Raw genomic sequence first — 249,800 nt, 5'->3', positions numbered from 1 at the left:
TTTTACATTCATATCAGACGTGAACAAAGTACAAATGGTCTAGTTTTTTTTAGGAAATCCAATATTAAAAACTAAATTTTGGGTGCCAGTTACACATTTTGGTCAAGTCAATTCCAGAGTGATGCATTAGTCACGTTTTACTCACCACTGTAGAACTGAGTCTTGATTTTACACATCTAATTGTTTCAGATGAATGAGAATTACAATGAATCAGTTGTGACCCCCACGAAGAAGATAGTTTCCACTGATGTATTGTTAAGTGTCGCTAGTTCGGTCGTATCGATGGATGATTCCCTTCAAGAGATCTCAGCTCAAGAGTTCATCAGATTCCACAATCAAACAGCAGCCGCAACAGAACCGATCTACGCCGAGATTCTCACAAGTTCCACCCCGAAAAACAAGTTTCCGTTCGTTCACAAATCACCGGAATCCGAGGACAAAAACCGCATCAAAAAGAAACTGAGATTCTTAAATTCGAAGGAAAATGAATACGAAACTATCGATCAGTTTAGTGGGAGATATATGAATAAACGAGGTGATTATTTCATGCACGATGACGGGTATGAAATACCGATTGAGATTAGGAAACCGACGACCTCGAATAGAACAGATACACGCGCGAACACTGGGTCCACATTCACGAGATTCGACGATAGAAATGAATCATTTGGTCTGAAACACCGCGCGGGAGGCAAGCGATTGAGCAGTAGCGATACACAAATACGTCTTAACGATTACATCGAATCTGATGTCGCTACTGCTGCCGGTGGACATGATTTGGAGAATATCAACGCCGCCGTGGTCACAGTTCGTGATGACACCGTTAGTAGTACATCTAGACAGAGCGGATTTACTACTGGCGCTGAAAATCCTACAACCCACGCGGCGGCTCTTCGAACTCCGTCACCGTCGAAGAGAGGAGGAAACTTAGTCGCAAGAATGATGAATAAAATCGAAAACACCGACGACGACCATCAACACCGATCTGATGAGCTGAAAGAACCTTATCTGACTACTGATCATAAAACAATAGACCAACAGCTTACACATGAAATGGCCAATAGACAATCTTAACAACTTGTAAACAATACGTTTGAGATAAAACTACATTTTGTTTCATTAATCGGGAAAGAGGCAACAATTTAAACGTATATATTGAAATATGAAATTGTTCATTTCTCCTCCACTGTTTAATTTATATGTAAGACGTTCTTATCGCTTTTTTTAAAATAAAATATCGGTCACAGCGGTTCAGTCTTTAGAATTTAGTGGTGCGATGTTTCGATAATCGATACATATGAATTAGAGCTATTGGATGCTTAATGGAGGATAATTTGGTTCGAACCCTCGCGGCTCTGACTAGAGGCGCCGGTGTCAGGGATTCGAGCACCATCTTCTAATTCCTATTCTTGGCTATGAATATGAGAAACGGATAAAGTCACTTTTGAATAAATGGCGATCTATGATTCTGAGCACGAACAGGAACGGACCAGTTTCGAACCCGATCTAAATGTGACTGATTCTGATGAAATATCCAGTTTACACTCTTTACTTTCCTGTCGCGATATAGTCGTGTATTTGAAACAATTTTATCTGCGATATTTCTAGCTAAATTATATTTGCAACATAAAGTTCTACGGAAAACTTTTACATCGGCAATTTCATTTATAAACCGTCTATTCACATGTCCCTCATTTCATTCAACTTAATCGGAATTTCAGAGTCGTGTCGAATGCGACGGCAAATCCAATTTAGAGAAAATGAACAAATGATAAATTGGTAAATCAATGCTTTTGTATTATAAACACAATATCAAGATCTCATATAACATTCATATCCCTTTCAGATGAAGAGTATTACGCGCTTCATCATTCATTATCAACTTTCCACACATTTTCTAAAGCACAATGTCTAAACGCAGCCACTCGCGCGCTATGAATTATTCTCGATGTCCGATTGATGAATTACAAGTCTACTATCATTATGCCGTATCGTACGGTATCGGTACAATCTGTATTTTGGGTATATTTTTGAACGTTTTTGGAATTTTTGTTCTTCGAAAAATGACGGAAAGCGGGCAGGCTATTTATCTGCTCACACTGCTGTCGATAGCCGATACGGTGTATCTTTTAAACATATTTCTCGATAGACCATTGCGTCGACTTATTTTCCAAATGATCAATGGAGATGAAGTGTTTCGTCGACCGGATTTTGGCATCTTTCCAATCTGGAACTGGCTCAGCGTCGCCAGCTACAAGTCAACGGTGAACATTCGTAATTGGATGGTAGTTCTATCGGCAGTTGTTCGGTGCTTGCACGTTTTATTGCCGTTCTGGTCCAGACGAAACGTCGGTAGAAAGTTTGTTAATTTAAGTATAGCGATAATTGTGATCGTATCGGCGGGGATTTATATCGATCGTTATTTCGGTGGTCGTATTATCCCGATTAAATGTCCGGAAGATTCGTCGTCGTCGAGCGCGACTTATCTTAAATTCGAGAAAGATAAATCAATGGACCTGAGCTCCACGGTGATTTATTTGATAGTTACAGTTAACGCGCCGATGATAATTCTCATGTTGGCAAACACGATTTTGCTGTGGTCGATCAGTCGTTCTATAAAAAATAGAAAATCCATGGCGTCATCGACGCCGAAAACGGAAACGAATGCAAACACAAAAGCTACACAACTAGTGATCATAGCTACAGTTATTTATCTCGTCTGCGAATCACCGACAATTATTTCCAGAATTTTCAACTATTTTGTTAAATACGAAATCACACCGACGATGTGGAAAATGTTCGTCGTTTTAAACAATTTGACTCCAATCGATTCAGCGATTAATTTTATCATTTATATGATCGCGAGTAGAAGTTTCAGAAAAACTGCGCGCACGACGCTGTTTGGTGGCAAGTAAATTGTAAGCCTAGTAATGTAATGTTTTGAAATGATCGACGGTGGTCGGGCGGATTGGCATCCAGAGATTCCAAATGATTAAATTAAATTATACAATAAGAATTCGCCCTAGAATAAGATTTGTAGTGTGCAAACTGAAATGACCTATCATTTGAAACCCGTATTTCGGTGACGTATTGACTGTGAATCGATTCAGTATCACAATTTCTTCTTAGGATGCAGGGACACTTAGGATACCAGGGACACTTTCCCAAACGAGGAGACCTAAATATATACATAAGTAGGACAATCATTGAAACCATAGAGATTTTGAGGTATAATTAGCACAGGGGCTCCGTATAGAGTCGATCCTCTCTCATGAACCCCCTTTAATGCAGACTTTTGCAATCCTTGAATACAGTGAAGAATGGATAGAGTCGATGTTAGGTCACCTGCCAGTCCTTTCTCAGGTCCTAATGATGATGAGTGATGTGCTCTCAAGTCATGTTGAAATAGACATTAACTAAGCTGTTTCCATTCATTGCAGTTTCCACTTTCCCCGGATTGCGGTCGTATGTGTTCATGTGTTCAGTGGCACTTGGCATATTCTCACCTAGGAAAAAATATTTACTCGCCGCTGAACTAAAGTCCAATACCTGAACCTGTATAAATCCTTAGACTTGTTTTAGTTTGACAAAGCCGTCTATATTCATCATATGTCCCCAGATTAGCACTCCTCAATAATGATATGTCCCCGATTAATTTTTTTACGAATTGATCGAAATAAGGAGATTGGTCATCTTTGAGGAATTGTCATTCTGTTATTAGTGACGCAATTAAAGCAAGTTAACCTCAGGAGAATAATCAACACAACGAGTCCCATTAATAATTGAATTATCGATTTGTAGTTCGCAATGAACTGAGAGTGAGAGCTTCGTTCGAAGTTCTTTGAGTTTTCACCAATAACCTTGTAGTCCTTAGTGTCTGATGTACCCTGTGGAGACGACCAGGACTGGGTGAACGAAAGTCATGTCATTTCACGAGTTAAAACCGATTTGTGTCGAGTTGACGAAATCATTTTCAGTTGAAAGCGTCGAGAAATTGCGAGCAACGCTGAAAAAATGTAAAGATGACGAACTACAAGACATGCAACTTTATATCATATTCCCACTTCAGCTTATACTCAAACAACAACTGAAAATGTGAGTAGCCCATAAACAACATTTATTCATTTATTTCCTGAATAATTAACATCAATAAATATCACATTCACAAAATGACAATAGATAATTGATTTGTTTTACAAAATAAGTTATCAGTCAGTTTAGAAAGTAAATGATTAACTTTTCAATTTGATTTAGTAACTCAAAAAAATTCGTCAAAATTCCCTGATTCTTCTGATTCCCTAAGTTTCCAGGTCAGTGAGCACCTAGTCAGTGCGGTAACCTGTCTATCATCTATGTGGTTAGTTAATTACCTAATCGACCACAGACTAGTGGTTTAGTTTCATGATCAGATATTTTCACAAGCCACAAGGATGGTTTAAACCCGTCTGATTATAAAAGCTTAATACCACCAATGATTAGATAACTAACTCGTAGCCACCATGTTTACTTTAAGTCGATTTCCTTCATGAAACTCTGTCCAGAATAAAGATTAGGTTTTTAAACTTATTTTGAATTTGATATTGTTCATTTTTCAGCTCTGAGGAATTATTCTGCTCTGTGACTGAATGTATTCGATACGTCGTGGAACGAACTATGATCCGAATCCCGAAATTATTCATCGACGTTTTCACGGCTTATACGATCATCCTGGGGCCATCTCAACATCGTTCAACGACTCAGGGGCCATCTCCGCATTACACGCCAACTGCAGCTAGAAATCGTAAGACATATACCAATTCTAAATTTGGATGTTTAAATATAAAAAACAATATATTGCAAATTTGATTTATTTTCTTTTTTCCAGTCAGTGAAGAAGAAAAGTTCTATTCTGTTTGTCTCATAAAAACCTTATTAAATCGTTCAGATCAAAAGTAAGTACCTGACTATGTAATTAGAGATGCACATGTTCTGAACTCATTTTGATATTAGGTTTAATGGTTTTGATGGAATATTTTCCAGTGTTTTGAAAGCGTTTTTCTGTAATGAGAATCTGGCGTTGATCGGTCACGCGATTAGTTTAATGATTGGATTCGCGCAGCATGAAAAACTGAAATCATTACGAACTGCAGCAGTTGAGAGTTTATTAGAACTCACACACTGTAAACAACAAGGTATTTCTACTTCTACTTATTACTGGCCAACTTCATCATGTTGAAGATTTTTGCCAGGTACAGATTTTTGTCGTTAAATCAATCCCCCGTCCTTCCAAACCCCTGATCTACCGCCATACTCTCTATACCAGCAAAATCTTAAATCACCAATGTGACAGGTGGTACACAGGAGGTTGACTGTTTGAGTTGTGATGAATCAAATGTTTTATTTGAAGGTGAGGAGTGGAATACTAGTAACATAGCAGCCTCATTTCTACCAGGAATCGCTATTGGTCTCGTACAGGTTATCACTACTGATACCAAACAAGGCATTTCATTGATTCAGGTTTGTATGGTGTACAAGCTACATTATTCTCGATAATCCAACGTGACCCATTTAATATGTCCTTCTAATTTCTAGTTGGCGCTTCATTCCTGGTCGAAGATCGTCACTTTCATATTAAATGATGAATTACTACGAATGACTGAACTGGAATTAAAGACAAGCGACAATAATAGTGGTGGTAAACCTTGCTTTTTACTCTACATCAAACTGTAGTAGAATGATTCAGATGAATATTGAATCTGTTCTTTTGCAGGACTGATGAATGAAAAGCTTAAAGATTTGGTGATAGTTAGAGATGAGAAATGGGCGCGTGAAACTGCTGATAAATTACATGTTTTAATAACTCGCGTTGCTACATTTGTGATCGGTCACAGTCAATGGAAAATACGTCTCGCAGCAATAGAGTGGGCAAAACAGCTTTTAAATAACTCTTCGAAGTAAGTTCAGAGCTACAGTTTTATCTTACACTTCTACATAAGTGTTTACAGTCAAACCATCTTGGAGTTTGATCAAATCTATATATATAATAATAATAATATGTGTCTTATATAGGGCTAAATCCAGCCAGGCTGCTCGGAGCGCTTTACTCCTGGGTGGAGAGAGGCAATGAGGATAAGTATCTTGCCCGAGGACACTACAGCAATGTACGGGGTTCGAACCAACGACCTGGCTTCCCAGAGTCGAACGCTCTAACCGCTCGGCCATACCGCTCCACAATCTGGATAGTATTGATTGTATGATCCATCTATACATCAATATATCTGAAATATGATGTTTTATTTGGTTATCTCCTCATAAACTGATTGTATTTGATCCACCCGAACTGACCAAGCATAAGCGGGTTTCACTCTATCATTCTAATTAATACATTGTACTTGTCAACCGAAAAAATTCATAAGGAGTATATGTAATTGTAATGTAACTGATTATTTTACAGAATTTTGGTGAAAAGTGTCCCTAAACTGTTAGAAGTTCTTGTATCATTTATCGGTGATGAATATTCAAGTGTTAAACGAGCTAGTCACGATGCATTGAAGAATTTTGAAGCGGCTCAAGATGAAAAAACGAACAAATTGTTGCTAGAAATTCTGGAAGAGAATCTGCTCGTTTTACTGACCAGTCTACCTCGAGTTATCAGAACTGCAGGTAACCGTTCGGGGTTGCGGTCCCAGGTTCTTTTTTCGGTTAGCTAGAATTCCACTCTGCAGGAATAAAGATGACATCGAAAGATAAATCGTTAATGGTAGATAAAGTACTGACGAAAGGAAGAAGTGTTAAAATTTCTATATTATCAATTCTTAACAACGAAAGATAAATCATTAACTTTTAACCTTTCTTAAAAAAAGGAAGGAATTTCTATATCATCAACACAGAGTGTTTATTTAATGGTTTCAAACTTCAAATCAATATTTGAATCGACTTTTTTTCAGGTGATGATGTCATACTATCAACTCTTCAGTTACTAACAGGATATCTGAAACTTCTCGGTAATTTACAAATATCCCACATTCAGAGTTTGCTCTACCAAGAGTTTCTCTCTTAAAGTTCACTGTTTTCTGTATATTTGTGTAGGGACAAGAGTAAGCAGTCTACTGCAGTCATACAGTCATTTAGAACGTCTGTCGATCGCTCTGTTACAATCACTAGAACTGGATCCATCTTCACAGATCAAAGTATTATCTGATACTCTATCTACAGGTAATACCGTAATATGTGAAAGCACTGAAAGTACCTAATGACACACTGATAAATGTATTACCTACACTGATAAATGTATCTGATTAATGTATTACCCCGGTATGTATTACGTCGTTTCAGTTCCAACCGATGCTATCAATATTACAGCGCAGGACTGCTATATTCAACTGCCGATGAAATCTTTTAAATATTTCACGGATAAGAACATACAAAAACAATTACTAACGGCTTGTAGATGTCTGGGATATTACGGTAAGTCATTCATTGGTCACTACTCCCGGTCACTGCTGGTCAGGTTGTGTATATTTCTCTCTGATTTCTAGGTGATATCGATGTGCTTTTGGATCATTTCTTGGAACAAGTTCACGCATCAAGTGTTTACAGAAAACAAGCGATATTAGTGATTAATGAAATTGTGTTTGGATTAACTGGACGCATCAATGACAATACTCTGTTTACTGAGAAACAGATCACATCTGTTGATCAGCGAGTAGTCAGGTATGTGTGTATATATGTATGCATCTCTGGGATTTATTAGTTTGATGTTGCTGTGAATTATATTTGTTGTATTTTTCAGTGCAGTGATTAGTGAATATTTGTCGGACACTTTATGGAATTCAACTTGTTCTTCTACTTATCAGCGCAACTGTGATCAAAATCACTGGCAGCAGGAGCAGCAGCAGCAGCAGCAGCAGCGGTGTAGCGTCGATGAACTGTTAGCTATAGCGACAATTCAACAAACTAACACAACACCGCTGATACTTCATGACAGTATCTTACAGACGTGTCTGCTCATTGAGGGTCTCGGAAACTTCGCTAAGGTACCTTACACTACTGTACTGTATCAGTTATTGTAGAATGATGAGCTTTCTTTCTGAATGTTTTGTTAATTTATTTGTAGGTGCTCGGTGTGGACTTTAAGAACAGTTTAATCGATGTTTTGTATCCTCTGATGGAGAAACTCGGTGATGATTATAGTTTAATCAGTCAAACTGCTTACAACACATTGTTAGATATCTGCAACTCTTGTCGATACAGGTACCTTCACAAATCCATCATATGCCGACTGAAGGAATCAGAAAAAAACAGGGAAAACTCGGGGAATTTGAAAAATTCTACCAAAAACCTGGAAAACTCAGGGAATTCGGATGATGCTGTTGACCACACGTTTCTTTATCAACATAAGATTCAATGAAAAATGATTGAATTGTAATATTTTAAGCCTAAAAATCTCTCTGATTCACTCAGGGAATTTTGTGTTAACACATGGAAAAATCAGGGAAAGCTCAGGAGATTTGTAAATGGGCAGAAAGTGGAGCCACCCCTTCCAATTGATCATTATCTCAATCTAACTTTGAATCCATTGTTTATTATTGTAGCTCGTTGAATGATCTGATCTGTCAGAATTGCGACTATTTGGCGAATTTGATATCTCTAAAATTGAGACATCTATCGCGGAATCCACGAACACCTCTCGTGTTGAAAGCTATGTTAGAACATTGCGACGTTCAGTTACTGCCGTACATCTATCACATTGTACTCGATGTAAGTCTCTTTCAGAGGAACTTCACAATTCATAAAGCGTGGAACCACTATCCAGCGGTTATTTTATATATACAGTCAACCCCCGATATACCGCCCTCATCGGTGCAGAACGATTTTGGCGGTATAGAGAGTATGGCGGTATATCGGGGTGTTTTACTACTTATTTTTATAGAGATGGAGAAAACCTGGCGCTAGAGGAGGGGTGGCGGTATATCGGGAGGGCGGTATATCGGGGGGTTGACTGTACGGGGATTGTGGTCATTAGAGCGGACCCATACATTAATAATCATAGATAAACTGCGACATTTATGAAGCGCCTATTTCATTGTCACCAATCACCGGTGCATGGGCCAAGTTGTTACAGGTCGTAAGATAATTTGAATTATATTAACCATTGTGACAAGCCCCTGTCTGTGATCTCCTACTCAGATACATGTAGCTGGGACAAAAAGTTTAATTCAAATACATTGTGTAATTAATTTCAGATATTGGATTGTCTAGATGATAATTACGGCAATGAAGGTGTATTGTTCATGCAGGTTTTGTACAGTTTAGTTCTAGCGATCAAACGCTGGTTTCCGGCCGATGACAAAGCTAGAAATGAAGTAAGTCGATGAGAGAAATTAGAAAACTACTGTATGTGTCGTGAATGACTTGGCTTCCATTTCAGGAAACCAAAGAAAACAACGCTTAAAGTTCATGAACAATACCCACGTGATGATATAAAAGTTTATTCTGACAGTTTCGAAGTTTTCACTATGTTATTCTCATTTCTCTGATGATGAAGTTTTGTCGAAAATTTCAGAATAAACTGTTATATCATCAACTGTAGGCTTTAGAACGATAACCACACTCAAACGTGGTGAACAGATAATATGATAAAAACCCACTATCTACAGATTAAAAGAATTTAAAAACAAGAATTTATTTATTCAATCTAAAATATATAGAAGACACGACGTTTCGATCTCACCCTAGAGATCATCGTCAGGTTTGAGAACGTCGAGTATTCTATATATTTTAGATTGAATAAATAAATTCTTGTTTTTAAATTCTTTTAATCTGTAGATAGTGGGTTTTTATCTTATTAACTGTAGGTTTTGCTCATAAACTCTGAAATACTGAGATCAATATCAGTCTCTGCCAGTCATACACGTGAAGAGCTGTAATCCTTGAACTCGTGTTGTGTATTGTATCATACAGAATGAATCGGTTGATGATCCGACGGTTCGCGAATTCACGGCTGAAGATCTGAAACAGTTTTTCATCACGCGTCGACGAGATCACGAAATCGCATCATGTCGCGATATCGATGAAAACGAGGATGAAACTAACGATACACTGAATGATGATGAAGATACCGCCACTGCTGATGAGGAGGAGGGAAAGAAGGAAGCTCCGACTCATGTGAAAATAGTCGTACAAGTTCTCGAACGCTGTGTTCATTTAATGTCTCATGAGATCATACGGATACGATTGTTAGCATTAGATACTGTTGTCATAGGTTCACAGGTTTTACACCTGTATCAAGGTAACTCATGTCTCCTGCATCAAATACTCATGATTTTCTATTATTTAAAACGTCACGAAGATAAACTGTTTTATTCTTGTTTCAGATGAATTACTTCCAATCGTTCACAAACTATGGCCGCCTTTAGTTGAACGTCTCAAAGATGAGAATCCTCAAGTCGTTCTGAAGGTCGGTGATCATCTCAATTTCCACCTCTAGAATCTAAATGATTTTGACTGTTATGCTGTGAAGTTACTTCAGTAATTATAGATAGGACGATAATTATGTTTACAACTAATGTAAACAAGAACTTACATTCAGTAAATTGAATTCGAACTCAAAAATAGATGCGACTTCAGTAATGTGATGAATGCTTAAGCTAGTTTGACTGTCGAGGATGTCTTTTTGCAGGCATTTCATACATTAGAAGAGTTGGGTGAAGTTTGCGGTGATTTTCTGAATCAAAGAGTAAGAAAAGTGGCATTACCGAAAGTGAATAGTTTCCTGAGATCTCAGTCTGTGATAAGGTAAGTGATCATCGTTCCTCCGTCCGGCAGAGAGCAGCAGCTGTCAAACACGAAATTGATTGATATTCATTTCTTTTTTTTCAATGATTAGTTTTAAATCTGGTCAGACGTACAAATTCACAGTAGCTTATAAACTGCAGTTGGCGTTATTGACCGGTTTAGGAAGACTTTGTAAAAAGGTAAAACATCAAATTTACTAATCAATCTACAAACACAGCAAATTTACTTGAATTAACTGCTTAATTGTTTTATTCGTGAACAGTTGGATATTCGTGGTAAAGCTTGTAGTGATGTTTTAGAGTCATGCGTTCCTTACTTAAGCGCTCAACAGCCTACAGCATTACAGAAGGTACATATAAAACCTGAAATATTTAGGTAACTATTTAAGGCAGACATTTCATGAAGGAACTGATCATGTTTGTTTGTATATTTGTATGCAGGCATGTGTAAATACAGTGGAATATTTGAAGCAGTTAGAAGCACAGTTGGTTTGGTTGAGATTGATGGATATAGCTGTAGTTATTGATTTAACTCCACCTCATCCGCAGTTTCCATTCATTAAGGTAATAACAACTCTAACAACTGTTAGCGTTTATCACTTTTTAAAGCCGACCAAACTTCTCACTTTGTCTATTTTGATATTTTCAGTTTGCTGGTAGTAGAAATAGGAATGAATTCACCGACAATGTGACTAAACTAATCCGATCGTGACATACAGCTCTGTAAACACTGCGGTAAACTAGATGATCAAACTAAAAAACATTTTCTACCTTGTTTTAAGATGTACAAATAAAATGCCAATTCAATCTTTTAATAGAAACAACAGAATCTTTTGTTTAGTATTGTTTTGCCAGAGTAACACAAACTTGTAGCTCATGACATGTTCTACAATTGTACCGAGTTCTAAGGTCATTGGTTGTAGTATATGTTCGCCAGGGGTAGTTAATATTGAAGTTAGCAGATTGTTGAGCTTCCCAAGTAGACTCGATGTCCTTGGACCCCTGGTTATAGTCTAACTGGCTTGATTCAGATCAGTTAAGTATAGATTTCTATCATTGATGTATGTGAAATATGATATTTGATTTGGATTTCTCATAAACCGGCAGAATCTAACCGAGATTGACTGTAATCATAATTTTCAAATTCCATGAAAAACTTTGTCAAAATAAATTTTAGGAAACATTAAAAACTAATTTTAATCAACATCGAAATCAATCATTACAAAAATATAACATAATAAGCGGAATGAACCTCACGAATAACACACGATTAACAGAGAATTTACTAATTTCAAGTTCTTTTCGATCGTTTTGAGTTGACTTTAGAAAGAGGGTGTTGCGTTTCATCTATCGGTGGTCGATCATCCCACGCGTCGAGCAGCGCGTGCTGAGGTTTATAATACATATATACTCCACATACGAGCGCACCAATCAGAATCGTTACGGAGAAATTGATGATGTATTGTAGCGGATAAACAATCGGTGGATCAGTCACAAAAAACTACAATTAAAAATAAAAACTCGCTTAACATACACTATCCTTACTAAATACCAGTACTGGTACTTAACACACTCTCCTTACTAAATACCAGTACTGGTACTTAACACACTCTCCTTACTAAATACCAGTACTGGTACTTAACACACTATCCTGACTAAATACCAGTACTGGTACTTCCTGTTTACAACTACATGTATCTATTCTTTATATTGACTTACTTCCTCTGGTTCCTACCTACATTACTACTTAGCTTTTCTATTTTCATTCTTATTTGTCCATATCACCACCTATCTGTCTATATTTACTTCCTAACCACCTATATTTAGTTTCTATCAGTCTTTCCACTATCAGTACTTCCTATCTGTCTATATTTACTTCCTATCTCATCTCACTTCCCAAACAGTCTACATTAATTAGCTCAGTTTGAACTAGAGTCAGGGTTTGGATTGGAGTCAGGGTTTGGACTAGAGTCAGGGTTTGGATTGGAGTCAGGGTTTGGACTAGAGTCAGGGTTTGGATTGGAGTCAGGGTTTGGATTGGAGTCAGGGTTTGGACTAGAGTCAGGGTTTGGACTAGAGTCAGGGTTTGGATTGGAGTCAGGGTTTGGATTGGAGTCAGGGTTTGGATTGGAGTCAGGGTTTGGTTTGGAGTCAGGGTTTGGATTGGAGTCAGGGTTTGGGCTAGAGTCAGGGTTTGGATTGGATTCAGGGTTTGGACTAGAGTCAGTGTTTGGATTGGAGTCAGGGTTTGGACTAGAGTCAGGGTTTGGATTGGAGTCATGGTTTGGGTTGGAGTCAGGGTTTGAGCGAGTGAGTCTTACCTGAAATTCCTCTTCTAATTTACAGAATGAATAACCGCGTATGACAGACGCTCGGAAATGATATAAACCGGACCCCTAGAAATAACGAAACCTTTTTTAAAATCTAATTTTCTGTAAACATCTTAAAAACTTGTGTCGCCGGAGACCAAACTTACGATCATTGTAACAGTCAAAGCTGAAGGATTGTGTAGTAGAGTGTGGTTAGGAATATTGGCATCTTTCGTCATTAGATTTTGACTATCAGTTAAAACAGCTGAAATACAGTAAAATCATTCAATTCAAGCCAGTAATAGTTTTGACATGCGTCTAGTATCGAGGCCCACTTTACACTTAACAAATTCATGGTTTGTAGACACAGAAACATATTGTTAAACTTGATTTATCTCAAAAATGGAGTCTGTTTTATGATTCACTTTGAGTAGAAGGAAACATCCTTCAGTACAACGTTAAATGGATTAAAAATCAATTTTTTAGTTCAGCTGCCCATTTGTGCTGGTCCTTTTAAAACCAAACCTAACTTTATCAGGCATACTGTATCAAAACTGTTAAACAGTCTGAGTTATGGCTCCCAATTTCCTTTCAAACCGAGTTGAAATAGACGTCAGTATATAGGCCCACTAATAATACTTACACGTCAATTCATAATCAACTCGATTGTTCAGTTCTTTAACTATAACTGCGTAGGGCGTCCCGAGAGACATTGTTGGGTAACCGTGACGATGAAGCGTCATGTTTACGACGATTTTTCCCGGATGTCGCAATCGATAAACCTGAAAAAAATCACGGTTTAATCAAACGCTGAACGAATCTCACCCTCGTCGGAGCCCGGAACGAGAACTTACGAATTCACGACAATCCGAATAGATTTCATACGGTGATAATATCATATCGTCTCGGCAACCGCACTCCTGTCGATTCAGTTTCCCTAAACATTGTTTGAATATTCCTGAAGTCTGAATATATGTATGTAATGAATGAGACACAGATAACACAGAACAAGAGATGATTTCAATATTAAGATGTTGTTTGTACCTTTGATTTCTGATGGAAGTCTCTCGGTCGAGGCTTACTGGGGTCGGCGTTGTAGATATTACGCGTAGTTGGGATATTGATTCCATATAAAGATGGCGGTCGATAATTGAACTGAAAACACGAGTTAAATGAGTAAATGCAGTAGACCGCGGTGCACTTGTTTTAGCTCCAACGGGACAAATAGATATCCTCCGAGACAACAAGTGAATTCTAGGACTGTCATTACATGAATTGGAGTAAGATATTTTAAAATATCTCGTCACACGTCACAATTATGCGAGGCAATCATTTCCATGGAAGCATGAAGTCGGATTGTTATTAATTTACCTCAAGAGGAACTAAAACTGTTTTTCCGTACTTATTGTACGCTGTTCCGGCTAAGTACTGTTCGTCAGTGATTTGAACGGGATAGTTATATTTGAGTCGAACGCCTCGAGGACAGCAGGCTTCCACTATGACTGTATAACTAGTGAACGCGCACAGTAGAGACGCTAACGGCAAGTGATAATTTATAGCTGACTTACCCTGAAATACACAGCACAATTAGAACTTCACAAATCATAGTTCAAAACAGAGTATAAAGGTAGCTAATGATTCTATAGCCTTCAAAATCAAGACCTAGAAGACTCAGTGCATTTCTGCATTTCTGATGTTTTGACTCTCTTAATAGTGAGTGTCCACAAGAGGACCTGGGGCCGGTTGCATAGTCATGGCTTAGACTAAAGGTATATCTAAGACCAACTTAGTTCTATAGCCAATCTAACAACTTAAGTCCAGTCTTAAGATTTAAGACCACTTTTGGACTTAAGTCACTCCTCTGCAACTGGCCCCCGAGTCTGAAAGAATTGACTTCTCAACCCTCCCCCCTCCTCATCATGTACATAGAGAGAGAAGTGACAAATTTTGACCCCCCCTCCTCTCCTCCAAGCCATGAGTGTCCCCTGAGAGTACTTACCAGTCTATAAGAATCAACTTCTAAATTCATCGCGTGTAAACTGTAACCGTGTACGCTGGGTAAGAGTTTAGAACGAACTCTAAACAACCACGGATTACTCAACGTTACGTAGAAATATGACAAACTCTCCTCGGATATCGGCTGTTGACTTTCACGCGTGACGATCATCGATAGGTTGACGCTCTGACCGAGATCCAGGAACGCGAACCGGTTTTTAGTGATATCGTTGTTCGGGATGAATGAATGATGACACGAGGCTTCGTACATCGACCAGGTCGGTTCAGTCTGCAGCGGAAACACAGGGAACATTTATGATAATCTCCGAGACCAGGTTTTATAGAATCAAAGTGACCCCCAGGAACAAATAGTTGACACGTGCCCGGTTTTATAAAGTAATCCTACAAGATAAATCCTCAATCTTGATAATAACTACAATAGAAATATTGAGATATTTAATAACTGACTAATCTAAGTCTTCTGGGGTTGATTTTTAACCCACATCTACGTATCATGAAACTACTGGGCCCTGGACCAATACATTAGACTCCTCTCAACTCAAAGGCTTTCATCACAAATTATCACTGAACTTGAACACAAATTTCTAGGGACTATTGCGATAGAATGTGAATTAAATTCCATTTTCTAACTTGAATTATCGCCTGACTCAAACGAAAATCACTGGTTCTAATTGATTGAAGTTAGGAGGAGTCTACTGTACACTGAAATGGTGGAGAATCTATAAGTAATCTTACACTAGTTGAGCTCATGTCGAGAACGAACCATTTTCCAGTCAAGGCAGACGTATCACTGAGAAGTGGAATTACGCTTAAACCGTTCACATCGGTATCATTGATTCGTTCGGTTATCAGGACAGAAATATCACCGGGTATCAGAACTGTTTTACCGATATCTGCAACTTTCCAGCCTCCATTTACTGGTACTGCATGAGAGAAACAGAATAATTAAACATGTTCAACATTGACGCAGTTTGAATTTCATGGATTTGTAACATATTTTCTTATTGAACACAGATACGAGTAGATTTGAGGTACTTACCAATTCCATCCAATTTGAGAGTGACATTCAAACCACTGACTGATTTTATCACTACAGGAGTACAAATAAGCAATCGCTAATTCTTATGAAACTAGGGCCCCCTGTTTCATGAAGAAGTTAAGCTTAAAGCGGTTAAGTTTGAGTGGTTGGCTTCATGAGATAAAACCAAGTTTGAGTCTAACTTTTTCATGGAACGGGACCCTGGCTCTGAACATCTGTTTTCACAGAAAGATTATAATAATTATATTACCTATATTGAATTGTATGGCTGAACAATTTGCCTCGGTTTCAAATTGAAATGGTTCCTGAATAAACACGTGCATCATACTCAAAAATGCCGAATCATCGTGACGAAATTTCAGTCTTTCAATCATTCCTGTGCCACCATTTCTGAAATACAAACAATTAAACAGGTTAAACCATCATAGCCTCAGCTGAAACCTAGGGATTGATGGAAATAGATATATCAATTTACTGAAGTTGAATCTTGAGTCCAACGTGAGACAGGTGGAATAGTGACACGGATGATTGAGTGGAGTCTCTCGCAGAGCCGCAGTATTCGTGTATAATAATGAGAGACGAGGTTAAAAACTGCACAACGAGATCTCGAGGAAACGCGTGATTAACAGACTGAAAAATATCAAACCATCTACAGATATATCACTGAAAAATATCAAACAATCTAGATATATCACTCAGGGTCCCTAAAGATCAGTCATTCCAGAATTCAAGTATCAAATTTCAATTTCTAGGAGTGTCTGTATCACTTTCATATCGAAATTATGGAAGCTAAAAAGACTCACTGAAATATGTCAAACAATCTCGAGATATCAGATCAAAATCATAATTACCGCTACTTATTACGACTAAATCTAAAACTAGTGAATATAGATGATTTCAGTAATGTTTTATGCAATGACTACTGAAGCGAGTTTGTCTGCATTTCTGTAAATTCTTGTCAAACTTACCTTGATATTATTAGCAAGAGGAACCAGAGTTTTGACGATGAGAGTATTTAGTATTTTCACAGTATAAACTTCACCGATGTGATTGATATAGATGGAGTAGGGATTCAATAGTGAACTGATTACTTTAACTAAACGATTCACACCTAATAATAAACATAACATCAGTGAAAATACATACATCAAATCTGATTTCAATGGCCTGGATCCAGTTTCACAGTTCTCCATTACAATTACACTTAAACAGTTAAAAACGCACACAAGTAGGATAAGTTGTGATGCTCCGCTGCATTTACTGTCAGTGACGAGTGACAAGTGAGTTCGAGTCCTGCTGGCCACTAACAGTGAGCGGACAACACTTCAAAGACCGTCCCATTTTGGAAAAATCGAAGATTTAGGAAAGATCGAAGGGTTGTAGATGGGAAACCAAAATCCGAACGTGAAGCCACCGAGAAGATCGAGAATGAACTAATTCAAGATTCAAACAAAACGGACAACAATGAAACTGGATTGATATTTCAGTTTTTAAACAATACCCGCTTTTCCGTAATAGACAGCACCGTTTTCAGTCGCCAGGACGACTGCTCCATCGCAAAGATTCCAAATAAATGAAGTGACGTTATCATTATTCAGAACGACAGTTTGAAGGAATGAAGAACCGCCATCGTTCGACACCCAAATCTATAAATATACACGATATTCAGAGTTTGAATTCGATTCTAGTTCTTACAATTCATCTATTTCTCTATAGAGATATATCTTATACCGATAGAATTAAGAAATACCTGGTTGCCAAAAGCGTATAGAACGTTAGTGATAGGATGAAAAGCCAAGCTGTGCAGTGTAAAAGTGCTCGGAAACGTAAAAGAAGGAACTAACAATTCATTTGATACGGCTAGACTTTCATTGAGTTGATGAATACTAGTTCCATATAAACCAGTCGTCTGAAATACACGAAATAGAAATCTGTTCAGCATGCATGCAACCAGAATCGTAGATCCGGAAAGAGAGTTCTTACAGATCAAGGGATCTAAAATTCCATGATTTAAGATATCCTCAGTTGAGGCTGTTTCCTTGTGCCTCACCAGTAAAAACAGCAAGATACCTCAAATTCAAATTCTCCGACTGAATAAGTCTGGTATTTCCAGATTTCCCTATCTTAAAGACTCTGATAAAATGTGATATTTGTGAATTTTTTAAAAAGTTCAACTAACCATATCCTTCCAGCCTGAAACCATTGTATTCGTATGTCGATTCATAGTTAAACAAACTATATCCTTATTCACTGATAGATACGAGCTCCACGACTGATACGGCGGCCGACTGTAATACCAAGAACCTAAATCCTTTTAGAAAATAATCCATTAAACAATTTAATGACTGTTGAGACAATGCAGTGTTACAGTCAAACTGGATTAAGTCATCACATTACTGACATCATCACTTACCTGTGAAATTGCTGAATTCAGACCCAAAGTAACAAATTCACCTAAAAACAAAACACACATTTCAAACGGTTAGAAATTAATCCTCAACTGATCTTAGCTCAAATTATAGAATAACTTACTAGTGAATTGACTATCGGATTTACTCAGACACTGACTGGTGTAACGCAAAATCATTTTATCAAACTGAAATCATAAAACATTTTCAATTTCTTGAAACAAATCAAACATGGAATCGACCGACCGCTTTCATGGTTTTTCACAAACCTGATTCGAATTTAGATTTGCACGAGTGAAGTTGAGCTGTTTATTTTCGAATGGTTCAGTATCGAGTAGATCAGAACTGATGAATACTCCGTGATTGGTTAAAACGATCAGATATTGATTAGTAATAACCGCGTCGATTATTGATATCTGATTACAACCTGAAATATCAGTGAAATAAACTATAAATTCAACAGTGTGCCGTTTCATGGAAAAGTTCAAACTTAAAACAGTTAAGTTTGAATTGTTGTCCTCATTCAAAAAATTAAGTACCCAATAGTAGTTAGTTTAACTTTTTTGTGAAACTAACCATTATTCCTTAAGTGGACCCAGCTGTTGAGAGCAATCTTTCATTTATATGTAAAATACACTTATTCTATTCAATCCATTTCTATGTTTATCTTATCCATCTAATACATTTTAATTGGCTTTTTAATGCAAATATATACATGAGAAATTGATTTATTATGCTAATAACTAACCACACGCATTGTGAAGACTCGTCATAATGTACCAGACAGGTGATCTCTCCAAACCGGTATAACTGATCCCTACTACAGCTGTATCTAACAAATAAATCAATAATTATTGAATAAATGATTCAGACGAGAAGCAAATCATTTTCTGGTTATTTTTCTTCAAACGAAAGACATGCCTTGATCGAGCGAGGGAAATATGAGGACTAAATCAGCGGAACATGGATTTCTGGCGAGGAGAATGTTATAAACTGTAACATTTGGTAAACTAGAAATCACATCTCCGAGTTTCCATTGCAGCAGAGGTTCTGAAGTAAATAGAATAATAAAATTCTGAATATGTATCAGAGATACTAACTGTCTTTATAAGACCCAACAGTGAAAATTGATTACTAAAAATGAGTTAAACTGACATTTCAGATAAAATGCTTTACAACCAATCTTCAGAGATTTATTTGAAAGATATAATTTTGATTATCAACATCCTCAATCTTCAAATTTGTATATCCTTCATAGACTGCAAACTGATTTCAACAAACACTCAGTCATATGATCACAGTTTGATAAAATGTTGAATTCTTAAATTGGTTGAATTTCTTCAATAATTTACCTTGATCCAAATCGAGTAGACTCGCGTACGTAGTGAATATTCCAGATTCATAACCGAGTTCTATAGTTACGCTGTACTGTTCAACCGGTAAACTAACTGCAAAACAAAACAAACTATAATAAAATTATCTGAACCTTCGTCGAGGTTTTAAAATCTCTCTGTCGCTCTTGATACCGGTCACACGCACCATGAGCATTTCTATTACCAGTGATATTATGACGAGTCAGTGTTAAACTCCAAGCTTCCTCTTCAATATTCTACAAATTATTAAATCATCTCCAACCTTTGAATGATTTAAAATATTTGTATGAGTTAAATTGGGCTTCATTTTTAGGCTAGAATTTCATCGCAATTGGGAATTCATAACGTAGCAATCAATTATAAATGAAAAGGGAGAAAATGGTCTCATCTTGACTTTGTCTCAATCCCCTCATCATAATTTCATTACATTTGGCAAAAGATGATAATTTCAAATTTAATCAATTCTTCAATTCAGGTGGATAGTTTGATTCTATATTGTTACAATCGTTAGTGCGGCATCCAATACTGAACAATTTACTTACGATTTCATTTTCGAAGAAGAATGTTTTACTGTTAGTCGTGTTTTTGATCGCGATGCTCGGTTTGTGTCCGAGCGATTCGAATGATTTAATCAAGTGAAGACGACTCGCGAATAACGAGCTGTTCACTGAATACAGTTGCAGTTTGAAAGTCTAGAAAAAGAAATCAAATACCTCAATTAAAACCCAGGGGCTGGTTTTATAGACTTCTATTTAACTTTAACCCGAGGGAATTAGGTTAAGTCAATTCATATTCAATTGAGATAGCCCGGGGGTTGAAGCTAATACCAGTCTAGGAAACCCCCATCCCTACACCCGATTACACAGTTATTTTATTAAGATTTGACTCTAAGGTGAATATATTGAATATGAACTTCTTCACACGAAAGACCAAACTTTTGCAAAAACTGCTGAACTATAGGCCCAGGGTCAAGTTTAAGCCTAAAACGGTTGAGTTTGAATTGTTGTCCTCATTGAAACCATGAAGTAACCAATGGCAATTACACCAAAAATTTGAGTTTAACTTTCTTGTGAAACTGGGTCCATTTTTATACTTAAAAACCTGTTGCACCCAAGGTCATCTCAAATTTTTGGTTTAGTTGCTTTATGTTTTCGTATGAGAATTTCATAGTCAACATTTCAGACTTAAGCTTTTGAAACGTACTTGTGTCCAGTTCCACAGTTCTGAGTTAAGAGTTAGGCCTAACTTTGAGTTAAAATCAGTTCATTTTCAACTTTGAGTCAAATCTTAACTCACAACTGTGAAACTGGTTTATAAAATCCTGGGAGCATGAAAAATCCAGTCTTGACTTTAAATCTAAGATTTAACAATAGCTTTTCAAGAAATATTTCAAATTTGAATCATTTTCTTTCCAAAACTCGGCATAGCAGGTTTTTTCATGTTTGGTTTTGGTGGATTTAAAGGGGTAGGCTTACTTACAATTGTGGAACCAGTTAAAAATAATTTATTCGTTGGCGATTGATTTGAAATTTCTCCAGATGTTATATAAAATCCATAACCTGCAACAAATAATCAAACTGTCACTCTAAATCATGATGAGTTGTTTTTATTACGTTACGAACCGTAAACGACGTGGAGGTGCGGCGGAACGTCCAGAGAGGCTGGCACGTGTTTCGTGGTGGCGGTGGACAGCTCTTCTTCGAGTTCGACGCGCTTGAGTGACCTAATTAATTAGCTCGAGTTTAATACAGCACACATACATACCCGTTTCAGCGGAACTACTCGCTACATTCACGATAAATATACCACCAGTAACCATTAAACAATACACCAATAACAACAAACCCATTTTCAATTTAATTTAATGATGATTAATTAATATTTCCACGCGGTGCCGCCATCGTCATCGTCGATTCGCTAATCGTCAATCGCTTTTCGTCAACCGCTTAACAACAGTCCAATGGACTGATGGAGCACCCCCGACCGGCCAGCGGGACCCGACCCGCCACACCGACGGGACCCCGACCGACGCGAATTGATTGTTCACTTCGCAGACCATATTTCGAACAATATATAAACAAGAAACGAAATTCTTAATATGGACTTTCATAAACGAAATTGATGAGGTACCGTAAAATCCAGTAGACCTTATATCAAAATAAAAGAAAAAAACCCAGGCAGGCGCGGTGGCTAAATTCGGAGGCCGTGCGTAGAGCAGTGTGGGCAATCAAAGAAATTTATTTTATGGCCTTAAGTTCCACGATTTTGTTCAGCTGGCTACTGGCGCGTGTTCAACCGGTAGTGGAACCTTCTATAAGCTCTCAATTTAAATCCATTCAACAACAATGGAGACACAATTGCGGCTATTCAGAGTTGTTGATATCATTTATACGCGCTATTGAATACGTCACCGGCTGACCACGGTGTACACCAACCAGCATAGGCCATTCACCTCTGCACACTCACACTGTGAACATGCTACCGTGGATTCTCCTGGCGATTTTCGCTGCGCTCCCGCTCCTGCTCCTGTTCCTGCTTCCTGAGGAACGACGTCTATATGTTTTATGTGTTACTGTTTGTCTCTGTGCTGTCCTGTACTGTTTCGTGTTTATTAATCCGTTCTTTTTTGCAGGTTCTAACCCGTTTTATTTTTCAGGGCCGATTTCTCTGTCCAATTTCAACGTTTGCTGGAACAAAACTAATGTCCGAAAGCATCAGCTCTCCTTCGCCGGTCACGTGTCGAGGATGTCAGACAAAGAGTCGGTCAGGAAATTCTGCCCTCTACACGCCCTCATACGGAACACGAAAACCAGGATGACGAGGCCTCACTGCCCCCACCTATCTACAAAGTGTACTGAGTGATGTCAATGACGGGCATATCTGTGGGATTGCGCGGGATACAAATGGAGTGGTTATACTGGATTGTCACGCTACTAGCATTCATTGTGTCCTTGTGACCACCCGGATGAGGGATGATTCTACTGTCACGCTCTTTGTTTCTGGTATTCTGAGTCGGCTGAGGGATGATTCTACTGTCACGCTCTTTGATTTCTAGTTTGAGTGCTAGTTTTCATTGTGTCCTTGTGACAACCTCGGTCAGTGGATGAAGTCTCTCGTCGGCTTGTGAGTGCTAGTTTCATTGTGTCCTTGTGACAACCTCGGTCAGTGGATGAAGTCTCTTGTCACGCTTTTGGGTGCTAGTTGAGATCCTGAATCTCAACCCGGTCAAGCTGGTTGTACTGCGCTATTTGTGTTTCGTGCAATTTTACAGGTGTGTCAGTTACTGACGTCGCCCAGTACATCCTGCAGTTAGATGGGGAATGTGAGGCGTCGTCATCCTGGTTTTCGCGTTCTGTGTGAGGGCGTGTAGAGGGCAGTATATTCCTGGCTGGCTCATTGTCTGGTGTTCTCGGCATGTGACTGGCGACGGAGAGCTGTAAAGACATTAGTTTTGTTCCGTACCAGGTTTTCATCGCTCTTCTCTTTTTTTTTCATTTCAGGACTCCCAAGATGAAGAAGAAGATGCTGAAGGCGACTATTGAAGATGGCGAAAAAAGAACACTGAACTCAGCAATATTGAAAGTTAAGTTGATACATGTGTAAATTACGATGTATGACACGGAAAGGATTGTGTAACTACAGAATATCGTTCTTTTACTCATTTCAGGTTAATCCAGAAAGGCCCATCTAAAATCTACCCACTAGAAGTGCCCACAAAAGACTCCATGTTGAATGAACCAAACACCGAAAGTCCTGCCGCAACCAAACCTGGCAGTCTCATCCTGCATGGCAACAGGAATGCATACATACATAAAGCTAAGTTGATATTTCATATCTGGGGTAGAATGCATAGGCGCTGGTGAGGATACAGGACGCTGGTCAAGCTCACCATCTCCGCACTACTTTGTTGAAGCTCTATGGCCGGTATATTGTTAAAAGTAAATTGAAATATAGCTAGGGCAATGATTGCTTGAATATTTACAATATTGGACAAAATGATTGAGTGAGGTCCCTTGAATATTCTTTGGTCTGATAATTAAAGGTAGATTGGTCAGTTATTGATTAAAAGATTTTTTAAGTATGTACAATTAAGGTAAATTCAATATCTTATGTGAAATTTTTCGAATGTACCGTAGATATTTCAGGCCTCATATGGCTTGTTTAACTGACAATCAAGATATAGATAGGACAATTTACTAATTAACCAATCGCTTAGATATTAGCAATCATTCAATATCTTATAATGTTTGACGAGAAATTCTTCAGGTGTAGATATTTTAGGGCCCCATATACATTTAGGCTGGCTTTACTTGTAAAGATATATATCAAATAAACTTTATCGTCGGTTAATAGATGTTTTTCAAATAATATATTGATACATATGTCATTTATAAAGATTCGGGCACTTTACAGTATATATTATATGCTGCTTTACCCATTACATTAATGAATTCCTGGGGGAAAGATGTATGAAATATTGTCTAGGGCTCTATCGAGATCTGGTGTAATATATATGGGGAAAACTATGGACTGCGGGTCTTTTAGAAACTGTGATTTGGTCTCAGCACTTTGATAAATCTAGAATAAAGAAAGCTTTAATTGATTCAAAGCATTCCCCAGAGCCATACTCTGTGCCTTGTTTTGGGCTATGATTATTGTTTAACTGACAATCATCATATATATAGCTAGGAAAAATTGCTCATTAACCAATGGCTTAGATATCCACAATTAAGATGAATTTAATATTTCATGTAAGATCAAAAACTATTTATATGCTATGTATGAAATAATTTATATGTGGTACAGGTCCATTAAATATCATTAAACTGACAATTTAGATATAGCTGATATATGTATATTTGAGCATATCTATATGATAAGTGAATCAGTCTCATCGACTGATCAGTATTTATATCTCCAACTGCCGTACTTACGGCGACTGGTCATACTCTTCAATATTGCCAAAATTTACCAAAACCTTACTGATTCAAATGATATCTAAAAGCCATACTGTGTGTCAAGTGACGCATAATATAGTTTATTAACTGACAATTAGAATATAGCTAAGATGAATTACTCATTAACGTATTACTTAGATATCTACAATTAAGGTTAATTCAATTGTTATGTGAAATTATTTTTAATTCAAGTCCATTGACATTTAAAATGTAGCTGATACATGTGTATCTGAGCAAATTGATTATTTATCTGTATCTAAAGTGAACCTATTGTGTCGTCATACAGCTGTATTAGTTTTGATACATATTGCCAAATTCATTTAATGCAGATTTACTTCCGATTGAAGGGAGATAAAACAAATCTGTACGTGCAAAAATACATTCCTGAATTTGGAAGGGAGAATATTTTAATTTCACTGTGTATGTCAGATTGAGAGCCTTAATGTGACAGGATATCCTAAACTTAGGTCTTATTCCTCTTGCTAATAGCTCTCTTTTACTAACCCCTCTCCTTCAAACTATATTCCAGCATCATGTCTTGCACCGCAACAGGGAGGTCCGGTCATAACAAGGTCTTTCGATCCTTATACACAGTGTGTCTAATTTACCACTAAAAATGTGCTTTTATCTTAATTTCTGATGAATTCAAATAGTGATGAATTCACCACATCTGAAATTCTACTCGTGTAGATTTTCAGGCTCCATATAAATATAAATATTGTTGACTGATAATTAAGATGTAGCTAGTATGATGACTAATTAACGGATCGCTTAGATATCTAGAAAATTTGTTTGAATTAATTCAATATAATGAATATAAGTGAAAATAATTTAAAAAATAGTGCAGTGGATGAGACAACTGTATCGTGCAATGTTGTCTGCGTCTAACTGGGCCACATGTGTGAGGGATCTGTTGAATCAGTTAGGTTTTGGGGAATTCTGGGTTCGTTAAGCTAGGTATCAAAAGCTCTGATGTAAAATTAGCAGTTGAAATGATGAATTCAAATTTATACCGGATTTGAAATTCTTCTTGTGTAGAAATTTCAAGCCCCATATAAAATATTGTCCGAGACAATTTTGATTATAGCTAGGACATTAATTGATTTATTAGGTATCTACGATAAAGATTAACTCAGCATCTTCATATAAGGTAAAAGTGCTCAAATCCAAACCATATGGGTTGATAAGACAACTAATTAATAACTGTATAATTATCTATTGGTTTAGGCCTATACCCTATACAGGGTGCGTTTTAACTCTGTCTCTTGTGCGTTGGATTTATTAAATCATTAAGGCTTTGCAGAATTCTGGATTTGTCAAGATGTGGGGATGATTCAAGGTTTCTTAAATCTGTAGAACCATGTTGCTTATAGGATCAGTGTGCTCAATGCTGGCAGCGCACTCACTCTAGTTAGTTATATTATCATAATTACAAGATCATTGTATATATTTTACGTGCAATATTTAGAATTACTAAAATGGATGAGAATACCATTCACTGGGCACAGATGTTACCATCTGTGGTAGACAACATATCTCTTAAAGTTTATTAATTGACGATGAAGTTAATTTGATAATATGAACATGGTTAAGCTGACAATCGAAATGTATATAGGGGGCAATATTACTAGCAAGTTTGCACTATATGATGGGCGTGAGTTTTAATAAAAGCCTAATGGCCACTGGGTGTTTAGCACCCATGGAAGAAAAACATCAAGAATTTCTGAAGATAGAAGAAGAGAAACTACAGTACAAAAAAAGATTTGAACAGATTGATTATGCATTATTAAATTTGCTGTAACTCTGGTATTCTCAAGATAGCTAGAGATGCTTTACTCGAATTGTTGTTAAACTATAATAATCAATATCAGATATCTAGAATGAATATAGATTAATTAATTGAATCGTTTAATAATTGACTAGTATCAAAATCTACTTTCCGGTCCACATTGCTGATCTTATATGTATGAATTGACACGTTAATCATGATCAGTGATATTCGAAAGGATTTTCTGCTCACAAGATTTTGCTCTTTTTTCAGCTATATTATTAATCAACTAGTCATAAAATGTACAAAGTGATCTTCAACCTTGTAAAATAGATATTCCATATCTCGATATATTAAAATAGGCAGTCAACTTAATTGACCCCAATCAGTCGCTTGCCGGTTCAGACTGGTTGGAAGATTAATTGAATGAACCCGAACCAGATTTTCCAATTATGTGCTTGGTTTTAAAGAAAACAAAATGTATGTAAAATCGACCCCCGATCACACAACTATATCTGTACTTCGATTTCCGATTTTGAATATAAAACTAGACAAAATTATTCAACCTTGTAAACTTTCGGACTATTTACATGAAAAAAAGACCAAATATTGTAAAATATAGTTATTTCCAAAATTTCGATGTATTAGATTAGGCAGAAAAAAATAGATAAAATTATTCAACCTTGTAAACTTTCGGACTAGTTACATGAAAAAAAGACCAAATATTGTAAAATATAGTTATTTCCAAAATCTCGATGTATTAAATTAGGCAGAAAAAAAATAGATAAAATTATTCAACCTTGTAAACTTTCGGACTAGTTACATGAAAAAAAGACCAAATATTGTAAAATATAGTTATTTCCAAAATCTCAATGTATTAAATTAGGCAGAAAAAAATAGATAAAATTATTCAACCTTGTAAACTTTCGGACTAGTTACATGAAAAAAAGACCAAATATTGTAAAATATAGTTATTTCCAAAATCTCAATGTATTAAATTAGGCAGAAAAAAAGTTATATGAAAAAAAAATATGTAAAATTAGACAACCAACTTAGGAGACCCTCGCCGATAATGAACCCGGCAATCATAAAAGGTAACTTAATATAGATGGAATTATTGCGATAAATTCTCATTGAAAAAGCTTGTCATTACAGGATAACTTCTTTTAATCATTGCAGCTAAATTTCAACTATATGAAAAACCCAGCTTGAGATCAACTACTCGTCCAAAATCGACCAACTGGAACAGCGCACAGCCAACTAGAATCAAATCATCAACCAATCAACTTAGATGATCCACACCGATAACGAACCCAGCAATCATAAAAGGTAACTTAATATAGATGGAATTATTGCGATAAATTCTAATTGAAAAAATTTGTCATTACAGGATAAACTCTTTTAATCATTGCAGCTAAATTTCAACTATATGAAAAACCCAGCTTGAGATCAACTACTCATCTGAAGTCGACCAACTGGAACAGCGCACAGCCAACTAGAATCAAATCATCAACCAATCAACTTAGATGATCCACACCGATAACGAACCCAGCAATCATAAAAGGTAACTTAATATAGATGGAATTATTGCGATAAATTCTCATTGAAAAAACTTGTCATTACAGGATAAAATCTTTTAATCATTGCAGCTAAATTTCAACTATATGAAAAACCCAGCTTGAGATCAACTACTCATCTGAAGTCGACCAACTGGAACAGTGCACAGCCAACTAGAATCAAATCATCAACCAATCAACTTAGATGATCCACACCGATAACGAACCCAGCAATCATAAAAGGTAACTTAATATAGATGGAATTATTGCGATAAATTCTCATTGAAAAAACTTGTCATTACAGGATAAAATCTTTTAATCATTGCAGCTAAATTTCAACTATATGAAAAACCCAGCTTGAGATCAACTACTCGTCCAAAATCGACCAACTGGAACAGCGCACAGCCAACTAGAATCAAAATCATCAACCCAGCAATCATAAAAGGTAACTTAATATAGATGGAATTATTGCGATTAATTCTAAATGAAATTGATTTACGGTACATGGAATTTATTATTATTAATGCTACATGAAAAATTGTGTATATTGTAAGATATTATATAATTACAGGATATCTTCTTTTATTTATTTCAGCTAAATCACATCTATTAGAAGAAGCTCAGCCTGAGATCAACTCGTCATCTAGAATCTGCCAACAGAAGAGTCCATCTTGAATTGAAATCATCAACTACCACAGAAGAACCATCTTGAATTCGACTGCATAGGCCTAGAAGTCCAGAGGAGAAATTTAGCCAGCAGCGGTTTATCGCCCAATGACGGATTTCTTCTACAATAGGTGGAGAAGAGACAATGCGTGTCTTACCGGTATATATAAACAATTATTCAGGAGCAGCAGAGACAATGTAAATATATTGTGAACAGTTATTCAGGAGCAGCACAGACAATGCGTATCTTATTAATACTTGTTCAGGAGCAGCAGAGACTATGCGTATCTTATAAACACTTGTTCAGGAGCAGCAGAGACTATGCGTATCTTATAAACACTTATTCAGGAGCAGCAGAGACAATGCGTATCTTATAAACACTTATTCAGGAGCAGCACAGACAATGCGTGTCTTATAAACACTTATTCAGGAGCAGCAACGTCAGTAGAATATGTAAAGTATTGATTTATTTTGAGCATTACCTTTTTACAAACCAGTCTGATGTGTAACATGGGTTCCAAAATGCGTCTTAAAATTCACTGTCTATTTGAAGAGGCGGAAAAAAAGAAATAGTTTTAATGTTGATCAATGAAAATTGAAGTTAGTTAATTAGGGCTCTGGGCCTGAGAAGGAACTATTCATATATTGATTAGGCAAAATGTTTTCGGTTTGTAAACAGATGTGTCATGTCCTTTGTAATTTGACAGAAAGTTCCTTCTGGGAGTCTCATAAAATCTACGCTCCATTAATTCATAGTGTTGATAGCTTTCAGCCTCTCGACTCGTAGGTCAGTTGAAATACACCTAAACTGAGATATAGAATCTATGGGATAGTTCAAATAATCTTCATACTCAGTTAAACGTAGCTGTGCATGATTTGTTATAATGACATAGTCCATTGGTCTTTATTCGATTAATCTTAGAAATAGTGATTCATTTTATATTTCCTGAGAGTGAAAATAATTTAATGATTTGCATAGCCTAAATGTTCAAAAGGGGGAGCGTAGTCAGTTAAACGGTTGCAACTTTTAAACACAATAAAGGAAGTTGGTACATAATGACTTTGGACTCCTAAACTCACCCAGCAAGTTTATGGGTTTGGAATAAAGATGTTTTGAAAATGATACCTTGACCAAAAAGTGAAGGGCCGGGCCTTCAGTACAAACTGGCTACGCCCCCCGAATATCGTCACGTGTAGTTAAGGAAACCATATAATATTAGGCAGTGTTCTGTGTACACATAATAAGTTAATATACCCAAGTGTTGATTTTTTTTTATGCCATAATTTTAAGGCCCGTTAAGGCGATTTGACTAATGAGTAGAATATCTTGATTTTCACATGGAGTTTAGAATTGTGCTTCCATGTAGGTGATCCTAGCTAGTTATATGAAACTTATATTGTAGTACATTGTATCCACAGAGGTATGAGAGGTAATACTAGGAATAATGTAATATAAAGGAATAAATAATAATGGCCAGCAATAATTTTGATCGTTTTAATTTTGTTTATAGCTGTTTTAACTTCTTTCATCGTCATTCATATCATTAGGTTGAGTGGCTTTCATACTAATGATCACTTAACTTCGGGAGTTCAATAAGGAAACTATTATTTAGGTGCAGCAGTGAATTTGTAGCACTTTTTTAAGTGAGCCCATAATCTCACCGGTAAAAAATTCCTGATGTAAATAGTAATAAATAGTACAAAATACAAAGAACATAATTAAAAAAAATAAACAAAACTACATAACAAAATAAATAATATAAAAAAAAACAAATAAAACTAAGTAATAAAAAAGTAAACAAAACCAACAAACAATAAGTTAATATAGGGCTCCGTCATCAGGAATTTTTTCTTATCAACTTAATCTAATTATTAAAGGTTCTTCTTTCATAGAACAACCTTCTCCGTGTTTCCCAACCTCTTATGATCTTTTCTGTTGTTGTTTTAAGTGTTCTATCGGATCAGTTAGTAATAAACAAAACAAATAACCATAAACCTTAACTAAATCAAACACACTAAAAAATAACTGATTCGATAGAATGCTTCGAATAACTGATGAAAGATCACGCGTCCTTTTACCTATATATCACACCCTATCACTGCTGTAACTGTTAATTGTTTTAGGGATAATATCTGGGAGATACATTTTACTCTTTTTTAGAAAGAATGTTAAACAGCTATAAACATGATTAGTTATCGATAGTAAAATTATTGTCATGTTTTCCCTGAAATAACATTGTATTAAATGAGTGAACTGATAATGTTTGAAAATGTTTAGTTAAGACAAGGTGCAGTGAAAATTCTAGTTGTCTAGTAAAAATGATGTTAATGAAAATGAAATTTAGAACGTTAAGTTAATACTAAGCTTTCCAGGATGACTTAGTAGGATTTGTCTCTAGTTTGAATGCTTTTATGTTGATAATTCCTCGAGGACATACCTGTTATTTAGCGAGGTATAATTTTGTCATGAGAATAAAATGACACATACGTGTTCATTATTCATCTTAAAACTTTTCGATTGGTCAGTTAGGTTTATAGCAACTATCAAACTGAGGTCCTATCGAATAAAGAGGAGCAGTTTTTTATAAATGAGGATGTATGAACAGTGTTGATTAGTAAATTATCCTAGCTATGTTTTGATTGTCGGTTTGACAATGGCTATAGTATATTTATTTTTCATAACTCATGCATACAATGTTGGACAGGTTTTATGTGCGCTGGTTACAGAGGATCCAGTGCTAGCCAGCTGGCAGTGCTTAGAATTAAGGCACTAGACCATCTTAAATATTGAAAAAAGTTGTAGATAATTGTAGATACTTTAGCAATCAGTTATTTGTAATTTACCTAGCTATATTCATATGGATAGTTGAACAATATCTATATCATGATACTCAATATATCTTAATTAAAAAACCTTCAAAATACTTTTCATTAAACGAAACAATGTGGAGAAAATAAAGTTGATAATGTTTGAAAATCTCAGGCAAAGTTGGCAAAACTCTAGTTATCTTGTAAAATAATGTTAATGAAAATAAAGATTGATGAGTTTAATGTTTATATGTTGTGCAGTTTTTTGTATAAACAGAATATCTTAAATCTCTCTTACATTGTCATTTGAATAGTTGATATGATTGAATGCTCCACATTTCATGAAATAGCCAAGTGTCACTTATACCCAGTGACTTCGTGAATGTAAAATTAATAGTCTTAGACTTTCAGACTAGTCCTAATTGTTGGTGTTTTATGGATCAAGGTTTACAATTCTGTGTGTAATTTTGTTATTTTCCTATTGATTCAAATTGTATGAATCAGTTGCAGTGGAAATGTTTTTGGCGAATAAAACCTTGAAATACCTTCCATGATGTAGTATATGTGATGTTAAAAGCTAGTAATCTTATATTTTGGATAATCTAAGCCATTAAAAGGCTAATGATAATACCTTGTTTTTCCTGATCGGCCGGGTCATTTCATAAATCAATGAAATTTGTAATCTGCCGCGTCTGTTATGGTTAGCTTGATCATGATTTTTAAAAAAGTAATGTAAGGTCTAAGGTAGATAGGCGGCCGGCCATGTAAACGATTCATTAAATCTTACGCTTTCCAGGGTATTCGGCCAGGTTTATCTCTGGTTTTAGTGCGGGGAGCCATGAACTCTCACAGTTTAGAGTCCATGGTTGTGTGCTATAGACGTGTCTATTTTAGAGTCTATGCTTGGACCATGGACGTATAAACTCTAGTTTATAGTTTATACGTCCATGGTTGCACTGTTTTTGAAATACAGTCCACGTGTTTGCGGAACTTAAGTTATAATTCCTCGAGCACACCTGGCATTTTGTATAATTGTTGTATGAGAGTAAATATAATTATTTGAAACTCTTTGTTTGTTTAGTTAATTAGCTACTCTGAACTTAATCAATTCACCAGTCAGTGGTTGTGATGCTATGTTCTGCCGATTCTTAAGATTCACTATGCTTGGATTTGCATTAACTAACACGAACTGACTCTGGCAGTAGACTCTTGGTTGCCAGAGACAATTCACATTAGTGTATGAAAAATCCGCTAATCCACGGTACATCCTTTATTCAGCATCTGGACCACTCTGAATCAGTATCAGTAATTACTGGGTTCGAACCCGGGACACCCCTGTACATCCTTTATTCGGCATCTGGACCACTCTGAATCAGTGTCAGTAATTACTGGGTTTCAAACCCGGGACACCCCTAGTGTACATCCTCTATTCAGCAGTAAATCACCCATGATCCCGACCTTCCAGTTAATCACCCCATAGCCCGACCCTACCAGTAAATTACCCATAGCCCGACCCTGCCAGTCGCCCCTGACCTGCAAAAAACCCGGGACAACCCTGCACATCCTCTATTCAGCATCAGGACCACTCTGAATCAGTGTCAGTAATTACTAGGTTTCAAACCCGGGACACCCCTGTACATCCTCTATTCAGCAGTAAATCACCAATGATCCCGACCTTCCAGATAATCACCCCATAAGCCCGACCTTCCAGTAAATTACCCATAGCCCGACCCTGCCAGTCGCCCCTGACCTGCTGCAAATTTTGCTCTCCTAAGCTCAGAATACGTTCATTTGATGAATCCGGTTATGAACAAAATATAAGATGTTGTGCTTCATTGATGTATCGTTTGTTAGATTTAGACGCTGAAATCACCACGAGCTCTTCACTTGAAGGTAGAGGATTTTTGCCCATCCTCCCCCAGGGAGGGATTCGAGCCTGATGGCATCGAGATTGCCACAGTATAGACTGGTTGCCTGTCCCATTCAATATGGGAAGATAGAGACCGGTAACCAGTCTATGGTGGCAGCACCGTACGGTCACCTAGCGGAATTTCTGTGAACTAATGTAATACCTTGGAGTCACGATTGATTAATAAAACACTTTAAAATAATCGAATAACGCACCATTTCCACCTTTAGAACTATTAAAGAACAGACAGCGCTCTAAATAAACATTTCATATCACCTTCCCGCAGTATTACATTAGTTCACAGAAACTCCGCTAGGTGAACGTATGGTGCTGCCACTTTGTTGCGTTGATTTTGACTGGTTACCGGACGAGTACAGGGAACCAGTCTACGTTTGATTGACATATGACAGATTGTCAACTCGTAATAAAAACATACTCGATAGATTGAGCCTCAATGAAATATAATATGAAACACTTTTGTGATCGAATATTCATATATTTATTGCTTCGAGAACATTTAGAACAGCCACATATAACACTTTTTCATACAAAATAAAGTTAGGAATTAGAAAAAAAGTTCCTGTCCAAATAAAGTTCTCTGATAGTTAATACTCTAGCTTTCAGTCGCATGCAAATTATGAGAATAGATAAAACAATTATATAAGTCAATAGGAATAATAGCAGATAGTAATCACCCACATAATCATAATCGTAATCATACAAATATGAAACAAGAAAATTAACTATAATAAAATATTTGACGCCTGCGAAAAAATGTAGAATTTCTGGGATAAGCTAATGTGGAATTGCAAATTTGAAATCGAAGTTTTAAGAAATTTGGGGAATTATGAGATTTGGCGATTGGGTAGAGAATACAGTCTTCGACTGGTCTAATTTAAAAAAAATTGTCAACTTGTGACCGACTTCGATTCACTTTTTCTCAAAGCTGGTCTGCAACTTCATTGCCTCCATGGTTGAAGAAAGAGCTCTTCTGATGTCTGCTTCATCATGACTTCGAGTAGCCAGCCGGCCCGGTCCCAAGGCCCGGTTTGGCTGTCACTCGATATCCTAGACTTGAGTCTGGGTTGAAGTAGACATCGTCATTTAAATAACTTATTCATGTTATTCTGTATGAATTACCCATGTGTCTTGTATTTTGTATTTTCTTATTCTAAAATTTGTAACTTTATTAAATTAGGGAATTTCATCCCGGAATTTCAATGTAATAAGGATCAATAAAGTATTATGCCATCAGTGGACGCGGAGCCGTATATGACAGCTATGCTATTATAGATTGCTAATCTCATGAAACCTGCATACCCCTAATATCGAACATATTTTCTAAAACATTTGAATATTGAAATTTTTTGTTTACATGTTTTTATATAGACCGCTTGTAGCCGCCGGCCCTACTCAGATCGTAGATAGCTTCGTCATTCCACTAGCATCCCCATGTCAGGGTCTGACTTTTATATCAGACTTCCAAATCGTGTATACATCCGCCATTTAACCGAATAATCCGATTTACTTATCATTTCTATTTATGCCTGCCGCTCCTGATATAATCATACATCCTTTACTATTACAATACCTCTTATCATGATATTCAATGCAATATAACATTTCGACGTTCAAATAGAGGTCATTATATAATCACAGGGAGCCATTCTACATCTTTATGAATAATATTTTGCCAAATAGCTTGTATGTGTACACATAAACCTGTGACGTTTTGCACATCGATTTACGGTTGTCGTTTGTAAAATGACGCTGAATGGTTAACATTGTTTAGGTTTCATAATGGTAACGTTTTATAAGGCGTCAAAAAAAAAATACTGGAAAATTATCAAATTGTATAAAATAATACAATTGAACCATCTGAAGTGTTCAAACCAATTGATTATTATAGGCTTAATCTAACGAAGACTCATTTTAATGATTCATCCATAATCAATTAAGGTTTACTCCATAGTGGACCCATAACTCTGAATTCTATAAAAATACATTGACAAAATATTAGAATACTATTATCTACACTAGGCGCCTGCCTGAGCGCTGGCTGTCGACTGTGTAGATCACCGACTACTTCCACAGAACGCATGCAGACAAAAATAAAACCGAATACAATGAATATACGAAAAATAGCACATTAACATAATCACCGGAGGCTAATTATAGCTTTACCCCAAACATGAAATAATCACAGAATCGCTTGAAGAAAACTCGCTTATTTCAGATTTATCGATAGAGTCCTGTCTAGTATCTATACATTTCAGTTTCTGGTCCCGAGTTTCTTTGGAAGAATCAGCTCTGAATAAACTGTTCATGTCGACGACGATGATGTTGAGATTTTCTTGAACACTTTTATTATTGAGACTGTTTTTGAAATACAGTCCACGTGTTTGAGGAACTTAAGTTATAATTCCTCGAGCACACCTGGCATTTCGTATAATTGTTGTATGAGAGTAAACATAATTGTTAGAAACTCTTTGTTTGTTTAGTTAATTAGCTACTCTGAACTTAATTTGTTCACCAGTCAGTGGTTGTGATGCTATGTTCTGCCGATTCTTAAGATTCACTATGCTTGGATTTGCATTAACTAACACGAACTGACTCTGGCAGTAGACTCTTGGTTGCCAGAGACAATTCACATTAGTGTATGAAAAATCCGCTAATCCACGGTACATCCTTTATTCAGCATCTGGACCACTCTGAATCATTATCAGTAATTACTGGGTTCGAACCCGGGACACCCCTGTACATCCTCTATTCAGCATCAGGACCACTCTGGATCAGTGTCAGTAATTACTGGGTTTCAAACCCGGGACACCCCTGTACATCCTCTATTCAGCATCTGGAGCACTCTGAATCAGTATCAGGAATTACTGGGTTCGAACCCGGGACAACCCTGTACATCCTCTATTCAGCATCAGGACCACTCTGAATCAGTGTCAGTAATTACTGGGTTTCAAACCCGGGACACCCCTAGTGTACATCCTCTATTCAGCAGTAAATCACCCATGATCCCGACCTTCCAGTTAATCACCCCATAGCCCGACCCTACCAGTAAATTACCCATAGCCCGACCCTGCCAGTCGCCCCTGACCTGCAAAAGACCCGGGACAACCCTGTACATCCTCTATTCAGCATCAGGACCACTCTGAATCAGTGTCAGTAATTACTAGGTTTCAAACCCGGGACACCCCTGTACATCCTCTATTCAGCAGTAAATCACCAATGATCCCGACCTTCCAGATAATCACCCCATAAGCCCGACCTTCCAGTAAATTACCCATAGCCCGACCCTGCCAGTCGCCCCTGACCTGCTGCAAATTTTGCTCTCCTAAGCTCAGAATACATTCATTTGATGAATCTGGTTATGAACAAAATATAAGATGTTGTGCTTCATTGATGTATCGTTTGTTAGATTTAGCCGCTGAAATCACCACGAGCTCTTCACTTGAAGGTAGAGGATTTTTGCCCATCCTCCCCCAGGGAGGGATTCGAGCCTGATGGCATCGAGATTGCCACAGTATAGACTGGTTGCCTGTCCCATTCAATATGGGAAGATAGAGACCGGTAACCAGTCTATGGTGGCAGCACCGTACGGTCACCTAGCGGAATTTCTGTGAACTAATGTAATACCTTGGAGTCACGATTGATTAATAAAACACTTTAAAATAATCGAATAACGCACCATTTCCACCTTTAAAACTATTAATGAACAGACAGCGCTCTAAATAAACATTTCATATCATCTTTCCGCATTATTACATTAGTTCACAGAAACTCCGCTAGGTGAACGTATGGTGCTGCCACTTTGTTGCGTTGATTTTGACTGGTTACCGGACGAGTACAGGGAACCAGTCTACGTTTGATTGACATATGACAGATTGTCAACTCGTAATAAAAACATACTCGATAGATTGAGCCTCAATGAAATATAATATGAAACACTTTTGTGATCGAATATTCATATATTTATTGCTTCGAGAACATTTAGAACAGCCACATATAACACTTTTTCATACAAAATAAAGTTAGGAATTAGAAAAAAGTTCCTGTCCAAATAAAGTTCTCTGATAGTTAATACTCTAGCTTTCAGTCGCATGCAAATTATGAGAATAGATAAAAAAATTATATAAGTCAATAGGAATAATAGCAGATAGTAATCACCCACATAATCATAATCATAATCATACAAATATGAAACAAGAAAATTAACTATAATAAATTATTTGACGCCTGCGAAAAAATGTAGAATTTCTGGGATAAGCTAATGTGGAATTGCAAATTTGAAATCGAAGTTTTAAGAAATTTGGGGAATTATGAGATTTGGCGATTGGGTAGAGAATACAGTCTTCGACTGGTCTAATTTAAAAAAAATTGTCAACTTGTGACCGACTTCGATTCACTTTTTCTCAAAGCTGGTCTGCAACTTCATTGCCTCCATGGTTGAAGAAAGAGCTCTTCTGATGTCTGCTTCATCATGACTTCGAGTAGCCAGCCGGCCCGGTCCCAGGGCCCGGTTTGGCTGTCACTCGATATCCTAGACTTGAGTCTGGGTTGAAGTAGACATCGTCATTTAAATAACTTATTCATGTTATTCTGTATGAATTACCCATGTGTCTTGTATTTTGTATTTTCTTATTCTAAAATTTGTAACTTTATTGAATTAGGGAATTTTATCCCGGAATTTCAATGTAATAAGGATCAATAAAGTATTATGCCATCAGTGGACGCGGAGCCGTATATGACGGCTATGCTATTATAGATTGCTAATCTCATGAAACCTGCATACCCCTAATATCGAACATATTTTCTAAAACATTTGAATATTGAAATTTTTTGTTTACATGTTTTTATATAGACCGCTTGTAGCCGCCGGCCCTACTCAGATCGTAGATAGCTTCGTCATTCCACTAGCATCCCCATGTCAGGGTCTGACTTTTATATCAGACTTCCAAATCGTGTATACATCCGCCATTTAACCGAATAATCCGATTTACTTATCATTTCTATTTATGCCTGCCGCTCCTGATATAATCATACATCCTTTACTATTACAATACCTCTTATCATGATATTCAATGCAATATAACATTTCGACGTTCAAATAGAGGTCATTATATAATCACAGGGAGCCATTCTACATCTTTATGAATAATATTTTGCCAAATAGCTTGTATGTGTACACATAAACCTGTGACGTTTTGCACATCGATTTACGGTTGTCGTTTGTAAAATGACGCTGAATGGTTAACATTGTTTAGGTTTCATAATGGTAACGTTTTATAAGGCGTTAAAAAAAAAATACTGGAAAATTATCAAATTGTATAAAATAATACAATTGAACCATCTGAAGTGTTCAAACCAATTGATTATTATAGGCTTAATCTAACGAAGACTCATTTTAATGATTCATCCATAATCAATTAAGGTTTACTCCATAGTGGACCCATAACTCTGAATTCTATAAAAATACATTGACAAAATATTAGAATACTATTATCTACACTAGGCGCCTGCCTGAGCGCTGGCTGCCGACTGTGTAGATCACCGACTACTTCCACAGAACGCATGCAGACAAAAATAAAACCGAATACAATGAATATACGAAAAATAGCACATTAACATAATCACCGGAGGCTAATTATAGCTTTACCCCAAACATGAAATAATCACAGAATCGCTTGAAGAAAACTCGCTTATTTCAGATTTATCGATAGAGTCCTGTCTAGTATCTATACATTTCAGTTTCTGGTCCCGAGTTTCTTTGGAAGAATCAGCTCTGAATAAACTGTTCATGTCGACGACGATGATGTTGAGATTTTCTTGAACACTTTTATTATTGAGACTGTTTTTGAAATACAGTCCACGTGTTTGAGGAACTTAAGTTATAATTCCTCGAGCACACCTGGCATTTCGTATAATTGTTGTATGAGAGTAAACATAATTGTTAGAAACTCTTTGTTTGTTTAGTTAATTAGCTACTCTGAACTTAATTTGTTCACCAGTCAGTGGTTGTGATGCTATGTTCTGCCGATTCTTAAGATTCACTATGCTTGGATTTGCATTAACTAACACGAATTGACTCTGGCAGTAGACTCTTGGTTGCCAGAGACAATTCACATTAGTGTATGAAAAATCCGCTAATCCACGGTACATCCTTTATTCAGCATCTGGACCACTCTGAAGAATCAGTATCAGTAATTACTGGGTTCGAACCCGGGACACCCCTGTACATCCTTTATTCAGCATCTGGACCACTCTGAATCAGTGTCAGTAATTACTGGGTTTCAAACCCGGAACACCCCTAGTGTACATCCTCTATTCAGCAGTAAATCACCCATGATCCCGACCTTCCAGTTAATCACCCCATAGCCCGACCCTACCAGTAAATTACCCATCATAGCCCGACCCTGCCAGTCGCCCCTGACCTGCAAAAAACCCGGGACAACCCTGTACATCCTCTATTCAGCATCAGGACCACTCTGAATCAGTGTCAGTAATTACTAGGTTTCAAACCCGGGACACCCCTGTACATCCTCTATTCAGCAGTAAATCACCAATGATCCCGACCTTCCAGTTAATCACCCCATAGCCCGACCCTACCAGTAAATCACCCATAGCCCGACCCTACCAGTAAATCACCCCATAGCCCGACCTTCCAGTAAATCACCCCATAGCCCGACCCTACCAGTAAATCACCCCATAGCCCGACCTTCCAGTAAATCACCCCATAGCCCGACCCTACCAGTAAATTACCCATAGCCCGACCCTGCCAGTCACCCCTGACCTGCTGCAAATTTTGCTCTCCTAAGCTCGGAATACGTTCATTTGATGAATCCGGTTATGAACAAAATATAAGATGTTGTGCTTCATTGATGATGTATCTTTTGTTGGATTTAGACGCTGAAATCACCACGAGCTCTTCACTTGAAGGTAGAGGATTTTTGCCCATCCTCCCCAGGGAGGGATTCGAGCCTGATGGCATCGAGATTGCCGCGGTATAGACTGGTTGCCTGTCCCATTCAATATGGGAAGATAGAGACCGGTAACCAGTCTATAGTGGCAGCACCGTACGGTCACCTAGCGGAATTTCTGTGAACTAATGTAATACCTTGGAGTCACGATTGATTAATAAAACACTTTAAAATAATCGAATAACGCACCATTTCCACCTTTAGAACTATTAAAGAATAGACAGCGCTCTAAATAAACATTTCATATCACCTTTCCGCAGTATTACATTAGTTCACAGAAACTCCGCTAGGTGAACGTATGGTGCTGCCACTTTGTTGCGTTGATTTTGACTGGTTACCGGACGAGTACAGGGAACCAGTCTACGTTTGATTGACATGCCTGATTGTCAACTCGTTATAAAAACTTACTCGATAGATTGAGCCTCAAAGAAATATAATATGAGATCATTTGAGATCGAATATTCATATATTTATTGCTTCGACAAACATTTAGAACAGCCACATATAATATTATTTCATACAAAATAAAGTTAGGAATTAGAAAAAAGTTCCTGTCCAAATAAAGTTCTCTGATAGTTAATACTCTAGCTTTCAGTCGCATGCAAATTATGAGAATAGATAAAAAAATTATATAAGTCAATAGGAATAATAGCAGATAGTAATCACCCACATAATCATAATCGTAATCATACAAATATGAAACAAAATACTGGAAAATTATCAAATTGTATAAAATAATACAATTGAACCATCTGAAGTGTTCAAACCAATTGATTATTATAGGCTTAATCTAACGAAGACTCATTTTAATGATTCATCCATAATCAATTAAGGTTTACTCCATAGTGGACCCATAACTCTGAATTCTATAAAAATACATTGACAAAATATTAGAATACTATTATCTACACTAGGCGCCTGCCTGAGCGCTGGCTGCCGACTGTGTAGATCACCGACTACTTCCACAGAACGCATGCAGACAAAAATAAAACCGAATACAATGAATATACGAAAAATAGCACATTAACATAATCACCGGAGGCTAATTATAGCTTTACCCCAAACATGAAATAATCACAGAATCGCTTGAAGAAAACTCGCTTATTTCAGATTTATCGATAGAGTCCTGTCTAGTATCTATACATTTCAGTTTCTGGTCCCGAGTTTCTTTGGAAGAATCAGTTCTGAATAAACTGTTCATGTCGACGACGATGATGTTGAGATTTTCTTGAACACTTTTATTATTGAGACTGTTTTTGAAATACAGTCCACGTGTTTGAGGAACTTAAGTTATAATTCCTCGAGCACACCTGGCATTTCGTATAATTGTTGTATGAGAGTAAACATAATTATTAGAAACTCTTTGTTTGTTTAGTTAATTAGCTACTCTGAACTTAATTTGTTCACCAGTCAGTGGTTGTGATGCTATGTTCTGCCGATTCTTAAGATTCACTATGCTTGGATTTGCATAAACTAACACGAATTGACTCTGGCAGTAGACTCTTGGTTGCCAGAGACAATTCACATTAGTGTATGAAAAATCCGCTAATCCACGGTACATCCTTTATTCAGCATCTGGACCACTCTGAATCATTATCAGTAATTACTGGGTTCGAACCCGGGACACCCCTGTACATCCTCTATTCAGCATCAGGACCACTCTGGATCAGTGTCAGTAATTACTGGGTTTCAAACCCGGGACACCCCTGTACATCCTCTATTCAGCATCTGGAGCACTCTGAATCAGTATCAGGAATTACTGGGTTCGAACCCGGGACAACCCTGTACATCCTCTATTCAGCATCAGGACCACTCTGAATCAGTGTCAGTAATAACTGGGTTTCAAACCCGGGACACCCCTGTACATCCTCTATTCAGCATCTGGACCACTCTGAATCAGTATCAGTAATTACTGGGTTCGAACCCGGGACAACCCTGTACATCCTCTATTCAGCATCAGGACCACTCTGAATCAGTGCCGGCAGTAATTACAAGGTTTCAAACCCGGGACACCCCTGTACATCTTCTATTCAGTATCAGGACCACTCTTAATCAGTGTCAGTAATTACTGGGTTTCAAACCCGGGACATCCCTGTACATCCTCTATTCAGCATCTGGAGCACTCTGAATCAGTATCAGGAATTACTGGGTTCGAACCCGGGACAACCCTGTACATCCTCTATTCAGCATCAGGACCACTCTGAATCAGTGTCAGTAATAACTGGGTTTCAAACCCGGGACACCCCTGTACATCCTCTATTCAGCATCTGGAGCACTCTGAATCAGTATCAGGAATTACTGGGTTCGAACCCGGGACAACCCTGTACATCCTCTATTCAGCATCAGGACCACTCTGAATCAGTGTCAGTAATAACTGGGTTTCAAACCCGGGACACCCCTGTACATCCTCTATTCAGCATCTGGACCACTCTGAATCAGTATCAGTAATTACTGGGTTCAAACCCGGGACAACCCTGTACATCCTCTATTCAGCATCTGGACCACTCTGAATCAGTATCAGTAATTACTGGGTTCAAACCCGGGACAACCCTGTACATCCTCTATTCAGCATCAGGACCACTCTGAATCAGTGTCGGCAGTAATTACTAGGTTTCAAACCTGGGACACCCCTGTACATCCTCTATTCAGCAGTAAATCCCCAATGATCCCGACCTTCCAGTTAATCACCCCATAGCCCGACCCTACCAGTAAATTACCCCATAGCCCGACCCTACCAGTCGCCCCTGACCTGCAAATTTTGCTCTCCTAAGCTCAGAATACATTCATTTGATTAATCTGGTTATGAACAAAATATAAGATGTTGTGCTTCATTGATGTATCGTTTGTTAGATTTAGACGCTGAAATCACCACGAGCTCTTCACTTGAAGTTGAAAGGTAGAGGATTTTTGCCCATCCTCCCCCAGGGAGGGATTCGAACCTGAAGGCATCGAGATTGCCGCGGTATAGACTGGTTGCCTGTCCCATTCAACATGGGAAGATAGAGACCGGTAACCAGTCTATGGTGGCAGCACCGTACGGTTACCTAGCGGAATTTCTGTGAACTAATGTAATACCTTGGAGTCACGATTGATTAATAAAACACTTTAAAATAATCGAATAACGCACCATTTTCACCTTTAAAACTATTAAAGAACAGACAGCGCTCTAAATAAACATTTCATATCACCTTCCCGCAGTATTACATTAGTTCACAGAAACTCCGCTAGGTAAACGTATGGTGCTGCCACTTTGTTGCGTTGATTTTGACTGGTTACCGGACGAGTACAGGGAACCAGTCTACGTTTGATTGACATGCCTGATTGTCAACTCGTAATAAAAACTTACTCGATAGATTGAGCCTCAAAGAAATATAATATGAGATCTTTTGAGATCGAATATTCATATATTTATTGCTTCGAGAACATTTATAACAGCCGCATATAACACTATTTCATACAAAATAAAGTTAGGAATTAGAAAAAAGTTCCTGTCCAAATTAAGTTCTCTGATAGTTAATACTCTAGCTTTCAGTCGCATGCAAATTATGAGAATAGATAAAACAATTATATAAGTCGATAGGAATAATAGCAGATAGTAATCACTCACATAATCATTAGCGTATATGAATATGGAGCCTGATTCAAATCTGCACAAGAAGCATTTCATATCTCGAAAAAGTTGTAGATAATTGTAGATATCTCAGTGATCAGTTATTTGTAATTTACCTAGCTATATTCATATGGATAGTTGAACAATATCTATACGATGATACTAAATATAAATGCATTAAACGTAATAATGTTTGAAACCTTTGATAATGTTTGAAAATCTCAGGCAAAGTTGGAAAAACTCTAGTTATCTTGTTAAATAATGTTAATGAAAAGGAAAATAAAGATTGATTAGTTAATCTCAAGCTTTCCACAGTGAATCTGTAGGTTTTATCTCTAGTTTAAATGCTTTTATGTGGAACTGTTTTTCGAATACAGCCCATTTGTTAACAAAGAACTTACATGATAATTTCTCGAATACGCTTTCCAGAGTATTTGGCCAGGTTTATCTCTGGTTTTTGTGCGGGGAGCCATGGACTCCAACAGTTTAAGAGTCCACGGTTGTGGCCCATATACGTTTCTGTTTTAGAGTCTATGGTTGGACCATGGATGTATAAACACTAGTTTATAGTTTATACGTCCATGGTTGGACTGTTTTTGAAATACAGTCCACGTGTTTGAGGAACTTACGTTATAATTCCTCGAGCACAAACCTGGCATTTTGTATAATTGTTGTCTGAGAATAAATATTGTTTGAAATTCTTTATTTGTTTAGTTAATTAGCTACGCTGAACTTTTTTAGTCCACCAGTCAGTGGTTTTTTATTATCTTGCAATCCACCTCGTTTTTCTATCCAATATTCCCGGCACCAACATTGTGCGGAGACGGGGATATCCGGAAAACATGATAATGCGATTATATCGCAATAATACAGCTTGTCACTTTAAACCGGACTCACTTGTTGACCGGTTAGGCGAGTGGCCGAAAACTTTTACGAGGTAATCAGCTTCATTAGCAATCTTTTTGATTGTCACTCATAGCCATCATGGGTGGATCCAGACCGTATTAGCCGTATTGCCACCGGTCTAAAAGCGTGGGCTAATTTGATATGTCCTCTGATGATCGGTTTGATTTTTATATGCAGAAGCAGAGACCTGTAGTAAACTTTGCCTTTAAAGGAGCACATCCCGTGATAGCACTTTTTGGACCGAAAGTTTGTTTTCCTTCTTTTGTGTTAACATTAAATGATTAATTATATGAGATTGTTTTTCTTATAAATCATCGTTTTTATTTTCATTATGCTTTCGGTAAATTTAGCCGATGACCTCCTTATCCTGGTCGTTACTAATTTGAACATGCATCTGTAAATTTACTGTGAAAGTACCGATACTGCCGATATATTTAGACAATACGTTTGGATAGAATATGATTCTATTTCCCATTGGAATACTAGAATAATATTATTTCATTCCGGTTTTACACATCGTATCGTGGTTCGATCGACGCAAACATATGTCTTCGTTCCGCTCGTAGTATATATAGTCTGTATTTTACTCGGGGCTTGTGACGCCATGTTCTGCTGATTGACTACACACATTGACTTCACTCGATTTTCCTTTTAGCGAATCGACCCGTCACCTTTGTTTTTAAATAATATATAATTGGATGTGTTCTTTGTGTTCTCATCGACTATCGTGTGTATTTGAATTGAATAATGTTCTAAATTCGCGCCTATCATGTTTTCTAATCGCCTATCATCGGTTCAGCCATAACGATTTTCATTTTAGCGAATCGACCTTTCACTGAGGTCCCACCTGTCATGTCAGGTCTTGGGCACTTAGATGGCAGGATCTGGAAACTCTGCAGACAGACCTTAAATCTCGATATTCCGATTCGGGTCAGTTCTGATCTGTTTAAGTAGCAAAAATCATCATTTCGGGTAGAATGGAGAGACTGGGGCGGGCTTTACCTCGACTTATCACTAAAATACAGCGATATTCGACGATTAGGACCAGCAGAATCAGACCGCTCGCCAGCAGCGCCCCCTTGATAATCCGTCCAGGAACTACTACTCAGGCTCAGGGGGTCGTACCCCTGCGTGATTCTAATAAAAGGTAGGATTATTCACTTCAGATCAATTTTTCTAGCGTTATTAGTTTGTATCTATTCGACTTGTTTTTCAGAAATGAAGGCAATTCACGAGACGGTAAATCAGCTGGGCGGTGGAGCCGCGCGATTCCGGGCGTCCTCGCGTCGTTCTCTTTATTCGGAATCGGAGCGAAGAAAGAAGACATCGACCAATTGAATGTAACGGTGAACAGCGGTCGCCGAGCGATGGATGAACAGAATTACGACGAAGCCGATCGATTATTTCACGAGGCGTTGAAAATCCTCGAAACGCGGAAACAAAACGCGACGATCGACGAAAAAGAATTCATCGAGAAGAGAACGTTCGTGTTCGACTGTCTGGCGAATTTATATTTCACGAAAGGCGACGTTCGGTCGGGAGAAGCGTTGTATAAAGAGACGTTGAAGGGTTTATTCGCGAGCGGTTACGAACAGACGGATAATGCCGTCATCGAGATCAGCGTTAAACTAGCGAACGTTAACGCGATGCAGAAACGTTCCGCGGAGGCGATCGCCGGGTATAAATACTGTATCGACGCTCAGCAACGTAAATTCGACTCGGGGATCACCGACGACGATACCCTCGCGTTGTGGGGACTCTGCGTCGACTCGTACGCCCGGTTTTTAGTGTGGACGCGAGATTTCGCGAAAAGTCGCGAGTTGTTTGAGAAAGCGCTCGAACTATCGGTGAAATTACGCGGCTCGACGCACGAGCAGACGTTAGTGATTTTAAACAGCTTAGCGACGGTGGCCGTAGAAACGAACGACCTGGACGCGGCGGAGGGTTACCTGAAACGAGCGATCGATTGCGCAGAGGAGAACGCGTATCCCGATCGTGCTGCGTTCTACGTTAATTTAGCCGGCGTTTACTTCCAGAAGAAACAGTTCGATAAAGCGCTTGAACTCGGGAAAAACGCGCTGAAAATAGCGATCGAAGTTAAAGATAAAGAAAGCGAAGAACAAGCGAATTTAATCGTTAAAATGATGTCTTTACGAACGGCTGGAAAAAATCCAGCTTGATTTCTATAACAGCAGGTGGTGGGGTTCCCTCTTGTGGGGGTTCCCTCTGATTGCAGGGCTGGGGGTTCCCTCTTACAGCAGGGATGAGGGTTCCCTCTGATTGCAGGGCTGGGGGTTCCCTCTTACAGCAGGGATGAGGGTTCCCTCTGATTGCAGGGCTGGGGTTCCCTCTGATTGCGGGGCTGGAGGTTCCCTCTCTCTCTCTGCAGAATAAGCCGTCTTGATTTCTGAAATTAAGTAAAACCTGCTCAGATCATTTTGTCGATGGCTCATCCAGTGCAGTCTGTAAATGGACTGCGGCTTAGTTTCACAATCAAAATATTATCACTAAGCCCAGCTGATTATAAAGGGCTTACTACTAACTTATCCAAATGATAACTTAACACTTATCAGTGTAGTAAATTGATTTGGAAATAGGAAATAGTTATTACTTAACTGAGGCCATATAATATCTGAATTGTGAATTAAGCTGGTTTTGACTGCTCTATTCAGTATTAGTAGTTTATATGAAGTATTATGTGTTTCCTGCACTTTGTATTGGTAAATGTTGAATTAAAAGGTTGAGATTAACATTTAGTTAATTGGTTGTTTCCTTGTTGCCAGTTGACGCTGTGCTTGCCGCGTAGCTGATTACCTCACATGCCCTTGCGGGACAGAATATTTAAAATTCTACCCCAATCAGCAAAACTATGGTTCTTAAAAATGATTTACAACAACACCTGGCGTATTTACATACATTTCAATATCTAATTTTACTTCAATGATCAAACATCGGAGACATTTTAAATCTACATCGTAAAATGTTAAATGAACTGTTATCAATAAACTAAGAGCGAAAGATCATTTCAAAGTCAATTATAAACTGATAAGTCTATTGATTTATACATTATTAACAGACGCACACGTACTCGCTCACTGGCGCTGTATGAAACTGATACAACAACATACACGTGAGGGAATGAAAACATCTGTTACAAAACACTCAAACATCACAGCCACCCTTACTCCCTTCCCCTGACTATTGTTCAATCAATACTACCTGATCAGTAGTAGACAAGGCAAAAAATTTCATTCATGATCTTCTCTAAGGGGGAGGAGGGTTCACTGGCAGATTTACACTGAGAAAACAACTAAAATTCGTTGTGTATCTTAAAACATTGTAAACTTCAGAGATTAAATATTATATTGAATCTTTCAATTGCCTCTCCTAAAGCTCGTTGTAATGAGGTTTTTGATAGCATTTATCTACGGAATAGTAAAACTGCATCATGGAAAATGATTAAAATGCTGAAATTCACTTCCCTGAGCTGAACAATGTTTACACAGACCGTTTATACAAACAATAGTTTATCGATAAATTCTCATCATTGAACAGACGTTTAATCGATTATAATAATACAAAGACCGATGATATAAACGAGCGAGTGTCTGAACGAGAGTCTTAATTCAATCTGTCATTATTTCAATTACATCGATTCAATGTGTGTTCAGCCGATTATTGACTATTTCAAACAATTTCATGAAATTAACTATAACTACATCATGTACTACATAAAACCACTATCTACATGCTTCAATACGTTCTATTTCCTAGAAAAAATATGTTACTTTTACAGGGAGACGTGAATACTAACTCTGGGGGGTCAGTTGCACGGTTTAAGCTACAGTAGACTCTGTTTGTCTCGGATCTTGCGGGCCATTTAATTCTCTGTGAGGTTTAGGTTCTTTCCAGGGCAGTCAAAACTGGGATGGGTAGTTATCACGATGAATTGGAATAAATTAACTTGTAACACGTTGTCAGACGAAGGGCACGCGATAAACAGACAATTGACTCCGCAATAAACACAGTCTACTGTATAACCGATCTAACAACTTAAGATCAGACCACTTATGGATCTAAGCCACGATTACACAATTGGGTCTGATTATACTAAATATTGACTAAACTCAAGATCAGTTGTTTCACCGACAACTTCACTTTGATCAATGAAGACTATTAAACCCACCCCTGAATTTTACCACTCAATCGGATATTTTAATATACAAAGATTCTTCTCCATACATAAAACGAATAATCAAAATTTACCAAATAAAATGACTCAATCATCAACTTTATACTTATATAATTTAATAACCTATTCATATTCAGCTATTAAAACCATCATATATACACCAACTAGAAGAGCTACTATTTCCTTAATACTCTGCCAGATTTTAGAGTCCTCCAACAGTTCAGGAATCACCGATACTGTAGCGATGTAAATGAATCCACCGGCGGTGAATGGAAGAATCCACGTGGTTGCAGCTGCCTCGCCGGTACCACCAGCTACCAGACTGAAAATCGTACCGAGCATAGCACCGACAGCGGTAGTCAACTGTAACATCATCGCCTGCAAAATATCAATCAAAGTTCGGTGAAAAAAAAAACATTTGGATCTATTAGTTCATGAGGTATCTATCAGAGTTCTTACAGATCAGGAGGAAATCCTGGTATTTCCAGGACCTTTAACCGAAAATTCCCTGATTCAATCATAAGATTTACTCTCAGTTGGGGCTGTTTCTTCTCTAGAGATTCATCACCAGCAAGAACAACGAGACACCAAAAATTCCCCGACTCTTCAAGAAAGAGTCTGAATTCTCTGATTTACCCTGTTCTGTACAAACCATGATGTATGCAAAATGTAGCTTACTTTCAAACCCTCTCTCCCCAAACGTAGGCGTAGAGAGAGAGGGTTTTAGTCAGAATTAATTCCCTGATCTGCATGAACCATGAAACATGTAGCATTCCCTGATTGATCTGAACAAACAATGATGTATGCAAAATGTAGCTTACTTTCAAACCCTCTCTCTGCACATGTAAACACAGAAAGACGGTTTGAGTCAGAATTTCCTGATCTGCGCGAACCATGAAAAATGTAGGATTTTTCCAAAACCCTGTACCCATACATTGTTTTACATATACGTTATCAATAACCCCTTATTTCAATTTTCCAATCGTATACAAACCTTTCTCTTTGAGCAGCCCGATTGAATGAGGATTGCGAAATCTCCGATCTCATGGGGAACTTCATGGAATAGTATAGTAACAGTGGTTATTATGCCGACATTCTGTCCAGCGAGATACGACGCGCCGATAGCTAAACCATCGGTGAAATTATGAGCGAAATCGGCCGCTAAATTCAGATAACCAGCGACTTTTATATCAGAACCTGAAATACACAATAAACCCGGTCAAACTTAACGTGAAATAATACAGTGAACTCATCCCGAGACCAGTGAATTGTGGTTGATTGAGGCAATAATTTGAATTAAACAATGGAACTTAATTCATCGTTTATATCTAGCTTTATGTAACCTAGTTTGGATCATGTTTTCCCGAGATTAACCCGATTGGAGTGTTCCCGAGATTAACCCGACAACGGGGACCACAGCCTATGTTGCCCGCACACAGCAAACACCCAGTATCACTCGCCTGGATTGTCACACATCCCACTGAGCCAATGAGGCTGTTTTCAGCCACAACAGTTTTAATATTTGTGTTCAGTGATAATTCGACATTAAAGACCTCGAGTTAAGAGGCGTCGTTACCATTTAAGTCTTGATAAAAGTTATCTTTTTAGATGGTAATAGATATTGATTTAAGAACTTTTTCTTAGGTTTTTTGATTAATGGACCTAACTATGATGCAGGCAAATTCTTGCCTCATCGGCAGCATCTGGACGTGTGCAGAACAACAGACGTCGATAATTAGATATTTGGCGACAGATTGCTGCATGCGACGAGTTGAAATTCAAATGACGAGATTAAAACCTGTTTATCAATGTAGAGGACACGTATACAGAGTTTTATATTAATGATGATGAAATCAATAAGACAACAGCTGTCACCCAGTCACCACAAAAAACACTCAACTTCTATACATCTACATAGTGATGTTATAGCATGAAAACTGATCTTTTGTTTAAAGACTAAAATTGACAAATTATCGCCATAAAATCATAAACCTATCGAAAACTTATTAATCGAAATATCGAAATAATGACATTTTGGTCTTGATCTGAAATGCTCCTTTTTAAAACAGTCAGTCAAACTACTGCATATGCTATTCATACTAGCATTATAGCATATAAACTACTATTATTTCTGAATACTGGAGGTATCAAATTATCTGAACCTTTAGACAGCTGAGTAATAATATCATTTTTTTTTCAATTCGAAATACTTTTTTTCTCAATTTATCGCAAAAATATTTTTGCAGTGAAATAAATATATATACATAAAACCAGGGAAATTGTAAAAGTGTAAATCGCGTGTTTAAATTATTCCATTCGACAAACTCAGAATACATTTAGAGTGAAATCAATCAATATATTCAGGAATTGAGAGAGAACAGATGGAGAATTAATTCAAATAAAGCTTTAACACTGAACACATAGAATAGTCATCGGAATAATGAGAAAATCAATGGAAATCATTGAAATAAAGCTTACGACCAACACGAACAGATTAACATCACCTATAACTACTTAAAAATACTGTATTACAGTAGATTTATACCTGCGACTATCACAAGTATCAGACACAATATTCTGATATATTAATTGTATGGGATGACGACCTGAGATCTTCAGATTGTGGGTCTTTATAAAATGTTGAATGTCTGAAATAGTGCGAGTACCAGGCTGCACCGGAATATTTTCATGACACTTGTATGAATCTATTATTCGACTGAGATTTCAGCTCGACCTGAGATCTGAGGCAAGCATTAATTCTACAAACCCACCTTGATGTTGATCTTCACTTTTCTTCTTATCTCCGTCCGTTTTCTTGCGTTTCTTCAATTCTGCGTCCGTTTCTTTCTTGTCTTTTTTCGCCGAACTCTTACTGTTTTCATTGGCTGGTTTCGTCGCGGGCGGACCGTGCGAATGTCCGTGACCGCCTTTAACATATCGTACAAACTTCTCGACCATGAGGAACGCTACGATACCCGCGAGGACGCCCAGTCCAACCCTCATGTCGTGCCCGTGGCCCTCACCGCCCGCGCCGTGTGAATGCTGGTGCCCGTGCTCACCGGCGGTGTGAGTATGGGGCGTTATTGCGTGCGGTATCAGATGTAAGAATGCGTCTCCCAGTAAACCACCGGACGCGAAACTCAATAACACTTTCAGTAGCGGTCGTTTAGCCTCCGTGTGATCGAGAGGTATAAACAGTAAAATAATTACCGGAGCAGCGCTTATCAGTCCAGTCGAAACTACAGCTTGTATCCATAGTTTAGTCAAATCCGGTTGTTTCGGGTCAGTACGATCGGTTCCGGTAGGGGGCAGACCCTGTTCTTTAACGGTGTGGTGATGATCATCATGAGAATGACCATGGTGGCCATGAGAGTGGCCGTGATGATCATGGGAATGACCATGATGATCGTGAGAATGACCGTGGTGGTCATGAGAATGACCGTGGTGGTCATGAGAATGACCGTGGTGATCGTCATGAGAATGACCATGATGATCGTGGGAGTGACCGTGATGATCGTGGGAATGACCGTTTTTCTTCTTGCCCTCAGCTGTCAGATCCTCAGCCGGCCGGGCCGGTTCCTCTTTATTAGCGGCTTGCGAATACTTGAAATGTGCCGGTTCAGCGTGATGATGATGATCGTGATCATGACCATGTCCGTGAGAATAACTGACAGAGATCTGAACAGTAAATACACATACAAACAGCCAAATTACAGCGATTATTGATGAACTGCGTCCGTTCTTCATGGAGGCCGCCATGTTGAATGACGTACAGCGCGTCAAGCCGGCTATACGGCTGCGTGACAGGACTTTCAGCAGCGTGCCCGGCTATACGGCTGCGGTAACGGACTATCAATTCAATTCTCGGCATATTGATTGATAACAAATTCAAAAATTCATCAATCTAGTGTTCAGGCAGTAAACAGTGAAATACAAATGTAGCAAAAATAAGACAAAGATACCGATTCTAGACACAAAAAAACGATGTCACATTGACCGCTCTGTACATACAAGTCACACTCCAGATGAGAAGTCAAGTCAGACCCTTCTTCGTCCAAATTGCTGGAGTGCAACTAATTTGAGTGGGGGAGAGAATGATAGTATCTGGACCAACCAAAGTTTAGCAAAAAATTCCTCCATTCAAACTACCAGACCCAGACCCACCCATTTTCAGTAGCGTCCCATCTTCCAATGTGCCGAACACATGCATTTAAACTTCCTGTTCAAATTTAAGGAAAGTTGTTGGATTCAGAAACCACAAAAACAATGAGATACAAGAACGATGTTTATGTTATGCTTGAAGCTTATCATTTTATTTATATCTAGCAATGGACAATGTTACTGGCTACACACACAATGTATAGACAAGAACTAACCTAAGAAGACCATGGGAGCAGAAAGCAGCAGCAGCAGCAGCAGCAGCTCATATCAAACCAATAAAGAAATAAATCTATTTCAATTTACAGCAGACTCCGCAGTACCTTGTACTCAAGTTCCAGGACAATTAAGACAGATTTTGCCGATGAGTCTGGATAAAAGCGCCACGCAGTGGTCATGTTTGAAATTACTACCATGGTCTGATCTACACTAACCCTCCCCCCTAAAATACAATTATTCAAATACAATGTACTATTGTATTCTGATAATAATACAATATTAATATTCATTATTAATCAATAATAATTATTATTATTATTATACATGTACAATTTCTGAATGCGTTTTAACAAATTTCCGTTTTGCGTTGATTATAGTAATATTGATTTCAGTTCTGTACACACAAACCCCTTTACACACTGACCACATTACAATATCTAAAAGCCCCAGACAAGAAAAACTAGCAAATATGTTTTTTTTTTCTTTTTATACAAAACCCATTTCCACACGCGCTTTGAAAATCACTTTCTCGAAAAATGAAAAGAGATTCTGATGTTTTTAAAACATTCATTTATCTATTATAATTAATAATAGCCTATTAATTACGAGAAAAACACAGTACAGTACTGTACAATAGACTCCGCTCAAGTCGGAACTTTTGGGATCGCAGGGCTGATAAACCTCTGCATAGTGCTATCAGTAACAAGTTGAATTCTTTTCAGAAACATTTCGTTGAGATATATGAAAGAAAATGTTCAAATTATCAGTAATCAAGGGTATATCAAGTTATTCTCAGAGTTAAATGAGTGTGAGTTGATTGGATCCGGCTTAAACCGAGTCTAAACTAGTAGTAGTCGTATACTTGGGTAAAATGTCAATCTTTAATAAAATATACATACACGTATATACACACTAAATATATTCACTAATTGATGACCTTATAACATAGAAGAACATCGATATCGAAGATTATCAAACTCATTATTCATAATTTCGATTAAAAAATCCACCTCTTCAATATTTGTAATTTCCTAAATGAGATTGAAGACTTTGCAACGAATTGTGAATTCACGCGAATTCTTTTTTAAGGTCAGTTTTAAGTACAGTTGTTAATGATAATAAAGATAACCGAACGATATACATGGAAATATCGTTAACCTTTTGAAGATATTCCACTTCGAATATACCACAAGACAGTCTGACAGTTTCATCTCTTAAAAAGAAATTAGCACCAAAATCATAAACATCTCAACTCCCATAATTACTGGTTATAAATAACAGCTAAAAAGCGAAGTATTCTTTTAGAAAGTAAGTTGTTAGTGTTAGTTAGGATATCGCCCTGTTCATATTCACTTCAATTATACTTAGTGAAAAAAAGAAAATACTGTTTGAAATGAACTCTGAAAGTTTCAGATCAATTTATATGTACTACTACATTGCTGCGTATTCATACGCTGTGGGTGCCAAGGCTCTGGTAGGTTTTGACTGAAAATCAAACTTAATACTGAATATTGTGTGACAATCATATATACTGGTAGCCTCGAACCATCTCTAAACCCATCGCACATATTCACCAGCTTAACAATCAAATTTTGAAAACAAGCTGACAAAATATCTAATATCCGAGGGCTAGGGCTGGTTATATTACCTGGGCCCGATTTCATAGACCGGGCATCAGTTAACACAGATATCCTCTACCAGGGAGACAACCACCGTGATAACAATGAGAAACCGTGGTAATAATAACTAAGAGAAATTCTAAGTGTTGCCATGGATTATTTTTGCCCGTGTGATCTATGACACAGAGTCCAGCTGTATGTAATAGTACAGACGTGTCACTGGCGCTGATTAAACGGTTACTACAGGTTTATATAATAACGGCTATAACTCACTATTTTTCTTTACAGATCCATATTTTGTTTTCATACAATGATAAGACTTACGAATACCACGAATACTTCTTCAGAAAATAAAAAGAACGAAGAGTCCATGAGTTTTGTTTTCGATAAAACTATGTCTGATATGGTTTGTTGTTTGTTGTATTTTTTTTTTTTGTAAATATTTTTACGACGCGCGTCGATTTCGTTTAAACCTTCGAACGTTTATTCGGAGGTTCGTCTTGCGATTCGTAATTATCGCCGTCGGATCCGAGGCCCTGGATACTCGGAAACGCGAGCGGTTGTTCTCCGTTCCAGGCTCCGCCGTCCTGCGTGTTGACTTTCTCCTCACGAGGTTCGCCGTGCGGTGAGGGGTTCGCGCTGTTCGGATGACTACCACCGCGTGAATGCCCAGTCTGAAATGAGAGCCATTGAATTAATATTACAAGTTTTTTCAGATTGAATTCTTCGCTGGTTTTTAGAGCCCGACTCACGAGATACGGTGAAACCTTGCTATAACGAACTTAGAATTTTGTCCATCAAAACTTTGAGATTTAAAATTTCATTAATTTCATCCTGTATATAACTAACTATAACGAATTTTGTCCATCAAAAATTTAAGATTTAAAATTTCATCCTGTATATAACTACCGGTAACAGATTCTTCTGGTCACCTAAAGTTCATTATGACGAGGTTTCACTGTATATTATAGAACTATCGGTTATAACAGATTTTTATGAAAATAGTTGTAACGAAGTTCCGCTGTATTTGAGTTTTGTCCAGTCTAAAGAGCTTGACGTCCGTGAAGACTTTTCACACTGATCTTAGACATTACTAACTATAGGATGGTACTGATATTCCCAACTATTGAAAACAGTTATGTATCGTGCACCTGTAATAGCCAGATTTTCTCAATAATTCTTTAAGTATGTAACTGGGAGTCCTACACACTACACACACACTACACACAGATATCTGCGGCTATAACTGATTTGAAAAAAAATAAACATGCAACGAAAAACAAATGCACCACACTACATCACAACTCAACTTTCAGAACTATTCATCTACGTAACTATATGTACTAAAGCGCAGTGGTGCATTTCTTGTGACTAGACTGGTATTTCTAACCCGCCTCAAACCAAACCGGGAATGATCTGTCTTGATTCTTTTTACTAAGATATATCTATTCAGTGAGATAATGAGTGTGCATTGATGCCAGTTGTTGTGGGTACTGATTCTATAGTACCACGCCATAGTGCAGTAGATACAAGTGTGTGTGTGAGTGTGTGTGAGTGTAGTGAATGAAAGCCACTTGCCTAAGGGTTCTTACACATCAGCAAAATTCCCTTAATGAAAATACTTTACTGACCCTTGAACTAAAATTCCCTGTTAAAATTGTAAGACATCCTCAGTGAGGGCTGTTTCTCATCGAGAGGCTCTTGGTACCAATCGTCACCACCAAAAACAACAATATACGAAAAATTCTAGGTCCCTGATTTTCTTTTTAGAAAAAGAGTTCTTGATTTTCACTAATCGACAAGAATTCTATGACTTATCAATCTCTGTTGTATCAAAAACCACAGTCAAAGGTGCGTAACACTGACTGTATATACTAAAACAACCCTAACTAAAATACATCTATTCTACTGAAGCGAAAAAGAAGATTTCTTAGATAGAAAATCTTCTTTTTCGCTTCAGTAGAATAGATGTATTTTAGTTAGGGTACTGAAAATTCTACTGAAAAACTTCAAAAAAATTCAAATTCATGATCTATGATTCATTCTATCTAAGAAATCTTCTTTTTCACCCTTAGTACAGATAAATAGAAATTATTCACTTTTACAGTCGATTGTCTATGGATTTTCACAGTTCTACGGGACTGACATCTGAAGAACTCTTATTTCAAACAGAGTTGCCAACCTCGACGAATAAAGAAGTAAGCCAATAGTAATCTATCGAGATATCAGACCAATATTCAAGGACGTTTTATTGATATGGCAGCAGTATGATGAATCATGTCTCATTAAGGGTATCACGCGTCTTTCTCAGCCTCGGCCTCACCAGTTATTCATAATGAAAGGCAACCGTGAACATTCAAATACATTACACACATATTCAATACAAAGATATAATAATCATATCATATTCTCTTTAAACCGTGATCGAAATTAAGCATAAGTTTAATGCTATATCATATTTCTACCAATTCTGAGAGAATCGATCGATCACATTTCATTAAAATCGAACATCAAATCATCCTCAAACTTCGTATTCACCAAAACATATCACCATAAAGTAAGTTTAATCGATAAGAATATATGCGCAAAATTTTCCATTCAAATTATTCGCTATTTATTTCAGTCGCGAGACCTTTCTACGGGCGCGCACGTCTTCTCTATCGGAATATATAATAGTTACCATGGCAACGGCTAGAAAGCGGCCACAATGGATCGAGGAGAGGGAAATTTCAACATCGAGACAGATGAACGGGGGATTTCAGTTTTCAGACCCATCGACCAAATATGTGAGGCCACATAAAGTTAGAACCGGACTGACAAAATTCTAAAAGCGACAACCACACAAATTGAAGCACTATTCACTACCTATTTGAACTGATAGAGTGAGATTAAGTGAGGATTTTATACTGAATTACCAGACAACGCGTTACATACATATTTCAAACATCTTTTATCAACTGCGTAAATTATGCTCGAATTGCGAGTGAAAAGAAAAATCTTCAATTCTGAAATTTAGAGTTTTCAAATACCGCAATTTCGCTCTATTTTAAAATACAATATTTTCACAATTCTTACGGAAGCATTCTACAAATAGAAGCTTCATTAAACGCTCGCGATGAATGACATCGTTCTGAAGGTTTAGATGTCAGTGGAGGAGACACCAGTCAGTCCTCAATCCGGAGACAATAGGATGAACTACGAGGTAGAAATAGACAGAGAGGGAGAGAGGAAGATAGAGAAAGAGAGAGCTAGGCTTCACTAAACACACAACTAGACATAAGAGCCACCTATAGACACTCACAAAAACATGGCTGCCACCATAAATCCCACTATGACATCATCAACTGAAGATGATATTTGAGGAATCGACGATGTAAGCCGATGTGTTTTTAGTAAGAGTCTATATTCACATGGATGCTACCATAGCTTCAATGGTGTTTCCTATACACGACATACTGTCAAATATGGTCCCACGGCTAAAAAACATCCTTTATTTCATCATCTCTCGATCGACGTATATTCTTTATTGCGATAAGAGACATTTAACAGTAGATATATGAGACAGTGAATGTGTGGGTTCGTAAGATCAGGTTCGAATCCCTGCCAGAGCCCCGAGAACCGAAACACGAACTCAAAACATACGAGAGATTAGCTGAAGACAATCAAAGTTCCCTCACCAAACATTCTACTCTAACCTGCATATATCATGAACAATTTGTCACGCGCCTGTTTAAACAAAATAGGGAATAGAAAGTGTTATTAGTGAGCGTTTAAAATTTCGTTCTACAATAATCCATTTTAGCTGAACGAAATTTATACGATCTACCCCTCGTCCCCGCTCCCTCCTCCCCCCCACCCCCGTATTCATCGTCGTCAAAGGTAGTTTTTTGCAAGCCGTGTGACCTTCAATGACCTTTCCCGCTACAGAGATGCATCGCTGTTTTTCACCTACCAGATCAGTGGTGTTATAACCATGTGGTGGCATGCATTGTGCAGTGACCTGCTGATAATAAAACGTTGTTGTTACATAAGAATGATTTGTGAGACGATCAGATCTTCGTCGTCGTCGTCACCCGGGTGTCCGTTTAACTGGGTTCATTACATCGTCAACATATACAGATACAAATTACGAGAAATCCGAATCAAAACAAACCCACTACAACTAATGCATTGTTCTCAGTTAAACGACCAGGATACCCGCCCCTCATTTACCAACTTTTTACATTTTCTACGCGCTCTTCATTTTCAATTTCTGTCGTTCAATGCCCGTAATGAACCCAGTTTAGAAAACATCCGTTCGAAAAAAGAAAATTTTACAATAATCGAAAGTAAACCTTTAAAAAAAGTGGATAAAGATTAAAAAAACTTTGATTTTTAAAAATCCTGCGCTCTGTGATAAAATACAACGAACGATTAAAGATTTAGGGTCGATTAGAAATGACCTTGAACTGTGCGGAGAATAATGGGCTAACTATACCTGTTGTAAGTGTTGGTCGAACATAGCGGCTGAAGTCGGGAGTCCATCTGAACCATAACCACCAGTCTGTGATATCACCGAACGAATCGGGTTCACCTGCAAAGTGAGCACAATTCAGAGATTCGCTAATGATTCAACCAGGCCCAAACAGGACCCGGGGGGGGGGGGGGGCTGTTGGGGGCGAGGCCCAAAACAGTACCCGGGGGCCGAGGTCCAAAACAGGACCTGGGGGGGGGGCTGATCCTGAAACTCATAACTATGGCCCTGATTATTTGATGTATATCGGTGTATGTGCAGTGTACATTACCTGTGACTGTACGTTATCACCGACAGACGGACCGGTCTGATAATTATCCCCGTTCAGATTCATATACATCGGAGCCTGACTACCGACTGGCATTCCATAACCACCTGTTAACAATCAAAATGTAAAACATTCAATAAACGTTTAACGTTTACCACTTACATTATTCTATACTACAGCAGACTCCGGGTTACTCGGTACAGGTCAAAAAAACAACTCCACAACAAACTTTTCATTTTCAATTCCACAATTCTCTGATAAGTTTTCTTTAAAATTTTTACTGTAAAGCTGGGGCCAGATTTATTTTGGAAAAACTTTTATCAATTTTCCTGGATACAGTTCCGAAGTTGTGCGTTAAGATTTGACTAATCAGAATTAACTCATTGAACTAATTTCAACTCCTAACTCACAACTGTGGAACTGTGCACCCTGATTGTGAACTCGGTGAAATATTTACTAATCAATCTGAATCCAGTAAAGATGAGTCTACTGTATTATTTAGTTAATCAGCACATGCATCGTTTAAGCAAAATAACATCAGACTTATTATTTCTACAGTTCATATACAAATTTCACGATATTACGATATAACACACAAAAAACTTCATTTCATTCTTAAAAATATATATTTTTTATTCTCTTATTTTCACAAAAGTTTTTTTTTCTTAATTTCTTAACGTCGTTTATCACAAACACATGAAGCTGATTACGGACGATAATATACAAAGCATGCTTCTGATACAAAAAACCTTAAACCATTCAACAACTCGAGAGTCTCGACCCGTGTTTGTACAAACGTTATCGTAAATTGCGAAAATTTTTGAAGAAAATGAAAAAATACTTCGACAGGAAAAATTGATAAAAAGCGACGACAAAGTCGTCATAAAATGCAGAATTGAAAGAGGAAAAAAATAAATAGAAGCGGAACTGACAACACGATGATGCGATTTGAACGAATTCTGTAAAGCGTTTCGAAAACGTTTTCGACGTGTTCGCGGTCGGTCGTTTGTGGTTTTCTTTTCTCAAATTTTCAAACGAGAATCAAAAGGCGGTTGAACGGTAAAAGATTTCTTCTATTCAGTTCTGCTTGTACATCATGTCAAGGGATTAAAAATTCATTCATCCATAAACGAACGGAATTCTCATATATATATATTAATATATAGATATATATTTTTGTACTGGTTCTTGTTGCAGTTGTGCGAGAAAACTGAAAATATGATTGAATCGTTGATGGCCCTGAATGAAGGCGGCACTATTTATAGGACGCGATCCGCGGATGAAAAAAAATGTCGAGAAAAAATATCGCGGACATCACCAGATTATTGGTGGGGATACCAGATTATTATTGTCTATTTCGACAGTAGCCCTGAATTTGAAATCGCTGACACCGAGAGCAAGCGTGGTTCGAGCCACTGTCACCAGGGGGCGTGGTGTATATAACCGCGTTGTTATTTCAAACGCGTTGTTCTAGCCACCACCACCACCACCACCACCATCAGGGGCGTGGCGGACATACCGACATTATTTCAAACACGTGGTTCCAGCCAACACCACCAGGGGGCGTGGCTGATATACCGACGCCATTGCTCATCAGCGCGTGCGATCGTGAATTTGGTGGACCCGGGTTCGCCAAATTTTGACCCCGATGAAATGGTGGACAGACAGAACTACTCGTATGAAAATGAAGACTCGTTCCCAACCTGATATCCCCCCGTCTGGAGGGCCCTGTTGAGCGGCCGCGGCTGCCGCTGTTTTAGCCGCGTAAAGATTCGCTTCCTCCTGGGCCTTGCCGATATTCTTCTTGTAACGAATGCGTTTGTTGCCGAACCAATTAGACACCTACATTGGGAGACAAAATCATTCAAAACGATCAATTGTCGTGCTTGTAAATAATTTAACCTGTGGGTGGAACGCTGTGTGGAACGCTGGGTGGAACGCTGTGTCCGGACGATGTTTCAACGACCGTCTGCTCGGCGAACAAGTTGACGTCGTCGCCACCGCCACCGCCCGACTTCGACAATGTCTTCTTGTAACGGATTCGTTTGTTGCCGAACCAATTAGACACCTACACGTGAGAAAATAAACAACATGGCACAAAACAATGTTAGGCGAAAGTGTAAAAATGGGAAAGAACCTTGTGAGCTTGCTGGGGATTCCGCGGCCTGATTCAGAAATGACGGATGAGGCTCTTCGTGCCCCTTGGACACGTTCTTCTTGTAGCGAATACGTTTGTTTCCAAACCAATTACAAACCTACATTATAAGAAAGTAAACTGATTTACACCCAGTCTGTATCAGTCTGTGTTTACTCCGCTTAACTCTCACAACTTTTCTATAGTTGCAGCACTTCTTAGGTTCCGTCAGGGAACCAAACCTCCTAATACTCGTTTCATATCGGGGTACCTCAATTCCCTGGTTCCTCGGGGAACCACATCTCTTAGGTTCTGTCAGGGTACCTCACTTCCCTGGTTCCTCGGGGAACCACATCTCTTAGGTTCTGTCAGGGTACCACACCTCTTAGGTTCCGTCTGGGAACCAAACCTCCTAACACTCGTTTCATATCGGGGTACCTCAATTCCCTGGTTCCTCGGGGAACCACATCTCTTAGGTTCTGTCAGGGTACCACACCTCTTAGGTTCTGTCAGGGAACCAAACCTCCTAATACTCGTTTCATATCGGGGTACCTCACTTCCCTGTTTCCTCGGGGAACCACATCTCTTAGGTTCTGTCAGGGTACCACACCTCCCTGCTGGTACTATTAGGGTAAAACATCTCCTAGGTTCTGTTACGGTACAATACCTCCATGTAATGGTTCTGTCAGGGAACCATACCTCCTACTACTCGTTTCACATCGGGGTACCTCACTTCCCTGGTTCCTCGGGGAACCACACCTCCCTGGTTCCTCAGGGAACCACACCTCCCTGGTTCCTCGGGGAACCACACCTCTTAGGTTCTGTCAGGGAACCACACCTCTTAGGTTCTGTCAGGGTACCACACCTCCCTGGTTCCTCAGGGAACCACACCTCCCTGGTACTGTTAGGGTAAAACATCTCCTAGGTTCTGTTACTGTACAACACCTCCATGTAATGGTTCTGTCAGAGTTCTACTCCCAGATTTCAGCAATATGGATTGTACCAGATTGAATACAAATATCTTGTGAGGCTCAGTCGTTGACATGACATATATCAACCCTTCAACTGTGGTTTTAAGAGTAATATTTGATGGCCGATCATCAGATCGGAAAAGGGTCATAAGGTTTGGAAGATTTCTTTAGAGGATACAAGAAGCAGATACAAGAAGCAGAGATAGAATTAAAAACAGTTAAAAAACAGCATAAATTCATCGGCTTGGTAACCAATTACTGAAAGTTAAATCATTTAACGGAAACATGAAATTCACAGTATGATTGATACAGCGTTAAACAACAGGCTCAGTTAAAACCCTCAGAGATAGACTAACTAATATCCGTCTCATCAAATAGATGATGTATTTATTATGTTGTATTATTTATTAGTCCGAAAACAAGTTCAATTTTTTTCCGAATGATTTCTAGTTATGATATTATGCAAAGAGACTTTTTCCTAAGTTTAACTTCTTATTTTGGTGACATTGTTTCTCCAATTTTGACATCTAATTTTGGCGACATTTGACGCTCTTAAAACATTTGTTTCTCCAATTTTACGACATTTGAGACTTATCAATATTTCTCTCTAATTTTGATGTTTAATTGTTCAGACTTTTCTAATTTTAATATTGGCGGCGGTGCCACCTGGTGAGAATGAAACACATTACTAACCTGTGAGACAGTGAGTCCACATTTCCTCGCCAGTTCCTCCTTCGCCTCCTCACTCGGATACGGGTTACTGAGATGTGAGTAGAAATATTCGTTCAATATTTCCGTCGCTTGTTTATTGAAGTTTCTTCTCTTACGTCTGTGAAAAACAATACAATAAATACAATAACTATATAATATACCTTATAATCACTGATCCAGTCAGATGTCGAGAACAGATGATTAGATTGAAACTCATGATACGCAAATTTAAAAGATTTAAAACGATTCAATTTAATATAGAGAGAATGTCACTATACTAATGAAAATAATTAACAAGTCCCAAAATGTTCCCTTTCGAGTTAGGAGTAGTCTATTCAACATGTCGACTACGACCAAATAGTCATCTTCAGGAATACTGGACTATTAGGATATGGTCAAAACTTTGAATAAACTATTATTAGCTCATGGAAACATTTTCAGACTTTTGAAGGGTTTTTATATCATTGTCACAACGTGGATAAAGAGCTTTATTGATGGTGATTCATTTTCAAGAATTTCTTGAAACATGAAACTCGCATTTAAACTTAGTTTTGAATCCGATGAATTTGCATACATGGCATGTTTTATCAGCCCTCGACGGTGAAAGGGTTGTTTTAATCGCGTACGTACCGAGCGTCTAAAAACCGTGACCGTAGAATCATTACCGCTTCACACGTGCTCTGTTTTAGCTGCATTTCTATGGCGGCGAATTTCTTGCGTATAATACTGACCATACGTTCTATTTCTTTCGGGGCAATCGGACGGGTACGACTTTGCTCGCGAAGTAAATTCACGACGTGAGTAGTGAATTCATTGCACGCCTAGAAATAGAACAACACATAAATATCATACAAGATAAAAGACTACTGAGAATTTTTCATAATTTTTTTTTGTTCCTCTGAAGATGAAACCGTTAGAAAATAAACTTTTTATACAAATCTACAGTGGGTTTTTATTTGATAAATGACTACTGTTCTGAACATACTACTGGGTGGATACTTTTCCCTGACTATTCCCTGACATGCACACGTTGTTTTCCCTGATTGGATCTGCTAAGAATTCAATCAATTAACACAGTCAAATACAAAGACTGATTGACGGAAACTGTTTGATTTAACGTGCGATCTAGCAATCTCAACATATTTTTCTTAAAGAAAAGAAAAACAATTCTCTCTGATGTCCAGGTTAGTGGCCACCCTGTACTACTATGAAAATCATCGGTCTATTTCACGATAACAGACTGAGATACGATTTTATGTAAATTATTATAAAGCTCATAGGGTTCATACTATCACGTCAATCCAGAATTCAATGACTTTTTCAAAATATTCAAGGAGCAAACATCAAAATTTGTAGAGGTTTTATATCAAGTATTCTACGCTGTCAAGTGTAAGCAGGTTCTCTACTGGAACCAACCTGTCATTGACACAGTAATACAGTGACTTTGGAATATCTTTTTGAAGATTTTTCCCAAAATTAAAGGAATTTTCAAAGTAATTTGTCCAAATCAGACGAAATTCAAGATCTTTGAAAATAATTTGACAATTTTGAAGAGTTTTCAGGTAATCGAGGTTTAGACTGAATGGGTTGTATACACTATGTATGAGCTATGAAACAACAGACGGCTGAGTTGTCATCAGAACGCAAGGAATTGAATTGCACGAACTATTACTACTACACCGGCCGCTGTCAGTACCGTATCGCAACATGATACACCAATGAATACTAATAAGATTTAAAACAAGAGACCCGTGTATCGCATCAAATATCTGCATCGTATCAATTCAGAGCCCGTGTGTCTAAAATATCCGATTAGTTGCGAAACTAAATATCGAAAAACATTCCCTCGTTTTTTCGTAATTATATCAGATATAATTCAATAAGTTCATTCAATTATTTAAAACCACGCAGGATTTAAAACAAGCCTCATGAACTCAACCCTCACTTTCTTTACTGCTCAACGCTCAGTAACTACAGAAAGTATATGCAACAATGATCTGTCCACTGGTAAATGGTTAACTGTTAAACAACTTCAGAGCAACTGACCACAGAATGTCCACGAGATTTCATAAGACATATTTTTCTGTGCGAATATTCAAATTGATGCTCAATAATGAAAGTGGTTTGTTGTATATTGCGTGACGTCCATGTTTCTAAGTGTCCTTCGAACGCACGCGCGCGCGGTTGTTACCGCGGTGACAATTATTGTAATTTATTGATGAAAAATCTGGATTACGAAGGAAATGTGATTTACGACGAGTCAATTACAAAATCCATATTTGATACAACAGTACCAGCACCAGCACCGGTACCAGCAACTGCTGCAGCACCAGCAGCGGCACTAGCAGATACCGAGCAATATCGGAGGCTAATAAAATCAGCGCAGCGTGAAACATGAAAATTAGATGAATCAGAATCAGAACCAATGATTCCTGATTCGATAAAAGTGATCTCAAATTCCCTGCAATCCGAATCTCAGATTTCTACAAAATCTATTGTTCGAATAACAGAGTTCGTAGTTCGAATAACAGAGTTTGTATCCTCAAAGTCAGTCAGTTAAAATCGTACTAGCATTGTGAAAATATCCACGTCAAATAGCAAATATCTCTATATAAACATGTTTCACTGAGTTACTGGTGATACTCTCTACGTATCACCGAGTATCATCAAAATGACAAAAATGCTAACAACTTTCATCACACTGAGCACATTTTTGAGATATCGATATTTTTCAAAACCCGAGGAGTCAAAGGTTAAAGGCTTGTAACACAACATAAAAAATCGTTAGACCTTCAGGAGGCTTCACTGCGCGTGATGAATCTAGATTGTGGTTTTAACCATGAGAAACGGTTTCCTCTCTCAGAATCCGATACAATCCCGCCGAGGTTTCCCGGCGATATGAACACAGATTTGATATATTTGTTTTTGATGACGCGATAGTGATAACCAGTTCTGGCTGCCAGAACTCTTGTACGAGTTGAAATTATACCGGTCTCACGGCGGTGATTCGCTTGGCAGGTAATTTTCAACGCGGGTATCTAGGGACCTGGCCGGTAACGCAGGACAGCGTTGTCATCTGTTCGGTGAGTTCGTCTATCGACGTTCCTCGAACCGGGAGCGGATGTAACGAATACCGGATAATCTCGGGACTCACGACGCCGCGCAGCATTCTGTGTCCCTCGAAATAAACGATGACATTTTCTACTGCTAAAGTTTAATTAAAATGTCAATGACATCCGAGTGATGAGAACTTCACAGAAATAACATCATCACATTCTTAACAAAAAACAGTTTTACAGGCAACAGGAAATCAATGCCTTAAACAATTCCAAACTATTAATACTTAATGTTTCTTGTTTCTTGGAACCTCGTTACAACGAACTTCAGGGGACCAGAAAATCTGTCCATTATAACTGATAGTTCTATATACAGTGGAACCTCGTTACAGCGAACTTCAGGGGACCAGAAAATCTGTTCATTATAACTGATAGTTCTATATACAGTGGAACCTTGTGACAACGAACTTCAGGGGACCAGAAAATCTGTTCATTATAACTGATAGTTCTATATACAGTGGAACCTCATTACAACAAACTTCAGGGCACCAGAAAATCTGTTCGTTATAACCGATAGTTCTATATACAGTGGAACCTCGTTACAACGAACTTCAGGACACCAGAAAATCTGTTCATTATAACTGATAGTTCTATATACAGTGGAACCTTGTGACAACGAACTTCAGGAGACCAGAAAATCTGTTCATTATAACTGATAGTTCTATATACAGCGGAACCTCGTTACAACGAACTTCAGGAGACCAGAAAATCTGTTCATTATAACTGATAGTTCTATATACAGTGGAACCTCGTTACAGCAAACTTCAGGGGACCAGAAAATCTGTCCATTATAACTGATAGTTCTATATACAGTGGAACCTCATTACAACAAACTTCAGGGCACCAGAAAATCTGTTCGTTATAACCGATAGTTCTATATACAGTGGAACCTCGTTACAACGAACTTCAGGACACCAGAAAATCTGTTCATTATAACTGATAGTTCTATATACAGTGGAACCTTGTGACAACGAACTTCAGGAGACCAGAAAATCTGTTCATTATAACTGATAGTTCTATATACAGCGGAACCTCGTTACAACGAACTTCAGGAGACCAGAAAATCTGTTCATTATAACTGATAGTTCTATATACTGTGGAAACTCATTACAACGAACTTCAGGACACCAGAAAATCTGTTCATTATAACTGATAGTTCTATATACAGTGGAACCTTGTGACAACGAACTTCAGGAGACCAGAAAATCTGTTCATTATAACTGATAGTTCTATATACTGTGGAAACTCATTACAACGAACTTCAGGAGACCAGAAAATCTGTTCATTATAACTGATAGTTCTATATACAGTGGAACCTTGTGACAACGAACTTCAGGAGACCAGAAAATCTGTTCATTATAACTGATAGTTCTATATACTGTGGAAACTCATTACAACGAACTTCAGGGGACCAGAAAATCTGTCCATTATAACTGATAGTTCTATATACAGTGGAACCTCGTTACAACGAACTTCAGGACACCAGAAAATCTGTTCATTATAACTGATAGTTCTATATACAGTGGAACCTTGTGACAACGAACTTCAGGAGACCAGAAAATCTGTTCATTATAACTGATAGTTCTATATACAGCGGAACCTCGTTACAACGAACTTCAGGAGACCAGAAAATCTGTTCATTATAACTGATAGTTCTATATACTGTGGAAACTCATTACAACGAACTTCAGGAGACCAGAAAATCTGTTCATTATAACTGATAGCTCTTTGCATCCAGAAGAAACAATTTCACTTCGGGAGGAAATTCTAAGTTTGTTAAATCTGATATTGTAATAACGAGGATATCTCCAGTCTCGGTACCTTCGTCGTCTGAAAATTCCTACCGCTGAATTTTCCCTAGCATCAGAATCTCTTAGAATTTAATTTGCCAGTGGTGAAAAGGGATAGAAAAGAATGCATCAATCATTTGAGCGTTGACAGGACACAGCTCCACACACTCCGCTGTGCTGTAGTCTGTATGCATGTATTATACAATACAAATTCTCTCTCGATTCTCGATCGAAATGTATTTGCATTTTAAATGCATTATCAAGGTCCCTAGTCCTTAAACGCTATCACATACATCTCTCCTCTTAGCCTCACTTGCCACTGATAGTTTTATATCCTTACATGCCGCAGACCGTTTCGGCTTAGAAGTCATCGGTTGCCAAGAGACCGGCTCTTAATTTATAAAAATTCGTCATCTCCGTTAAAACCGTAAGACTGAACCTCACTCGCCGGAGGCTGTGTTATAATCCGTAGAATCTCATGACTTAAATCGAACTGGTGTCGAATCTAGGAGATATAGATTCACGGTGAATCGATGATACATGTTGTCGATTCACTCATAGAGAATCGGAGATATTACGATGATAAATGTCTGATTAACTTTTCAAACACGTAAATGAATAAATGTAAATTATGTAGAAATGGTAGCAATAAATCAACAGTTTTATTTGTTTGCGGCAGATATTAACAACTACCACTATTATCAGCACCAGCACAACTACTATTACCAGAACCACTACCACTGGCAGCACCACTAGCAGCAGCAGCAGCAGCACCACTAGCAGCAGCAGCAGCAGCACCACTACCAGCACCGGCAGCAGCACCACCACCACCACCACTAGCACCAGCAGCTGCATTATCACTAGCAGCACCACTAACAGCAGTAGCAGCAGTAGCAGCACCACTTACATCAGCAGCACCACTAACAGCAGCACTAGCACCACTAACACCAGCAGCTGCACCACTATCAGCAGCACTAGCAGCAGCAGCAGCAGCAGCAGCAGCAGCAGCAGCAGCACCACCACCACCACCACCACCACCACCACCACCACCACCACCACCACCACCACCACCACCACCACCACCAGCAGCAGCAGCAGCAGCAGCAGCAGCAGCAGCAGCAGCAGCAGCAGCAGCAGCAGCAGCAGCAGCAGCAGCAGCAGCAGCAGCAGCAGCAGCAGCAGCAGCAGCAGCAGCAGCAGCAGCAGCAGCAGCAGCAGCAGCAGCAGCAGCAGCAGCAGCAGCAGCAGCAGCAGCAGCAGCAGCAGCAGCAGCAGCAGCAGCAGCAGCAGCAGCAGCAGCAGCAGCAGCAGCAGCAGCAGCAGCAGCAGCAGCAGCAGCAGCAGCAGCAGCAGCAGCAGCAGCAGCAGCAGCAGCAGCAGCAGCAGCAGCAGCAGCAGCACCACCACCACCACCACCACCACTAGCAGCAGCAGTCAGTCAGATCTGAGTAAGGGCTGCTAAAAGGAAACTTACTTGTTCATATTTTTCTAATTCAGTATGATAAATCTGTCGTATTTGAGCTAGTTTAGCTCTGTAGTCTGAGTGTTCTATAGCGTTATCCGGCTGTCCGGATGCTGTCGCGTTAGCCGCTACAGACGGACCGCCTCCTTTCCCTCCTTTCTCCGGACCGGCGACTCCTTCAGCTATTAACATATTATCGAGTCTCATCAACTGCGGGTCGGGCGGTTCATCTTCTTGTGTACCTCGAATACTTAAAACTGTAAAATATAATCAACAAATACAAATTAAACATCGAACGATCAGTCGCCAGCAGGGTTTGATACAGATCGGTATCACTTCTGAATGTTTCAAATCATAAAACACAGGGCCCCGTTTTATAGACTGGTTTCATCTTTAACCCAGGGGTTTAACTCAATTGAAAATAAATTAAGTTAGCCCCTGGGTAAAAGTTAATACTAGTCGGTGAAACCGAGCACTGGAATTTGAAAATTCCATCCAAGGTATAACAGATGCACCTCAGGCTGGTCTATGTGAAATAGTAACCAATATTTCTACATGAGTCCCTTAAAAATTAATTTACTAAGTGTAATTGGCCATTTGGATAAGTTGTCATCTTACTGAAGTCATCTCTCTAATTTTTGAGCCCTAATTAGTACGTCTATTTCAAATCGATAAGCGTCGTTGTTTTGTTGATACAGTATGAGTTTGAATGTATTCAGTCAGCTCGGGGCCGAACAGTTATCGGTCTACGATATTTGCTTAAAGACGACAGAGAATTGCCGCCGACATTTAGATGACCCTATTTCCGGCGTGATGCAAGAATCGAGACTCGTAAAATACATCATAATCTGAAAATACGGGGTAAATATAGGGCAAACATTGAAACGAAATGTCATGTGTATAAACGAGATGCAGTTCAGTGTTTATACAGTAAACTGTACAAACACTAGTGAAACTAATACGCATCACATCTATATAATCATCATCTTATTTATACCTCCACAACAAAAACTGATGACATTAACGTATGCAGTCACGATACCATATGAGCTTTTTTGACCCTTACCTAATCAGGCCCAATTCACCTCACTGGCACGTGGTCACTTTACGTGGCCTGTTTGGGCCTTGTATGTTAATGATATCGTGGCTGTGAAGTCTATCTCTGGGGGCCAGTTACACAGCCATGACTTAAGTCCAAAAGTGGTCTTAAGTTATTAGATTGGCTATAGAACTAAGTTGGTCTAAGACTGGTCTTAAGTCTAATCCTTATATGCAACCGGCCCCTGGTTTGGGCCTTGTTATTTATTGATATCGTGGCTGTTGCACAGTCGTGACTTTAGTTCAAAAGTGGTCTTAAATCTTAAGACTGGTCTTAAGTTATTAGATTGGCTATAGAACTAAGTTGGTCTAAGACTGGTCTTAAGTCTAATCCTTATATGCAACCGGCCCCTGGTTTGGGCATTGTTATTTATTGATATCGTGGCTGTTGCACAGTCGTGACTTTAGTTCAAAAGTGGTCTTAAATCTTAAGACTGGTCTTAAGTTGTTAGATTGGCTATAGAACTAAAGCCATCACTATGCAACCGGCCCCAGGTTTGTTAGTTAATGATACCGTGGAACTAAAGCTCCTTTTATCGTTAGAGGAGTGAAAAACTTGCATCTAGTTTCGTGATGTTTTATTCACACCGACCGTCACGGGTTCCATTGTTATTTAGAATCGAAGAAGGGAAGAGATAGCGATCGCTGCCCGAGTCGTCAGTCGCCCGGTAAACAATTCTATCAGAGAATTTAATCAGTAACCAGGACGATACTTGATCCAACTGTTATTACCCGTTCAAATCTATATTCATGGAACATTTTGATAAAATCGCTCAGACGACCTACAACTAAAACTTATTGCATAGTCGCTCAGATAGACTGTGTTTCAATATTTTTGGGGCAGCGATGATTAGAACTTTCACAGAGTTGAACAGCTATTCAGCTGAAAGATAGAGAGGGAGAGAGAGAGGGAGAGGGGGAGAGGGAGAGAGGGAGAGAGGGAGAGAGGGAGAGAGGGAGAGAGGGGGAGAGAGAGAGAGAGAGGGGGAGAGGGGGAGAGGGGGAGAGAGAGAGAGAGAGAGAGAGAGAGAGAGAGAGAGAGAGAGAGAGAGAGAGAGAGAGAGAGAGAGAGAGAGAGAGAGAAAAGTTATTTCAATTAAAAAAGAAAAAACATCTTTTAAACATTGATGAAAATGTGAGCACATATGCTGCTACTGATGGTACTGCTGATGGTAGTTGTGCTGCTGCTGCTGCCACTACTGCTGCTGGTAGTGGTGCTGGTAGTGGTGCTGCTGCTGCTGCTGCTGCTGCTACTGCTGGTAGTGGTGCTGGTAGTGGTGGTGCTGCTGCTGCTGCCACTACTGCTGCTGGTAGTGGTGCTGCTACTGCTGTTGGTACTGCTGCTGGTACTGCTGCTGGTAGTGGTGGTACTGCAGCTATTAACTGTCCCTAAGGGTTCACTTTTTCACTGCCTCAGGTTTTTCTCATCATGATTAAAGCAACATCCGGAGCTGCTACAGATGATGACGTCATTGATTGATGAGAAAAACAGTTGATGGTACAAAATTTTGTACAAATAAAGTACAATCCCTCCAGACAGACAGTGAGTCTACTGTATCATCCAACTCAGATATCACTCTCAAGTCAAAAGATCAGACTTGAGCGGAGTCTACTGTATCATCCAACTCAGATATCACTCTCAAGTCAAAAGATCAGACTTGAGCGGAGTCTACTGTACCATCCAACTCAGATATCACTCTCAAGTCAAAAGATCCGACTTGAGCGGAGTCTACTGTACCATCCAACTCAGATATCACTCTCAAGTCAATAGATCCAACTTGAGCGGAGTCTACTGTATCATCCAACTCAGATATCACTCTCAAGTCAATAGATCCAACTTGAGCGGAGTCTACGGCATTAAGAATAGTGAAATGAAATACTAAGCACTTTCTCATGGATATCCCTGAAGTAATCCTAGCACCGACTGGAATCTGGCTTTAGCATCTAATCCACTAATATACCACAGTTAGACAGCTCCGGCAAAACCGATCCATCTTTACAACAATAGACCGGCCGGCCGCAGTCATCGTCACGGCGACAAGGCCGCTGTGCGAAATGACAAAAGACTATCGCACAAAAAACTAATCCATCGATTGAAGAGTGTTCTACAAAAATACAGAGTGTGATACGAGTTTTCATGCGCGATCAATCGATGTAACATCATTCTAACTGATACACGGTGCTATCCGGCCATTTACAAATACCCTGATTTTTACATGTGATTACACAAAATTCCCCCGAGCCAATCAGAAAATTTCTAGGTTTAAAATATTACGATTTATTCAATTTTCATCGAATCATGTACTGATAAAGAACAGCGCGATCAATAGGATTAATTCCAAATTTCTTTTCCAAGGTTTTTGGTAAATTTTTTCGAATTCCTCGTGAAGCATTTAATCAAAACATTGAAATGTACTTCTAGCTTTATTTTATTTGTAAGCTTTCAGACTTTATTTTTACCTTCTTAGTTAACCCTTTCAGTGCTGACTAATTAATACCCTATAGTGCTGGAGAGAATTTGAAAATTCTAAAAAATTCCACCCTAGTGTGTTGAACAATGGGAATACCACTATAGTGCGTCTACACCGCGGTGCGGTGTATCGTTAGTTACTAGTATTTCACTATGTTTGACACTTGCTGCCATTTTTCAATAGCGATAATTACAAATTACTAATTACATCAATTCACCGCAGTGCGGTGTACTAGCAAAATCCATCACTGATTTATACACCGCACTGCGGTGTAGACGCACTGAAAGGGTTAAGGATTTATTAAATTTTTTCATACACCCTTCATATCACGGAGTTTAAAGATTTTCGCTGGTCTCGATATGACTCAATTCCTCAATGCTCAACTCGCATACATAGACATAAAACCACATACTTCCAAACGAATGCTTTATTGTGATTATTTCTTTCAATTACGCAAACTGAATGATGGTATTTTCGGGATCGAATGACGTTTTGATTATTTTCAAACCGATAGAGCAGCGGCAGCAGAGAGGACAGCTGTCACCTTGTTTTACCTATAGGATCATTGAAGATATAGAATAGATGAATTAAACAGAATACACTGATCATCGATCATACACACAGATCCCATACGATACCTACTAATGATGACTACATTCAATTGACATTTCATTAGTCAAGCTGCATCAGACTTTGTTCGATACAACAGAAAAAAAAAACATCTGTTTTCGAATGAACTGCTGCAATATTTCAATACGTGGTACTATTGTAGAATCAGCCTTTCTAGCCCCGCAGTCAGCTAGCCCCTAGCCCCGCAGTCAGCTGGCTCCTAGCCCCGCAGTCAGCTGGCCCTAAAGCCCCGCAGTCAGCTGGCCCTAAAGCCCTGCAGTCAACTGGCCCCTAGCCCTGCAGTCAGCTGGCCCTAAAGCCCTGCAGTCAGCTGGCCCCTAGCCCTGCAGTCAGCTGGCCCTAAAGCCCTGCAGTCAGCTGGCCCCTAGCCCTGCAGTCAACTGGCCACTAGCCCTGCAGTCAGCTGGCCCTAAAGCCCTGCAGTCAGCTGGCCCTAAAGCCCTGCAGTCAGCTGCCCCCCCCCGCTGTAGTCAGCTGGTCCAGTAAGGAGAGGCAATGGGAGGTCACCGTGAGGGGAGACAGTAAGGAGGTCACTGTGAGGGGAGTCAGTGAGGTCGGTGAGGGGAACTGAACATGTAGGCAGTTAATATGAAGCATAGAAGCCGAGTTGAGAGAGAGAGAGTGATGGAACATATTGAATAGAATCTAATCAGATACGAGAGTGACTCTGAACGGAACCGAACGAACAAAGCAAAACACATCGTTAGCCGTAAAGAATCAAAGCTCATCGATCATAGAACTGAACGATACCGGAAAACGAGCAGCAGCAGCAGCAGCAGCAGGCTGCGGTAAGCGGGTATCAGTCGTATCTATACGACTCCCAACGACTCCAGCTACAATCTTCAAACATAAAGGTTTAGAGATAATCTCAACGTCGAATTCCCTACTCGCAGGAGGACAGACTGATTGATGAGCGGTCGTCGACTCATTCTCCCGGTCGACGACTACCGGTCGGTCGACTCGCGAGTCGATCTGACAACAATTGATCGATCGATGTTCGATCAGATTTTTCTCCGACTGAAGAAAAATATTGTTTCATAACTACAACAATAAAAGTTAACTCTGAAAGCGATATATTCATTAGCGAGTCGACGACTAGCGAGCCAACAACTCGTAAGTCGACGACTAACGAGTCGATGACTCTACGACTGATGATTAATCGAAATATGATTGCGCGTGTCGTATGTCGTTATAAAACGATGAAATTGACGACGGCGGCAATGACGTCACAATCACGTTACAATCACGTGCTACCGCGTCACAGTCAACATTAACAATCATTGATCAGCATCAAAAAAATATACCCTGAAAAATTTCCTAATGAGATCGGAGTCAGAGATACAAACACAGGGCTCCTCCTCCAGGATATAAAAACAGAGGGCTCTTCTTCCAGGAGAAACAAACTGAAAGCTCCTCAAATTTAGGGGTTTGTTGAGGGGCCCATAGGAACCCTATGTTGTTGGTATCTGGAATATGGATACACGGGTAATCAGCAGATAAACGTCTTCTACTGATATAAAACAAAGGGTTGAGCTCTACAGGACCAGTTGTTACTCATAGCCTATATACACGAGAGAGTGAGAGCAACAAGAGAGAGAAAGAGAGAGAGAGAGCAGTGAGAGCAACAAGAGAGAGAGAAAGAGAGAGAGAGAGCAACAACAGAGAGAAATAGAGGGGTGATCCATCAATCAGTTATCAGCTGACACTGGTCCATCACAAAAATACATCTACAGCGGTAAGAAGGATTTAGCTTGTGTTATGTATTCTACATGTAGATGGATTTAGTTTGTTTTATAAAGTCAGACTTCACGACTAAACGGAAGTCCTCATTATTCAGTAAGGGTCAACTACACAAAACTTCGCTTCTTTCTATCGGAAATTCAGAAAATACAACCCACCGACGACCAGCCTGACTTAACTAAGCAAACAACCGGTGAACAGTATGCGTCGATTGGATGGGTCGGTGTCACTCTCGTCAAGTCAAGAGAGATTGTTGACAAAACGATAGACAATCGCAGGTTGCACATTTCCACGAATGAATGAGTGAGTGAGTGAGGTGATACTTGAAGAACTGCTGCAGCTAGTACATTGTGTGTGAAGTGTCGCCCATTGAAAATGTCACCTACATACATTGAAACAGTCAATCCGACAGACACACGTTGTGTTTTACAATGCATCATATTCTTATAAAATACACAAAATATTACAAATAACAATAGAGCTGAATTCTGACAACTCCGGTCACTGAACACACATATAAACACTGTGATAGTTACAGCTAGGGTCAGGTCACTGCTGGGGGAGCATGTTTACAGTTCTACCAGTGTTTTCAGTTAGAATTAAATAAATGTAGAGTAGAATTAGTTTACTATGTCTAAAAAAAACCAAGGTATCTTAGAGACACATCGAAACTCACTGGAGCAACTGACTCATGAGTGAACAGCAGCAGCAGCAGCTAAAAACACTGCATCATCAACATCATCTCAATCATAACCGTACAGCAGTCAGTTTTATGACTGTCCATCTTAAGACATCGGCAGTCATGAAAATAACAGCTTTTCATGGCAACTAGCTGCAGGCATCAATACAACCACTATACGTCCTACATGTATATATACCGACACATACACTGACTGAAGCGGACATCATCGGAATATTGGCCCACCACTACAACCCTTCACGCAGTTCATATACAAGACCAAGTTATTTTCATCGTCAGCATATCATAGGTTTTTGTTTGATAACTGAGCACAAACAATGGATAACAAGGAAATAAACTTGTGTCACAGGATGAACCCTCGTACGCGGGACGAGTCAATGCATCCCGGACAGGTATCCCGTATGAGCCCATACCACGGACGGTATCCTGGATAAACCTCTGTATTCTGGAAAGGTCGATGTATCAGAACCATGAAGCATTTTCCATTTTCACCAAAATATTGTCATTATTGCCGTTAATGATGACATGTAGTAGAGAGAAGAGATGAAAGAGAAACAGGCTAGACTTATATCGACTTGAAGTTTATACAATCGAGTTGAGATTGACATCGTAAATCAACTGGCACTAATATCATGTACGTGGCTGTTAAGGGTGATTACGCATTAATAGGGATGAGATGTCAAACAGACAGGACGCACGCGCGACAGGACCCCAGGTGTCACCACCGCTGAAAACGCTATCAAAAACCACAACACACAGCGTAACTACTGACGATAGTACATCTACGTTTTACGACGTTTCGATTGACTCGCGATGCCGTGAGTTTGTAGCAATTCACAATTCACGCTATCACAAATGATGGCAGCTAATGTTAACAATAAAATAACGGATTAACGGCAGGTAACGTCTGAATCCTCCTTACAACACCGGCCGGATCCATCGGTGGTCGAGCTACAACATAAACCATCGTCTATCCTACAGCACAACATCTCGTTAAACTGATAAGACTTTTTAAATAAAAACAGCCAATGATGGACATCGAGTTTATATCAGCGCTTAGTTCACCGGCCTCATAATCTAGGAAGGCGTAGAAATTCAATTTCTCGAAGCCCTCTATTGTCAGGGGAAAAAATTACTTTCTAAAGGCCTGTGTAGGTCCGTTATGACAGAGCCAACTCAGATACATACACAATATTACAGAACGTAGAACACAAGATAAAGATCCATTGTGACTGGTGTCACAAGAGCGCGTTTAAATGCTGTATCGTAGTGATGTGATTGTTGCTGGACTAGGAGTCGCAAACAGTCGCTAGGCCGACCTACATACGGCTTAACCTGTACAGTCAGAACTTACATTCAAACAGGGATAAACTATCGCTACCAAAATAGCTATAAAACAAAGCAGAAAATGAAACTGGTTCCGGCGCGACTGCAGCAGGGTAGTGTAAACTGCAACCAAGCATTAAATTGAATAGAACTACGTAAAACAATAACTTGACTCTGTTAACAATCAAAGAAAGAGAGAGGGAGAGAGAGGAAGAGAGAGAGAGACTGGTGACAGTAACGACCGATACAGTTCCACTCCGTAGAGCTTGAAATTAGCTTCATCAACCGCAATCAAACTCATTCATAATTATATCAAAACAACCAACGAAGAAATGAACGAATGAAAGCAGTAAATTAGAGACTGCAGGAACAGGAGAGGAAGAGAGAACCAGGACTCGGAGAACCAAGAGAGGAACCAGGAGAGGAACCAGGAGAGGAACCAGGAGAGGGACCAGGAGAGGGAGTAGAGAGAAAGGCAGCCCGAGCTGTAGTTAAAGATAGATACAAACTTCCACCAGGAGACACACGTGAATATAATCACATACTGCGTTTAATGTGCAATTTTTGGCTTAAATTAGCCATTTAGATTTGTCTAGATATCGTCATGCATCCTGTCAGACGACTAATACTAAGCCATGAATTATAATCCATCGAACTGTGCTGCTGCTGTTATACAGGATTATATCGATGATATATTACTGAATTCACCATCAGCTCAATCCTCAATCCTGCAGCCGCCACAGTGGAACCTCAATCCTCAATACCCCAGCAACCTGAGTCAAAAACTGACAGGTCACAGTGGAACATCAATCCTCAATACCCCAGCAACCTGAGTCAAAAACTGACAGGTCACAGTGGAACCTCAATCCTCAATCCTGCAGCCGCCACAGTGGAACCTCAATTCTCACTGCCTCAGCAACCTGAGTCAAAAACTGACAGGTCACAGTGGAACCTCAATCCTCAATCCTGCAGCCGCCACAGTGAATACCTCAATCCTCAATACCTCAGCAACCCTGAGTCAAAAACTGACAGGTCTCAGTGGATCCTCAATCCTCCTTACCTCAGCAACCCTGAGTCAAAAACTGACAGGTCTCAGTGGAACCTCAATACTCAATACCTCAGCAACCCTGAGTCAAAAACTGACAGGTCTCAGTGGAACCTCAATCCTCAATACCCCAGCAACCTGAGTCAAAAACTGACAGGTCACAGTGGAACCTCAATCCTCAATCCTGCAGCCGCCACAGTGGAACCTCAATTCTCACTGCCTCAGCAACCTGAGTCAAAAACTGACAGGTCACAGTGGAACCTCAATCCTCAAAACATCAGCAACCATGTCCTACTGAGTCAAAAATTGACTGGTCTCAGTTGAACCTCAATACTCAATTCCCCACTACCCAACCTGGCAGTAAGGAGGAGCCTCAAACGTTCACCCAACCTCAACACCCGTGTACTCAAAAATATAAAGGTCTACAGTGGGACCTCATTACAATAAACCTAGGATTTCATCCCTTACGTCGATGTCAATTTCATACTGTACACTACGAACTATTGAATAGATTTTTCTGGTGCCTTGAAGTTCATTTGAACGTGGGTGAATAGAACTAATTGTTAATCAACTCAAGCAATGAAATTTTTTAAGAAATTCTCTTAAAACTTTTTTTCCAATTTAGTTTAATAACGCAAGAGTTTATCTTGAGTTAATATATCAGTAATTTGATAATACCGAAAAATATGACATCCCCAAATAAGTCTTGACAACAGACTGAAAACTATTCAATGATGATAATTAACAAAATCATTTTCAAATTCATACGCAATAAAAATAAACGCCGACATACGGTACGCGATGAATTATTATTATTATACAAATATAATCTGTTTACGTGAAATGATGTATTACAAACATAATGTGAGGATTAAATCATCAAATAAATCCTGACAGGATTAACTCATATACACATATCATATACAGTGTAGCTCATAAACTATAGCGTAACTGGAGTCGACTGATACAACCGAGCTGTCAGGTACCGGACTTAACTGTCATCTCTTAATTGATGAATATATTTCGGAACATTAATATTTTAATATAGTTACAGACAGCAGTAGTGACTAAGCTTAAATGTTTTAATATAATTGGGGGTAGGATTGCTGACAATCCTGATACGTCTAACATATGTTATTTCTATCATACGAGGCTTTCACAGAGGATTATCCTATCGCTAATTATTGGATTATTAAAATATATCACATCAGTTAAAAGCATTATTCGAAACAACTTATCATCATCAGGCCCATTATTATAATAATCATTATAATTTCAAATGATTCTCTGTTCGTATCCAGGCATAAATCGAGGAATCATTGACATTAATCACGGAATTACCAGAGCCTAAAGCTGACCCTAACCCGATCGACCTGAGCCTCATCCTGACTGTACCCTATTCAAAACCTTCCACCCTACCCTATACCAGGGCTGGGTTTCATAGAGGTGGAAGATAAATAGTCACTGAGAACAGTTTGAAATTTGTCAGTTATAACCACGGTTTCTCATTGTTACTGCGGATTGATGGTTGTTACCCAGATTGAGGATTTACCCCAAGGGATAACTTTGATACTCAGTCTATGAAACCGGGCCCAGGTGTGTCAACCCCTAAAATAGCAGAGTACCCTGCAACAATTTCACTATTAAAATACAGTCAAAACTCATTCAGTTGCTGTAGTTCTGACAATTATTAGATTCACGACTTAAACAGAATGGTGACTTGCAATGAATTGGAAATACAGATTGAGAGACTGAAAAATAGAAACATTTGAGTCATGTGACGACTTAGGCCTACTAAACTTCAACTTAGCATTGATGCAACGGGAACTCAAAAATACACATGATTACAGAGATGACTTCCAAAAAACGTCCCAGCTTGAAATATAGGCCTATATTTACATTAAGTAGGCCTAAACTGGTTTAGAAATACACATCGGGATTTAAAAATAAGAGATGACTTCAGTAATGTGATGATTGTAATGCGAGTAAGGGGGCCAGGGGGGTTGGTTCAGAGAGATAGCGGGACTTACCGGTTTTTTCTTTAATCTCGCACAACACTTGAAACAGAGCTGGTTTCATTCTGTGACAATTTAACGTATGTTTTCTACAAGACGAAGGCGAATAACTACATGTGATTATTTTGCAAATCGCCGAACGTTTAAGAAAACCGGTTTTGAAATTTGTATGAGCCCTATTCTAGTCCTGCTTACCTAGCTTGGGCCTCGTCTAAACTCTGATCGGTAATCGTCATTATCTGCTGTAAGATATCTCCTATTTCTTGTTTGCGGCTCTCAGTCGGGTCGGGTCCGCCTAGACCGTGACCGTCGCTAGTCGGAGGCATGTTATAACTCAAACTCTGAGCCATTGAAACGACTGTTTGAGGTTGATGCATCAATCGGGCCGATTGATCGGGGTCCATGGTGGCGTTATCTGCGACGGATTATCTGCGGATTATCTCGCCGGATTAGATCAGGTAGTCGCGCTGAAACTATTCACTTATCTGATAACTGTATTTTGACGATGAAATGGTGTTTATTCTGGACGTCTCTGCAGCTGTATCCTCTCAAACTCTCCTCACAATAAACAGCACCATGGCCGCAGCTGCATTAGTATTACAAACTCATCAGCCAATCACAGTACACTTAACTCACTTCAGCGCCGTCTACTGGCCGCTAATGGAATCGCTCAGGATTCGTTTCGAGTCCCATCTGCGCGTAGGGATTTTAAGATAAATTCTCCAAAATTCTTTATTCCTTCTTCGATCGACTTTTTCCTTTGCAAATTATCAAATATGAATAAAGGATGGTTCCTTTAACCAGTAGAAATCAAAAGCCTAACAAAACCAGTAGAAATCATAACCCTCATATCATCATCAGATCATTTTTAAATTTTATCAGTCACTTAAAATCCCAGGTTTAAGAAAATATACTTGAAAAAGCATACAAGATAGCAATTTTCGAATTAAAATTCGCAACGAAAAGTCTCTAGTACACAAACCAATGAATTAAAGATGTCCACAAAGATAAAAAAGCAGGCGGATCAATCATAGAATTTCTGAAACTAAAGTATTCAAAAATTTCATTGCGTGATGGGACTCGAACCTAATAAATGACGGTTCAGTATCGATCTACATCAATCCGGAGTAACCTCAGATTGCTCATTCTTACTGTGGCAAGTGAGATTCCTCCGACTTTCTGGCTGATGTCTACATTATATCATAATAACAGATTGTTTTTCTGTGCTCTGTCGATTATTTCCATAAATCCTAATGAAGAGAAACCGCCCGATGGTCAAACCCGCACAGTGGTTGGAGCAACCCTCTTGATGACATTTGACTGACCGTGTGCCGGGTCCGCTATTCTCATTGACAAACGTCTAAGTCCGGTGCCTTTCTAGTATTGACAAACTGGTCCGGTCGTTAGCATGCTGTCCTCGTATGTGGAGCTTCCAAGGTTTGAGGCTTCGTCGACCCACTTTTTCCATAGTCAATTTTACACAATTTTTCTTTTGCGGGTTCATCTTCACCCTCACAAAAATTAAAACATAACCATCGTTACAATGATTCCAATTGTCGCTAAGTCAGATATCCACTTCAACCAGAATATTCGAGCAACTTGTGCCCCTGAGTGAGGCCCGAAATGTATCCATTGTATAGATAATTTATAGATAATTAAGAAATCATTAGAACACCGATAGCTATTTATTACTGCGGCTTTTGAGGCTTTCCCATCTATTAAACCGGTCGGGACTGGGTGACAAATACATTCATCAGTCAGACTATTGTCGTTTGAGCGCCGTGAGACGGGAAGATGAATAGACATTCGATCTTTTTTGTTCGGAAAAAAATAATGTATGACATCTGTGATAAAGTCTCCTTGTATTGTTTCTTTTTTTTTAAATAAACGAGTACATTTTTTGAACTATATTCCGACCGGATCAGGGCTGGTATACCGCGAAGGGGAACTCAATGAATCATATAGGTTTTGGGATACAGGCGCGGATCCAGAGGGGGTTTCGGGGATCGTGACCCTTCAAGTACCTTACATGGAGAATCGAACCTGTCCAATTAGTAATGACGATCAAATTGAAGATTTATACAATTTTTTACGAGTCTGGCCCACATCTGCCAGACCCGATCTTGATTTATGTTGTGCGTCTCTCCGCCGAGAAATTCACAAATTGAATGGGCAAAATGCGTTTAAAACCTTTTTAGATGATTAAAAGCTATCGAACCCCTTAGGGAGACGATTACTATCTTTATGATATTGTGTGCTGCACGAGATGTATATGTTTCCTCCATCTTAAAAACTGTACCAATATATTTGCAGTTTGTCAAAAGTTCATTAACTAACAATACAGTTCAAAATGTAGATTATGATCTTATGATCGATCGTTAAAACAGCAGTCAATTGAGAATATGAGAAATAGTGTTTTTTTTTCATGTCAGAAGAGTTTGCAGGCGGTGCAGATGTTCGTGTAATTATTAATTACTGACGATTCAAGTATTGATTGATAATTCAATGTTATTGCAGGTCTCTAAAGCACGATACTAACTACACTCGACGTTTACAGGGAGCACCAGAGGCTTCTTTTGACAATAGTTTGTTGTTCGGTTATAATTTGAAAATATGTACAAATTGTGAATATGTATGTCATGACACTGGTAAATTGGTGCAATGTATTTATAACTGTTTGATGAATAAATATTCATGTCATTAGTTGTCCATATCGTCATATATGAGTGTGGAGATCTTTAGAATTCTATAGATCTGGATAATCTTTAATGACGCTTCATCATCAGAAGTTCATATCGTGATGATTGGTAGACTCGCACCTTCATTGACCACAAAGCAGAGTTTTGTAACTTGTGAGGAAGCCCTCTCCAACCAGGGTCAATATCTCCTTGCATGCAATGATGACAATGATGTATGAATGGTCCATGCCCCCAGGTCGAAATGTATCCTTTATTTACTCAATACCGACGTTTCCAAAAAACCATTATGTCTTTTTGAATGTAAATTATTTACTTAATTGCTTTGAAAATGTTCATCATATTAGCATGGACTCTAAAACGATGTCAACTCTTCATATTAATTGCAACACCTTTTCCCCTCCTGATGACAAAATATCAGCTGTGTGTATCCAGTCGTTGCAATCTGTACCACGAAGAGCTAACAGAAAGTCACTCTCGGAACCATTCTAAGGATCAACACAGTGTTGATCCTAACAAAAAACAAAACATTAAACACAAGTTTTTTTTTCATTTATCATTTTAAATTGCCATTTTATTGAAAGCAAAAATAGAAATGCTGATATTAAACGATGATTGGACCCAGCAGTATGTTGAAGATGGGAATAAAGTGCCACAAAACCATAGGAACGAAACATCGACAGCTCGGGCATCTGTTCGGCTTCTACTAATCGCTGATCGCTTGGGTTCCGATAGTTTTGGGCAGCGCGAGAATTCATATGACCACATAATATTCATTAATTGTATCGTTTTTAACACAGTTCACAGTAATTCAGACTTTATATGAAAAAGAAACAAATATTAAAATTGTCTTCCATCTCGAGTTTTTCTACACGTGTTCATTACGAGATATCAAGATGAAAGAGTCATACACATCATTATTCATTTTTACACACCGATCATAATCATTATCTTCTATATATCGTTATAATAATAATCATATCGTAATCAATATGGCAGCTATACGACAACTGACGACTTGGCGAGTAATAAAGTAGTGTGCGATGTAAGATATATGTATTGTTTGGAGGAATATACGTTTGGTATATTACTAAGCCACTGATTATCATCAAAGACAGAAGAATGAATGAAGCCTGTTGAATGACGAGGTTCGCATAGAGAAAAAAAAGAATTATTGACTTTCAACTGAAAGGGAGGTAGATTCTCTTTTTACTCTTGCTTATAAATTACGTGAGCCATCCAACTCAGATATCACTCTCAAGACAATAGATCTGACTTGAGCGGAGTCGACTGTACCATCCAACTCAGATATCACTCTCAAGTCAAAAGATCCGACTTGAGCGGAGTCTACTGTATCATCCAACTCAGATATCACTCTCAAGTCAAAAGATCAGACTTGAGCGGAGTCTACTGTACCATCCAACTCAGATATCACTCTCAAGTCAAAACATCCGATTTGAGCGGAGTCTATTGTATCATCCAACTCAGATATCATCCTCAAGTCAAACAAATTTTGTCTGAAGAGATCTGACTCGAGCGGAGTTATTGGTGTAAAATTTCGGAAATGTACAATAAACCTTCATCATTTTTATCCAATTTTCACAGATTATTTTTTTCCGATTTTGCGACTATTAGAAAATTCTCTACGCGAATAGAAAAAGGTATCTGCTTTCTGCAGATCTATTATAGATAGCACTAACGATAGTTGCATAGAAATCTGAAACAAGGGCACACACATCATTCATGGCTTCTAGATGTTTGAAATACCACATTTTATTCTCCGTTGACATATTCTCGTATCGATACTATTTTTAGTTAATATGCAGTTAACTAATCAACACATTATTTCTACACTGTTTCAAATATCTCGCATGTTGACATTAGTCAGTCGATGTCTGATGAACGAATGAATTGTTTGACACAAAGTATAGAAAAAGGAATATAACGTTTTTGATTCGTACATTTCACACACATTTTCCGAGAAAGTAATTTACAATTTGTTATCGAGAATTACACTAATGATTTATAGGGAAATGAAAGGACGCTTCATGCATTTACATTCACCATACTATTAAACTTTAATCACAAAATTCGATGTCGATATTTCACATTCTAAGACGAAATGTATACCTACTTCGTTTAAAAAAATACAAATACTAAAGGCGGGTCTGCTTTTATTTATAAGATAATATGTTGTATGATTTAGTTGCTAGATAATTTTTTTTACGATGAAGAATCTATTTAGTAAGAAGTAGCTTAAACCATGTATTATATATTATAGGTAAATAACCACCACATCGACCTCAATCGCTGAGTGAACTATAAACTATTAGATCGGATGGTTATAATACTTTGTTTTCTTTTTAAAGAGATGCTTATACTCGGCATACTCAACAGGATAAAATGTTTATAAAGCCTGGCGTAGGTCGACCTGCGACGCGATAGGTTACAACTGGTCGCAATTGGGCACGTAGGCCGACTGCTATTTCAGCACCAGTGTGAGACTAGTCTGTCAGTTGTGACTGGGAGAGACCGTCGCGTAGCAACGCAGAAAATGGAACATGTACGACTCATTATAACGTCGTCGTTGGCAGTTGCAGGGGTGCATTTGCATCGCAGAAAATTGTACCGCAGGCAGTCACAAGGCCGACCTACGTCCGGTTTGAGGAAGGCGTTTACTATTCATCTTATAGTGAACCATGGACTGTAGAGGCCATTAGCGCAGAACCTTTTGTCATGGAGTATTAAAGCGTAAAATATCATCGACGAAACAAAACAATCACATGATCACATCTAAATAGAGCCTTATTGAGATAACTCGCGCTGCAGTCATCTTATCGTTATTACCACCTCAGCAAACATGATGACAAATATCAGTCATTAGTAAACACAACCAGATCGTTGAGAACATGAACAGTACTGGATTGATAATACAGTGATACAGTAACCAATCTATGGATTCTATTGATTAGTAAAATCATAAACTGAGGGAATTCTGTAAGTAGTGTTCGAATGTTCAGGACATCGAAAATCCCAAAAGCGAAAACAATATGAATTTCATTTTCTATATCGAGTATAAACTGTTTTTGATTAATTTATTCAAAATGTATTCTAATAATAAGACACTTGGCTTGGAATTGTATTTCAACTGATGAGAGGGGATTCTCAATCTTGAAAACGTTCGCGTCAATATACTGTTTAGACTCATTAGAAGACAAGATTCATATTGTTATCATTCTAATGAATTATAATCTTGATAAATCCTGTAATTCACTGTACTACCAATCCATGATATCAACCCGGATTCATTTCCTGAGCTTCCTACTGATCCAGGCTTTACTAAATACTAAAGCTAAGCTAAATCCAGACGAACAAAGTATTATGTATATCGCACTCGCACATGTTTGGTACCAGTTTCATAGAAATTATGACGGGTATTTTCCTTTAACAAGTAAGATTAGCTAGAACTCATGGCAGTGACCCAGCTGGTTAGATAGAATTCCATTCCAACAATAATAAGAGACTATGTTATGTGCACAAACTTTAAATGAATATAACAACTATTTCAACTGAAAAACAAAAATCTGTACAATTTAGGCACAAAGTAAAAACACTTTTTAACGAAAGATTTATCCCTAAACTTGGCATTTTTCAATGTAAAATACTAAGAAATAACCAGTTTTTATCACCAGAGCAATTTCAACTGAATAATCAGATGATTGAATGCTTGTGCTTTTTTGTTGAGGTAGACAAATTCAACTCTAAAATGTTTAATTTCTATTCTGGTCGACTAAAAACCTAAAAATAAACGAATTATCACCATTCATTTGTCAACCATTTTAAAATGGTAGAAGATTAGCGTGAGTCATCGTGGCGCTCAACAACATCGATATACAACCTTTATAACAACAACAATAGAATTGAATACCCGAAAACAATTCCGTGCGAAAACTGCGTACCAAACATGGAGCCGTTTATAGCAGAACGGAGTATAGAATGTTTTATAAAATTTTCAGAGAAAGTGGGAAATGAAACATAGACTTTTCTCTAATCTGAAAAATCCTTAAATCGATCTCTTTCATCTTTCATAGCATTGCTTACCCCAGGTATGTTTTATTCGGGGCAGGGGGGGGGGTGTGTGCAGGTGTGGAATTTGATGCACACTTGCCAGAGTGTCATTAAGTGTTTCCTAAATTAATTTAAATTCTAAGTGATTTCCAAGTAAGTATAGGCCTACTGTATATAACTCCCTCCAAAACTTAAAAAAATGAAATATGAACAAAATGGAATTTTATACGGAAATTCGTAATAAAAACATTTTCCAGATTAGAGAAAATCTGATTTACAACCCCTGGGAACAAGAACAATATCACATGATAGACTAGATAAATATATAACCGTTCGTTCAACAAAACATAAATAATTCATAATCAATTAACAGCGATAAACGTAATATTATTATGTAATTTTTGTTTACATACAACAAGAAGCTGCAATTGATTTAATACATCTATATATCACAGCAACAAGAGTTTAGTGAAGGAATAAACTGACTATGAGAACAATCAAATGACAATGTTTCAACTTCCATTGCAGTCAATATTATTGAACCTCTGGACCCAGTTCCACAGTTGTGAGTTAGAGTCAACTCTGAGTTAAAGTTAGTTCATTTTCAATGTTTTAACCCAGGGTCAAATCTTAACTCAGAACTGTGGAACTGGACCCTGATTTGTAAACTTGGAATGTGAATTGAGTGAATGATGATGGGCAGAAAGTAGAAACATTGACATTCTATTATTCCATGAGACCAAGATTACCAGCATTATCTCTTTTCTGAAATAACCAGTAATTAGTGTGATGACTTATCAGAGTTTCACTGTATTTTACATACAGGGGCTGCAGTTGCTCAAAAGTTGGTTAGTTAACCAGTGGATAGTTGACATAGTGACAATTAATAGTTCATTGTTACTATGGTATTTATCCGCTGGTTACCTTTAACCGACTTTTGAGCGACCAGCCCCGGTACGATGTCTTATTTGAATCTTACTTATCATTTGTTCAATGTTATATTATCCAACTATAAAAGTGATCCTGCTGAGGAAACACTACCGGTATTTTGCTAAGGTCGAAATTTCACGAATTGCGATGAATCATTTCAAAGCGAAGACAAGCTGGAAATCGTTGTATCGTTGAGATGAGAATGATCGAAGAACTGCAACATGACTGCTGTATTAGGAATGGGTTATCGATAAAGTATAGTAAGGTATATAACTGTAAATACACATATTATTTATTATTCATTATAATTTTATCATGACGATGATAATTTTTAACAAATTAACGAAGATTATATTATTTATGATTCGTTACACACACACACTAAATCTTTCGAATTCAGTAAAAAACTATGTTGCAATTTTTCCGATGTCGGATCCACACGTACGCGCATAGATACGTCTGTACTGTATGTGCGTACGTATACAATGAATCGAGAGCTTATATTAATTATTAATACGATATTTATATATTTCATGAAATGCTTTTTAATTTTATATTTACATTATTTAGACATCAATCGTTTGAAGGCGACGATCGCGCGCAATTTTTCAATTGAGACAAAAAACATCCGTTTTACATCGGCGGCTACAGAAAGACTGGACATTGAAACAAACGTGTACATGTCAGCGACACAGACTCTCTCGTCCGATATGAAATACACATGTACATATATATTCTATGTACTACTAACTGTTCCGAGTGTACAATCATCACGAGCAATGCAAAACACTACAGTCAAAGAAAAAGAGCTAGATTGCTAGAAAATTGGTTGTATCATGGAAAGAACTTTTCTCTTCAATAATCAACCAAATCTATCACCGTTAATAATGTAGTCATGGTTCCCAGTTACGTGAATTCTAATTTTTCCCAAGTATTACATGGGGTCATCTTTCAATTTTCTGAAATTGAAATGAACAGATACCATCATAGCACAGGGACATGGGAACCACGTCAATTATCTACATTCATCATAGTTATGCGATGCATTTCAATGAAATAATTTGGTTAAGAAACTCTACTTATGGCCACAGACTAATATAGAATATCTACGTAAAGCTATGTTCAGTTCGATGAGCGATGGTACAGTTGAGAATCTACATTGCTTATAGGTTTTGCATTGTCATGGCTGCCCAGTGGATGTTAATCTTAGGCATTGTTTGGAATTATTCAAAAAACACAGGATGCCGAGACCATCAATTCAAAATGAATAATAGCCATTATTCATCATTACGCAACAACATACAAAATTGAGCAGAAAAGGCGCAATAAGGTCATTCAAGGTGATCGTTATTTTCCAAAAAATGCAGACAGTTTTTCGTAATACTTTCATTCTCATCATTGAATTTTGTTCCTACAAGCCGTCATGTCCCCTAGAAGTCGGTCTTAAACTTTTTCCCAGTTTAAGAGATCCAACTTAAGACTTACGACTCAATGACTGATGTCTCATGACTAAAAACTTGCGAGATAATTTAGACTTATGACTAAGACTTCGAGAGATTGTTCTTCATTCAGAGATTCAGAAACCCTTAATACTTCGTAAGCATTATATTATTAATTGACCGCACGCTTTGAAATGACTAGATTTTGATCTTTGTGCAAACAGCGAAGCATGAGACACGAGTCAGAAAATAAACACAACATATTTCTATACACGTTACCTGTACGAGATTAAAGCAGGCTTTTTAAAAATGGGCAAAAAAAAAACAAACAACTTTCATATTCCTGGCTGCGTTTTAAACAGTTTACCGTCGATCGAGGCGGAAAAAAAACGTGAATTCGACGATTGAAGAAAACGGCGATGTGACGTTTCGCGTCGAATTTGAGCGTAGAAAAATTGATAATTCCGACATGAAACATATAATAGTATTAATTAGTTACACGTAGATAAAAATAAACGATGAATTCTGATTGGCTAGCACCAATCATCCTCGTCGGAATCGCTATGCACCCTCGGCGGCCGACTGCTACCTCCGCGGCTTCGATCGGTTCTTTGCCCTTGACCCGGTTTAAATCCGTTGGGCAGATTGGAAGAGGGCAGGCCACCGGCAGACGGACGCACGACGGCCATCGACCTCGGCTCGAATTCGAACCGATTGTCTTGTTGAAGTCGATTATCACGTTCGAACGACGTGTCACGTTGTCCGTTGTTTAGTATTTGTCCGGCGTAACGATGCTCGTCGAGACCGTCGTTAAGGTTACGCTCACTATTCGGCCGACTCAAATCACGTAAACTCGTCCGTAACTGCGACGGTGACGAACGAACCGCGCTCTGATTATTGATGATATTCAGATTGTTTTTCTCGGTGGGACTAATCGCCATCGGTCGTCCCGGCGACGACGACCGACACTTTCGTGGTGGAATTGGCACGGCGAGTTTTGGCAGATGGGTCGGTGATGCATTCAAACGAGGGAAGTTAATACTCCCGGGACTCCTATGCGATTGCGGTATCGTCGGTGATGGCACTACGTGAGGCATTTTTTCGTCCTGCCGTTTCACGGGCAAGTTCAAAGTTGTAGGTTTATTAGGGGTGGGTGGTAGACGTCGAGGCGCACGTTTCGGTGGAGACATCGACGGACTCGGACTACGAGACCGATCGGTTAGATTCGACGATCCGTAGTATTCGTGTATAGGCGTGTCTGTAGGCGAGGCACACGGTGACGGACTTCTGGAACGCGTCTCGAGAGATGTAGCTCGGTATAACGGTTCGCGACTTCCGCTGCGACTGACCGCCGGACTCGGGTTCGGAGAGCCAATCACTTGACGTTGTTGCTGTAATGGCGGTCGATTGCGACTACGACTGCGACCGCGTGATAATCTCGGGGACCCAGGAATATTTAAGTTATCTTCATGACCTGAAAATAAACAGCAGATATTTTTACTACGATGAACATTCACGAGTAGAAAGTAGAAATCAATCAACTCAGATAATGTTTAATGAATATCATTAAGAGTAACCCACACTATCAATTCAAACAAACTTTTCTTGTTTTTATCTTACTTTTTGGGTGGAATCCATCCACCTATCTTCAAATAAACTCTAAAGATGGGTGGAAAGATTCCACTCACCATGAATGTAAGAAAAAGGAACAATAACAGTTGTTCGAATATTGATCTTGTAGGTTTCTTTTAATGATACAATCAAGACAAGTTGCCGCCTATGAAGTGTATATAACAAACCACAATATTGAAGATTTAACAACATAAGTCTTTTATATCGATATTTCAGGTAGAATGCTTCTACCCTACGGAAAATAAATAAATGCATCCACCACAATAAGGCACAAATCAGAAATAACTACCCATCGTGATACAGATTTCACAAGAAATTCTGTATTTGACGAGGGAATTAATTCTGAGATTAACATTCTTTATACAATAAAAAAAACCAGCACCAATTTCAGTACACCTCAAACACTGAACGAAAATCAATATTTCTAAGCAAAATATGGTGAACTTTTACCAAATGAAATAAAGACGAATTCATAGCTAGGTGTAAACTAGACTCCGCTCATGTCTGATGTTTGAGTTGAGAATAATGTCTGAGTTGGGTGGTTCAAAATAATCTTTTTTGCCAAAACTGTGTCCATATTGTTAATATTTTTGTTGTCCAAGACTCAAGTTTGGGATAACAGATAGTTAGCATTAATGAGTTTTGTGTATAGGACACCAAAAAGCATTAGGGGTTCAAGTAACATTGTTTATGCAGTTGTGGTAAAGGATTTATAAGTCAGAGGCTACGGACAGCTACACTGTCTACAGATGCTATAATGTTTAGGTTGTTTTCTAAGATAATGCAGGACAATTTTCGACTACAACTACATTGGTTGGTTCAGAGGAGTTTAGGATAGCTTATGGACCACTACTATTAAAGTCTACTTCATCTCTGATGGACCTTAATATCGTTTTACTCTACGTGGATATATTAGATTTTTGGTCTTTAAAAACTAAAGATTCGATGAAGACTATTTTTGCTTTGTGCATTGAAGACATCATGCAGAAATGATCATTCCTTGAAATATTGTCGAAAATGGCAGTCGTCAATTTATAATATACAGAGTAGAATTTCATTACAACCGTTCCCCGAAGAGCTTTAACCAAGATTTGATGATAATGAAGAAGAAGATATTGAAATGTATAATAGATTCCCATTCATTAAATTACCATAGATGATCACAAAAGAAAAACCGTAAGAAATATTCATTTTGAAATCTGATTTTCCAATAAATTTCTCATCAACAGGTTTTTCATTTGCTAGATGTTCATTTTCTTGAATATAGACTTTTTATTTGAGAAATGAGAGAAATTTTGCTGGTTATATAACCTTCTGTTTACACCACTGCCTGCATGTCTTCGTTCTTTCTCTGCAAAAATTGCGTTTTAATAAAAGAAATAAATAAAAAGGTTGCATGGAAAAAACCGGGATTTCTATAAGTGTAAGGTCGGAGCTGTATATGTGATACATGTGATTGCTACATCGTTGGATTGTGGGGTAACAAAAAGTCATATTTAACTAAAATGTCTTTTTGCAATTTCATTAATAAGAGAGGACTTTGTAGCAACACATTGGTGTGTTTTAAGCAGCTTACCGTTACAACCCAAAATACATTCACCTACTACTAAAACAAACCTTACTACAAACTAATGTTGTTTAACACAAAATAATGAATAAATTAAATGTGCAATTAGATAACCTTGCAGGGCCCAGTTTCACGAACAAGTTTAAGCCTAAAACGGTTAAGTTTGAATTGTTGTCCTCATTGAAAACATGAAGTAACCAATGGCATTTACACCAAAAATTTGAGTTTAACTTTTTTGTGAAACTGAGCCCTGCTGTTGATAGTCAGAGAAACAGTGTAATTCAAGGCGTATCTGTCAATGACTTACAACTGCAAGTGAATGAACTACTGAAAATTCTAAACATCAATGGATTTAAATTTTACAATTCATCCAAAACACACTTGTAAACCCGGGCTTTATTCAACCTATTTTCATACGGAATAGATATACTTTCCCAGTAATGGTCCCAGTAATGCCAGTTTTACTCTCAAAGAACTGAAAGAATTTGAGTTGGAAGGTTTTAGCAAAGCCCAGATTTATAGGAAGGTAGAGCGTTAACATACAAGAGGTTAGGTATAAGCTTGAAGTAGTCAAACTAGGTTACTCCAAGGTATAAGCCATGTAGACATATTGTATCTATGGTATAAGCTTAGTATTTCATATAAGCACAAGAGATGGCTGAGGCTACCTTCCTGTAGCTCATACATATCATGCAGCTTAAAAAGATCCGGAGTCTTTTTAAAGAACTTGGGTAAACATTGGACAGAACAATACGTGTATTTTACAAGACAAGGGGGTGATTAATAGGAAGGGCTGGCACAGTGTGTTCTATTTGAACTAAAAGCAAGATCAAAAACAAGCAACACTTGAATATGTTAACTGAAAACTAAAATAATTTCGTCAAATTAGTAGTTAATAATCAACTTAAAGCGCTAAAGCAAAGGATAAGGGTTTGAAAGCACAGGATCCAGTTCCACAGTGGCGCCGAGCGAAGATGTTGCTAAATGAACTGATTATAATTGTAGAGTCTAACAGTAGAACTGGATCCTCAGCATCATGCATTTCATGTATTAACTGATATTTTCTCCATAGGGTACTGGGGTATATAACGTAAGATCCATCAGGGGGGAGGGCTGGAAGATATTTATAAGGTGATGAATACATAAGTTCATGCATTTACTTAAGCTAAGCCATACTCATATTATACAGCGGACAGTAACCAACGGTTTTTAGCATTTTCGACGCAACAGGGTTAAGGGTAGGTATACAGGTTTGACAAGTAACTAGCTAGAACTGCAGGAATATTAACGGTATTACCGAAGAATTCCAAATTATATTTCAATCATTTCAACTACGACTAACATCAATTGCACACAAATTACAACAACTAAATCAATAGGACTAAAAGACGAGTCAGTCAAATTTTACACAATATTCACAAGCGAAGCTGTAGATGTCTATAAACCGAGCCCTACTCCTCGTTCGAGTTTAACTGAGATAGAGTTAGAATAACAGTCAGGATTATCATTTTGTTGACGACTTACATTTAGTAAATCGAACTGGAAATACAAATGAACAAATGAGTTAACTCTATATTCAAAATGCTTGGCTGTATTTAGTACCCATCGGCTTCAGTTGCTCAAAAGTTGGTTAGAGTTAACCAGTGGATAGTTTGACATAGTGACAATTAACAATTCATCGTTTCTATGGTATCTATCAACCAGGACCCAGTTCCACAGTCGTGAGTTAGGGGAACTCGCAGTAAAAGTTAGTTCATTTTTAATGAGTCAAATCTTAACACAGAACTGTGGAACTGGACCCGGATATCTTAAACCAACTTTTGAGCAACTACAGCCCCAGAAGTGTGGAACTAATCCAGAATCTCAGTATTTTCAGGTATGCATGGTTTATACACAACTTAAACTAGGTTCTGTTCGAGAAGAATCAAGAATGCATCAGATTTAGAGTAGGTTTATTGAGTAATTGTGTAAATACAGTTCGACTGATCTCATCTCTATTAGTTGTATTGATAAAACGACGGCTACACTGGTGTCTACCTTTCTTTCTACGGTAACTATCTCGGATTCGATCGCGGTCCGCTATTTCATGCGCTTGATCACAAATATTTGTTACTGCGGCGGAAAAACCAATATCGGCTCGTCGAGGAGACGGCGAGCGTGCTCGTTGGTTGTACGTTGGGGAAGTCGGGGATCGCGGGGTAGTCGGGGTAACGGGTACTACATCGTGATACGACGGCAATCCGCTCGCGTGCTCCGGCTTCAAACCAGAAGAAAAATCCTACAAAATAAATTTGCATACGTTTTTTTTAATATCAGTTTTTCGAGGATGATAAACGTTCGTCGGGAGGAAATCTGAAAAAGATCGCATCGAATGAGAATTTCAAACTTCTGAACAATCGCGATACCATGCATCAAATACATTCATAATGAATCAGAAATTGAGCTGAAACGTTAATTTTTCGAAATAAAATGACCCGTTTTCTGTGAAAACACTTTATATCAAACGTATAAACTCGCTTCAATCATTCATTCAGCTATAACCACATAGATCAGTTTGTAATTTCACTGTTAGGAATAGTCTATTGAACTGATCTGATCAGACACTCATTCTATAGGGTGCAATGTTGCTGTTTGGAAATGCATACTAGTCAGCTATAATATATATGTATAATAATGTCATGCATGAATAGTAGGAATGACTACGTGTAAGATCAGTCACACATCAACATACATCAGTCTCACAAGAAACAAATCTCATCAGTACAAAAATTCTGTCTCCTCTCTCTAAATAACATCACTCAATCACTGATGAAACAATCCAGATTCCAATTAAAAGATTCATTACGATTTAGAATATAGTTTCCTTTATTTTCTGGTTTTTTCTTATTCATTTGTACAAATGAAACTTTTACTTATTCTTATATTAAATACTCAAGTCCCTTATCATAGTAAGCTCTATTCTATTTATTAGTAGTGTAGTATTATAATACAGTTGACAAACTCTAGTAGTATTTTCTTGATCCAATCAACTACACCACATTCTATCCTAGCATATGATTGGTCTAGAACTGGTCACCTGATGTAAACAAATAGGCAGGCTAACCCTATGGTTACCATGTTTTACATCAGGCCAATACTAGGGTTAGCATGTTTTACAGCAGGCCAACACTAGGGTTACCATGTTTTACAGCAGGCCAACACTAGGGTTACCATGTTTTACAGCAGGCCAACACTAGGGTTACCATGTTTTACAGCAGGCCAACACTAGGGTTACCATGTTTTACAGCAGGCCAACACTAGGGTTAGCATGTTTTACAGCAGGCCAACACTAGGGTTAGCATGTTTTACAACCCTATTTTTGATTGGTCTAGAACTGGTCACCTGATGTAAACAAATAGGCAGGCTAACCCTATGGTTACCATGTTTTACATCAGGCCAACACTAGGGTAAGCATGTTTTACTGCAGGCCAATACTAGGGTTACCATGTTTTACAACAGGCCAATACTAGGGTTGGCATGTTTTACAACCCTATTTTTGATTGGTCTAGAACTGGTCACCTGATGTAAACAAATAGGCAGGCTAACCCTATGGTTACCGCGTTTTATATCAGGTCAACACTAGAGTTACCACGTTTAACTACCCTATTTGTGATTGGTCTAGAGCTGGTCACCTGATATAAACAAACATATACATCTGATTGATAGGTCTATTGGTTAATATTGGAAACAAATTTCTGGACTGATGAGAGATTACGACGCAAACCAACATACACTGAATCATACCTTTCATAAAACACCCATCACCAATCAAAGTAAGAAAACTAACACCATTCAACATAGCTACCAAATATATTATATCGTATAATTCTATATCAGTGTCGATTATAAATTGTCAGTGATATATTCATTTGCCAAGTAGATATTAATGCATTCATTCATACAGAGTTGTAACAGTTAAAAAGACCTAGCAGTTTCAAGCGAAGGAAGAAAAGTGCATCTGTTGCAAGTGCTCATTCACGATACACGTAAAAAACATCTCATAAATGAAGTGAAATTCTATGTGTGTCGATTTGTGTGGTTTAAAAGGAGGTACAGCTATTCTCGCTATGATTACAACGGAATATTATGATGCGTGTTTTCTGACAAATTATTCTTTTAGAGATCTATTATTAAAGATCATGCACAATGTAAGACATGCGTTCTTGAGCGCGATTGTATAAATGTGTGTGCATTCAGACGTTATGACTGGATTACGTCACGAGACAAAGCTAAAATTCATATCATACTAAGACTATAAATTCTCACATAGTTTTCAACGTTTGTACAATACGATACCACCGAGGTACACGTCGGGTTGTCGGTGATTAGTCTGAGGGGTACAACAGGGTAACAGGGAGGATGACACTTTAAAATATCCATTTAATCAATGAAAGAGGTAGAAGTATGAATAGAAACATTCGAATAGAAAGAATAGATAACAGCCAGGAGGAGGAGTTGGAAAACACCAATATAGAGAGAGAGAGATAGAGAGAGTAGCATTCATCAAATATACCCTGTAAACGAGAGAGAGAGAGAGATGACGATTCTAGCCAGGAATCTTGAGTAATGAATTCTAACACAGTCTCTGATGTAGGTTTGTGAATCTGTGGAGTTTGACTCGAAGGGTCGTTCATAAACTACACACACATGATTTAACTGATTTACTGCCATTATAAGCATTTTGTACATATGAAAGAGTGGAAGTCTCCTCATTGATCTGTGTATGTATTTAATGAATGACTCCTTGCAACTAATTTAACCCGAGGTAAGATTTAAAAGAGCTGTTTTTCGTTAACACAATCAAACTCGATTAAGTCGTTATCCGATAAGTCGTCATTTCTGAGGTCGACTACTTTTGCCAGGTGGCGCCAGTTTCCACCGACAAAGCCCCCCGGGTTTTCCCTGATTTTTCCATGTTATAACAGAAAATTCCCTGAATAGATACGAGGAATTTCTTTGTTCAAAATGTTAAAACTTATTCATCTTTTTTGAATCACGACTTGATATAGAAACACTTCAATCAATAATGCATCCAAATTCCAAGAGTTTCCATGTTTTCCAGATCAGTGGCGCCACCCTGTTCGAGTAACAATTTGTATTTCTAACACAATTAACTTAGTGTAATTCGTCACTTGGATGAATTATCAACGTACGAATGGTTCCAGCCATGACGCCCTATCGGAGTTTGACCGTATGTAACGACAGTAAGCCTCGCTGGTCGGTATTTTAGGGTAAGGAGATCATCGCACCACAGGGTTAAATCAAGTATCACGCGTTCTTAGTAGATTCAAGCCTGATGACTGACTGTGTGTGCACAGTTAAAAGCTGAAATGGTCTGGCCGAACTCACACGATAACAAGGTATAGATTTACAAAAAAGAACTGTTGACAAAATCACACATTCCCACAAGCAATAAACAATGGTTACTCACTTGGTCATCACCAGGGGGCCTGTCTGGCCTTTCTTTCATTTCGATACCCTGGAATGTTGGGTAGCAAAATGACATCATTACCTCACAAGAAGCTATAGGTTATGTATTCAGGGGAAACAGGACCGATTATAACTGCACAGACATTTTATCATTGAGAGAAAATTCATTCAAACTATTGATATCATTTTAGTCAGGTTTCAGAGGAACCTTGTTATAACGAGCCTCGATATATCGATCGAGGGCCAGTTGCACAGTCGTGACTTAGACTTAAGACCAGTCTAAGACCAACTCAGTTCTATAGCCAATCTAACAACTTAAGACCAATCTTAAGATTTAAAACCAATTTTGGACTTAAGTCACTACTGTGATACTGGCCCCTGATGCAGTCTTGACTTAAGTCCAAAAGTGGTCAGACTGGTCTTAAGTTGTTAGATTGGCTATAGAACTAGGTTGGTCTTAGACTGGTCATGTAACCGGCCCCTGGAGTTCGTTGTAACGAGGTTCCGCTGTAGTTAGTTCCAGACTGTATGAATAATGCCTGTGCAACTATTTCCACTTCAACTGCTCTTTCTCACATCCATCATCAATATATTTAACTATCTTTCCTTCTAAACTCTCATCATCTTTCTTATTCCACTTCTTCATCCCTTCACTCTTATATATATATATATAATAATATATAAACACTCACAGAAACAGAACTTCTGAAATCAGGCTTTATAGAGGCACATAAAAAACATGAAGACTGATACTTCGAAGGCTTACTGATTTTACTAGCAGTATAAGCTACTGCTGCTGGTGCGTAGTGGCTGATCAGGTAAATCAGTAGAGTCAATGCAGAAATAACAATCTCCCTATAAATACTGTTGTTTCTCCACCGACTGATTGACCTCATGAAGCTGCTATGCTCTAATAGCGAAAGCTTATACTGCTTATAAAATCAGTTAGCCAACAAATTACTGTTCGTCTTCAAATCTCTTAAGAGCACGTAGAATCAGTGCTAATAATAGAACGATTCTCATACTTGAATATCACCAGGGTTTAGATTTGTGGAAAAACTAACTACTTGTGATGTATAACTTCCTCATCCCAGGGGAAAAGGGCTTAAATGTGGTAGTATGAAATTGTTTCAGCGTCTCAGAAGTCCTGTTCAACACGACAAGTAAAACAAAACAAAAAATACAAGTTCAAAAAGTAACATTTTAAATCGTAGCTTATTATCAATTCATGTAGCTATCTTTGATGTAAAGTCACACTTATTACTTAGTATTTATCAGAATAGTGTCATACAAGATTTTAAAAAACAAATCCCTGACGAATGAAATCGACATTTTCCTCACAAAATACACAGATTTAATTAACCCAGATACACATCGAGGACACACTAATATCCTTCACCAAACTATAAAAGCGATAAGGCAAGGTGGATAATAAGTTTGAGAAAACAGTTACGAGTAAAAAACTCAGTAGATGGCGCTTCTATCTTTCATCTGAATATACAGAAAAGAAGTAGTAGCTGAATTGGAGAGATGAAGCGCTTGTATTTATAAGAAATCTCTGATTTTTAAACTCTCTAACACTCCACTGCCGCTGCTGTACCTATTCTTCACATCTTTTGTTGAAGACCGTTTGTAAAAATTGGACCGACTTCCGTCCTAGGTCTAGTTATTTATTTCGAATCTGATTGTACAGTTGAAATTAAACAAACTTCAATTTTCTCCCCGAGCACAACATTTGGGCCATCAATAATTTGGTCTTATAGATATTTTCAGCCACTGGGGTATAAAAAACACTTCGAATAAACCTTTTAGAATTTAGAACAACACAAAAAAATATAACGAAATAGCAATGAATATAAAAACTAAAGCTCAAGATTGTGAGAAACAATAAAATATGAAAACAACTCGAGAACTTTGTTGATTTCGATCCCACCCATCCGGAGATTATCGTCAGATTACCAGCATCAGACAAAGATGCATCTAATCTTTATATCGATTTATAATATCATAAACGAAGATTAAGCAAAGCGAACACAAAAAGTAAAAAGAAAAGGTTCAACAGAACAGATTCCAAAATTACTGTAAACCTCTTAAATTAAAGATGTTGTTGTTGATTTCTACAACAAAGTTTTTCACCACGGCCGTTAAGATTTCACTTTGAACCAACAGTTACAGCTACAAAAAAACATCCATAAGTCACCAGCGGGCGCCTCAACACTGAGTACAGCCTCAACACAGTACAGCCTCAACACTGAGTACAGCCTCAACACTGAGTACAGCCTCAACACTGAGTACAGCCTCAACACTGAGTACAGCCTCAACACTGAGTACAGTCAAACTCGTTTTATACATTGTAGGTGAGATGATCATTACGTTAACAAATAACGTTTTACATTCACTTAATTGAATTACAAATTGGGATTCTTTTAAGATGAATTCTGTAATGCGATGAGTTTGACTGTTATGAAAACGAACATTTTGGATTTCATGCGAGGCATTTGTAGATGTTTTGTGGATGTTTTCAAGCGCAAAAAGGCCCCGTAAAAAGATGTTGGCAATAATGATATGTATTAGGATGGTTTTATTGTTTAGATCCCGATATCCGTGTGGTATAAAACGAGGTGAATACGGAAAGATAGTAGTTAGAGTAGTTTAATTCGAGGAGGGAGGAGGTCCAGCACCCGGATTTTTAGCTGCGGCAAATCTGGCTTCGAATAGAGAAAACAAATGAAATACCTCAGGTTCATCATCCGGAATGTAGGCCGGATTGGAGAACGCAGAAGGCTCTGATGTAGACACCGCCCCCGCTGGTGGTGGTGCTGGTTGTGACTCACGAGCCTGTTCACACAAGAATTATAACAATATATAACAACATTCAATTATATCAAATTCAAATCAGATTTACTTCTGAACTTGACAAAAAAAAAAAAACTCAAGAAAAAGTTCAATTTGTATTTAAAATTGTACGAATTAAGATGAAGTTTGATAAGGAAAAAATAAGGATTTATAAGGATTAAAACCGGTCAAAGATCTTTGAAAACCTTTTTACACATTTTATCATATTTTTCTTCATTTCTATGTTAATAACTAATATCAGGGGATGATAATGAAATTGAAAAGAAACTAAACTACGATCTATAAGGAGACTAAAATCCCTGTGGCTCGTATGTCATTAAATGGATGATATTTCCGTTACAAAAACTGAGCAAAAGGTGATGAAAAATGCAAGTTCAAAAAGGACCAAACAACCATAGACTTAACATGCAACATTTCAAATATCGTTTAAGTATAGAAGAACAGTGTCAGTGAAATTAAAAGAGTTTTCGTGTCGAATGATTGAAGTTTGAAGAATAATCGAGAATAAGAAATATAAGTTTCATGCAGTTTCATGACGTTCAATTTAGTTTCCAGAATTCATTGTGAAACTTTCTTCCCATTGGAAGATACTAGAAGAATGATAGAGGTCAAGAAATGTGGTGGCAAAGGGGATGCTGATGACATGCCCTACCAAATGCATCTAAGTCAATTGTATATTAATAAAATTGAGAAGATTGTTTCTACATTAATAACCCGTATTATAATACTAAACTAAAGGCTTTCGTGATTTGAGGTCTTGCTAATTTTTGCCTATGTAGAATATGTAAGGCTTGAAATCAATTCTAATATTTTCATTGCGATAAAAACTACAGTAGTTTTAGCCCTGCTGAAACATGCATGACTCAAACGAAGGTCAGGACGAACATAAGTTGTGAGAAAAGAAAATGAAATGTGCATGCACTATGAGGTCTGCTTAAAAGCAATTCTATTTCACCTTCACAAAACTTAACTTAAAACGAAAGGATTCATTATCAGGGTTAAAAATAATAACTCAACTAATAGAACTACATAATATATAAATAAATACAAGTGGAAATAAAGTATTGATGAGGTCAGGGGGGCTACCACCCGAAATCAACACTCTCATATATATATACAACCCTTCTACATTTCGGAAATTTCAAGTATAGAAAAATGTGAAATTGAAAAAAAAATTCATGAAAATAATGGTAACGAAAAAACGCAGGGATCAGTCCCAATATCCTTAGATATAAATGTATAATATGGATAGGAATTCTCTATGAGTATAATACGAACAAACTGAGGTGGAACGAAAGGGAAAATTGGCATCTAATGAAAATAAAATACAAACGAAATATCGGTTCTTCTAAAAATCACAAGCGGTTGGATGGATATCGAAGCTATCCGAGATGATCTGGAAACAGCTCTGGTTCTATCAGTTTCAATCACTTGATCGTAAGTTCAATGCGATAGCATACTTTTTTTTACACAAATGCCACAATCACACTGGTGCCAAATGGGTCATCCAAGCGTTCTTGACCAGGGCCAACCATTCAAACTGGCGCCAAATGGGTCCATGCGTGTTTGAGAAGGGCAAAGTTTGGCCAAACTGCAGACCAGGCTCATCCCAAATTATTCAGAGTGCTAAACTGGTTCTGGAAGTGACTTACCTCACTTGCAACACCATTGTTTAAATAGCATTTTAGTAACATGTGAGTGATATATGTGTGAACGCACTCATTAATTAGGCATGGGCCAAATTTGACTCCTTTCTCTGGTCTGGACCAGTTTGACCTGAGCAAAATTGTCTACGTGTGATTGCTGTTAAAGGCAGAATTTTAGTCCGAAATGATGAAAAGGTGCCACCACATTCAACTTAGAAACTGAAACATTATCAACCAATGTACGAACCGTCCAGATTTCAAGAATATGTGATGGAGTAATTCAACCGAGGGGAAGCTCCGGCGCTAGGTAGATGAATAACTATTGATTTATCTAGACGGTTTTTCTAGCATACCTGATCAATGCGCTTCCAAATTAAACCAAATAACTATACGTAGAGACAATACACGATATCATCAGTCTCAAGTTACAACATATTCCTGCACATGTATCTTTCCAATGAACTTAAATGTTTGTTTTCTAGGAACTTCGATGTGAACTACATACTCAGAGGGAGCACGACTACTACGTGTGTGAAAACTGGTCTTAAGTTGTAAGATTGGCTTTTCATAGAACCAAAGTGATCTTAGACTGGTCTTATATCATAGCCATGACTATGAAACTGGCACCAGGTTCTTAGAAATGGAGCCAAAGCTTCTTGATTCCAAAACATCCGCCTCTTTCGCCTTGTCTTTTATTGCATTATTGTATCTATTACTTCTATAATTGACTGACTATCTACAGTTAGATACTGTGTTTCGCTTAATATTTAGAATCTGTTCAGCTACAGATCAGTGAACGATACCTTCACTTGACGATTCCTACCACCCCAAACTCCTATCAGTTTCTGTAATACCAAAGCCTGCTCGGCTGCCTTCTGCATATACGTATATATACATATACTAACTATTATAGCTAACACAATTTCAAAGTTCGATGACGTTTTGATTTTCCCAGTTTAGGCCTAGCCACCCACCCACCCTTACGCTCTTGCTAGAAAAGAAGATCTTACAGCACATATATTTCGATATATCGTTGACATTGATATGAGATGATTGATAATACATACCTGAGCGCTGAGACTTTCACCGTGAGGTTCATTTCGTTGTTTTCGTTTGCTACTCGTCCGTCTGAGGAAGCTGAAAGATCGTTGCCAATGAGGTTTAGGTTCGCTGTAATGTAAACTATCACCGGTTAAGTGTAACCAACCAAACGACACACCGGTTCGACCTTGATCAATATGTGTGTTGACTTCGACAAAAATCTAACAATTTTCTTCATCTTTTTTCGATAAAACCGACTAGATCTACCGACCAATCCTGGAGCTTTATTTGTGGCGTGTCAGTTTTAAGAGTTTATCTAAAGGTAGGCATAGGTCGACATCGTGGTTGTTAGTGCCTTGATTCTGTGCTAGCCACGATAGCGTCGCAAATACCCATTGACCTACTCACTCTTGCGACTGCCTGCCTGTAAAAATTAGCACATGTCCTAATTTCTGCGAAGCGACGCGACTGTCCCTCCCAGTCGCAGCCAACCTACACACCGGTGCATTGGCAACCGATTGATCGTGTCATGTGTTGACCTATGCCTGCCTTAAGAATTTTGATGGATGTTTGCTGTTTGTGTTTGTTTAAGTATATGTAACCCAGGTATGATACAGGATCGAGTATCCCGCGAATTACAGAGACTGAGAGAAGGTGGGAATTGCTCCCTGGAATAACAATGGGAAAGTCTAGTGGTCATGAAGGGTCCATGGAATAGCTTGAATACCAATGAATCTATATGACAGCTGCCACCAAGAAGACTGTCAGGACGACAGGGTCTATTATTGAGATATAAAGGAACCTTATATGTTAATAGAACAATAAGTTTAGGATATGGGCGCATAACTCAATGCCAAACTATCTCCATCATGTTTTTGGTAAAATTGTTTCCAATCACAAATTCATGTGTTGCTGTTGGTGTTTTGAAATACAGTAAATGTTGATGCATATGTTTCATTTCAAAGGCAAATAGAAAATGACAACATCTTTTGAGGTGTGAATCGTAACATTGAGATCTGTTTTAAAACGGTTTGCACATTGTTTTAATAGCGGGGGAAAATTTAAACTGAAGTCATTGATTGTGGTTTTTGGTGCTAAGCAGGTGTGGATGATTACAGCTCCTTTCAGCAATTTCCTTCTATCGGGACGATAAACCAGTGCGATTTAAGCACAACATCGAGTTCTTAAAAAAAGAAACAACCAAAATATTGTGTAAAACAAATACACATAGATACACACACTCCCTCTAGTGGTGCGATCTTGAGTCATTTCACACCCAAGCAACACAACATGAAAATCAGTGGTAAAAAATCTATTTCCCGATACCGAAAAAATGAAAATAAATCGTCAGATTTACTTTGGAACTTCCATGCGAAGACACACATTGATCAGTGGTTCCCATTGGTGGTGGTTACAAAGCCAGTGATAATATACATCAATAAGTATATATAATATAATATAATATATGCCACAAAACAAGTTTCGTCATGAATAATTCTAATATCTAACTTGGAATCAGAGCAAATCTCAAAGACTTGGTACATCAAGAAACAGAGTGAACCATTTAGTCATGTGTTGCGATTACACGGAGAAAATTTGGCCCGTGCCTAATCAGAGAGCATGTTCAGATGTAAATCACTCACTCTTCACTGAAATACTATCAAAACCATGATGTTGCAAGTGAGGTGAGTCACTTCCTGAGCCAGTCAACATACACATTGAATAATTTGACCCATAATTAAATTTGGCACGGGCCTGGTCTGATGTTTGTGGTAGGGCCAAATTTAGTCCATGTCAAACAGGCATGGACCTATATGGCACCGGTGTGAACAGTAGATATGAGTTGAAGTCGCTCGTGTGATTGCAGCTAAGTTTGAGGAGATTCCAAATTGGACATGAATAAACTCAAGACACACTGCAGGATCTATCAATGTCTTTATCTGGGATTCAATGGAAATTGTTTTGTGGCATTGATTGTGAAAACATCAAATCGCTAAATTGTGGTCGGAAGATAATGATTTTGGCTCTGATCCAAAATAGGTTTGATCCAAGCAGAAAATCATCAGGTTCCTGTTTGTGAGTTAGAGAGTTAACTCTGAGCTCGGGATCCAGTTCCATCCAGTTGTGTGAGTTAAAATTAGTTAAGTCAAATCTTGATTCACAACTTTGGAACTGGGTTCGGAGTCTGGCCACAATCAGCATGTGTGCATGTAACCATCTTTCAATGGCTCATTTTGTGCACATTTAAACACAGGGGTTCATATCAAAGTTGTAGGTACTGTAAAAACAATAATCTGTTAATTCAGTGTCTCCATATTTTCTAAATATCATTGATGCTGCATTAACAGAATATCATTTTTACAGTACCTTCAGATACGACCCCCTGCATGTTTACAAAGAAAAATCTTAACATCTTTATTGTAAATATCTGCGATAGTTTGTAGTGAAAATGGTGCAAAATAGCAGAAAATTTGTGCTGATGTGAAAGGAATTGATAAAATTGAAAAGAACTGATAAAACCGTGAAATGATGTTGATTTTGAAGCTTACTACATCAGATTGTAAAATGAAGTTGAAAATTTCATGGTGTAGAAAATGGTTACTACATTTACAACACATGTATGAGTGAAGAGAAGGAAAAATTGTAATAGTTTTGTAGTTGTAGGGCTACTGTTAACTTTTAGAATTCTCTAAGAGATGTTTGTTTAAGATCAGTGTGATTGAAATAAGTTCATCTGTGTAACCCTATATAATCCTAATCAAGTGAAATGTGAAATATTGAAAATACACAATCTTAGAAAAAACTCACAAAAGATCGAAAACTGATGTGAGTTATCTCTAGAATTTGTCATATCTTAATGTTTAAAAATCTAACTCAATATCCAAAAGTTTTCAATTTAAATTCATTTCCTTGTGATGATAAGTATTCCTGAAGATGACTTAAAAGTCAAATTATTGAATGAATCATTAGCTCGAGGAAGCATTTTGGACTCTTCTTATTCCTAGTGTAGGGTTAGGAGCTCAGCTTGTTTAAGTTCAGTGATGTTTTGTATTCGTGAGAATCGAGAATATCCGGAAGAAAATTGTTTTGTAACTAAAGTGTATATAGCGCGGTGATTGGTGGATTCTTACCCGTGCTCATCGCGGTCGTCAGACGGCTCCGAATCTAGACTCTGACTCGAACGCGTCGTCGGTGTACGCATCACACCCATCAGACGCCGGAATAAAGATGGCGGACGCTGAAAAATCAACATATCAAAATAGCATTAAACAACGAATGTCGAAATGACTATAACAAAGTCACAATGGTTTATTACTGATTTCGAAGCCGTGTTCATTCAACCTCTTTATCCCAAATATTGAACAGGGCTCCGAAATACCGTCCTCACATATACAAACTCATCGGATAGAAACATCTATTAATTACTTTTCTGGAAAAACTACCGAGCCCCGGTTGCGCCCCACCAATCCTGAACATGCTCTATTCTAAATATAATATCATCATCTAAATGCGAGATAAACTTTCAAAAAGATTTTTTTTTAAAAAGGTTTTACATTAGTACGATTAATGATAATGCGTAATATATGTGGATAAAATCAGCTCACTGACAGGGCGCGCAGCTAATACTATTGAGAGGGTTCATTAACATAGTCTTTTCACAAAGCTCCTTTTAAGCCCTGAGTCTACATTCAAGATTAACCCAGACTGTGCTCATTTTGGTCACAAATTCATGAAGTCACATAGACTTAAGGTTTTTGTGAGGTCTTTTAACGAGAACTTAGCTATAGAACTGTAACTAGGTCATATAACCATAACTAGGTCATATACCTGTGACAAGGTCATATAACCATAACTAGGTCATAGACCTGTCATAAGGTCATAGAACCATAGCTACGTCATAAAACAATAACTAGGTCATAGAACCATAGCTACGACAATACTGGGTCAATCAGTTCAGTAGACTAGGGCCCAGATACAATCGTTCTGACCCTATTCTTTCAGGAGCTCGACATTCTATCATTAGTTTCCTTCATGCAACATTATTCGGGGGCTAAATTCAGGATTGAAAAATCTGATTAGTTTCAGAGATAATGATAAAGGTTCTATTTGCATTACGAGGTATGTCTACGCAGCAGTTTCATATACGATGTTATGATGCGTTCTATTTTATTGATCGGACATGCTAACATGCATCTGACAACTGGTCAGCTCTGAGAAATCGACATCAAGCAGAATGTGGTGATATTAAACCAGGGACGCAAAGGTTTGTTAAAGTTAACCAGTGGATAGTAAACGTAGTGAAAATTAAAAGTTCATTGTAACTATCGAAATTTATCCGCCGGTTATTTTTAACCAACTTTTGAGCAACTGGCCCCAGGAGTTTCCTGATCTATTCAACTATCTCCCACTGGACAATGATATTGTAGTCACAAAATGAATAGACTTCATACATTGTTAATTACGTAAACAATCAATGGATTTGGACTAAAGGTTTTAGTTTTATCCATGGGTTTGAAGTCATTGGGGTTATTTTCAAACACTGTGTTGTAAGTTTTTATTTATTTGGGAAAATCCGTAACTAGATGGACAAGTGTGGTTCATAACTGGCTCTAAAATGAGTTTATAAGAAAATTCAGATGAAGTTGCTTTCAAAATAATCGAAGATTTGGAGGATTGAAATACAGTTAAATGACTTGGCGATGATTTCTCAGATTACGACTCGCAGGATGCCATTACCGTCACCTCTGTCACTGATGATACCAATGTTTATTGTCTCTAATTTTACCTCTCCTTTACTGCGATCGGGCAGCTTTCGTTTATCATTCGAATCATTGTTCTGAAATTCACGGATTTGTTTCGATGATTCAGTGACACACACACACATGAGATACAAACACAGATTATAAAATACAGAGACGGACAAAGAAATTTCCCACGAGATAGAAATGTTGACGCTACGTTTTTGTTTCCGGTTGTCAACCTCTGAATTGAGACAACATCGTTCCCTTAACAGGAAAAACCCACAGTAAATAACATGTTACTGGTAATGGCATATTTTGGGGGTTTACTAAGTTTTCAAGGGTAAATCGCCATTTCAGCAGCATATTAGCGGAATATTTGGGCAAAATTGTGCCTATGTTTTACAGAAAGGGTGCTTTTCAGATTTTCTTACCGGAATTGTGGGCACTTGTGGGAATTTTGAAGGTCTTGTCTTCTTGTAAGACCCCTGGACTATTAGATTTTATTGTGGCTTTTTCTAAACAGAATACACGTAATTGTCTTTTGGAAGATAAAACTATCCTCACATCACTCAGCTCAATATTTAGATAAAGACACGAATGAGGTTTCATTCATTGAACCCAAATTCAAACATCAAACGATATATATTACAACTTTCAAATCAAACCAATCACATAGCACGTTACAACAGTGGGTTATATGAGTGATACAGAGCATGCCATTGGCCGAGAGCTAGATATATACATTACACTGAAACAAACATTCATATTTAGTGAAGATTGTTCTCGTTCATTTGAGTTTTGGCAATTGGATGATAAAAATCAATGAATGTCATCGCATAGAAGGATTAAGAGAAGGGTTGCGCAGTTTGACTCTGAACTTTTTCTCAAATCAAGATCAATCCATAGTGAAATGTAAATCAGTTTACTGTTTACAGTCATATATCATGTATTGTAGTTTTGGTCTTGAGAAGGTTCTGCAGGTTTTGGGTTGAAGATTATTTCAGCATTTAGGGCAGGGAAGGGCTGATAGATTGGTGGTAAAAATTCACCGACATTGATTCACACAATTCAAACAGTATAAAGTAACCTGACTAAAACCATTGATGAAATAGTGCGTCAATATTGTATAATGATAATACAGGAAAATCTCACACATTGAAAGAAAAAAAGTGCCTGAAAATTCTATTTCAACTTAATTATTCCTGAAGATGACTAAATATAAATCATTAACTAAAGTAGAAGTTCAGACTTTCTTCTCTTTCTATCATGGGATTTTTTTCTGTATACCCCATTAGCGATATTTCGATAGTAATAATTTTGATATGGCCACAGTCAGATTACTTCCGCTCAACCAACACGGAACATTGAAGAGAAATAATAAATGGAACAGGCACGATGACCAACCTCCTCACGCTTAGGATCCTGTTAAAAAAATACAAAGAAATTTATTAGTGAAAGTACAGTCGAAGTCTAATCAATCAAAATCGAATTAGTTTTATCCGTCCGATTTACGCAAATTATCTTTAAACACGAACATAAAAGCAATTTTTTATCCGGTCACCAAATCAACATATAAGGCATCAATGAGAATCAGTATGGTTGGAGATAGCAGTTTAATTGCTGCATTTTACGAGTGTAAACAACATCGAGATATATTGATAAATTAGTGCGCGTTTATGCATTCACATCTATCGTTAAAACAGAATCAGGATCTCGAAAAATGAAAAAAAAATCTGCTTGCTGAAAATGGAAAATAACTGTGGAGGAGGAGTTTCTTAGAATGTCCATCAGAATCAGGCCACGTAAACAGAAAGTTTGAAATATCCCAGTATAGAGAGGTCTTGTAGCCAGGTGCTTTTTTGATAAGACCGCCGCCATATTGGTTAGCAAACACAATAAGTGATTTACGTACATGATGGACCCGCGAGGTTTGTAACTCCCCCGATTCGATCTGTTGTTGTTATGTATGGCTGGCAAGCAAACTAATGTACAAAACCTCTATACAAGCAACCACCATAAGGATTATAATAGTCCACATGGAAACCCGGGAAAGTCTGATGGTGGTGCTTTAAACAGGGCCTCAATGGAAGCAGGAATTATTAACTAAACAGTATACTTCTTTAGATTGTTTTTTAATATCAGCAAGCTGAAATACTTGAAATTAACTGAATTGGGACTGAAATGAATAAATCTAATCGAAAATTATAAACACAACGCTTGTTAATAATAAATAACAGGTTAGGTTAAAAAACACATGCATAAGGCATTTCAATGATCTATCGAGGCCACTTTATCAGACAGACGTCAGTGATGACCAGATTTGGAAAATACGGTGTAAGTCATTTAGCGGTTCTTCACGGGGACAACACATTTCAGTTGTGGAAATAACTATCTTTAGTTTAAGTTCTTGAATAGAACACAGAGAAATATAATATGAATATGATCTATTTCTAAGAACAGAAGCAACGATGAGTTAAGGATTAAGAATGTATATATGTATATATATATATAGAAGGTGTTATATATCATGGCACATTGATTTGTATTGTTATTTTACCTCTTCATCTAAGCCTAGAATCTTTATCTGAAAATAACAATGACATTAAAAACTCATATCTCTGTTGTGCATCTGTCATGTGCAATACACGAAAAAAAAAACCTGTCCATCAGAAATTCTCACTTGTTGGTGCATGATTCAATGAATTCATTAAGATTTCTGGAGACAGCTCCACAGTTATTTGGCTCTAAGGTTAAATCAGAGTGCATCTTCAATCAGGTTACCATAGAGTCTAATCTGAACTGAAAACTGCGGAACTGGGCAGTGAATGTTCAACTCTTTTCGGTGTTAAATGAAGTTCTTAATGTTTGAAATCAAGTTAAATCGTACCGTGCTATGAAGACATTTGAACTGATTGCACCAACAACTCTAAGCACGACATTTTATCAACAAACACAATTCCAGTTTTTCAAATGACTATTTGTTGGTATGATATATACCGATATTAGATTTTTTAATAAAATGTCGCTTTGGAAAGAATTTCATTTCAATTCATTGAAATATCGATAGCATGCGTTTAGAGATGTTCTTCCTGGACCTGGTCGGTGTTTATTTCATCATCAATCAGAGGAGTGCGTGGTGATTGGTTGTTTTAATTCACAGAGTGCTACTATACGGCGGTAACAGAGTTCATTCCGATCAAACATCCATCCGTATATATATATATTACACATGTAATATTCACAGATTCTGGAATCGTGCGATATCCACTTTAAAAAACAGGCCACGTTCCCGCAGAGTATGGTTCTAACATGGACACATAAACTAGATTATACATCCATGGTTTTACACAGTTCAAACTCCTTGATCGTTCAAACATTGGTTAAAGTTAACGCGCGTAGACAAGGTGACAACCAGGGCCACTTTCGATCGTTCTCTTCCGGAAGATGGAATATAAGTAGAAGATTTCTGCCATCACACAAGATGGAAGAAATGGCCGAGACTTCTAAACATGGCAAGTGAAAGAGAAAGTCGATAATGTCTTCTGCACGAGCACAATTGAAAAGGGACAAACATCCTTGATTTATTCGATGGGTAACTTTACCAACTTCCTGAACTACGGGTATAAGCTTCTCAACTGTGGAACTGGGACCACATTCATAGAACAACTTAAAGTTCCATTTGAGCTTACAGTAGTCCTCTGTGTTACCTAACGTGTGCCCATATTCTCTCAATAACACCATTCAGTACTTAAAGCATAGGGGTCGACAAAGCATTTGGAAGGGTGGTTTAAAGAGGGGGAGGGGGGGGGGGAGGGGGTGTTTTACGGTATTTCACTAGATTCACCAAACACTAGTCTACAATCATCAAACATGTTCATCATATCAGATACAATTCAATTACTATAACACGTGTATGTTTATACGCTACACCATCGATTCATACCCTTCATTTCATACTTACAGCTTTATGATTTATTTTTGACTGGCTTGCTTTATACGCTCTCCAGTTCTCAGCAATTAGAAGCCCTGCATAGATTTTACCGACAGTTAACCGGTGATTCGGCGTGTCTGAAAATAAAACGTAAACGCAGAGTGAAAATCATGTATTACGTTGTCATCACCGTCAGAAGCAGATTCTGCGCGGACCCGGTTCCACAGTTGCGAGATGTGATTCAGAGTTAACTGATCGAAAATCAATTAATTTGTGTGGAACTGGATCCTGAATCATAAAAGAAAAAGAATTATATATGCATTTTCTGCATTTTTGTGATAATATGGATCTGCTTGGATCTGAAGTCGCGTCACGGCCAACTTGCACAGTCACGCCTTAGATTCAAGACCATTCATAGACCATCATGATTCTCCAATGAGTCTAACAACTAAAGACCAGCATCCAGATGTATGACCTCTTTTGGTCTTAAGTCACGACTGTGCAACTCGGCTCTTGAGATTATTTCTGTGGTAAAAACATGTAGTAAAAATACCAACGAGATAAAGGTGCAAATAAATTCCTGAATGGTGACGAGACAGAGGTAAAAAGAACATGGCTTCCCACGAGCTATCAACAAATATCATAGTTATGAAAATGTCTGAAAATGGTATTTCTTTAATTCAATAATCTACACCTATGTATCACAGTATTGTAACATAGCACATATAGATTACATGAAAAATACATGCCGAGGAATATTGGAATAGAAAATCGTATTTGATTAAATATCTAATACTGATAACGAATATGTTTTTAACATGAAAATCTAGGAATCTTGAAGTTGAAATAAATATCGATATACACAAATATGATATGACACGGCAAATTGGAAAGAAGAATTAAGAGAAATTTGTAAGAAAAGATTGTTTTTTTCTTGTCAATTAATGATGAAACAAACCTTGTTTTGGTTGTGATAGGAAACTTCTACCCGATGATATGGCCGTCATGACTGATAATAGGATACAGTAAATAAAATCACTCAGTGATATTATTCAAATAAATCTGTTTTCTGTTTATTGTACAATGATTTTGATGTCTATTTGATAATCATTCTACTTAAGTTTTAGAACTGGTATCTGTACAGAGGTGGATCCAGGGGCGACTTCTGACCATAGAACCAACAGAAAGGGCTACTTTTCCAGCCGAGACAAAATATTCTTTATTCATTCTGCAATCCTCTGAGCTGATACAGTTTTATAGCAACTTTCTGTGGTATATGTTCTAACGAATGGCACAATGACTGTGGACAGAAAGGGACCAGACAGCTACTCGACTGTAGTTCCAGCCCGGTACCTACTCTTCAGTCAGGGTTCAGCCTAATGTCTTGCCTTTAATACAAACTAATAGCACGATGGTCAGGCGCTACGGTCTGGATCCAGCCCTGGTGTAGCAAAGGGAAATGGGTACGGGTTTGTTCATAACTCATCTCTAACCGATGCAGAACCGACGTTCTCAAAAAAGGCGCGGGATGAAGTAATTGATTCTGTTGATGAAACCGACCTGGATCTTTATCAATCATACGATTCTTCCTGTCATCAATCGGCATCAATAAATGCAGCATTTTCTTCGCTTGAATCGGCCACATTCGACGTATGGTCTCTCGGAATTCATCATCTTTACGATCCATTTCTTCAACTGGAAATAAAACAAATATGAATTCATTATCAATCCGTATTAAGCTACAATCAAAGAACGGATCGAGTCTCCAAAATGAATCGAGGTTGATGCTGAAAGCTGAAATTTGAAGTAAAGATCAAAGCAAAATAATATCATATCGGTTTCAAGCATTTATCATGCTTTAAGCTACTATCATTCAAACATGCACCTAGAGCATTTATAAGCATATTATCTATCATTCAGCACATGAAATATGTATATAACCTGCTGTTTTTTTTTTCTATCATAACATTTTTGCCTAAATACTAAACGTTGTACGATCTATTCCTAAATGATGACTCAAGCTTCAACACATAAAACAATAACAGTATGTATCTATGTCCGCTTAGTTCAAATTTATCTAAAACTAATTATTGGATGTTCTAAGCAACATATTACTATATATCTATACATATATGCTAACTAATTCCATGCTCGGTCTCAATTCATAGCTTTAGTTTTCTTAATACTTTGAAAACAAAAAATCTTTCTCATCATAACTGCATGTAACCTATCCTGTGAAGTATCTTTGACGATAAAGTACAAGTCTTTTGTTTGAGGGTTAGAAAAGTTGAACTTGAAACCCGATAAATATGACGCCATAGGACTAAATACAATGTAGTATTCATCGTTAAAAATAGCAAAATAGATAAACAAATTCAAGATTATATTTTGTAAGAAAATGAAGGCAGATAATATAAATGTAAATATGAAAATGTAGTATATATTATGATAATGATTTTGGCATCGAGCTATAGTTGACCAGTGTTTATAGTGGTATTCATAAAATAAATCACCAACTCCATCTTCTACTGTTTACTTCTATGCAATACGGTAGGCCATGAGGGGCATCATTAAAGTAAATTAGGACATCAGCAGCCAGCTCCACAGTCCCAAGTTAAAAGTTTGACTCTGGTTTAAATAATCATTGGGAAATAAATCCATTTCATCTCAGAGATAACTCTAATTTGCAACTGAGGAACTGGATCCAGAGTTTATGTATGGTATCTTCGGTGGAAATATAAGGCATCATATCGTGTGCAAATTAGAAAGATCTTTCCAATCGGAATGAAATGAACATAGTGCTGTAAATCAGTTCAGCTTATGCATCAAACACAATATTCAAACAGTTAAACAACAGTAGAGATGACTTCGTTGGCTATATATAAATATGTATATTTGTTATTCTCAAACGAGTGAACAGCATACATAGCTTGCAGGTATAATACTTACGGGTCTTCTCAACGGGAACCGCTGGGTTAACTATTGAATCAAAACATGCATAGACACATTTATGGTACATCGTAGAATTTTCACATTCAATAAGATTTTCAAAACGCTATAAAATACAGTTATGTAGTTGTATGTATAGGTCTTAGCGATAAGATCTGTCATTGGACCACTCGGCCAGGGTGAATGACCTGATTATCTCACGTCTGTCATTGGACCACTCGGCCAGGGTGAATGACCTGATTATCTCACGTCTGTCATTGGACCACTCGGCCAGGGTGAATGACCTGATTATCTCACGTCTGTCATTGGACACTCGGCCAGGGTGAATGACCTGATTATCTCGCGTACCCTGCCTGACAATATATACCTAATTTTCTCACTCCAATTCCATCCTCGCTCCAACTGCCCTGGAATTCACTTGCTGCCTCACAAGAATATTCATCAGTCCTGCGAGATCTAAGGCAAGCAAGGTCTACTGTATTTGTGGGCGACGAAGTTACCACCCAAATGGCTGACCGGTGTTTAATGGTCAGATTTTCAATGATATCGTAAAGACTCTATAGACATAACCGCATAAACTAACGCAAACTTCATACTTCAAGTTCATGATTAAATGTTCCCTTTGCTTCGTCTGCTACGAATTATTTTAAACAAAATTAAAATATCTGTGCGCGACAATCGTTCATATAGAAAAAACCAACTAAAAACGACATGATTCGTTAAATGTTAATGAAGTTTTCTTCGAAACATTCAGATTCAAAACGATGAGGAATAAAAAGAAGCATGCGAAAATATTCTCATTTTGTGATGTATACGGTATAATCATCAATCCGAATCCTAAGTTCTGTTTGAACAATTGTCAGAAGGATGCTTTCAGACGCTCGCTTACCTGGTCCCATTTTGATCTGTAATGACTCTCGGATTAAGGCAAACAAAGTGGTTGTAAAATGTACAGTATTATCCTCTGCTACGGGCATATTCATTCGTATCAGTTTCTACAAAAAAAAAAAAATGGCAGTCGTTTTATGTAATGAATATAAAAACTGCCAGAGGGCGGCGAGATATATTCGACCGCATTTCCAAACGTTTCCTTGTCCTATCGCTTTCCTGATACCTCAATGAAGTACCTCAATTCGTAACTTACCCTATAAGCTAGTCTGTACGGACACTTTTTACCAAATCCAACAGGTGGTTCCATATTACGCAGCATTTCATACATATTATTGTAATGAATGCGGCCCCTGATGATAATTGAGAAAACAAACACATGATCAAGAACAGTTTAAAGCCAAGATAAAGAGAGAGTATTGAGATATATATAGATAATCCCATACTTTAACGAGAAAGATAAGGTCTCTTTCAAGCTAATGATTTTTGATTGAACGTTTCCTAATTACTTAATAGTCATCTTCAGGAATACTGACTATTAGGTTATAATCAAAATGTTGAATCAATAAATTAAGTTTTCATCTTTATCGCTAGATTAGTCTGGGATTCTCCATATTATCATTAAAAAATGGACATAGCGTATCATCAATGGTTAATATTGAGAGATTCTTACGAGGCAGCTGGATCATACTCCGCCCAAACTCGTGTATATTCATCGAGATGATGTGGTCCAAGAATCGATGAATCACGTGTCAGATAATCGAAGTTATCCATGATAACAGCTACGAACAAGTTCAACATCTGAAAACATGTAAAACAGTATATTATAGTACGATGATGAATCTGTGAATTAGAACAAATAATATCATTTCATGTGTTAATTTATCAAAGAGCTGTCTGTACCCTGCACCCTACTCAGACAATCAACATGATGGGTAAATGCACTGCTTGCTTGGGGTGCGTTATAGTGTCAATATCATCATAAATGAATATCAATCGTTCAATTCTGGACACTTTAAGTTTCCACATTGCATGCTCATTACATGTATATCTGAGTGGGTCTGGTAAAAAGCTGTAATTCATTTTCAAACTGAAATGCCTGAGGCCTGTTTTTACTTTAACCCGGAGACTGATTTAATTGAATCATGAAATCGCACCCTAGCGAAGTGTTGACAATTCTGTGAGCATTTAGATGGGTCATCAATTGTCCGAGAGGGCGGAGTTACAGACTGAAGATTGACAACTGAGCGTTAATCTTACCAAGAACGAACAGAAGAAAATGAATGAACAGAAATAGAAATATGCGACGTCATCTCCACAGGTGTTACTGTCACCGGCTTTAGGATCACACTGAGCGTTCGGTAAACATGACAACATGATCAACTGCCACGCCTCACCAGTAGCGCAACGGAATAACAGCAACAATGCTTGCATGAACGTTTGGAAGTTGTTATGACGATTTATATCCGTCGACGAATCAAGTTTGATATTTCCAAAAACCTGCAACAGAAAATAGATTCATTCGAATGACTAGTGACATGAGTTTCATCAATGCTGGAAGTAGTTGTATCCACAGCGATCATAGCTTTACCAAACCACTCTGAGATACGCTCACACTAAAGGTTCTTAGCATCAGGACTCAATTTCACAAAAAAGTTAAACTCAAATTTTTGGTGTAATTGCCATTGGTTACTTTTTTTTTTTTTTCAATGAGGACAACAATTCAAACTTAACCGTTTTAGGCTTAACCCTTTCAGTGCTGACTAATTAATACCCTATAGTGCTGGAGAAAATTTGAAAATTCTAAAAAATTCCACCCTAGTGTGTTGAACAATGGGAATACCACTATAGTGCGTCTACACCGCAGTGCGGTGTATCGTTAGTTACTAGTATTTCACTATGTTTGAGACTTTCTGCCATTTTTCAATAGAGGTAATTACAAATTACTAATTACATCAATACACCGCAGTGCGGTGTACTAGCAAAATCCATCACTGATTTATACACCGCACTGCGGTGTAGACGCACTGAAAGGGTTAAACGTTTTTGTAAAACTCTGGATTTAAATTCAGGTTCCGTCCATTGTTACTTACTTGCATCCCGATAATGGCATAGATGAAGAACAGCATAACTATCAGTAAACATACATATGGTAAGGCCTGAAAAACAACCACAAACATGTACGGTATGTAACAGTGAAACAATCATTATATCAATCTGTCCCCCTGATATAAGAGATAGCGCCATCATTTTTTTTCCTTACCCTCAGTGACTGTATGAATGTCCACAGCAGTATTCGTATAGTGTAACCTTGTCGTAGCAGTTTAATCAACCGTGCCGCTCGGAACAATCGCAAGAATCCCAGGGAGATAAAGTTTGACTGCTAACAAATGGAAACATGTCAGGGGTCATTATTTCTGCTAGACCAGCTTTGTTAATCAAAGGTACACTTAAACTAAGGCGATTGGTAATTTAATTAATTTCTTCTTTTTTTTTTGGAAAATTTGAATTATCAGAAATGGGATTTTTTTTCTTTTTAAATAAATAATTTCATTTCTCAGTTTGAAATTCTGTTTGACGATTAATTATTTCGTATTCTAAATGATAGAATGATAGAGAGCCCGGCTGTAAGAACTATTGCACAGTGTGTGGAGAGGCAAATTCGATATTGAAAATATATGGAGTGGAAAGGATGAAATGAAAATAATGAATATTGATAAAAAACCAGTGCATGTCGTTAATACAAAAGAATTCGAAAAAAAAACTGAAATCAGACTGAATCGAATTAGGGAGTAAATTTCGATGGATATCGCGTCATTGTGTTGCTGAAAAGAAGACTTCATTTATGTAAAAAGAGAAACGAAATTGTTTACTCGTCGTAAATACTCTAAATTTTCAACCACCAACATCTAAAAATGTGTATCTCCGATTTCACTCTAGACTAAGTACGTATTCTACTAGTTAGTCAAGATATCAGCCATAGCGCCCTCTTCTCTAACCATTTCCAACTAAAGTCCGACATAACGGACAAAACCGATTCTTCCCCATTTACTTAATTTCCATTTTTTGATCTTATCAAGGCGATATATATATAAATATAGTAATTATCTTAAAGGTGGTATGAATGATGAAAAGCTGATGGGTGCTGAAAACAACTTCGAGATACTAATGCAGAAATGACGCTGTACTGAAAAACCAGATGGTTTCGTCGGGATCAGATAAAACTAATATTTTCAGCGATAGAATCTTATGCAAGGTTTTTTTTTCTATAATGAGATGATGGCTTTAAATCGTGGCAAAAAAAATTTACCAAAAATGTAGCAAAATAGCAGAATAATCAGAGGAGTTACTGAAATACCTAAAAATCAAAGAGAAATTTGTCTCCATCACCACAGAACAAATTGTTTTGAATTTGTAATCGTGATTCTTTTCTCGATATAACGTTGGCCATTTAGTCATTATTAACATTCCAACCAAACATTCCATTTTATTAAATCTTTTTCACTAACTGGGGGTATCTATTAGTGCAATACAGGACCTATATATATACATATATACACAGGTCACCTGCCAGAGGTAGCTCGCTTTCTCTTGAATCGGGGAAATAACATCAAAGCATCGAAAAATAACTTAAATATCTTTCGGGATCGAGTTGCATGCAAATTCTTATAAAACGGACAACAAAGTAGGATTGAACCTCTAAAAACCTGAAAGCTAGATTTACAGGAAAATGGCCGCCTGGTCTATTGTATATATATATTATGGATATGTATATATATATATATATGATGATATTATGTAATTGATACCGGAATAATGCCAATTTGATGCCTCAAAGCAAGAACCTGATTGGAAGAAAAAATCAAATTAAATACAATCAATCACTCACTAATCAAATCAATAAATTTGCTCGTTAATATTCAAATAAAAATGAAACGTGTACATGATGAAAACTGCAGCCCGTTGATGAAAATATCATCGAGAATGTGACGTTCAAAATACAGCGTTATAGAAGATAATATGAATCCACGCACACGCTCACTCACGCACAGGCCTCGATCACACTCCGTAGAAAAACTCCTCATTAAAAAAAACAAAAATCACTCAAACCCTTCACAGTGTTTATCAAATATATACAACTGATTCATATCATTAATATACACCGGTTATAACCAACTGTCCTTGTAGCTGGACACCGGCGCGGAACCAGGTCAGTTCAAACATTTAAAATAACTGACAAATTTTCCGAATGAAAGCAAGTTTTCCTATATCTAAAACAGGGGATTGTGGGTAGGGGCAGACAACACTGATACATGCTTATAATAGCACCCGCCACCATTTTATATATTCACACAATTGAAAAAAAAAAAATTCCATTATCATCTAATGATAAAAAAACTCGAGTGACTGCAAATCTAAGCCCGTACTTTTAGAGGTTGATGGGTACATCTATTCTGGAGTGATCATTATTTACCTCAGCAAGGAATTTAGAAATGCAGTTTTAAAATTTCAATTCTTCACGGCCGTTTCTTGATTTAACAGTAACTCGTAGGGTGATCTCAATACATTGTTTCATTTCATCTACTGAATTATGTTTAATTCGTATTTTATATATGTTTCTAGTTCATTTGAAAAGAAGACTTTGAAAGAGTAGAAAGAAAGAAAGAGAGGTCATAATGCCAGGTGAATTTGTAAACTCTGTAGTAAGTAAGAGAGAGAGAGAGAGAGAGAGAGAGAGAGAGAGAGAGGCAGAGAGAGAGAGAAAGAGGAGGGGCAAGATTTGTAATAGAACAGCCACGTATCATTTTATTCTAAATACACATCAAATAGAAAGCAGAGAAGAATTTCTTGATTACTTCAATTTCTTTCTAAAGATGTCTGAAGTTATAACTAAACAGAAACATGCAAACAGCGATTGAGTCACCCAGTTTTAGTACATGATATACAAATAGAATATAATGTTATGTATGTATATAGATACAGATATAGATGACAATGTATATACATTTTGTGCAAGGCCATAAGCCCCTCCACCAGAGCGTGCAGCGATAATTATGAAGAGCTCATCAAAATCCATTCTACATTAATGTAATGCCGAAAAATCAAACAGAAATTTCTGTCACCGAGGAATTGCTACATAGCAACCACATCAATTACGAGATTTACACGCATTCGCCTGGACAGTTGAAGTGTATACTTCATAACAAAACTGGTTTATTTCGTTATATTTTTTGTCATCTCCGCCGGAGTGAAGTATTTTTTTTACTTTTTTACCTTCGTAATGATAAAAACTGAAATAGAGCTATTCTCTACAACCAAAACTTTGCCCGACAGCTACAAGGTTGACTCTGCTCTAGTTGTACGATCGTTTCAATGATAGGCGTTAGTCCCTGGTAGCTGTTTGAAGCAGTAGTATTTTCTCTTTTGTAAATCATGCTAAGATGCATGCTTATAGAAACGATAACTAATCAAAGGAGAAAGCATAGCACATTGACAAAGCAACATTTAGATTAGAACTAGTCAGCCAACCCAGAAAGGTTTCCCATCTTCCTAGTCCGTCCAGCAACATGAAACCTATCCCAATTGAGACCACATTAGGTTTTGATTCTAGTTCTGCTAGTACACAAAATAGGTGGCGATTCCTTGGTTATTCAATATGGGAATGTTTTTTCTTATGTTGCTGCACAGGGCATGTGACCAGTCAGTTTACACGTGTTTCACTATTTATACCCAGTAATATCATTCAATCATTAGAAAAATTATCAGATAATTCGAGAAAAACAGTAATGAAGTCTTGATAATATTCAATAGAGGATCAAATTACTTACTCAAATACTGTATGTACAACCCTTTCAGTGCATGTACCTCGCAATGCGGTGTATAATCCATCCATCTTACAATGCATGTACCCCGTGGTGCGATGTATCCATGTAATTATCAATATGTTAAAATCTCTAGTGAAAGATGTGTCAAACATTGTAGATAATAGTAAATAATGATACACCGCACTGGGGAGTAGACGCACTTCAGTGGTATATATGTTATACAACACACTGGGTTGGAATTTTCCAAAACTTTCACATTATATCCAGCACTTTACAGTATGAATTGGGAGTGAGCACTGAAAGGGTTTTAAATGATCGGTGATGATTTCATGGTTTAAATATTGAAACACATTTTAACAGTAAATCTAGTGCGAGTAGGTGAAGCGAGTACGAAGGTTTGTGGGGTGCGTATGACAAACACCACACTGCATTCATATTGTTTTTAGCGCTACAAAAATCATTTCGGACAGAATTTATAAAATGTTTATAAAGTAGTTATAACTACCTCTAACAACCACGATATACGCTTAGCTGATTGGTTATAGATTGTTTAAGCTAGGAACAGATATGACTAGATATCTTTTAGAAGAGCCGATTATATATAACACTGTTACAAGTCAAACCCATTTAGCCAATTATGAATGATTTAAATAGTTGTTCTTTATTCGAAAAAAAAATTTCATCAACTTTTTTGTATACACAGACACAAAATGTTTTTAGTTCGTTAATAATTTTCAGGCCCAACTGTAAAGTTTAATGGGTTTGAAAAATGTTCTGTTTATCGAATGAGTTTTGGGCTTTTATTTTGGAAAAAAACCATGCAGGAATTTGTAGTAATGCATGCTATAGATAGACATACAGATTTCAATGGTGTTCGTAACTATTATCTAAATATTAATCGTCAAATCCTGATACTTTTCTAATGTGAAACTATATAATAATTTATTTCATGTTTGCTATGATTATATTTTTCGGTGCCATGCTGAGTGTTGTAGTGCGAAAAGACAATTTCACGGGAATTTTCAAAAATCAGTTCGGAAATAATAAGTATTCGATGATCAGTCTGAGGTATTCACTGAAATCAAGGTGCTTATTACAACATCGAAGCTGGTATTAGTTGTTTCTTATTCAAATAGTACGCATTATAATAATAATAATAATAATAATACATTGTATGAACACATGTTACAAATTCATCAACAAATAAAATTAGTCTTTTTGTTATAGTATATTTAGATCAAACAGCTGTATAACTCCACGCTCTCACACCCGTCACACACTTCAGTATAAAAACACCAAAAGTTTCCAGAAAAGTTTCTCCTTCGACTCATGATTTAAAGATACACACTGATTGGATACAGCTAAGGAAGCTCGACTGTTTTTTAAAGTGTTATCATTCGCCTAATGCATGCATATTCTAAGTGATAGTGATTTCTGTAGTCAATTATATTGCATCCAGTTCCAGTTACTGAGTTAACCGTAATTGGATCACTTTCAATGAGCCAACTCTGAATCAAATATTAACTCATAACTGTGGAACTGGGTACTTGAAAAGTATTAGTCACAGATTTTATTAAACTACTTAATTTAAGTGGTTCGTGGTTGACTAATTTATCTTATTGAAATATTCTAATTGTTATAATTGTTTAATCGCTTTCTGTGGAAGCTATTTTACGTAGACTCCGCCCACTTTGTGCCAATCAATCAAGCTGGTCAATTCAATTCAATCTTTATTGCAATGGAATGTTCATTTGAACTTCAACTAAAACATGGAAGGAGTTTACTGTTATTTTTCTCTATGAATCGTGAAGGATGAATTAAATAAACAGCAGTCATACTAAATTGTTTGTCTGTAGATAGAAAATAGAATAAAAGGTAAACAATTTCAAAAGCTAGAAAAAATCATGTTCAGTTCTAAGCTAAAAATTCATTTTGAGATTGACAGAACTTTTTTTCCGATTTTAAACTATTGCATAATAAGATGATACCCTGATGTAAATATATAAATATATATATGTAGATATTATCAAGCGGTGATGAGTGAAATTTGTATCAAATATGAAGCCATAACAGCAGTATAGCCATGGCAAATGGCAAAAATCGCGAATCTGAAAAATTACTGAATTTTAAACCTCGAGCCCCAAAAATATTCCAAATAATCAAATAATGATTATTTCTCAAAAGATGAGAGAAAAAGTCTAATAATAATCAAAAGCATTTTATAAAAGGATGTATAAAAAAGTAAAAATTTTAAAAATATGATCAATAAAATATTAATTATACTTATTTCTATGAAATTATTCCAAAACGTTATTTTACTTATTGGTTTTTTTTTTAAAATTCCAAATATTTTTCTAGTAGAAACAACTTTCTGATATTCAGATTTTAGTCATATTTAATCATTACTACGAATAATTTTAAATCATTTATTAGATATCCCACCTGAAATAGAAAGCATTCGTTACAAATAAATTGTCACGATTGGTGATCGCTTTTTTGTCAACGGAACACACAATAATTTGTCGAGTAGTAAAGCAGCCGTATCTGCATATTTTGACTAACCTGAAGTTCGGTGACGAGTACATCCGTTATACTGCCGATAACCGTGATGAAATCGAAGATGTTCCACGGATCTCTGAAATAGTTCTAGAAGAAAAAAAACGAACAAAACATCTGTGAGTTACGACGTACACCGAACGACACCGATCAGAATCGACGATTATTAGCGGCAAATTTACTCAGTAATCAATTTCATGCTTTTACACTGGTAGTCGACACATCACAAACATTTAGACAAAAAGAATATCGAAAAGACCTTATTCGAAAAAAAAACAACTTTTTTATCCAGGATTGAACCCAATAGAAGGAAGGATAGATGCAAGGTCATATATCTAACATGACGAAGATATTATTAGCCCGTAAATTTCTTTCATAGAAAATGACTTTGCTACCAAATGACTTTGCATCTAACAGGAATTGTCATCTATAAATACCAGATAAAGTTAGGAACTGCGTCAGATTTGAATTTTTGGATTTTCCCACATAATGACAAAATATATCATTATCATTGAAGGTTCTTGATGTCTGAATGTTCATGATGGGTAAACATCCAGTAGTTCACATGCTTTTGATTCGTTTTAACTTTGAATAAGCATCAATTACTTCAGAAAAAGCTTGATTCACAATTCTACATATTCATCGAAATTATCATCTTTTATTATGACGTTAACTTATTTTTGCTAAGCCATTCAATTTGCAAATTGTACTATTATTGTTCAGCACATTACGATGTGATTTTCAAAAACAGACAGGGAAGGTTGAGGAGATAGAGGAGGAAATACATAAAACATGGAAGATAATAATAAAACTCTTTACAAACAATACTAAATACCAATCTCTTACAACACATCACCAAGCATTTTACAAGTGATTCTTTATTTATCAAGAAAATGCCCGGGAAATACTTATTTGCCTCTTAGAACATGCACCTTTCACTCAAGATATACTGAATTTATTTAGAGAATTTCGTAAGAGATTTTAGAATTCTTTTTAGTTATGTTTAATAGAGATCTTTTGAGTCAAACAATTGGAAATGTTATGACCGAAAAGATCAGATCGATGCCGTTATTCAAACGTGTTTTAATAACAACTTCACATTTAAAAGCGTGCTCGGAGAAGGATCATTTCAAAATGGTAGAAAGCTATTATTAGTTCCATCACTTTTACCGAAATGTGGACTGAAGGGTTGCTTTTCATGTTTATTGATGAAATTGTATACTTTAATCACACATGCAATGTACAAGCTTACATGGGCGTCCAAAAGCTGCTTTTCCATACGTTTTTTTTGTTAAGGTATGGACAAATCTATTACGTTGGACATCAGTGGACAACATTCTGTTTGTTTGTCAGTTTATGGATTACAAATCGACCTTGAACGTTGGGATATTATTGTGGTCAAAAAAGGCAAAGGTCAGAAAAAATGGTTAAAGACCTTTGTAATAACTACAATAAGAAAGATATATGTATGATATATGAAATACCCTTCACCAGTAAATATAGAACAAACAGTTGGAAATGAATCAAAGTTTGCGCAAACATATCAATATACACATTAGAATGGAACAGAAGGCATAAATATATAATAAAGAAAAAAATATTTCATTTGTTTTTATTTTCTAATTTGAATGCCTGATGAATAATGCATATTTTTGAGCTCAAAATGTGTTTATTTCAATCTGATATAACCCTGAACCATTTTGAAATGGATTCCTAACAGGAAAATAATACGATATTAGTAGTAGAAGGCTTAGCATGCAGATAGAGTTATGTTCCCGGTGGAAATTGTGTCCGTGCGGGATTTAGATATTCATGGAGCCCACAATGATTTCCACTAGAACTTTTCGATGGACCACAGCAAGAATCCAGAATTAAAACATGCAAAAATCAGACAGCCATATACTAAAGCAGGTTATGATATATTCCTTATGAGTTTTTTTACTGGCTATGTAAGAGACACATGCTGAGGAAACTAGTAATCAATCGAATTTCCTTTCATTATCCAAAGCTTAGCAGAATTAACAATTCCATTCCATTATTTCAAAGTCTGAAGGTTTTCATAGCAGTTAGTAATATATACATAATACAAACTATAAACCCTTCTAGAAACGAAGGCTGCCTCTGTATATGACATCACAATCAAAACCAGATATTAATCACGATGATGTAATAGGGAGAAGTAACGAGGCGGCCATCTTCGCAGGAAGAGCATATACTACATGCCGAGAAATGGAACTGAATGAATTGGAAGAGAGAAAGAGAGAACATTCACAAAGACGAAGTAGAGAAGAGTGTAATGATATTGCTAACAGTGATATTTCCGGGAGATAGTTTTGATTATTATATGATATCACACTCCTCATTGAGCATGCAGTAGATTGTAAGAATTTCTGTATACGACGGCAATTTGACCAAGAACTCAGAACATCATTCAAATTGAAGAATTGTCGCGGCGGGTATTACGTAGGAATTAGTGGACAGCGAAGAACATTCTAATATCGATGAAATGATGTGAAAACGCATTCAATAAGATATGACACAGTACTTTTCCAGTAATTAAGTCAAACTCGCTGCTTAAGTCGTGGAAGTTGGGACGATCATCGTACTGATTACACTTAGTAGTAAATTGAATTGGAAGGGGTGGGGCTTAGGACTCAAACTAAGATGAGTTCAGTTATTCAGGACGACTTATCTCATGATGACTTGTGCAAGTTTGACTGTATCACTGCCATTTCAAAAGCACTTTTCACAGTACAATAATATCAAAAGGTATGCTGATAATTCATCATCAGTGAATTGTGTATAAATTGTGTCCAGCAGCGATTCAGTAAAATGTCACACGTTCTTCAGATCAAAAAGCCGAGATATTGAGACGACGAGACAAACAGAATGTTGAAACGCAAGATTTCAATAACAGACAACTTTCAATTGTCACACGTGATCTAGTATGCTTCATCAAATTCATGCCTTCTACGAGACTAATTTTTGAAATGGCCGCTCGCCAACTTTGAAACCGCGTCGATCATTTCAAAACTGTCGTCGAATTGAAGGCATAAAAAAATATATATAAATATATGAATATTTATATATCTGTAAATTGTTGCTTCGATAGTCTGGTCATACCCGTAGTCCAAACGCAATGAGCTTCAGGGTGCATTCGATCGTAAACATAATCGTGAATGCAATATTCAAATACGCTAAGGCCAAAGTGTATCGTTCAAATTTTGCATGGTCCTTAGTAGCGGGGTCTTGATGGTGCTGAAGCATGTGACGGAAAGAAAAGAAAAATAATGATAAAGATGCTTTAACCGTTTATCTGTGCGAGATTGAAACGATGACCGCATGAACTGAAATTGATGAACTCTCGCAGATGCAGCAGCAGCAGTGGTAGCAGCAGCAGCAGTAGTGGTAGCAGTTTTAGAATTACTGCATAAATCATTATCATGTAAGGAAACTTTGAACCTGGAGCCTGTATCAGAACCACGATTTTAGACTGAAGGCTCCAGTTGCACAGTTGTGACTTAAGACCAGAAGTTATCTATATATAAACTGTGTACAGAATCGATGGTGAAACAAACTCCAGGCATTATGAAAGTTTCAGAGATCAGCAAAATGTACAATAGTTCATCATTTCTAATCATTCACGCGGCCATCGTAACTGAAAACTTCCGACTACAGAATCAGAAGCTGTCAGTTCATTTGATTTGTAAAAAAATAACCGAATAAACACTGATAATAACATAGTTAGTGGTGCTAAATATAGAAAACCCTGCACCCGAGGAAAGAGACCAACAACCGACTAAACCCTAAACCACGGAGAAGCAATAGGGCATGAGGAGCCACCAAAACCACATGCTAAATCTCAAGGCACCCCGGGAGGTAGAAATCAAAATAGAAGGTTAGTTGGAGCCGAACGGTTGACCTTATAGTGAACAATGCATAGAACAGATTTATAATCTTAGAGTCATACCACATTAAGCAGAATGAGAGTACCAACTGTAATATGGTGTGACACCATGTACGGCAGTACCCACTGCACCATGGCGTGACACCATGTACAGCAGTACCCACGGCTACATGTGGCGTGACTATAAGCTCTTCCACGAAAATGCTTTGAGAATTGGACCACATCGATGGATGGAGTTGTTGTTGTGTACTACAAATAGTGAAAACGACAAATTTTCTAAAACGAAGAACATTTTGTAGTTGTAGTTGTTGTGCGCGTCTACACGAGTATCTGCCACGTTCTGTTCACACTAGGTCTAACCCTCTAGACGCTGTTTTGTGTTGTCGTGTTTGCGTACGGACGCAGGCTTACCCTAATTCCAAAGGCCATAAGCTTCAATATACACTCAATCGTAAAAAGTACGGTGAATGCGGTGTTTAGGTTTTTCAGCACTTCTCTGTATTGAATACTCGAACCATAGAACTATAAAGGTTTGAAAATAGACAATAATAACAAGTAATTTACATGTATAGAGTGACAACATAGTTCAAAAAATCATTACATAACGTGAAATGGTAAATAGACTACTGACTGGTTGGGAGCAACGCATACAGTGGGGACATTGAAGACAGGTGGGGCCAAAATATCCTATCACTACCGGTACTGGGCATCCACTCATCGCTAACACTCACCACTCGCACTGTACCTCATTTATAAAAACATTTAACCATCACCAGTAAATACGTAACAATCCCTCCACCACAATCATACATGAATATACAATTTCAAACGTACTGATCGTCAGAAATTCATGGCTCGAGATTTGATTTAGAAGAGGGTGGAATTGGGATACAAGTAAAGGTCGCCCCCATCCCTGATTGTTCACTAGAGCTACTTAGATATCAATCTTTGGTCCGTGGTCCTTAACATCGTGGTAGAAAGAAATTGAAACATTTTTACCCTGAGTAACTAAAATATAGGCAAGTATAGTATCATATGTAGGTGAATTCAACCCATTAAAATTGCAACATATTTTCATAGCACTGAAATAGAATAAGGGGACTTTCTTGAAATCTTTGGAAGGTTTGCAAAGAAAGACAAAAAGGAGATTTTTCACTGATCAGTAAGTTTGAAATTCACATAAAACTCACATTAATCTTAAAAATGAGTGATTAAAATTCGAAGAAAACTTCCTGAATTTTACAAGAGCTGCTTCTATCCGGTTAAATGATGAAATGTTGTTAGGAAATTGAGAGAAAATGTCAACGATCTTGAGACGATGAGTCAATGATTATGATAGTACACAACTCCTCAAGTACATGATGACTTTAAATGAGAACTATTGACTGCATTTGACGACAATTCAGATACTAGTAGTATCAAGAAGTATGCCCAAGAGCCTGGTGCCTGCCCAAGGGCCCGGTGCATGCCCTGAAGCACATATGCGCAGAAAAACCTGGCAAGCTCTTCAGCTCTGTTGATTGTAGCAGATATATATATATATATATATGCTTTAAACAAATGTCTAGGATTAGTTTTATATGTTTCAAACAATGAATACTGCAGTTCTTTGTCAACATGTACTGAGATGACGATACCGTTAATGAGATGTGATGAAATATACACATTGAATATATACATGTAAAATATATCGATATAAGAACAGACATTAATAGAAATATCAATCACTTTCCAACAATGTTTATATTGGCCGCCACCAAATAAAAAGACACTTAAAATAACAGGACAAGACAAAGGTTTAAAAATCTACGAGTTTGGATTATGAATCGTTATATATAGACCTTACTGTCTTATCTAATCGAATCCTCGCTTTAAAACCGCTTAACTCAGAATCCAAACTTCAACACAAAAACAACATAATAGATACATACACCAATTCAAGTGAATTTTACAAATGCTTAAAGTACACGTGATACCCACAGCATTTTTATAGAAACTGATTCTAGATCTCAACGCAGTAATTGAATTGGTCAAAATTTGTTTCACTTTGAAAACTAAATAACACATAGTTTCATGCATAAGAAGAATTTCTTGTCTCCGTCGATAATATCGAAATAAAATGCTTCAGGGACCAGGTAGTTACAATCTCGAGTTCTTCATATTTGAATTAGTTTCATTTCAAATATTCAACTATTCCCAACCACACAGCTATGCAACCAGTATTTCACTGATGTAATATGGCAGGAGACAAGAAATAAGTGCCAGATAGATTTTGTTTTTAAAACCAAAGTAGATTCATAGATTTAATCACATATAGAAATTAAATGCAAATTAAATGATAACTGTTACACATGCTTCTGATTACGGTCCATGTATTTTTCAAAAGTAAGGGATGTAAGTCATCTAACATACATCATTTTGTGATGTAAGTCATTGAAAATACATCACTTTGGGATGCATATAATCAAACATACATCATTTTGTGATGTAAGTCATTGAAAATACATCACTTTGGGATGCATATCATCAAACATACATCATTTTGGGATGTATATCATCAAACATACATCATTTTGGGATGTGTATCATCAAAAATACATCATTTTGGGATGTATATCATCAAACATACATCATTTGGAGATGTATATCATCAAATTTACATCATTGATTTAACAAACAATACATACATAATATACTGAATACATATACGTAAACTCCAAGGCATTACGACATTAAAAGGCAAAAAAGCACTCACATTCACAATAGCCTCGAGCGATGAACAATGTTTCCCAGAAAGATTGTGCATCGCTGATCGCACGACTACCCAATATAGCATTCAATCAACTTTAAAAAGTTTTCTGAATGATTCGTTTAATTTTGGCCATAATTTAACAGCAAAATTTGCCGATTTTTTCATCGCCGATGAAATTGTAAGAACTGGTGGTAGTCGTATACAGACGTTTGCTATTGAAATACAGACACACGGTTTCATCAGAGAAGGCAGGACGCATATCACTTAGTGAGAGGGGTAAACCAGAAGCTCCAGGTGCCGGGGGGCTTTAAACTTTAAACTACCCAACAATTAATGAGGACGAATCTATCGTGTACAGGGTTGATTTAAGGCAGTGATGGAATAATAGATCAACAGCTTACAAGCAAACAGCAGAATTCAGAAGATTGACTGAATGTATTGCGATGTTTTGCTGTTTTTGAGTAGTTGTAGGCGAGCTGTGTTCACCTGGTGTCAAATTGATAAACATGAAGGCTGGTAGTACTTTATAGGTTAGAAATCACGAGCTTCATCAATAAATGAGTATAGTTCATGAAGAAATAAGGCTATTATATGCAATAGTAGCAAAAGCTCATAATTTTTTCTGATAAAATTGTGTTAACATTCTGTGTACTACCTATCTGCGTGTTCATGGACTTGCTCTTTTTAGGAAAGTGTAAAATTGCTTTGTAAGCTGTTGAAATAATTCCGTGCTCCTCGTCATCAGATTTCATAATCAACTCATTGAAATTAATCATTTAATCATCGTTAATTCATCAAATTATAAAAATGTTAAGTCAAATCACATGTAGCGACCATGAGCTTTCTTCAGTAGAATGATCTTTCTGAACTTACAACTTTTGATCGGAAACTTTCGGTTCAACTAGCTTCAAAATTATGACAATAACATGAGATCATGGTCGCTATATAATCATTTTAAAACTGTCGAATTTGACAAATATGCACCACATAATAGTAACAACCAGAGCCGAGTTTCACAGATATGAAGGTAAAATAATCCCTGGGAACGTTTTGAAATTTCTCCAGTATTACCATGGTTTCTCTGGCCTGGGTTGAAGATTTATCCCAAGGGGAAACTTTGATACCCAGTCTTTGAAACCAAGGCCAGATTGAGGATTTACACCTACAGGTCACTTTGATACCCTCTATGAAACAAGGCCCTGTATACTCGAATCGGACATGAATTTCATCAATTATGTGATACAAATTTGACCGCTATATTAATTAACAACTAAATTAGTGGTTGAAGAACCCTGAATATAATCTAGCTCACTATAACTCAGGTTTCGTCTGCACTGATGGTCATTTTACACAAATATACACTTTATAAGCACTGAAAGAGACAATTTGTTAATTTCACAAAACTATCCTGTGATATACAGAATCAGTACTGAAGCTATTGAACTATATAGACTGTTCCTAGTTCAGGATCCAGTTTCATGAAAAATTGTAACTAAATTTTATTTTTGTCAAATTGCCATTGGTAACTTCAGTTTTTCAACATTTCAAACTCGATCGTTGTAAGTTCAAACTTTTTCATAAAACCGGGCTCTGTAGCGTATTACAGTCGAACATTCACGAAAACAGGTTCAATTGTTTCTGTTACCCATAACTACAAGACCGGACCCAGTTCAACAGAGCTACATAAGAAATGAACTGTATTCAAACTTACCAATAATCGTGGAACTGGGTCCGGGAATTTTTGGCCCTAGATTTGAAATCCAATCTTTTCTTCGAGAACCAAATAAATGGTTAAAACTTACCTTCATCATAAGTATAAGTGTATTGAGAGCGATCATAGTCATGATGAAATACTCAAACGGAGCTGATACAACCAGACGCCAGATTCGATATTTCAACGAATCTTTGTTTTTAGGCATATATCGACAAAGTGGTCGCGCGTTTATCGCAAAATCGATACATTGTTTCTGAAAAATGATTAAAAGAAAATAAGATCATCAGTTAAATTGGCAGACGTGGGTTGTGAGCTTGAGATGAGTTGTCAGCGCTAACTCTGATTCCGAGACAAGCTGCCGTTTGATTTCGAGAAGCAAGTTTCCTTTCAAACCTGATTTTTATCCAAGTCCTGATCGATCAGTTCATTTTCTCCTTGTTCTTGGAATGTGATGATGATCAACGCAACGAATATATTCACAAAGAAAAACGGAAACACGATGAAAAACACGATATAGAAAATAGCCATCTGCATAGCAGCTCCGGGCGACGGTCCTTGATCCTTCTCAGTGGCATCCATCGAATGCTGTAGAACCCTATAATCATACAAACACATGATGACATATCCATAGATATAGTAGACTCCGCTTGGGACTAACGAATGTTCTTCCAGACGAGTGAAATCTGGAGCAATCAGAGCGACGACGGATAGGGGGAGAATTCTTAACATTCAATTTCTAACATTTTGTCATGTAGGGCATGTGATAATCCAAGGCAATTCAGCCCTGTGGCAAGCAGAGTCAGGGGTACGTAATAATCAGAGACAGTTGTCTCTATGGCAAGCAGAGTCAGGGGTACGTGATTATCAGAGACAGTTGTCTCTACGGCAAGCAGAGTCAGGGGTACATGATAATCAGAGACAGTTGTCTCTATGGCAAGCAGAGTCAGGGTTACGTGATAATCAGAGACAGTTGTCTCTATGGCAAGCAGAGTCAGGGGCACGTGATTATCAGAGACAGTTGTCTCTATGGCAAGCAGAGTCAGGGGTACGTGATAATCAGAGACAGTTGTCTCTATGGCAAGCAGAGTCAGGGGTACGTGATTATCAGAGACAGTTGTCTCTACGGCAAGCAGAGTCAGGGGTACGTGATAATCAGAGACAGTTGTCTCTATGGCAAGCAGAGTCAGGGGCACGTGATAATCAGAGACAGTTGTCTCTATGGCAAGCAGAGTCAGGGGTACGTGATAATCAGAGACAGTTGTCTCTATGGCAAGAAGAGTCAGGGGTACGTAATAATCAGAGACAGTTGTCTCTATGGCAAGTAGAGTCAGGGGCACGTGATAATCAGAGACAGTTGTCTCTACGGCAAGCAGAGTCAGGGGTACATGATAATCAGAGACAGTTGTCTCTATGGCAAGCAGAGTCAGGGGCACGTGATAATCAGAGACAGTTGTCTCTATGGCAAGCAGAGTCAGGGGTACGTGATAATCAGAGACAGTTGTCTCTATGGCAAGAAGAGTCAGGGGTACGTGATAATCAGAGACAGTTGTCTCTATGGCAAGTAGAGTCAGGGGCACGTGATAATCAGAGACAGTTGTCTCTATGGCAAGCAGAGTCAGGGGCACGTGATAATCAGAGACAGTTGTCTCTATGGCAAGCAGAGTCAGGGGCACGTACATGATAATCCAGGGGAAATCTGCTCGGTGACAAACGCAGTCTTGATAACTCCAGTGTCACACATGTACTTACTGTGGCCAACCTTCTCCTGTCGTTACAGTGAATAACGTAAGCAAAGCTAAACCAACGTGATCGTAGTTGAAATCTTGACTTTTCCACATGCGATCTTCCACTTTCGGCGTATCGGAATTATCTTCATACACGAAATACTGCCCCCTAAAAATAACAATTCGTGCTCCGTAAAAACAGTCGCAAACAAACGAAAAAATTAGAAAGAGCGATTTTATGCGATCATTATTTTAAGTTTGATGGATCTAAGTTACAATAAAAGCGTTTTTTGAAGCGGTGTTGAATAATATTTGTTTGGCCGAATGCATGCGAAACATTGACTCTACATGGGTGAGGGGGGATAAAGCTAAAACACGGACCGTACACATATATAACTAGATATCCATGCATACAAACTTAACTAAGCCGAGATCGTTTTGTCACTGGTACAATGTTCACAGACTGTACGAAGGCCGAGTTGTTTTGATGGAAATGTGGCTGTGCGTTCCAAACATGAATGAATGAATTATGAATATCTTAAGGAGGAGGATGACCTGCATCGCTTAGAAACAGAGGTACAGAAATAATGAACAAGTCCTCGTAGTGTAAGAGATGCAGTTATCGCCAAAATAAGGGGATAATTCATCCTCAATTATTTGAAATACATGAAGTCGAGGGTGTTATGTAGAGCATACATAGTTCTTCTAAAGATAATTTGAAGAATCTGCGAGTCCGTTTTGTAATGATGATATAAAATCCAACACATTAAGAAAGGGAGCGGAATGATTCCTTGAGCTGTAGTTTACTAAACATTTCGACTATATCCTAATAGTTATCAGCAATACAAGACACATTTATAATCTAGAACAAAGAGACTTCTAGAAGACTATAAAGATGTTGTTAAAAGGGTAAATAAATACTAGCACAAGTACCGAGGTAAACATCCTGGACTCTGTTTATTCTTAGTGTGCATGGATTCTATATTACTGGGGTGTACGATATCATTTGAAGAAGCTGATAAAAATTGTCGGTGAACAAACTGTAAGAATTAGACTGTGTTTAAAGCAGTGATGATAGGAGAGTTAATTAACTGTATAGAGTTTAGAGAACTGTGGATTTAGTGGGTAGATTTTCACGTATTTTCGTTTCAGACAAAAATCAATATTCTTTAAAAATCACGAAGTAATAATGATACGATAGAAATTTGAAAGGGTTGAGCAAGCGACGGACTGCACAAAGAAATTCAAAGCCACATTTTTAACTAGTTGTGTGAAGAATCACATTGCGAAAACGAGAGGATAATCGGTAAAAATTTTCAATGTCGAACATTAAAGAAAAAAAAAAAAAAATTAATCGAAGCTTTTTTCATGAGCCGAAAATCTTGCGAAATCTGTCACCATAGTAACCACACTTACTGACACTGTTCTTCGGTGTCTTTTGATTGGTCAGTACAATAAAAGAATTTGCCTTCGAACAACTGGACCGCGATAACAGCAAAAATAAACTGGAACAGCATGTAAACTACCATGATGTTCAGTACATTCTTTACTGAATTGATAAGGCATTGAAATACAGCCTGAAATTAGACAAGAAACAACAAAATTGTATAAGAGAAATATCGCTCTAATCTCGCGCTATTTGATCTCTCGATCGAGAAGGTTGTCCGCAGATACGGCCAGGACATGAAAAGTAATTTTTTGTTGTTGTTTTAACATAAAGACAGTTATCAGTGCACAGTATGAGACGCACGCGGACACGCGGGCAGGCGTCGTAGGTCGCAGGAGACAACCTGAAAGCAAAGTGTATCAACCTCCACCAGGCAAAAACATCATCAACTTTTACAATCGTAATCACACACAGACGACACTCACAGCAATTACAGCTGCATCTTAAAACAGATGAGGACAGTGACCAGATCGTTCTGAGGCTCAAAATATTTTTTTGGTGGAAAATTAGGCACAAAGACATTCTTCTGAGGAAGAGCTTATGCATATGCAAATATACATAACATATGCATGTACACAAATACATAACAAATGCATGTACACAAATACATAAAATATGCATGTACATAGATACATAACATACGCATGTAAATCAAATGCCCGATTCTGTAGCAAATTGTGCAATTCATTTTCATAGGTCAATCAAGAATCGTTTAATGGGTTCGTCAACATTGAGGCAGGATTGTCTGGACCCCATTGGATTGTAGCAGAGTTGCACCTTTTCCCGGAATGAGTAACAATTTAATCTGTAAATGATTACGTTTGTACCAGTTGCTAGTTATAATTAGTAGGCAGATGACATGCAAATCTGAACACTCGGTAAAAATAATAAAAACAGAAAAAAAAGTCTATTTTAACAGCTCGGATACTGAAACGAATTATAAATACCACTGCATTTTATTAGTTCTAATATGCGTTTCATGAATGTTTGTATCCGATTGCAGTCGAAGAAGCTTTTTACCACCTAATAATCAATGACATCGATGTATTTTAAAACTAATAACAGGAAACAATCAGTGGTTCGTAATGATAATCATCGAATACATGTATTCTACTACAGGAACTAACGGGAATAAAAATAATAAATCAACTGAGATTCTAGAATTAGAGGATCACAGCTGTATTCTCACTATAGATTCTAGAATTAGAGGATCACAGCTGTATTCTCAATATAGATTCATCAACTCACTAACAACAAATTTATTGGTTTATATGCAATGATTTTAATTACTGCAATTGTGCATTTATCTTACAACCCTATTGTTCAGGTCTAGTGAAGATGTTTTTTCTCTGCTGATTTTTTCAGGTTGATTTATTTTTAGGCAGTTACTGGAAATGATGATTCAGAAAGTGATCGAGTCTTAGAGTTCAATGCAATTAACAAGTCAGAATATGTTACTAAACGATCTTATCAATAAATCAAAATTGCAAAATTCAAATTATTGGACTTGTTTTAGCGTTACATACCAATTATATACTGCTGTAAGTTAGATTCATCGGGACCTAAACAGGCGTTAGTTTAAAGTTTAAAAATCTAATATTTCCTTAAGATGCGATACAAATTGTGGCTGAACAGTTACTACAGGTACGAGTTAAATTTGAGAATTCAAATCGTTAAGTTAAATTTTTCAGAGCGGCGAAAACAGTAAGCGATTCATCAACACAAATCTATAGCGAGAACCGAGCTTTACATCGAATTATACATATAAAATATATATATATATATACATCGTTGGATGACTACATGTGGTCCGGACGGAGGAGAGTTTTATTTCTAGTCATGCTCCATCAGTTATCACCGCAGCATGACTTACTGACATTCCTCTGCGGTCGTTTTGGACATATCTGTACAGTAGAAAAATTTGCCGTTGAAAAGCTGAACGGCGACAACCGCGAAAATTAATTGGAACAGAGAATAGACAACGAGTATCGACGTGACTCGTTTTACGGAATTCACTACGCAATCGAAAACTGCCTGAAATTCAAACAAACATTCAACGTATCAGTCAATACCGAGCCATCGACGTGAAGCTGTAAAAAAAAAAAGAGCTTTCAACTTCTTTTTTTTCTGTTGGAAAAATGATCGAATTCGTCGAACAGCGAGTTACAGTTTGCCTCGGATTTCGCGGGACAAATAAATTCTCTGTGAGTTAATAAGTAAATTCCGGGCAGTTGGAGCGGGGATAGAATCGGAGGAAGGACATTTTTGAATACATTGTCAAGCGGGGTACATTATAATCCGAGGCAATCCACTCCGGGGTAAATAGATACTACTGTAGAAACATCCAGTTCCAAACTTCCCGATTAATGTTCAACTCAAAGAGAGTTTAAAACATTGAAACTGAACTGATTTCAGTATCGTACAGTATACATTGATGAGGGGCTTCATTAACCCTTTAACTCTTTAGAGTCAAACTTAACCAAGAATCAAGGAACTGGTTTCTTACCTTCATCGAAATGATGTGATGAGTAAACTTTTACTGATTAGTTAAAACTATGACAAAAATCTCTTTGAATAAAAAAAATCATCTCAAAACATACATGTTTATAACGTAATTGAAGATATAAATTGAAAAGTAGATTCTGACCTTGAGTTTTGGCACGCGATTGATAGTTTTCAGCGGTCGAAGCACTCTCAGTACCCTCAATGATTTGATCATGTTTAAATTCTTGGTGGCTCCGTTGTTTGAAGTGCTGCCACTGAAATAATAAAAGAAAATACGGAATCTATCAATACGTGAACACAGAAAATACAGCGTGCAAACTAGAACTGCAAGATAAAAAATTGTGTTAATACAGGATCCAGTTCTAGGTTGGGAATTGATCAGTCTCTTAAACAGTAGTTCATCAAAACTGATTCAATCATAAATACCTGAAATATTTGACCAGTTGAATAGTTGAATGACTGTTATTCTTAATTTTGGAATAAGTTTTGAAAAATAGATTGTATTTGACCGATGTTTGATATAAATGTTTAACTGGGTTAAGTACAAGATCTTAATGTATGAATCACATTTAGTTACAAATCATTAAAAATTCTCCTCACATCAAAACCAGCATTTTCCCCACTTTTTTCTGTTTTGAAACACATGCAGAAACTGACAAACATTTTCTCCTGCTCAGAATTCACAGTCAGATTCCGGTAAACATGCTTCCTATACCGGTACCATTCTAAGCTAAGTCTACATGCATCGAGTACTCGTCGCAACTGATCCCGAGACTAGCTTGATCTATACCCTTTACTTATTTGGAGACAAAGATTGTTTATCAGTAAGTAAAATCATACATGGATGCATTATCAACACCATTCTTCTGCACTGTAAGGATTACATTCAACTAAATTTTGCTCAGGACCAAAGCCCCCAGTAGCCAAACTTCTGTTCACCAAAACTAATTTTCAAACAGTGTCATGCTATCATCTGTACAAAATATGGTCGATTGAATTGGCAAAATAGTCGTTCTTGAAGGATTGTTTGCGAAATCTAGCAAAATTATTGTTTTGAGGTTATAATATGATTTTGTATCTTTTTATGTTTTAGTTTTTCTAAAAGATGAGTTTGCTTAACTAGTGGATAATTGCCTTTGTTAGAATAGAAATTGCTGGCAATGGGTCATTTCTTGTAATCAGAGGTATTGTTAGTGAATAGAACCTTTGACGATCAGTCAAAACCACACCTGACTGATCACCATTGACTGGTCACTCATCTCATTCAAGGCAAACCACCAAACTCTTCCAATCACCATGACTTGGTGGTCTAATGGTTGGCATGCTGGCCCAGCGTGTAGGAGGTCTCGGGTTCAAGTCCCAGAAATGCCACCTAGGGTTAGGAACAGGGTTATGGGTGATGGGTGAGCTAGTGCTAGGGTTGGCAACGAGCTAGGGTTAAGGTTAGCAGTCATTTTGAATGAAGGTAGTGAAAAGTTGTTTTTTTTTAACTGCCCTTAGGCGTATTGCTTGTAGGGTGATTTGGGTCAGGATCTCTGTAGTACTAGAAGTTAAAAGGATTTAAAACTACCCAACAGTGGGTAGTGTAGGTGTAGCTTAATTACGAGAACGCTATCTTCAAAGTCATTGTTCATTCATCTAAATACTGAATTTTTACTGAAAGATTTAAGAACATCTAAAAACAAAATGAATAGTATTTCACCGCAGAGACAATGGCACAATTCTAAACGACTAAACACAAGTTTTCTTTTCAATTTACAACAGCCCATCTTAGTGAAACATTATTCATTCAAGTGTTCTTTACAAATACATCTAGTGAATTCTATCAATTTTCTATCCTCTTTTTGCGCTAAATCAAACTCTCATCTTCTTCAATATCATCAGGATGAATTGAATGTAATATGATGTGTATAGAAGGGAAGGATCAATGAATCGAATGTTAGTGTGAGACCTCATGTGTGTGTGTGAGTGAGTGTGGAGTTGTAACTGAGCATTATTCAAAGCAGTGCCTTATCCTTCTGCACTATACTAATGAATCTCTTGTTCTAAATGATGATCAAATTACTGAATTATCATCACATCTTTAGTTCATTCAGGATTAGTCTGGGATAAGCTAAAGACTGCTGTGAACTGGTCGAACACAATGGCACGATGACATTGGACAAACTTACCCATCTGATTTATAGCTATATGGAAAAGGAAATAATAACAAGATGCACAAATATCGTTGTTGAAAAAGCTTAAAACGTAGATTTAAAAAATCAAGCGAAGGAAAGTTTCAGGTTATATGATGGTTACCACCGAAAAAAGAAAATAATCCACCTTGATTCGTCCAATCCAATAAGAGGCGGGGCTGAACCACCTGTCAATCAACGTGATAGGTTTACATGCCCCGTTACTTATTTTCAAAATGATAGAATTTGAATTTTTTTTTATAATCAAAAATCCTACTGAATATATAAAATCTTGCACCTGGACAAGAAAAAGAAAGTCTGAACAGGTTTCCTTTAGCTAATGATTTATTTTTGATGTTTTGACAATTATCCTTATATTCATCTTTAGAAATACTAAGCTACCTTCTCCTATCTGTATTCCTGAAGATGACTATTAGGATAAAGTCAAAACATTGAAAATAAATCGTGAACTAAAGGCAACATTTTCAGACTCATTTTTCTTCTCTGAGTGCAGGATCTTCTATATTATTGTTACAGCATGGACAGAGTTTTTCACAAATTGTTATCCACACTGAAATGACATATCTGAACCAACTTTTTCTCAAAAACAGATCTTTCAACTTGTTTGGTGCCCTTTTCAATTTTCACATTCTCAATTTTCCCCCAGGAACGGCCTGCTGTGAATAACGGTTCCAGTAAAACCTCGAGTCAATGCTGAATGGAAGGTGAAATATTCTCTTTTACACCGAAATAAAAAACCATAAAGAATCCACGAATAAAACAGCTGGAAAAAATTGATAAAACTAAAAAAACACATCTTACGCTGCTTTGAACCTTGGATATTACAATATTGAAAATCAAAAATATTATCCTTAGACTAAAGGAATAAAGAAATAATTTGCTATTTTACAGTCCCAGAAATACACAGCAGTTTATTCAGAGTGTTGGGGAGAATCTTCTGCCTTTTACGGACGGTAAAATAACAAACGACACAGGAAAAACTATTAATATCTAAAGAAAATGATATTCATTACCTGCTTCTTCTAGGTTTAACAGAGCACGAAATAGAATTCAAGAAAATCGATACAACGTTACGCGTGTTCGAAATACTGTTTTAAAGATTGTAAGATCAGCTGGTATTTATACTGTTCTAGGGGTAACCGGTAAAATCAGCTGGTATTTATACTGTTCTAGGGGTAACCGGTAAGATCAGCTGGTATTTATACTGTTCTAGGGGTAACCGGTAAGATCAGCTGGTATTTATACTGTTCTAGGGGTAACCAGTAAGATCAGCTGGTATTTATACTGTTCTAGGGGTAACCAGTAAGATCAGCTGGTATTCACACTGTTCTAGGGGTAACCCGTAAGATCAGCTAGTATTTATACTGTTCTAGGGGTAACCAGTAAGGTCAGCAGGTATTTATACTGTTCTAGGGGTAACCAGTAAGATCAGCTGGTATTTATACTGTTCTAGGGGTAACCAGTAAGGTCAGCTGGTATTCACACTGTTCTAGGGGTAACCAGTAAGATCAGCTGGTATTTATACTGTTCTAGGGGTAACCGGTAAGATCAGCTGGTATTTATACTGTTCTAGGGGTGACCGGTAAGATCAGCTTATCTGGCATTCAGACTAAACCCTTATAAGCATGTTTAGTTCATTCTATTTGAAATCAGTTATATATGCAGCAATAGTCATCAATTCAACATGCGCGGATATAGAAGTTGTCAGTATAATACATTATAAATGCATCTTGATTATTGAATGCACAGTTTCATAAAGAAACTACCTGTTAGCTGCTTCCATAGCACTAAAATAACACCAGCATTTACAAACTTAATCACATGTGTAAACATAAACTGTATATTCGAATTAGAGCTTAAGGATCTCAGAAAATTTCGCAAGTGATAGTTAAACTTATCCGACATCTAAAAGAAGCCAATCTTGTGAAACCAGGATTTTTTCCCAAGACATAGACCACTATTTTCCCATTATTTTAAAACATACCTGAAAGCAAATGCGACCAACGCACAAATCACGACAAGAGCATCCAGGATGTTCCATCCATCTCGGCAGTAAGATCCGGGATGGAAAACGATTCCAAGATCGATCACCTGAACGATGAGAATAGGGGAAAAAACGTCAAAAATAGCGATTCAATATTCTCATAGCTTTATCATTCAGTAACTGTTTAACAGTCGTTTGATTCAGAAACCATTAAATAGATCTTTTAATTTCCGGTTTATGTTAAAACTCCTCAGATGTCTGTCTGACAGTTGACGCTGTCCCGTTGATGTATATCACTGTTCCCAGGTTCCAGATCAGACCCTGGGCCCTGTTGCACTGTGGTGACCTCAATCAAAAAATGATCTTTAAATTTTTAATAGCTAAGGCCTAAAATCAATACAGAGAAACCTCCTTACAACGGACTTCAGGGCACCAGGAAATCTGTTTGTTGAAATCCGATAGTTTGAGTGATAGTTAGTCATATCCAGTATGAAATTACTAAGATTGTCTTATTTGAGATGAAAATCTAGCATTGTAAAGACTGATGATTCTTATATCAGAGTTTGTTATAGCAAGGTTCAGATTTAACCCAAATGTGTTGATATTCTAGTCAAACTTTCATCAGTAACAGCATGAATACCTTCAAGATCATCTCCACAGTGAAAACACCTGTGAACACGTAATCAAAATATATCAATATTTGATTACGAGGTGATGCCTCAAACACCGGATCCTCAGCTGCCAGGGCAACGCTGCTTGCACAAATGACGATCATGATGAACAAGTCAAAGTAACGTAGATTCACGACAAAATGACAAAAACGACGAACTCTGAAAGAATGAAACATAAATCATCAGTTTATCCACGTAGAAATTGAGAAATAGAAGACCTACAATCGTGAATCAAAAACAAATAGAGGATTTTGACATTTCAAATCAAATGCTTAGAGTCAGTTCAAAAAAGTTTCAAAACGACTTGAAGCATGAGTAGAAACATCGATTGTCTTTTAGCTTTACTTCGTTATAGTGGGTTTTTATTTCTTCAATTGAATAAAACATATACATATATCAGAAACAAATGTATCAACAGATTTGTGTGCGTGCGCATTTCTAATACTCACGGGTTTGTAGGACTGAAGATGAACATTGAGCTGTAAGGCAGCATAGGTTTCGGACCATTAAAACTCTCTTGGCCAGTGTTGTTACGTTGTAAATTGTAATCTGTACTGTTTGAGTTTAAGTTGCTATCTGTAATGGAGAATCATCTTAGTCGATTAACTTTGCATTGATTACTGAGGAAACAAAGACTACAATACCGAGCCCATAGTGCATGGGTTCCAGAGTTAAGACTTAAATGCAAAAATGGACCTGAAACCAAGGTCAATTTAAGAGTTGAAGAGAGATGTTATAAATGATTTAGCAAGAAATCCACAGCAAACGTGTTATTATTAAGTAAGATTTAAGATTAAAATGTGCTAAAAATAATATCAGTACACTGTAAGACACAGTTGAATCCAGTTCATTCAGATGGTTGAGGTTAGGAGGTGAACATTCAATACAAGGGTTTCACAGCACGAGACTTCGACTGGTGATAGGCATTAACGATCTGGGGTCAGTTGCTCTAAGGTCGGTTAAAGTTAAGCAGCGGATAACTGACATAGTGACTGTAAAAACTGTAACCAACCTAACCTTAATCAACTTTTGAGCACTGGACCTTGGGGGAATAATCAGGGCCAATTGATGCACAACAACATGTTATGGTAGACAATACAAGGCCATAGATCGTGAAAATTCATGTCAGCACATTTTTTTTGGGGGGTAAAAAAACCTCATCAGCCGCGATGGAATGATATAGAGCATCCAATTAAATACATTCAGTAAAGCCGTCGAGCATGATCTCATCTTCCAAGACTCTGATAGCGGGATTACATGGAAGCTCTTCAAACCAACCAACCAACCAACCACATCCAGGTATTAGGACAGAACAAGGCCACAATGTATTCGTTATATGTAGGTTAATTGAATACGGGTTTTATATACAGTATTACGAGACAAAAACCAATATAGAGCCTGGTTTAATAGACAAGCAGCGTTTATTACTCGCGCAAGAACTGACATTATTAAATTCAGGCAGTTATTTCCATTTACCGAAATAAGCAACTTGATTAAAAAATCTTCCGCAAAAGCCTACGTTCATCCCCTGTCTATAAAACTAGTTCTATTACTCGGCGAGACGGGATTACGATCAGGGCAAATCCTCTTCCAAGCGCTACTCAACACTCTGGTAAAATACCTTCCGAAACAATAGATAAGTAGATCTAAAAAAAATCTACCAAATCTACTGCATTTGATAAAAAGTGCTTTTTGTGTAGTAAGAATGATAATAACAATACGCAATGTTAATCATAATAATAATAATAATAATAATAATAATAATAATAATAATAATTCACGACACGCACATTCAATTAAAATGATTAATTATATCATATTGTAGGAAATTATCAATAAAAGTGATGATTGAAATAGAATTTATTGTGTGACACCGCAAAATCAGTTAATTCTTTGATGATATAATGAATATCGATCGAACTGAAATCTAGTTGTTTAACTGTATAAATCTATGTGTTTCTACCAGAGGTTAAAATGCGAAGAAAACTGAGAAAAAGATTGACCCGCATTTTTTGTCGAATTCATTACTTTCAAAAAAATAACGATTATCGAATTGTTCGAGAAAAAAAAAAATTACGAGCAATTTAACGAATTTGAGATTGAATTGACGAAGCCACCGTTTAGAATCGGGTTATTTGTCTCAACCGTGAAGAAATTCGGCTTCTTTTTTCGTAATTTCTGAATTCGACAATGATTTTGGGAATGTATGATATACGAATGATAATGCATCGGATAATCATTGGAAATGTTACCTTCGTTGGGATTTTGAGCACCTGTCGCGAGATCAGTAGAAAACACATCACAACATTGGAAATAGTTTAGATCAAAATCAAAAGATAAATGATGCATATTTTTTTTAATGGGAAATTGTTCTAGTTTGGGTAGGTCAGTTTTAGGTCAAAAAGTATTGTCAATGATTTCACTGGAATCGGTAAACTTTATGTTAGCAAGGCCCTTCCCCGCTGGAAGATGGAATATTCTTGTCCATAAACGATTTCCGCCATCGCAGAGGGGAGACGAAAGAATTGGCAGAAACTTACGAACGCGACATTCGAAAGAGAAATCAGATAATTCATCTACCGGACAAGCACAATCAAAAAGGGCCTTGAATTATTTGCTTCTTCAAATTTGTAGGTCGCACAAAATCGTGTTCTAATCTTAGAGAAATAAGAGTAATTATAAACTGACCAGTGCTTGAGTGATGTACGTTATCGTTTCCTTCGCCGTTCACTTTTTTATCCATGTCTATCGCCATCACTTTACTGCGGTTGTCTTTCAGGTTATTCTGCTTCGCTTGGTCGCTGAAAGAAATACTGGAAATGAAAACGTCATCTTAGAATTGGATAATGTTCATGTGTGGTGTGGATATATGACAAAAATATATGGGGTGATGAAGAGAATTTTGCAGAGAGATGGTGGTTTATGAATATATAAAATCCCACATGGAGAATAAAAGGAGTCCCGAAAGTTTCCTTGAGCTAGTAGTTTATTCGAAGTTTCGACTATATCCCGAGTCATCTTCAGGCGCGCTCTTGAAGATGACTATATAAGGATATAGTCAAAACGCCGAATAAACTACAAGTAATACTATATTCCTGAAGATGACTATGAGTTTAAGTCAAAACTTCAAATAAACTTTAGCTCAATAATACTGCATTCCTGAGGATGACTTATAGGATACAAACAAGTCTTAGTTAAAATGTTATAGCTTTGTTTATGTTTAACATTAATAGCTTGAGGAAACATTTCGGACTTTTTTCTTTCTAAGTGTAGGATTTTAAATCATCTTTCAACACGGACTGAGTGTTTAATCAATGGTTAAAGGTGGCTCCGACAGAAGCAGCATCGACGTTCTACTTACTATGCAAAGTTTCCGGTTTTGGGATCTTCGTTGTTCTGCGGCGACGGCGGACAGATGTTGACCTGCGGAGGATCGATCCCACCGGACGCCGGGATTCCGAATTGATTCTCCACTTCCGCTTGCATTTCTTCTTTTCTCTGAAAATTTACGGAAAATTACGATAACGTGAGCTCAAAAAATGCTTTCAGATTTCTATAAGAAAATTCCCAGCAAAACAAAACATAATCCATTTATTACTTGCACATAAGGAACAATGTTTCCAAAATACAGCAATAGCAGGATCGTACCTAGTGCAGGGCAGGGGGTATTTGCCACCCCCCCAAATTTGGAAAAGTGCCCTTTTTGCATATTGTTATATTCGATACAGCCCTGAATAAGTTTAATAATCTGGATCATGTTTTGATTGAATCCCGAGATTTGTAGCGACAAATGATTAGGTATATGTGCGGATTTTTTCAGATAAAAATTGCGAGTGACAAAAAATTGAAACGGTGACGAATAAAAACGGTATAAAAAAGCTGAAAAACACACGAAAAGCTGCCATAATGCAAAGCCATCGATACCTAACATATTCAGTATTCTCTGACGGTTAAGATATATAAATTACTGAAGTCATTCTTAATACTGAAGGTTTTACACATTTCTTGATCCATAGACATTAATTTATGCTTAGAAGTATAAATTAACAACAAAACTAATTGAAGAAATACATTCGTATTTCGAAGTACGTTTACATTAAAAATAAAACAATAAATATAGATATATATATATATATATATATGTATAATATGTAAATAAAACGGTGCAAAATTAAATAAATGTGAAAAAAGCTACAGTCGTTGTTTGAATGTAGCGGAAATTTCAAAAGTCTTTATTACAACCTTCACATCTTTCACGCATAGAGGAATGAAGGCAAGGCATTAATCATGCTTACCCAACATGGATAATATATCTTCTTATAGCAAATTATAAGCTCAAATGAGGCAACGGATAAGTGAGGTCTAGGATATGACGCATTTTCACATTCAAGTTTATGGTAAAGAATTCACTGGGAAATTGCTTTACTAAAGAATTCAATTGAAATGTAAAATTGAAGCGCGATAACTTAAATAAATCTGCCAGATCCTTATGTACCCTTGTATGCCATGGAAAGGGCAAATCTAAGAAAATTGGTCCAGAAAAAAACACCATTGGTGTTGAGCTATTTTTGAAAAAATACGTCTTAAAAGGGCAACCTCAATAAGTAGGCAGGGTTCGGACCCTGAGACCATCCCCTAAATCGGCCCCTGCACACATTAGTGTAAGCTCGGAATTCTACGCATTTACTACAAGAAGATATCTATATCGGGGTAAAGACAATTTTTCTACCAGCCCTTACGAAGCTAAAGAGGACAGACAAGAAAGGACAGATGTCAGTTCAATTTCGTTATGACCTATCACCACAAGTTACTAACAACCTGGGACGATTCAGCGGAGAATTGGTCAGCCTCTTTTTCTTTCGCTTCTTGTCGTCGCTAGAAACATAATAATTTTGCCGATAATTTTAACACTTGATGAAGGAAATAATTCGGAAAGTGAATGAAAATGAGAGGAGTCTCCGGAATTTCAGAAATCACGAATTGAAAATGATGTTGTTGAATATAATAGAAATGATGATGAATTCTATTTAACTGATTAATGTATTCTTCTACTAATAGGGGTGCTGAAAAATGAATACACTTCTCATGCAACAATCATGCTATGATCACATAGGGGTGGGGGTGTGGTGCGGGGCGGGGGTTGGGGGAGGATGATAACTCGAAGTAACTATTGAACATGTTAACTCCAGTCCAAGTTGTAAGTACTATAAGAGCTATCATAGTAAAAATACTCAATAATTCAGTTATCAATATGTTCGGGTTTAGTAAGTTAAACTTCTACAACAGGAATATGAGCAGCAGCAGCAGCAGCAGTGGGGGGAAGGGGGTCACAGGGAGGGATGGGGGGACGTTCACTTAATCAGGGACAATATACAAACTTATAAAATGTACCCTCGCTTGGATTCAAAGCTGAACTGTGCCACAGTAGAGAACACTGTTTGTGTTAGTACAGTTTTACTCAAACGATAACGTGGAGACTGAATTAAACTTCTCATTTGTATTCAAATTGATGAATTATTCAGAAAACTGTTCAATCTTCTGTGTTTGTACATTGCAGGGTGTTTAACTGTGGCAGGATCTCGTATAACATCATCAGCATTGAATCCGTACTAAGAGTGCGGAAGGCATCATAGTGAATTCAAAAAATGTCAACTCTACGAAAATGAATCCACAGGTTCAAATACATAATGAATACTAGTTAATACCTAAAAATACGATATATCAATCACAGGGTACGAAGCGCCACCTGTGAACGTTGTACAAACGACGCTCACAGGTGGCGCCAAAACAGACTCAAAAACGAATACTAATTGATACCTAAATCAATCATGCCATTAATTAAAATGGTACACGTTTCTAATCAAAACGACTCAAGATGAACAGAAAATATCGCAGTATTTTATGAGTCAAGTTTCACTAGAACAATTTTCACAATTTTCTGTTCATATAAAGTCTACACAAATCTCTATTCACTCTAACTTAAAGTGCGTGATATACACGTCTGGGGACGTTTGATTGGCTGAGATTTCTAACTGTTAAAACGGAGCCACGATTGTTTCAGATCCTCATAGATATATCCATTCAGACCGGACTACCTTTGTATTTACCTTCGTTGTAGTTTTCACAACAATTTGACACCCAATGAGGTCAAATGCACTTATCCTACTCAGTTAGTAGGTTCTACTCTCAAATACGTATCAACGGTAGTCAGGTCTGTATTATCTATTCGAGAATATTGTCCGGAAATTTGTTGGTATGAAAGACAGCGTCATCAGTCGCTGATATTCTGACGATCAACTTGGTTATTTTCAGTTATTAAGATTCCAGATTTTTGATGTTGATAATAATAAATGAGGTGTTATATATACAGACACAGGTCATTGAAATAAAAACAGGGTCTAATCTAATCACCCGGTCTTCTTCAGCCAAACGTCGCTAGATAAGGAAGAGAAATATAAAGTATGCTTAAAATTCACTTCACGTCGGTTTATTCCTATTACGGGGAGACCACTTTTATACCTGGATTTCCTGAGAAGGAAATATTCCTCCCAATTTGATTTAAAGGTAAAGCCAAAAGATTTTTGCAGAGAAAAGTGATGATTTATCAAGATGTCACAAATTGGATCTCATCATTCAACATCAGTAAAAACAGCTCAAATTTTTTAGATTTGACAAGATTTTTTACCGAATTCCCCGAGATTTCGCCGATTACCTCAGATTTTGTCCAGGTTTTCCAGGATGTTAGTGGTCGCCCCGTATCGACCAGCTCTAACCCGAATCTGATCCTCCCCATCGACGACGAATTTCATGATTTTAAACGTAATTAAAACAATCGGAACAAACGGCTCATTTTAAACACAAGCCCGAAACAAAGTTAAAACGAAACACAGAACGGATGATGATTCACCATCGGTTTAACTGATAGTACACTGAAACAGAACCAGTAGCAAAGCATTTTACAGCAGTTCCACGACACAACAGAAAAGAAAATGATTTTACCTTCTCTTCTTCCTCTTCAGCCTCCTCTTCAGCAGCCGTCAATTCTTGGGCGTTCGCCAAGTTATCGACAGCAATAGCCAAGAATACATTGAGCAGGGTATCTGATTAGATGATCAGTTAAAGGGTCATAGCTGTACTGATTCAACAGTCATAGGTACTTAACTGTTCCACAGCCCAGTTCCATGGTTCTAGACCCAGACCCAGACCCAGTGCTACAGTCCAGGTTCCAGTTCCCAGAGTTCAGAATCCAGTTCTACTCGGTTAAAAGCAATTGAAACTTTCGAGTCAACTCTAGTCAAAACTGTGGGACGGGGTCTGATTTAGACAACGCCGCTGCTGCAACTTCAAATCATTACGAGATCATAGAAAAGGATACAGTTACCAAATATGACTAAGATGATGAAATATGTGCTGTAAATCATGCCTTTATCAATACCACCACGAGAACGTATTCCAAAATACATCACTGTATTCCAATCCTCACCGGTTAATATCTGTTACAAAAAACAAAACATAGTGAAATACAGTATTCATGTCGTAAATCAGGCTGAAGTTATACGCCCACAGCAACACATGGAGAATAGATATTGAGGTGTCTTCACAATTGAGAGAATCGAAAACCGTCTTTTGATTTTCGATAATTTCTGTTTTTTAATCTTTTAGATTTGTGTCAAGTTTGGCAGTTCATGGTTAGATTTGACTAAACTCTTGCATATGCTTACGACTGTAGAGTCAAATTTTAACCGACACAACTGTTGGAACTGGATAGAAGACTTACCTGGAATACGGTGAGTAACGCCATAGAGAATGTATCAAAGTGCATCGCGGGTCGACCATCAGGGAAATTCCACCTGAGCAAAAAAATATACAGTTTGAATATAAGCATCGACGAAACACTCGGAGTCTGTGTTGTAAAGATAATATAAAATCCCACCACACTAAGAACGAAATAGAAAATATAGTTGAAAATGTTCCCTTGAATTGCGTTAGTGTACTTTATTCAATGTTTCAACTTATCCTAATGGTCATCTTAAAGAATCCCGATGTTGTAGACTGAGACATAATCACCAACATTTCATTCGATGAGTAACATACTGATTATTACTGCTGGCTAAGTTACCAGGACCTCTCTATATACTGGTCTACTTACTCTCCACCGAACAATTGCATTCCGAGAAGTGCGAAGATGACGATGAACAAGAACAGAAGAAACAACAGGGAAATAATGGAGCGCATACTGTTTAACAGTGACACAACCAGATTCCTCAATGACGCCCAATATCTGAAATATACAAACGCATATCGATCAGGATTCAGAGGTCGACTGTGGCAATCGAGGATCCACCAGGTGTAACTATTGTGCAGTAGGACATCGACTACTGCCGCAATCAAGGATTTCACTTGTGGCAAGTAAGGATCCACCAGGTGCACTAGTGTGCAGCAGGACATCAACTATTGTAGCAAAAAAGGATTCTTCTCAAATTCAAAGAATAACAAGTAGGAATTGGCCTTTAAAATTAGGTTTATCCTGAGATGAGAATTGCCTACCGGGTAATTGCTGATGTGGGCCGCTAAAATTCTAGATGAAAGAAAGTTAATCTAAAAATCATTTGAATATTGTTATCTGGTGGGATAGCTGGAGCCCGGGGAAATCCAGTCAATCGTTGATATAATTACCTTGTTACTTTGAATATTCTCAGCAGTCTCAAGGCTCGTAGTACTGATATACCGTAGGAACCACCGTGAATCTGTCCATAAATCACCTCAAATATACTACCTAGGATAACCTGTAAATAATACATATTGGTATACATTTAAACTGATAAAAGTTAATGCATGAACAGTAGACTGTGCTCAAGTTGGATCCTATCAACTCAACTGATTATACCGTTTGATTCTGAAATTTGTTAAAACATTTATCTGACCCTATCGCTTGCAAAGTTGGAAAGATTTCATCCTGAAAGATCTGACTTGAGCGGAGTACGCTGTTGTGGAGCAGCTTAATTTCTTCACAATCAGACTGATAACGAGTTTGGATACTTACTCCACAATCAAACATGTTGAATAAAGACTGGAAGTACAGGCGGAATCCGAGACCATACATTTTGATGAACATTTCTCCCAAGAAAAGGCCCAGGAACACGTATTCAGTGTAGACTGTAAAACAAATAAAACAACTTAAATGGTTACAAAGAACTGAATTATATCAACTTAGGTTCATCAGATTCAACAGTTCTTGATTTTAGTTTAAATTGGTCCATCTCCGATAGTCAAACCAACAACTGCGGAACTGGTTTCCCATTAAGACAATGATAATACACTTTTTACATCTTTTTATCCACTACTTACACAAGAATTTAGTGAGCCACATAGGCTGGTCGTAATGTTCTACGGCTACGCATAAAGTGTTTAAAAATACTAGCATGATGACGATCCAATAAAATGCTTGGCTTTTAACCATTTTTCGCACCATTACTCTGAAATATGTAACAATCGAGGTTAGAATGTTGAGTTTATCTAAACTCCATCATCTGATGACGGTGGAGTTTCTCTGATGATGGAGTTTAGATAAACTCCAAAAGTGTCAGACTAATAATCATCAGACAATAAACGCATAAACTGTGAGTTTTTATTTGTTAAGTTTATTCTTATCGTGGTATTTATGAAGATGTCAATTATGATAGTGAATTTTTCTTGTGATTTCACTATTTGACTATTTCACGCGTGTTAAGACTAACTCCCTTACAATTATCAGTAATGAATTGAATTTTTTTTTAGTAACACTATGAAGAAATATGAAATAAAATGTTCAAATTAAACAAGGTTGAGACCCTGAGTAACACCTTACATATTTCTGAACACATTGAACAAATAATATCAGTATTTCTCGGGACAAAATAGTAACAAAATGCTCGAAATCAGGAACAGTTTTGGCAGCAACTCTGGGTATATTCTTGTTATTTATGAATTTGTTGTAATTTGGAATGAAAACATGACTGAAGTCGTTGATGCTGTAGTGATATATATATATATATATATATATCCACACGCTATAAGTGTCTCGTTTCTATGGTAACAATGAACACTACTGACGTGTCTGCGTATGTGAGTGTCAGTGTCAGTGTCAGTGTGCACTGGTATTAATTCTTACCAATGAAGATCAGAGAGCAATATAACAAATGTAAAGAGCAAGAACAGCTAGAGAAAACAGGTTACAACATGACTGTAACGCGTGTATCAAATCATTTCAATTAGCTTTGAGAGGCGAGGAAAAAGAAAGGCAGGAGAGAGAAAGGGAGAGATAGAAAGGGAGAGGCAGAGAGAAAGAGAGAGGCAGGAAGGAGAAAGTAAGAAGGGAGAGAGAAGAGAGGAGAGAAAGGGAGATGGGAGAAAGGGAGAGACAGAGAGAAAGAGAGGGACAGGAGGGAGAAAGGGAGAGGGAAGAGAGGAAAGGCAGAAGGGAGAGGAGGCAGTGAGAGGAGAGAGAGAGAGAGAGGTAAGGCAGGAGGGAGAGAGAAAAGGAGGAGCAGTGAGTGGAGAGAAAGGGAGATGAGATCAAACTCACATTTCAGGGCAGTATTAGTAAGTTTGAGGCAGGTTCTTTTCTCAAGAGTTAGGTGGAGCAGCCAAATACTCTGCTACCACCAGATTTGAACCGATCGATGGTGGATTAATGAGAGACCAGTGACTGATGGTTTAAACCACTCGGCCAGGAACGACTGTACGTAGTTGAATATAATTATGAAGTGACGATGATCAAGATGTTTGTCTCTTACCTTAACCTTTTTTCAGCTCTCCAGCAAACGCCACAACGTGTTTTTTGCTTTGATTTAAGCCCGAATCCCGTGTGGGTATATGGATTGTCTGTGAAAATGAAAACAAAATTACCGATCGAATCCTCAAATTCACCAAAGTCCAATCATTGATTTTACACATTCTTACACATCAACTTACTGATATCTGAAAACAATGATTCCTCATTTTCTTCGTTATCTATTTCTTGAGTTGATTTTCCATCTTTGATTTGTTTCATTTTTCTGATCGCTGCCTTTCTTCGAGCTAAAAAACATTCATCAAAACTCGCATAGTTATTATAAATAGTAAACACCAGTGAATGTCTGGAAGACAGCAATAAATCTGATGCATATCTTGAAATTTTTCAGCTTGTCAAGTATGTACACAAGATCTTTTTATTTTCAGAGAAAGTGGCCAGTTTTAGAACCCCCTTCAATGGATGCGCACATAGTCCACCCCTTTGACTCCGCCATATACCAGGGTTTTCTGAGAAAGTAAGATCCTGCATTTTGTCGTGGAACTAGTCAAAACTAACCACTGATATACAGCCACACTCTCTGTAGCACCAAAATCATACATTAACGATCTGGGAATGCTTTATCGCGGTTGATATTACGAATGTAAGTTGATCTACTTCAGCACTCAATTTCACGGAGTAGCCAATTTTTTGCTTCTTTGAGCTGGAATTTTATTCAACGTTCGGACTATATTTCAGACGATGACTTAGTCTTAGATATAGTCAAAACGTCGAATAAAACTACTAGCACAAAGAAACATTTTCTGACTTTTTTTTCGTTATTTTTGTGGGATTCTCTACATATTATTACAGTTTTTTTTACCTTCTATGATTTTCATTTTTTCTTCGTCAGTTGTTCGTTCTTCGTTTAATATCACTTCTTCTGCTTTACAAATCCACTCTAAATAACCGTTCAGCTCTCGTTCTATTTGCTGCTGTCGACGCAGTTTTAAAAACGCTCTACGATTCTCAACTCGTTCTCTTTCTTTCGCGAATTCTCTGTAAGATTTTCATCAGTCGAACGCGATTACAAAACGCTCAAAGTAAACTTCCGGCAATCGCCACAACTTTTTTTTTTTATATAGAAAAATCTTTTAAATTTAGATCGTTTGATAGCAAAAGGAATAAATTGGCCGTAATAAGTTTCATCGCTGATAGCAAGTCGAGCAAAATTATGATAACGAAGGCTCAAGCTAAATATATCTTCAAAAGATGCTAAATAAGGCAAGTCTTTAAAAATAAATTCGAACTTCGATCAGCAACAGACTCAGGCGAGTTTCGCATCTATACAACAAAATATAGAGAGCTGTAGTGAAAGATATGGATAGGAATTCATATTGTTTAAGATCGGCCTCGGCAGGGATTCAAACATGATAGCATCGCGACAATCTGCCACGACAAAAAAACCTCTATGATTAGCACGAGTGCGCGGGTACTTCTTCTCTTAGCCATCATGTCATTATTAGCCGATCAGAAATAGTATTTTTATTCTAGTAGGGTGATTCCATTGTCCGTGAAATATGCCTGAACGAGGCGGCTAACCTACCCACTTGGGCTAATCGGGCAGGGTTTCATGTCATGACTGAGTTGCGCAATGCCATGCAGGTTTAAATCCCTACCAAGGGAGAATGCTTTTGTTTTAAGATCGGCCTTGATGACATAAGATTCATTCAGTGTGTTCAACTTACCCACTTAACACACCAAGAATTAGGTTGAGCATAAAAAAGGAGCCTAGTATAATAAGAGGAATAAAGTAAAACCAGTTGAAGCCGTTCCCTAAGGCATCATCGGTCTGAAAAAGAATATACAAAAAATTCATATGATCAAGCCGCAAGAGTTCTTAGTTTGAACGGAAGATGTACACAGTTCCATTGGAAAGAACCTGGTGAAGATCCAGGATATGTGAAGCTTAATGCACAGAAATATCGTAAGGGAACAACATGGGCTTTTTATGTATATCATAGAGGTCCAAATCAGATCCTATTTGCGATATCCTGGGGATACTTGACTTTGAATAATGATTTGATAACCATCATTTGGATAACTAAACTTAAGACTTAGATAATGTTAAGCTGTAGAAAGACACTGTGGAAGGTGTTCAGGACACTGGGTGGAAGGTGTTCAGAATACAGTGGAAGAAGGGCCCAGTGTCCAGAACATTGGTAATATCTGTGCATTAGGCTTTAAGAGAAACAATGGATACGAGTTGAAGTGTACATCTAACGCTCGGTCAGCTTCAAACCACTTCCTGCGCACAAGCATCGAGCGAGCGAATGGCGACAAAATTACGTACGCGCTTAAAACGCCCAGAACGAGATTGAGGACTAAAAATGAGCCCAGAATGATTAACGGTATGAAGTACATCCAATTTGTAGATTGACCATAAACATCATCTGTCTAAAGAGACAACACACAACCTTATAGGTCAATAACAGCGTACAAACCTTACCGAAAAACGAAGAAAAGAAATGTCATATTTATCAAATCTTGGTAATGACTATCTTGATAAGGGGCTGGTTCAGGGTGGCCACTTAAATCTGACATAATTTGTCCTTGACTTTCCCCAGACTATTCCCTGCCTTGATCTGCTAAGAATCCAATCAATTAACACCGTCAAATACGTAAGACATAGACTGTGTGATCCATCGAGCAATCTCATCAAATTTCCCTAACTTTTCTCTGATTTTCAGCATTTTTATAAAATTCCCTGATTTTTTTTAAAGAAATGGGAATTCCCGGACATTCTCCATATTTTCAGGTAAGTGGCCACCCTCGGGAAATGCCGAATATGACGACTGAAAATGTGAAAGGAACATTCTTTCGGCGAGTTGCCTAAATCGAGTAACACTAAATTACGTAATAATCCATTATTGCGACGTTAGATAATCCATTTCGACTTGAATAATCCGTATTGCGTTCGGGAAAATAAGAAATCCTGCGACAGAACTTACATAATATAACACATCAGTCCAGCCTTCCATTGTGATGCACTGAAACACTGTTAACATTGCGTATCCTATATTGTCAAAACTTGTTATTCCGTAATTAGGTCCGACCCAGTACGTGTTACATTCGGATTTACCCTCCGTGCAAACAAACGCACCCGTCGCACCTGTAGGTGAACAAGGCCGCGGTTTTGATTCATCCTTCGTATCAAATTTTTTCGCTGGAAAAGAAATGAAAATACGGTTATGTTAAACGCAGTCATTGAATGGAGTTCGGAAGGAGGGTTAACGGCTGCGCCTCCAGACTCAGGGTTCCTACGGATCAGTCAACTCAGAATTTGAGGGTAATTTGAGGGTATTTGAGGAATTTAAGGACCCGTAGGAACCCTGACAGATGCGCAGTCGTGAACAAGTCGAAAAACAGTCTTGAATGATAAATCATAAGTTGATATATTGGCTATTGGAGCAAAATAAGCTTAGACTGGTCTTATAAGTTTTTTAGACATCATAGCAGCAAAATGGGTCAACCATAAGCAGTTCTTAAAGCTATGCCTCGACGATATAGCTGGGGCCTGTGTTGTTTAGCTCACAAGTATTTTGATTATACTTACGGTCACTACTGCACAAAAAACACGTGAAATGGAAGTTTCCTTCATAAAATTCTAAACCTATAATGGCAAATATCACGATAGCGAACAGCACCAAGAGACCGATCTGGAGCAGTGGGGCCATAGCACGAATGATTGACTTCAGAACCACTTGAAGACCTGCAATAGGAAGAACCCGATAATATTACGTTTTCTTCATAAGAAAAGGTCAATAGATTTTTAAGGGCACGGATATTTTCCTTTGTAGTAATAGTAGTACTCAATCGAAGCAATTTAACTTAAATGAATTGATTTATTTCATTTTGTCGATGAAGAGCTCATTATCAAATTCAATTTCAGGAAAATGATCAATTTAACAACAATGAAATATCTATTAATCGATACCCAGTGCCTAAAACAGAAAACTGTTAGACGATATTGAATGACAGTGCTACAGCTAATCAGACTTATATCAATACTTACAGAGATTTGATTTCTGAAAATGAAATCTATTGACAGACAGACAAGTGAGACCGAAGAGAGGATAAGCAGAAAAACACACAGAGGGAAAGTATATCGACAAAAAACATAGGAAAGATTAGAAATATGAGTGCGATTGAAAACATTCATGGAATGTTTGATCGCGTAGAATAGAACAGCATTAGAAATACTAGTTGAACACAGAATTCTAAACGTCGATTGAAATGGTCTCATTTCAATTATCACATGTATTTAGAGATCTTCCAACTTCTCAAAATGCTGTACTATCATATCATATATATATATATTTATATATTTAAAGAATGGTGTGAGAAAAAATGAGATGCACAGTTTGTGAATCCCGTGTAAAATTCAAAAATAAAACGTCCAGAATTAGTATATACATATATACGTACTTGGAATGCCAGAGACGAGTTTTAGAGGACGCAGCACTCTGACCGCTCGAAGTGTTCTCAAATCAAACGAGGACTGATTATTTGCAAATAAGGTTATGAACCTAAAGGAAAAAGGATTTGGATAATTTTGAGGATGTTGCGCAAACACACAGCAGAGTTAGTTCAAAACCGTATCATCAAACGATGCCCTTCATTGTCCTAACATCACACATTTACTACTGACTGTTGCATCCACGTGTCTGAATGAGCCTTTTTAAAGCAAGCATGCATTATATCATACAAAATACGATCACAAATCTATAATAGCAAACCCCCAAAAAATGAACGATCATTATTTCTCATCTCTCAGCCAAAATAGAAACCAATTTCAACTGTTTGTGTCTCTTTTCATGTTCTACTCGTTTTGGGTATTATATGCTTTATAAAATGTAACCATACGAAGAATATCGATATATAAAATGTACCGATTCTCTTCTTCTGCATAGATAACATTATCCGTTTATACTAATACCATTCTTAATATATAAGAGGGTAATAATACTCAAATCTTTGTGTTTCTGAGATCGAACCGGTCTTATATACGCTGTGAGGATTTTACTTGAAAATTGCTAATTACTGCGCGAGACTTGTAACGTACATCTTCACCCCTATGGACAATATGAGCTCCAGCATGCTTCGATGCTTGGAACAAACTGTATTTTGAAAAGTGATCAAATAGCAACAAGATTATGATATTTTTTTCTTTTTCGTAGAAGGGTTGAATTCATTTCCACCCTAAGATTTTTTTCTGGTGAAAAGCTGCAGGGGCGGGCCTAGGAAAATTAGAAGATCGGAAGTACTATGAAACTGATCCTTTAGATCCGCCCCTGAATCAGATGCAAGCTCAAGACAATAGGCGCATTCACACTATCACTAGTTAGACCGTTCTATGTGAGTCCGTCCGTGAGATGGGCCAAATCAGAGTGCGAGTTCACACACATGGCTTCAGATAATTATCGCTGGCCCCACAAGATGTCACCACGAGTATTTACCCCAAAATTTATTCTAATTAGACCGTTCTAAATGGTGTGAATGCGGCTAATAACCCGGTTCATCCACTTCTTCTTTCACAAGTTTGACCACGACTTACGGTGGAACCTTTTCAATAATTTACACACGCGTAAAACCCTGTAGTAGCGCGCGTGTTGTCCCGCCGGCGAGCTCGGGGAAATACAATACCAAATCCTAGTAAATCAATCATAGAAGAGATGTTACTTTACAGTTTAGTGATGAAAAAAAAATCAACTGAAATATTGATGGGGTCTATCTATCTAGCTGTAAAGCCATAACATAATTAACAAATAATGCATATACTGCTGCATATGTATGACCTACGCAGAAAACTCATCTCTAAATATGTGATGCAATAATTGACTGCGAGCTCTATCTGACTTACTCTCAAACCCGGTGACCAACTTCAATGGTCGAACCACTCTGAGGGCTCGAGCACCAGGCTGATCGAACCCCGGAACAAAAAATGTTAATAACCTGGTTAAATAACGAAAACACAATTAATCCAGTTTATTTCGATCTACGGCACTAAAAATCAATTGAACGACCCACAGAAAACATTGTTTGTTAGTCAAAAATAGACAGAAATATAAATGAAATTCTAAAATGGATAATAACAATTGATCTTGGTTTTCTGATAAATAATAACACTAGTAGACAAAAGATTAAGAAGTCAAAATGAAATTATACTTGTGCGAAAACGTGAACCCTCTACGCCTGAATGAGCACTTTATGAGTTTCTAACATCTTAATTGAACTTGCAAAGCGGAAATATAAGTTGATACTATGAGCTGAAAAAATTATGTTTTGAATCTTTTTTATATATTCTAGTTTTGCCATGTGTATTAGTGAAATATGAGCCCTTCTAAAGAATGGCCGTTGAAAAATGTATTAAAAAATCATTATTCCTTGTATTAGGAAAATAGTGAAAATTTCAGGCAATAGGCCGGACAAGTTATCGGAGAATAATAGGCTCTATGCCAAGTGAGTAGTTACCACCACACTTGACTGGTCACCACGACTAATTGCGGTCACCACATAGACATTGTATACAAGGCAAACTTTCATCGTAGCAGAGGGCACTATATCGAAACACAGTTCCCAGTGAAGGACGTTCTGTAGGCCTAGATTACATAGAGTAGGGTTGACGATGATTCAGTTTAAATAGTTGGGATCTACAGGACTTTCAGTTGGATTTTAGGATTAAGTGGTAATCATAGTTAGTGCTGGTGCTTCAAGATGGTGGATACAATCAACTTTGTGTTACTGAAATGTCTGTGAAATTTGAGCGATGAAATAGGCTTAAATTTCAATAGTTGTGATACCCTCTTTTACACATTTCTAGGGTGGGCAACTGATGGACCACTCACTGCATCATATCAATAATCAAAATTTCACTCTAGTTTTCTGTCATTAGTTTTGAAATAAAGGTAGGTTTTCGATAAAACGTTTTCTGGTTTAGTTATAACAATTCCAGAGATTACAAACTCTCTGCCGGTCGTTCAGGTTTTACAGACTGCTATTCCAAAATAGGTCGAGCGCGTATCCGTTGAAACGGACCCACCAGTATTCCGGAATCGGTAGAAACAAATCAAAACTGGCCCGATTAATAATGATTATTGGTGAAATTCAACCGTTAAAGAGTTAGAATAGTTCATTTCTTTAGATCTCTTTAAGAGTCAAATCTGAACATAAAACTGCGGAACTGGCTCTCGGGGGTTTCTACTTACCCTGTTACTACGACTACAAAATCCATTATGTTCCAAATATTATGAAGATATGATCCTTTATGTAATACAAATCCTAACGCGACTATTTTCAGTAACGCTTCTATACAAAATATTCCTAGGAAGTATGCTTCCGTTTTTTCCTGTAAAAAAGAAAATCGACAAATTTAGAAAAGACGGTGAATCGACAGCGTATTCAAGGACTATTTTACTAATTTTCACGATAATTGTTAAAATCCAGTGTTCGCCATTAAGTGGGGAATATAGAGGGGCTATTTACATGCATTAGCCAAAGTTACAACGCTTTTGGTCGAAGGTTTGGAGGGTTCTCTCAAAATATTGAAATATTAGCTAAATTTTATGGCGCAATCGGCAGCTATGTGCCACTTCAGCATCAACTCTGGTCGAGGGGCGGTCAATTTTTCAACCGGGGCAGTTGATTTTCAGAGGGGTAGATGTTAAAATGACAGGGGTGGCCTTCCCTAAAAATGAAAACACTGAATTTCATCCACAGATCGGTCAAGTACTTACCAGACTTAATGTTAATGTAGTTTTATCATTATGAGCTAGATGTTGCTCCAGTGCTAATACGATACAATTGGCGATGATGGTGAGTAGGACCATGTATTCAAACGGCGTAGAAATATCAGTTAAGAAAAACAATTGATTGAACAAGAATCATTCATTCTGTAATATCAAGATATAATCTCATCGTTTCATGCATTTCTATGTCATTATTTTTGTCCATTGTTCTAGGATTAGGTATGGCCTTCAAAGCCGGGTTGTCGGCCTATGGAGCAACCACACTCAGTTTAGATGTCCCTATAACCAGCCGAACCCCTCAATAAAAAAGGTGGGCAAGGGCAAAAAAGGTAAATTGTTGCTAGCCCATGATTAATAACTTTGACAGGTCAATGATTAAGTACATCTTAAAACGTGGGCTTTGTATTTCTTTCAATGGGAACGCCAGGAATCGAAATGGAATTTCGAAAACAGGCACGTTTGTTAGGTCTGCAGGGGGAAGCAATTTTTTATTACCGCGGCCAATTGCCGATTTTTGACAGATTCTAATATATATTGCAGACGCAAAACGCGGTCTTCAAAGAAACAAAAACGTCATGGATTACTCTTTGACGCTGACAAACGCGACCACGCGGTCGAAGAGGCTGCCTGCGCCCTGGTCAAATTAAAATTTTTACGTCTTTCTTCTTTCGTCTCTTTCTTCGTTGACCAATGACGACATGTAGAGTGTCACTTTATGGAAAATGGTTATCATTTTAATAAACATATTCTCCTTTTCATTGCCTTGTCTCGGTTACTCAAGACAAACGGTAATAAGCGCCGAAAACTTGAAACACGAGATAGCGCGTCGACCTTGAGACACGTGCTTATGAAGATCGCACTATTTAATGCCGAAAAACAGTTAAATGTGACTGTTTTAAAAGTCTTATCATTCATCAGTTTGATATTGAGCTGGTATTATTTAGATACGTAAGAAAAAACGTATAAAATCATGAATCAAAATGATGATTGTTAACAGACCGATAAACAATGACACTCTTCTTAACGCTGACTTTTCCTAGGCGGAAGTGAATCTACGATCTTTTTCCTAGGGAAGATTCAGCCATCTTTTACACTACTAACTTACGAGAATTTTCACGCCAAAAAACATGGTTTAATTCAAATATAACGCATGAATTCTGTCTTAGTGGAACCTTAATTCATGTTTGGGGAATATAATGAAATTTTAGAGAAGACTATGACTTGGAAAATAGATGGCAAATGTCGAGGGTATGCTGTTTGCAAGCTGAACTTATAACACGTATATTTTTAGCAAAATAATCGATTCACATCTTCTAACGGACAGAGAAAAACCCCTTTCGTACACATATACATAAATAAACAGAGTATGAATATCCATAATCAACTATTCTTTGATTGCCAGTGTATCACAAGAGAACCCTGGAGAAAACGCTGGCATCGCAGTTTCTTTGCTCGAAGGCAAAAACAACGTAAAAATGTATCGGATTCACTCCCCATGTTATATTAGCATAAACAATACACACCCGTCGTTCACTGAGTCCAATCAATTATTTGTTGATTATCGAAAATCGATTTTGCGATCGAGGAGGCTGAGGCATGTCATGAAATTGACTGACGCCGATAACACGCATCTAACGCTCTTCCCAGAAACAAGGATTGACTGGTGACGAGTCATATTTGATCGAAGTTCTTTATATGAACCAATCTCTTTTCGTCCACCCATCTAAAAATATTTTTCGACGTGTATATATAGGATATATATGTATATATATATATATATATATGATATATATGATTATCATAGGGTAAAGCTGTTCGAATCGTAATTTGCTGAGCTGATATATACATGTATACAGTCGGTAGTTCTAATGCGTGCAAATGGTATTCGGCTTTAAGCTAACCACCGATCGGTGATTCCTGTTGCTCTCGGTGCTCAAATCAACAGTGCTGGAATATGCGATAACCATGGCAACGGATTCTCTAAATTCTCACTCGCTTCCTCTCTCACCGCTCCTCTCTCTCCCTCTTCCTCTCTCATATCTCTCGCTCCCTCTCTCTGATCGCTCCCTCTCTTTCTCTCTCTCATCTCTCTTTCCCCCTCTCATTTCGTTCTACTGATATAATTGTGCCTATTCCGTACGAAGACTAAACGTCCTAATGAACGTGATTAAGTCGAGAAGTTCTTTTTGAACGGTAGAGGTTTGAAATAAATCCGCATAAGCGCGAAATTAGCAAAGTGTAGTCGTAGGCACTCTAGGGAGAGAGAGAGAGAGTTGACTGATATATCAAACATATTGCAAAGAATCGTATTCAGATTCAGAGCAAGAACAATATTTAGAAAAATGATTACGGTATATTACAACTATTACTGCATCTAATTCATTTCGCATTACAAGCTAAAGAAATCCCTGAACGTATTAGCTTGCGCATTAGTTCAGAGACCTCGGTTAATCCAATCTACTCGCAATGAAACCCTTTAATGTACGATTACTTGTACTTAGTGACGTGAAATACCTCAATTATCCCTTTGAAATTGAGTGTTTGATGAATATAGCGAGTAAGATGAGAGGCTACGGGTATTTCCAGCACTCTTCGGGTCGATGCACGATTATAAATTGTCCCTCGTTACCGTAACTATACTATAAGGACTGAATTGACCTGTATCTTATCTTCATCCATTCAAATCTCTGCCGCGCTGTTTTACAAAATAACCGATGAACTAGAAAATAGATCTGATTAACAGCACGTTATTAACGAATCATATTAACTGGAGGATTAATCATTAACTTCAATTCTAAAACCTCGCGCCGAATGCGGAATGGATTACCGATGAATACCGATTAATACCGATGAACAAATCTTAATGTAAACTTTCCTTAAAATTAGGTGGTTTTGTTTTCAGAAGTAACAGTGAAGAATCGCGTTTTAAGAACGAATAGCCCGGGGGCGTATCACCTGCTAATGTATTGAAAGCACGACACGCAAACTTTACGTAAAAACGACGTTTTAAATGTTGTCTTTTCCCTTTGATGGTTAATGTACAGAGAAAACGATAAAATGCAGAATATGGATCGAAAGCCGGGCGATATTCAACCCGTGGGAGACGATGCTTACACGTTTGCGATTGATGCACATGTACAAAGCTTATTCATTTCGATTTCTATTTCAAACTCTCTCGTCCAGGGATTGGGACTAAAACTGCAAAGACGTCACGCAGTCTGTATTTTGATGATAAAAAAATCTTTAAGTTTTGGAGATCTTAGCTTATTGATTAGAAGTGCAGAGATCAGTGTCAGCAATGTATCAGTTTTCGAGATACCGATATCACCACCGCCAAGTATTGTCGAATTACTACATATTCGATAGAATAGACTTAGAAAACGGGAGCTAACATTGTTGTATTTCGTGTGGCAGTCAGAGAGTATTGATGACACTATAGCACGGGGACATCCATCGTACCAGGCATTCTATCCGTTACCATAGATACAACATGGTAGAAAAGAAATGACTGTTGTCGTATATTTGTATCGGGACACACCGAAATCAGAATCACGAGGTACCTGGACGTGTTCTGAATCGCGACGACTAAAATTAGCTACAAAACATCTCAAAGCATAATGAATTCGTCTCTCGAAAGAGAGCAGAAACATTAATAATAAGAGTTGAATCGTGGTGAGGATTTGTTCATTTATGAATTTAGAGAACGATGAAATATATATTAAGCACTCGCTGATCGATCAAAAGCGTATATAGAATCTGTGCCAAGGTTCTGACTGACCACAACATTTTAGTTAACGATACAGAGACAAATATCTTCAAAAGTTACAAAGAATTTATCGAAAATATTGGAAATTTCGAAGATAAAACAATTATATTGTAAATGTGTGTATATTTGTTTGGTAAGTATGGAAATGATGTCATTTTATTATTGAAGGTCTTAGCAATTTGTGCGTCGCATAACCCCATTCGTAATCCTGAGTTGGCAGAACTGAATCATCTGTTCGTGGAAAATTGAATAACACTAATGTCAAAGCGTAAACAACGTATTTCTTATAGATAATTGATTAACGATGAGAATCGATCAGAGTAATGCGCTCGAGCCGAGTAGCCGCACCCGATGGATTATCCACCGCAGTTTTTGCCGACGATTCTCAAGACACAAATATAATCTCTTTCGGAGTCATTGGATATCGGGTTGACCCGTCGAGCGATCCATTAACGAACCCATCTGTCAACATCAACCCTATAACAACAGTCAACTAAACAGCACCTGTATTCACAGTGGCGCAGGCTGGTTATAAAAATATTCCGCTCCGCCTAGCTAACAACACATATATACAGCAGTTTATTGACGATCCATTTGCTATAAAACACTTCTACGGAATAAAGTATATCATATGAATCGTGACATGTTTTCGCGCCAAACTATGAATGTAACCTAATTATAAATTGTGCGCTTTCGATGGAACAACTGTTTTGTAAAGCAGTAATAATATTTTGATGATTATTCCAATTACGTAATAAACTACTTCCACGAATACGACTAACATTTCGTTTACATAAAATGTGGCGGTTGAGAAGGCGTTAAGTCGAACTTCCACCCCTCACCGAAGGCGATGAATCCCTAGCGATTAGATAATGAAGGAGTGAGTAGGATCATTGAAAACCAACCTGATTGGTCACTGCAGTTAAAATGGTCACTGGCACTAACCAGACAAACTTACAAACGAAGCTTATCACCGCATTTCCGTGGTCTAGTGGTTAGTACATTCTGCTGGCATGCCAGAGTCCGCAGGTTCGAGTCGTGCTAGGGTTAGGTTTAGATTTGGGTACATTTTTCGCACGCATCTCGCATAGGAGACGTAATTTTGGTGAAATTTTTTCCCTTTTTCCCTTGATGCTATCGAAAACTGCCTTTGAGTACAATTTGTATAATCACTTTCTCTCAAATTTTGATAAGTTTATTGTACACATTGATATTTGACGTAGTTTTTTCATTAATGAAATCGACGGAAAAGGTGACATGTCGGCGGCACTTAAACTTCACCATCATATCGGACTATTGAAGCATCATTCCTGCGAGTGGCTGGCTATAATATGTCAATAACACGAGTTGCTCCTCAGTATAATTGAGTGGGATAGGGTTACCATGGAAGCTGGATGTTAGATGAGAATGGATTTTATCCATATAATGGTTGGAGATGAACATTAAGGCCACGGAGCCACAATCACCTTGGAGTCGTATGCAATCTTTTGCGTTACGGTAGAATGATCGTTGATTAATTCCAATTATGTAATTCCGATTAGTTGCTGATTTTCAGAAATGCAGCCTTTATGCAGAAGATTGTTGATTACTTCCAACTGCGAAACTAAATATAATTAGGATTCGGGGAATTTCTTGCGTCGCAGAAAATGTGAATAGAAATTGAAGAATCGAATTGAACGGTTTAATTATAAGAATCTGATTGAATTTACAGTTCAATACTCTGCAGCGATCGTCAGTAGCGCGATGTTGTTTATTAAAGTGTCACATCGACGTTTGAACACCCTGGCAACCGACAGCGAAATCCTTGACGACCATATAACCGTTCGTTCTATTGCGAACGAAATGAAAATGAAAGCCAATTCAACAGCCCGGAATTATCAGCATTTATACACGGACAAAAATGGACAAATATCCGTGATAGAAATGTCGAAGTTTAATATCGATTTTGATCCATCCCTACTACAGCTCAAGGCATTGAACGGTTATATACGCACGTGTTCAACTTTTGATATATCATAGTTGAAATATCACTAATATTGACACTGATCTCTCGGGGGCCAATCGGGAATGCAAATGATTACACCGTGGAATAGATGCACGCAATCGCCGATTTGAGATGTTTAACTCAACGGGGAACTGCCGGCTATCTGTCGGGATTCGAACCCAGCCTGTTCCCCGTAGAGTGTGCAGTCATCCATTATCACCACAAGCCAATGAGGAGCCAAAAAACCAGCTATTCCACCAGATGGCGTGACGAGCACTCAGTCTTACACGTACTCTTACATAGTCAAATTTGATTTTCAATGAACTTTAAACTGAATCTATAGGCTCCCGAGTAAATACATTATCGCACGTCCCACCAAATATACGTTTAATTATTTTTTCTACCAAGCGACTGGCGCAGTTTTCATCAATAATTCATTTATTTAGGAAAAAGTTCATTCAGTTTTAACTGAAATGCAGACGAAATTGCGGAAATTCGAGTAACTACTAGCGAATCTGGTGGATCCTCGCCTGCTATCGGTGGAATCTTCGATTGTCCACAGAGGGTTGGAGGTTCCTCATTCGATGTTCGCATGTCTAACTCATCTCCAATGGGCAATATGATTTAGTCGTTACTAAAACGTTACAACGTCATGTATTTTTCCCAATGAAATATTTACATATTACATAAGCGCGGTTTACAATTGTAACATGTTTGGCAGAGAAGTTAAATAAATCAGCACATCGTATCAATATATGGCGGCTGATCACGACAACTACGATAATCTGAAATGGGTGTAGGTTCATAATCGAATACTTTATGTGTCGCAGCTGTCGTAAATAGAACATTCGTTTGAAACCGCCAAACGACACAGGTGCATCCCTCCCAATACATATTTATTCATCATTTATGGCATGCACAAATATATATATATATATATATATATATATATATATATATATATATATATATATATATATATATATATATATATATATATATATATATATATATATATATATATATATATATATATATATATATATATATATATATATATATATATATATATATATATATATATATATATATATATATATATATATATATATATATATATATATATATACATATAGATATCCTATCTTTATGTATTCCTTGAGTTTTCAATTCATCAACACAGAGACATTCAGACTTATCCCGGAATGACTACGTGATTATGATTATGGTTTTTCACAGTTGTGGAATTAGTTTTTTTCTTGTTCTTATTCGTAATGATGAATGATACACGGATCAAATACGGAAACAGTGACTAAAATTCAATCAACTGAGATTCACTTTTTATGATCGTCTTTCACGATGGGTGTAGTCCTAAAGAAGGACTATAGTTCTTCAATTAATAACTAATGAGATTTGTTTTCCTGTGATATTTCGCTTAAATTCTGGATTAAATGCCTCATTAAGGTCTCGACTTGGCTCAAAAAAATGCGGAAAATGTGGATGCGGGCTGAACAATCGATTTTATATCAGTTCAATAGTGATTAGAAGAATTGCGCAAAGCGTGGTAAACAAAATTCAAATCCAATAAATTTCATAGTCTGGTGATTTTTTTCATGATTCAACTTGAGGCAAAGAACTCGATGCAATATCGAATATATTCAGTTGACGTCCACGATTTTTGGATATCAAAATAGTGGATATATTTTTGATGATATCAGTAATATATACAATATTCTTTTGATTTTGACGTAACGAAGGACCTCGGCAAGCCGATGGTTGTGCACTTTGTGTGGCCGAAGCCCCTAAGGAGGTATTCACTCCAAGATTCACGCAAAATATCGCATGAATTGAGGTCTCATACTGTAATAAATGGACTCCCTGTTTCGGTATAGTATAGCTACACCACGAGAACAGATATTATTGGTTATCGGAGATTTTGAAGATTGTACCGCGTGAAGGCGTGATGAATATGTCTCATTAGGGGGTAGATACAGGTGTTAATAACCACGATACGTCATCATAAATCGTCGAAAGTCTCTTATTAATATCAGACGAAATTTGACAATATGATAGACAACCGACCGATCCCTTCGGTACCATTTATCATCGCCAACAGAGTCCCTAATGCGACAACGGTTGCCACATTTTTTTCAGATGAGCAAAATGACTTCTCGTACAACGGAACAAATTGCAAGTACGTCTTTCTCCTAGCCGGACAACATGGCAACCGCGGGCAGAATTATGTCTACTATTTCATCCAATCAGTGATTGATCTTCGATAAGGCAGATATCAGCTATACGGGGGATTGATGATCGCGTCTACAAGCAATAGCTACATAATCATGATATCTGCATCAATATTACAGCAATATGGCAAACTAATATATTGTGTAGCATATAAACACATGCGCTTTAAACAGTGGAAAATCTTAATTCAGTTAAATGCATGCGCGTATGTACGTGCTTGGTGCTAGACCGACATCTGGACATTTTGAACGCATAAAACATCCAAAATCGATCAGAAACTAAACGTATTTAGATTTTTGCGATACAGCGTTGTAATGTTCTCAATCCCACCACTCGAGAGAGAATTTAGATCTTTTCAATTTTGTCGCTTTGTATTTTGGTGATGGAAATCTCTTATTTGATCGCTTCTATTCCTGATAGAAGAACGAAATCTCGTCGCAAAAACGTTCAATCCAATAATAATACTTGCAGACACGCCTTGAATACCCTAACCGATATTGACATCTAAGTATAGCGTTCTTCAGTTCTAACGATTCTAACTAGAAAATGGATGGCTTTTCATATGACGAACTATAGTACCGGAACAACTAATTTTCAAAGGCACGTAATTAGTTGAGCCAACTACACTTCATAATAATGTTTATCTAAATTGGATAGATTTTTTTTTGTGTGTCGCGGTAGTTTTTGTTACACGGAGCATACACGATTGCTGGCCTTCCAGCTGCTATATTCATCATCATGGCCGGTTCGTAATGATACAAAATACGACAGAAGAACGACGGAACCCTACATATCAATTTACATCTGAAAAAAATATACATTAACATTCAAACAAGCCCAGTTCAACAGATGTTGATTTGAATATATATACTTATGAATATACAGTAAAAAATCAGTTCATTTTTAGTGACTAAATCAAATTTGTTGACACTGCACGGCCTCGATCCAGAGCTCATTATAATCATTTCCAGTCTCAATGTTTTTCAAAATGTAAATCCAAATATGGATGTAAAAGGTGATTAATGAACTGATTTCGTTAAACATTATAGAAACAAATGTGTTATTTTTAGTACGTAAAAGGATATCCCCATTCGATGATGATCTTGGCATACTTCCTGACGCAATTTTCTTCACTAAAGATGAACAGGGAGCGATTACCGTTGACACCGAGCCCTGGAAGACTTAGGGTAGCGTTCTTTTTCGCCACAGAGCGGAGGGAGTTGTCTTGCATGTTGCTACCGTCCCCGGCATGCCCGTCCGCCGTCAGGTTTGCCATCCTAGCAAAAGAATCCATTTTGATCGGTTAGTTTTAATACGATATTTACACACCAGAAAATCTAACAACAACACGACGAGTTTTCGAGTCGCATCACCACGAAATCTGCGACACTTCTGAATAGATATCTCTACGATACATGTCTCTATGAACCGTCACAAAAATATCGCGGTTTGAATCGAGTTTATAGTAATTATTCCCTCGCAATCATTACAAGTTCTAATTCTAAAACAGCTGAGTACATATAAATCCGAATCATGCCCGTAGTTATAGCTAAATCCAGCCAACTAAACTGCTAAATAGATATATGCGTATGTGTATATGATATAATGGCAATTCCTATATGTCCAGATGACATATCGCGTATAGTAAATGCATAAACGTTTGTTTGCTGCTTTGATGGTGGCGGCCCGTGGATATCTCAGTCATACTAGTCGTTGCCGGTAACAGCTCGTCATCTCTCGCTCTCTCTCTGTGCTCGTTGTAAATGCTGGCCGCGTTGGTTCGGTTACATTATTCATGCGCACTAGTCATACGCGCTTTTATTTCAGCGTTCAGACCCCGCCAATCAGAGCCGGTCGCGGTATTGCTTTACTCGACGACGACAACGACGTTGAAAAATTTAGAGGTTTCGGCGTTTCGATCGATTTAACGCGCGCGATATATATATCAGAGTCCGAATTCTGATCCGCCGTGACGATGAAAATACCGACTAAATTGAGGGTCGAAAGCAGTGAGAACGAACGACAGGCGCGACCAGCCAGCCCGAGCCAGCCTGTAACTGAGAGAATCAATCAACAGCAAGAGGTGTGCTAGTAGCGGCGCATGTGTATGGCAATACGGTATAGCCTACATGTATATATACATATAAATATAGATATCGGAGACAGGTCGGTGCAAACAACGCCTTATTAATTAATGAATTATTAGCTACAGCGACGAGAACGAGCTTTACTGACAAAACAAACTCAATATTGACACACGATGATGGTGTTGCGGCTGCTGCTGCTGCTGCTGATGCTGCTGGTATTGCACTGTGAATTTATGTCGTTGGCGCAAATTGAGCAAAATGATCATCGTCACATCAGAGTCTGGTTATATAAACACTGGACCCGTACGAACATGTAGCTAGCGTTCATCGCAATTATACACGATATTAGATTCGCTTTTATTAACGGAGAATTCTCCCTCAACGTCACACAGAAAGTAGCTCGTACTCTAAGATGTGAGCCCCGGCCGAATGAAATTAGATATATTTCTTAGTTCAAGTTGTCTCATTAGTTATATAAAAGCTGGTATATATTTGATATATACCTATTTGGAGGCATCATTTATGCCGAATGAAAATGTTGAAATATTACATTCTAAACGTAATTACAACAAATCGAATATGCCAAGTATGAAATGATAAAACAACTGATTTCAACTTATAGCTTTTCATCCTCTCCGGTTTTCCTGCTACGCGGAAACGCGTATTTTTTGCATAGCACGAAAAAAAAACCAACTACTACGAGACAACCAAGGGTAATACAAAACCATTGAAAATCTCGTCTGGTAATTTCATGAATTCTAAACCGGAAACCGTTAATTCAAACGACGAAAAGATTATAATCTATCTAATTGTATAGGTGTCTTGTTGTTTTACGCGGTTTGTTGTTTTGGGCTTATATTTCGAAATTCGACTAATGTCTCCGGATTTTGTGATGACTCGAAGCTATTATTATAATAACCTATTGATGTACGATAGACTTATGAAATATTCCAATTGATAGCCGTATAGCCACAACAGTAGCAGCGGCGGCGGCCATGTCACAAACCAAACATCGAGTTACTGGTGAAGTATTGATGAAGCCGATGTGGAAACATAATAATCATAGTGAAACGGACTATCATTAATTCACTCAGCTATGTGAGAGTTAGTGGTCAAAGGTCAAACACCGGTACTGATCATCATACAAATCCTGCCTATATCTATCTCTCAATATTCGCTATCATCCAGTATTCTCTGTATTTGCAAAAAATATCTTTTTCAAGTTTAAGTACAAAGAATAAACAAGCATTCAAAATAGGTTTTTATCTCGAACTGCAAGTTGTAGAAAGCAATAGAAAATATACAACAAATGAAAATAAACTTATGGACATTTTCAAACGCTTTTGGAGATCTTTTGTTCGAAAAGGTCGTTGATATGATATGATTTATTGTCAAGTAACATTTTTACAAAATTAATGAATTAAGAAAATACATTAAAAATGTAATCATATTAAATGAAGGACTGTTTTGAAGCAACAGTTAGCTTATACAAGAAAGCAGCCCTAGAAAAGAGAGAAAAAAATATTCTCGATTCGTTCTTGATTTCGACACACCTTAGACCAACGAACCAAGATCGATACAGTTTTGGTTTATACGATAAAATTCGTTTCGATCTTTTACATGAAATCAACGTGTATTGATTATCAAATCTATAAGTAGGTCAGATAACCTGAAAATCTATTTCCATTAGCGAGACAAGCGCATTTTCATCATTTAATATCGCGTTCTCGTGTTGGTATTTTATTCCCTTGACAGTGGTAATAATGACCTAAAATAAGTTGCGTCCTATCTTTTTCAGAATATGGATGAGAAACTTTGTGTGGTCCGAGAATGATAAGGTATATTTGTAAAGAATTATTGAAAACCAGTCACTACACAACACGATCCGAGTCGATTGTCAATGGATTTTTTGGGTCTCTGGCAATCTCATGTTATATTGTAGTTCATTATGAGATTGCAAAACAAAATATTCCTTATACTGTAATCATAGAATAATAGTGCAAAGAATCACCAAGATTGACTGGCCACCGCACTGACCAGACAAACTTTCAAACTCTGTCAATATTTGACAGTTGGGAGTATTTGTTACTAGCGCTCAGTGGTCTAGTGGTCTAGCTCAGGGTTTCAAAGCCAATTGCCCCAGGTTCGAGGCAAGGGTATGGGTTAGGTTTCGGGAGCTGCGGTCGATTTTTTTTCACAAACAACTTCTGATTTTTAATAAAGAAATTCATTTTGCGTTTTACACGCGGGCCTTCATTTTTACACATAAACCGGTAGCAAATCGTATCGAGGAAAATGGCGTCAAATCGACGAGCCTTCCAGATGCTCATCAAAAAACCGATCAATGTTATTCGTACTTTAGAAATCATTGTAAAATATAAGCGCTACAACGCTGAAAATGGCTCGTAGCTCATTATGTTGACGATTAGTATATAATGCACACTATCGTCATAAACCGATATAAAAACCAACGACAGTAACAGTAACAGTATACACACGCACATACAGTGGTGCTGTTGTTGCAGCACCGCCAGTAGCAGCCGGAGCCTGCTAATTATTGATTTATTCGCTATATATAGCCGTATCGATGAAACCATAAATGTAACGGATGAGACTCGTCGTATACAACATACGAGTGACGTCGCCATTCTATACTAAAATGTAATAAACCAATGCATATTCAAGCATACGTCTATATGTAATGTAATATGTATTCTATAAGTATATGTTAGCGTCATTTCTGATTCAGCGGTAGCTTTTTAGTAATAGAGAGTCTCACTTTTTGCGCGCTGTCTGTGGTTTTATTTTTATCCCAGGACGGATGAAATGAAACAACGATATTCCATTTCCAGCACCCTGTTCGTTAGTTGGCGGTTAGAGTTTGAATTCAAATATTGATCTCCGAGTAACATTTTTACCCAGGATTGTAGGATTCGTGTCCGGATGTTTCATACGGATTTTACCAACTAATTATTCAATTCTTTGGATCATTAGCACACGTAGGAAACCAGAACTACTACAGAACCCAGTTCCACATTTCAGTACCCAGTTCCACAGTTGTGGACCCAGCTCCACTGTTCAGAACCCAGTTCCAGGCACAGTTCTGGACCCAGTTCCACACTACAGGACCCAGTTCCACAGTTCTGAACCCGGTTCCACACTACAGGACACAGTTCCACAGTTCTGAACCCAGTTCCACAGTCCAGGACTCAGTTCGACTCAAAGTTCTCTAAAACAATAGAACTGGGATCTGGTCTTAAAATAAGAATTCAATCTACTCTATTAACGCATGCGCAAAAAGAGAGGTGCGTTTCGGCTACTAGAAGTGACCGTGACCGAACACAGCCCAACTGTACAAAATATTGTACAATATAAGTGTTAATTTCATAATGAAATTTGATCAAGAATCAATGACGTTTTCGATGTAAACCGATCCGAAGGAGTGATACATCATGTGTGAACAATGACGTCAATTCAAAGAGATGTTAACTTACGAGTTTCATTTCATTGAAAAACTCTACGATTTAATTGGAAATAGAACTAATAAATACGAAGTCTTTTTCGTCGGAAAATATTTTTCCGAGTGAAACGATCAATTTGTTTAGACGCTTCAAGAAAATTACTTAAGTGAAAAAAGCTTTTTTTCAATTCGTGCGTAATAATCTAAACTAGAAGAAAAGCTGTTCAGAATATAAAATTTGAAACGCCCGTGTAAATCACGATGCGTTCAAATTCACCTCGTAGTTTCTTTTTTTCTGATATGAAATTGTACTGAAAGCAAATCATGATCTCGCAGATTGTCGAAAATTGATGATTGAAAAATATTGACGAAAACGTTATTACGAACCGTCGGTTTACGGATCCATTATTCATGTTGTCAGATTTTCCCGAGATTTAACGGTTCTTTCGTTCGTCTTCTGCGTTGGTTGTTTCAGTAATATTTACAGTTAGAAGACGCCACGATGTTGCTGCTGTTTCCAGATCGAATCTGCCCTAAACTTCGGGATCATTTATCATTATCGTCGCTGATAGAGTTCCATGAGAGATGTTACCGATAAAACTCGATCCACGCGACGACGATTCAGAAAATTGAAAACGATTCCGCATGAAAATATTATCACTTATTCGATTTCGGTTGGATTTTGTTTATCTGCTCCGGTGCTGTATCAATCCACCCATAATCTAACATTTGTGGATAAATGCAGTGCAGTTGTATACATATAATTTGTACGCACAATCAATAGACCGCTTTCAGTTACATTGCCCGCCAGCTGGCGTCATGCAAGGAATGCAACGTAAAAATGCAACGTTCGACATAAACCAACGACTATTTATTTGTATTACCGTCAACAGAGTTCATTACTATGCATTGTTGATGACGCGAGCTTCGTAAAAACAAATCCGGCTAGCGGTTTCCGTAAAACGCGCAACGAACTGAAACGCTCTATTCAACTCATGCTTTTTCATTTTTTTTACAATGAGTTCGAAAATGTGAAGTTAAATGACTATCCGAATCTGAACGGCGAAACACAAGATAAAACAAAAAGTAGAATCAAAATATAATCTACTTTAAGCACTCGGAATCTTTTTGCAAGAGTAATTTGACTAGTAACCCGAACCGTTATATTTTCGTTTTCCTGTAGCAATCTTCCTTCTAAAATATCCATTCCAAAATGGCCACTACAGCAGCTTATTCACAAGGAGATGCAATGCGCATTCGGATGAAAACTATAGATAAAATGTGCATCGAATGTTTTAGAAAAAGTCTAAGTCTGGTTTTGATCCCCGAAGATTCGAGGATGGAGATTATAAATAGAAAATAGAGACTTACATTAACGATACATTATAAATTTCTCGTTCGATTTCCTCCGCAGCATTTTATTTATGAGTCGACGACCATCATGGATGCGGTCTACGCAGAACTGTTCACAAAAACAGTCGGTTGTCGAATATTAAAACGGCAATTATGCTATGGCAACATTGTCTCTAAGGCGTTGAATCGCATTTGCGAAATGTCTCGTGGGAACGACTTAAATAACGAACTCTATCTATGCTTACACGTAATCGCTGTTTACTGCAACCATATTCATCTAGACTTTCTATACTTCTATATATCATTATCATAAGTTGTATCGAATATCTATCGTGTTAAAGTACGAGACATTTGTTTAAAATCGGTCGGTTTTTAAAACGGCTGTATATAGGCCTGTAGGTCGTCACTACATTTTCTATCCGAACCATACCCTACCCCAGCACTTGTTACGTAGTACATTAGAATATGCCACCTCGGTTTGGTGCACGTCTTAATATATCAATTAGCATGATTAGCATATTGTATGCTTGACGTAGAACTGTTGATTCGAATTTCGGGATTTTGGGTCGGTGCGATTAGTTGTTGTTATTTACTATGTAGTGTTCAGCGACAGCGCGTTGGGATCCCACACACACACACTCCAGACATCATCATCATCACCCGTCCTCTTGTTGCCATGGCGACTGTCCCCGTTACATCTCTATTGTTTGTGCACTTGGTGGAGGAAGAAGACGAATGGCAACAGGGAACTGATGGCGCGGCTGCTGCTGCTGTTGTACCTAGTTACATACGCGTAAAGCCTACTACTATTCATTATGACTCGACTTAATTATGATATTACGAAGAAATTAAAACGACAAACAACAAAAATTTCCAAGTCGTATTTCACTGATCATGCAAGATTTTTCTACAGATTAAGCGACAATTCACTAGAACAGATGTTGCAGTGACCATTCTAATCGCGGGATCTTTACTGTTTTGTGCTGCCTTGATATCCATCGAATATCAAATTCAATACACTCATTTCTACACGTAGCAACATTGTTTTCACTTTCATTCATCATTCAAGATCGTTGTAGTAAATCATTACGATCGATTTGAAGCACAATTTAGTTTTACTATAACTTTACAAGTAGAAGGGGTTGAGAATTAGAAACGTCTCGCACATGGGCGGATCCCGAAGCGCAAGGAGCAACTAATAAAATGGCAGTCTGTAGCACAAGATTTAGCTTATATTCTCTTAAATGTCCTGCCTTTCAAAGTTTTCCAGACCCTTGTCTTGTCTGCATGGAACTTTCCCTTTTACAGAATCATTCCGTGCAAAACCCTCGGCTATTTTTCTAAAACGGATGACGATAGTGATTAGATTACTGTGGATGAGCAATTTTCAAAGCTCAGATTATGATGATACGTGACGTTTATAGGCGACACAGACGACGATCCATCTTGATTTTAGTGGAGACTCAGTAAGTACCACGATTACCCGTATATCGGTGGTTATTCAACACGACGTTGGTTTGATATTGACTTTAAAGTCTTAATCGATTCTAAATCATCCAGGCATATTTGTACAGTCAGTGGTACGGTGATGTTCGTGACGAGGACGACAGCATCGTGTTCAACCATCGATTACATCATAAATACATCAAACCCACCCAAATTGTCGTCTAACGTTTTATGCGATGATGCATATTTTGTTTATGATACCAGATACTACAGAATACAATGTGTTGACGATACGTAAATGTATATTTTCAATCATAGAATGGTTATTAACAATGAGATTCTTCATCGAGGTCACATGTTCTTCACGTGCATCATATTGGCCTCAACTGTGACTTTCTACTTCAGGTAGCCGCTTGCTCTTAACGTCCGATGTGACGCACTGTTGCGCCGTGTTAGCAACCTCTATGGTGATTTAATTTTTATCATTCTGAATTATGATAATTTTACAATAGTAATACAAATATAAAAATTCAAGATGGAGGGACGTGGTAAGAAACCTATTGAGGTTTATACGATGTTCATGCCACCCTCGTGGCAGAAATCGCTGGATGGCAGAAACTGGTAAAAATATTGAGTCTTCAAGTGTTTATGCGCATAAACATTGGTCCTATGTAAAAAGTAATAACGTTTGGGTACTTAGGGATCTAATCCTGAATGGCGTGAGAACAGTTTTTGACATTTTCAATATTTGCTCTTCGTGACGGATGAAGCAGTGTGAAGTGAAGTACAGCGAGCAAAATTCTGTCCTTGACGAACGAACCAGACACGTAATAACTTTCAAAGGCTTTTTCCTACTAAAAACAGGAAGTTGAATAATATGACCGAAAATTGTAGCTTTCCATTAGACCTTCTATCATTGGTAACTGTAATACTGAGCAGAGAATCAAAGTCTAACTGCTTTTGCAACTACCTTCGACTTAAGTAACAGATCTTAAAGAGAATCCAATTATAGTTCGTTTGATGAATGCTCTGAACTTCGAATATTGAAGTACGGTTGACTTGATCACGTTAAAGAAGAATCCTTGTAGAGAGAGAGAGAGGATTGGCTGAATTAACGACGACTGATGAAGTGAGAGATCGTTTTAAGGTTCAAACAGTGAACGTGGGCGTCACTAACTATCACACAGGGATACATTGTAAGACCCTCTATGAACGGAATGTTTATATGTATGAATAATGTGTAGTTAAAATCAGCATTCGTTTCAGTCAGAATTCATTCCCTTTAGGGAAACAAGATAGGCAAATTATTCATGTTTTCGTGTTCGGTTTATCCGCTTCCACTTTTGACTGTATGTAGATGTAGGCTGTCGTGTCGTCGTCGTTAACGCTGTTGAATGCATGGCGTCGTCGGTTTTCCAAGAATCTATGATGAAGCTAGTCGGATAGTGACACACACACACACACACACGGTACTGAGCCTGCGCAATTAGTCAACCTACGCTTTCGATCTATCCAGTTTATACGTATCATACTCCAGGCGGGGATTCATTTTCTTAGATTTGTTATTGAAACATTATTCTAGCCACTGAACTAACAAAAATAACCACTGGGGTAGATAGGCCAGTCCATCCCAGTCTAAGATTAGGGATAGATCGGACATCAAAGGGGTTATGAAGAGTAAATGTTCTTTAAACATAACAATATTTTGTATTCTAGTACGATATATGTAAATGAAAATGTCGGTCTAGGTTTTTTTCAAAATTTTCATCCACCCTTACTGGAGAAATCCCCCAAGCAAGACGAAAGAAGCCAATGTAAAGCAGGTTTCGATTGAAAGATTCCCGATGACAAACTCTCTACCGGCCGCTTCTATCAGGTTTACTGAATCTAATTCGAGAAGGGGGGGGTATTCTGGTTGAAACGAATGCACCAGAAAAGAATTACGGAATCGGTTAAGACGACCAATCTAAACCTGCCTAATTTCGATTAGGTATGCAGTGCAACTTTATCTCAACAGTGCGCCATCTAAAAATAGATATACTCATCAAAACGAAGTAACCGATTCATGTGATTATTGTCATGTGATTCGTATTTCTCAGTTTCATCATCATATCAGAGTCTCGTCTCCTGTAGAAGAGCTTTATTTTTCATTTATCTGCGTTCATCAATGTTTTCGGGAAAGTATTTTGGTGCCTGCGAACAGTTATAAACAAAAACAAACACAACGATGTTCATCCTTATAATATCCATGCTTCAAAATGGGCTCTTTTTATTAGAGCCAAAATACCTGTTCTAAATAACCCTCAATTTTTGCAAGTAGCTATATTGATTACAGTTGACTTTGCGATCATTCGCGCCTATTTTTAGGTAGGATGAAATTGTCAAAACTTTGTACAGCAACACCTTAACAGTCTCTTATATTATATAATTTGTCTTGAAAAGGAAGTAATGCAGGCCTCAAAATCGGTTGACTACTTTCACTAGAGGCGTTTTCAAGATGAACATTGTCGTGTTACTTAATCGAACGATCTGATATCGAAATCAGAATTTCTCGATTTTACCACGAGATGGCGCATAGGTTTTCGCGTCCTACTCGTTATTTCGCGGTCGTTAGGATGTGTGAAAAACGTTTCGATTTTATACGCGATCCAGGTGTTTAATAATCGTGTCTATTTCGATTACCGATATCACCGCGCAAATTCATTCAATATATCTGCGAAAGCCAAATGTACTTGTACATGTATATATGTAATAGCGATAAAATATTTCCGTGATGTTACAGACAGAAGTGTTTTCAATCACAATAGAATTTCTAATCATATTCGGGAATTACCTACGAAACCACATGACACTGGTAGCGGTCAAGGTTATACTAGGTTAAAAGTTTAACTAGGTTAAAAACTAGGTTAAAGGTTCTCTTCGGAATTCAGTAAAAATCTGAATTAAGAGGATTTTATTTTGGATATTCCCAGTTTTTAGATTAAATCCTTTATATGTAGATGAATGTTTGGGATTCTGTTCCAACAGTTTGAGTTTCACCCGGATCGGCGCGTTTTAAAGGACGACCTAAAGCTTCTTCGCTCATAAATACACAATACAAATGAAGCAGTTTTCTATATAAAACAGGCGGAACTTTGAATGTCACTGCATTCAAAAATAAGCATGTTATGATTTGATGGAAGTTTTTCATTTTCCAATCAGTCAACATACAAAAGAGCAGCTAAAACATAATACAGCGAAGATCGTTATAAAAATCCACTGTTGGGAACTATGAAAAACGTGGTAGTGATATATAGAATGATATTTCCATTGAATTTGCATTCGATTGGACAAATTTGTTCTCTGAAATTCAACGGGCGTGGCATTTCAAACGATGGAAGCCGTCGCTTACCGGTTCAGACTGGTTGGAAGATTGTTTGGATGAACCGGAACCGAATTTCCCAAGTAAAACTAAAAATGTTGTAAATTCGACCGATGATCACACAACTGTATCTGTACTTTAATTGCCGCCCATCAAACCCCCTGTTTTACTCCTGGCAGGTGCGGTGCGTTTGTAAAGGGCATTATAACTAAACAGATCGACCGAATCTACCGATCAAATAGATAACAGGGACACTAATTATCTTAAGATTTAAAAAAAACAACAAAAAGCTATGGAAGCGATATAACCCCTCCCTACTCCCTGCTCCCCGTTCCCGCTCCCGCTCCCACTCCCCGCTCCCGCTCCCTGCTCCCTGTTCCCGCTCCCACTCCCCGCTTCCTGCTCCGTGCTTCCTGTTCCGTGCTCCCTGCTCAATGCTCCCTGCTCCCTACTCCCTGCTCCCCGCTCCCTGTTCCCGCTCCCACTCCCCGCTTCCTGTTCCGAGCTCCCTGCTCAATGCTCCCTGTTCCCGCTTCCGCTCCCTGCTCCCAACTCCCTGTTCCGTGCACCCTGCTCAATGCTCCCTGCTCCCCGCTCCCACTCCACGCTACCCGCTCCCTCATCTCCCGTCGTTAGATCACGCGATTAATAATTAATTTGAAACGACATTAGATGAATTTAGAAGCCGGTTCGACCGATGTTAACGAACTTGATTAAACGTGTCAGAGATGGATACACGAATAAATAACTGAGAGCGGCAAGAGATCAGGTTTTTGGATTAAACTATCATCGAATTAACGCGTAGTATCAGTTCCACGCACCTGCCTAGTCTAATTGGTATTCACAAGTTTCAGTCAGCGAAAATGACAAAGCCTTAAATGAAGGTGATTTTGTCTAGTTCGAAAAAGCTGATGAATTAATGATAGGTAAAAGTTTGCCATGGTCAAACTATAAAGACAATTTACAGCTGGCTAAAATATCATCATTATTATCGAAAGATTGAAGCCGCCTATCAATAAATTAAAGCGATTAAAACGAAATGTATTTATGAAGAATCAAAATCGTAAAATTACAAGATATCTCTGGAGATTATCGTCGGTTCTGTTGATTTCGATTTTTTAATACTGAATATCAATCAATCTGGTAATCTATCTATTCTCCGCGTCTGAGTGACACGCCATTCTACTATCATCATGTCCGGTAACCGGGTGTCCGTGGCGGTGTCCGTGCAGCGACTTTCTAGAACATTCAATTGACTTGTACCGAGAGACAGAACGTCTCGAGTATGTTCAATGAAAGGCCTGTCCAGTCGTTAATTCCGTTGTCTGAACGGCCAAATTGTATATATATCTTACTTCATCGTATGAGGTGAATCTTATACTTATAATGACTAAGACGCGGCGGTTGTAAAAACCATCACGATCTTTATGAGCCATTCTCCAGCATCGTTAGAACACTCACTAAGTCTATGGTTAGAATAATCATCGAACGATTTTCGAAATTCTGACGTGCATATCGGATTAGCCGATTCCACAGAGGGTTGAAACGAAACCTTAAGAGTCTAGAAGATCGTACAGCAAATGCATAGCGCAGGCATGAATTAGCAACTAACACGAAGATGTTGATAAAACCAGGCTTCAACCATATATATATATATACATATGTTCGGGTCCATTTATTATACAGTGTTTTCTATTAACAAGCGTTTCTTGGAAAGAACACAATTTATTCGTCTAATCCTGTTACACGTCGCCACTGTAAGATGATGAACCGAACGAAACGGAGCGAATAAACGAAGTTGACGGTGAGAAAAATTCCTCACAAATTCTCGGAAACGTCAAAATTTATTCGACGTGTAATCTTGTTATAGGTAACACACAGACCGTGAAGCCTGAAATAACAGGATCTTGTTCCACAGTTGTGAGTTAGAGTTAACTCTGAACTCAGAAACTAGTTCCACAGTTATCAGTAAGAGTTAACTCCGAACTCAAAACCCCTTTTACGGTTGTGAGTAAATAGGGTCAACTCCGAACTCAGGATCCAGTTCTACAGTTGTGAGTTAGAGCTAACTCGAATTAACTTGAGTTGAAATTAGGTCATTTACAATGTCATGATTAGTTCACTGAATCAAATTACACCTACAGAACTGTGGAATCGGAAATAACAAGATCTAGTTCTACAGTTAGGTGAGTTCGAGTTAACTCCGAACTCAGGTTGTGAGTTAAAGTTAACTCCGAACTCAGGATCCAGTCCCACGTGAGTTCGAGATAACTCCGAACTCAGGATCCAGTCCCACGTGAGTTCGAGATAACTCCGAACTCAGGATCCAGTTCTACAGTTGTGAGTTAGAGCTAACTCGAATTAACTTGAGTTGAAATTAGGTCATTTACAATGTCATGATTAGTTCACTGAATCAAATTACACCTACAGAACTGTGGAATCGGAAATAACAAGATCTAGTTCTACAGTTAACGAGTTCGAGTTAACTCCGAACTCAGGTTGTGAGTTAAAGTTAACTCCGAACTCAGGATCCAGTCCCACGTGAGTTCGAGATAACTCCGAACTCAGGATCCAGTCCCACGTGAGTTCGAGATAACTCCGAACTCAGGATCCAGTCCCACGTGAGTTCGAGATAACTGAACTCAGGATCCAGTTCCACGTGAGTTCGAGATAACTCCGAACTCAGGATCCAGTTCCACAGTTGTGAGTTCGAGTTAACTCTTATGATGAAATTAGGTCATTTAAAACGTCATGATTAGTTCACTGAATCAAATTACACCTATAAAACTGTGGGTCATGCGGATTCCAGTTCACAATTGAATTTGACTCAATGACTTCATTGTCGATGTTTTATCACCAGAGTCAAATCGATCCTAAAACCGTGGAACTGGGTCCAGGTGAACATAAAACAATGTCGACTATTTTTCTGCTATCTCGGTCGAATGACAATTCATTAATTCGTGGGCGAAATTCGTTATTAATAGGAAACGCATACTGGCGACCCGAAACTGAGTCAAGTTTAAATCGATATGCACATAAAACTCCGTATACAAGGAGAGATATATAGATAGATATAGCGGCTAATGATGTATAAGAACCGCCAAACGTCCTTATCTATTACATAAAGCGTATATCATGTCGTATATCAGTATAGAATGTGAATAGGGTGAATTTGAAAAATTACATAAATCGGTGGCAGCTCAATAGTTGAATATATAAAATGTCGAACATGTGATGTGTCACTCTGTATATATATATATATATATATATATGTATTGGTATTATATTCTGATGCGCGTTAATATTGGAAAATTCAACGGTCCCATCCCTCACGCGCACCTGTTGTGACTTTCAAGTGCCTTGGAAGTTTGCAAACCACTTCTACGGTTTCGATCGGAATTTCAACAACACTCCACGTACATCGCCGCGTACTGACAACCATCAGACCCATCATTTATACCGTGTCTATCATTGTATTAGGTATTATCAGTTTAATACGCGTTTTAACTATTGCCGAATCGGAAGAAATATAGACCATTAAAACATGATAAATGCCAATTGTGTGGATCCTCATTTTGTTAAAGGTATTGCTTTAAAAAAAGAAATGGCAGATGAATATTATTGACGGTATAGTTTCATATATGTAGCGGGTAAATTTGGAAAAAACCTATGATTCTTGTAGTCGGTCAGATTTTGAATATTTGATACTCAAACTTACGTGTTTCAACAGATACGGGTCTAACTGCAGTTAGGATTACATTTCCACTATATGGCTCTAGTTTTATGAAACAAAGTGTTATGGTTAGGTTAGGCACATTACCATTAGGGACACTGCAGTCGCTACCAAATACGAATAAAACGATCGGAAATGGTATCTTTCTATTGCGCTCCATTCGGGGGTATTTTTTACCTATTTTGACTAGAATCGGGGATCTTTACCTGGGGCAATTGGGAATATAGTCCTACGTAAAAAATTACGTAATACAATCTACCTATAATTGGTAGGTCCGGTGAGTACATATATAAATAAACATGTATATGAGTTTCGCCCATATAAAAACACGCGTAAATGGCAAAGTGTATAATTATGCAATTAATATTTGAATACAGCTCTACATCTGTCGCCTCGATATTAACCGTGTCAAAATGTATGTTTAATTCTCCCTTTGTTATTTATTCCGCTACATTTTGCGCATATATTCGATTATAGATGAAAAGCGCCTGCACGCGAAATAAAACTGAAAATCGTAACTACTCTGCGTGCGTGTGTGGGTGTGTGCCTAGTTTACACTGTCAACGAACCTTTTTTCCGAAATTGTCAAATCTGCGATGAAATAAACTAAACGATTAAAAAGTAAACGTATTCATAAATTCCGTATTTTTAGTTTTCAACTAAAAACTAATATCGATGAATGAGTTTATAGAATATATGATATATTATAGAATATATGATATATTCATATACAGTATAAGAAGGTTTCAGGCTATTAAACTCAAAACTACTAGTACCGTACCTAATGAGCCAATGAACTGTGATGAAAGTCTATAATGGGTTGAGAAAAACTAAATTTCCGTTGACAAATGAATTGGAAATTGAAGTTATTAAGTCACAGCTTTTTCCTAATATATAACGAGCGATGTTTGTATCATGCGTTGTTTATCACAGAACTATACGCTACGATCATATCCTGCATTATTTACATCATCCCCAAATCCGACAAAACGGGACAGAAATAAAAGTTAGTTTTTATAAATTATATACTAGCCTATAAACGTTATACATTATAAACGAGTTGAATATGTAAATAAGAACCAAAGTTTAAATCGTGTCTGACTAAAACGCGATTTGGCCTGATGTAACGTAAAGCAGGAGGGGGGCTGCGAGAGGGTAAAGTTTAGCTCGGCTATTGTTTTTGCCATGCTAATACTTTTTCCATCATTGCCAGTGTACCATATTGTAACTCCCCGTCGCGGTGAACACTGAGCCGTTGCATTGGGCCGATAGAAAACGCTTCAAATCCTGCACACACCGAAAATCGAAAAAACGAATATTTGGGAATAATAATCACGAGATGAAACTATCTCCAGTATCTTCATAGGTGAATAGAACTGCCGCATGCTTCTTTCATGGCACTAAATTGTACATCATTCTGCGCCGGTGGAAATAAACTTCTTTTTTTGTTGTTGTTGTTCGCGTTTTTTATGGCGTCTCTCATCGTGGATTTCAGGTGTTGTGTGCGTCATACGAAGTATCAGTTTATCAGATCAGACTCGATGAAGGTTCAGATATCCCTTAACGTCTATCATAAAACCGCATATTTGAGCACGGATGCAATTAAGACTTCGTAGCGACGAACTGAAGAATCTGCATCGCAATATTACCGTCTGTAAGCGAGAGGATTGCTACATGATAATACTGCAGACGATATTATCATCTATATAATTATCATTCTTAACATAAGTAGACATCTTTTACTTTTGTTGTAAGATGGATTTTAAAACTAGTTTCGTTTTTTTAAGAAATAATTCTATGAAGCTTATGTCATAGTTATCATTTCAATGATCTCAAAAACAAAAAATGTCTCCCTATTTATCCTGACCGCTGAAATGATATAATACGTTTTCGCCTTGACTTGACTCGAACACTAACTTGGAGAATGGCATCAATGCGCTGAGATCCTCCTGAGAATTGACTAGAGAGAGGAGACAGACATTGCATATTCAACGGTCTCCAATTATCAGCAAGTAATCAAATTATCTTTTAATCACTAAATAACACATGCTCGACATGAACACACTCCATAGCTAACAGTATCAATGATTCTATGTAATATCAGACACTAGAAGACTAGCACAACACGAGCCTTCGCGTTCACTAGACCACTGAACCGTCGACTCGAAAAACGACATTCAAGAGCCCATGGTTGGGAAAGAATATCCACGTCACCTCTGGCACAGGGTCCAGGGCCTAGTTATATCACCTAGTCTCAACTTCAACTAATAATCAGGGCCCAGTTGCACAGTTGTGACTTAAGTCTAAAAGTGGTCTTAAATCTTAAGACTGGTCTTAATTTGTTAGATTGGCTATAGAACTAAGTTGGTCTTAGACTGGTCTTAAGTCTAAGCCACGACTTTGCAACTGGCCCCAGGGTCTTAAAGCCACGATCTTAAAAGCTGTAGGCACTAAAATGTGAAATACATGTATATATGTCATCACAAATACCAAAAGAGAGATAATATATGTAATTCATCTAAACTCTTAAACTCACCCGACAAGATTATGGATTTGAATCAGAAGTGTTTTAGAAATGGTAAACACCAAAAAAGTGTAGGGCTACACTGGCTATGCCTCTATTCAATCTTATAAAACGGGCCCCGAGTGGTATTTATTATCTTTTTTTCGAATAACATATAAAATGGTTGCTTTTGACAAAGCTGACGGCAGTAATCACTAATCCACGATTCAGTGTCAGACCCAAACGACACGAGCGCCGTCGCGGTCCTAGTTATTTACGGGGAATTCGCCAACGGCGAAAATACTTAAGGTGTTTCGACTCAAAGCAACTATCAGCAGAAACATGAACTATAACCACTTGCTTATTGTTGGGTGTTCGTTCATAAGCAGCAGAAAGAAATGTATCTAAGTACCTTTTAGAAAAGCTACTTTTTCACTAAAAAACCGTAGTTAGTGGTCGATGCCTCCCGTCAAAGTTGTAGGGTTGAGAAGAATATCTGATATAGCAATTTGCTCAAGTTCAAGTTTCAATTTTTTTCAAATCAATTATATGAGAATATTGCAGCAAACACGGACTCTAGTGATATACTAGCTATTTCAGGTGGTAGAAATGCAATAAGACAACCACGATTGCATCGCTCTGCTCTCTCTCCCCTCCCTCTCTTTCTCTACTCTCTCTCCTACTGTCCCTAATCGATACTCGGCGCTTAAAAGGCAGGTGGCTAATTTCCTTTATTCACCGCAGCTCAAGTGTTCTGTATTCAGCCGTTAGTTTACTTGGACCACGATGACTGAGACGGAATTCAAGATTCCGTCATGGCTGAAGTCAGAATATTCGACAACCAGATGACGATTCATCAATAAGAATGAATGGAAACCAGTGCGTGTTTTATTCTAGGGATCTTGTTAAATCAATAGTCAAATATTCACATATATTATATATATATATATACATATAACGGTTATAGGAGATAATATATGTATGTTTAGTTGATACTACAATAGAGATATACATCATAGTGTAGGTATCAATAATTAATTTCACCTGGAATTCTATTAATTATTCAGAAATTCAGAAATAGATCCACGGCATTGTTACAACTGTTGCCGTCACGCAGTTGGTATAAAATCACCCGCCTAACGATACGCACCCGCCCATAACCCAGTTCAACCATCCACTGCTAAATCTGCTTATATAATCAAAGTAAATGAACGAATTTTTAGTCGCTGTATATTTCTACTGAAAAGCGACCCGAATAATTCCTACGTGTATAATTCCAACCATTGATAATAACGCTCTGAGTCCCCGTATAAAATCCCCCATTGAGAATTAAAAAAAGAGTCCGAAATGTTTCCTTGAGCTGGTATTTATTACACGTTTCGACCATATCATAATAGTCTTCTTCGGGAATACTTACCAGCTCAAGGAAACATTTCTGATTCTTTTCTTTTTCTAAGTGTGGGATTTAGGCCCAGTTGAAATCTTTCTTCCGGGGAAACACAACTTTAATACTCAATTCTGAAGGCATAAATTGATATCAGTATTCCGGAAGACGACAATAAAAACGTCCCGAAATTGAAAAAAATAAAAACGTCTCAAATCAAAACGTCCAAAATGAATCATTAACTCGAGGAATCGTTTTCGGATTCCTTATTCTCCCCGAATTCGGGATTTCATATTTTCAAACGCGCAAATATTTCGCATTTCGTTATGAAACGTGCGTAGTGAGACTGAACGCATAGATTCCAATTACTGGCCAACAGTAGCTGCGATGCATTTCCAATAAAAAGCGCTCTTGAATTAAAATGCAGAATTGTCGATATATAGAAAACGATAATGCCAGTATTTGATACATAAAGTAATGGGAAATTTCAACCGCTTGCTATCGGTTATCGGTTTCGACACAGCGAATTCCAAATTGTAATATCAACAATGAAGTATCTGAATATAAACGCGCAGAAAAAAATGGCGCACAAATAAAAACAGTAGAATCTATTTATACATATTCTTACCCATTTCGATTTTTAATTCGAGGATTCGACTGATTGACGGAATTGTTTTTGCGATCGGTTCTCGTTTGGTCGTAGTTACCGTCGGCGACGTTTCGTTGTTCGTAATCCAAGTCGGCGGTGTTTTCTTCCGGGACGAAATTTCGGAAATCGTCCCTGAAATATATTTCCCAAGCCCGATCGACGCTGGCCGTGGCTCCGCGTTTCTTCGTAAAGAACGCGCCTCTTTTCGCCTCTGTCGGCATCGTAGATCTATTTCACAAACTCCACCGAATAAAGAATACTTTCAATGAAGCTTTCCTTCGCCGTTTGACGATTGTATACGGATGAAATACATCGTTAACCCACACCTCGGAGAGCTGCCGTTTTTACGCGCAAAGCGAGAAAAAATTACTTAACTTTAAATTCCACACAAATTGATAAAAATGATGAATACTCTCTCACAAACACACGCGTAATTAAATTCCCAAACCGCGTCGCTTTCTGACGAAGAACTCGGGAATAACTGTTTGTAAATGTTTTTAGTTTTTTTTTTCAAAATAAAACCCAAATTGACCGTAGCGTAATTAAACGTCAGATATGTTTGCGGTGACGCCGCGCTCAGCCTGGAACAGCGCACCGCACATAGAGTATAGCGAACTCGATCCGGTGGTTCGCAGCGAGCTCAGGACGCATCAGCTGCTGGTGCTATATACCCGTACTCCACTCTCCCGGTGACTAGTGTTTGTTTCAGGCCAGCTCACACCGTCCTCACACTTCCGATACGTCAGCAATTAGTAACAGATTATATGGAATTTAACCGAATAGAGGTTTTACATACGCATAACGTCTGTTTATGAATTTAATTTCAAAGTAACCCCGGTGATTAAACAGTTACTACGATTGGTATCATTGATTATGGTGTATTTGATGTATAATTAAATGAACTAACCGCTAAAATATAAACATCCCACAATTGATGACATGGCTGGTTTATTTTCAAACAGTTTCGGGTATTGATATCTGATTCCAATTGTCAACCGATTAATAATAGGAAATCTCGAAAATATTAGATAATAAACAATATTTTTATCATATCGTGGGATATTTATATTTCATAGACAAACTGAGCGAAACGTCAGACCTTATAAACGTCAAATTATTCGCATAGATTTTAATACTTTAAGATAAGAACTTTGCGATAAAAATCTTTGGTTTATAATACAAGCCCTAAAATAGGATAACGACCGTGTTGTTTGATAATAATATCGGAATTTAGAACCACCAATTTAAGCGAGCACCTGCTAGAATTGCGGCATCGTTCGGAATATATTCAATTAATTCCTGTGACACGAACATTGAATATTATTCAAACATATTGACCTGAAAATGCAAATATGTACCGCATGGAAAATATTGAAAATGTATCTGTAACCAGATCGGCCTAGGAGCAGTCTGTTTCATATAGAATAAAGTGGAACTATCTGGTCCCGTGAAGTCCGCTGTAAAGAGGCACCACTGTAGTTCTCAAACACAGCACAAGTTGAACTGGGGCGGGCGCAGGAAAACCCTGTTAGCCTAACCGTGCTTAGTGGCTTTTCCGTGGTTAGGCTAACCAGCTTGAAATAAGAGGCCATACGAAGGCAATGGTCAGCTAACAGCGTTTTCTTGCGCCCGTTTATGCCTAACCACAGTGTACTAACGACGGTTAGCACTAACTGGGTTTTCCTGCGCCCACCCCTGGTTTATTGTAACGGGGTTACCAACGAATCGGTTGAATGACAATCTAACTGTTCTTTGTTTTCTTTGGTGCGTTCGCTTATAAACATTGCTCGCCAGCCAATCAAAACCAATTTCTAATTTTTAAATTAAAAAACATTCGTCCGTTATCGTCCGAGCTAAAACAATCAGGGCCAAATTCTGCATTTGTGAAATAGAGTCAACACTCTAAGAATTCGTTTATTTTTGAATATTCGATCCCCCGAGTTAAACTCTATCTACTAACTGAACAGACTGGATTCTAATTGTTTATTCCGTATTATCCGGGTTAGTTCATAATTAATAATTTAGATATCAAATCTGTTCATGTTTGACGAACCAGATTTAACCTAAAAGCCACTTGGTGACCTATCCGTCAAACATGATCACATGGTAAGTTATGAAGCTGCACGGAGCCATATTTAAACTGTTGTACTAAGGGTCTTATATTTTGATAGCGGCTTATATAAACTCTGTACATGCCCCGACTGACAACTATTGATGAGTCGTAATGATTAATATACAGCTTAATATCAATATTCATGTAATATCTGCGTAATGGTTTCCATGAAGTCCGATCCCGCAAATCCCGGTGGTGGTTTACAAAGTCTTCGTCTAACATAGGCTTACGATAGCTCTAAACATGGTCCGACCATCTTACGATAAAATAATACTGACCTTTTTGTTATAATTTCAACTAATTCAAATTTAAAAGTTTATTCAAACTTTTTTCAAATTGTTTTGAAGGATCAGTATTTTTGTTATCTGTTCACCAAGAACCCTTAGTGTCTGTTGTACCACTGGACAGGTGGGTACACTAGGATTGTCGAGCAACGTAGATCACTGTGGAGACCGCCACACTGCGCAGGACTGGGTGAAGTTATCTGCGGGTTCAGGTTCAACAGTTCCGCATTGAATTTGACTCAAGAGTTTAATCATTAAAGAAAAACTAACTTTAACACCGAATTTACTCTTACTCACAACAGTGGAACTAGATCAATTTGATAGAATGGGATAACTACGAATGAAAACTGCATAAAAGGTCTGAAAAAACTCAGCATGTTTGCACCATCAATCACCATTGTTTACTAAAGAATTTTTCTGATCTGTTCGGAATCCAATCATTCTCAGTAACTTGTACATAATTGGACAGGCGTTTCGCCACAAATCTATTTTCGCTGCCGAATAACAAAAAAAAAAATATACTAGCGACAATAGATCGGTGTGAATCGGTCTGGTGACAAAACTATGCCCTAAACTCGAGAACGTCGTCGTTTGACATCGAGAAAAATACGGCTACAATCTTCTACTGTCGAGATTAAGATCGATGATAAAACGGAACAAAACGATTTCATCCCATCGCCTCTGCCGCAACTTGATGAGAAACTCTCTTCTCTCTCAGTTCGTGTTGAAGTGGTAGTGACAGTTTTATAGCTGCGCAGTGACAGTGACAGTGACAGTGACAGTTAACGCGTACAAAGACGACATCGAATCTATAGCTACAGCTATAATTACACAACTTTCTGATACTCGGCGCAAAATTCTACTACTTGAAGTAGAATCAGCGAACACCGAGGATGTTGAACTCCATTATGCTTCAGAGAACAGTGAACTGTTATAACACTTAGTCTTAGTAATCATTTGTCAAATGATAATACGAAACGACACTCAATAGCGACACCTATCGAGAGCAGTTCTAAACGAATAAATCTATTCCCGTATCGTCGACCTCGCCCACTCAGTGACTCAGTTGAGTATTTGCCGTTTGAAGCCGACGAGCTATAAAATCATCATTCAAAAAAACGCCAAGGATAACCCAGTAATTCAAGCGTTAAATCTATCGGCTCGGGTGGTTTAATATCGATTAGTTTGTTCATTGTCTGTCTGGCCTTCTACGAGAAAAATAATCATCTCCCCTTTAAAACCGGGAATCAGATGAGTTTACGTACGTTCCTATCTCGCAGGGAGACAATTGGCGAATGTGTTTAACGAGCTTTTGAGTCAGAAAAATAAGAGTCGGTAATAGTTTAGTTGAAATGATTGCTCATATCAAGCCGCGGTCCCGATGGACGTCCATATGTTCTGCGTAATTAACGTTTATATACGGGTAACGGTCGTTCAAAACGTCGCCTGTAATTTCTCGCTTCCATCCAAAAATCTCATTAAGCAAATGATGTGAATTTGTCCGGGGAATTAATTGACGATATAATAAAGAGAGAGAGAGAGAGAAAGCTATTGAGATGAGCAAATAACCCGGGTCGATCCAGTACACTGATTCACTTCTGAAATATTCAATTCTAGCGCCTCGAGATTATGTTTTTTTTTCTATAAATTTCTTGTGATTCATGGAATATAAAACCGATACGAATCAAGATGAGGGAAGAAAAACGAACCAGAATCTATCTATAGATGGAGAACCTAGTTCCGATAAAACGGATGAATTGAGCTGCGACACAGCTGCGCTGCATCGTACGTATGGTAGAATTCGTTAAAGAAAATATTTCTACTGAAATCTTATAGTTTGTTCGGAGTTTTTGATAATTTCTAGTCAATTTTTGAAATGATATTCTTGTAGGTTTGATCATAATATAAGGCGGCGGCGGCGGCGGCGGAGGCGGCGGCGGCGGCGGCGGCAGCGGCAGCGGCAGCGGCAGCAGCAGCAGCAGCAGCTCGTGGTGGACGACTGGTTCAATCTGTAGTCACTGCTCCATCTATTCACAAACCACTGCACTGATACAGAATCTACTCACTGTCTCCTCGCTGTGGGAGCGAACATCATCAACGAACCGACCGTGTCGTATTCAAAACCAGCGCTTCACACGTTCAGCTGGGGCGGTGAGAGAGGGTACAAATAGCCATACGTGTCCAGCCATAGAGAGACAAATAGCCATACGTGTCGTCGAAAATCTTTCTGTCCTTAAACAACCAATGAGTGGAATTGATTTACAAATCATTAGTGGTTTGTGAGGTAGTTTTTGTCATTAGTTCACGTATCTAAATATTTCATTTAAGTTTAATTAATATTCTCCCTCAGGTGAGGAAGATGTATACATCACCATTATCCGTATGTCATCCCCTTTAACTTATTAACAAACCAACAAGGGATATCATCATTAGTCATTACGGTTTACCTAGTTAGTCCTAGGTCGAGTCGTACAGTCGTGACTCGAGTCCTAACGTGTTCTTAAATCTTATCTGAAGGCTGGTCTTAATAAGTGTTAAATTAGCTACACAAATAAGATAGATCTTAGATCTAAGCACTGAATGGGCAACTAGTCGCTGCGCTGCCAATTAAACTGGGTTCGTTTCATAGAACGTCGTTACATTTCAAAATTTCATCGCTATCGTGTTACAAGGACTAATGAAATGTGAAGTTGTTCTGTAAGAACTCAGGCCCTCGGGTCTATAGAATCACTGGGAATTCCTGGTTAATGCCTCCAGTGTGTATTGAATGGATCTCTCACGCACAGTCGAGAGTGTATACTCCCTCCGACTACAAATATTAATTATCGAATTTTAATTATTGAGTTTGTATTAATAAACCGCCTGGAACCAGTAGCCGCCGATTCGTCATAATTCAGTTAGTTAATTGGAACAAATATTGCTGCGTGGTTTATAAGCAGACACTATGAGGTGTCCTTCAATCTACAGATTTCCTATCGTTCAGAATAATGCGTTCATTATTAAGTGCTACGGTACATTAATATTTATCCTCGCGACGAAAACGAAATATTCTCGGAACATTTCTTTTTATACAAGGGCACCTTTAATATTCGAAAACAAGTACTGGCTTCTAAATTGTGATCATGTCACCAGCTATCCCGCTAGATGGCGCGTGTATCGATAGGACAACACTCGTCGATATAAAACATGCTTCAATGACATTTCTTACAGCTTTTTTGCCTCCTAATTTAATTCCAAAATTTAGGCCAATTGTGCCCAACTCAGATTTATCTTTAGGGTCCATAGAAAATGTAGTTTGTATCCATTATTCATAGAATTTAGAAAATTAAGGATGGATTAAAATTGAATCTGGGAATAATTCACATATCGTTATCCGCATACACACAAGTGACCCCTGGTGGATCCTCGATTGCCACAGTCGAATCGGGAACGTCGTTTGTTCGTTAAAGATATTCGTTGAGATATTCCCAGGCCGCTCGCCACGCCAGTTGCTATCTGGGGTTTAGAATGGTTTTGCCAAGTTCAAAGTCAACATGAATCGTTCAGTATTCGTCTGTTTTCCGATGGGAACCAATAACATCGGTTTACACGCGTTCTATCAAGCTTTCTCGTGGTACATTAACTATCGGGTCCACTCAACGCGACGTCGTAGCCGCAGACGCCGATATTTCGGTCGACCTATTGAAATCAATGACATCATCTGCGCAAGTAACCACAACACATTGAGATGAATTCAAATATCTCTTAGTCTCTCGTTTAAATCAATGATTGATGCCGAGTCAGAATGTATTCGGAGTGCACCACCACTGGATCATCAGAGCGATCCATCACGGTGCCATGTACCTGTATTCTGAGCGTACAGCCCAGTTCATGTTTCTTGGTGGTCATTCGGAGGACGCCCTCGCACTCGGAGCGCACCTCCCCGGTCACGTATCATGACAAGAACTCGGAGCGCGTCCTATCAGGTCACGTATGGCAGTGAGTACTCGGAGCGCACCTACAACCGGTCACGTTCATGGTGTGCACTCGGAGCGTACCCTGCACGGGCCTGCAATGGTAATGATGTGAACTAGCGAATGTGGCTTCGCTCGGAACTAATTAATGAGTTTGAAGGTTTTCACGAGTTCGATACGTTTATTGCCCAAAGCATTTTCCACACTAATTAACAAAATTATTTGAAGTTTTCGTAAGCGAATTATTACAGTCCCTGGGCCTACTGTTTGCTGCTTATTGTAACGTCCACTGGAACGCGAGGGTCAGCAGTAAGTAATATTCGTTGATTTCGGCGTGAGTCTAAGAAACCCGGTCACCCACAGTCCAACAGCTCCCGACCGATATGAACTGCGTGTATGATATATACAATAACTTATACTTTCGCATTAGACGATTGTCAATGCAATTTGTTGCCGGTAATTCAATTGGCCTGGTAGAAATATTGGGAGCAAACCGAAGCTTCGGATAATACGATTACATCAAAATATTCACCAAGCTACATACAGTACAGTCGTCCATCTGTAGCCTGCGGTAACCGGATCGCAGTCCGCAGCACAACCCTGCGTCTAACTATGCTTAAATCATCTAATCTTGTATAAGAGTAGTAGTTATTTTTTATATCGATGTAGCCCCCTCCCTCTCCCAGTCTGATCACGACGGTCGGACACCGTGCAGTTTCCATTGAGACGCGATTCCTCTCTGCGTGGAGCTACACTACCTCACAAAGACAATCAATAAAAACCTCATCACCGTCAGGAAATTAAACCAATGCTTCTTTTCATTGAGTTTTTAAAACGTTTCAGTCAAGACGCGTGAACACCAGTAGCCATTTATTGATTTAAACGCGAGCGCGTTTCAGGTTGACGAGTTCACTCAAACTGTTTCTATTCTACAAATACATCATACTCCCTTCGAGTTGCCGTAAGTGAAATGTAAAAATTACAAATTTTCTAAATAGCAATATGTATGACTCAAATCAATAGTTTTTGTAGACACGAATTGTGGAAATTTCAATCACCTAGCGGTGCAGGGCGCTGTTGTCCCCTTCTCCCAGAAATTTTTTCTCTCAAAATTTTCTGCCTTTTTTGCAAATATAATTGTTATATATCCAATAGATTGTTCAGGATCCTCTGTCCCTTGTGTCCTAGTTTATTTGGTTATTCTTGGATATTTCTTGATACATGTTTTTCAACTATCACAGCTGTATACATTCGGGTAATTCTCGCGATTCGATACAAATAAGACCGCTTCCTCAGTCGATTATAAATCTGACCGGTATTCGAGGCTATTATCACTCGGTTATTTTCGATTTATCCTTCAATATAAGACTGATTCCGCTGGAGAACTAGCTGAGTGTAATTACATGTGAATAGCAATAGCAATGGAGAGTTAGATAGCGAGAGAGAGAGAGAGAGAGAGGAGGTGGGGAGAGACAATGTTCGATTCGGTCTTCATGATGGTCGAAAGTGCACCTATTGACCTTTAGCTATTCTCCATTTAAACTGCTGAAGAAGAAAATTGGCTCCGGAAAACTATGAAGAATCGGGACATAAAAGTCAAGCTGTTTACAGCGTGCTGGCAACGAACGATGCCGTGGTCCCGCCGAGATTAGATTAACAATACAATACGGTTAGTCTTGGGAAACCAAAAGCAACGTTTTTATCTGATTTGATAACTGCCTGTAATCTCAATCGATTCTATTCTATTCGGAAAGTTTTGTCCAGAAACATAAAGACAAAATGAATATGAAAAGATGCTCGAATATAGAATCTGCTGATCAGGATCCGAACACCGACAATAGCTTCGATAGATCTTCCCTATTCGTACTTGTTTTCAATGTTGGGTGTATTTTTTCAGCCGGGTTACATTAAGCCGCTCAGTATCTCTCAGCAAACTCTCTCTCGCTGGTTACCTGTATTCGCCATTTGCTAATTAATCATGTTCCATAAGCGCAGATGACAGCCTCGGATAAGGCGAGTGTCCTTCGAAGGCGAGTATTTTGATTGGCAAGATTTCAATTATTTTTTCGGCCTAGAGGAGAATCGCTATTATGTTCATCCCGGTGAAGATGACGGTGATGTTGATGGTGACTAATTACTACGCACACGAATTACAACAACCCTTCATCTCGCGAAATCTCGCGGAATCCCGCATTCTTAGTAATTACCATACAAATTACTGTTGAAATCTGTCCCGGAAACAGATTTAAATCACCAGGGATTGTATTACTTCTAAAATGCACGGAATTCTGTTGAAATCTGTCCCGGAAACAGATTTAAATCACCAGGGATTGTATTACTTCTAAAATGCACGGAATTCACCACCGCTCTTATTGAGTCGAATCTCAAACAGCGATTCATAATGCGCGGATAATGTGCTCGAAACTGTCAATAAATGTGTTTGGTTTTCATTAGATCCCGTCTCCAATTAGAGAAATGCGTAAAAGCCACGCTTTGTCGTAGAGCTTAGTATTTCTATACTTAGAATGTTGTTGAAATCGTTTATTAGCTGTCAATAAATGAGTTTAGCTTTCATTAAATTCCGTTTCCAATTTAGAAACATATTATGTAAACATTTAGCTAGGCTTAATTCCACATGAATGATACGTATTGCTATTCAATTCTCAAAATGTTGTCGGGACCGTTTTGAGAAATATGTTTAAGAACTTTTCTTTCTTATTTCGATGACATTGAAAATAACGAAGCAAAGAGAAAATCGAGGAAGAAAGTGTTTCGTAAACAAATACTTCAAACGAACATAAAATGTGTGCTTACAGAACTCTTTGCTTCACACGACCCCTACATCCACCCCGCCCGCCCCTCACACCTCACACATTACTTGAGAGGAAAGCCTAACATATTTACCTTTTCTTCCTGCCGAGAAGTTGGACGAGCATTACAAAATCAAAACCCATTCGACCCGTCGATGTCGCTCTCTTTCTCCTTAAACCGGACATCTTTCCTTTCTATATCTCACTCTTGACGTTCTCTTGAAACACAACAAATCTAAACCTCAGATTGAAACCACGCGTTAAAATCCTTTTCTTCAGATGTTAGTGTACAATCAACAATAGTTTGAAATATTTCCAGTATCCGCGCGGATGAGTTATTTCAGTTATAACTTTTCTTCACTTGATTTCTGTCGCTGTCTTCGACGTGGAATTCACAGAATGCAGAAACAGTGAAACAGTCGCGTCGGATTGAGTCGTGTCGAGGTGAAGATGATGTATCTCGATGTAGTCCCGGCCACAATTACTATTTAATTCACCTTTGCGTCTCACGAACCGCGATTGACTTCGATTTGATTTGTTGTTATTGTTAGTAGCGGGTCCACGCCGATAGCGTGTCGCACAAGATCTTGGCTACGGTAGACACACGCGTTCGGTATCTCTCCACTTCTCTCTCTCTGTAACACAACCGTCAAAGACTCATTAAACCTCGGTCCTTTTACGCACGATGACGGAACACAAAAACCGTTCGCCGCATGAGATTTATATTAAAGCCCCGTCGGTTTTTCTTCCAGCATTAATAAGCCTATTAAAATAAGCCATGGCGTCGATGAAAATACTGACGTGCGGTGTACGGATGCTTATTCGCTTCTCAAACTAATTCACTAAACGCTAGGCCGGTTATTCTAGAAGCCAGTGGCCGCTGTTCCCTATACCGCGGGTAGAGCGGATCATTCCGTTTTATTATTTATTTCTCCAATAAGCGGCAACTGCATCCAAACGCCGGTACATTAATGACCACGGATGCGCGCAAATAGCTTCGCAAATTGGAGGCAAGGCATCATTGTTTAAGCGCTCATTCCAACAAATATCACATCCATTAATTCTCAGTAGATGTTTGGTAAAATGGTTTCAGGATGGTTGCGCAACCGGACGGCTATTGTACTCTCACTCGACCTGTGTGACTGCGCGCGATGTGTGTCTGTGTCACTGACATCAGTTACTCCCCAACAATCGTCATTCTACAGATACAACCGTTCGGCGGTTTATCACTCACTGATTCGGCCGACCGCAAACACACGACACGTGTTTACCATCAATTTTCGATAGTACAAACTCACTCTCAGAAATCGCCAATTTGACCGTGAATTGATGAATCGGTTTCGATAGCCCCGGGGAATCGAACAAGTCAAATATTTGAAAGTTCGAAATTAGAATTCCGTAACTTCGAAAAGAAAATGTCAACGATGATGATTTCGTGAGAAATTACGGAAACAACACACCGGGCGTATCAGACTAGAGAAATAAGGCCTAAGGCGTGACAAGGGTTGGGATAATGTCAAATTTGAGCTAATTAAGTCTTTGATATAAGTTCCTTATCTAAATCAATGTATATCATAGATCTTGGGTGGATCATGGACGTATAAACTAGTTTATACGTCCATGGGTGGATCAACTAATTCTTGTGCTGCCAAACAATGAATGAAATATACGGTTAACAAATGCCCAGTTAAAGAGCGGGAGAGGGATATACTGTGTCATCTTAGTCGTTGGATTCTGAGTATTTTGAATCTAAATCGATATAGTGTATTTTAAATTATCGATCCAACGGATTTTTCTAGAATCCCCCCTCTTCACGTGCACCTGTAAAATATCGCGGTTGAGAGATAAAAATGTCAGTGCAAAAATCAAAACGTGATCGCACGAATATTTCATCGTAAATCAACGATATAATCTTGAATACGAGACAAGTGAACAGTACAACAAGTTGTCGAAGGTATGATTGATGTAAGCTGTGCCGTGTAGCTTAATCCTCATGTCATTGACAAACAAGTAATAAATGTACATCCGGGTTTGTGATCTCTTCCGCTCTGTGACGTCAACATAACCGCGAGGTATGGGATTTATACCCATACCGTAAAGCATAAACTGAGATGGATGAATATTGGTTTTGGCCGATGATGTGTCGAGGAATGAAAAGTTACCGAAGTTAACAACATTTTAACCGAAGCTAACCGACCCCAAACCTTTTTCGTATTTAAGTCGTTGAGGTAACTGTTCATTCCTGGATATGCAAAAAAATATTAGTTGGTCTCTAAGTCAGCCCTGGGTTTACAAGGGTGGGATCCCCATACTGAAGTATTGAGAGTATGATCGAATATTTAGTATTAATGATATGAAGTTTTGAAACCATATAGGTGTGTGAGAGGGGGAGTAATAGTCGGAGGGGGAGGGGAGGGGGGCCACACCTGGTGATCCAGATTTTCCATCGAAAGACACCCGTAATAGATTTCGGAATTGATTTGATCGATACTCGAGACGCCTGCGCATTGTCAATCTATGTAAACAGACAGCAGTGGCGAGGTCACTCCGTGAATGCCTCTTGATTATACGACCAATTGCGTCGGGTTAGTTGACACAAGACAACTCACTGATAACTGTCGCATCATCAGCAATCAGTGCTGGTAGTCGCTGATTTCATTATCAGTGATATTAGCACCTTATTAACGGCGCCTCCTCGCTCAATGATAGCTAAGCTCCTGGGCCAATCTTCACCGATAAGCTCGGATCTGATGAACACAGAGAGACGCGATGGATACTAGGCTATCGGCAGCAACTCTTGTCTCTATAACTAGAAACGCGCCGGACGAGCGGAGAACCCTTCAGTCGATCTCATCAAATCCTACTCTAAAATAGACGCACCAGAAGCTAGTCTCGTGTATTTATATATAAATATGATTATTCATTCAGCGTCCAAATGTGTCTATCCCACTTATTAGTTCAGAGGTTTTACTCTCGCGAACCAGACCCAATAAGCAATTAATGACATGGGTTCATTTTCCGGCAATATCTTCTCTACTTTTCATATACGGTTAATGGGTTTTCCTATACAATTATTAACCTTTTCCTTTCGTATGATCGATCGAATAATTACTACAACTAACATCGCAATCTCTCACTCTCTACGTATCGATACAGTATATCAAATACGGCGACATCGCGTGGAAAAACATTCACTGCAAAATATGTTACAACTTCATCCATCTCATTTCAAGTCGCTGAACAGTTAAGGCTAAAAATGAACCTTGTTTCTTCTAATTTTGTAAACCCTATTTCTCCTAATTTATTTTGTAAAATGCAATAAAATTTGTAATCAGTCTATTTCTATAACTGCCGGAGGTCTGTTATTGTTAGCTAGATAGACGTAGATAGGAGATCGGTCGGGTCAACTTATAAGCTCAGCAGCAAGGAGAAATGAGGTTTGAATGTTTTTAGCCTCAGATGTCGGTAAAAGATTCGATTTTTCAATCGAATTGGCATTTACAGCTAAACTTCGATCGCGCACAATTACCATTGAACACAGGTTTCTCCACCACCACTGCTGCTGCTGCTGCTGTTGTTGGCTGTACCCAACGACCGTTTCGCTCTAGGGACTCGCAGACGCGAATATACACAGCCACTAATTAAAATTTATAACATTTCGATGTAAGATGTCACCGAGGACGTGCAGGTAGGCGACTTCTGCATGATCGAAATTACCAGAGCCAGTTCGAGAATGTCACGGACACGGTCCGTTAATCCTAGCTATACGAGCAGTTTTATGATTTCTCGCCTCTGTTTGTTGAAACATTCTTTAGACTGATATGATTTTGTTTACGGCGCTGACCGGATGTTCATTCTCACGGGTATTATGTAAAATAATCTGGATTTGTGCGGATAATACCGAGCCTCACCAGACGGGGAAAAATAGATCCATCGTCGGCTTCTTACACCATCGAAAAATGGTATTTTCTTCCGAAACTGATATGGCACAATAAGCATTGAGCTGAATACTAACGACTTGTAACTTTCCCATAATAAAATCATAAGTATTTTTTTCTGATTTCGACTCTTCACTTTTAATAGATAACATTTTTTCATTTGGAATCTTATTCTCAAATTTACCATAAAAAGACTGAAAGTCTACAAAAACATTTCTTCGACAAAAATAGCAGAACTCGGAATCCAACGTATCTCCCTCAGTAATGGGTCTGAAAGTATTCGACTTGTGAAATTAAGTTTTTGAATTTTATCCAGTCATGTGAATGATAGCGGTTATACGCAGTATAAACCGGGATCTGCAGCTACAGCATCGTTTCGTCCATTATTCAGAACTATATGATATATTACTATAAGCGTCGTTTCGGATAACGCTACAAATTCCTATTTATCCGTATAATTATTTGTGACTTGATGATTTGATGGCACGGCCGCCTCCGGCCTCTAATATAATATCATAACCTCGTATAATAATTGTGCGTGGGTTGAAAAAAAAATCCGATAATCTCCATTTGGCGATATGAATGTTATATATCTCCACGCGGTGATAATAGCGATGAAAATGAATATATTTGAAATTCAATTTCAGGATTTCCCATTATCCAAAGGTCATCGGGTGCTTTTATAAACTTTTATTTCTATCAAAATTCAATTTTCATTAAAACCCACGATTTGAAAAATTGAAAAAAGATCAAAAACGAAATCCAGAGAGAGTCCGAAACTTTGCATCTATTGATCTTAATTTTTTACTAATAATTTATGTTTTTTATCTTTCAATTTCTATACTGCGGGATTCGTCGTGTAGGGGCTATTCTACAAGTGCCGTTCACTTATCATCATCTTCTGATTGATTCATCTTGCGGGTAGCAAATCGGTATTTTGAAAATTAAAGCATCAATTCTGTTAAGCGATCGAATCCCGAAATAAATGCGCGTTTCACAAAGATTCAGCTTCATAGACATGACAGCCTGCTAGAACCGTGTCCGCTACGAGACGGTCACGATACTCGTGGTCGCCAAATGTCCAATAGTTCTAGAATGACCGCTTACTGTCAGATCTGGTCATTCTGCAGATAATACAGAACGTCGACACATGGACAAAAGGAATCACGGAAGTTCGATCAAAACCGCCTGAAACCGGCCAAATGAAGTTTGAATTTCCATTATGAAGCGACGCTTGGAATGTATTGTTTTTTTCCTAGAAGAATATATACATCGATTATCTTAAAGGGATTCTGATCATGTCGTTCGACCCTTTAACTATGATAATGTCTTGTATCTGAATTGACATCGCGTTTGTATCAGTGAATATTATACAATGCCCTCTATACAGCAACAGGTTGAACTTCTCGCCGAGTACTAGCGCACTGGCTTAGTGACGACTGTACGACAGTTTCCGTCGACTCAGTTCCCTGACGGAGACATTAATACTCGTCGATCAATGACAGAGGTACAGCGCTGAGTTCAAACTCAAATATTGGAGTAAGCTCTTCTAACCAGTCTTACCCGAGGTGTATTCTGAAGACCCTTCCAAAACAACAATTACCGTTCCATAATGTATTCATCTAAATTCAATTGGTTCATTCAATATATATTACAGCTAAAGTATAATCTAAGATCAGAAAAGAGCAGCGAAAGAAAGTAGGGATGTATGTATGTGGGTGTGTATCGTGTGGTGGAGGGTTGGATAAATGTCATTCGCAAGAAATGATCGAATTCATCAAAGGGCAGAAAAAACTAGCTATTGCTAATAATCGTGAATGACATTAGATCAATTGGTGTCTTCTACACTATATAGAATGTCAACCACTGATACGCGTTTTGTGTAAGATGGAGGATGAAATGTGTATATGAATACACCGGGATAATGATATTATCAAACAACTCGTCACTAGATAAACGACTCGACACAATCAATGAATAGATCATCTTGTCATCTACCATCCTCGATGAATTTTCTCACAGAATCTTGCTTTGAATTTATCGATAAAACGACCATCGACGTGTTTGTTGATAATTTATAAAAGTATCTAAACATATTATTATCTTGGCTTTCATAAATTGCAATCGCTATATTCCCGATAGAGACTCATCATACATCAGTGAAATGTATGTTCAGTATTGTGTCATTCTTTCCCTTTCTTTTCAGTCTAATCTTTTTATTTTCTGAGAGAGCTGCTTTCATTCATTTGTATAATCGAACTGTTGCTTCAAAACAGTCCTTCATTCAACATTATCACATCGCTTTGATACCTACTCTCAGTATTACTCACATTGTAATTTTGATTTAATAATTTTGTTAAAATCTTGTATATTAGCAAAAAACAAGTGTTGAAATTTACTTAATCGAAATCAACCACTATACCGTGGGGTGACTGGATACCCTAACAGCAAGGCAGTGTTCACCGGAATGGGTGACTCGATACCCTAACAGTAGTGGTCACCGGAATGGGTGACTCGATACCCTAACAGTAGTGGTCACCGGAATGGGTTACTCGATACCCTACAGTAAGTGTTCACCGGAATGGGTGACTGGATACCCTACAGTAAGTGGCCACCGGAATGGGTGACTCGATACCCTAACAGTAAGTGGTCACCGGAATGGGTGACTGGATACACTACAATAAGTGGTCACTGGAATGGAAGAAACCTCTGCTTATTCTTGTTTTCGTACATTTATGAATCATGAATAACAACATCACCTCAGTAACACCTACTCTCCGACCACAACTCTCTCTGATCCCTACAAGCGACGCCCGCTCTTAGATTCAGTTATCAAAAGAACATAAAAACCCAGTAATTCGAATTGAAACACGCAATATGCCATTGAACCTCACGCTAATCCTTACAGTTGGGCGTGTCCATTCGGTTGGTGACGGATTGACTCAGCGGTTTTTTAGTGCTGCCAAAGCTAAATGATATAAATTGCTGGTGGTTACCATAGTTTCGACACTGACGGTGAGCCGGTGTGTGCCGCCGGTGTGCGCTCCGGCTGCTGCTGGGCGCGCACACTCCACTTGTCACCCACGTCATGTCGGTAAATAGGGAAAAAATAATTCATTTCGTTGTCGTCGACGCCAGTAACACAGAAAGTGTTTTTCATTCGCCGTGAGAAACTGTTCAAGTGCTGACGTTATACATAAAACTAAATATTCATTCTCACTGCACGCAGTGACCGACCGACCGACCGACCGACCGTCGCCGTCGCCGTCGCCATTCCTTTCCACATAACATTTATCACAGTGCGATAAGATATAACCGGCGATCACAAGGAGACGATTTAGCCAGGGTCAAACTGCTCCGGACCAGACCCGAGTCAAAATCTGCTCGTGCCTTTTTAGAGAGCGCGTTCACATTTAAATCACTCACTCGATACTAAAATGATATCGAAACGATGCTGTGGCAAGTGAGGGGAGTCAGCATCCAGTTCGGAGAATTCGCACGCGATGAATCGGTCAATGCTCAAATTTGGCACGGATCTCGTCCGATGTTTTTGGTTGAGCTAAATTTATCGCATGTCAAACACGCAAGGACCCATTCAGCATCATTGTGGACGGCTGTGAACGGTTGCCCGGGCGCCTAATCAGGTACCGGCCAAAAACGTTCAAGTGATCGCGCGGTTTTAATGATTTAAAGTTAGTACTTACTCTGGGTAGGTTTTGATATTTTTCAGCTGTTGTTGAAGTAACGCGCATGTTCGGTAATCCGACCGGTCAACAGCCCGACGCCGTGGTATCGACGGCAATTTGACCTGTTCCTCGTCCCCTTCCGCGATCCCGCCCAAATTCTGGCGGAATAAATTGAGCGATGTGGGCGGAAGGCTGGCAAGTGAGGATCGTCGTCTCTGCGAGACATGTCTGCTACCAGCAGCTCCGATCATTGTGGAACTATTCGGTAGTCTGACAGGTACTGAAAATAGAACAAGACACAGAAAATATATGATTAGAATATATTGAATTAATTACAGTTGAAAAGAGTTGGAAACATGTTCATAGAATAAGTCGCGGAGATACACAATATCCGTAAATTATTTAGAGCAACATTTCGGCTGAACACTGATGATGACGAAACAGTTTTTAGCCGAAACTGCTCAAAATATATGCGATTTGACTCAATAACTTTACATCTTATGGCTGAATTATTGTGGGATTTTTCTCATGTTCACTGATTATCAGAACCCAAGCTACGAACTTCAGATGTAGTTCTACAATTTTCCAATTAAGTTTGAATCAAATCTTAACCAAGAGCAGAGTTTCAGACTTGGATCCCGAACCATGGAACTGAATCCAGAACTGTAGAACTGGACCCTGAACCGTTGAATTGGATTCTGAACCGTGGAACTTGTAAATCACTTCATCTTAATAAGGGGTTCCAAAATTCAGAAAATTCAGAAACGATGCATTCAGTCCTCTCCTCCAATACGCGATGGGCATTTCCCTAATCACTGCGGAAGGCGATGAGTGTGAGGCAGAGAGAGAGAGAGAGGTTAAGATAAGGTCCCAGAATGACTTATTTACTCGTTAATTAAATCTATGACTATAATGCCGACTGCGAGAGACAATAATCATAAATTAGATTTTCACACGCTCAGTCAATGCGCGCAATTAGCTAGCGATATCGCGGAACCGTACACTAAATACCATTATCACTGTCATTGCCAGTTCGCGAGCGCCGATCTCTGACGCCGATCTGGCAAAGATTAAGCATTGAATCAATACAAATCACACAAAATGTCAGCAGACGAATCTATGTACAATGGTAATGACCCTGATTTCTGTTCGCGTCGGTGAATCAAAGATCCATTCGACCTTAACACGATAAGCGTCGTCGTTTCGTGAATGCAACGCCATCGCGGTTTGTGTTTTACAGCGATCCGCGCCTTTCAGGGTGCAATAAGGCAGGGCTATGAGATACGTAAATGTCTTTGAAAGAAACTGGTATCAAAATTTGTTACAAAATCATGGCCATGATGTCATCGATTGTGACGCGGTCATGACGTCATCGTAAATCATCAAGGTCATAATAGAAACCGGAAGTTCAGCACGGCTGAGTGAGGTTGAGACCGCAGATCGGTCCAGAATCAGAATCTTCTTTTTACTGAATGTCGAGAGTTTTATAGGTTACGTAAGAACAAACACAATGACTGCACTTTTTTTCTTTTCGTTTTGCACACAATCAGCAATCTCGCAATAGACTGAGTCAGAAAAATGAATTAGTTCGGATCTGGTTTTAAGTCGGAAATCGAATCGGTAGACGACTCTATTGAACCGTTGTCAAATATGATACATGGTCTACAAGCGCAAGGTTAGATTTATTGGCAGTTTTCGTGCTGAAACACATCAATACTTTAACAGCGAACGATCGATAAAATTTTACTGTTTTACCGTTCGTGAGAGCTTGTACGCAGTTAAGACGTATCCGTTACTGTACCTTCGACCACCCCTCACCTGTTATACAGGTTGTCAAAATAGTTTGAATTTTGATTAAGAGCCAGACACTCTGATTGGCCAATTTATTGAAATGTCCAGTTTCTGAGAGTAGCAACCCCGAGCGAAACTGTAGGCTCCAATAAACGCCTCGTTAAGATCGCAAGAACGATACGATAAGTATATAATCATCGGGCGAAACCATTAACCGGATTCAGCTATCAATTCGTGAGTCTGAATAAATTTCATCATCAATTGCGTTTGAAGATTGATATCATTTGTGAATATTGCAATGAGCATGCGCGATGTTAGGATCCGGATATTGGGGCTGATTTGCGACCATGAGATCCGGACAAACTGATGAATGTACAAGTCACTGGTGTATGTACAGGGCTAGCCAATCTCTGTTAAGTTTTATCAGTAACAAATTGAAAATCTTCAAATTAATCAGTAGTTATTATTATTATTATTATTATTATTATTATTATTATTATTATTATTATTATTATTATTATTATTATTATTATTATTATTATTATTATTATTATTATTATTATTATTATTATTATTATTATTATTATTATTATTATTATTATTATTATTATTATCATTATCATTATCATTATCATTATCATTATCATTATCATTATCATTATCATTATCATTATCATTATCATTATTATTATTATCATTATTATTATCATTATCATTATTATTATCATTATTATTATTATTATTATTATTATTATTATCTTTATATGTATCTATCACTTAGTTTATTTTTTTTCTCAGGGCAATCCCCCTATCAGGCTCAGCCCCTAGGGCTTGGGGTTGTCCTTCTTATATATGTCTATTTATCTATGCAATCATATCCAAAGAAACTATGTTTATAATCTTGTACATATTATAAGTAAATAAATCATTCATTCAGTCAACAGTAAGAGCCTCAGAAACATTTTTCATATTTCTGTATGCATTACAAGAATCAAATCAGTATTTCTCGTTACAAGTAAAGACTAAGTAACAAATACCGCAAATCAGGAACAGTTGGCAGTTCTGCGTGTAGATCAACGACAACCGCCAGTCCATCCTGATTACATTGCTTTATGCATATCTTATAAATCTACAGCTTTCATTTTACTATATCGCGAGTAGATATTGTATAGTAATCCTGGAGCAGGTGAATGATTTCCCAGCGGGTTGAGAATCTGACGCACCGTTCATTTCAGGTTATAGAATGACCGAATGATTTTGAAAACGAACGAGCTACCGGGGACCTATTACATATAGACTGATTGTACGTAGTAGTGATTGACTAGTCCCAGTTGGTCAATTCATTGATGTCGATGTTTAAGACATTGCTTCACTAGTAATCATTCACTAAACAACACACTTTACGAGCCAATCAAATACCGAATAATTTCATCGTGTGATACACTAGAAACACTTCAGCCGCCGGTATCGGTAAACAGTTTTACCGTCAGGTATAAGATGACTATTGATCGAAAGCTGGTAGGAATCGAGGACAAGGTTGAAAAAATAAGCAAAAACTCCTACATGAAGTGAAATGAAAAATATCATCATCGGCGGCGGCAAAATCTGCCAGGAAGCAAATAAAGTAGATTCATTTTTACAATTACTAGGAATATCGTAGAATATCTGTGCGCATTACTAGATCGATGGACGCTGGTGAATCTAGTGTCAACGTACTCGAAATATTCGCGATCTCTGTCGATTCGAGATAAATACACGAAGACAGGATTGGGGTAAAAATACAACAAATATTATCGTGACATTGGAGGAGAAGGAACCTTGATATCATAATATCGAATTCGACATTCAGAAAGAAAAAAAGGTTTTAAACGTTTGCTGGAGCTAATGATTTATTACGTTTCGGCCAGTATCATAGCGGTCAACTTCAGGAATACCTCAACATTCCAGTATTAAAGATACCAGTATTCCTGGAGATGTCTATTAGGATATAGTCGACACGTTGAATAAACTACCAGCTCAAGGAATTCAGTATTCCTGAAGATGATATAGTCGAAACGACGAATGAACTCAAAGAAAACGCCGGACTTTTCTTGGTGGGATTTTATATTCGTAACAACAAGGTTTGTTATCTGTGTTTCATCAATGGTTAACCTTTAAATCATTTCTTAATAATCGGTATAGGCTTCAAATAAATCAAAGCAAGGAGTCCGCAGACCGCGAATTATCGCTACCTGCAATTGGTGGTTGCGAGAAGAGATTTATCGGGTTAGCAGCGGTTGTCATGCGCGCTGGATCTAACGATGAACAGGGAAGAAGTAAATAGAAGCGATGACGTCAATTACAGGTAATACGAGCTTAGCAACACGACTACCGACACCCGATACAAGTCTTCAGAGGAAGAAAAGTGAAACAGACAAGTTGATCGGGACATTACAGAACCCTAGACATCCAGGATGCGACATACACACAATCTCCGGTGATTGTATCAGTAAACCACAAACAGGATTTTAAAGAGTCGACTAGAAAACGAGCATGGTAAAAAAGAGTTTCGAAACTAGTTAATCGCGATCACTGCTTAGGATAAGATTCAGCGCAGTTGTGGGTTGAATCTGACTGAATGAGTACAAAATAGTTTTAACCCTAAAGTCTGAGATCTGAAATTGGATCCGAAAAATTGAGAAAATCCCTTTTTTTTGACGGAGCCGCCCTCTCTATCTACCTGAAGCGATCATCTTATTTATTTGATAAACTGATTGATTTTATTTGTTTTATACTCATTTGGCGTGTTACAAACCGACTTCACGATTGAAACAGGGATTCAGATTTTGAAATCGGATATAACAGATAACTGGACGGTCGATTGAGTTTAACAGAACTATTTTTTGTTGAAATTGGAGTACTTAATTGGAGATTTCAGTATACAATTTTCTGTCAGACCTGATCAGAAACGTCTGCTATTCAACCATTGAACTCAATACGAATACAGTAAAGTTCGTTTGAATCGTAAATTCTTGAGTTCATGTTTGAATTCAACAGCCGTTATCAGGTTATTCATCTCCAGGTAATGTTGAATAATGACGACGCGAAACTGCGTGCCACGGAATGCAATCAAAATTCATCATTTTCATATTCGATATAAACTCTCAGTGGCTGAGAAGAAATTAGTCTCGTCTCGTCTCGCGAGATGTAACGAGACATCGATTGTTAATTGCGCAAACTCGAAATCACTTCCGTCGCTTGTGTACATCATTGATGATTTCATTAACAAACACTGTCTGTCTGAATGTGACCTAACACGCGCGACTGGAATTCTCGAGTTAGCTTTTTCTGCCGAAAACTTTCTGAATATTCCCACCACGCACCACTGATATTACTTTCAGTCGCTTATCAAGTTCGAAAGAAACCGACGGACACAAAGCGCAAACAAAAGTCAACGTCTCGAGGTAAGGTTTGGTTTTGACGTGAAGTCTCTGTGTCCGTCTCAGTCTCTATTGATCTGAGCAGAGATTCCAGATTCAACGTCAGGACGAAGTCTGAATATTCAAACTGCCGACGACGTCACTGATAACACGTCTGCCATAAACGATGACGCTTGGAAGAAGGGGCATCTCGTGACAAACGGGTTCGAGTCCTGCCGGCAACATTTAAGGACACTCGTCCAATACAGGGTTAGTCTGGAAAGTGACCAAGATCCAAGACGACGTAAAGAAAGTTAAACATGTTTTTAACTTATCCCATCTATGTAACTGATTATGAGTCCTAATTATCGGTAAATTTAAACCAATTTATTGACTGCAAAGAACACGACTCAAATCGGAAACCGGACTAAATGGACGCTACAACCCATAAAGCGTGTTAAAAGACCGGAGCAGCCCTTGAGGCGTCGCGCTGATGTTTAAAAACCCGGAGCAGCCCTGAGGCGCCGCGCTGATGTCTTACAGATCGCAGCAGCCCTCGAGGCATCGCGCTGATGTTTTAAAGACTGGTGCAGCCCTCGGGACTGTGCACTGATCGACAACCTACACTGACAACGACAGCATCTTAACGGACAGCGAGCAATGCGAATATGTGGATATGTATTTTATTTCCATTCCGGTGATCAATCAATCAATAAATCAATTTGATTGAAAAAGCCGATGTAAGCCTTTCATCCGATCAATGCAAACTAATAGCCATGTACCGAATATTACTCGTATCAAACAGTATTTTTTCCGAGGCATATATTGACAATATCGATGATGGAGGAGTTAGTGTGGAATTCCACCGGGCTTACGCGTCTCCGTCTGTCCGTGGAATTCCGCGTGTCCGATACGGTTGTTTTTGAGATGAGAAAAAATCGATCCCCGCCGAGAATAAATGTATTGTAGATCATAAAAAAATCATGATCAATCATTGACCGCTGAACATAACGACCGAAACCGACAATGATAGAAGCGATACGGCTGCATCGGAACGGTGAGGATCATCACTGCAGCAACGCAGCACCTAGTCAACCTCGTGAGGTCATGCCTGTTAATGACCTCATCTCAGTGAGGTCTTCCATGTTAGTATTTAGTTTAGCCAAAATAAAATGTTCAGGTTCCCAGTTATTTTGAGAATTTTGATAACCTTTCCACTAAATTTATTGAGTAGCCCCATTTACTCACTCGAGATCGAACAATTCTTTCGGCTTGATAAATTGTAATCTTCATCATCTACAGCATATCCGCTGTCGGCACTTTCACTATTCCTCATTTCTATTCCGTCATGAAATAAACTCTTTAGTTACAGTAGATTTTAAATCCAACTCACGCTGATCGCTTTCCGGCAATAGGACGATCTACTATGTAAAATTACGAGTGGTTGTACTATCCTTAATATCAAAATAAATCAATATCACTCCTGGTAGTTTGAAATTACTTCCCTGTGATGAATTTGCCTTTTCATAAGTTCCTTTTTTTATATGCGGGTTTTTCATTCAGCGGGTTGTTTACGCTTTAAGCCCAAATTTCTAGTATCAACTCGTATCAAAAAGGAATTCAACTGATTATTATCTAATCTCATCGTTTACTGTCATCGCTAACGATGTCATTAGTGGACATGGGGTCAATTTAGTTGCATTAATTGATACACGATTGTTTGACTTCGTCGTTTTGCTTGAACTGATGCAAAGGAAACCGGTTTTTGACAAAAATTATTAGATTATTAAAACCGTTTTGACGACTTTGTTACGCATATAGGACAAGCTGTATAACTGCTGGACAGGTGGACTGGTTCTATTGGCCCAATTTCACTGTCAATTCTCTTAGTCGTTAGAAGTCGCTAAAATGATGTATAAACGAATCGACATAATTCTAGTAATCGATATTTTAGAATTAGTTATTGAAATTTGTATCAGACTCGTCGTGAATTCATCAGTTCTTTTTGACGACATTTATTCGACCCTTTATACAAACTATGATAGAAGGGTTTACCTCGCTAATCTATAGACAGAGCGATGGTTTACTCGACTCGACTCGACTCGACTCGACTCGGAGTTGGACACGTCAATCTTCATTATTCTCAGTTGACATAAATCCTGTGCGTAAAATTGATGAAATGCGTCGTGAGACGTACTCGCGCCAATCAACCGGTGTACCAATTTAAACATTACAAAGCACCTGAGCGGAAAATGAAGTTAGCCGCTAATGAAATAAACTCACGAGATACGGCGATAGTGCAGACGATACATGCTGTATTCGTTTAACGTCAGAAAGTGGTTGTATTCGGTCGGTCAGTACGATCGATTCATGTCAAAGGAGATAAAATATCTAAACGGATGTCGACCCGCCCAGCTGGCTGCTGGTCTACCGTTTCACGGTTGCGAGTAAAATCAGTTCAATTTCAGAGGTAAACATCGAATCAAATCTTAACTCACATCTGTGAAATTCCCTAGGAGTTCTGTTATAGAATATTAGAAGGACCCTGGACCCAGTTTCAAAGTTGTAAGACTTAGTCAGAGTTGAAATCAGTCCATTTTCGAATGTATCAACTCTTAAGTCGGATGTGAACCCAGATTATAATGGATCTTTAGAGTGTCAAACCTACAATCGTAACCTACTGTCGAACTGGGCTCAGAACCCAGCTCAAGATGATAAATGACTGAGAGACAAAGATCACTAAATGCATTGAATGCCTATTTCAGGTCTGTCAAATACGTTTTATACAACACAGTAAAGTTGACACCACTACTTGACTTTTTTTTCGCTACATTCAACAACCGAAACATTTTTTTCCTATACGTCTCTATTAAGAAGACGATTTTATTCTCAAAGCGATTTCACTCAACTTCCTGAAATATCGAAACCGGCGCCGGCACGAGCTCAATGGGACAGACACAGGAAGTTTGATGTGTCAGACAGACTGATTTCCTCTCGACAGGGGTCGCTGAGAGCAGGAATAGTTGACACAGTTTCATCAATCATAAGCGGCGGCGGTGGCGGCGGTGGCGGCGGTGGCGGCGGTGGCGGCGGTGGCGGCGGTGGCGGCGGTGGCGGCGGCGGTGGCGGCAGTGGTCAATACGTATAGATCGGGATGGATTTATGGCGGATTGTCGAAGCAAATATTATAGATCCGAGCGGCTATATTTCAATATTCCCGATTGGCCTGTACTGACAGCTCGAGTTTATCAGACCAATCAACCGATTGTCATTGACCACTTATACCAAATAATACAACCACTTAATGTTTATAGCGTCTCGAAAATCAGTCATCGAACAAGCATCAATTTGGTTGCATCTGGATGCGTCGAGCGTCCACCCACAAGAGATCCAGGCCCACTGACTGCCGCCCACTGACTGCCGCCCACTGACAAACACATCAACATTTGGCCCAGTGAGAGCTCTCCCAGCACACTGCCCCAGTGAGAGTTCTCTCAGCACACTGCTCCAGTGAGCGCTCTCCCAGCACTGCTCCAGTGAGAGTTCTCTCAGCACACTGCTCCAGTGAGAGCTCTCTCAGCACACTGCCCCAGTGAGAGCTCTCCCAGCACACTGCCCCAGTGAGAGCTCTCCCAGCACACTGCCCCAGTGAGAGCTCTCCCAGCACACTGCTCCAGTGAGAGCTCTCCCAGCACACTGCTCCAGTGAGAGCTCTCCCAGCACACTGCTCCAGTGAGAGCTCTCCCAGCACACTGCCCCAGTGAGAGCTCTCCCAGCACACTGCTCCAGTGAGAGCTCTCCCAGCACACTGCTCCAGTGAGAGCTCTCCCAGCACACTGCTCCAGTGAGAGCTCTCCCAGCACACTGCTCCAGTGAGAGCTCTCCCAGCACACTGCTCCAGTGAGAGCTCTCCCAGCACACTGCTCCAGTGAGAGCTCTCCCAGCACACTGCTCCAGTGAGAGCTCTCCCAGCACACTGCCCCAGTGAGAGCTCTCCCAGCACACTGCCCCAGTGAGAGCTCTCCCAGCACACTGCCCCAGTGAGAGCTCTCCCAGCACACTGCCCCAGTGAGAGCTCTCCCAGCACACTGCCCCAGTGAGAGCTCTCCCAGCACACTGCTCCAGTGAGAGCTCTCCCAGCACACTGCTCCAGTGAGAGCTCTCCCAGCACACTGCTCCAGTGAGAGCTCTCCCGGCACACTGCCCCAGTGAGAGCTCTCCCAGCACACTGCCCCAGTGAGAGCTCTCCCAGCACACTGCCCCAGTGAGAGCTCTCTCAGCACACTGCCCCAGTGAGAGCTCTCCCAGCACACTGCCCCAGTGAGAGCTCTCCCAGCACACTGCCCCAGTGAGAGCTCTCCCAGCACACTGCTCCAGTGAGAGCTCTCCCAGCACACTGCCCCAGTGAGAGCTCTCCCAGCACACTGCTCCAGTGAGAGCTCTCCCAGCACACTGCTCCAGTGAGAGCTCTCCCAGCACACTGCTCCAGTGAGAGCTCTCCCGGCACACTGCCCCAGTGAGAGCTCTCCCAGCACACTGCCCCAGTGAGAGCTCTCCCAGCACACTGCCCCAGTGAGAGCTCTCCCAGCACACTGCCCCAGTGAGAGCTCTCCCAGCACACTGCCCCAGTGAGAGCTCTCCCAGCACACTGCCCCAGTGAGAGCTCTCCCAGCACACTGCCCCAGTGAGAGCTCTCCCAGCACACTGCCCCAGTGAGAGCTCTCCCAGCACACTGCCCCAGTGAGAGCTCTCCCAGCACACTGCTCCAGTGAGAGCTCTCCCAGCACACTGCTCCAGTGAGAGCTCTCCCAGCACACTGCTCCAGTGAGAGCTCTCCCGGCACACTGCCCCAGTGAGAGCTCTCCCAGCACACTGCCCCAGTGAGAGCTCTCCCAGCACACTGCCCCAGTGAGAGCTCTCCCAGCACACTGCCCCAGTGAGAGCTCTCCCAGCACACTGCCCCAGTGAGAGCTCTCCCAGCACACTGCCCCAGTGAGAGCTCTCCCAGCACACTGCCCCAGGGTGATTCAGTTAAATGATCCCAGATCCGTTGATAGATGTGATAAATAAAACTCATCGAAATTCGCCTGAACTTCAATTCGATTCAAGCTCCCGAGGTTTCCAGCAAGTAATTGCGACCATTAATTTATTGTTCGTCTCTCGGGACTTCGTCGTAAATGACCGGCTATTAGACAGCATCACGAAGAACATTGGCACTTGATTAAGTGCAGCGATTAAAAGTGTATTCCTATCGGAAACGGAACCTAATTCATGTCAGTGTAATGATGGGCAATAAAGCGAAGATGAACGCACGCGTCTATAGCGCCGATAGAATGGGAATTAAATGGAGCGCTTTGTAATTATCTCTTCTACGTGAACGTTGATTAGAACTCGATCTCCAACAGACATCAATATTAGAAATGGAAGGAAATTCCGGGGTTTGTTGAGAATCCGGCTAAAAATACAGTCGTATGAGAAGATTGAAATTGAAATGTAGGTTACGTAATTTAAGACGGCGTTGATCGCATAAAACAATGCTAAGTAACTTATTATCCTAAGAGTAGATATTGTGGCAGTTTGATCGCTTCGATTCTGATCTATGAGAGTGTTTTAGATCAGGCGTAGCATGTAGAGAATCGAGGGTAGTTTTTAAAGACTCGGTGAGATAATAGTACCCATCAACTTCTATACGTGATCCGTCAATGTAAGATAACATCGTTCGGTGTCGAATCCCGGAATTAATGCACGTTTCACAAAAATTTAGCTTCATAGACGTGACAGCCTGGTAGAACCTTGTCCGCTACGAGACGGCAACGATACCTATAGTAGCCGAATGTTCTATAGTTTAAGAATGACCGCTTACTGTCAGATCTGGTCATTCTGCAGTTAATACAGAACGTGGGCAAGGGACAAAAGGAATCGCGGAAGTTCGATCAAAGCTGCCATTCAAGATTGATATAATTTTGGTGAAATGAGGACTCTGTGAAATGTTTGTTTGTGCTAAGGTGTCGTTAGCTTAAAAATATGTTCGTTTAAGGGCCGTAGAACTAAGTAAGTTGGAATTGAAGCGTATCAAACGATTGTTCAGTAGTTTCTTGTATGTCGACGGTTAATGGGTAAATCTGGAGTCTGGTTTACTGATTGATGGCCCATTCACAGTCATCGTTTATTTCCTCTCCGAAATCATCGTCTTGTTTACGATACCTGCGATAGCTGCGGCGGAGGCAGCGGTGGGGCATCGAGAGAAATACCTACGAATCACCGCAACAGATATCAAACTTCATCTGATAAACTGCGAGCATTCAAATCTAACTCTGATGGGAAAGATTAGAAATCTCGACTTGAAGCTCCGGGATGTATATGCAAGCCTCCTTCTGCTTCTAAATATTGATCGATTTTTATCAGAATTTTAGAGTTATAATTTATTAATGATATGGATAGGTGACAAGATTGTGGATGAAATATGAATAAAACACTTTATTTACAAATATAACGAGTGAAGCATATTGAAACCAAAAAGCGCGAAATCTTTTCAGAGTCCAGTTCTAACCGCGAACATTGAACGGACTATAGGATTTTACTCTAGAATTAAGAGAAACCCAAAATATCAATTCAAACAACTCTGTTAATGTACTTTTTCTTGCGTTTTGGGTGGAATCCTTCCAACCATCTTCAGAGTTTGTTCAAAAAACGCCCAAAACGAAAGAAAAAAAAACAATGACGTTTGTCTGAATATTGATATTGTGGTTTACTCTCAATGATATTCATCGAGAATGGAAATAATCTCAACTATTTACAATCGATGACTCAAGCGTTTGAATACTGCAAAATGAACTAATTAACTCAATCTGTGTAGTGTCTGTCCAGTATATCAGTGACGTATTGATCTCACATCGATCCCTCACAATTCTATTCCAGATAAATATATATTGTTCTTCTGAAAACTGCTCATTGCTAGAAGCACGTACACGCAGTAAGCAGCCGATATGACATTTGAAATATATAGTAGGTCAAGGTCGTCATGAATGGAAAAAGAAACAATGGCGACACAGGTTTTTATAACGGAGTTGGACGAAAATCAAATATCGATCATTTCAATCTTCTGCTCGATAGTATCAATTCCGATATCTGATCAGCCAATTTTCGATTTCACTTGGCACAATAAGCCACAATGTATACGCGAAAAATTCACATCTGGATAAACGAGGAAGAAAGCTCGACGAGTTTTCAAGTGGAAGTTTTAATTACATAATTCACATCGAAAATTTGTATATAGATTTTTCGATTTTTTTTCATATATTTTTTACATCGTAGAAAGCTGAAAGTATAAGTACAAATTCATCTATTTTTCGTAAACCATCTATGATATCATAATGAATGAGCGATACTTTCCGGATTTGTGGTAACAAGAAATCCAATGCAAGCTAACAGGCTGTACTTACAATTGAGGCACTGAACCCCGAAACCTTGCAGTTCAATTTACACTTTAATATGCCCCCAATGACCCTATCTCCCGATTAGTTTAGTTTACTGCGGCAAATAATTACGCATTATAATCTGCATAGATAAATCAGTCTACGCGAAGACCCGTAAGAAGTGATGATATTAAAGAAATACGTTCCTTTTGTAGCGGGAAATTGAACACTGAAAATTGATTATTTTCCATCGAATTATTCCATAATCGGATCAGATGAGTCGTAGTTTCATCGCGAGTAGCTCAACTGTCGGATGAACACGACTCGCTGCCTTGATACGTTTTTTTTCCTAAATCGAACGGTCGGTCGCGCGCGATACGTTTTCAAATAGCTAATCAGTTGTAAACAAAAACCAGACGAAAATTCATGCCGTTGCCAAGTGCGACTGTCTTCATACGGGTAAATCAATGTAGCACATGGGCGACAAGTGAAGGCAAAGGATCTGCGTGCTGGCTGCAAAAATAATTCGGTGTAGTCATACCGCACGCACACAACGAATATTGATTCCGGTAAAATCTATTTTTGTATCTTTACATGCGGTAGTTTTTGCACGGATGAGAGTCGGAGGGCCACACGGGGTACAGCGTCTGACTCGGTTAAACTAGACAACGCCTGTATTAATGATTAATTAATGATAACTAATTCGTACTGTTCCATTCAGTACAGGATGTTTTGAAACCTAAATCTTATTAATTAGCTATATTGCATTCGTAATTCATACCTTGTTTATATGTGTGCTGTTTCGGACCCCAGTTCTACGCATATTGATGGACAAATCTTATAAGAATCATTATTCTTAAAACACTAACGAACCAGCTGATTGATAATTGAAATTTTGAAAAACTTCATGTTTTTCAATGCTGCGATTTCATTGTGGCCTCGAATCCCGGAATCAATCCACGTTTCACAAAGATTTAGCTTCATAGACATGGCAGCCAGGTGGAACCATTTCCGCTATCAGGCGGTCACCGTACCCGTCGTAGCAAAATGTCATATAGTTCAAGAATGACCACCCATGATTGATCTGGCCATTCTCGTGAAATACAGAACGTAGACCGTGGGACAAAGGTATCGCAGAAGTGCCAACAAATCTGCCATTCATATAATTGAATTTATCTCGCGAAATGACGACGCTTAGAAATATGTTTTTTTTCCTAGGAGATAATATAACCATAACAAACTAACAAATCAATTTTACGTTCTGTGAATCTATTCATTGTACTTATTTATATACGCGCACCATCTGTACATATATTTAACTAAGTGTGTAGATGTACAGTGTATTGAAGTGTAGTTCGTAGTTAAAATGTAAATATAATCGGGTTTGATGTCAAATTAATCATCAAATCAATACGGCTTGCGTATGTGTGTAGTGTATTCGGTTAATTCAATTATCCGATTCCGTGTTTATTGATGCTCATAAGCAGTTTGTCGACACAACCCCCGTTAGCTACAAAAACGACGGCACCTTTGAATCAGTAGACACCGAATAATGATTCATCATTTTAAATTGAATCTGTTTCTTCAGAATAATGCCCTATGTTACGTCTTAATCAGGCACCGATCGGATGCCCGCATTTTCTCTAACATTCGATGTACCTTATCGCTTTTTTTGTAAGATTTTGATCGTCCAGGCCACTTCACATTCGATTTTTGGTTGAAAATGAACTACAAACACCAGGCATTAGATATTTTATCAGCGCACTTTCAAAAACTGTTCGTCCACACTTCACATGTGTTCAGAACTTTAACAAAGATATTTTTAATTGAAAATGAACTGCAAACACCAGACATTAGAGATTTCATCAGCACAATTTCACTAATTGATTAAAAAGATTTCACACTAAAATGATAAATACCTGAAAGTACGTGGCTCTGGGCTGTAAATCTATACGTTTTAACTGTCATATCTTTTTTCTACATATCGACGATAACTCAACTAAGTTATATCGCTCGAGATGTTTTGCAACAAAATCCCATTATAAGTTTTAGATGTTGCGAAAACGCGATAATTAACAACACGCTATTGTGTTATCACGATGTCATTAACAACCAAAATTTCGCATTAAAATGAAATTTATCTATAAACGCCGGAAGCTGAACTGTAAATGGGGCTTTGATTTATGAATTATTCGCGAAGGTTTTTAACGTATATTTTTGTTGCCAATTTCCATAGTTTTTATACAGCTTCAATATAGAGGAGGGAGAATTAATTTGTTGTTATCTTTAGACCGAATATCAGGCCCCACTTGCGCAATCGCGATGTAAAGTCAATAACGTGGTCTTAAATATCAAAACTGGTCCTTAGTTGTAAGATTGGCTACGCAACTGAGATGGTCTTTGACTAGTCTTGAATGTAAGCCATGACTGTGCTGCTGGCCTCTCTCTGATCGGTGACACATGAATGTAGCATCTTTGTTTTTCGATCTAGCTGAACTTCACGACGGGTTTTACGCGGTATATCAGCGTCTTGCCTAAAGCCGCTTATGGGTTTTTCTCTGGCACCTACCCGGTTTGATGGAACAGACTGAACACAATTCTGTCTCTGGAAGCGAGAACTGGTGGTTAGTTTCCTGTCTATCTATCGGGTCTATTGTCGGGGCAGCTGGCACCAGCGACTGATCTTATCTCATCCTTTCTGTTTAGATGGAATATGTTTTATCATCATGCACTCCGCACTGTCGTATATTGTGTATAAATAGATCTGTCGTGTATTCCTGTAATGGAGTTTCCTGATGATACAAGTCCAGGCTATACACGTATATAAACGAATGTTAACTATAGATAAAGCGGGAATCGAAGAGTCAAAAGTTGCCCACAATGATCATCAGTTTCAACAGTTTGCAAAAAAAACTTCAAACTTTCAAACCAGTTTTCAAAGTTAAATGTCGGACCAATGAAAAGTATTGCGTCCAGTTTTACGAAAAATTTCAACTTAGAATTTTTGTTTCGGTGACTTCGTGTTTTGATTAGAACAACGATTCAGGTTAGACTTGTTCATGAAACTAGACGCTCGAATAGGGTTGTCACTTATCCCCTAGCTTGATACCAACGTATTTTGAGCACCTGTCCTAGATATTGACTCAAAATATTCTACTCCGAAACCAGCAGCAGCAACAGAAGCCGTTCATTAGTCGACGTGGAACTCTTTCGTCTGTCTCCATGTGTGGTGACGACAAACGTCACGTGTTTCTCGCTTGTCCGGTGAACGGAAGAACAATACTACACGATACACAGTCGACCGGATACACTCCCAGGCAGAACCAGTACAGGACAAGAGTAACCGTGAACGACTCTCCCAGAACGACGACTCGGGGACCAGAGAAACTGACGATATCTAATTCACTCGACGTATGATATATGAAGTCTAATGGAAGACGCCGCCAGTAAAGAGCTTTCCAGTTTATTGAATGTCATTTAATCAATGTGAGTATTGGGTATGAGTACCCGAGTATTGGGTATGAGTACCCAGTCGTCTGTGGAAGTAAGAGTGCGTAGAAGAAAAAGAAAAAAAAGGAAGAAGTTGTTTCTATTCGATTTTGATAAATAGAAATTAAACATATGACCATATAAACATTATACCCTATGGAGACTGTACAAGTTCTATACAAAATGAGACTATATGATTATGTTAACCTCTTTTAGACGGATGGATGAAATATATGCAGTAAATTCTTTATTTTGAAGAAGTTTATCAAAGTATTCTAGTATCAAAGGCATTCATATCGCGTATTTGAAGTACAGAGTACTAAATATAGAATTATGAATAATAGTGATTCTCTTTTCATTAAGCAGAACCTGCGCGCGCACATGTAAACTTGAGCAATGTGTACCGAGTTTCAGATCGGATTAGATCATCGTATAGAGAATGAGAGAGGGAGAGAGAGGGAGAGAGAGGGAGAGAGAGGGAGAGAGAGGGAGAGAGGGAGAGAGGGAGAGAGGGAGAGAGGGAGAGAGGGAGAGAGGGAGAGAGACAGACAGAGAGACACACACAGACAGACAGAGAATGTGCCGGCAGCGACGAAAAGGCGATTAAGGGTTGACAGAAGAAGAGAACGGTTTACTGACGATGAGATAGAAATATTCCACATATATATGTGTGTATATATAAAAGCAGAGACAATTTTCAGAAATGAATACTCGCTTCATCCGAACATCGTAATCTGATCGTTCACTCGCCTGTCACTGATAATAGACAGCTACCTGGTCATAAATAATCAACGCAACTTCTCTTTAAATGAGATATGCTTGTTTTTATTTTGTACGAGCAGCAGAAATAGAAGCATAGCTCGGTTTAAAAACCTCGCCAAGTCCTGGAAGTATATATCCATGATACTCAACGAGATTGCGTTCACTCAGTTGTGGTACTAAACTATGTTACTCAACTGTGGTACTCATTTGTGGCTCTGAATTGCCGCACACTGACGCTAAGGTTCTTAGTGAAGGTTTAAAATGGTTTTTTGGAATGAGGGTTTCGTCAATTTCACCAAACTTACGTTTCACAAGATAATCACGAAAAGATGATTCATAGAAAAAAGGCAAGAATTGGATCCCCCAGAAAATATTTCTTATGTATCGAATAAAGGTTTCTCAGTAAAGCCTTGATAAACTAACGTCGCAATTCTCAGAAATAAATGATATTTTTATTTCGCTTTAGGCAATTGTAATCGACCGCGTACGATCTTAATTTCGTCTTTGCCGAAATTGACAAGAAGGAAATATCGACATTCGCTGAAATAAATCAAAAACGTCCCGGTGAAACACGAGGAGTTTCGGCTGCTGCTGCCTGTTAGTTGCTGCTTGTGTTGATTAATCACGTGTGAGCCTGTAGCTCGTTCGTACCCCCGAGGGCTAATGACGACATGCGCTCATTCGTGTGCGCAGTTACCGAGAATATTTAGCGACAAAATTATGAGAGTAAAAAACGCTGATGAGACTCAAGGGAGAGTCAGAAACCACTGATAGATCACCCGTCACTGCGTGGAAGATTTTATCATTTCTGACAGTCATAACGAATGTGTTTCTGTCCTTTTTTAAAACGTTTGTAAAATGCAAATTTCAGAACCCTAAAGATTATATCAGGTAATTCCGAACCCAAAAAATAAATACAGATGCAACAAGAAAACGAAATGCAGGATGAAACCGGGGACTTTCTCAAAGTGATTCAGCTATAGAACTAGGATGATCATTGTCATACTGCCGGTTACCAAAGTTGGGAATATGTTAGAGTCAACTCTGAACTCAGGATCCAGTTCCACAGTCGTGAGTTAGAGTTAACTCTGAACTCAGGATCCAGTTCCACAGTTGTGAGATAGAGTTAACTCTGAACTCAGGATCCAGTTCCACTGTTGTGAGATATAGTTAACTCTGAACTCAGGATCCAGTTCCACAGTTGTGAGATAGAGTTAACTCTGAACTCAGGATCCAGTTCCACAGTTGTGAGTAAGAGTTAAATCTGACAGTTAAAATCAGTTCACTTTTAATCAGTTAACTCTAAATCAAATCTTAACTCGTCGCATGTGGAACTTGGTCCTGATCTAATTTCGAACTAAAACGGGGTAAGGTGCAACACCTGGAGCATTCCTCCCTAGATCGGCGGCTGCTATCGGGCATTTTCCGTGTCAATAAATGGCGATAAAACATAGTCTTATTGTGTGCGTGTGATGTGAAATGCATTTTATGTATTTCTCTGAGGCATTGCCGATTCCCTGCGTCTTTTGTCGAGTCCGTCGGAAGAGAGCAAACGCCGCAGAAAACACTAAGCACAAGACGAATGATCTTCTTTTATTGTACCGTCGCTCCTCCTCGAGTCACAATTTATGAAAAATGTGCATAGAAGGTTTTTATTTGTTCGCCTGGAACAGGGCTAAAGATATTGCTTTGCTATTTGCGTCATTATGCGAAGATAATTATTCTCTTGTATATTCATCGATGTTACTGGAAGCAATGCGTGCCACATTTCGTCATGCTATCACACAGCAGACGTGACGTAATAAAACTGCGCGCGACTGTTTCAAACGTTGTTATACGTTTTTTCTTCGTGTCCGTTTTTCAATTATGTCTACTCTGAGTGTTACAATAGAAGTTTAATTTCATATTATGAAACTGCCGGAGTTCCGTGAAGTTAATGGTTTAAAGAAGAGTGTCTATAGATTTTGTGACTGAATCATCTGGCTATAGTTTTCCGTAGGAGCTTGATCCAGTTCTCAACGGTTTTCGGTTAAGTTTGAAATCAACTAATTTCCAATGTTTTAACCCTTAACTAAAAGACTAAAATTGAAATTAATCTATTTACGAAGTTCCAACGTTCGAATTGAAGCCTAAGTTATAATTTGAATCCAGAATCAAATATTTGGGAATGATCTACAATTTCAACTCTAGCTTGCCTCTAAAAATGTAAGCAAGTGACACCATCTCGTCGGTTTTGTAAATATACCGTCTTAAACGATTCATGTGATGAGTTTAGTTATGAGATAGGAATTTTGATAGAACCTATTTACAGAAGCTGATTGAAAACTAATACGATATGTGAGCTATATTCTGTTTATATATATATATATATATATATATATATATATATATATATATATATATATATATATATATATATATATATATATATATATATATATATATATATATATATATATACAGATCTGGCTTAAGAGATGTCATTTTCAGGAGAATCGCCGCATCAATGACGACGAGACGAGTTGAATAAATGGGATATTTCGGACACGTAACCGACAGACGAACTCCTCAATACACACGCGAGCAAATAGGCTGAAGATTGCTGATATTATTTATTAACGCATAATTCAAGCGCATTGGAATCGTTGGAATTGAGATATGTCATAAAAGTTTCATCGTTATCAATTAGACACAATATAGTCAATAAACAGCAATCCATGAGAAATTGATCTATATGTGTATATATATGTATATATTTATATAAAGAGTTTATTTTTTTTTCTGTTGCTTCAAGCAATTCGACAGCTGTGCTGAACAATAATCATTATTTTGTAGGAAACAGTCTGTGATTATGGATATATTTCACAATATGAATATCTTCCATAGTTTTACATACATTTGCGTAATATAACGACTGAGAGTCCGCAGCCTGTTGCATGCAAAAACTCCTCATCGGCAAATCAAGACCAGTCTTAGAGATTCAAGACCTTTTTTGTACTAAAGTCTGGACTCTGGAACCAGCCCAGGGCTCGGTTTCACAAAAAAGTTAAACTCGAATTTTTGGTTTAATTGCCAATGGTTACTTCATGTTTTCAATGAGGACAACAATTCAAACTTAGCCGTTTTAAGCTTACACTTTTTCGTGAAACTGGGCCCAGGACATCATTCACAGGCGCTGATAGTAAAGTGTATAGAAGGCACTGTATATGATTAACTTTCGATACAGTTTTATCACTCCGTAGATCACTAAACTATTTTATTAATTAATATCTTTACGATATATGTATTAATTCGATGCTGATTGGGCGTCGACGATACATTTCATAAATCTATCACGGGAATTCGCAGCCTTTCGAATACAGGATTTCGCGTTGTAATGAGTATATTGTGTCGTACGAGGACTGACTTCCGGTAGAACTGCGCAGTCGCCCGACGGCGCAGACCGGATACACATACACTCTGGTTTCGACAGACGACTGATGTTAGGAGGAACAGAAATCAGCATCTCGCTTCCAGCAATAACATTTATGAATTATTAGGCGTGAATTGGATCGATTAGCCGCACTTACGACAGTTTATAGAATTATATCACGAAGCCATCTCTCCTCTCTCTCTCCTCTCTCTCCTCTCTCAAGCTATCTATGATTGTTCGATCGAGGGATATTATATCTGATTGTGGGTATATATTTACCTCGTTATTTCTACACCCGATAGCGACTGATTCATCAATGAGAAACCGGGGAGATTTAAACATTGCCATTCACTCAATGAGCGGACATTTTGTCCATGACAATTTTGGAAAATCTAATTCTTGGTTATCCATCTTATATTTGAATAATCTATTTTCAAGATTATCTCTGATCGGTCTTATGAGTTAAATCTGAGACGAATCAGAAAGAAGATTGCTGTCCTGCGAGGACCGATTTTGTTTGTTGATCCCTGAATGGATTCGATATTGTCCTCGTTGACCTGAATTTGTCCACTTTCACGCTATAAAAGACGCCAGCACAAAAACAGGCTTTCAATATGAAAATCAATGTATGTTTTTATAGTATATGATACAGTCGCCCACTACGTCTATGAGTGAAATATAAGCTATCGATTTAAGTGAGTTCTATTGATATATATTTTCCCTGCTGAATTTCAAAATGGAACATGATCTAGAATTAACGTATCGTTTTGTGTGTTCGAATTGCACAAGTTCTATATACGAAAATGAGTAAGTGTGGGTAACCACTGATTATTTAGATACTGGGCCTCCAGGATCATCGTTCAATGCGTCAACTTCTATTTACAAGTGAAGCGAAAGAGACAACTTGTACACACGTCAACAAAATGTCCCGAGCGAGCGAGCTAATAAACGGTGTGCACTACAGCCAATAAAGTATCAATGATTTACACTCAGTCTAGTCACATGGAATTTTGAACGGCGATGCTCTCTTTTATCTTTTATTTTCTGTCAGATTTTATAAGCAGCTTCACACAGCGCGAGGCGTGCGCAAGCGCAGTAGAGTTGATATATTCATTTTAAACCGGAAGTAAAAACCAGTTCAGTCAATTGAATCGGTTCAGATCGGTCGCTCGTAAACATCGAATTACTGGCGAGCTGAGCTCAGTGTCAAGGTCATTCATATATCCGATTGTGTCATTCGAATTATGAAATCAATGATTTGAATTGACAAAGAAAACGTTTATTCACTGGTCGACTTTGTTATTGACTCTACCAGTACCACCTAACACTAACACCAGTTACACCTAACACTAACACCAGTTACACCTAACACTAACACCAGTTACACCTAACACTAACACCAGTTACACCTAACACTAACACCAGTTACACCTAACACTAACACCAGTTATACCTAACACTAACACCAGTTACACCTAACACTAACACCAGTTACACCTAACACTAACACCAGTTATACCTAACACTAACACCAGTTACACCTTACACTAACACCAGTTATACCTAACACTAACACCAGTTACACCTAACACTAACACCAGTTACACCTAACACTAACACCAGTTATACCTAACACTAACACCAGTTACACCTAACACTAACACCAGTTACACCTAACACTAACACCAGTTACACCTAACACTAACACCAGTTATACCTAACACTAACACCAGTTACACCTAACACTAACACCAGTTACACCTAACACTAACACCAGTTACACCTAACACTAACACCAGTTATACCTAACACTAACACCAGTTACACCTAACACTAACACCAGTTACACCTAACACTAACACCAGTTACACCTAACACTAAAACCAGTTACACCTAAAACCAACACCAGTTCACATTAGTACGTTCTCAAGTATTATATCTCTATCAACCATACTCTAAATTACATTTATTATAATTTCTGTTTCAAAATATCTAATCAAAGAATTATATTACACTGTCTTTTTGATGTCGTTATAATGTTTCATTTTGTCCTCAAATTGATGATATAAACAGTACATTTTGTTTTTATACGTTCGAAATTCTAGGAAATTCGTTGCCGCGCGGATGTGACCGAAGTACTCGAATGTCTGTTGCGGTAATTATTTATCGTTTTTCGTGAGATATCTAAAACACGAATTTTACGCGTTGCGTCGACGAGAAATGTAGAAACGCGCACTTTAGACAAATCAGTTTATTGCGCGTCTAACAGCTAGCATGAGTCTCCAGTAAATAGTTCTCTCCTCCATGAAATAAATCTATTTGAATCTCGCTAGTTTTCGTTTTCTCTCGCACTCAGTGCACGGAATCGACTGGTTGTAAATGATGGTGCGAATTTCATTGCTTCTGCTGCTTCTAGTCAATTAACTAAATGGCAAATTTATGCTAATAAAACAATCAAAGCAGCGAGTCGTCAGGGGTGAGGTAATAGATGGCTAATCAATCAAACTATTATTGATTATAGGTTCGCCTACCCTCGGGGGGACAGACAGGCCCCACTAGTGTCACTTGATCGATTGTCTGTTTCGGTTCCGTCATGCAAAAATGAACACCGTTTAAAGTATTTTCATTTTCGGAAGAATACATGCACAGCTATCGTGTGCGGTCACAGCTCACGTATGCGGTCACGTGCAGTCACACCTCTCGTGTACGGTGTGCGGGCAGTTTTTGAAACTTTTAAATGAGCATCACACGATACACACTAAATTATCAGAAATCCTGATAAATGTCTAGATTCTAGTTTGAAGATCCGAACCCGTTCTACAGTTTCTCGATTTAGGGGTTGATTTGTGTTAAAACATTCGAAATGTACCATGATTTCAAACTCGAAAACGGCGGAACTGGAATCTGCGTTTTAGTAATGAATTCTAAATGATACGATATCACCCGATAATGGTACAATATGTCGGCTGCTGATAATGCGCGACACATCGCTGAGAAAAACCAATTTATTTAGACAAATAATAACTACCTGTTCCTATCTACGACACGCGTCTTAAAATCAGTATATCGAGATAGAAAAATGTATAATATTTGCATCTGGAAGAAAGGATGGACAACGCACACGGGGAGAGGGGAGGACGGGGAGAGGGGAGGATGGGGAGAGGGGAGGACTGGAGAGGGGAGGACTGGAGAGGGGAGGACGGGGAGAGGGGAGGACTGGGAGAGGGGAGGACGGGGAAAGGGGAGGACTGGGAGAGGGGAACACTGGGAGAGGGGAGGACGGGGAGAGGGGAGGACTAGGGGAGGACTGGGAGAGGCTGCCAGCTAAATGCGCAATCATGTCAAAGCTTTGAATTCGATGAAGCTTTACGGCAACAAGGACGAGTTCTACCGCTGAATAATTTACAATAGCCGCTCATCGTATCGTCCTCTTATACTCGTGTCGATGATGAAGATGGAGTTTTTTTCTGCGGTAAAGACGACAGTGATACGTGTAATGGAAACCTGCTATCTGCGCGTAAGGCGGAAGGAGCAGGTACGGCACTGACATTCTCTCTCTCTCTCTCTCTCTCTCTCTCTCTGCAACTGGCTGCAGTTCCACAGTCCTGTGAGTTTAATTTGGTTCTGGCGACTCATGAAAACACCATTCGAGTTGCTAGTCAGATGATTCACTGTAATAGATACTTCCAATAATTCATTTCTTCAGAAAATTACAAAGAAAAAAAATTGTACAGCCTCAGACGAAAATCGATTGAGTTCATTAATTTCTACTGGAACTCCATTCGATGAAAGGTTATACGTTTTATAGGCTGTTACTAATAAACTATACTGTTTACTGATAAGAAAAGGCTGTCGGCTGTCGGGTATAAATTATTGATCGCAATTCAAACGAAACATTTCTGGCTCGAGTTCAAATCGATTGAATTATTGCTCGTTTGGAGACGACGATACTGCAGCTCGAGGGGTTCATTGACGACCGTAGGTTCGTTACAATCGATCTTCAAACATCACTTCTCTTTACACGACATACTTATATGAATAGATGTTGATAGATTGATTTCTTTACTCGTAAAAGGAAAGCCGCCATTTTCCTGTGATCTATAATTTCAGTGCTAAAATAAATCTAATTTATATATATATATATATATATATATATATATATATATATATATATATATATATATATATATATATATATATATATATATATATATATATATATATATATATATATATATATATATATATATATATATATATATATATATATATATATATATATATATATATATATATATATATATATATATATATATATATATATATATATATATATATATATATTCATACATATACTAGATGAGTCGCGTCATATTCAGTTGAAGAGTGCTTATAGATATATTTATATTTATAGATATATATTTATATCTATATTTATATATCATTTGTCTAAAAGCGGTTATTATGAAACCGCAACATTTGCCCCGAAACCCGAGGTAAACATTGTAAATAACCGCCACGTAAACAACATAATCACTGATACAATAAAAATGAGTGCGGATAATCAAACGACGAATTCTCTCTACTGCCCCCTCTTTCTATCTCATCGATGTAAATACCCCTTAACATTTTGCTTTATGTCCATCTTTTACCCCTAGTTTGTATCACATCTTATCTAGTCCCTTTGTTCTGGACCGTTAACATATCTCATAATTCTTATAACCCTATTCATGAACTGTTCCTGAAGATATGTATAATTTCAATTCAAAGTTTCAAGGTATTTCAGATATACATAATAAGAATATAGAGTATAAACTCAAGGAAACATCTCAGATCATTTGCATTGTAAGTATGGGAATGTATGTTATAAACACGTAGATGTATCAATTACCGAGTGCAAAAATATCTCGTGAAGTTCATATCGTTGAATTTAATCAGTTTCAGTGATTCGGTGCGCTCTGCGTAGATCGCATTACGTTCATTAAGACCACATCGAGTCGAGAATATTGCAAGAAAAAATAGTAATCCTACCGCACGACGACAATATTCATCACGTGACGTGTTTATGCAAATTAATCAGCAGTGCAGTAGCGGTGAATTGCGCTCGGTCGGTAGATAATATGAGAAATGAATATCGACTTGAAGAAGAATATTCAGCAACAAGCCGCGGGTCACACGCTGTATTCAGCAAACTATAACCGTATAGAATAGATCACCGTTCAAACTTAGTGATGGACTTCGATTTATAGCAAGTGAATATCATTTCTTTCTGCCCGTATTGAACGTGGTTTTACCAGGATCGTTTCAGAATCTTGTGAATAATTCCTAACCAGATACAACGACCTATAGCCGCATAACCTATATAACCGCCACTCGGGGGATTTACAAACCTCATAAAGTCATAAGTCATTACTTATTTGACCGACAATAGAAGGCGAAAAAACAAATGATTCACGATTTGAGGCCTGTTTTCCCTGGATTCATAACAGTTTTATTGTTAGTATATATTCTAGCATTTCCAATTAGTATTAAAGCAATCTGTATATCACGCAGAAATGGATTTCTCATCTGCAACGACGCTGAATAATGAAATGAATATCAGTCCAATATGGACGATTATATAGCAATGAAAGCCTTCCTACCCATACTCTAATTACTCGACAGGTATAACCCGATGGAGCTTTATTACGAGCTTTTAGAAAATAAGTACAAGCTTAAGACATTTAATTAGAATACATGTACAGGACAAGGAAGGATTCGCTGTCGAACTAACTGAACTGCAAATCAGGTTCGCAATACGCTGAGAACTGCCGTGGAAAGTTGCCTTTTTGTCCCTGGACAATTTGCGACGGCATAAAGGATCGGAACATCGTTACGACTCTGCGACCGTTAAAGGTCCGGTTTATTATATTACCAGCCGTTTAGATAAACTAACTTGTCCCGAATGCCTCGTGTGCGCGCGCAGTCATCATCAAATTGCTGAAAGTACGACATTCCAGTAATACACTCGTAATTGACTTTTATTTCACTTTCTGCAGACGATTCCGGCGTTCTATTTATCGAGATTAACCGTCGGAAACTTGGAAATGTCTTTTAACTTTAATGCACTGATGTATATATCTGATCTGTTGAATATCGGTAGTTACAGCGGCATTCGTAGACGTGTTAATAAAATCTTCCGTTTAAAAGAAAACACGATTCAAATATCGATCTCAACATAACGTTTCAAATCACCCGTAGGAAATTAGTTTTCTCGTCTCGTTCTCGAGACGGTTGGACCGCTCAAATAACGACGACCTTGAGAATTCTTTTAGAATGAAAGGATCCGTGAATGATCGATCAACCGATCAATTTACACGTGTAACAATCGCTGCTCATCGATCGCGCGCCAGACGAACAAACGAACGTTCGATTTATTTGACATAAAAAAAAGCGTATCGAAGACGGATGAATAGAAATCGGAAAGGCGTTTTCAATCGTTATCGCTATATCGCTCGCGTATTTCGAAAAACACTATACAGAGATCGGCAACAACAGACGACACAGCTGGCCGTTCGGTGAGATCTCGTATAAAACATATAACACATCGAATACTTCACGACAGTAAATAGGCGTAATTCTCGCTCTAATCTATTGACTATCTAATGAATTATTGGTGATGTCTATATCGACGTACAATACACAGCCGCCTCGGCGCGTCGGCGATAAGTAGGTTTTAAAGTGGTGCTTTTTCGCGGATCTGAACTTAATGTTGCCGCGTCGCTAGTCGATCAAAGTCATCGTAAATTTCACCCGGGGACAGAAAATAACGACTGCAATTTCAAAAAAAATCATCTACGCAAGAAAGCGCCTCATAATACGCATCCGCAACAAAACAATCCTAGAATTAATATGGACCTTTGTGCAAAGTCCTCTCTTACCGTCGAAATGATGTAAATGAAATTTTGACGGGCAGGGTTTAGTTTACGGTAGAAATTTGACTGAAACTAATTAAAACAATTTTAACATTTGACCGAGAACCGTCAAACTCCGTCCTCATCATTTACCCCCCCCCCCAAACTAGTCCTGGTTCAATCGAAATATTACGCCTTGTAATTTGATGTCAAATGACCGCACATTTCATACCCTTCACAGCCGCGAAGAGGCGCTTTTGATTAAATGATGTCAGCTGAATAAATGTTCGAGCATTTTTTATCGAACCAGAATTTTATTATTACCCTCAGCATATAATAATAACAAACAGGCGCCCGGTGAGAGGGACACAGAGAGAGAGAGAGATAGAGAGAGGGAGAGAGAGCGGGAAGCCCTTCTCTATATATATTCAATATATTACATTATATATTCGGTATATACCCTGAATACGTGCGGCACACGTATATACCTTAGTGATTTAATTTACTCGTATTCAAGTATTCAATCTACCGTCGTTCAAGTCTTAATGGAACTTCATCGCTAATACCTAATGTCAACCAATACTCCATGAGTCTGTGGATGCGACGAGTTGCGATGGGGATAGAACCATCATCCGCCTTCAATTTGTCGAATTAAACTCGCGCCAGGTACACCATATATACATCAGCCTATTTATAGCCAATATATCCGTACGAGTATATTGATAATGACTCGTGCAAAATATTCTATTCGTATATATGATAAACGCATCTGATGGGATAAAAACCGGCGGAATGAAATATTACTAATGAGAAAACATTATAGACTCGCTTCCTATCGTTGTGCAATCGATGCATAGCCTCAAATCTGTGTAGGATAATTAACTATATGCAAAAACACAAACCCCGATAAAATATAAACTGCTTTAAAGTAATTGTACAAAGAATACGCACAGAAAAATACAATAAAAGGATAGTATTAGCGTTTCGCCTCAATTTCATAAGCCAAAACTTCAGATTATGAAAATGTCGAAATTTTAGTGAATTTCTAGACGGCTAATTTTCTATGGAAAACAATCGGCGGCTATAAAACTGAGTCTCGCATCACTCAACAAGTTTCTAAAAATTCACCTCCCGTCCAAACTCTGATACGAGAATTACGTGAATGTAATGTAACGAACTGTGCGTAAAGATTTTATACTTTCAATATCTATATATGATAGATATAATGTATAATGATATATATCTACACGGAAAAGACCTTTCGGATAAATATATGTATTATTTACTTCGCACTTTGCAGTAAACAGTGTCTTTTTAAAGATTCCATAATCGGTATTTATTGTAAATCGCCCCCGTCATTATAAACTAGAATGCTAGATTTTGAATCTTACCTCCTCGTTGCCCGGAGCCGAAATCGTCGTCTATATAACCCCTGTTCGTCATCATTACTAACTTTACGACTAACGAAATAAATCAAAACTTCTACTTTATCCGATGCATCGAAGCGGCGCGATTGTTCTTTTCATCATTCTTTTATAGATAATCCATTAGAAGCATATCTTGCGCTAAACAGGTACAGGTTCTGTCTGTCAGAATGTGGCTGCGATTTTTTGCTACGTGATCATATTTTCGAGTGTTTTAACAGTTGGACATAATATATCCAGCGTCACGATGGCATGGTCGTACGTGTATAGAGTATGTATAAATATATATACGACCTAATGACTACATATCTCTCTCTCTCTCTCTCTCCCACTCTTCAGATTACGTCAATATAAGTTTACCGGCGACTAACAGTCAGTACCAGTAAATACGTGCGTACTCAACACCGCGCTACCGTGCACCGCCTCACAGCTGACGACACACCGGCGACATTGCAGAATGCGCATGCGCCATCGTTGTGACACGCTCGACTCGGCAGACGATGGAAAAATGCGTGAGAAGCGGGGAGAGGAGAGAGAAGAGAGAGGAGAGAGGGGAGAGAGGGGAGAGAAGAGAGAGGGGAGAGGAGAGAGGGGAGAGGGGAGAGAGAAGAGAAGAGAGAGGAGAGAGGAGAGAAGCGGGGAGAGGAGAGAGAAGAGAGAGGAGAGAGAAGAGAAGAGAGAGGAGAGAGGAGAGAAGCGGGGAGAGGAGAGAGAAGAGAGAGGGGAGAGAGGAAAAAGGAAACGGGAGATGACAGAGAGAAGAGAGAGAAAGAGGGCCGAGATAGGGAAGTGAGAAGAGAGAGGGGAGAGGAGAGAGAAGAGAGAGGGGAGAGGAGAGAGGAGGGAGGAAAAAGGAAAGGGGAGAGGGAACTGAGAAGAGAGAAGAGTAAGGTTATAGAAAGAAGAAAGAGTGACACGGTAAAAACGTTTTTAAAGAGAAATTCCTCATAGAATCAATTGTATCACAGACTTTGATCGCGACAAGTTCCACTTGTAAAATGGTTCACTGCCTCACGGTGTTTTCACTGTGACTGAAGTGGTATCTTGATATCCATCACGTTCATAAGACAGTATAGATACAGCTCCAGTTTCCACAAAGATACCCATCCGAATACCCGCGTATCAAAACAGCATCGATATTGAGGCTTTAAATTTTATTTTTAGATTTGCTTAGCGCCAACAAGGAATCAATTTCCATACGCTATTTTTATGAAAAGGGGTCACGTTATTTTCGGATTGATCGACTACAAAAGGCTTTAATGTAGAATATCAAAGATATCAACAAACACCGAGTAATCTTCGATAAAAAAGAAAGAGCGGTCGATAGTGAAACTGTCAGCGAGTAGCGCTCGATTCAACTCGTTTAGAAACGACTGTAGCACAACTCGTCTGGTAAGTACCACACGATGAGCGCTCGACAGTAGTTATAGCGCAGTGCCTCTTGATTCTTATTAACTGACACGAAAAACCGCGTTACATTACATGACTTACACAGTTTACCGTTTCTAAACGGGCGCTTTCTTGGTTTATCAGGATTCGGTTGCCTTCACGGGCTCAGAGTAGTAATACATCAATGGTCATAACAGTACAATACACATTTTTTGTAATTAATTTGTGTCGTACAGTGGAATACGGATAACGGAAGGGTCTATGCTAAATTCGATATCAAACCTTCCTAAAACTCATCTCATATCATCATTCCCTATCGATGTTTGCAGCAGCAGCAACAGCAGCAGCAGCAGCAGCAGCAGCAGCAGCAGCAGCAGCAGCAGCAGCAGCAGCAGCAGCAGCAGCAGCAGCAGCAGCAGCAGCAGCAGCAGCAGCAGCAGCAGCAGCAGCAGCAGCAGCAGCAGCAGCAGCAGCAGCAGCAGCAGCAGCAGCAGCAGCAGCAGCAGCAGCAGCAGCAGCAGCAGCAGCAGCAGCAGCAGCAGCAGCAGCAGCAGCAGCAGCAGCAGCAGCAGCAGCAGCAGCAGCAGCAGCAGCAGCAGCAGCAGCAGCAGCAGCAGCAGCAGCAGCAGCAGCAGCAGCAGCAGCAGCAGCAGCAGCAGCAGCAGCAGCAGCAGCAGCAGCAGCAGCAGCAGCAGCAGCAGCAGCAGCAGCAGCAGCGGTAGCGGTGTAATCACACCGCAACAGTCCAACTAATAAAATCATATTTTGCACTAGCAGCTGATACAAATGACGAGTAGGGAAAAACTGGGCACTTCATGTCACTAATTCAACGACTGAATTGACAGTAGATGGGAACAGACCTGCGACTAATATCAATAGAATCAGTATATACAACATGCAGGATTCCGAGAGGAAAGAAATCTTTACTGAGTCTCATGCTACTGCATTAGTCCATACGTATCCCATCATTACTGACAAATTGTCAATATATCCTTCATATATAATTCCAGTATAAATGTGTATATGTACTAAGAATCCTGAAGGTACCTCTAATGGACGACGGAATGTGATTATACTTTTAAAGCATTTTGCATTCGAAATCCATTTTACTTTGGGCGACGCATATAGCGCTGAATTTCTGAAATTAAATGACTTTATATTTTCTCATTCTTTGCTGAGTTGTTGATGGATTTTACATGAATTTGTTTTGACGGAATGAAATGACCTGAGCTACAGCCTTCAACCCTATCGCGTTTAAATTGTATTTCGCGATAAACTATGATATACTGAGCCGTTTGGAATAAGTGATTCTGTTTTCTTTTTAAGAATAAATGAATCAACGAAAATAGAAAAGATCAGGAAATATCAGTCAGACTCTTGTATCGATATCGTAGTTATGAGATAATGAAATGTAGAACCAACCCACAACAGAAAGAGAAAACCCCACAAATTACAGACAAACTTAGAGCGCATGGTATTTGACGTTTCAACTCAATTCTTTGGACCATTTTCAAAACTGAATCGAAACCTGCTCTTTTAGTTTTTGTAAAAATTGTAGGTTTTCTTTAAATGGATTTGGCAGTCATTAGTCCTATTGAATCCGTCATGAGATACGCTATCCTTCGCGAAAGCAACGTAAAAAATCATACGGAGATAGCAGTTATCGGTGATAGTGAATTTATTATCTATTGGGAACTAGTGGATTGAATATGGGAGGATAAACAGATACTGTCGAGAAGGTATACGGCAGCTGATCGGGAAGTGATGTAACGAACCATGGACCCGGTCGAACGGCACATCGTGGTGTTGATATATTGACAACGGAGGGAAATCTGTAGACGTGAACTGATCACAATTAAATACACAATTATCATAGCTTTCTCTATATCGATTTTATCACACTCTCAAAGGAGAATCTTCAACGCCCGAACTCCTGCAGCCCTCTACCGCGAGCAATCCACGAGGAGAGCTTATTATTTTCCGAACTATACACGGTACTTTACTCTAAATCAGGAATGCGGGATGTTTAAACGGGTTAACGTTTATTTGTAAAAAGATCTACCGGTTTTCTTTTTGTTTTCATCGGTTTTAACTCAGGGCCTTGTTCCAAAGATTTTTGATAAGTTTGAAACCATAGTCAAAATAGTTCATTTCTAATTAGTCAAACCCTTAGCTAACACGTCAGAACTGTGGACCAAGGACCCAGTAGCAGAGTAATAACTTCGATTCAAGACAATTAAAGTTATATAGTCAATCTAACAACTTTAAACCAGTTCTAAATTTCAAGACGTCACGACTGTTCAATAATTGGGCTCCTATTTGTTCCTGTCTTTGTTGGAACACACTCTCCTTAGAAATCAGAGAGGAGACTTTGAAGTTTACGTTTCCATCAAAATTTCACTAGGAGACTATAATAATACGTGCGCAGTTTATAATAAAGTTAAGGTTAATGGAGCGAGGTTTTAACGTCAGTCGCTCCCACACTGATGTCTAATGAACACGGCTAGATAACAGAATTTGCGCTATTTAGGTGAATAAGCGTCATTTGTTTCACGAGTAACGTCTTCGCGTAATTAATTACCTCAAAATGGACGTGTCTTTTGCCTGTAAATGCGCTCAGATTGTCGTGATTTCCCTGGGCAGGTTTGATTTGTAAGACGCTTTCAGTTAACCACATCACTAGTATCTACACACATAATTCATCCGATTTACCTAGGAACGTCAAAAACTGTTCGTTTCTTTTTGTCTGTAGAAAGATTTCACTTTGACAACTACTTTAAGTTATATATAGAAAACCCACACTAAGAACTCAAGCGCTCCAGTACTTCAGCGCTCCAAAACTCCAGCACTCTAGCACTCAACACTCCAACACACCAACACTCCAGTACTACAGCGCTCCATGCTCCAGCACTCCAGCACTCAACACTCCAACACACAGACACTCCAGTACTACAGCGCTCCAGCACTCCAGCACTCCAACACTCTAACACTCCAGCGCTCCAACACTACAGCACTCCAACATTCCAGCACTACAGCACCCCAACACTCCAGCGCTACAGCACTCCAACACTCCAGCGCTACAGCGCTCCAACACTCCAACACTCTAGCACTCCAGCGCTCCAACACTCCAGCACTCCAGCACTAAAGATTTTTAACAGAATCTTATTGTTTAATTCAGTAGAAAAAAACGAGAGTAATTTTCTGTCTTACGACGTCGAACAGCGCTACGACAAGAACACCTTATTTACATAACTGATTGGTAAGTTGTCGTTGTAGTCGCGTGCCAGAGTCGCATCCGTCTTATTTGATGAAAATATCATAAAAAAACTACGAAGAAATCCATGAGGATCACGTGATACATGATGAAACGCACATAGCGTAACAGAAGTAGGGGTATATAATCTGATTTGTCAAATTCCGCATGATGTTATTCCAGATAAACTAACAATTGAATCAAGTTTCACAAAATAGTCAAACTCAAATTTCATATCGCTATATTGCTAACTTCATGTTTTCAATGGGTTCAAACTTAACCGTTTTAAATCTTTTCATGAAACTTTACGCAGGGTTCAGTTCTAACGGACTCAAGAGAGTTAACTCATTGAAAACGAACTAATTTCAACTCAGAATCAACTCTAACCAACAGAAACTAACTCCACGGGAGCCAATACCAATGAGTAAAAGAAATAATTCCAATATTGCGATATAGAAATACAATAGGAATTCAAAACGTATTTCGAAATCGAACCGAGGTGAACATTGTATCGAACTTTGAGAATGTGTTGTATAGTTAATTAGAAATGAATCGATAAACTGAAACAGCTGCAGCTGAAGCGATTGATTTTCATTGTCAATTTGTGTGAACTGTAGCAATAATGTGGTCATATTCAATATTACTGTTCAAATATTCATTCGTTTCAGCAAAATCGCGTTTATACATGACGTACGTTAGAGGTGAACTGGCTTTCAGATTATACAATTAGAATACGTGTGAAAATCACTGCACATTCGTGTTTGAAAAGTTTATAAAGAGGAAAAAAGGGATTCGAAATTTATCTTCGATTTAATGATTTATTCTGATTGCAGGAATGTATTCCTGAATATTCGGTTATAGTCGAATAAATGATAGACTCCAGTTCACTCGGTACTGACCAACCCGATAAATCAATCTCAGGGCTTGGTGATTTTAGGTAGTTCCCTGATTCTCAACTCGGTGAAATATTTACAGAAGTCCCAACACTACCGAGTTCCCTGATTCTCAACTCGGTAAAATATTTACAGCAGTCTCAACACGCTACCGAGTTCCCTGATTCTCAACTCGGTGAAATATTTACAGCAGTCTCAACACGCTACCGAGTTCCCTGATTCTCAACTCGGTGAAATATTTACAGCAGTCTCAACACGCTACCGAGTTCCCTGATTCTCAACTCAGTGAAATATTTACAGCAGTCCCAACCCTACCGAGTAAGGAGCAGTTTACTAAAAAGCTTCGTTTTAATCTACTTCCAAAATTATCGATAATGCGCCACGCATGAAATTAAAAACCTGTATCATATAATCACTGGTTTTTACGGATCATAACAGTTTTGGAAAGGAATATTCACATCGAAGGTTGTTCAAATCCGATCGTTAAAAACTATGAGTAGACGGCATATACCAGCTGTTTATGTGTTGTTAGTCGAGTGAAAACTAATACCATTTATAGATTAATAGTAATTCATTTCCATGTGTCTAAGTACTATATTTATCTAATTGATTAACGGTTTACAGTGTCGTAATAGATCGCTATGCCGAAAGTGGAATTCAAGTTTACGTTTTCATAATAACCATCGATGAAACACTCTGAGTCCGTGTTGTGAAATCCCACGGTAAAAACGCGGAAATCTTTCCTTAGGCTGAAGCAAACCTATCTGACTGTTTCTAGTGTACTTGTGAGATTCTATAGTTGGTGTTTTCATAAATAGCTGCCGCTATCAGTCACACCTTTATTTCAGAAATCTCTTTTTAGTATAGAAAACGAATCAAAGCGACGTAAATCGAATAGTTCCACGTCAGAAAAGTACGTTTCAAAAGCTGGCAGCTTTTCTCGTAAAACATCAGGGACCCGCCAATTAGCTTTTGATACAATAAATATAAAACTCCTTGCCGTTTGAAAGTAAACAAAAATTCTTGGAAATTTTCGCATAATTATGCACTTCAAGCTGAACGCCGTGATGCATATATATTGATAAATTAATTTCAAACTGCCTACTTCAAAACTGAATATTTTTGAACTGGTGTTCGTCATATTGATGTCATATAGCGCTGCGTGTGTATAATACACGGATGGCATAGAGTTATATTTTTGTTTGGTTTTCAGGCTAAATGTAGATAAATATAGCTTAAATACAGCAGCACTAGCAGCAGCAGCACTTCGCGTAGCTTAACTTACTATCGATAAGAAAAATTGAGGTTAGGGTGCTGTCAATGAATTGACAAGTAGTCACCGCAGCTGACTGGTCAACTCATTCACCACTGTCTCATACTAGACAAACTTCTAAACCCGAAATAATACCGCAACAAAGTGGTCTGGTGGCTAGCGCGCTGGCTTTCAGTTCAGCGGTGCCTAGGTTCGAGCCCGGCACCAGTTACAGTTACTAAAGGCTATGCTCTTTTTTGGTAGAAAAAATCTATTCATCCATTTTGGAATTAAGAACTGCCCATGTAAATCAATGATGGTGCCTTTGGAACAAGATGTAGCGTGTAGGAAATACACGATGAGTGCGATATGTGGACGTGAAAGGTTTAATTGATGAAAATCAAAGATTGACTTAAGAAAATCCTATCTACGAGTCTGGACAGCAGCAGGTATATCGCTGTTAGTCTCGATATGTCCCGAAATGAGTTAATTTTCACACGGCATGTACCGAGTCGAATATTCAGATAGAGTTGGTTGTGCTCGACAGGTGTTTCTACGATAGATCGATTCCTAATTGAATCGTGTTCATAGATAGAGAATTATTGTTCGTCTCGATACATGAATAATAGTAATACAGATGTGCGCCAGGGTAGCAGTTGATGTAATGAAATGTATACATATTTCCACACGATGCTCTTCAGCAGACTATAGGTTCTGTCTCTTGCGGTAGCCACAGATTTCAGTGATGGTTAAATAATGATTTATAATCTTAAAATCGTACAGATTTCTACCGGATTAATTCATTACCAATGAGTCAAATTCTGATGAAAAACTTTCGAAATTAATCATTAAAAAGCATCTTTTTTTGCGACTATTTGAAATGAGATCGATGGGTCGGAAACTGTATCCGATTTCTAAATCATCCCCACCGTTTCGTGTGGACTTGTGGGTTTGTTAGGGACACCATCAAAATGTGATGCAAGCTCCTCACCATCAGTGTATACTTTACTCAATCACTTAATGACTTCATAAAAATCGACATATTTTTTAGTCAACCTTTGCCCAGTTTCCGGACACGCATGTATTCGATACAGCAGAACTGAACAAAGCTTTTGTTACTGACAAAACTTGCTCGTACATATACTTGATAACAGACGCGACCTTGCGTTGACGGCGGGCTGACGGTGGGGTGCGGGAATATCGGTAGACATTCGCTGCGAGGTAAACATCTCGTCGAAATTCGATTCGTTCGCTAAATATAGAAACAATTTTTGTGTCGTCAGTGGCGTCACGTAATGAGTGTGATTACCGAAGCGTGGTGGTTTTATAGATCATCAACCGTCGATGATTTTATGTTGTCCAACTGTCAGTGAATCATCGAGTGAAGACGGATAACCTGAAAGAGCGGACGCTGCACGGAACGGACGATTGGTCGGTCGTTTACTGCAGTGATTTCCCTGTGGGGGTCGTGCGGTCTATTCAATGTATCGGTATTTACTTACATTCCCTCATAATTCGGTAAATAACTGAATATATGACTGTGTTTAAACAGTAATAATCATATTTGATGTAGGCCTTTCTTTACCTCTCGCGGGAATAGGCGCAGGACCCGTGCCGTGGCTGCCTCTCACAGGAATAGGCACAGGACCCGCGCCGTGGCTGCCTCTCACGGGAATAGGCACAGGACCCGCGCCGTGGCCACCTCTCACAGGAATAGGCACAGGACCCACGCTGTGGCTGCCTCTCACGGGAATAGGCACAGGACCCGCGCCGTGGCCACCTCTCACAGGAATAGGCACAGGACCTGCGCCGCGGCTGCCTCTCTCGGGAATAGGCACAGGACCCACGCCGTGGCCGCCTCTCACGGGAATAGGCACAGGACCTGCGCCGCGGCTGCCTCTCACATGAATAGACGCAGGACCCGCACCCTGGCCGCCTCTCACGGGAATAGGCACAGGACCCACGCCGTGGCCGCCTCTCACAGCAGGACCCGCGCCGTGGCCACCTCTCACGGGAATAGGCGCCGTGGCCGCCTCTCACGGGAATAGGCACAGTACTTGCGCCGTGGCTGCCTCTCACGGGAATAGGGCAGGACCCGCGCCGTGGCCGCCTCTCACGGGAATAGGCACAGGACCTGCGCCGCGGCTGCCTCTCACATGAATAGACGCAGGACCCGCACCCTAGCCGCCTCTCACGGGAATAGGCACAGGACCCACGCCGTGGCCGCCTCTCACAGCAGGACCCGCGCCGTGGCCACCTCTCACGGGAATAGGCGCCGTGGCCGCCTCTCACGGGAATAGGCACAGTACTGGCGCCGTGGCTGCCTCTCACGGGAATAGGCACAGGACCCGCGCTGTGGCCACCTCTCACGGGAATAGGCACAGGACCCACGCCGTGGCTGCCTCTCGTGGGAATAGTCACAGGACCTACGCCTGGGCTGCCTCTCACATGAATAAGCGCAGGACCCGCACCCTGGCCGCCTCTCATGGGAATAGGCACAGGACCCGCGCCGTGGCCGCCTATCTTGCTATCAATTTTCTGGCAAACCTCACCGCCACTAAGATGGCTTGCAAAGCCCCTGCAACATCTTGCACCCACCCACTCGTTCAAAAACTGAACTTGACGCTGACCGCGTGATAATACAATCGTTATCACGCTAAGCCTTTTTCGCACTGCAGAAAAAAAAGCGTTAAAAAGACACGGCTTTACCGCCTGGAGTTAATACAGTTCGACGACAGCGCAGTGCGGTAAAAATCGAAAATTGAAAATAAGGTAGGAACCGAACCGTTATACAAAGACACTGCGAATCCCAATTATGTATAAAAACTGAGGCGACAATGTCTGGTAGAGAGAGAGAGGGAGAGAAAGAGAGAGAGAGAACGAGAGAGAGCGAAAGAGTCTCCCGGTGTTGCGAATAAATTGCTCATTTTCTATCTTCAGAATTGACTTTGAATCGTATCATGTAATAATTACCTGCCACAGGCGGTTTCCCTGTGTTCGCCTCACAAAATATAAACAAACACCAACACGACAGACTCGCCCGGTAAGTCAGCTGTTAAATTGTCGCTTAGTTCGTTTCTTCGCTCGTTGCGAAAACAATCGCTGGAGCCTGCGCCGCGTCGTTCCGACACAAAACCGTTAAAAGGATTTTGAAAGCAATCAACGCGAAAAACTCGCCACAAATTCACATTTTCATATTTGCACATTTTGTAGCCATCGCTGTAAAACACTCCGGAGCAACTTAACAACTTCCGATAACACTCTAACAAACGATACCCATATTCAGTAACGCGATAGCATATAGCTGTCATAACACGGCTGGAAACACGTTTTTTTCTTGAAATCGGGATGATTCCTCTTCTTTTTTTATTTGATTTAATTATTTATTTGTTTGTCTTTGCTTTACTTCATTGGGAGCTGGATTTTCCATAGACTAACCCTTTTGGATTGTTCATTTAACTTCTAGTAGGGACAGCGATCAGAGTATTGCGCGCGCGCTCCTCAGTCCCTTACAATCCACCACTGACGGGAACGAAACCAGCGCTTCGGTTTTGAAATCGTAACGGAAGCTCGTTTGGCCAAACGCGCTCTTTTCAAAGTTTTCATCTAATCGTCAAAGTCTCCAAGTGACCCAGAGACAAATCGATCGAAATATTCGAGATAAAATTATGTGTATTTCTAAATACAAGTCGAAGTTCTCTATGACCAAACTGTATGAATAACTTAATGAAATGATGTTTTGTGCTATAGAATCTGGCAATTTACAATTAGTGAAGTCTTTGAAAACACTAAGTTTTGTTCAACTTTTATTCGAAACATATAGATTTTTTCTATAACGCTTACACGCATTTTGAACTAACTTACCAAACAGTGTTGTCAAATCGAAGAGCTCAAAGACGACTTTTCCAAACGGTAATTAGAAAATCCATTTCGATGCCGACAACAGCGAGTTTATCAAAACAAGGCACTTTTTAAAAACAACAATAAATCCAAAATTGACGATAAAACATTTACGACGAACTTTTACAAATGTTGATTAGCTGATCGAAACATCTCGGAAATGAAGTATTTCTATTAACGCTCGGTACATATTCAATAAAATCAATCTTACAGCGTTAAACACACGAGTTATCCTGTCACAGGAGAGACAGTCAACCATTGTCATCAGTAACACCGACCGCACGCGGTGGTGGCGGCGGCGGTGAACGTGACGTCATCACGCAGCGACGCGCTGTCGTGTGACAGGTGATAATGACATGTTTTCATCGTCAAGACGATTTCGGCTACGAGTAAAAATTAGATCCGACGAAAATTTGACCCCGAAAATCGGAATGAAACATTTTTCTCGCAGACGTCGCCGCCGCACCAGCCAGTGGTGGTACCGATGTCTCTGACAGCGAAACTGAAAAATTTGATCGATTCATAGATTTCCCAATAGTCTCCAACTGATCACCGACATGATCAAAACGCACCAAGGGTTGCGGCCTAATCCGCATTTTCATTTTCCAGAATCCAGGTGATGTCACGACCTTCTCCACCTTGCAAGGTCAACCCGGTTTTGTTTAAAATGTATCAATTGTTTCATCAATTTGATTTATCTTCGAACTAGAGCAAACCCGCCTTACCATTGAAAACTCTGCAACCTATCCAATATCTTAGAATCCAGGGGTTATGTGGCCTTAACCCAGTTTTTATTCAAAATGTCCAATTTACACCAATTTAGATTTTCTCCGCAAACTACCCGCCGCACCATGCGAACTATGCCATATTGATAGCGTTGATGACAGAGATTTAGAATCGCTTTGAGATAAAGAAGTGCAGCGCGAGATCAGAGTGAGAGACTGCAGGGAGAGAGAACGGCCTTCGATAGGATTACCACTTATCTTCCTGGAGATTCGCAAATTGAGCTTAATTGCATCAATGCTATAAGTAAAATGCACTATTAATTAACGATGCGATCGAAGTTGTAAGTACAATGAGTCGTATTTCAAACATTCGTAGAAGACACAAGGAGCCACCACTTGCATAAAAGTCGGTTAAAGTTTAAGTTAACCAGATCAGGACTGCGTTTGATGCTAAGTTGCTTAGAGTTAACCAGTGGATATAGTTGACATAGTGACAATCAAAAAAGGCCATCGTTACCGGTATTTATCGGCCGGTTACCTTTTACCAGTTTTTGAGCAACTGCAAGGTACTAACTGACATCGTCAATATCAGAACCGTAATATCGGCTACTCACATCTTGTCTTTTCACTTTAGTTTTCATTTTTTGATATATGAATTTCGTTAACGTTTGTTGCAAAATGCTCGAACAGCTTTTGAAATTATCCCAGACTATCTAAGTAAGACGTGACAAGTATCTAGAACGGACATCGTTCTCCAAATTCGTAAACAATATATACGCATAAGACACGTGGATTTTGATAATTCCTATTACAAGTAAATTTTGCAAATATATATCTGAGGACAGAAACGCGCGACTGCCAACGATCAACAATTATTGTGAGAGACCATCATCGGAAAATTGATACCACCTCATCAAGCGAGGTCCTAGGAGAGTTTAGGACATTCGTTTACGTTTGTCTCGGATGCGGCGACTGCGTCACGCTAACTTTCAATTATAACCACTTACAAATTACTTATCACGAGTTACAGCAACATCATAATGTAAACCGCGGCTACATCTATTAACATACTCAGAAGGTAAGATTCAGCGAGGAGAACGCGATGCAAATATCGAAAAATCTTCCGTTGGCTAAATGAAAATAAACGTTTCGATCGAACATCGTGTGAAGTTTGATACGACACTTGTGGTGAGGGTGAGGAGTCAATCTGTAGATGAAGCTGCCGCTGCTGCTGCTGCTGTTGCTGCCGCTGCTATCAACATCTTTTCCGGATTTCCAAATGTATTTCATCTGATCAATTTAGGGTTTTCCCACGTGTCTCCATGGTAACGTGAAATTGACAGCATACGACAGACGACGATGATTGACCGGCGCCATGTTTGATTGGACGTGAAGGGGCCTATCAATACTAAACGATACAAGTGATTTTGAACGATCTCAGAAGCCGAAGCCCCGCGGACACTCTGTTTCAGCAGCCGCAGCAGCAGTGAGGTGGTGGTACTGTTTATACGGTCAAATGCCTCCGCATTTAGCGAAACCGCATTAAGCTCGCGATAATAATGGCAATCGAATTCAACCATCGCGTGAAGACTTGTATTAAATTCTTAGACGCCGCCGGCGATAGACAGTTCAATCTATATAACACCTTCAATGTGAGGAAACAGCGCCTTCCAGGTCAGAAGTTAACTCCACTGTGCTAGATAATCTGTCTCGTCACATTTAGCTAATCGAGTTTCACGTGTAGCATGTCGGAAAGGTACCAGTGTTACACGCAGCTTTTTTAGGCTTTGCCGGGCCTGCTTAGTGAGATGTATCTAATGTCTCTTCTCTCGACTTGAGTTTAGAAGAATTTTTCTGCAATCCTTCGATACAGTGTAAACCGAATTACAAATCGATAGTTTATTTCGGCTGCCAATCGGTGCTTGTCATTTCCACACCTATATCACGTATAGGCCTACTTTTTAGACTGACTGAATTATGGCATCCGGCATTCATTGAAATCAAGTTGAAATACACACTATCAAGGTTGATAGATGTTGTTCGCGGAGCCAAGTCAAAGAAAATCATTGACTAATCAGAATTCGAAACTC

General features: G+C 38.4%; 7 protein-coding genes across 13 annotated transcripts; 3 read left to right on the top strand and 4 right to left on the bottom strand.

The window, feature by feature from the left end:
• Nucleotides 1-1,907: 1,907 nt before the first annotated feature.
• LOC141908422 (uncharacterized) lies at nt 1,908-2,915 on the top strand. The gene has a single exon (XM_074798469.1). It carries the CDS (start codon nt 1,908-1,910, stop codon nt 2,913-2,915), a length of 1,008 nt encoding a protein of 335 aa, XP_074654570.1.
• Nucleotides 2,916-3,640: 725 nt separating this feature from the next.
• LOC141908278 (TELO2-interacting protein 1 homolog) lies at nt 3,641-11,569 on the top strand. Its single transcript, XM_074798249.1, has 23 exons — nt 3,641-4,095; nt 4,596-4,780; nt 4,865-4,931; nt 5,020-5,171; nt 5,387-5,496; nt 5,572-5,674; nt 5,750-5,933; nt 6,434-6,642; nt 6,927-6,983; nt 7,069-7,194; nt 7,315-7,446; nt 7,518-7,692; nt 7,772-8,015; nt 8,096-8,232; nt 8,574-8,739; nt 9,225-9,344; nt 9,943-10,270; nt 10,356-10,438; nt 10,661-10,776; nt 10,868-10,955; nt 11,039-11,125; nt 11,217-11,339; nt 11,425-11,569. The coding sequence occupies exons 1-23, from the start codon at nt 3,923-3,925 to the stop codon at nt 11,485-11,487; spliced, it is 3,228 nt and encodes a 1,075-aa protein (XP_074654350.1). The 5' UTR covers nt 3,641-3,922; the 3' UTR covers nt 11,488-11,569.
• Nucleotides 11,570-12,020: 451 nt separating this feature from the next.
• On the bottom strand, nt 12,021-21,769 carry LOC141908419 (cation channel sperm-associated auxiliary subunit beta-like). The gene is made up of 26 exons (XM_074798465.1): nt 21,685-21,769; nt 21,400-21,479; nt 20,463-20,612; nt 20,087-20,156; nt 19,900-19,995; nt 19,469-19,597; nt 19,296-19,379; nt 18,817-18,974; nt 18,672-18,735; nt 18,553-18,593; nt 18,319-18,450; nt 17,890-18,048; nt 17,641-17,785; nt 17,108-17,250; nt 16,615-16,769; nt 16,390-16,529; nt 16,140-16,190; nt 15,836-16,023; nt 15,084-15,368; nt 14,456-14,653; nt 14,129-14,239; nt 13,939-14,049; nt 13,728-13,866; nt 13,252-13,349; nt 13,097-13,171; nt 12,021-12,276 (listed from the first exon to the last, which is right to left on the bottom strand). Exons 1-26 carry the CDS (start codon nt 21,767-21,769, stop codon nt 12,067-12,069), a joined length of 3,297 nt encoding a protein of 1,098 aa, XP_074654566.1. The 3' UTR covers nt 12,021-12,066.
• A 24,168-nt stretch (nt 21,770-45,937) lies between these two features.
• LOC141908449 (tetratricopeptide repeat protein 19, mitochondrial-like) lies at nt 45,938-47,804 on the top strand. The gene is made up of 2 exons (XM_074798499.1): nt 45,938-46,234; nt 46,304-47,804. The coding sequence occupies exons 1-2, from the start codon at nt 46,065-46,067 to the stop codon at nt 47,265-47,267; spliced, it is 1,134 nt and encodes a 377-aa protein (XP_074654600.1). The 5' UTR covers nt 45,938-46,064; the 3' UTR covers nt 47,268-47,804.
• A 147-nt stretch (nt 47,805-47,951) lies between these two features.
• LOC141908783 (protein catecholamines up-like) lies at nt 47,952-53,029 on the bottom strand. Its single transcript, XM_074798985.1, has 3 exons — nt 52,051-53,029; nt 50,274-50,476; nt 47,952-49,657 (listed from the first exon to the last, which is right to left on the bottom strand). The coding sequence occupies exons 1-3, from the start codon at nt 53,024-53,026 to the stop codon at nt 49,403-49,405; spliced, it is 1,434 nt and encodes a 477-aa protein (XP_074655086.1). The 5' UTR covers nt 53,027-53,029; the 3' UTR covers nt 47,952-49,402.
• Nucleotides 53,030-53,579: 550 nt separating this feature from the next.
• On the bottom strand, nt 53,580-81,867 carry LOC141908039 (pre-B-cell leukemia transcription factor 1-like). Of its 7 annotated transcripts, none has more exons than XM_074797824.1 (10): nt 81,461-81,867; nt 81,281-81,375; nt 70,253-70,497; nt 64,503-64,693; nt 63,855-63,990; nt 61,760-61,898; nt 60,060-60,163; nt 59,753-59,848; nt 59,228-59,278; nt 53,580-55,949 (listed from the first exon to the last, which is right to left on the bottom strand). In XM_074797824.1, the coding sequence occupies exons 1-10, from the start codon at nt 81,667-81,669 to the stop codon at nt 55,743-55,745; spliced, it is 1,473 nt and encodes a 490-aa protein (XP_074653925.1). In that variant the 5' UTR covers nt 81,670-81,867; the 3' UTR covers nt 53,580-55,742. The 7 variants fall into 7 exon arrangements, with proteins under 7 accessions (XP_074653925.1, XP_074653927.1, XP_074653929.1 ...); XM_074797826.1 differs by lacking the exon at nt 61,760-61,898 and adding an exon at nt 62,194-62,311 and having other exon boundaries at nt 81,281-81,354; XM_074797828.1 differs by lacking the exon at nt 61,760-61,898 and adding an exon at nt 62,194-62,311 and having other exon boundaries at nt 59,753-59,818; nt 81,281-81,354.
• A 2,667-nt stretch (nt 81,868-84,534) lies between these two features.
• On the bottom strand, nt 84,535-214,157 carry LOC141909380 (voltage-dependent calcium channel type A subunit alpha-1-like). The gene is made up of 49 exons (XM_074799827.1): nt 214,152-214,157; nt 207,733-207,994; nt 172,040-172,231; nt 162,946-163,051; nt 162,418-162,557; nt 159,638-159,738; nt 158,766-158,921; nt 158,161-158,375; nt 156,898-157,001; nt 156,033-156,208; nt 155,353-155,457; nt 155,175-155,262; nt 153,748-153,875; nt 153,443-153,555; nt 153,076-153,185; nt 152,549-152,680; nt 152,177-152,249; nt 151,775-151,892; nt 151,399-151,499; nt 147,761-147,897; nt 147,088-147,200; nt 146,652-146,672; nt 144,849-144,975; nt 144,369-144,558; nt 143,729-143,835; nt 143,511-143,531; nt 141,721-141,735; nt 139,692-139,803; nt 137,014-137,174; nt 135,623-135,766; nt 134,267-134,468; nt 133,962-134,126; nt 129,819-129,929; nt 125,507-125,590; nt 119,383-119,499; nt 119,213-119,278; nt 118,380-118,619; nt 117,793-117,920; nt 117,376-117,472; nt 117,121-117,226; nt 116,232-116,261; nt 114,843-114,977; nt 113,313-113,419; nt 109,396-109,446; nt 107,741-107,847; nt 104,636-104,738; nt 99,068-99,115; nt 95,635-95,875; nt 84,535-91,863 (listed from the first exon to the last, which is right to left on the bottom strand). The coding sequence occupies exons 2-49, from the start codon at nt 207,963-207,965 to the stop codon at nt 90,932-90,934; spliced, it is 6,609 nt and encodes a 2,202-aa protein (XP_074655928.1). The 5' UTR covers nt 207,966-207,994; nt 214,152-214,157; the 3' UTR covers nt 84,535-90,931.
• Between the last annotated feature and the right edge of the window lie 35,643 nt (nt 214,158-249,800).

The sequence above is a fragment of the Tubulanus polymorphus genome, chromosome 7 (assembly GCF_964204645.1).
Source record: "Tubulanus polymorphus chromosome 7, tnTubPoly1.2, whole genome shotgun sequence".
NCBI classification, from domain to species: Eukaryota; Metazoa; Nemertea; class Palaeonemertea; order Tubulaniformes; family Tubulanidae; genus Tubulanus; species Tubulanus polymorphus.
Note: the sequence above shows the minus strand (reverse complement) of the source record. Positions and strands in the feature narration are given on the sequence as shown.

Bases quoted from the DNA above. Each gene is read 5' to 3' on its own strand.
- LOC141908422 (XM_074798469.1), top strand. From the start codon at position 1,908: ATGTCTAAACGCAGCCACTCGCGCGCTATGAATTATTCTCGATGTCCG.
- LOC141908278 (XM_074798249.1), top strand. From the start codon at position 3,923: ATGTCATTTCACGAGTTAAAACCGATTTGTGTCGAGTTGACGAAATCA. The intron at 5,934-6,433 runs GTAAGTTCAGAG...ATTATTTTACAG, and splicing joins CTTTTAAATAACTCTTCGAA to AATTTTGGTGAAAAGTGTCC. The intron at 10,956-11,038 runs GTAAAACATCAA...ATTCGTGAACAG, and splicing joins TAGGAAGACTTTGTAAAAAG to TTGGATATTCGTGGTAAAGC.
- LOC141908419 (XM_074798465.1), bottom strand. From the start codon at position 21,769: ATGGGTTTGTTGTTATTGGTGTATTGTTTAATGGTTACTGGTGGTATA. The intron at 20,613-21,399 runs GTAAGTAAGCCT...TTCTTTTTCTAG, and splicing joins TTTTAACTGGTTCCACAATT to ACTTTCAAACTGCAACTGTA. The intron at 18,451-18,552 runs GTAAGTGATGAT...ATTTTCTAAAAG, and splicing joins TGAATTCAGCAATTTCACAG to GATTTAGGTTCTTGGTATTA.
- LOC141908449 (XM_074798499.1), top strand. From the start codon at position 46,065: ATGGAGAGACTGGGGCGGGCTTTACCTCGACTTATCACTAAAATACAG. The intron at 46,235-46,303 runs GTAGGATTATTC...CTTGTTTTTCAG, and splicing joins CTGCGTGATTCTAATAAAAG to AAATGAAGGCAATTCACGAG.
- LOC141908783 (XM_074798985.1), bottom strand. From the start codon at position 53,026: ATGAAGAACGGACGCAGTTCATCAATAATCGCTGTAATTTGGCTGTTT. The intron at 50,477-52,050 runs GTGGGTTTGTAG...TGTGTATTTCAG, and splicing joins AAGTGAAGATCAACATCAAG to GTTCTGATATAAAAGTCGCT. The intron at 49,658-50,273 runs GTTTGTATACGA...GATATTTTGCAG, and splicing joins CGGGCTGCTCAAAGAGAAAG to GCGATGATGTTACAGTTGAC.
- LOC141908039 (XM_074797823.1), bottom strand. From the start codon at position 81,669: ATGGACCCCGATCAATCGGCCCGATTGATGCATCAACCTCAAACAGTC. The intron at 70,498-81,280 runs GTAAGTCCCGCT...TATATTTTACAG, and splicing joins CGAGATTAAAGAAAAAACCG to TTTTAAGTATTCGAGGTACA. The intron at 55,950-59,227 runs GTAGGTGAAAAA...CTCTCATTTCAG, and splicing joins GTTATAACACCACTGATCTG to ACTGGGCATTCACGCGGTGG.
- LOC141909380 (XM_074799827.1), bottom strand. From the start codon at position 207,965: ATGATCGGAGCTGCTGGTAGCAGACATGTCTCGCAGAGACGACGATCC. The intron at 153,876-155,174 runs GTAAGAGACAAA...TACATATTTCAG, and splicing joins AGAGCTGAAAAAAGGTTAAG to AGTAATGGTGCGAAAAATGG. The intron at 151,500-151,774 runs GTATCCTTTTCT...TCATCTAATCAG, and splicing joins CTTAGTCATATTTGGTAACT to ATACCCTGCTCAATGTATTC.